Genomic DNA, 261,505 nt, shown 5'->3' with positions numbered 1-261,505 from the left:
ATGGTAGTGACATCTGATGTCTCTTAAAATAGATTTTTTTTTGGTCTGATGACTTAGAGATCGAAAAGAATTTTTGTTTACTCTAATATTAATTTATAAATCATTTGCACAAAAAAGCAACCAAAAAAAACAAAACAAAAACAAACAAACAAAAAACCCACAAAAACAAAACAACAAAACCCAAAACACCCAAAATAAAACCAAACCTGTCATCATTAATAAGCACCCCAAGATATCATTGGACAAACACAAAGCTTTCTCTAAGTGCAGTTGTACAAATTCCTATATATTTTATAAGAATAGCAGTAAAAAGCAAAACAAAGTCTCAGGACTGGTTCATTGGCAGAGTTTGCTTACCTTCTGTTTGGTCTAAAAAGCACATATTCTAAAGCATGTGTTGAGTTATTTGCAGTGGAAATGAAGCTGAAGAGAAGGAAGACGAGGTCAGGCACTCCAAGGATGTGTGTCAGCTGTTTATGAATGATGTGCTCTCTGTATGACATCTGCTGCTGAGTGTTTCTCCTGAATCTGTACCATCCAATAACGTTCTGCAATCAAAGTACATCAGGAAAAACCCACAGTGTTACCTGAGAGACACAGATTTACCTTCTGAGGGTAAAGGGGCTGATATCGTGGTATCAGCATCACCCACGAGCTTTAGGACAATGAAACAAACTGAATTCCTCAAGATTTGAGATTGAGATGGTCAATAGAGCCCTACACTTTTGGAGACCTACACTTAAATCCTTTGCATTTCTTCAGGGAAATTAGGCATTGCTCCCAGTTTAATCTAAGCACCACAAATCCAACAACTTCTGTACAGGATAAGCCCTGGATCAAAACAAACCACCAGATTTGTGAAGGAAAGGATTTATTCTAGTTAACTACCTTTTTTTTTTCCATTTGTTTTCCAAATCCACTCTTTCTAATGCCTATAAGAAGAGGAAAAGACAAAAAACTTACTTTTCTTCTGTCTTTGAGAATCCTGTCCAAACTCTCCTCATTAACTTTGCCTGCATAGTCGTAAAAGCTTGAACAAAAAGACAGAAAGGTAAGTACACAGTTTATACACAAATATTATACATAAAGTAAATAATTTACACTTTGAATGTTCTACAAGTAGATGGCATTCTAGACAAAACAAAGCAACTTCCAGAGCCTTCCTTTTACCACAGAAATGCACTGTGCAATTTTATTTTGACCAGCATTCTGTAAAACCCTGCTTTGATAATCAGAAGCCTAGCAGCCCAGAAGAAATGAAACCAGGGCCATTTTAAATGCAATTCCAAATCAATTTCTTGAGCTCCAGTGCTGCCATTGCACTCACATGGCTGCATCCTTGAAGCCAAAAGAGTCAGCAATAATTCCAAGTATCATGGTCTTTCCAAATGGTTCTCCTTCCACAGCTGAACCCAGACCCTGACATGTTATTTTGTGGACATGACAGATTTAGGAATCTATGAATCTACCTATGCAGACAGGTTTAGGTGTTCAGGTAGATCAGAGTGTGTGATAAAAGGAAAAAATTGGAAAATAGATTCCTCCTTGGTCTGACATTAACACCTAAAGCTGTGCAGCAAAATGCTCTGGTTTAGGGGTCTGTGACTTCAACTTTTGGGGGGTGGGGTAAAAAACCACCAAGTCCTGAGCTCAGTGCTTGGCTGGCAATAAGGATGGAAATACCATTTACTTCAAGGTGTAAGTTGTTGGGAAAACTCAGGCTACAACTAATGACAAATTTGAGACACTATGTTATATATGCACATTTTTTTTCAATTCATATTTGCAGTATTTATTTACAATCCTGGTGGATATCCAACTCTTTCTCTGTCTGTGCTTTACCTCCATGTGTAGAGTCTGCAGCATTTAAATCACTGGGTTAAGAGTACCCTCTCTGTAATTATCAGCCAGCAAGTGACTGACTGCAGCTTCTCTCTTTAATGCAACCAATGTCAATCATGATGTCTAAGCTACTGTGTCTTCTTAATTGGCTGGAAATCGCTCAAGATGAGAGGAGATTAATTGGGAATTCCTTCTCAAAAGGAATTCTAGACAGTGCTTTAGAAGCCATCACTGTGTAACCAGTGAAGACTATAGAGAAAATCTACATGCAAATAGATGGAAGCTGTTAAATAGAATATATCAGCCCCATATTTAATTTAAATTATGGAGTTCAGAGGATCAGAAGGCAAAAATAACTAGAAAGCTGGAAATGTTACAATAATTATTAACTGGTGCAGGTTGGCACCACTAGGCACAAACCAACTTGTTAACCCAGCAGGTTGCCAGGGTAAGGGCACACAGGGGAAGCTGTGACCCACCAGGCCCAGGCAGAGCCAGCCCAAAACTACAACAATTTAAATTGATTTTGACATTCATCCTCATCATCAGAGCGATATGAGCTGACCTGAGTGCTGCCCTACCTCCAGCAGCTACACAGAAATCCAAAGAGACAGAGAAATAAACCTCTTCCAAGCTGCACTACAGCTGTGAACTCCTGCTTTGATTGTCATGGTTGGTGCCACTTCCGTGTGTTTCTGCAAAACCATCAGATGAGCAAGCACTGCTAGGGACATTTGAAATGTTAATATATTGCAGGGAGCTCCACATTTTTATATTCTGCAGCCACCACAGCAAAACAAAAGAAGCTTACCTAAAGAGTTTTGAACAAGGCTCATGGTTGTGGATTTCTGCAACAACAAACAAACAAAGAAAAAAGTGACATATGTCCAAGTGCTCCAGGCAGAGAGAAATAACACTGGCATATCTTGCATGAACTTTCCACATCAGAGCTACTGAGCAAGAAACGTTTGTGTCACACCACACACTGCCCTTACTGTCTCAACACTTGATGACACAGCACCATGCACAGAAAACTGCCTTCACTTCAGAATTTGACCTTTTGCATAGGAAAATATTTCAATAAGCACAGCATACACTTGCTGAGATACACAGACATTTATCTCAGCCTCAAATACACACTTTTGATACTATTTGATAGTTACAAACTCCTCACAAAGGCATTTCTGATTTCTGTTTTCTTTTTTTCTATACCTTCCCACAACAGCTTATTTGCATCCACATACATTGTTTCTTACAGCAGCAAGGAATAAAAAAGGGATGGGGAAGAGAATCACTGAAATATTACACATTATAGTGTTTAAAGAGGCAAGGCAAACAGAATCTCTAATGAGAAAAGGGGTTAAAAGCAATTTCAAATCATTTAGCTGCACTTTATAATTGTTATATGAAATATTAAAAAGTCAGGGCAGTGTTTCTTCATTGAAAAGGTTGTGATAAATGCTAAGATTCTTATTTAATCAACAAAGGTTGATTAACATGCCAGCAAACTCAGAGAAGAGTGAGAAAAGAGTAAAAATCCAATCTTACATTGCCTTTCCAACACCAAGCAGGACTTATTTTTTAGGAGCTTGGAGCAACCTGGTCTAGTGGAAGGTGTCCCTGCCCATGGCAGGAGGTGGAACTGGATGGGGTTGAAGATCCCTCCCAAGCCAAACCCCCCTGGGATCCTGTGACCACACAGCACAAATATTTCCAGCTGCAGCAGCAGAGCCCCTCTGGAGTTCAGCAGGAGCTTTGCTGAGCTCTGCCTCCCTGCAGTGATTCAGCACCTGCTGCTCGGGGCTGCCATCCCAGCAGAGGCAGCAGGATGGATCCCAGCTCCCAGGAACAGCAGCCAGCACCATCCACACCTCAGCACATTTGGTGTCTATCAAAACATGGCCCTGAGCATCCATTGCAGGCACACTGCCTGACAAACTGCACATTCTCACTGGCAACAACTCCTCGGGGTGCTGCTGTTAGAGTTACCGACTCTTTACTTGATAGAAAATTGTATCAACTCTAATACTTTCACACCATCATGCAGGCATCTGTGGAAACGACCTGCTAACAAAGCCTGTAAGTACAATTACTCCAGCTTAGAGCAATTCCTTCCAGCAAATCCATTGACTGCAACAACATCCTTGGTTCTTGGGTGGTGATGTTGCTACACAGACCTTGTGTTTTGAGAAACAGTAACAAGAAGCCTCCTGCTCAGACCCCATGAAGGAGCCAACATTTCAAATTTAAGGCTTACACTGACTTATTTATATATATATGTGTGTATCTATGTAAAAACTATGTGCACACACTAAAGAGACACAAAGTGAAAAGTCATCTGTGACAACAGTGCCACAAAACTGCCAATCTCATGAGCTGAACTGGCAGTCCAAGAGTTAATTTTGATGAATAAATATTGAAGTAAAAATGGCAAATACAAAAATATCCAGCAGGTCTTCAGGAGTGGGTGATTTCCATTCTCACAAAGTCACTGTAACCAATAATGTGACAAAGGGGTGATTTAAAAAGGGAGCAATTTTTACCACCACAAACACTTGGTTTAGGAAACCAGGCCAAGGCTGCAGGTGGTGACATCACTGCCAACAACAACCAAGATCAGGGACCACTGAAGAACAAGGTCTAATCCAAAAACCTAAAAATGACTGGCTCTGCCAGTTCTGTCTGAACACAGAGCCACCAGCAACACTCTGACAGTGATTATATGCAAACACAACAAATGCTATGCCTTGATCTTCTGTGATTTAGCTCTGACACTTCCCAGTCAGTTTACCACCCCTGTTCTCTAGGGAATAACCAGGACAGGAAATCCTGAACCTTCTGGAGCCCAGAGCACAGAACCATCACCACTGCAAGGTGGGAAAGGTCTTGGGATGTGACATGGTACCAGGGCACATGTTCACAGATCACTGTGCCAGAGAAACACCTGAGAGTCAGTCCAGAGCTCTTTGTGTTTCCACTGAGCTTTATGCAAACCCTGCTGTGGTATCTGGGATCACAGTCACAGAGGTATTTAAGGAGGTTTAAATCTATTTTAACAGCTAGTTATATATCCAGAAACAAAAAGGCAGTTTCTTTCAAGGCTTTCCTATTTTCTACAAACCAAACATGCAGCAGCTTCTCACTCATGTCTAAAAAAATCTCCTTCAGGCAACACCTAACAACAAGATCTTTGATCTTTGCTCAGTTTTCACAACACATCAGCAAATTGTCTGACAAATATTCCTTGTCCAGTCCTGCTGTGACAGTTCATGATGTCACCAACTCCCAGCCATCCATCCACACCTGCTACTGAAAATCTGCCCCTTTCAGTACCACTAAATCAAACTATGAATTAATTTTATTTGGGGCACATGTTGTATTTAGGCAACTGTATCAATTCCCCACAGTAATTCTTCCATCGTGGAATGCAGACAAATATATTCAATAACCTTCCCTCCATAAAAGGAGGTGCATGAAACCCCTGTAACTTGCAAAGATTTGTTTCCTTTCCTCACATCTCAACCACAAACACACAGACACTGAGGCAAACGTGATCCTGAAAGTCTGACACGCCCTGTGATTGTCTCACACCAGAAACAATTCTTAATGAAACCTCCTGAAAACATGAAACCTGAGCAGGGCCTGTTTCAGAACAACTCAAAGTTACATCACTTACCTATCACTTGCAGAAATTCAGTGTTGCTGATCTGTGAATCACTAATGCTGAAAGTCTCTTCTTGTCTCACCTCTCCCAGCAGAAATCCTTCCTGCAATTTTAAAACAAAAAGATTAAAAATAGGGGAAAAAATCAACTATATGCAGTCATTTACTGTAACTTTCTTAGCTTCAAACTGAAACAAAGGTGAAGTTTGAAAGACACATCTGAGCTGCAGCGGGGAGAAACTGCCCTGAGGTTTTACCAAAGCTGGTTTTCTGCTTTGCCAGCATCCTTTTACAACACTACAGGGATGGGCTGTCCAGAAGGAACATTCTACACACGACCCACATAAGGCAAACACATAACAAAAGGGAGGGCTCAGCCCCAGACACAAGGGGGAAAAGCTCCAGCAAAGCCAAGGGAAGAGGAGTTCAAACCTGCAGGGACTTACACAAATTTTAGTGTGGAGACTGGGCTGGACCCTGACCAACGCCGGGATTGCAAAACCCAGAGGGCAATTTAAAAGTAAGGCAATTTTAAGGTACATTAATTTATTCTCCATCCCTACCCAAAATGAAGAAGGAGATTGAGCTGGAATCAGGAGGTTTTGGCACAAGGCGCAGAGGAAAAGAGCAAGCTCAGGCTAAAAAGGTGCCAACAAAACCCAGCGATTCGGGAACACCCCGGCTCTGCACTGCGCCCGTGGCGGGTCGCAGCCGCTGGAAAACCGCTCATGGAGCTTCTACAGGAGCGTTTTCCTCCCACAACCCGCGTCCTGCGGGAGCCCCACCCCGCGGGGAGCACCCCGGGCACCCCACATCCCGCCCGGGCACCCCACGGGGAGCACCCCTGGTTCCCCACATCCCGGGAACAGCATCCCGCGGACCCCACACCCCGCTCAGACACCCCACATCCCGGGAGCAGCATCCTGGGGTCCCCACACTGCGGGAGAAGCACCCCCGGGCAGCCCACAGCCTACCCGGGAAGGAGCAAACCAGCAGCCCATATCCGCGGTACCCCGCGGAGCATCCGGGGCACCCCACATGCCGGACACCCCACATCCCGCGGAGAGGCCCCACATCCCGCCCCGCTGTGTCCGTCTGGGGCCGCCCCCGCCCGCCGTGACCAGCGGCCGGGCCCCACCGGCGGCGGCGCGGCCTGGAAGCTCCGCAGCGCAGCCGCCGGCCGGGGTGCAGCGTGAGGGAGCCCCGCGGGCCCGGGGCGGCGGCGGGGGGCACGTACGTGGTCGGCGCTGCTGTTGGCGCTGCAGTAGCACACGGAGCTGAAGGTGTAGCCGGAGATGGACGCCGCCATGACGGACACACCGCCGCCGACGCCGCCAGGGCGCACGCGCGCCGGACGCACGCCCGCTTCCGGCGGCGCCGCGGGGCGTCATGGGGAGTGTAGTCCCAGGGGGGACAGTGAGGTACCCGCATGGGAAGGTTGGGAAACTGTGGGAGCAGTTGGACCACTGAGTTTGGAACAGAGCCCCGAGCCCATCGAGCCCAACCTGTGACCGATCACCAACCGGTCACCCAGCCCAGAGCACTGAGTGACACGTCCAGGGGTTCCTCGGACACCTGCAGGGGTGGAGACTCCTCACCCTTTCCAACCTTTAACAACCACTTCTATGAAGACATTCCTCCTGATGTCCACCCTGAGCTGCCCTGGCCCAGCCTGAGGCCGTTCCCTCTGCTCCTGTCCCTGTTCCCTGGAGCACAGCCCGACCCCCTGGCTGTCCCCTCCTGGCAGGAGCTGTGCAGAGCCACAAGGGCCCCCTGAGCCTCCTTTGCTCCAGGCTGAGCCCCTTCAAAGATCCCTCAGCCCCTCCTGGGGCTCCAGAACCTGCCCCAGCTCCATTCCCTTCCCTGGACATGCTCCAGCCCCTCAATGTCTGTCTGATCCTGAGGAACTTTGATATGCTGGAGCTTGTCCAGAGGAGACCACAAAGGTGATGAGGGAGATGGAGCCCCTCTGTTCTGGGACAGACTGGAGAGCTGGGGCGGTGCACCTGGAGAGGAGCAGCTCCAGGGAGAGCTCAGAGCCCTGCCAGAGCCTGAAGGGGCTCCAGGAGAGCTGGAGAGGGGCTGGGGACAGGGATGGAGGGACAGGACACAGGGAATGGCTCCCACTGCCAGCAGGGCTGGATGGGATATTGGGAAGAAATGCCGCGGTTCACACACATGGAGCTGTACAGAAGGCAACTGCGCAGCAGTGCTGTTTATCACTCTCATTTTCTTCTTAAAACCCCTTGCAACAAACCTCACAACAGCAATAACGCCTGCGACATTTGCAACGAACAAATATCGAAAAGAATAAACAGTTCCTTTAAACATTGCGCTGATTTTCATGGAATCGCGGAGCGGTTTGAACTGGAAGGGACCTTCAGGGCCATTTAATTACAACCCCTGCCACGGGCAGCGACACCTTGGGCGCAGACCGTGTGGCTGCCAGACGGGATTTTAAGTGACCGCATTGCGCTGATTTTCATGGAATCGCGGAGCGGTTTGAACTGGAAGGGACCTTCAGGGCCATTTAATTACAACCCCTGCCACGGGCAGCGACACTTGGGCACAGACCGGGTGACTGCCAGACGGGATTTTAAGTGACCACAGGAATTTGGAAACATTAGAAACCAAGCCAGGTTCTGGAGCGGGCCGGATTTAGGTTTTAAACGCCCTAAAACATTAGAAACCCCTCAGGTCTCTACGTCTCCCCTCACGGCCGGATCACCGAGCCCGGCTCCTTCCGCCCGCAGCGCTCGCTGGTTCCGGGGCGTGCCGGGCATGGCGCTGGCCGGGGACGAGCCCTTCAGCCCCTCGGTGCTGGGCACCAGGGAGCAGTGAGTGCCGGGGCACGGCGTGGGCACCGCGTGTGCCCCACGGGGCCGGGCACGGGCGGGACGGGGCTCGGAGCCACCCGCGCTGGGGAGGGCGGATGAGAGGTGTTTAGGGTGCCCTCTCGACACGAACCGGTCCGTGGTTTATGCGTTAGTGATTTGTTTAGAGAATCTGTGGTTCTGTAGAGTGGCACTGCTGCACAGAGGGTTCTCAGCCTTTCGTGGAATCATGGAATGGTTTGGGAGAGAAGGGATCTTAAATCCCGTCCAGTGCCACCCCTGCCATGGCAGGGACACCTTCTGCTATTCCAGAGTGCTCCAAGCCCCAACCTGGCCTTGGGCGTTGCCAGGGATCCAGGGATCTACAGCTTCTCTGGACACCCTGTGCCAGGGCCTGCCCACCCTCCCAGGGAACAATTCCTTCCAAATATCCATCAAAATCACTTTCAGCTTAAAGCCATTCCCTTCATCCTGTCCCTCCATCCCTTGTCCCCAGTCCCTTTCCAGCTCTCCTGGAGTCCCTTTAGGCACTGGAAGGGGTTCTGAGATCTCCCTGGAGCCTTTTCCAGGTGAATCCACCCACTGCTCTCCCAGCCTGGCTCCAGGCTTTGGAGCATCTCCAGGCATTCCCTGGACTCTCTCCCATATGTTCATGTTCTTATGCTAAGGACCAATGCCTCACCACCCTCACAGTCAGTTTCTTCCAAATATCTAACCTAAATCTATCTTTCAATTTTTCTTCCCATTCCTCTTTAATCTAAATATTTCTTGGTATTAATTATGATACCCTCTCCTTTCTTCCCTCCCAACTCCAGCTGGGATGCTGCCTACGAAAGAGAACTGCAAACTTTTCAAGACATTGGAGATACCGGGGAAATCTGGTAAACCAAATAACTTCTGCAGAGTGTTTCTGTTGTTTCTTTACCGTAAAAGACATTGCAAAACCTCAGACAGCAATTCAACGAGTTGGTGACAAAATGATGGGGAGTTTTACCATTGAAACCAGCAGTTCCTCTCTGGCCCAATTTCACAGTGAAGATTGCTCAGCTGCACTTGGGCAAGTGTCATTACACAGAAATTGAGCTGGTAATTGAGGTGTATATTACTGGCAAATGTGCTTTTTATCCCTGAGCTCAGGTTTAACTACACAAGTTGCCCTTGTTGCTTCCTTTTTTAATATATGGATGTTTTCACCTGCCAGAGTTGGTCTTTCAGTGAATTTTAAGGCTGCAGGATTAATTTTCATCTGAACAAAGCAAACATGAAATATGAGCTATGGCAGCTTTTCCTTTAGTAACAGTAAAAAGGGCTTTGCAAAAGCTGGAGAGAGTGAGTGATGAAATAAACTTGCTGTACCTTTTGCACATTTTTTTTCTGGTTTAATTACCTGAGCCCTTGTTTTTTCCAGGTTTGGAGAAGAAAGCATGGCACGCATAATCAGGTGGCTGGAAAAGAACAAGGTCCCCCTTGACAGCTCTGTGCTTGACATTGGGACTGGGAACGGTGTTTTACTGGTTGAATTGGTTGGTATTTTGCAAAGTTTGTGCATTTTTTTAAACAGAATCAGAGCAGTTTAAATACAGTTCTCACAAGTGGCAGTGGTAGTCATGGGGAGATGTAACCTGTGTGAAACACCAGAAGTGTCAATACTTCAGGCTTCCAAATTTGAAGTATTTCTCTAAGTCAGTCAGCCTGAGCATCCCTTGTTTTAACTCTACCTTCCTGTTTCCCCACATTTAAAACTGCATTTCTTCCCACTTAAACAACACAGTTGTTTAAACTCCCCCAGATAAGGAAATTAGGTTGATTAATTCACAAGGTACCCTCATGTACAAAACCAGACTCTTTCTCTGCACTCAGTTCTGATAATAACACTCATTATTGATACAAAAAAGTGGGTAAACCCAGGGTATGTTAGGTAAATAACTTAAAAAGTTGTTAACACTTTTAAAGAAGTGTCCATTTCTGTCAGGGTGGGAAATCTGATCAGGTGTGTTCTGAAGTGTTCTGATGTTTCTGTTGTGCAAAAGATGTTAATGAACTCCATTATTTTTTTCCTGGTTTTGATTGATTTTTTTTTGGTGTAATACTGCAGGGGAGTTGGTAAAAAAAGGGGCTGTCACATTGTCACAGCTTCTGTTGTTTTGCATTCCCCTTTGGCTCCATTAGTTCTTGTAGGAATTGGAAAGACTGAAAGTCAAAGTCTGGTTTGGAGTTTTTTTTTTTTAACATGGACTGTGATTTTAGAAGATTTTAAAGTCTTTATGGAGACTGGCTGCTACACCACAGCACAGGAGAATTTATGTCAGCAAAAGCAGAAATTGCTCATCTCACTAAGAGAAATTAGCCTGATAATGGTAATTGTTGAGAGCAGTGATAACTTTATAATGGTTGAAGTACCCAGCAGAAAAAATCTTATTTGTAAGACTTCCATTTCATACTGACTCCACTTGCAAATGGGAAACTGATTTTTCATACTATAATGGGAAAATGACAGCCTGATAGCTTTTAAAAACTATTAACTCCTGTGAGAGCACCCTCCTCCCTTACATTAAGCACCTCACAGTACTGTGGTTTCTTTCATAGGAAATTGTCAGTCCAGTTCCCTTTTGAAAAGTGGCTTCAAAAATTACCTTGTTTACTTTTGCTGAGTAACTCAGCATCTCACTTGCTTAGTTGATGTCAAAGGAATTTTTTGTGTGTTAGCTGCAAGGCTTGGAAATCAAGTTGGAATTCTTTTGGCAGCTACCATAGGACTGTTCTGCCATTGGAGCTGGATTCCATCATGGGGTAGAAATGGCAATACTGGAAAAAACTCAGTCATAGAGGACATTAGTAGCAGCTCTCTGCAAGGGAGCTACTTGAGGGTACATGAGTATCACATAAGTGGCACCCCTTGCTGCTTTTATTGTCCCTGTGAACTTCAGGGACCTGGAAGCTTGGATTCGTGACATAATTCTTTTGCCTTCCAAAAATTCCAGCTCTTCTGAGGAAACCTTGCTGCCACAGACAGCTCTGGCCTCCTCTTATTTTTATAAGTAATATGGGAGCCACCAATATTGAAGATTGAATAATCTCTGAAGTGGAGAGTGTTCACCAGCTGGGGGTGTGAGCCCTAAACTCAGGGCAGAGCTGATAATGTTCCAAGCTCCTTCTGCTCTTCAGTCTTCTGCTCTGAGCAGCAGCAGAGTAAAATCACCTCCAGGGCAGCAGGCCAGCTGCAGGGTGCAGCATGGTCACGTTTGGCACAAGTGAAGGATCCCTTCCTGTCACAGTCAGGCCCTACAGGTTCTGCAGCATTTAATGTTGTTTATCTCTAAACCTTCCTTCTCTGCCCCCGAGACTAGAGGAGTGAATGGGAACTCCCTGAAGTGACTCAAGCCTTTCCTTTGCAAACAGAGGAGCTGTTGTGGGAACCACTCCTCCACCCCCAAACCTTCAGCACAGGCATCTGAGGAAGCCTGCTTTGCTCCGGGGAGGAACGTGGGCAGGAGCCTGAGCAATAAATGTTCTCCATCCCATGCAAACAACAGTGTCTTTGTGTTCAGCTGCAATTAGCCCTCAGTTCAGAACAGCTGGTTAGCACTGAGCTCAGGCCTGAGGGGCTGCTGCAAGGAGGAAGGACAGTTGTGGAAACTCCTCATCTTTTTCCTGGCAATTGGGGTGTCAGCCTCTGGAACAAGCAGACAGGCAGCTGGTTGCTTAACAGCACTCCATGTGTTTTTCCAAACCCCAGCCTCCTCCCTGTCTCTGCTGTGACAGCCTGCAGCTGGCCAGAGGATCAGAGCTCTTCCATCAGGTTTGGATCTTGCCAGACACATGAGTTTATACCTTCTACCCCGAGCTGGTCCCTTCAGCCTCCACCTCAGAGCAAGGACGTGTGTCCCTGCTCCCCTCCCATGTGCCCAGCTCCAGCTGATGCCAGGAGCCCACCTGCTTTGCCAAAGGGCTGCTGGGATCTCACTGAGTTCCCTAAACTGAGTTATCCTTATCTCCAACAAACTTAGATTAACAAAGTCTCTGTGTGATATTGTATGTGGTGCATAACCTGCCTGAAAATTGCTGATACAGACACCTGGCAGCATGCAAATAGTTGTATTCAAATAGACATTAGCATGAATAATTAGAAAAATGTATGATTTTGCTGTGGATTTCTGTCCTAGTGCATTGCATTGCATCTTTTAGCTCTTAAAATTTGGATTATAAACCAAATAATTGCTCAGTCTCCAAAGGTACATGTCAGAGAGGGTTTTTTCCCTTATTTTGAAGCATCTGTCACATGTCATCACTGAAAATTCCTGGTTTCTAAGTTACTTTTGGTGCAGATAAGAGAGCCTGTTCCCCTCCAGGGTGTTACTTTTCCCAGTTGTGCTCAGTTTTCCACTTGACATAAACCAGCTTTCAGTCACCAGTCATTTTGGTGAGGTTTTTTTGGCAGAATAAAGTTATTTCAGCTCATTCAGCTATTGAGTTCTTGTAATGGTAACAGGTATAAAAATGAGTAAAAGGTGAATTGTGTTTTTTCCTGTTACTAAGAGGAGGAAAGATGAGATGGATTGTAGGTAGGGAATGTTCTGGCTGGATAAAAACAATTGCTAGCACACTGATTAAGATTCTCTGCTTCTGTCTAGGCAAAGTCTGGCTACATGAATCTCACAGGGATTGATTATTCACCTTCTGCAATACAGCTTTCAGAAAAAGTAAGAGAGAAAGAAGGGATGTCTAACATTAAATTAAAGGTAAGTCTTGAGAGAAAGCTAATTGAGCAACTAGAAAGCAATTGAGCCCAAGATTAAACGAGCTAATTGATATTCAGATGTACTCATGAATTATGTCTTTTGAGATTCATTTGTGAGCGAGAACTCTACCCAAATAAATCTATTTATGGGAAGATTTTTGGTCTGTATTTGTTTTTTGTTTGTAATAGTCATTAAGGCTCACAAGAGTTTCCCTGCTTGGAACAGAGTAGTGGTTTACCAAGTAGCAAGTTCTGTATTTTAGCTGCTACATTCTGAATTTCAGACTTGAGGTAGAGGAGGAAATCCTGAAGTGATAGAATGCCTCCCATTAGCTGAACAGCAGGCAGGTTGAGAGGCCTTGCTGGAGCAGGGGTAGGAGCAGATGACCTCCAAAGGCCCCTTCCAGCCTCAGCCACGCTGGGATTTTGTGGCTGCCTGTCATTCTGAGCCCTCTGCTGTGCTGTTCTGCCCTCCTGCTCCCTACCTGTGTGATGTCTCTGCTCCTGTGTGTCAGCTGTAAAATCTCTTCGTGGCAGGCTCTGTCTGTTCTGCGTTTGTGCAGTGCCTGGCACATGGCAGGGATCAAAGTACAAATAATGTTTTAAAGAGTGAGCTTCGAGTGTGTTAGTTTGAGCTTTAGAGTACAGCAAATAGATCATCACACAATGTGTGGAGAAGAAAGAAGCTGCCATGGCACTGTGAGTTACCCCTCCCTGAGCACACCCATTGTCAGGATTGAAGCTTTGTATCCTAAAGTCTTGCTTTGCATTAAAGATTCAGGAGTAGAAGATTGTTCTCACAGCTGCAGACTTCTGGTTTAGGTAGAAGACTTCCTGGCACCCTCAGCTGAGCTGTCAGGCTTTGACATTTGCATTGACAAGGGGACTTTTGATGCCGTAAGCCTCGACCCCAGCGACGCGGTGGGGAAGCGGAAGCTGTACGTGGGATCCCTGGGCAGGGTGCTGAAACCAGAGGGCTTCTTCCTCATCACCTCTTGCAACTGGACCAAGGAGGAGCTGCTGAACGAGTTCAGAGAAGGTAGGCAGCTGAGCAGAGCCCTCTGCCAACGTGGGGCTGCTGAAGGAAGGGATGAGGGAATTTTAATGTGTGTGTGTTAGCATATTGACTTTCCCAGATCAGGATTAGAGGAGGTGAAGCGATTAGTAAATGCTCCAGCCTGTCTTCCCTCTGTTTTCCTCGGGAATTACTACTCCTGTGTTTGCCAGTGCCAAGGGAGGACAGGTTTCCTGACGCTTTGGAGGCTGGGAATTTCAGTCTAATTACCCTGGGAAAGTGTGTGTGGCTGGCTGATACTTTTTGGGTCCTTGATTACTAGACCCAGTTCACCCTTTGATTGCTCCGAAATTGGGGTAACATTGTTACCCATGTTTAGGGGGAACTGGCAAGCCTGTGACCTTTTCTATCACTTTTGATCCATCTAGGAGGTTTTTTTACATACCAGTCAGCTCCTGAATCTCATGCCTGAGGCTTGAAACTCAGTGTGGATCTGAAACAGCCATCCCTTCTGGGGAACCGAAATTACTGGCAAGTTCTCATCTTTTCTGCCATTAATTTGTGCAAGTCAGCCAGCGAGGATTTTTATTATCCATGGAAGAGTTTCAGCTGTATAAAGCAGTGGTGCAGTGTAACAATACAGTCCTATAAACTCACAGATTAACTGACTTGCAAGTTTTCCAGACGAATAAAGAATGGTTTGCAAAGGGTTATCCAAGAGGCGAATAAAACAACTTCCTTCTAATAAAAGCATTTCAATTTCTGTCTGGCAGGATTTGATATTCTGGAGGAGCTGCCAACACCCAAGTTTTGCTTTGGAGGAAGAATTGGAAACAGTGTAACAGCATTGGTTTTCCAAAGGAAAAAAGTGAAGCCATCCATCTTGGACAAATTAGATTAGATGAGAAAAGCCTGAACTTTAAACCTGACAGAAAACCTCAGACACGTGTGTAAATAAATGCTTTTTGAGTGCACAGTAAAATACTATGTATGGAGCTCTGAGGGACTATAAAACATTGCCCTAGAAACATTTCAGCTTTGCATAATTTGCCCATAAATTGTGTCCTTGCTACAACCTCAGTTGTTTCAGGGAAGCTGCAAGTTCGCAAGAGAGAGGAAAATCAGATGTGCTAAATACAGAGACCAATATAACTGAATGGTATTTGTGTTTGAGACATAAAGATTATCTGATATTTAATTTCTGTGCTGGTAAGCAGTGACCTATAGAGGTAAAGGTGTCCTACATAGCAAAATTCTCATTTCTCTGTTGTGCAGTGGAATAGGGAACAAGCTTTTGCAGTGTAAGTTCTGGATCTTTAATGAACACTAGGGTAGCTGTTAGGGAGGGAAATGAATACAAAATCCACAGCACTTTCAAAAAAGGACCAGTTGGTACTTTAAATTCAGATTTTCTGAGGTTCTCAGACTTAGCATAATTGTGTCTGCTCTGAAGTAGCTCAGCTCTTTTCCCACAGAGGGAGTGTTTTAAGTCTCCCTTTCCTGAGTGTGTTCATGCCTGGTCAGTTCCTTTCCCTGATCTCATGAATACATAAAGGTGTGATGTTGCAGCCTCTGGTGTGTGACATATGCCTCCTTCATTATTAACCTGCTATATGGGAATGTCTTTAGAGCCACAATGACAAGAAGTTTTCCAGTGAATTTCTCAGGGTGGATTTTAACTGTGTAAATCCAAAAGAATTCAAAGCATAACTATCCATTCCTTGGTTGTTTTTTTTTTAATATGTATTTTTTTTTTAGACTTCTGTGTGCAATCCTTTTGCTCAATTTCATTGCCTTCATTTCTTCTGTTTTGTAATCTCAGAATATTGCTGTTGCTTGAAAGGCAGGAAAATGAGATTTCTTCATGCCTCGACAAACACATTTGCAGGTGACAATAAACTTGTTCTTTCAGACATCAAGGAGGCCCTCTTAGGCAATCAGGTTTTGTTTCACAGGCAAGGTCATGTTTGCTTATCAGGGAATTGCTTCTCCTACTTTCCATGCTTCTCCTCGTTCCCAGGGCTCAGGAGATCTTTAAGGGTCAATAAATACTTACAGTCCTTTCCCAGGATAGGAATCAGGGCATTCTTTTGCACAGTGGTGAGTCCTCCCTCTGTGATCCATCTGTTGATGTCTTCAAGATAGGAATCTTACTGCTGCATCTTTTTTTTTGCAAAATGAAATATGTTCAACTGGGGAAATGGTTTATCAGCAGTGCTGAAAAAATTCAGTCCCAGAATAATTCTTTGCATATTTGGACAGACCTGGTTCTAACCTGAGTGCCAAAACCAAGGGCTTGTTACCATTTGTTGTAGTCCTGTGTTCTGCCCCTGCCCAGCAGCCAGCTAGGAAATGTAACTGGGAATACCAACAGAGGATTTTTTTTTTAGCAGAGTAGCACAAAGGATTCAAAGTACACTGCTGATAACAGCCTCAGTAAAAAGCCTGTGACATTTTTGGCATCAGGTAGAGTTAATAGAAGAAAATTTTAATTTTCAAGGACTCTGGCAGGATGTGTTTTGGGCATCTGTTTTATTCCCATCTGTAATTTTTGCTAATGAAGGCATGATGTGTATTTAATCATGGGATGAAAATAAAATCATGGACTGTCATGGATTTTCTTTTAATCAATTAGTTGGAATTTAACTGTAGATTCCCACTCCACAAGATCTGGAAGGGTCAAGGCAAGGATTGTTTTCTCCTCTTCACAGAATTGATTATTATTACTTTTTGTTCTCTGGGTAGTATTTTTATATAACTTGTAAAGCTAAAATATAAGCTTCTTAAAATTGCCTGAAAATAAGGATTTCTGCATCTGATCTGTAGTTTGCATATTCCTTCAGTCCCAAGCACTTCCAGGTGTCACTGGAGAGCAGAAAAATGCCTGTAAAACATGTTTTAGGAGCTTTATTTTAAGGCAACAGTAACCAAAGGCTTACTATTTAAAATCTGCTCTGTTGGAAACCTGGCATTTTCTGGATAATGGAGTCTAGGAAGCTGCTCACATCCTGACTTCGGCAGCGGGATATTTTTGGCTATGAGGATTTGGAAATTACTTGTCCAAGACTGTCCTTGATTTGGGGCAGTTCATGTTGGTGTGGTCTCTAAACATTTATGCATTCCAATGAAAACCCTTGGAAAAAGAAGCAGAGGAATAAGCAGTGATTTAGGGGGAGCAGGTCTTTGCTGGAAGTTGGGGGAGAGCTCCGTGGTGGTTCCCAAAGGCTGGAATCTTCATGACTGCCCAGCTGTGTGACTCTTGGTTCCAGCTGCAACCCCACACTAAATGCAGCATTTGAAACACGTTTCACTCCTATTGTTTTGCTATCTGAAAGCTCTGTCTGTGATTTTGCTGTCAAATATGAGGTTTGTGGGTAGTAAAATGAGCATCTTCCATGGATCCCAGAGGTGGCTGAGCCCACAGGCTGTTCCTGCAGGACTGAGTTTAGGCTGGATGATGCTGCAGAGCTGGCAAACCTTCCTGGCATGGTTTTGCATAGAACGTGGGCAGAACAGAAAGGGTTTGTGTTCCCTGGTTCATTGACAGCATGCTGAAGGATAAAATTCTCTCAGGACTGACCTTTTATTCCTGGCAGATTGAGGATGGCTTTTAGTGCCTGAGCCCAAACAAAGCACCTTCACCAACATCTGTGCCTGGTGCAGCTCAAACCTGGCTCCTGATGCCTCCTTTTGCCAAGAAAACTGTGTTTAGGGATTCTCTTTTGAGGCATTGAATTCATTGCAGGGTTTGTGCTACTGAAAGAGCTTGGAGCATTTTACACTGAAATTTTATGAGGCTTATCACAGAACTGAACTGTCAGGATGAAATATCTGAGAGAGGTGAACAAGCGATGTTAATGAAATAATTATTGATTTGAGATGTCTGTTCTAGGAGAGCTTCTACACATGGGACTCTGCTAGAGTGTCAGGTAAATGGGCTCTCAAGACAGAAAGCCTTTGCTCTTTCAGCATCACAGTACTTTCTTGAAATAAATACTCCTATAATCATTTTTATAGGGATTAAAAAATGAGAAATACCAGACACGAAAATCATGGCACAACTGAATGAACACAGAAAATTCAGAGGGAAGGGAAGGATAATGTTTCCTTGTTTCTTGACTTCCCTTTTGGTGACCAGCTTGTTATCTGCAAGAGAGGCATATTCATTTGATGGTCCTTAAGGAGCAGGAATAGTCATAGAATCCCAGAATGATTTGGGTTGGTATGGACTTTAAAAACCATATCATTCTGACCTTCTACCATGGGCAGGGACACCTTCCACTAAACCAGGTTACTCCACACCCTCCCCAGCCTGCTCTGCAGTGCTGTCCATGGGCTGTTTTCTAAATGTTCATTTTTCTTTTTTTTGAAGGCTTAGGAGATATGAAATGAATATTCTGTTCTTGAAACTCAGTATAATTTTCTGATGTAACATGAAGCATTTCTGGGAGCTACAACTGTTTTTTAAGAGCTGTTGGGTTACATCAGAAACACCAACAGAATTATGGCAGCTGCTTTTCCAGACAGGGCCAGCAGTGATGCAGCATGTGATTACAGGCTCTCTGTCCCATCAGGAGAATATTCCTGCAAATGATTATTGAGAGCATCGTTGCAGAGCATTACTGAGGCTGAAATAGCTGTTTGCATTATGGGCTCACCTTCTTGAATTCAAACCCACTGTTGCAACACCGTTTCAGAAATCTGGGAAGAGCCATCTGCCTTGATTGTATCATTTGAGGTATTTAACACCTATAACAAAGGAGATTCAGGGTTGTGGGGTTTCTTGTTTGTTTGTTTGTTTACTTTGTACTTTTCCAACCAGTGTTAAAAAGGAACTTTCAGATATTTGAGGTTTTAAACCTGCAGTTGCTGTTTACAGCAGAGCTCATTATACCTGGGTGAGGAAGTGCATGTCCCACCACACAGATCTCAGGTGTGATTCTCTGGATAGCAAACAATGTTCTCTCATACAGTTTCTATCAGAATTATTTCAGTTCTTCACTGGCTGTGAAATCTGTGAGCCCAAAGAGCCAAATGAATGGGCAAATGAGGGGATGAACTGAAAACCCTCACTTAGAACCACTGGGTTTGTACCCAGGAGTGCAGGTGAGGCCAGGTGTGCAGGGCACAGCAAACAGATACCTCCAAAGCTGCACAGCTGAGCTGACACAGCCTCCTTGGAGTTATTTTTATGTAAGGACAAGTTCTTCAATAGCTTTTCTGGTGCATTAGGCACAGCATGTTTTTCTTCATCGCTGACAGTGGCTTCCATGTATTTCTGCATTCCAGGAATGCACTGGCAGCACTGTAGCCATTGTGAGGAAAATCTGCCTGTGCATATACTCTGCTGTGTCTGTTCTGCTGTGAGCCAGGGTGCCTGCTATAAGGCTGCCAAATTTTGTGTTATTTCATACCAGAGGAAATCTTTAAGCGTGGTATTTAGCAACATACAGCAAAATCTTCAGTGTTTTGGCACTAGGATTGCTTCCCTGATCTTAGCATGCTGAGAGGTGCAGAACATGGCTTGCTGCAACAATAACTGCTTCATTTTATAGGCCCTCCAAGCATTTTAACGTATGGAATCATCTCCTGTAAAATACATGGAGAGCACAAAGGAAATAATTGGGCCAGGGCTTTGCAAAGCCGTGTGGAGATCTGCCTTTGAATTCCTGTTGCTCGCTGCCTTTTCTGGGATGAGAGGAGGGGGAGGCTGCCCTGCCCAGCGTTACCTGCTCGGGTTGAATGGGTGGTGCACGGCTCTATCCCATGCTTTGGCTGCAAGTAGGTTGAGCATGACCTAACCTTTGTGGTAGCAGCTAAATCGAGGAGCAATTAATGGCTACCAAGGGCTTTCAGTGAAAGGGGATGAGGTGTTATAGCCTCCAGACAAAGGAGGAAAAGGAACAGGAACGCTGGCGTTAACACAAATAAGGGAAAAGCCAACCTGCAGCTCAATTTCCATTTGTTAGGTAACAGTATAGCTTGAAATGAGCCCATTTCTGTGTTACTGGAAATTAAGCTGAGTGCTGTCAGGCAAACCAGCTGCTGCCAGGTAACACATAAATTCTGGGTAATCACAAGTGCATGAGCCCGTGCTGGAGAACCAGAGCTAATAGAGCCCAGTGAGGGAACAGACACAAACCTCAGCTCAGTCACTGCAGCAGCCAGGTATGCATGGGCAGTGTCATGTGTCAAGTAAAGGTGAGGAGAGTGTGCTTATATACAGAAATTTTAGCTGTTGATAGGGCTGAGAACTGAAATTCAAGCAGAAGGATCTTTCACCCCAGTTTTCAGTAGTAATTAGCCTCGCTGGCTGCTGCCCTACCCCAGGGCTCCTCAACTCCAAGGGTGCTGCACTGCTCCTTATCCAAGGTAGGGTGATGCTTTGGGGCATGTCTGCAGCTGCCTCGGGCTTTGTGGATGATGGACAAACAACTCTGGGCTTAACTTAAACCAATTCAGACCCAAATGTGGCTGAGAAAGTGATGAGCACATTCAGGCTCCCATATGTGTTTCATGGCCTATTTATTTTATCCATCAATGTTCCCATTGCTCCCAGTGTGGGGCACCCAGATCAGGTGTCACGCCCTCTGCCAAGGCAGGGAGGGAGGCAGCAAACACAAAGCTGTGTGTGCAGCAAATGACAAAAAAAGGGATTTTTAGGTTTGGTGGAAATCCCATCGTATGCCAAATGTAGTCAGAACTACACTCCTCATCTCAGCCCTCTGCACAGCAATGCTTCACCTGTTTAGGGCATCTGTGATTCAGGTACTTCCTGCCACAGAGCACATTGATCATATTACACACATGTGCTCATTTCCTGGGTGTGAAATATTTATTAAAAATACTTCTGCTTGCTGTTATAAGGATTTTGTGGATTTGAGGATTTCCCCTGTAACTGAAGGGTGTTCCTGGAGACCTTTGGTGTAGCCAACATGTCCTGTAAGTATGTGGCTCCCAGCACAGCTGGGTGACTGGGACATCAGCCTGTGCCTGGGACACTCTGACTCTCTGGCCCTGGGCAAGCCCCTTACCTGTGTTCTTTGCATGGCAGGAGAAGCAGAAGGATAGATCCATAAATAAATGGGATGGCTCAGGTGCTTCAGAAGGACATCACAGAGTCCTTGTGAAAGGCACAAACTCCTGAAATTATTGGTAACCTTGGTGCATATGACATGAATAAGAACAAACTGGAGAGACAGCGAAGCTTTGGAAAGGCTACATGGAAAGAAGGCTGTAACTGCAGCCAGATCCTGTGTACAGGGAGTGAAGGAAATGCTGTCTATCCACAGGGCTTAGCACTGCTACATTGACATGTCTTAATGGTTTGGACCCCAGAATCGCTTCAGGAGGACCATGGGGATCATTAGATTTTTTCCTATCCATGGTTTCCATCCCCATCAGGAAGGCTCCCAGTCAGTGGGTAGCAAAGGCACTGACATCTGAGACAAAACCACAAATTAAATCAGCTCACAAATGAACTGAATGAATTTTCTGTCCATGAAAACTAAACTGTCTTGGCCAGTTCTTTAAAGTTTGAAAGTTATTTATTTTCTTTTTCCTCCTTCTGACAAAGGGAAAAAACACTGTCCGGAGCAAGGGCAGCCAGTTATTTGAACAACATTACTGAAAATACTGTCTGTGCAAAACAGGTTTGTGCTTCAGCAACAGGCTTTCACACGTGCTGGGAATTCTCCACAGCCAGCTCATCTTTTGGGAAGCACAGAGGATGAGAGGCAGAAAATGCTGGGTTTGGAGCGAGCTGCAGAAGCAGACAGAAAACAACTTTCTGCTTGAGTCTTGGAGCCCAAGGCTGCCACGGGAATGGATTCAATTACGCTCTGAGCTTTATTGCTGAAATATTCCACTGGGAAACCATAAAAAAACATTTTCAGACTTGATTCCCGAAGTTCTGGAAAAGGAGTTAGCAAGTGTTTTATTGCTACCAGTCTCAACACGTGATAAGAAAAGCAAATACTGAGTGGGATGGAGGAACATGATGCAAAAGCCCCTTCACATCATCAAACCCTTCTCCCTGTTCATCACCCACTCAGACTGGCCACTCCTGCTTAATTGTATGTGTACTGAGCACGGAGCCACTTTTGTTGAGATCAGCCCTCACTGTGTTGGTGGGAGCTGCTCCTGTGCACTGTATCTGCTTGGTATATCTGCTTGCTTCCCTCTTACTTCTTCACTGCATTAAATATTAAGTGACAAGTCTTCCTCGACAGGAATTTGTTGTCCTGGGCTGTGCACAGCAGGGCAGGACACCCAGGGCACTGCTGATCTCACAGCTACGGCTTCTCTTGCCATTCATGCCCTTACTTGTCCCTTACTTGTCCCTACATGCCATCCCCAGCACTGTGCCCGGCCATCCAGCCGGGTGGATGAAATTCAGCCCCAGATTCATTCCTGATGGCATCTGTGTTGTCTGCTCACATATGTTTAAGATTAATGTTTGGGCTCTGTTTTGTAATGAGTCCTAAATCTTCCTTTTAGCTGTCGTGTAGTTTCCTTGTTCGCTCGTTACGCTCGCTCTCGGGAGGAGCCCGCATGCTGTGCGTGGTGCAGCCTGGGTGGATGGAAAATGTCACCGAGAGCTCAGTGCTGCTAAAGGCCATTCCCACGTGAAGCCAAGCAGATGTACCTCTCAGTACTGCAGGGGACTCACGGCCCCTTCCTAAACAGGCTTCAAGGAAACTGGAGAGGAAATTGGGACAAGGGGCTGGACTGACAGGACAAGGGGGAACAGCTTCAAACTGACAGAGGGCAGGGTTGCATGGGATATTGGGAAGGAATTGTTCCCTAACTGAGGGTGAGGAGGCCCTGGCACAGGGTGCCCAGAGAAGCTGTGGCTGCCTCTGGATCCCTGGAAGTGTCCAAGGCCAGGTTGGATGGGGCTTGGAGCAGCCTGGGATAGTGGAAGGCATCCCTGCCTATGGCAGGGATGTGGAACTACATGATCTTTAAAGGTCTTTTCCAATCCAACCCAGTCAATGATTCTATGAAAAACAGAAAAATTAAGGAGCGGGATTTTTGTTCACTGGTGAGTGCAGGGGCGCGTGGTGTCCATCTGTGATGTGCCAAAATTCCAGCGCTACTTCTGGCGGGGACCCTTCGATGAGCTGCTGGGGAGTCCAGTTCTGCTGGCCGTGCCACCAGGAGTCACTCTCGGCCTCCGAACGGGCGGCGGAGCCCCACGCGAGCCGCACCCGCAGCATCCCGGGCTGCGGGGCCGTGTGCGGGCGCTGATGCCGCTGCCAGCTCCAGCCCGCGGCTCCCCGCCGGGCAGCGCCTCACCGCTGCCCGAATCCCCCCTTTTTATTACTTTTGGAATTTCCTTCCCCCACACACGCCCTTTCTGGCGATGTTTAACCCCGGGGATGCCCACTGGGGGCGGCAGCCGAAGGTCTCCCCCGCCTCCCCTGGCAGCGAGCGCTCCGGTGCGCGGCTCCCCGGGGCGGGCGCTCCGCAGGTGCGGGCCGGGCTCTGCCGGCGCTGGCTCCGCTCAGGAAGTGACAAGCACATTTCCTCCTCCTCCTCCTCCTCCTCCTCCTTCTCCTCCTCCTCCTCCTCCGGCTCCCCGGGGCGGGCGCTCCGCAGGTGCGGGCCGGGCTCTGCCGGCGCTGGCTCCGCTCAGGAAGTGACAAGCACATTTCCTCCTCCTCCTCCTCCTCCTCCTCCTCCTCCNCCTCCTCCCCCTCGCCCCCCCCCCCCGCCCGCCCCGCCCGCAGCACGGCGGCGGCGGCGGCAGCGGAGCGCGGTCGGAGCGGCGCCCACAGCCGGCCCGGCCGGGCCGCTCCGCCGCCACCGCGGGAAGCGCTCGGTAAGCGATGCTCGGAGCGTCCCCCCGCCCGCCCCGCCCGCAGCACGGCGGCGGCGGCGGCAGCGGAGCGCGGTCGGAGCGGCGCCCACAGCCGGCCCGGCCGGGCCGCTCCGCCGCCACCGCGGGAAGCGCTCGGTAAGCGATGCTCGGAGCGCAGCGGGGCCGTGCAGCCCCGGGGAGTGCCGGGGGGGAGCGGACAAAGGGCGGCGGTGCGCCCTGCCCGGGGACGGGGCGGCTCGGAGGGGATGGGGTAGGAGGGTGGTACCCCCCGCCGCCACCGCATCCCCGCCGAGCGGGCTGGGGATGTCCGCCTTTGTGCCGCCGGGTCTCACCCCGGCCCGGGGTGAGCGGGGGGCACCGCGGAGGAGCCGCCCGGGCGGCCGGAGGGAGCGTGGAGCGGTGGGATGTGTGTCCGGAGCGGCGGGGGGTGCGGGATGCTGAGCCCGTCGTGCGGGGATGGGCGGCTCTCCGGAGTTTGGCGAGCGGGCAGCGAGCGGTCCTCACCCGCTCCGAGTCCCCTGCCTCTGCCACTGGAATTGTTTCCTGCGAAAGGATCAACACGTGCTTTCCTTTCTCCGGGCCGAGAGTGCTGCTCCAGGGGGGCTGAGCCTCGGGTGCCGCCGGGCTCGGTGCGGCGCTCCCCCGGGTTCGGGGGCTGCAGCCCGGGGGAGCCGTGCCTGAGCATCACCGCAGAGATGCTCTCCGGCTCACCCGGGGCCAGCGCACACTTCCCACCTCGCATTTCCCTCCTGGCACGTGTGAGGTAGCTCAGGGCAGCAGGACAGGGGGACAGGCCGGTCCCCGGGGGTTCTCCAGCCCCCGACGCCGCTGCCACGGGACACGGCAGCGCCTCGCTGTGTGAAGTGCCCTGGCAGGGGGGTTGTCCTAGAAAGCCTGTAAGTCTTGTTTCTCCATTCAGTGACGTCAGGTTGATCGGGTTCTAAGGTGCGTGAAGGTTTCACGTACAGCTGTACGCGGAGATTTCACGGGCAAGGGGCTTTTCCTCAATAATTTTAATTTACTTGACGCAGAGAGAGTTTGGAACAGCGCGGTGCCTGTCACTGAGTTGTGCCGCTGCCTCTCGGTGCCGTGCGGTCTCCACAGACGCTGGTGTACCTTGGCAGCTCATCCCCTCCTTAGGAAATCCTCTGGAGTGAAAAGTGAGCGTAATTTGTTATGAAATAGGCTGATAGACAAAACTTCAGTTGGCGATTGAAACCAGATGTGCATATTTTCCTTTTGAATCCTCAAGCAATGCTAAAAGTCTGTTTTGACAGATTAAAAACTACTTGCAAATTGCAGAGGTAGCAGTGTTTTGCGATAATCCACTAAAAACACGGAGGGCTGTGAGCATCTCTGACTGGTGTTGGATATTTCCGAGCATAGGAGATACTGCTGCCATCACAAAGCACAGATTCCCTTGGCCTGCCCCTATCGTGGGCAGAAATATTTACCAGGGCTTGGCAGAGGGCTGGAAAAAGAAATAAAGAAACCCCAAAACAGTGTAGATAATGTTTCTAGAGAAAATATTTGGGGTGGGTCATGAAACAGATTAATTAGAGTGATAGTAAAAAAACCTGAATTTCAGAGCTCTGTCCGTACCTCTCGTGGCTCGGTGCAGGTTTGAAGTGAGCTTCTGATTTATTTCTTCATTTTTGGGAGTCCTGTGGAGGATGCTTGTGGCAGTGGGTGTGTGACACCCAGCTCTGGCACAGCCCTGCTCAGGGGGGCAGGATTAGGGAGAAGCACTCAGCCTCCTTGCTTCCAGAAGTGGGGGGAAAAACCCAGCCAAAACAACCTGCCGTGGAATTGCTTCCTTCTCTCCACTTCAGAGCAGGGAAGGACACCCTGCCAAGCCTGGCCACGTGGAGCACGGCCACGCGTGCTGAACCCCTGGCTCCAGACTTTCTCACTTCCAGCTTCAACCCAGAGGAGGGAGGGAAACTTCTGTGACTTCCAGCTCTGCACAGGGCTGAGGTGTCCAGGAACCACAGTGGTTATAGAAAGCAGATGGCCTTTTGCTGTAAATGCAAAACTTTGCATAGAAAATCTGTGCAAATCAGCTCAGTGGATAATTGATTTGTGTGACTGAGATCCAGATTTTTGTATATGGAGATCAAGCAGACTGTGGGACAGAACCAGCTCCAATGTAGGTTAATTTTCAGCTATGGATACCTGCATAAATAAATACATGTGTATAAATATGCACACATGCAAATAAGCAAATATATACCAATAAAAATCCCCAAATCTGCATTGGTTAATTATGTGCAATTTTTTTTTCCAGTAGTAGCAAAGGCTCACTTCACTCTCAGCAAAAGTATAGGCAGAACAAGATACACAACTTCTTTCCAAAACACCTGTATTTGTGTGCAGAACTGACACCATGGGCTGTGTCCTGATGGGTGGGGAGGGGAATGAGCTTTATCCCACTTGTTTATTTATTATTGCTGGTTGATTTCTGATTTCTCAAATGGCAGCTGAGTGGTTTGAGACTCTTCCTCCTTTTTTCTTTCTTTCTTATAATGTTGCATAGAATTTTTCTTTTATTTGCTAGGATGGGGGTGGCTTGCACTTGCCTTGTAAAATCTCAGATGGAAAAGAGGACACCCCAAGCTGCAAGGGTGATTTTGGTTTTGTTCCCTTCCCCCTCCCATGTCACGTGGCTTGTCAATTGATGTTGCTGGGAAATAGTCCTAATGAACATTAATCTGTGGCAGGGCAGACTTTGGACCAGCGGGCTGGGACAGGGCGAGGTGCCAGAGATGCTCGTAGCTGTTTGGAGAGCTGGGTCGAGTCTCCTTCCCACATCCCAGGGGAGGGACAGGGCAGGCAGAGCCTTTGTGTCAGATCTGTGCTCATAAAACTCTCTCCTAGAGTGAAAATACCTTCAGAAAGACAAGTTTTATTCCCGTGGCCATGGGGCACCAGGGCAGCAGAGGAGCTGGGATGTTGCTCCTCTGCAGCTCCTCATGCAAGCTCTCTTCTTGGCTGACGTTTTCTGCTCCTTTCTCTCCCAAAACGGGAGGAGGAGGAAGAGGAAGCAAGCCTGCTGACTCGTGGAAACAGAACTAAAAAAAAAAAAAAAAAAGCAGGCCTGCTGAGCAGCAGAGGGCTGTGACTGCTGTGGGTCTCACGTGTGGTGGGAACCACAGCTCCCATTGCAGGGGTCCCTGCAAGGCTGGGCAAAAATATCACCAAAACAACAGTCTGCTCCTCAGAGAGCTAAATATAAACCCATCAGGCAAAGAGGAGGGAATTTTCCACCGTGCTACTCCTCTGTGCCTGCCAGCCTGCCCGGTCATGAAGCCGGTGGGCTGCTCCCCCCAGGGAAGCTCCTGTCCCTGATCCCCAGCATGTCATGGTGCCACCACTTTCTGCAGGGATGACACCTTCTGTGAATTCCTTGGAAGCAGTCAGGATACGGGCAGACCTGAGCCCTGGAGCTCTGGTCCTGCCCACATGTCTCCCCACGAGCAGTGGCCGTGTTGCAGTTGTGAAAATGGATTTCTCCAAGGTCACACTCTGTGCCTGCAGTTGCAGCCTGGCTGCCCATGGCCCAGCTCTTTCTGCAGGGCAGCGATGCAGAACGTGGCTCTGCTGCAGGGAGCTGGAGGGAGCAGATCCACGGGCTGGTTTGTTTTTCCAAACTTTTCTGAGTTGGCTGCCTTTAGGGAGACAAAAAAATTCCCAAGCAAGAGCATTGCTGGGATGGTGCATCTCAGTACAGGCTGTGGATGTGTGGGTCTTTAGTCATCGACAGGTGAGGTGGGGATTGAAAATAAAGAAGTGTGGCGGTGCAGTTAATTTCCAGCCAGAACTTCTTCTGGTTTCAAGTGGTTTATCCATGAGGTTTGTAGCCTGTGGTGTTGGATATGTGTGATATGGCATATGCTGTGTAAGATAAATAAGATTTGGTGTGTTAGAAGTTTCTTTGCAATGCAGGGAGGAGTAAACTGCATTAGGCTGACCTGGAGGAGAAGCACCAAGCCCTGTGTGAAGCGTGGCTGCTCCCAGCACTGCTTGCTGTGGGTCTCTGCATGGATGGGTGGGAAGTACCAGGCCACTTTGGCTCAGTAATCACTTCATTTGAGTAATATTTTAAGAACTGGTTGAGTGAGTGCAAAAAATCTGTTCTGGTGCATTGAGTTTCTGTACCTCCCCCCTAAAAGTGTACCCAAGGGAGACTTGGTCATGGTTTTTGCTTTTAGAGGATTAAATATAGCAGCATCATTGGTGTCACTCCTCTGTAGTCCATTTGAAGCATCCCTTGGGCTACATCATTCCCTGTGTTTGTGGCTGCTGGCCATAGCTTTTGCTTCCAGCAGCCAGGGCTCGGGGCTGGCTGTGCGGTAGGTATGGGACCGTGGTGAAAGAGGAGTTTGACTTCGCGGCCGTTCTGCGCTTACAAATCCTCGTGTCTCCTAGGGTTTGTAAAAAATGGGATCTGGCAAGCTCTGATCCAGCAGCTGGAAAACCTGCTCTCCCTCTCTCTGCTCAAAACCAGCCCCTGGAAGGAAGGACCAGGGGTTCTTTGGATGGCTGGGGAGAAGCAGGGCTCGGGGAGGTGGTGGTGCAGAAGGACGGGGCTGCCTTGGTGCATCAGTGACTGGCTTTGGTCTCAGTGACTGGTCTGGGACAGGGGGTCAAGGGACTCACCCCTCATTCTGCTCCTAAAGCCAAGGGGATGAGTTAAAGTGTGTTACTAGCTTGCCTTTAAGGTATCTTTTGTGTCCTTTACCCTATAACAGCTCTTGCAGTGAGCCCAGACAAGACCCCGTGCTCCTCTGCCCCAGCTGTGCAAGTGCCATCATCACTGCTCTGCACCAATGGGAAATGTTGATATTAATTATAAGGAAAGGAGTTATTTATAAGGAAAAGGAGTTAATGCAGACAACTGGTCTTCTCTGGTTAGGACAGCCTGGCAGCACAGTTAGGCCAGGTGGAGCTGGCCATTTCTCATTTCAAGTGACATGGGAAAGTCACAATAACTGTGATTTTTGCTTCTGTGACTGCCTTAACCTTACTGAGAACAGCCTTCTGGTGTGCTGGGCAATAGTTGTCAATGCTATGAAATTACTTCAAGTGTATATATTATCATCCCAGTTACCAAGTGCTTTGGGGTTTTTTTGTCCCAGCTGGTACAAATGAATATTGTATAATATTTTTGAAAGGACAAGTTTTGATATTATGAACTAGGTGCCAAAAGCTACAATTGTGTGCCAAAGCTGAAGAGCTGTTATAATTATAAAGATACAGAAAGCATTAGAAGTATCCATTTTTGGGTTTGTAGACTCTCTGTTAACTCAGAAAAACAGTAAAGCCTAAAAAACCTGCGGCTGCCCCTGGATCTCTGGAAGTCCAGGGCCAGGCTGGACGGGGCTTGGAGCTGCCTGGTGTGGTGGAATTTGTCCCTGGCCATGGCAGGGGGTTACAACGAGATGATCTTTAAGGTCCCTTCCAGTCCAGAGCATTCTGTGATTATTGGACTGTCAGTTGTGCTGTACATGAAATGCAGTGCAATGGATGGTACATCTCAGAGTGAAAGCGCCGTGAATGAAGATGTACATTGCCAAAATGTAAATGTTTCATTTAGAAACTCTCACCCACATTTTCGGCTGTGCATAGCTTGTGTTGTTGGTAGAAATTACTTTTCCCGTGGATGTTTCAGATCTACGTATTTGAAACTCAATTTAAAGGAAAAGTTCCAGCCCTGCAGTGTGGTGGGTTGTGCTGTGCTGTCCATGCCCTCCCTGTGCCTGTCTTGTGAACCCCATGACACACCAGAAAGGTGGCAGCTTCAAGAGGAGCTGGACAAAGCCAGGCCAGCCTGTGGAGGAGCTGCTCTGTCAGCCCACCCTCCTGGCCCCTGCACTCCCACCCTGGGACATGGGGGCTGCTGGCCAGGGCTGCAACAGCTCACTCGGGGTGTGGGGCAGCGAGCCAGGAGAGCCCTGCTTCTGGGACTGCCCTGTGGATCACCAGTTTTAGTAATTTTCTGAGTTAATTCTAGCTAGAGCATGGACTCCGTGATCTTAGAGGTCTTTCCAACATAATGGCTCTGTGATCCAGTGTCTTTCAGAAAGGCCCCCAGTGCAGAGATAAGGCTGTGGCCCTGGCTGAGAGCTGCAGTCATTGGTGATGCTGTACTTTATTGCAATGATTGTTGTCTGTGTTGCTCAGGAACAAGTTGCACTTTGCCCTTGTCTGGGTCTGCATAGCTCCATCTTCTGCCATGCTGGGAGGTGTCCCACAGCTGCTCTGCTCCCTCCGAGGGACCTGCTCAGCTTCTCCTGCCCTCTCTGAGGCAGCCAGGTCATCCTCAGCAGGTTCCACTCCATGTCCCCCCTGTCTTGTGCTGTGCCTGTGTCTTGAGGCCCCCCAGTTACTCCTGGAGTCCCCTCCAGACCTTGGGTGGAGGTGGGGGGAGGCTCCAGGTGCCCACAGAGGGCATGGAGTGCAGAGCACAGAGGCTGCACCATCCTGGAGACCCCAGATTTATCCAGCCTGTGGACACATCCCTGCCTGCCTGGGTGATCTACTGCACCATGCAGGAGCCTGGGCTCGTGCCCCTGCCTTTGAGGTGAGTGACTTTTAAGCAATTTAAATTTTTAGGGTGTATCTTAACATGTCTGTAACCAAGTGTGCTGGTTGCTCTTTCCGCTTCTGTATCACCACGTTGTTCTCTGCATTTAGCACTTTGCTGGTCTCAGTCACTTACAGAGCCCTGGTTTTCCTGTTTCCTTCCCAATTACTGCCAGAAATATTGCATGGCATAGGGTGGCAGTGTAGTTTCTGTCGCAGCCAGTGCCACTCTGTTTGAGACCTGCCAGTGAAGGGTTATCAGTAGCTGTCATCCACTTTAATGAGGTGTTTTATACCAGTGCTCCTTTTCACCTGCACAAAGGCTTCAGGTGAGGGGAGAGCTCTTCCCTTGTGTTGTAATTGTGATTCCTGACTCGCTGACCTTGCACTGAAACCAGAGCCTTGCTGGGCTCGAGGTCTCACCCTCCACATTTACCAGGCTGGCTTGTGCCTCTCCTCAGGGACCATCCGTGGTGATGGCTCAGAAGACTTTTTGGCATGATCTTATAGAACTGAAGGTGTAAATTTATTTGGAGCTGTTGTTTAAGGAGGATCTATATTTAGTGCCTGCTGTTTAATATCATCCCAGGTTACTCCTGACAAATGTGACTGTGTTGTTTTCCTTTCTGCTCAGGACAGTAATGTTTATATTTTCTATTTCTTCCTTTTCTGCGTCCTGACCAATGATTCCACCATTCTTTCTGTTGTTGTCAGTGTGACTTCTAATTGTCCTTAATATGTATAAAATCCCCTGTATCTTGTTTTCTAACAGAACCTACTGCTCAACTAGCAGTCTCATTCATTTAAGGTGCTGGCCTTATTTTAGGGACTTCATAATGAATTACAAATCCCAGGATTCATTAATTCCTTTGCTCATTAGGGTTGCAAGTTGATACATGTTTTTTCCATGTGATGAAGGTGGACGTTTTTGCTGCCCTATTTGTCCTGGGCAATCATTCATGTTTGTGCACTGACAAAATACCTGGCGTGGTTCCCTTCCTGGCAGCTTTGGAGCAGGGATGGGATGCAGCATTTAGGTCAGTTCTCCTCGGGATGCTGTTTCAGGAGTGGGCTTTGTGGTTCACACCACGCTGGTGCTGGGGCCAACCCATCTGTCCTGTGGGCTTCCCCTTTCTATGGCACAAGGATCTGTTTCTCTCCTCATTTTCACCCTTGGCATGAGAGAAAGAGGGATACTTGGAGACTGTCCAGAGATGGAGACCTATAGGGTGGAAAATGCAGATTTTTAATCTCTTTTTCCCCTTTATTGCTGCCTATTCACGCTGTCATAACTGAGCTCGAGGAGTGAAGGACAGAACTGTGTTCCTGTGTTCCTGCCAGCCCAAATAAAATCAGGGGCTGTTTGCATTTCCACTTACTTTTTTTTTTGTTTTTAAATTTCCTCACCTCCTAAATGGGCAGCAAAATCTGGGGTTTTATGGCTGCTAAGCAATAGTGGAGCTCATCCTGCCCTGCTCCATGGGAATCAGGGGCATCTCTGGGGACAAAGCATCCCAATTTTGGGAAAATTGTCCTCTGTGGGCATTGCTTCTCTGGCTGGGCAGTCCCCTGGTGGGTACCTTGCTTTGGGGCAGTGGTACCTCGGGCTTGCTGGAGCTGTTCCCCATGGGAAGCATCTCACTGCTGGCCCTCAGGGACCCCTGATGGAGCCAGAGCTGCAGAAGGTTTGGGCTCTACGTGCTGCTGACACCTCTCAGGAGCCCCGAGCGTGTTACAGCAACAGATTCCGTATTATTCCAGCCTCGCCAGCGTCTCCCTGGATATTAAAAACACCAGCTAAAAGCCAAGTCCAAGCTCTCCATGAATGACTCTGTGGAAATGCTGTCGGGCACGTTTCAGTGCTGCTTTGGCTTTGATTTAGGCGGGTAAACACCGTGAGTGGGTGTTTGCTTTGACTTCTCCCGCGTAGCGAGAGACTTCCTTTGAGGGAAGGCGAAGCCTCCAGTGCTGTTCCCCATCACAGCACCAGCCCAGTCTGCCTGTGGCTGGGTGTTGGCAGTGCCTTCCCTGCATGCCTGGGCCTCGTGCTGCCCAGCAGCAGTGGGAACCCCCAGTTTCCTCAGGATTAGGGATACTCCATGCCCAGGGCTCTGTTCACAGGTGTGAATAACCCTGGCAGAGCCTGGTTCCTCCATCTGGATGTGGCACTGTCATCCCAGTTGGGATGATGCTCCTTGGCTGGCATCTCCTCCTGCTTGTCCCACACTCTTCTCTGTTCCCCTTGAAGCTTCCCAAAATCACCTGCAGGATGGCTCTGACATCAGAGATAACCTTTGCCACGTGGTGGGTGATGGCTGGGGGAGGCAGGGTGGGTGCAGCCCGTCCTCTCCTTGCCCTGCTGCACCAACACGAGCCCCCCCTGTGTCATCACACATTCCCATCTCCACCAGAGCCATTAAACCCGGCTCCTTGGCAGCCCCTGCACGTAGGAGCCATCTTCTGCTAACAGATTGTTGTGTTTTTAATGAACCCGAGGAAAACAAGGGAGGCGAAGGCTGCGGGGCGAGGCGAGTTTGCTCTTCAGTCTGCCAAACTCCCCCTCATTCAGACAACCCACAGATGTTTGGCTGCTCATGCCTTAAAGAGATTTATGGAAGATGCAGGGCTTGGAAATTTATGGGGACACGGAAGTGGCAGTGTGGGCGAAGGTTTCCTGGCCCTGGAGGGCTCCTTCCCTCCCTGCCCTGGGCCTTCCCCTGGCCGGTGTTGGTGGCAACAGGTGGACAAACAGCACGGAAAAGTGCCTTTTGGTCACTAGGAGGATTAATAAAGGCTCCAGGTTCGTCTTTCAGGAGCCCAGGAGCTCTTTGAAAGCCATTTCTCAGCTGAGGAATGAACCCCCAGAGCCTGCCTGAGTGCCAGAGTACTTTTGTCTGATGCAAACAGTGCGGGGTGTGCGGGTGACAGCAGGCACGTGTGTCACCCTGTGTGGGCACAGACACCGTCCACTGAAAGCGTCTGAAATTGTTTTAATACTGCCTGCTGAGTTCAGAGAGAAAATTTCAATTTTTGGATGGTTCTCAGTGATCATTTTGCTGGGCTTCACACAAGGGTTCTGCAGTCTTAAAGTATTTATCCATAAAGGGGAGGTGGTAGAAGATAACGTGGAGTCTGGCAGTTGATCCATACATCCAGGATTTTCCTGTTTTACATCCAGGCATGTCCATAAGGGCTGTCAGCCTCTACCTGTTTGCCACCTCAGCCTTGCAGAAGGGAGAAATCTGACTTACAGCAGCATCTAAATTGGCTCTGACAGCGATGATTGTGTTGTGGTCTTGGCAAGTGTTCCCCAATTACTGAGGGAGATGTCCCAGATCCTGCTCCTGCTTCATCTGGGTGGGTTTTTAGTGGTCACTGATGAGCAGCAGTGTTACAGTCAGTGCTGCAGTGCTGAACTCGCTTTGCATCTCCAGGATTTGCTTCTCACAGGGGCTCTGAGAGCTCTGGAGCCAGCAAGGAAGCCTGGGCTGGCTGAGAATTCCCCTAACTGAGGGTGAGGAGGCCCTGGCACAGGGTGCCCAGAGAAGCTGTGGCTGCCCCTGGATCCCTGGAGGTGTCCAAGGCCAGGTTGGACAGGGCTTGGAGCAACCTGGACACGTGGAAGGTGTCCCTGCCATGGCAGGGGTTTGGAATGAGACGAGATTTAAGGTCCCTTCCAAGCCAAACCATTCAGTGATTCTAACCCTGAGAGCATTATTACGTGTCTGTAAGCAGATGGAGGTTGTTTCATAGGGACAGGTACTCTTAGGGCTTCATGTGCTATTTGAAGTTGTTTATGCTGGGAAGTGAGTCAGTAAAAGCAGTGTGGTGGGGCTGTCTTCAGCTCAGACATCTCAGGCTGTATATGGGAAAAGAATATAAGGAAGGAACAAGAATTGGTTTTTTGTGTCTGTTTACTAGAGCAGCATGCTCTGAGCAGTAATTAAAAGTAAACCCAGACCGTGCTGCCTTGTTCAGCATCCCGAGTTGTTGAGATTAAGCAGCCAAAGCAATTCTCAGTTCAGCAATTCCTCAGCTTTTGGGAGCGTGGCCAACACTCACAGTGTCTCACAGACCACTGCAAATTCTTGTAATAAATCTCACAACTGGGGCAGCGGGGGAAACCCACAGAAAGGTGAGATGGTTTGTTGGACCAGCAGGCTGGACTGCTGCTGCTGCTTCAGCTGCTCTTCTCCAAGGACAACCCTTCCAGGGACAATACTTCCATGGAAACACTACTCAAAGGTAGAAGCAGTCCCCTAAGGAGTGGAATAGGCAACAATTACAGGTTTGCTCAAAGAAAATGTGTGATCTCTGTGGTCACTGAGACTGGGATCAGCTGTATGCTCTGTCTGCATGGCCCACACTTCCAGGGATGGGGCAGCCAAAACTTCCCTGGATAACCTGTGCTGGACCCTCACCACCCTCACAGGGAAGAATTTCATGTTAATATCTAATCCAAGCCTTCTCTCTTTCAGTTTGAAGCCATTCCCCCCTGTCCTGCCCCTTCCCACGGCTCTGTGCCTGCAGCTCTCTCTTGCTGGTCGCTGTTTTGCGATGTCTAATTTTGCTTTCTTCTTTTCCTTTTCAGTTGCCAGGGAGGAAAAGGCAAAGTCACTGCCAGCACCATTTCCTTCGAGCTAAAGATGTTGAGACAAAGCACCTCTGCCCCTGCTCTGTCCTTTCAGTCCTTCTGCTGCTGGTGTGTCCAGGACTCACTCCCTTGCCTCTCCTCTTCCCTAAGAGCACAGGGGCAATAAACCTTTTACCCAAGTAGATGGTGTGTAATTTTCCTTAATTCCTTATTCCCTTTCTTTTGAGTGCTTGCCTGCAGTTGAAGTTCAACCCAAGCACGTAGATCTGGGCATGAGCTTGGACTTCAGGCTCTGCCTAGAGGTTTGGGGGTGTTTGGATGTGTGGTTTGGGGTTTGGAGTGCAGGGGGACCCTCTGCCTTGTGTGACTTTGCTGTCAGGCTGAGGCAGTGCCCAGGCACGTGGAGCAGGGGATGGGATTGAAATATAAAGTTTTATTTGCTTGGTAATTTGTTTATGGCTGTGGGCAGGAGCCTAGTGTGGCTGTGGCTCCTGGTGGTCAGGGTTATCTCAGGCTGCATGTGGCCATCCGTGGTGGCTGCACGTGGCAGTTTTGGTTCCTAATGTGGCCCCATGGGATGGGTGCTGTCATGGGAGACCTCGAGCTCCTTCTGGCTGTGGATTTCCAGCTTGGCTGTCCTGCCCTGGCAGCACAGGTGAGCTCTGGGCTGTGCTGTTGAAGCTGTGTTCCCTGTGAAGCTGTTGCTCACAGGCACTGAGGTGATTATGGTTCCTGAAGCTGTGCAGAGCCATGCTCACCTCACACACTGCTCCCCCCTTTGCTGTGTTATGTGCAGCCAAGTCCTTTACTTGCTGATTACTGCTGAAAGGGTGTCCTTGGCTTGTTAGCCCTGGAGAAGTCCAGTCTGGATGCAAGCAGGAGGCAGAGGAAGACATTTCCTTGTTCCTTGTCTTTGGCTGGCAATCTCTGAGTACCTGGAGCATGGGGCAGCACAAGATTTTGCCAGGCAGGAGTTGGGCACTGTGTGAGAGCCATGGTGTCCTGGATGGTGTTTGTGCTTCCAGCAGCCTGTGGAGCAGGAGGAACTGCCTGCAGGCTCAGGCTGGCATGGGCAGGGCTGCAGCCTTTCTCCTCCCAAGGCTGGGCATCCTGGGACAGCTCTTTGCTCCTGACAGAGTCCCAGGGGACAATCCTAAAGCAGCTGCCTCCGTGGAAATGTCATCCTCTGAAAGTCACATGGGCTGACTCATGATCCTGTTTGCTCAGGACTAGTCTGTGGGGCATTTCCAGAGTGTAAAGATTTCTTCTTGGGCCCTGAATGGCATCTTTCACATTTATTGGAGGTTTTTACCCTGTAAATAAACTCAATATTCTCTAATGTCATAGACTCAAGCAAGGGGAACAAACTGCCCAGAGCTGAGCCTACTCAACCCTGTTGCAGAAGACAAATTATTGCCTGAGTGAGGAAATAAACCCAGACTTAGCTACATGCAAATGACAGACTTCATGGATTTTTTCCAAATTCATAACACAATAAATCAAGAAATTGAAGATGTACTCCTTGGCATTGTCCAAAGCCCTGAGGGCGAGACAGGCTGTGCCATGAGGAGATTCATTGTAGCTCCAAATCACTTCTAAGAAGTGAAAGGATGGGGAGAGAGAGAGGCATGATTTTTATTTTGGGTGAATATTGCCGTGTTATGCTTGCAGAAAACCTTAAACCCCACAATTTTCAATTACAGTCACCAGTTTTGGCTTTTCCCCCAAATTCTTTGTAGCCCCCTGTAGGGTTTGGGAGGGGATGACCATCTGTGCAGTGCCTGGTCTCACTGCACAGAGAAATCAAGGTGTGCATGGAGGAGGGAATTTCTGTTCCACTGGTGAGAGTGGCATGGTGCTAAAGCCCTAGAATCATGCTCAGAGGGATTATGTGGGAAATGGATTTGTAGAAATTTTTTAAAATTTGACAGAAGTTTTACATAGTGTATATTTGTATGTAAACTTAGAGATAAGAAATGTTGACTTAGAAATACTATAGAATAGGACAGCCATTGTCAAGAGAAAAAATTGAACTAAAAACAAGTTTCAAAGGATGGCTTTGTAAATAACACTAGATACTTTAGAGAAATAGAACTATAAAAATTGTATTGTGGTAGGACTTACACTTACTTGTAGTAGGATTACATTTATAGTGTATTGTAATTAGAAAATAGCTTCTGATTGTGGTGGTGTGAGTTATAACATCTGTATTCTCTCACTCTTCTCATGAGACTGAAAAGGGAATAAAAGTTTTTAAAATGGCTCTCAGTTGCCCCATCTCTGGGTCAGAAAAGAGCATAATCCAACGGTAGTTCTTCAGACATGTGGGTCTAATCCATATTGAATAAACTCCAGAAATCTCAGTGGCTCCTTGCTCAGCCATTTTCTTCAAGCACAGCACAGGGAATGGTGCTGGGGCAGGGCTGGGGAGTGGGGTCTTGCTTGGGTCATGGCTTCTTCACTTTGATCACCATTAAAAATTCAGCAGGGGCAAGTGATTTATATTCTGAGAGAATTCTCACTGTTCTGCTTGTGAGGTGTATCAGTATGCAAAACACAGCTCCAGCTCCTCGTTCCCTGTGCCCTTTCCACTGTAAATAGGTTTTATGTCAGTGTGTGTGGCTGGAGATGGATTATTGAGCTGGACAGGGGTTGAATGTTTTCTGTGCAGAGGGGTGGTGATCCCACAGCAAGTGGAAATCTGTGTGATGCTGGTCCTCAGTCTCCACCAGGAGTATTTCTGGGGGTCAGACCACGGAATCATGGAGTTGGTAGGGTTGGAAAACACCTCTGAGACCATGGAGTCCAACTGTTTCCCCACCACTAACCCACATCCCCACGTGCCACATCCACAGGGCTTTTCAGTCCCTCCAGGGATGGGGACTCCAGGCTTGGTGACCTTTCCTGTGGGGAGGTTTTTCATCATTTGCTTGGGGATGTGGTACTGGTCACTGCTCATGCTCCCTCCAGCCTTGGCAGAGCATCTGGCAGACAGTTTGCTGAATCTTGAGGTCTTTTCCATGCAGTTCAGTGCAGAGGGTGAGCAGGGTATGGCTGTGAGCAGTGCTTGGAGCCTGCTGTGTTAACACAGTCGTGTGTGAGACCTCCCTGCAGGGAAGGGCTGTTTGTCCCCCATGAGCAGCTCTAAGGCTGTGCTTGTGCCTCACGAGGAACATGTTTGTTCCCCAGAGTTTATCTTTCAAGCCTGTGGATGAGAATTGGATCATTATTTTAATTAATTATTATTAATTAATTATTTTCCAAGCCAAACACTCCATAGATGTGATACTGTCTAGAAAACAGCTCTGAGAGAAACCTCTTCCCACCTGTGCCACTGCAAAGATCACGTGAGGCTTCTGCTTGCTCTGTGTTTTGAACCATGCAGAAAGCAGGTTTTGCTAAAATTTGGGGATTTCTATGCACTAGAGTTTCTTGTGGGCTGCTCATAAAACTCAGGAGATTGTGTCAATCCCAGTGGCCACGGCTGGAGTCTAAACTTAACCTTGACATCATGATGAAGATAGTTCCTTTATCTGATAGCAAATGAGGAAATACATTTCTTAAAGTAATTAATGGTCCCTGCAGAGCATTTTTTTTTATTAGCATGTGTGTGTGTGAAAGCATCCAGTCTATAAATACACAGTGGTTTCCTCCTCAGCATCAATAGGGTCCATCCTGGCCCTGCAGTCTGTGTCCCATGGCACTTGTTTGCATGGAGAGGATGTGACAGGGCAGGACCGTGCGTCAGGAGCCTTGGGAGGCAGGATGGGGAGCCAGGGATCACATTTCACTGGAAAGTTTCCCTTTTTTATTGCAGTTTCTCCATGGGGATGGTTCCAAAACCCAACCAAGCGGTGGTTGAAGTTGCTGATACCTGCACGTGCGCCTCGGCCCCGACGTTGGGGGTGGTGGTGGCTGCCAGCTTGGCAGCAGTTTGCTGTGCTGCCTGTCATTAGGGCTGTGTTAATTGCAGGGCTTGCAGAGGAGCAGGGAGGTGTGATGGTGTGTGTTGCACCCTGGCCAGGGCAGGGAGCCTCTGCCTGTACTTGCTGCTGCTCCTGCCTGGGTGTGTACCCGAGTCTGCTGCTGCAGCATTAACCATCACCTCAGGGAAGGGCAATTATTCCTGAAGAAATCATACCTGGTGAGTGTGCTTAGCTGCTCTCATGCTGCTCTGAGCCCTTGTTTGATCTTTGTGCCAATGGTGCCCCAGTGTCCTCCCAGCACAGAGTTTGTCCCTGCAGCCAGCACTCCTGGCTGTGTCAGGGTCAGGGACAGCTGAGATTGTGACAGACAGAAATCACAGAGCCACGGAATGGTGTGGTTGGGAATGCACCTTAGAGACCATCTCATTCCACTGCCCCAGGCTGCTCCAAGCCCTGTCCAACCTGGCCTTGACACACCCAGGGATCCAGGGGCAGCCACAGCTTCTCTGGGGACACTGTGCCATGGCCTGCCCACCCTCACAGCCAAGAATTCCTTCCCAGTATCCCACCCAACACTGCTCACAAATTATGTGTCATTTTGATGCTCTGAATTGTTTACTTTTCTACTTGGCAGTTTTCGCTTGGTCACTGGGTTGCCCAGAGGTTTATGATGAAGTTACCAGTAAACTGTAAATTATGATTCCATTGATATCACATAGAAAGCTGGAGACTGGACCAGGCACCCTTGGGAACAGTAAATCTTCAGAAAATGTATTGATTCCCAATCTTGGCTTTGCACTCTGAATGAACTTTGTCCTCATAAAATAATAGAAGGTGATTTTTCTTTACCAGCCAGCTGGCCTTTAAATGAGCTACACTTAACACCACTGCAAGCTCTAATCCAAGTAAACATGGACAGGATGGTTCAGGAGCTGGGAAGAGCAGCCATATCAGTTCAGCATAAGGGTTAGTACTTAGTGGAATATTTTCATCTATTATCCTTAAACATCACAATTGGCTTTGACTGGATGGTACAAGATCAGTGTTTTGTGCTCTTTGGATTGTGCAAATGGTGAGTTTGGTTGTTTGCATTAACAACCAAAGCAGCAAAATAACGAAACGGGATTAGGGGAGTGATTTGGGGAAAACGCTGATTTCGGTAATCAGATTTCAGTTGCAATCTGTCTGCTTTACAAGGGAATAAATCTGCTGGGGAGGATGCCAGGAGGCGAGGCAGGGCTCGTGGTCAGGGCTGTATGAGCTGCCTTGCAGTTTTCATTTCAGGAGCCTCCTTGTTGTCCAGCCTTAGCTTTTTTTAAACTACCTAAGAAGTAGGTGAAGATCAAGAGGCACGGTGTGGCCCTTAGGGTTTCAGGGCAAGGAGCTGTCCCTCCTTCCCTGCAGGCAACTCTCTGCCTCGTGTTTTTCCCTAAAGGGCTCTTCATAGATTGGGAATCATGGAGTGACTGGGTGGGATGGGTGCATCCAGGGGATTTCACAGCCATAATGATGTTGGAGAGGCTTTTTCTGCTGGACATCTGCTCCCAGCTGGTCTGGGGGCAAAGGGTTCCTGTGAGGTCAACTCTGGAGCTCTAATGAGCTCTTCTTTCAATGTCTTTTGTATCTCCAGTATAGGGGATGCCAGTCCCCTCTTCCCATGGAGAATTCAGAGGAAACTTTATTAATTTGGCTGCAATACTTGTGTCCCCGTGGATCATCTTGTGTACCTTGTGTGCTTCCAACAGCTCCTGTGAGTGCCCCATCCTGTGCTGGTGGGGAGCAGAGGGACACCCACAATGTTTAAGATCCTAAAATAAACACACCCCTCAAGCAACCACCGTCAGGGTGGTTTTGGGGCAGTGCTTGCCCCTTGCCCAGTGCATCCGCCCTCCAGGCAAGTCCCCTAAAGCTGTTCTCTCTCTCTCTTTGTGCAGGGAGTTCTCCACAGCCCGAGGCTGTCCCTGCACATCCCCTGAGGAGCTGGCAGGGCCCAGCCTCTCCTGGGAGAACATGGACTGAAAGAGGATCTTTGCCAGCCCCAGCTGCCAGCACCCTTTGCCTGGATCCTGATGGACTCTGAGGCAGGACTGCATTACCATGGTGATGATCTTAACCAAAACTCGGGAAAACAAAGGTGCTGACTCCGTAACATGCAGGACTGAGCTGGTAAGCTTTGTGAAATCTCTGTTCAGAGCTGTTTCACTGCCAAGAACTTTGCTGTAGCTTTGTAATAAGGGGTTTCTTTCCTGCAGGGGTGGATCTTTAGGTGGTTTGTAGCACTGATTTCTACAAAGCTGCATTAATAACCAAGGAGCAGGTGATTAGTAAATGATTGGAGTGCTGTGGCTTTTGCATATGTGGATTTCAGTAAGCACCCAATGGGATAAACAGCACAAAAAATCAAATCAATGCTGTGAATAACACAGGTGAGAAGTTGCTTCACCGACAGCGAACAGATGCTCATCATTAATAGGAGGATGAGCAAGTGGGAAGCAGGATTAAGTGGGAGATGGTGAAGGGCAGTGCTGTGTAGTTAATTTCTCTGGGAGCCTGGAGAGGTGCAAATCCACCATGCTGAATGAGCAGGCAACAACAAAAAAACAAATGAGGGGTGGCAAACAAACTGAAGGATGCTGTGAGGGCTGAGTGTGCCTGTGGTAGGGGGCACACAGCTGGATGCAGGGCCAGAGCAAACGAGGAGGAGGTGCAGGGTGATGGAGAGCCTTCAGGACAAGGCTGGTTGTGGCCATTTGCCCCCCTGCTCTGCTGGAGAGATGGGCATGGTCTGAGAAGAAACTGGACCAAAGGCTCTGAGAGTCTCAGATAAGGGCGTGCAGGAACACAGCAGGAAGCATCTGGCAGGATGAGCCATAAATGGGCATTCTGAACATAAAAGAAATAGAAATGCCTGAGTTTGCTGAGGATGACAGACTGTCCAGCTGGGCTCCCCAGGCAGGAGCACACTGTGCTGGGGTGAAGGCAGGCTGCCCTGGCAGTGAAAGGCAGAGGAGAAGGTGAGCAAGCCAGAGGCAGTGGAAAATACTGCCTTAAAAGGGTGAAATTTGGGAAGGGTATTGATACATTAAAAAAATACCCTTGCTGTAATGTTAGCTCCTGCTGGGAAGGCAGCATCCTCCATGGCTGCTGCTCAGGGTGGGAAGGGGGAAGCCTGAACTTTCAATGCCAGCTGTGCCCTGGGAAGTGTGTGGGGCAGGTGAAGGGGAGCTGGCTGCAGAGAGGCAGATGAGAGCAATTTCTTCTGCTCCTCAGAGAAGGGCTGGGTGCTCGGGGTGTCTGGTGGCAGGTGGTAGAGCTGCAGAGCTGTAACACAAAACTTTGCCCTCGCGTGTTTGCCCAGTGCTTCCCGCAGCTCTGGGGCTGGGTCAGGAGGGCAGGGACAGTCCTGGGCACACAAGGTGAATTGCTGGGTTGCCTGGATTGTTAAATTGTGGCAGACAATCACAAGAAGGCTGATCCACTAAAGAAAGCAAGAGTTTTTCTGTTGACTTCGTGGGGAAGGCCAAAAAGCGAAACCCAAAGGAAATAAATGTCTGAGCACTGGGGCAGTGTCTGCTGCCAACAGCCAGTGGGCTCCTTTGCTTCAGCTCCCAATTTGGTATGAAAATTCTTACAAAATGGTAATTATACTCGATATGGGACATATGTCAGGCTCCTCTCCCTCCTGCCTTGCAGACAGTGTCTGGTCTCTGGGGCTGGCACACAGATGTGCACTGGCACAGCCCCTGCCTTCTCTGGGGCTTGTCCCACTTCCATCTTTGCTCCACTTTGGCTGCTTCTTGGAGACAGCTGCTTGTCCTCTCTGCCTCCTGATTAATTCTGCTGATGGATCATAAGGTGGGGCTTGACAGATGGAGATATCCTTACCTCACCTTGAAAAGTGGCACATGCCCCAAAGGTGAGTGACCCTTATTTACCTTCTCCACATCCACACCCTGTAGTTGTTTTGTGCCTCCCTACCCCTCTACACTCAGTATTTCCAGCATTCTGTGTATGAAGTGGGAGCCTTTATTGGATTGCTCAGGTGCCATCATTTGGTACATTATTGCTGTTATTATTATTATTATTGCTGTTGTTGTTGTCCTCATGATGCTTTGGAGATGAGATGAGATTTAAGGTCCCTTCCAAACCTGAACACAGAGAAGGTGTCCCTTCCCAGGTGGAACTGGATGTCTTTAAGGTCCTTTCCAACCCAAACCATTGTGAGATTCCATAGTTATGTGAGCAGGCAACGTGTAGAACACGGATCAGGAGGGAAGGTGTGAGTGCAGTGGCCCAGTGCCAGATAAAACACAATTATGGCAGTGCAGATGAACGTGGGGGCCGTGCTGGTGCTTCCCTGAGATGATGTAAAGCCTCAGTCAGATGGGATGGTGCTGCCAGGATAGACACTTCAGAAGCCAGAATATGGATATTTTTAGGGATAATAAAGGAACAATTAGTATGAAAGTGTGTTTTTGCAGGCATAGCTGAAATGGCATGCAGCTGTGGATAAGATATTGATTTATTATATGTGAACCCATCCATGCTCATTTTTAGAAGTCTGAAATTCTTGAGGATGCTGTCAAGAGGAAAATTCTTGAGAAAAAAAAAAAGAGCGAAAAGCAACCAGGATTATTTTGTACCCATGCAGTGGCATTTCCCCCCATTTTTAGTGCAAATCAGCACAATCTGAGCACAGACTCCCCAGAAGTGCTGAGGTGAGGATGCCTTGCCTTAGAAACACATTATATGCTTGAAAAAGCTAAATAGCTGCTTTGTACCTGGGTGGGGAGGCCTTAATGGGCTTGGACGAAGTTCAGGATATCACTTCTGCTCCTTTCTTGCCCAATTCAGGATTACCACTGAATTGCAGCTCCCATTTTAGTTTCTCCAGAGTCTGCCCTGTGTTTAATTAAAGCTGATTTCCTTGAGGAAGGGTGACTGGGTCTGTCCCCTGATGGAATGGGGCTGTGGAAGGCTTTGCCCAGGCTGGAGGCAGGCTGGTGCTGGTGTCTGGTGCCCAGGTCGAGTCTGTGAGAAGTGAATAGTTTTTCTGGTTGTTTGCAGCACACTCCAAAGATGAGTCAAGGACCTACCCTCTTCTCCTGTGGCGTGATGGGTAAGTACAGAAACTTCTCTCTGGGTTTCCTCCACCTCTGCTCCTGCTTCCTCACAGTGATGGGTAGGAAGATGTCCTGACTTTTGGATGTCTCCAAAACCACCCCCATGCAGCCCACCCCACCACACCTGTGCCACTCTCCTCCCCAGAGGTGGTTGTGCCCTGTTGCCATTGCTGAGTGAATTGCTTATCTCCTTTCCCCTCTCCTTTGATACATCTGCTTATTTTTGGAGCTACTCTTACAGTTGAGATTATAAACATTTGGGGTCTGAGGTTGTGTTTGAGTATCCAGCCCAAGACTGTGGTTCTTGACTGTTTGCATGATGCAAGCAATAAATAACAGCATTATCACTGAGATGTTCTACCACCTGGCACAAAGTGGTTGGGCAGGCCTCAAACACTAAGGAAAATGTCTCATTTTTGCTCTTGACAGTAACCATGATATAATGTTTGATACTTTTTATGCCAGAGCTTGCTTTCAGTGTTTATGCTGAACAGCCACCAAAATGGCTGGAGGACTGCTGCCTTGGCTGATGATCCTGAAAAACTGATAGTGCCAGAGGATGTGCTGCTGTGCTGCTCTCTCCGGCGTTCCTAGCAGGGAGCCAAACTCTGGGCGAGGCCTCAAAACCCAATTAAAATTGTAGGTCAAGTTTGAGCCAAGCTCCTTGCTGTGAAAGCCAATCCTCCCCAGACAAAGAGGCTGCCCCTTTTCTTCATGGACACAGCTCTCATTAGCGTTAATGAGAGCCGGGCACATGCGCTGACAGGAGATGTCTCCCAAGCCCTCTGATGGCTCCAGCCTGGCACTGTGGGGAGATGGACAGCATTCGTGGGTTTTTTCAGATGAAAATCACAAGCTTCAAAGTCAAGAAGGGGTAGAGACAAGCCCGTTCCCTCTCTCCTGCCTTTCAAAGATGAGGGAGGAACAAAGAACCCAAATCAGGTGGTTTTGTCTTGCACTGTGGCACTGGCAGGCTCTTCAGCAGATATGCAGAGTCTCTGCCTAATTGAGGAGCAGCCTGTCTTTACGAGCTTTTGCAGAGCCTTCTGCCAAATTATCCTCCCTCTGAGGGAACTGAATGTCACCTCCTTGACCTCAGCTTGCCCTGCAGTGGTCCCTGTCATGCCCAGTCAAGAGGAGCCCATCCTTCCCTTGTGTGAGGGCATTGCTTGGCTTGGGTTTCATTTTAGTTATCTTCCCTGAGAGTTCTTGGTGTCCCCAAATGCAGGCCACAATCACAGACTAATCCAGGATGAAAGCTTGCTTGACTTTTTAAATAAGTTACTATCGAAATGCAAAATTTGGGGAATATTTTATGTCAAAGGGCCAAGTCCCTGTTGGGGGAAAGCACTGAGATAAATAAACACAGTGAAGTTTGGACTGGTGGCACAGACAACACGAGGCAAAGACTCACAGTCCTATCTATGTTGGAGGTTTGGAGGGAAGTTGGCTGATTTTTTTTGGGGTTTTAGACAAAACAGAATCTTAGAAAATAATCCTTCTGATACTTTGGGGCGAGGGCAGCTTTGGGCAGGAAGGCAGTTTATTTCAGGACCCTGTGGCCATGGGGCAGCAGGAGAGAAGGAAGCTCAGCCTCTGCCAGGGAGAGCGTCATCCAAACCCTGGAGCTTTTCTTATAAGGCACTAAACACTACAAGAATCTGAAAATGGATTATAGATTGTAACCAAACTCAGGATATTGAGTAAACATTCTTAAAAACTTGATATATTAGATGATGCATGGTTAGGTCCAATTCTCAGGGTGACCTAAATAATCTTTTGGCTTTTAGATTTGTGACAAATATTTCTGCCAGTGAAATGATAATATTACTAAAAAGATTGGGTTTTATCTCTATATAGCCCTTTGCCTGGAGGAAGATTAAAGGTGAAATGCCTAAAACTGTAAATTCAACAACTACTGCTTTCCCTTCTCCTTGATGGGTCCTTGAAACACCCAGGAGTGTAAGAATTGTCCTGTTGATGGATAGTTTGCTGGTTTGGGTTGTTTTCCCTCCTTTTTTACCCTTTTCCTTCCTCAACAGTCCCTGAGGCAGGTCCCCAGTGAAAATATCTGTGCTAGAAAAAGGTGGCATATTAGAAAATTGTGGCGTTAGGGTGGTGAGGGCCTGGCACAGGCTGCCCAGAGCAGTTGTGGATGTCCTATCCCTGGAAATGTTCAAAATCAGGTTGGATGGGGCTTGGAGCAACCTGGGATGTGGAAGGTGTCCCTGCCCATGTCTTTTGCTATCCACCCAAAGACAGAAAAATTTCAATACAGGAAGTCAAAAGTCAGAATCCCAGAATGGTTTGAATTGGAAGGGACACTAAAGATAATCTCACTCCACCTCTGTGAGGGCCTGGCACAGGCTGCCCAGAGCAGTTGTGGATGTCCTATCCCTGGAAATGTTCAAAATCAGGTTGGATGGGGCTTGGAGCAACCTGGGATAGTGGAAGGTGTCCCTGCCCATGTCTTTTGCTATCCACCCAAAGACAGAAAAATTTCAATACAGGAAGTCAAAAGTCATAGAATCCTAGAATGGTTTGAACTGGAAGGGACATTAAAGATAATCTCACTCCACCTCTGGCCATGGCAGGGACACCCTTCCACCATCCCAGGTTGCTCCAAGCCCTGTCCAAGCTGACCTAGTAAGAGAAGCTCAGTAGGCATGTGCTGACAGTCTGATCTCCTGTCTTCTGTGTAAGCAAGAAATTATCTCTGGGGGAAGCTGCAGGCAGGGTTTTATTGAGGCGGTGACAAGGTGCTTGCACATGCAGGATCCCAGTCCTGGCCCTGATTGTAAAAGGCAGGAGAAGGAGGAGGAGGAAGGGGGGCCACTGGGGACAGATCCTGCACTCATCCTCTGGGAAGTGCTCTGTTCATTTCCATCATTTCCATTTTCCCATGGAGAGCTCTCAGAGTTTGCCCCCCTAGGGTGCTGCAGGAGAGCAGGGTGAGGGCTGGGACGCTCAGGTCAGTTTGTCTGTCCTTTGGCACTCTCACATCACTCCTCCACCAGGTTTGGCAGCACCATCGTTCCGAGCAGAGCTGCAGCCTTGGGCTCACTGCTGCACAGCTCCTTTTTGGAAGTGGCTTTTCACCATCCTTGGGTGACAGAGAAAAGCCAAGAAAGCAGGAGAAAAGCCAGCTCATAGAATCATGAAGGTTGGAAAAGACCTCTAAGATCGTCAAGTCCAACCTTGAGCCCCTTCTTGGGGGTGATGGCCCTTGAATGCATCCTGAAAGCACCTGCCAGGCATGCATGCCTCCTCTTTCTGAACCAGGGCTTTCTGGAATTTTGGGGTTTTTTTGGAAAGGCCATCAGTGTAGAGCATCTTGGTGCACATTCAAACACAGTCACCCTGCAGAGAGAAAAAGCTGCTGGGGGAATTGTGCTGAGGTGCAGCTGGAGCAGGCACAGCTCTCCAGAGGATCCCGCTGAAGAACTGGGCACGTTTCACTGCTGAGGTCAGGGATTTCCCTCCCCCATGCAGGCTGCTGGCACAAGGTGTGTTTAATCTCCAGAGCAGATTTTGGGGCTGTTGTTTTCATTTCCTGTTGAAGCACGGCTCTGCCCATCGTATTTTGATCTTATTTCTGCACTAGGAAAGCTCCCTGGCACTGCCATCAGCTAATTACAATCATTAAATGTGGTCCACACTTAGAAATTATCTCCTGAACATAAACTCGGGGCAGTGGAAAATGCAGGCTGCCTTTTCCCCCTATGCATGGGGACTGTGAGACCAAAATTCCACTTGAACAACACGGAAAAAAGGGGAATTGGATGTACACCTGTGCCCAGACAAATGTTTGGGTTAGGCTCCAAACAGAATTTATCTGCCAAAAAGGATAAGAAAAATTGATTGAAACCTCTAATTGCTTTACAAGTTGCCGTAATAAATTATGTATTAATGTAAATTATTTCATGGGAAAAGAACGTAGAGGAAACTTGAGCAGAAGGATCATGCATTATGTATAAAAAGGAACTGTAAAAATATTATAGCAGCACATTTGTGTCGCTGTAGTTAAAGTTGTGTCAGCGTTTTGGTTTTACACCCTTCTCTGTGGTTATGAGTGGCCATTAAAATTTACTCTGTGTCACCAGAGGAGCACAGCAGTCATTTAAAAAGCCCAGGGCCATCACTGAGCTGCAAAGGGCCTGATGTGTCCGTGGGCTGCTCCTGCAGCTCCTGGAGCTCAGCCTTTGGAAAGCTGGCTGTGGTGCTCTGAGCGTGGATCCCGTTCTCCGTGGGGCAGTGCAGAGCTCTCAAGGATGGAGGACAGCGCCCATCTCCCCAATTTTGGGATGTGACTCCAGTCCGTGAGCACCACAAGGGTTTGTTTGATGCCATGAGGCTTTTGTGAGAGAACAGCTGGGTTTTGTTAAGGTGTCAGTGTTTATTTTTGCAGTTTTAAGTCAAAATCCAGAAGTAAGATGCTGTTTAATCCAGGGACACTAACAGCCAAGAAGGATCTGTTTAAGCAGGGCAAGAGCCCCTCGGGCTGCACTTACAGCGTGCTCTGGTTGTCCCTTTGTTCTCCAGTAGGAAAAGGAGAGTTTTCCAGCCAGGCAGCTCACTTGCAGACCAAGGGGCTCTCGTGGTGGGTTTTATCCTGGAACAAATTGCTGCCTCGGGGTAAACCAGGCTGAGGTTTGTAGTTTAAGAAAATTAATACATGTTTAACTGTGGCAGAATTAATGGCTCCAGTGCAATTATCGTTATCAACTTGCACAGGATGGGACTCTTAGTCTTTAAAAATTGAGCAGAAAACCAGCTGCTTTTCCTCAATAAGGCTTTCCAGAGTTCTTTAATTGTACCCTTGGCCCTTAGACTACTCCATTTTCAATTTTTTTCGGGGCAACCTGCCTCCTACTTGCACTGAAAACCCATTTTCTGGGCTCTCTGGTATTTTGGGACTGGTCAGTGATGGCTGGGGACTCAGAGGGGCCAGGTTATGCCAGCTCACATTGTGCAAGGGGAAAAGCAAATAACCCTAAGCTGGGGCTGGGGATAGTGGTGCTTTTACCATTTTCTTTGCCAGGTTTGGAAGATTTATAGCTGTTTGTGCTGAAGCAGGGGTGAAAGAGGAAGGTGTCCCGTATCCTCCTCACCAAGGCCTTTTGTACAGTCTCCGGCCAGAGGATCGTGGCAGCTTGCCATGAAACATCGGCTTCTATTTCTGTTTCTTTTGTCTGCTGACCTGACCCAAGAAATCTCTCTGCTGGCAGCATAGTACAGAGGAAAAATAATAAAGATCTAAACATAGATGGAGTTGTCTAGAGCAGATTTCTCACTTTTCATTGTGTTTATTAAAATGAGGAGAGCAACAGTTGAAACGCCGTGCGGTTACTGCGGGCAGAGCCAGGCTGTTTGTGGCTGGAGCTGTTATAGCAGCAGCTGGAGAAGGGAGAAATGGGAAAATCAGCCAAGAGTGGTGCAAGGGGCCCCAAATCTGACCTCCTGACTTGAAACCTTAGTCAGAAGCGTTCTGCACTGTTGCATCTTCCCTACCAGGCTGGTACCTGCAGCTGCAGGCTGGGCACATCCTTCAGTTGCCTGAGTGGAAATACCCAAAAAGCCCCCCAAAATATTGCCTGGTTTAGATACAATCATGTGAAACTTGGCAGCGACGGTTCTCCAGCACGGCTGGGCTCTGTTTGAGGCAGCCAACGACAAAAACAGGCACTGGGGAGAGGCTGTTGTCTGATGACTTTTTTCCACTGCAGCAGTTGGCGGGGCTGTCCTGCCATGGTTTTCCTGCTGAGCACTGAAGGTGTATCTGCAGAGAGCCCCGTCCTTTGCAGGGCAGCCCAGCCCTGAGGGTGCTTTGCTGTCTTCTTTTGCTGTCAGTGGGATGTGTGTGGGAATGAGATCATTCTCCTTAATCCTCTCTTCCACTGTGGCTGTCCACAGGAAGGTGGGGAAGGGTCTGAAGCACGAGTCTGATAAAAACAGCTGAAGGGCCTCAGCCTGGAGAAAAGGAGGCTCAGGGAGAACCTTCTCACTCTCCACAACTCCTTGACAGGAGGGGGCAGCCAGGTGGGGATCTCCTTCCAGGTATAAAAGTAATAAAACAAGAGGAAACTGCCTGAAGTTGCACCAAGGGAGGTTTAGATTGGATTTTAGGGAAAATGTCTTCATGGAAAGGGCTGTCCAGCCCTGGGCACTGGTGGAGTCCCCATTCCTGGAGGAATTTAAAAGCCATGTGGATGTGGCCCTTGGGGACATGGGTTAGTGGTGGCCTTGGCAGTGCTGGGTTAATGATTGGACTCAGTGATCCTAGAGGGCTTTTCCAACCTCAGAAATTCTGTGAATCCATGTTTTTTAGATTCAGCTGTAAATTCAGGCAATTGTCAGTTGTGGAGCCCAGGACAAACCACACACATCTGAGACATGATTTAGCACAGAGATAACCAATAGCCACAACATTCTACACTGCTGAATTCCCCTTAGCTAGTGCAACCTGGAATATTCACAGGCATGTTTTTATCTTCTTCTAGCAGTTTTGCTCCTGCTGGGACTGTCACTTTGTCTCTCTCTCCATCTACACCACGCAACCCACTCTGCTGGCAGTTTAGGAAACCATATTCCAAGAGTTAATTAATTTGTACTGGAAAACGTCCCATATGCTACTCTTTTTGTTTATGGACGTAGAAAGCGAGTCGCAGAATTAATTAACGCTAATGCCTGTGCGTGTGTTGTTGTTTTTTGGTTTTTTTTTTTTCCCTTTCTTTTCTTCTTTCTGAACCAGAAAATGACAGATGGAGAGATCTCAGCAGGAAATGTCCACTCCAGCTCGAGCAGCCGGGCGCCAGCATCTGGGACTGCCTGTCGGACAAGGGCGAGGAGGGCTCGCGCTGGCCGAGGGACGCGGCCGGCACCTGCTCCGTCACCAACCTGATCAAGGACCTGAGCCTCAGCGACCCCCACGGCCACCCCTCCGCCCCTCCCAGTAAGCGCCAGTGCCGCTCGCTGTCCTTCTCGGATGAGATGTCGGGCTGCGGGACCTCCTGGAGACCCCTGGGCTCCAAGGTGTGGACGCCGGTGGAGAAGAGGCGCTGCTACAGCGGCGGCAGCGTGCAGCGCTACTCCAACGGCTTCGCCACCATGCAGAGGAGCTCCAGCTTCAGCCTGCCCGCCCGCTCCAACCCGCTCTGCGGCGGGCAGCCCAGGAAATCGGCTGCTGGAGGGCACGGCGGGGACAGGGCGGACATTCAGAGGTCCCTGTCCTGCTCGCACGACCGCTTCTCGTGCTCGGAGTACGGCGCGCCCTCGGCCTGCAGCACACCGGCCTCCACGCCCGAGCTGGGCCGCCGCGCCGCCGGCCTCTCCCGCAGCCGCTCCCAGCCCTGCGTCCTCAACGACAAAAAGGTGGGAATCAAGAGGAGGAGGCCGGAGGAGGTCCAGGAGGAGCGGCCCTCGCTGGACCTCGCCAAGATGACCCAGGTGAGAGGCGGCGGGGCCGTCCCTGCGAGGGGCTCAGGTGTTCTCTGCTTCGCTCAAGAGACTGCAGCATCCTCCAGGGTGGGTGGGTGGCATGAGGAGTAATGTGGGTGTTGTGAGGAAACACATCCTGCTGTCCAGGCAGAATAATCCCTTCCCTTCTAAATGGATTTCTTTGGCAAATCCATGTGTTTCTCTTCCATGCTGGTTTTTGCACACCAAGTGCACCATTTCCTTCTGGCATGTGTTTTTAGCAGGAATATGTTAAACTCCACATTTTTGAGTTCAGGAGAGAGGAGCCTTGGACCTGCCATGGTGAGATGAAGGCAGCACCCCAAGGCCCCCAGCCCTGGCTCTGTCAGGTGCCGAATTCTTACTGCTGCAGGCTTTACTTGCTCTTAGGCTCTGTAATTTTCCACTCTAGAGATGTTATCACGTTTCATTTTCAGTTGCAAACACAGAGCACAACCTCCCTCTTCGATCTGCTGCATAGAGCCACATAACAGACCTGAAGCACAAATCAGGGAGGATTTTGCTCCTTGGTCCTCTCCCTGCTAGACCAAGTGACTAGTTAGCAAGAGACTGCATTGAAGGACAACATTTCTCCTTGGTCCTCTCCCTGCTAGACCAAGTGACTGGACGTTAGCAAGAGACTTCATTGAAGGACAACATTTTCCTTCCACACTCATGAGATTTCCTGGAGTTTTATGATTTGGCATTTCCCACATCAATAGTTTACAGTCACAAAGTCAATGACACCACCAGCTCAGTGTGGAATGGTGATAATGGGGGGTGTGAAGGCCCCAGGGCTCTCACTGTGGGAGCAGGGGTGCCCTGGCCACTTCCCAGGGTGGGCTGTCAACTTCTGCTGGCCTTAAAAATTCCCCCATGGCTTCAGTTCCATTTGATCACCTTCTGTGCTTCATCCCAGAGTCACCTGTGTTGGGAGTGTTTGCCCTAAAGGCTTTTTGTAGTACTGGGGCCAGCAAAGCCTGTGTGGTGCAAGGCATCTCCTTGTTGTCTGCGAAACTGCTGGGAGAAATTCACCATATGGGTGCGATCCAACATTGTGTGTGAATTTTCCCCTTACAAGAACATGATATTTTATGGTGCTCTGTGCTTGGCAGTGCAGAGGGTGTTTGAAGGAGTGCAGTGGTATTGGAGGAAGAGATCATCTTTTCCTCCTCCAGAGGAGCTTGGAGGATAAAAAGGGTGAAGGAGTCACATATTTGGGTGAGATCAGGCAAAAAAACCATAAGGATTGCTCTTGTCTTTTAATAAATCACAGCAACAACATTTATTATGCCAAGCTTATTTTATTAGATAATTATCTGGATGGACAGTAAAAACCACGTACATGTGTTGTTATATTTTACTAGCCACAGGGTGGAATAGCACAATTGCCCACTGATTCTCTCTGTACAAACAAAGAATCATTTCACTTCCCTGGAAGTGTTCAAGGCCTGGCTGGATGGGGCTTGGGACAGCCCAATCCAGTGGAAGGTGTTCCTGTCCATGGCAGAGGGTGGAATGAGATGGGCTTTAGGGACCCTTTCAGTCCAGACCATTGTGTGGTTGTCTGGTAGGATGGACAGGGAAGGAGGAGACTGTCTGGGCTCTGGCTGGACAGACCTTTGTTGCCCTGTGAGGATGTTCTGAGGCAGCCCCTCCATTGCATCAGTCCAATGTTTGTTGGCTGGTTTGAAAAAATGGTCTTGGCCTAGGAGATCCCAGGAGCTTCCCTTTCCCTCCAATGGATGCTGAGCCCAGGCACATGTTTATAATTTGGATAGCCATGGCTTTGACATGGGTGGGTGATCCAAGGATGACAAAAAAATCCAATCACTTGGATGTCCAAAAGCAGCTCAGTCCACGTTCCTGGAAAACCCTCAGCTTGAGGAATACTTGTGTTTTCTCTGGCTGCTGTCGCCCACACCAAAACACCTTCCAAAATGAGAAGCAATGCCTGAACGGTCAGCATTGCTCAGTGTTGGGGTGGTTCATCCTCTGGGAGAAAAGATATCATAAGGAAAGGTTGAGAAGCTCCACGCTGTGTGGCAGAAGCTCTGTGGGAATGGGAAAGGGGTTGCCTGGTGCATCATCTCTCCTAATGTCCATGGGCATCCCCTCTCCCAGCCCCTGCTGTCCCTCTGGCCCAGGCTGGGTGGCCGGAGCTGCTGCCGAACGCCCAGCGGTTGCTACAACCAACAACCAACAACAGCATCACTAAGGAACTCCCCAGTGGGATCCAGTCCAAGCAGCTCCCATGGATATTTTCAGTTTCCAGGCAGGAAACCCAGCCAGGCTCAGGTGCCCGTGGCAGCGGGTGAATCCCCAAGGCAGGGCTGTGCTGCTGGGTGTGGGGCGGCAGGGCTGGAGCAGACTGGAAGGAAAGGGTTTGGACTCGATGATCTTGAAGGTCTCTTCCAACCTTGTGATTCTGTGAAAGCAAAGCCGTGCAAGGGCTGGGGTTTCAGAGCTGATGGCTTGTGGAGAGCAGCACTGGCAGGCAGCTCTTGGCGTGGGAGGACTGGCACAGAGGGACGAGCAGGATGAGGCAAGCCACGGGGAGCATTCTTGCCTTTGGTGGGGCATGGTCAGAGCCCTCCCTGGGAAGGGAATGCCAGGAAAACCAACTAATTCCTCGTGGGGAATGAATGTGCTCGAGAAAACCCTGCACATTTGGGTATCCCCCAGGCTGCTTTTAATGCTTCCAGCCCAGGAGATGCAAAGTTGGGTGATTTCAGAGGGAGAGCTGAAATAATGGCAAGTGTCTGTGTGGCTGCACATGTGCTCAAGTCTGGGTTTATACAGGGTAGAAACACCTTGTGGGCAATGGGCAAAGCCAAAGTGTCCAGACTGGACTTTCCAGTTATCCACAAAGGATTCACTTTTCAGATGGGGAAACTGAGATATGGGGCTTTCCCTGAGTCCCTGGGTGCTGTTGTCAAAGTGGGAACTGAGCTTTGAGGTACTGGGTACTGGATCAGCATCTGGATCTGGCAGCAGGTTGGTTAATTTTTCACTTGTGCTGGTAACCACGTGTGTTTGTAGGGCTGAAACCTGGTACCATAATCAAAATAAAAATAATTTGACCTGAAAGAAATGTTTTCTTCATACTGGGAGGGATATTTAGGCCAGGCAGGAGGGGAGGGAGCCACTCCTGGAAGCAATTACATGGCTACATAACTGGGCTAATTAAGAGAGAAATCTAAATGTTGAAGTTAAGCTGGCAGGGAAAATACTTAGGAAAATATTGCCTTTCATTCCTCAAAATCCTAGTGTGTCTCTTCTGTCTGTAATTCCCATAGCCCAGAGAGGGAAGGTGAGCCCAAATCCCTCCCTTTATTATTTGCTTATATGACACCAAACCAGACAGGCTTCAACTTTGGGCAGAAACCAAACCCTGCACATGGTTGTCATTGTCATTGAAATAGCAACAATTTTAAAAAGCCACAGGCACCACAACACTCCTCCTGCTCCTTTTAAGTGCACATGAACTCTTTGCCTTGTGCCTCTTTGCCTTCAAACTGGGAGTGATCAGAGGGGTCTCAGTCAGGTTGAGTGGGTGATGATGAGGTGTCATTTAATTATCCCAAGTCTGGAGGCAGGTGAAGTGGGAAGAGGCTGGTTTCCATCTTCACTCCAATCAAGGAGAGTTTGGGTGCCTGGCCTGGCATCTCTGACCTCCTTAACACAAGGACATGAACCATCCTCTCATTTCAGTGTAGGGTTTGGGCTTGCTTTCCATCCTCAGCTTTTATTCCTTCTTCCCACGTGGAGCACAAGCCCAAGGAGGACACATCCCTGATCCCTGATGCCAGCAGCTGCTCTGGCAGAGTGGTAATGAATCTTCTCACAGCTTGCTCTCCTTCCAAGGCACAGTGCTCTTGGCCTCACAGCCCCAGGGACTGTGTCTGTAGGGGCAGGCCATGATCAGAAATGGCTGGGATCAGATTTTTCCATGAATTGGGAGGGTTTCTAAAGAGCTGGTTTTCCTTTTTCTGATGTGGGTGCATCTAAAATAAATGGGAAATGAAAAGTGTCACAAAGGTGACAGGAGGTTTCTTAGACCCCAGGAGTCCTCCCACCTGGGCTGATTTTGGCAGGAATGAGTGGTTTTACCCTTTGCAAGTCACTCAGAGAAGCATCTGGGTGAATTAGGCGAGAAGATGGATTTTCTGAAATAAAATCACACTCTGCCAGGGATGCTGTGTGATGGAGAGACACCCGCTGGGTTTTCCTACCCTGTGGTGTGGTGGATTCTTCTCCAGAGGAACTTGACATGTCCCACCTCCACATCTACTGCTTTCTGACATCCTGGTGTGAACATTTCCTGGGATCTCAGGCGTTGTGTGCTGAAATATCTCGTGGCAGCACAAACATTGGGTTTGGTGGCTTGGCTGAGTCATTGACGGGAAGCTGAGCCATAGGCCAGCCCTGATCTTGGTGTGTGCAGATTGCCTTCCTTCACACAGGCTCTGGGCAGCTGCAGGGGACACATGACACGTCCCTCACACCAGGGACTGCCACCCTCAGTGGGAATTTGCAATAATCCCCAGCTGTGGCCACGAAAGCCCTCGCTATCTCTTCCCCATTCTGCTTCCTGCTGTCTAAAATTTTGATGTGGTGGTCACTGAGAGATTTCATTTTGTGTTAGGACGGTTCCAAACACAGCTATCCTTGATACAGATGTGTTTTTTAAATGGATAATTTATTTTTATATATGCGTTTATACGTATGTGTGTATATATATATATATATAATATATGTGTGTGTATATATATTAAAAATATATGTGTGTGCATATGTATATATAAAAATATATATGTGTATATATATATATATATCAAAAAAAAAATATATGTAAATGTTTAAGGGCAGGTTAGATACAGCTTGGAGCAGCCTGGTCTAGGGGAAAGTGTCCCTGCCCAAGTCAGAGGTTGGAACGTGATGGTCTTTGAAGTTCCTTCCAACTCAAACCATTCTATTTTTCTAATTTTTAATGTATATATGTATTTGTTCAACCCAGCCATGTTCCCTGCAGCACAAACCCCAGAGAGGAGTAGTCCTGGCTGGAAATGGAGGGTGGTGCTGTAGAGTTTGAAAACACAACTTTCCATGAAAAGAAAGGCACAAATATCTCAGCGGCATGTAAGGCTTTGCACTGCTGACAGAAATTGTCAGATGTGCTGAGATCCTGGTTCCTCCCTGTTGTAGGATCTGTGTATTGGTAGCAAATCAAGGCTTGGATGTGGCTCTTGTGCCCCATTTCTGATGGCTCTTCAAGGCTTTAGTCCCTTTGTGAGCCTCCAGAGAAGTTGCAGTTTGAAGAGCTACATCTCTCCTAACAAATGCTGTACTCCTGTTCTTTAACTCCTGAGTTTTCCCTAAAATCCATTTAATTTTCTACAAAGGTTGTACCCATGAACACTGAGGATTCCCATGCAGCTGTCAAAGTATTTCTCCTCTGTGAAGCTCTGTATTATGTAATGTCTTGCAGTAAATGAGACAGAGAGCAGCCACTCTAGAATAAATAAAGCAATTAAAATACAATATTGCTCTGCATCCCATGGCTTATGGAGAGCATCCCGTGGTTGTGAGTTCATAACTTCCTCCCTGTGAGGGGTGGGTGGGTGAGAGGGTGCTGGCAGCAGTGGGCACAGCTGAGGAGGTGGTGAGGGTGAAGCCCTGGGTGTGCCTGCTGAGGGTGAGTTACAGAGAGGACTTTGTGCCTGTTGTGGGAAGGGTCTGGGCACAAGGGGACCATTGACGTTGTTCCCTGGCTGCCTGGACAGACAGAGCCTTTCACGGGGTGACTTCACTGCCCTGCGAGGAGCACGTGCCTTCAGAGGATGGAGTCATCTGCACCAGGAATCACAGGAGCATCCCCCGAAATGAGGATGTGTGGTTCTTGTGGTTTTCAGGGTTAAAATCAGCTCCAGCCTGGGCTGCAGATCCAGAGGGTCTCCAGACACAGTGCAGAGTGTCATGCTTATGATGGTTGGGAGCCTGGCTGGCCCCTCTGCCTTGTTTTCCCTTCCAAACTTAGGAATGCTGGCAGTTTCCGTGAGGATCCAGGCACAAAGGAGTTTGTACACTCCCAGAGCTGAATCAAGCAGCCCACCAGTTTGAAGTGTTTCAGGCTGGCCCTGGCACTGAGTGGGAAGAAGTTTCAAACTGCAGGGTGGGAGAAGGGACCTCTCCTCTCTGAGCACCCAAGTTTTTCCTTGAGGGATAAAAATCCCTAATTTTCACATAAGAAGATTTTCTGTTTGCATTTTGGCACCTTTCAGGCTTGCTGCAGAGGGCAGGAGAGGTGGCAGTGATCTTGGTTGGAGTCAGCACCCACTTGAGCCGGTGACAAATATTTCCAAATGTACTGATAGGCAAAAAACTGGAGGTTTCAAATTCCATACGTATCCCAGGAAATAGTTTGCTATTGATGTAACTTCTGAGAGGGATTCCAGCTTCCAAGCCCCAGTGTTTTTTAAATAAACAGGAATGAGAGTCTGCAAAGGTCAGTTTGTGGCTTGGTGGGAAAAAGCCTTTGGGTGAGGATCAAAAGAAACTGCTTTGAAGGTGGGAGGGACACCTTCCACTGTCCCAGGGTGTTCCAAGCCCCATCCAGCCTGGCCTTGGACACTTGCAGGGATCCAGGAGCAGCCACAGCTTCTCTGGGCACTCTATGCCACGTCTCAACATCCCTCACAGGGAAGAATTCCTTCCCAAAATCCCATCTCTCCCTGCCCTATGGCAGCATGAAGGCATTCCCCCTTATTTTGTCACTCCCTTGTCTAGAGTCCCTCTCCAGCTCTAGTTCAGCACCCTCAGGCACAGGAAGGGGCTCTGAGGTCTCTCCCACTTCCATCCCATTCCATCCCCTGCTCCTGGCTGCATCTCCTGCCCTTGCCTCCATCCTCCATCCCCTGCTCCCTGCTCCATCCCACCACGAGCTCAGGGATGCAGGGTTGAGTGTTGCACTCACATGGGAGGACAGGGCTGGGAACACAAACAAGGCTTGGCAGTGTCTGTCCCAAAGATGGACAAAATCCAATTGTATCCCGAGGATGCACATCTGATTCGCCACGTGCTCATTAACCCTCCCATCCCTGTATGCTGTGTGACTCCAAAAAACAGCTTTTAGAAAGCACTGGGATTCACCCTTGAAGGAGTCAGCATGCTATAACAGGGCATTTTGGCTCAAAAAAGCCCAAAGGGATTTTTGATTATGGTTTACAAAAGAACCCCAGCACTCTAGGAACTACTGGCTTAGATAGGAGCTACTGGGAGTTACTTGGAACCACTCACCATGCAAAAATCTCCCAAAGCATTTCAGGAAGGCAAAGCATTTCAGGAAATGGTGCTAAATAAGTAAATAAGTAAATAAGTAAATAAGTAAATAAATAAATAAATAAATAAAGGCCCTTCATTTTTCCTTTCCAGAGAGAGATGCTCAGGGCTAGCCCGAGGTCGAGGCTGTGACAGAAAAGTGAGGTGTATTTCAAGTCTGCATTGGATTTGCAGGAGGTCTTGGCAAGGGGGGGGATGTGGGTGTAGGTGCCACACACTCTGGATTTTTGGTCATCCACAGTGTGATTTTATCCCTTTACTTCCTGGTATTCTCTTTTCACTGCTACTGAAACTGTGACATGAAGTTTGGTTTTAATTTTTATAAGGTCCTGCCTTAACATTTAGGCCCTGAAGGGGCATAACAGAAATGTTACTTCTGTGCTGAAAATGATGAAGTATGGAAATGGAATAGGGCTGCGAAAAGAGAATAATTCCATGTTAGTATGTGTCATCCTACCCTGGGACAAGTCAAATCACTGCATTTCCCCAAAGATGAGCCACTCCAAATCCTGGACTTTTGGCAGCTCTGGGGACAAGTCAGGCTCAGGTTCCCCATTTTCCACTGAAATCCTTGGCCCTGCAAAGCCATCACTGGGAGAGCAGCCCTGCCACTGTCCCCACTGGGATCCTGGCAGTGCTGATTGCATTGGCATGAGGGGCCTTGTTGGTTTTTGGGTTTTTAAAAATTTTTTATTAAGGTTGGGATTGAAGTGTTAGAGATGGTATTTTGTGTTTATTATTTTTTATTTATATTATGAATTTTATAGTATTTTATTAATAAGTTATAAAATGGGTAGCTATTTTTATATAAGGTTTTTAAAGGTTAAATTATTAATTAAGAAATTGCACGTAAATTATTTTTATTTTAAATTTAATAATTTAATTATTTGAAGTTTGTAATGTGGATTTTTTTGTTTAATTATAAAATATTAATTAACCATATGAAGAAGAAGGTAAAGAAGAAGGATTAGTTATTGTTTTAAAATCTTTATTTTAGTTTTATATATATTACTATATTTTAAAACGTTAAGTTTTCTATTTAGCGATATTATATACTTCTAATTAAACTATACACTTGTAATCTTTGTGTTATTAATTAATTTTGGAAGTTTTCTCTATGCCTTTAGGTCAAATGTAGTGTTTTCTTGGGGTTTAGAGTCTGTTAGTACAGAAAGTTTCAAATTCTCAGTATCTAGGGCTCTAACAGGGCCTGCAGTGCTCCAGGGATCTGGATCCCAAGAGAATGCAGAGGAGGAGGCAGAGGTGAAAGGCTGGGAAGGGCAACCTGTGAATAAATAAATACACAGTGATCACTGTCTGAGCAAATGGATTTTTCCAGCTTCCAGCAAAGGGTTCGGTGTCTGTTAGGGAAAATATTTGTTCTTGGCAGGAAATGAGGGTTTCCTCCAATTATTATTATGAATAGGAATGGGCTGGGAGGCTGTGCTGGGTCCCCATGTGTGGGATGCTGTGGGATGCTGTGGGATGCTGTGCTCAGGTGGGACAGTGCAGCCCCAGAGGGGTGTTCACTGCTCTCTGATTCCCTGCATTGCTGTATTTCTCTGGGATTTGTCTCTCCAGCCTCTCCCTGGGGCTCTGTAGCACCAGAGGGATTCCAACTGGTGGATCACACATCAGCTTTTTCTTTTGCACTTATGGAATCTCCCTGAACATCCTTGCTGTCACTGAGGCAGCTACATACTCCAGAGACAGAGCAGAACTGTGAGTAAATCCAAATGATCTCCACCAGCTCCAAAGGCAGCATCAGAACTAATGACTTAAAGCCTCCTTCTTGCTTTTTTTTGGTTTTGTTTGTTTAATACTGTGGTCAGAAGTGACTTGGGAAGGTAACAGACATTTCTGAGCTGGCAAAGCTGCTGAGATGCTCCTTTGTTATAAAGAGAAGTGGTTATTGGGGCCTCAGGATCAAGCCATGCTTGCTGCAGCTCCTTCCCCATGTCCCTTCCACCTCCACTCACCAGGAAACCAGCCTGGGGATGGTTTTCCTTGGAGAAGATTGTGGGTGCCTCAAAGGCAGCGCAGAGCTTTGAATCCCAGTGACGTGTCTGTGTGTGTGTGTGCACGGCCCAAATCACAGCAGCTGCCATAATGGAGTTCTGCAGAGCTTAAAAACCAACTCAGACCCATTTTCCAGTCTCATTTTCCAGTGTCAAGCACCTCTCCCTCCTCCTCAGCAGCACGGATGAGCGCTTTCCCTGGAGCAGATGCCAGGCAGGATTTACCGTGATGAAACAACCAAAGCATTTATATATAACGATATAAAGATAACAACTCAGGCTGGAGGTGTTTTACAGGAGATGTTTGCCTTGGAGAGTGATTTAAACTCGAGCCAGGCAGAGAATCCCCCAGTGGAGGTGACTGCTGGCTCGGGAGGGCTGGCAGAGGCTCATCATCATTCCCGCATGGAGCTTGCTGCCCGCTTCCCCCTTCCCTTCTGGCACCGGGTTATTTTCAGCTTTCTGAAGCAACTGTAGCCCAGTGTGCTAACAGGAGGTGATGACAGCTTGGGAGGTAGGGCCGGTGCTGCTGACAGCTTGTAGAGTTGCACCTTTCCCGGGAAAATTGCGGCAATCACCTGGCAGGGTGAGGGAAAAAAATAAAATAAAGGTGTTTGAGCAAAAGCTGTGATCCCCGCAGGATCACTGTCCTGCTGATGTTTGTTCTGGTAGAGCCACTACGTTTGCAGGGATGTGTTTTGGGGAAGAGCTCACAGCTGGGTGTTTCACCACGGGAAGAGTCAGGCATGGGAGTGTTGCTGGGGGGTTTCTCCTGTTTGCTGTTAGGGCTCTGCAGCCACCAGCCCCATCCCTGATGGGGAGGGAAAACCTGAGGAAAAGGATGGATGTGAGGGATGAGCCGCTTCCTGCAGCCTTCTCTGATTGTAGCCTTGGTGCCTGCACAGTGTGGAGCATCACGAGACCCTGTGGGAAGGAGAAGTATCCTGACTTTGGTTACCAGCCTGCGAGAAGGGCTTTGATCTGGAGCAGCCCTGCAGCTTGTTCTAAGTGACCAAGAAATTCTTAATAATGTATTTTTAGATGATTTTTCAAGTACTTCCATTAGCAACGCCTCATTTTCTCTCTGAGGGCTTGCCCAGTGTGCAGCTTTGGGAAGGGTTGGGGGAAGAAAAGTCAGCACCTCAAATGGTCCAAAACGGGTCCTTGTGGTTGATAAAGGTGGTTTGGGTGTAAGGTGCGTTACAGGTGCTCGCTGGGTGAAGGCAGAACAGCCAGAAACATCTCCCAAAAGCTGTCTGTGCTGCATTCCCACAGTTTCCCTGAGACCAACAGGATTTGAGGTGCCTGACACCCCTTTTTTTCTGGCACTGGAGGCCAAGGTTGTGGAGAGGCTCAGAGGAGCCCAGGCTGCCTGGCCACGGGGAACAAAAGCGCCACATTGTGCCACCAAACCTGCTCTTTTCTGATATCAATAGAGGACTTGACTGCCCGGTTTCTCCAGCTCAGCACGTGCTAAATTCACCCCATAAATAAAAAATGAGCAAAGAACTCTGAAAGGGCTGCAGACAGACTCTGCATTGATGGTGGTGGCTGATCCGCTGCTGCTCCACAGCCAGCCCATGGAATGCTGGCTTGGTGATCACGGTCCTGGGGGGACCCTCCTGACCCCAGCCGCTGGCAAGGTGAGCTGTGGCATTTTTTGGCAGGCAGTGCCTGTGAAAACTTGCTTTCTGAGCTGTCAAACCTGCCTCAGAGGGAGCACCCTCTGCACGTGGCATTCCGCCACCAGCAGCTGCTGCAGCACCAGGAGCAGCAGAAGGGGTTTTCCATCCTCTTGCATTCCCTGGAATGACTCAAGGGTTGCAGCTTCTGTGGATTTGAGCAGGGAAAATGAGCCCATTGGCTGGGTTGCCCAAGCCCCATAAGATGTAAAATTTCCCTGAAAGTCAAGTAACTTCATGGCTGTTCCCTGAGACGTGTCCAAGCTTGGAAACATTTTTCTTTTGGATGGGAAGAATGTGCTGGACCTGTTGAGTTACTCTTCAGTCTGCATCCTCCTTCATTCACCACCACAGGAATCGTCATCTCCTCTGAAGCACTGGAGAGCATCTCCCATCCTCTGAGGATGCTCTATCCCACTAGATAGATGTAGCAGCCCAGCATGTCCACACCTGGGTACCAAACCCTGGGAAGTACCTGATCCAGGAGACAAGCTCGATTAAGAAGGAAAAAAAAATAGCATTCCCAAAAGTGCCAGAGTTTTGTTTGTAGAAGGGATTTGCACTTCTGAGAGGGCTGTTGACTTTCAGGAGACCTAGGCTGTTCAAGTGCCTAAATCGCTGTTGGAAATATGCTTGCAAATTTTGTGAAGTGCTTAGAAAATATTTCTACTATGTCCTCAGGCCTTCTCCAGTGGTAATTACGAGTAGTCCATTAACCACAGTGTGCAGCTCTCTGCTTGAAGCTGTTGCATGCTCAGCACCCAGAAGACAGAGGCATGGCTGGGATAAAAAAAAAATATGACCAGGATGACGTGAGGGGTGGGTGCAATTGCATACTGAGAGAACAAATGTCCTTTTTTTCACACGGGCTTGGGGTTTGTGGGTTTTTGAAGGTTTCAGAGACTGAAGGCCATGCAAAATGTAACTTCCCCCAGCTTGGGCAGTGGCCAGCTCCTCCTGGGGTAGCAGGAACTCCTCTGTTTAGATAGAGCAGCCTCTGCAATTACTCTTTTTACCATGTACATGGGGTAGAGCAGCACACAAAGCCTCTGGTCCATGGGTGATCTTCCTTTGTTTACAGCCTGGGGTAAGTTATTGTAGTGGAGTTTCTCCCAGCTCACCTGGATTTGAATAAAAAAACCCTCAAGCAAACATGCCTAATTCCCTGGGAATGCCAGTGGGGATGTTTTGGAGCAAGGTTGTATCTCAGGCTGTGTGTTTGGTCCTGAATTGGGCCAGCCAGAGGAGATAGAGGCAGCAGCCCTGTCACTCTGTGTCACCAATGCTCTGTTGGGAGCTGAAGTTCTCCTGGCTCCCTCAGCCTCTCCTGGTGTTCCAGACCCTTTCCTGGCTCCATTCCTTCCTCTGGACACTCTCTAGCCCCTCTTTCTTGTCATGAGGGACCCAGAACTGACCAGTAACAGGTGAACATCTCTAGCTAGTGAGGGGGCTGCCTTCCTCCCAGGAATTTATGGAATTCCCATTCAGGCCTATTCCATGGGTTACCTCCAAGCCAAATGTCTGAGAAGTGAATGCTGGCTTGATGAGAGGCTCCGCAAGCTGCTGAGATCCTCCTCAGTCTCCTCCTGCTCAGAGCACACATTCTGCCACTGGCATGGCCTCATTATTTCCATTGGCACTCAGTAATGAGGGTTTAGTTTGTTCTTTTAAAAACCAACCCGGGCTAAAGGCATTCCCTGGCAGGTGAGCACACTCGTGGCCAGGCTGCATCCCTGGGAGGTTCTGCGTGCTCTGCTCCAAAGGGTTTGGAATGCCTGCATGCTCCTTGTCATTGTCAGAGTTTGAAACTGTTTAGAAGGCGTGACAGTACATAAACTGAATCAAGTTTCTAGCCAAGGTAACCAGGCGTGGAGACTCAGGGAACAGACAACTGTGCTGGCCTGGTTTTTAGTGAGGGGAAGAGCCATGAGCCATCACAGAGGAGGGTTTAGCAGGACACAAGCTCCAGCTACTGAAAGAAAGTGCTGAAGTTTCTCTTGGCTAATAAGGGAAGTTGTTGGAAATGTTCATTTGTTTTTGGTGAGCTCTGTTCTGCCTTACATGTGGAACTGGTCAATGCATGGGGTGGAGATGGTGATGGGACCGATGCAGAGCAGGCTGGGGGCGGTTTTGATGCCGTTGCCTTTTGCAGGGACACGGGTGCCACAGGACCTGCCACGGATGGGGAGATGCAGCATCTCTCCATCTCCTGGGGACCTGCTGAGTGTTCCTGCTGCTCTGCTTGTTTTCTGTTGTGCTGAGGGAGCTCGGGTTTGAGGTCGGGAACACTCCTAGCTCATCTGGTGTAACTTCCACCCCAGCTTCAGGATTCCCGGTCTCTACCTCAGCTGCCTCTCTCCCCTTGCCTCTGCAGAACCGCCAGACTTTCAACAGCCTCAGCTGCCTTAGCACCACGGCCGAGGACGGCTCCCAGCGGCCTACAGGCCCCCAGGCATGGACGGCGGCCCCGGAGGTGATGCCGGGCAGGACCCCCGCCTGCACCCCGGTCCCGGAGCCGCCGCGGGCCAGGCCCGAGGAGCGCCGGGCCAGCAGGGATGACCTGTCCTGTGAGGAAGAGGAGGAGAGCGCCGGCAAGGAGGAGGACAGGGCGGCCTGGCGGAGCGGCGGGCCGGGCAGCGAGAGCCTCTTCCAGCTGGATGGCGAGATAGACATCGAGCAGATAGAAAACAACTGAGGAGGGAGCAGCTCTTCTCGCCCTGGGCTCTGGGGGCTGCCAGCAGAGCCGTGCAGGGCTCCTGGTTGCCGGCGAGTTTGTGGGATCCTGTCACTGCTCCTCTCCTGCCAGCTGGAGGGGATGAAGCAGCTTTGCCAAAATTTCATCAGGTATTTAGAGGAATTCGTGTGCATGCGTGTGTAAATCTTGAAATTCTTTGTAACTACTGTAGCCAGAGATCAGCCAGGCCGAGGAAAGTGCCTGTCCCACAGGGAAACCAGGCGCGGGGATCGCCAAAAACTCAGAATCCAAGAGTAAATGGCTTTTGCCAGGATAGGGGTGGAGCTGATGGAGCTGGCCGTGCTCCTACAGGTCCCACCTGTGCTAGTTCAGAAAGGGGTGCACAAGGAGAAACCACCACCCCTGGGACTGGGAAAGGGGGGGAAAAGCAGAATATTGAGATTTGCAAACCGAGCACTGGCTGGTGGCCACCGGGGTGGCCGCGGTTCCTTTCCTCTGGCCACATCCCCTGTGGCCCCAGCACCCCCTCACTCCCCATGTCCCTGGCAGTGCCGTGAGGAGGAAATCACAAGTGAAGTGTTTTGCTTAAATTTAATAATGGCAAGAGCTGGATTTTGTACTCCTATATTTTTAGTTTTCCTTTTCCTGATGAGGAATTAAACAGATCCCTGGCCCATGTGGGGCAGCATCCGCAGCAGCGCTTCCTGGGCGCTGAACGGGGATGCTCAAATGCCTTCCTTCCCTGTTTTTTTTTCCTTCCCAGCCCCGCTCTCTCAGCTCTTTTGGGAAAAAAAAAAAAACCCTACTCAGGCTCTGTGCCACCCTCATTTGGGTTCTCAACACCCTGTTTTGAGCAGGGCTGGGCTGTTTACCCATTTACCAGCAGCTGTGCCCATTTTGCTACCCAGGGCATGGCTGCCACCCTTTTATTTTGGCTTTACTGTGAAGGGCTGCCTGCCCGAGGCACATCTTGGAGGGGTTACTTGACAAAGTCAGCTGGCAAAAGGCTGAAAATCCAGGTAGCAGCACTGAAAGCTTTTCCTCTTCCTGTGCCTTTTTAAAGCACAGATAAAGTGGTGACCATTATGTTTGTACAATATGAATTCTCTTTGCTAAAAATAAGCTGTCCACTTGCTAACAGGTTTAGAAGGACACATATTTCTTTTTTCTCCCTCTTTTTTTTAATTTTTTTTTTATTTTTATTATTTGTTTGTTTGTTTAAAGCTCTAGGAAATCTGTACAAATGGCTTCCAGCATCTTCTGGATTCCTTCTGCTGGTTCCTTCAAGCTCAGGGATCACTTCCCGAGCTTTGCAAACACGAGAAAGGAAAAAACCTTAGATACCAAGAGCAGCTGAAGACAGGACATTTTTAATGGGGCCAGCAGCCCCACTGGCAATGCCTTGAGGGTCCATAACTCAGAAAGGCTGAGAGCTGCTGGTACAGGTTTCATTCATCATTTCTGGTTTTGTTAGTGCACTTTTTTCCACAGTGGTTTGGGATGTGTGTGGCATCTCCCACCACAGTGGAACCCATTGCTTGTTACCCCTGTTACCCTGGCACTGCTGAGGTTTTGCTGGTGGCTGTGGCCATGTCCACTCTCTCCAGGCAAGCAGGACGAGCCCCAGACATTCGGGGAGGGGATGACAGGGATGTCTTTTCATTTTGGGGAATGCTCCAGCTCTTTTGAAATGTCACTTTATGCATCACTTAGAAAAAAATATACCCTGGGTTAATTTTTATTCCTCCTCTTGTGGAGGGTCCAGCCACGCGTGTTTTCCCAGGCTGCTGCCCCTCTGTCTGTGCCCTTGCAGTGGCACCCTCACAGCAAAGTTCTTGGCTTTGAGTCTTCCTGATGCTCCATCCATCCCTCCCCACCACTGACACATGCTGGTCTCGGGGCACTCAGCTCCTGCTGGCCACAGGCACCTCCTCAGCTGAGCAACAAAGGGCAAATTCACCCAAATCCATGTCCGGCCACCGCAGAGCTCCGGGCGGGCTCTGGCCTGGGCATCCCCAGGGCTGGAATTCCTAAGGGCTTCTGTTTTCTTTCCAAGGGCTGCTCCTGGTGCCATGCTAACCCCCCAGAGTGGGAAGGTGGCCAACAGACCAGGGCCCAGCTGTCCTGGACCTGGCCAAAGGGCCATGGCCCATGTGTCCTGGACGTAGCCGTAGCATTCAGTTTACATTCAGCACAACCCGTTTGCCTTACTAAAAATGCTTCTCCAATGAGTCATGGCCTTATACTGGGCACGTTGGTGTAGGCACAGACTACAGTTAGCGACAGTTTTGAGGCCACAGTGGTGTTCTGTTGGGTATTTCTTGTTGGGTTTGTATGATTTCATGTACTTAGTTTAAGAAAGCCTTACTTTTAAAATTTTTTTCTCTCTCTCTCTTTCTCTCTCTCTGTAGAGGTAAAACATTTGTGGATTTATATATATATATAAATATATATATAAATAAAGTAATTAAAAATATTAAATATAATATAGTATGTGCCTCAGATCCAGGGGACATCCTGTTGATTGTAAAGTCAGAAGTGGCGTTGCTCCCCTGGTGTCAGGAGATCTGTCCCCTACGCAGTGGGAGAGCAGGGCATCCCCTGGGGGTCTTGCTCTTGGTTTGTAAAGGACTTCACCTATTACACAGATGTTTTGGGAACCCCCCAAATCCCCTGGCAAACCCCTGCCGGCTGCCAGAATGTGATACTAAAGTAATATGCAGACAAGGGATGTTATTCCTTGCTAGGTAGCTAAAAGAAGTTCATTATTGTGAAGGGACTCAGTGGCTTGTCCAAGGTGTGACCCAGTCTGGGCAGCAGCTGTTTTGGGATGACACCAAAGCTGTGGCAGCAGCAATAAAGGTTCTTCATCCTGAAAAAAATAGGATTTTAACACAGAAAGTCTTAGCAGGCACACGGGAGTTTGCTGTGTGTTTTGCAGATGTAGCTCTTTGAGCCTGTCCTATGAAAGAGTACATTAAAAAAAGAGAAACCAACGAAAAGAAGCGTTTGTAAAATAGATTGTAATTTTTCCACGTGCTAGCATAGCCTGTTTGGCCAATAAAATTGTGTTTCAAGTGCATTGTTTAAAGCTCCTGGCTGCCCAGGCAAACAGACTGACGTAGGATGTTCTAGGATTGTAGCAGTGCTTTGCGGCGTGTGTGGGTTCGGTGTTCGAGAAAGAAAAAGAAGAGGATGGCCAAATAAAAAACAAAACAAATCAAAAAACAGAAAGATGGGAAGAAGAATAAAAACAAAGCCTTCTGAAGCTATGACCTGTAGTAGCCAAGTCTCGCTGGCAATTGCACAAGCGCCGCGGGCCGTGCGTGTCCCAGGAGGGGCTGCCCCAGGTGTCCCCTCCTCGGGCGGGCCAGGAGGCTGCTCCTGCCCCCTCCATGACTTGATTGCACTAGAGCAGCTCAATCTCAGGAAATTGCTTGTTACTTTTACTGTGTAAATAAAGCTTCCTGGTTCAATAACCCGTGTCTCGCCTCTCTGTGCCGTCCCCGCGGCCGGGCGCGGCTGTGGGGTCTGGGGGGGTTGGGGACATTGCTGACCCTTGGGGTTGTGGCACTGGTTGGAGTTTGATGGGGCTGGAGTTTGATGGAGACCCCTCCTCTCCTCTCCTGGCTGCAGCTCCTTGACATCTCTATAGGTGCTGGGAAGGGATGTCCCAAAAAATGGGTGGGGATCAGGAAAGCCTTCAATCAAGACCCTCCCTTGGGGTGTCTGTGGAGGAAGGGTGTCCCAGCCATGGGTTGCACAAGAAAATGGACATTTTATGATATTCACATGCAGGCAGACATGCTGCACCCTCCCCATGGCAGGGGGACATCCCCCATGCCTCCCCCCCGGCCTGTCATTTAGCTGTAACACAGCCAAAGATGTAAACAACAAAATGCAAATTGAAGTGCCAAGTAGCACCTCCTTCTTTGTGTTTAAGGACAAACATAAATATCCTGCCTCTTAAAATCCAGACTCAAACCTAAACTCAGAGCCCACAGCAGGCCAAAGCACATGGGGGTGTTAAATAAGTTCTTGGGGAAACAGGGCAGTATCTCCCTGCAGCCTTTGCAACCCAAAAAGGAAAACGGCTGCACTTCCTCCAGCAGGCAGTGTAAAAAGTTTCATGACAGATGGCAGGATGTTTATCTGCCTAAACTTAATCAGATTGAAGTGATAGGCTTAGTATAATAGAAAAAAAAAGGAAGAATTAGGGGTTAAAAAAGAAATACTCAGTGATCCATCACAGCCTGAACGTTTGACCAGGGTTTACAGCATCCTTCCATGTGTGTGGATGCTGACAGTACCATACACTTTGGCTGAACCACTACCCAGAGGATAGAAGATGCAAAAACAGACAAAAAAAAATTGCACTAAGGTCATTTTCCCAGATGTAGTTTATTTTATTAGAACTTAATTCCCAGCCCCCTTTCCCCTGCTGTCCCCAAGGGGGGCTATGCAACTCTAGGGCCAGCTGGTAGCTCTGAAAAACAAGTGTTCCAACACTCCAGAAACAGTGAGCATCATTTTGGTGTCCTTCAGTGAGTGGGGTCATCTTCAGCTGTTGGGACTGCTGGAAACAGAGCTGGAATTATCCTTTACCTCCTGCTTGCAGAAGCAGAGAGCAGTGGCTGAATGTAGACAGTGGCCAGCACATGCTGCCTGAGAGTATGGATATATATTAAGTAACACAAACATAATTACATTATTTCCATGGTTCCCTGGAGATCTGAAGTAGGTTAAAGCCCAAATAGTCTTGCTCAAAGCCCAAGAGGGTACAGAGCTGCTGATATATTGATTAAAAGGTGACTTTTGCCTCTAAAAGGTGACCCTTGCAAACACTACCACGTGTCAGCGAGGGTGGGCAGAGGACTTGATGGAACAACCCCTAATCTTGTAATTTTTTGACCCATTTTGAGCCCCTTCCATGCTCTTGCCAAGTGCAGCATGGCCAGGTGTTACCACACACGCTGCAACAGCTGCACTGCAAAACTGACAGGGGGAGAAACCAAAATCCCCAGGGAAGGGCTGCTGTGCCTGGAGGCAGGGAGCAGCTCCTCTTAGAAATCCTTATTCTGATCAGCAAAAAAAGGCAAATCTCATGCCTGTCCTGGCCCTGGATGTGCTGAGCACTCTTGGCAGCAGGAGGGGGCTGAGCTGGAGCTGAGCTGGTGCAGCAGATTCTCAGCAGGCATGTGGGGCAGGATCAGACCCAGGGAATGAGTACAGAATTCTAGAATCCCACAATGGTTTGGGCTGGAAGGTACCTTAAAGCTCATCCTACTCTACCCCTGCCATGGGCAGAGACACTTTCCACTATCCCAGGTTGCTCCCAGCCCCATCCAACCTGGCCTTGGACACTTCCAGGAATGAAGCAGCCTCAGCTTTTCTGGGCACCCTGTGCCAGGGTCTCCCCACCCTCACAGGGAGGAATTTCTTCCCGAAATCCAATCTAAACCCACCCTTTTGAAGCTATTCCCCTTGTTCTACCATTACATGCCCTTGTGCAAAGTCCATTTTCAGCTGGAGCTGTGTCTGACTCAGTGCTGGAAGCTCAGGGACTGCACATCCAGGATTTTAATGGGGAGGGGCAGGAATCCCACAGCCCCTCCCACACAGGCTGCCTACAAGATGCCCCCACAGAGGGAAGGCAAAGACCATCAGTCCCATGGCCTTTTCCAGTCCTGTATTTATGGACATTTCAAGTCTTGTAAATATCTCTGCCAGTGCTGATCCAACTGAACACAACGACAAACAGGCCAGATCCAAAGGACAGGGTTTATTCCTGACAGGATGGTGCAGTTATTCCCTAATGTGTTACTGATTCCTGTGCCCCCTCCTGGGGCTGCTCCAGACAGGCTGGTCCTGGCAGAACCACGGCTCCTGCCATGCCAAGGCACGTGGGGCTGTCCCTTGCCCAGGGCTTCTGTGCCACCCGAGGCACACACAGGAGCTTGGTGGCCTCCATCAGCCCCCAAAGGACATTCCCATCCCAAAAGGCACAGGACATGGGGGTTAAACAGGTAAATCCATTCATGAGGAGGTGCCTGGGTTCCCTGTTTTCCATCTTCCCAGTGTGAGCAAAGATGAAAAGGGGGAACAGCCCCCCAGCATCACCCAGAGGAGGCTGAGGCCCCTCACAGGCACCAAGGGCAGGGCATTCAGGACTTGCCAGAGGACAGCAGGTTTGGTGCTCCCTTGCATGGGAGGTCAGTAGATCATTTTAGTACCATTATGTGAAATATTTTGGAAGGCAGGCGCCCACCACCCTGCACCACAAGGCTGGGCTGGGTTCATTCAGGTGAGATGGAGGTGGGAGAGGATGAAGTGGTTCCATGGAGGGGCTGCACGTGAGGGCTCATCCCTGCTCCTGCTGGATTTACAGCTCCTGCTGGGATTTACATCTCCTGGAGGATGATGTCCACAGCCTCAGCCAGGTTGTTCACGTAGGCGTCAGGCTTCACCTCGGGGTGGTTTTCATCGGACGGCCTGGAAGGAGACAGAGGGGCACAGCTGAGCAAGGGCAGGATCCCAAACAGCCCCCATGTCCCTGCTGCCCACAGAGCACACACAGCCCTGGCAGCACCAGTGGTTCACAGAATGACCAGGTTAGAAGAGACCTTCAACATCATCGAGTCCAACCCAGCCCCATGACCTCCCTGCTCCTGCTGCCACACCATTCCTGACTCACATTCCTCCCTCTTCTGTTTGTTTTTCCCCTTTCTCTCTCCCACACCCAGATTTTTCCCACATGCCCAGGTGGATCCTGTGCCCTTTGTGCAAATGAGCTCAGCAAAACTTTACAAAACCTCAAGTGGAAGAGAATTTCCAATTAGTTAATTAACTAATGCAAGTCAACATTTTACATGGCACTTCTTCATCCAGGCAATAGCAGCACCAGGCAGGGATCACTGTAAGGACACCTCACTGCAAGCCTTGGAGCCTACAAAATTACAAATAATTATTCTCCCCCAGTTTTTATCTAGAAATGGGTAGAGAAAAAAACTATTCCCTTTCAACCTAGAGACACAGAAAGTCATCACACCACTTCAGTGAAAAGGAAGGTTCTGCCAAGGTTAATTTTGCAGGACCACCACCTCTTGCAAACCCACCAGTGGTGGTTTGAAACACCACCAGAAGAAGGTTCAGTCTCACCTTCCACCAAGCCACCACCCCAAAGCAGAGTGACTTGAAGCCATTTTTGCCAATACTTAATTAGCAGCACTGGCCTAACGAGGCACAGCTGCACAATCCCATTCTGCTGATTTAGCAGCACTGCTGGTGGGGAGGGGGGCAGATGTGGGAGGCAGAAATTCTCCAAACCTCATGGTCCTGTAATGGCTCTTGGGCTGAGAAACCCAACAGCTGCTGAAGGGAAAACATATGTATCTTATACGCTTAATGACCTTCCTTTGGGAGAGAGATGGGAGCCCAAATGTCCACCTCCCACCTCTCCTGCTCCCTGGGAAGGGCAAACCTTTATTTAGCACAGCCTCTCCGTGGAGAAGATGCATTTCCCACCGGATGCAGGGGAGGCAGAGAGATGATTATTATTATTAATGATGTGCAGGATTTGGTGAGCACTTGTCTGTACAAGCACCAAATCATTTCTTCTGTCCCAGCTCTGAAGCTCCCCAGGGCTGTTTCCTTCCTGCTCCTTTCTCAGCCCAAAAGCTCCTCACAAAGGCATGGCCTCTTTTGGAAGCCCACACTGTGTGCTTGAGGCTCTGCTTGCTGCAAAGTTGGGCTATGAACTAGGAAAAAATAAAATATTTTTTGTATTTTCAGCTGATATTCACTTTTCCTTGTGTCACCTGCAAAGCCATGCCCAGCACCAGGCTCCAGGAAACAGACTCTGCATCTTATTTAAAGGGTGGATGGGTCTTTCTTTAAATATCCCAATTCCACCTGTTCACAGGGCTAGGGAGCAATGAGAATAATTATTATGATTTTTTTTAGGTTTTTCTCAACTGAAAAGGAGTTTGATGATGGAGAAAAACCTTCACACATAAAGCAAGTAAAAACCTAGTGTGTATCTATCCCTTCAGTGGTAATTATTGCTCACTCCTGATTTAACCAAGTGGCTTTGATGAACACAAAAATAACTTTAGGCATACAGTAAAATATCAATTTCTTGTCACTAATCCTTAATTTGAGTGGAGAACTAAATAAAGCAATGAACAAAACTTCTCTTTGCATTTTACGCCCTGAAAAATGTTCCTTTCCTAGATTACACATTAGGAGGAGAAAATTTTCAAGGAGAAGCTTGAAACGAATGCTTCTACAAGAAATTTTCAATTACACAGCACTCTTTGATCTATTAAAAGGATTTTGTGATTAATATCTGTGCTGACTACACAGAAATCCATCTGTAACTCAGCTGCTAAATGCCAGTCATCAATGAAAAGTCCTGTACACACTTAATGTGTCCTGTGAAAAGAGGGTGTGTGTATGTATATATAAATATATATAAACATATATATATATATGTATATATGAGAAATAAGGTATTTTTACCCCTTTGCCCAAATACCATGGGATCACATCACACTCCTGGCTCCACTGAAGTTAATATTAAAACACAATAAATAAAGTTGTCTGAACTCTGCAGGAAAGCAGAGAGCTGGAATAAACACACTTCCCTGCTCTCTTGCCTTTTCCTAGGGCTGTGCGTGGGGCTTTTGTCCCTGTCAGTGCCACCACAATTCCTGTTTCATGTGACCTCTTCCTTTGTCTCACAGGCATTTTGTGGCTCACAAAAACAGCCAAGGGATGGGTTTGCTCCCCCCTCTGGTTCGGGGCTGCTCTTGAAGCATCCAAGGAAAGGGAACTGCAAGCAATAACCCCCAAACTCTAATGCCAAGAAACAAAGCTCCAAATGCAGCAAAACAACTCAGGAGCCCGAGTCTGGGTGCCAGAAGTGAGGCAAAAGAGAGAGCTGTGCCATAAAACCTCTGGGCAAACCCAAATGCTGGAGGACGAGCCTTTATTCTGTTGTCCAGAGGGAGCAGAGACCATGGCTCTACACCAGCCTCCTCTCTGGGGAATTTGGGCTTTTCCCTAAGAGAAACACCAGCCACTGGGAGTTTTAAGAGGCCCTGAGGTGAAGCAGTGCTCTGGAGCTCTGCCCTGATGTCCTGGCCATTGCTTTGATGGGTCAGAGCCTCCCTGGACAAGGTCTGGGTGCTCAGGCTTGAGCCAGAGCACTCAGAGCCTCCCTGGACAAGGTCTGGGTGCAGGTGGAAGCTTGAGCCAGAGCAGATCTCGGTCTCACTGGTCCAGCTCAGCTTCTCTTGGACAAGGTCTGGGTGCTCAGGCTTGAGCCAGAGCAGATCTCGGTCTCACAGGTCCAGCTCAGCTTCACTCAGTGACAACAACCCCACAGCAACTGCAGGTCACACAACTGGCAGTGAAGGTTACCTTTTGATACCTTCTTCCTTCATATTCCAGAAATAAATAATAATAATTAAAAAAAAAATCTAAAAATATCTTTAGTTAGCTAGGTCAGTTGAAGAAGTTAGCATTGAGCTAACTTTAGGACAGACTCCTTCTGATTTTTTTTTTTTCTCATATGGGACTCTGGTTGCAGAGAAGAGCATAAATCAAAATGACAGAAAATTATATACTGCAGCTGAACATTGAGCTGTCAGCACTCCTGGCCAGTGCACAAACTTGCTTGTGAAAAATCAACTACAGCCTTGGGAAACACTCTTCCATAAAGCAGGACTCCTTGGAGTGGCTGAGCACCACAGCCTGGAAGTGCACACCATTTCCCAGCCCAAACTGGCCATGGCAGTGTGAAATGTGACACTTCTGCACTGCCTTTGGTGGCCACCTTGCTGGCATACAAAGGGATCAGGGAAAGGAGTGGCTTAGCACAGGATCCCTCTGAAAGCCAGGGTGGTCCTTCCTGGTCTACAGGAATTTGCAGAGGCTGTTTAGCTTGGTTGTTCATTGTTACTGTCAAGTTAAACTGCTGGGGATAGGCACTGGATTACATTAGGAGTCTGACATAATTTAAAAAGCCCAATTCTGAATCTGTCAAACTTTTCAGCATGAAAGACTGGAGGTTTTTACTGACTTGCAGTGACTGACAAGTCTAAATTTGACCTTAGGAACAGATCAAATACCAAGGTGTATGAACTCCTAAATATATATAAGGTCCTTCCTTATGGGGACACAGGGTGATGTTAGGAGACAATGTTCTTCAGAAGAAAAGCCACCCAAAAGGACCAGTGCATAGAGCACATGAACAACAGGAACTATTTTGAACATGATGCAGCTCAGACAGTGGTCCTGAGGCTCCAGTTACTCATCAAATGCTCCTCAGGAGATGCCTGAACATCCTCCTCTCCCAGGGGCCATTGATCACTGTCAGGGCTCCACCTCTGTGCCCTCTTGTACCCTGAGCCAGACCCCCAGCCCATACTAAACTGGTTAGCTCAGATCAGTGCTGCACTTGGAGACATCAGGAAGCAGCAGGGTGCTGCAGGAAACTGGCTCTGCAATTTTAATTCTTCACTTGGGAAGAGAAGCTCCAGTTATCAGGGAAACTCCAGAATCAGAACTGCTGCCTGTCAGAAAGTGATGGCTTCCTCCTGCTGAAGCATGAAACAAATTGTAAGGGGCTGATTTTAAAAAATCAGCTTCTGCAAGGGTAAGAAGGTTCACGTACTGTGTGGGTCACATTTCCACTCAGATAAGTCTGTTCTGACAGGGTGGATTCCCTGGCTAGATTCAGCTACCAGGAATGCTCTTGAGTTATCCCAACTTCTGTGCAGTTTTCTGGGAGGGTTCACCCAGATGCAGCTGAGCATCTCTGAGGGATGAAGGGATCTATGCTGGCTTGCCTGGTCCTTTCAGGAGGATGAGGAGGAGTCTTTGAAGCAAATGCAGAGGAAAGATGACACACAGAAAGATGACCCAAACCCCAGACTTTGAGTTAATTCTTTTGTTTCCCACAGCAGTTGGGATTCCAGGTGTGGTCTCAGGGTTGGAGCGAGGATTGGATGGTGCTGTCAGCCAGTTCCAATGGCACTGTCACAGGGAATCACTGCTGGAAAGGGAACTGGACCTGCAGAACATGGGATGTGACTGATTCTCTGCGAGCTGGGAGCAAACCATCCCACCAGGAGCTACGAGGGGATGTCTGAGCTCCAGGCCCTCCCCTCATGCTGTCCTAGGGACCCTCACACACAGCCTGGAATGGCCTTCTCAGCATCCCACTTGTGCTCTTCTCCAGAAAACCATGTGGAACAAAAAGGAAACAGCTGGGTTACTGCATGGGCAAAATGTTTAACAAATAGAAAGCCAGACAGCTGACATTGGACAGTCATGGTCACAGGGGTGGAAACAGCACTGGATCCAGCTCAACCTGAGACCTGCAGGAACTTGAGAGTGAGAGCACACGGGGATTGATCAACACCTGGCTGGTATCACAGGTTAAAATTAGCTCTTACACAGCCCTCCAGAAATTGGGGTAGGCAGGAAAAACATCAAGCAGGGCCAAAGCAAGGCACCAAAGTGAACTTGAAAGAGACAAATGATCTCACATTGCAGTGCCACTGACCTGCAGTCATTGGCAAACCTGATCCCAGCTCTGCACCACTTCTGTCACACAGCAAACCCCATCCCAAAAGTCACCCTCTGTTTGACCAAGGCATCTCTGGGTCACCATTCAGACTTCTTATCAACAGCACCAATTCCTGCTCCATAAAGTAAGATAAAAAAGTCTGAGACCATTTCTCCTGACAGCATATTCTTCAGGAGCTCTTACCATGGCTGTAATATATGCAAGACTGAGTTTAACAAGGTTTTCTTTATGAGGAATGCAAACAGACACTGTAACCTTTGCTGGTTGCTTTGGAAAGATGCAATAATTAGACTTGGTGCCATGAGTGAAATTCTCTTTTTTTTTTTTCTTTTGTGAAACATGCAATTTAATCAGTTTGGCACTGAAAACTCAGATAAATCACAATGACTGACAGGTCCCTGATGGACAGCTGAGGGATGGTTGTAAAGCCACATTTCCTGATCATACAATTAGAGAAAAACCTGCACCAAAGTCAGTAACAGCACCCAGGGCTGGAGCAGCTCTCAGAACTCCAGGAAACCCCATACCTGGGACCCTCTCATGTCATGGACAGATCCCTGGGATAGGAAGAGAGGCTTTTGTGGTTAGAAGACTGGATTTTGGAGAGCTCCAAGCAAAGCAAACCTGCATCAGAGCAAACCAGCATTCTCCACTGCTCCTCTCTTGCCTCCCAGAACTTCACACGCTACTAATTGTGTTTAATTGTGACTCATTTAAATTCAAGCATCCACAAACGGGTGGAAATTACTGCCAAATTGTTTGCTAACACCTGAAGGAAGTCTGTGGGCTTGCGACTTAATTGTTCCCATTTATGTTAAACTGCTGCAGTTTTAACTGAGCAGAATAAACCAGCTTAAATCCAACTCTTCTCCAGGTAATACATCTCAACACGTGGACAATATTAAGATTGGGGGCATAGGTAGTTATCCTTCTACATAGTTTACCTAAAAATAAAATAAAATAAAATAGTAAAATGCTAGAAATCACAGAATCCTGGAATGGTTTGTGTTAGAAAGGGTGTTAAAGATATCTCTGTCATGGCAAGGACACCTTCCAGTGTCCCAGGTGCTCCCAGTCCCAATGTCCAACCTGCCAGGGATCCAGGGGCAGCCACAGCTGCTCTGGGCACCCTGTGCCAGGGCCTGCCCACCCTCCCAGGGAACAATTCCTGCCCAATATCCCATCTAACCCTGCCCCCTGGCACTGGGAAGTTGTTCCCTCTCATTCTGTCACTCCATGCCACATCCAAATTCCCTCTCCAGGTTTCCTGCAGCCCCTCCAAGCACTGGAAAGTTGCCATTCCCCAGATTTTTGTTTTTCTGAATTTCAATACACTTCTTGGGGTGAGCACTTGTACTTTTCAAACATACATGTGTTGAAAATTTAATTGGAAGTGTTTAATTGGAATTAATTAGTTTCTAATCAGTTGGCTGCATGGAGATGCTCTAACCAAAGATCTCAGATACACAATTCCAGAGATAACTGCTTAGAAGAGGGTGCTGAGAGCACTGGTAGGGCTAAAGGAGGTGTGTGAGGAGTGCCTGGTGTCCCTGCTGCACTCTGCTCTACCAGGTTTTCCACCAGGTCTTCTTAAACTGCCAAGATCTGGTGCAGGACATGACTTTGGGAAGCAAGGAACAGGTTGGAAACGGGGATTGTAACCACAGGTTTGAAGAGGTTCAGGGAGAGCAAGGGGGACTTTGTCAAAATGAAGAAGTTAAATGACCAGAGGTGAGAGAACAGATCAGGAGCTGGAGGCTGGCAGGACAAAATTCCATGGGTTTCACATAAAAAGCTTGGGAGAGAGCACAAGTATTTCCCATACTCCTCTCTACATGCATGACATTTACTCGTGGTGATTGCAAATTAACCCTTGAGGGACCCCAATTCCTGCCATCTCTGCAGGATGCAGTGCACCCTGCACTCTGAGCACACAGCGCTGAGGAAGCAGATGATGGCAGCTGTTTTCCTCCACCCATCCCTATTTATTTTCTCTCTCAGGAAACCCAGCACATGTGAACATGCCAGATTAAAAGCTCTGGAGAATAAAAGTCCTGAAAGTCTGTGCAGAGGATATATACACATCTATACAGTAAGAAACAGGCACGAAGGCAGGCAGGATGGTGATGGGAAGACGTGATGTGAAGTGCTGCTGTTGGGACAGAGGGTACTCCTGGCTAAATGCTCTCATGTCATTACACCAGAGCATGAGATTTTATCAGTGCTGACTTCTTTCCCTTACCTCCAAAATCCCTCATGGAAAGTCAAGCTGGTTTGAACAAATATTTAAACAAGCACAGCACTGGTGTTCCGGCAGCTGGGCAGCAATTTTCCTGTCAAAACTTCAGAGCTCTCTCATCTTGCACAGCCAGAGCAGTTCAGCAGGGGCCAGGCATTAAAAGTGTGCATACCAGCATTATGGTGGAGGAGAGGGAGCAGCACACATGCCTGATCTGGTTTTGGACTGGTTCCCAGCCTGCTAATCCCAAAACAGCTGCACACGTGTCCTGGGAACAGCTGGTGTGGCAGGGAGAGCTAGAACGTGGTGGGCACAGGATGGGGGGACACCCAGTCAGTCCCTTCTGCCTCAAGGGGCTCTGCTCCCTTCTTCTCTGCCCATAATCCAGGTATCTTGTGGGCTCTGAGCTGCTGTGGTCCCATCCAAGCCTGAATCCAGAGGTGAAGCCATCATGGCTCAAAAGCCTGGCTCCATGCTGGGTGATGGATGCTGGGTTTGACTCCTGAGCCACACAGGTGGAAGGGAGTTACTGCATCAGGGACTGCCATGCTCAGCCCCATGGAAACCACTTCAATCCATCTTACACAGTGATGAGTGCACTGGTAATATTTGTTCAATGTACTCTGTCAGGCCAACCAGAACAGCCAGAGGAAACACAAACATGTGAGAGCACAGAATGCTTCTGCTGCTGCAGAGGAGAACACTCACCCTCAGCCACCTGAGGTTTCCCATCAGGCTGGCCCAGACCCATTTCACCCAGAGCTGTCTGTCCAAAAACAAGATGCTCTGCCCAGGCTGCTCACCTGAACCTCTTCAGGAGCCTCCTGCCCAGGACAGACAGGAAAGGGGAAGGACACACAAACCACAGAATCCCTTAGGTTGAAAAGGCCTCTGAGATCATTGAGCCCATCTGCTCCCCCAGCACTGCCAAGGCCAGCACTGACCCATGTCCCCAAGTAACACATCTACAGGTCCTTTAAATCCCTCCAGGGATGGGGATTCCACCACTGCCCTGGGCAGCTCTTTTCATGCAGAAATTCCCTCTGCTCCTGTCCCTGTTCCCTGGAGCACAGCCCGACCCCCCGGCTGTCCCCTCCTGGCAGGAGCTGTGCAGAGCCACAAGGGCCCCCTGAGCCTCCTGTGCTCCAGGCTGAGCCCCTTCCCAGCTCCCTCCTCATGGGACTTGTGCTCCAGACCCTTCACCAGCTTTCTTCCCCCTTCTTATTCATCCCATGTTCATCCCAGTTTCTTAGATAACAAGTCTGGATGGGAAATAACCTCTGGAAGAGACGATTCTTTTCCCTACTGACTCTATTTAAACCAGATGACAAGCTCATATCCCAGAGCCAGTTGTTGGACAGCCAGAGTTAGGGTTAGGTGTAAAGAATCTAAATTTTCATAAAATATAGATAAAGTTTAGTGAGATAAATCCAACCCCTTGGTGGAAATGAGCCATGAATGCCAGGTACGTTGGTGTCAGTGCAATGACCCCCTGGCTGGCCTGGGGTGCCCTGGGGGACCAGAAGCTCTGACTGCACATGTGGATGCACCAAGTGCTGCAGTGCAAGCACAGCACAGCTGTTTCCAATAAAAGCAAAGCTTCCCTCTCCCCCTCAAAAGTGAAATGCACATTTGCTTGTTTTCTGAGAAAATCTGAGAATTGCCCCTGCTCTGCCAAACTATCCAGTCTAACAGGGTGTTTGCAAGCACCCTGAGACTCAGCTCTGCCTGCTTGGATTAATTATTGATGACCTGCTTGGCTTTGCCAGATGACCTTACTCAATTCAGTAGAAAATAATTTTAAACGCCCCTGAGAAAGAATCTGGACATAAATATTTTCTTTGTGCATACACAAACAGATGTGCATCTTAAATGGAGCTGATGCATTAGCTATTAATCTGATTTAATATTACACAGGAGTGAGAAAGATTAATTTCAAGGGTTGAATGTAAAGCTCAGTGGTGCTCAGACATCTTACTCTGTTAGATACTTTTAAAGACCTTAGCCTTAGAGAATATTTCATTACTTTCCTTTAATATATCACTTACAAAATCCCTATGAAAGGTGTAAAATGAATGCTGGCTTCTACACTTGCAAAGCATCTCATGGAGATTTAAGTCACAGAACTCTGGCAGATGCAGATTCTAGCAAGAAAGGAGCTTTGCAGATTATAAAAGGAAGAAGTCTTAATTTAAGGTTTCAAATGCTGCTTGGAGAAGTTTGACTTAAAAAGTCTTAGGCCAGATTGGCACTGATAATGCAACCCTGGAGACAAGACACTCCAAGTTACAGCTTTAAAAGACTGTTTCTCACCAAAGAAGAATTTGAGCTACCCTAAGGAGAATAATATTTGTCTCCAGATGCTGCTCACTAAATCAGCTTTAATTTTAAACGAGAATGAAACTATGAGCTATCTGTGCCACTCCCAGGAAACCCAAGCAGACAGACATGCAGCCAGTTCTCCTTCCAAAGGGCAGGGACAGCCAATGCACACACGTGTTGGGAACCAGCACCACCCTGCTCCAAATCCTTCCCACGTGGGAAGCCAAAAAAGCACCTTCACAGGAAAATGAAGGCAAAATTTATATTTTTGTCTGCAAAATTGTTCGGCCTGGACAAGGCAACGGCATGGGGTCTGTCTGACTTCTCTTCCCAGACCAGATTCCAGATAGGAATATTACATCCAACCTCACTCAAGGACATCAGGAACACCCTAAATGTGCTCGTGCTGAACAGATATAACAAAAGGGAATATATATTTGGGCTAAACCCCAGGAGTTCTGCCTCGGCTTTGAGTCAGTGCATGACTGATGTCCTCTGGAAGGGCTCAGAGACACCTGAGCACACAGAGCCACCCAAATAACTCAGCCCTGCTCCTCAGAAACTCCTGCCCCTTCTAAAGCAGAAACTTTACTAAAGTTATTCCAAATTATGGCTCATTTGCTTAAGCAACTCTGTAACTGAGATCTTCACAATCTTCTATATGGAAGTTTGACCTGATGTCTGCCTGCCTTCCCTTCCATGACCACAGTGCCAAGGGAATAAAACTTCATTTGCTTGGGAGATACATTTACCAATATCTGGAAGTGACATTTACCACTATCTGGAAGTGGTCAAGAGGCTTGGAGCAACCTGGGATAGTGGAAGATGTCCCTGCCCGTGGCAGGGGGTGGCACTGGGTGGGTTTTAATACCCCTTCCAATCCAAACTATTCCGTGATTCTACGAAGTGATGGAGCTGATCAAGTTTGCTTTTTGCTTTGTTTCACAGATGAAAAAGCCCAGATTTGCTGAGCTCTTGAGCAGGTAATGAAGGAAACCTTGTGCCATGTGCCTGCAGCCTCCAGGACACTGAATGGGGTCGCTGGGGCGTCAGACCCTAAATCCAGCAGAAAACAACACAGCTCTGCATGGACCAGCAACAGCCAGCCCACACTGCATTCCCTGTCATTTTTTAACTGGCAATGGGGACCTCAGGCCGGGCTGCCTCCCTCCAGAGGAAGGCAGGATGTCCTCTGCAGATTAGGCTCACAAAGGTGGGAAGCTGTTCAAAGGATGAGGACACGCTGCGCTTGCGGACCGCGCTGCGCCCCAGGATCCCAGGGCTGCTTGGAAGCGCTGCAGGAAACAGGCAGCACTGCTGCCCTGGAAACACCAGTGCTGCAGGGATGGCTGCGGGCTCTTCCTCCCCCTCCTGGCTCTCCTCCATCCCGGCAGGATGCAGGAGGCAGCGCCGGGCTGGGGGAAGGCAGCGAGCACATTTTTCAAGGTGTCAAACCACAGCTAGGCTCGTGCTTAAGAATGGATTATGGAAAGTGCACTGAACCAACAGTGTTAGTGCAGGGATTAAATCCCTGGCACCCAGCCCTTGGGCTGGACACGGAACAGGCCAAGGGCTGTACCTGCTTCCTTCCAGCTCTGACTTCCAGCTCCTCAGATGGAGGAGGCTGCTCGTGTGTCCCACTTGCTGTGTGCTCAGTGCAGGCTCAGAGCCAGCCCCCGGCTGAAGCCTTCCAAGAGTTTTGTCAAATACCAAGTCATGTCAACAGGGATTTTGCTGCATGTTGTCAAAGAGATAATCCCAAATTTGCAACAACTCAGTGATGAATATTTGGGTTTGGGATGCTTGGATTCAGTTCAGGGATTTGCACAGGTTCAGTCTGTGTCCTGTGCTAACTTGCACATCCTCCAGCATCATTTTCTCTGTCAGTCCCTTCCACCTTCATAAATACAATGGTTAATACCATGGCCACCTCCAAATAGCTTTTTTAAATTGGTTTTTGCAGGACTGACTGGACATTTCCCACAGCAGTTTATTGCTGGCTGTTATCACACGTGTGAACCACAGCCTGGAACCACAAAGTCATCGAGCAGGATGAGTTTGTACCACACCTGGCACACTCAGAACAGCACCAGGCACCACTGCTGCTTTCAAACCCTGCCACATTCACCCTCGAAGGGCTGAGATGGTTTCTGAGTCAGCTCTTCATGAGCTCCAAAACTCAGAAGCCAAGGATCAGGCTGTGCAAGGTGCCCAAGAGGACTGGGAATGAAAGGGGTGCCCAGGGGCTTCTCCACCTCCAGTGCAGCTGGCAAGGCTTTCCCATTTCTCAGGATCAGACTGAACTTGGGACTTTTCTTAACCATGAAATCAATAAAAAAGACTTAACAGCTTTAGCACAGAGGAGGAAAAAACCCAAACAAACAAGAGCAGTGGCATGGTAACTGCTTCACCTTCTTGGTATCTGCAGTATTTGCTTTTGTCTCTTCTGAGCATTGTGGTTGAGACCAGTTTCCTCCCTTTGCATCAGCTTCAAGTGAAGACTGATCCTTTGTAGAATGAACAGCCCAGAATACTGGTTTTAGCTGTGCTTCTGTAACCCAACCTGGCTTAAATGAAGTCTATTTACATACCATGCTCGATACTTTGAGAAAATCTAATACTTAAAATACTTCAAAGGTCTACTTTGTACTGGAGGTGGGACAGCCAAGGCTGTGGTCTGCACATATTGCTACATTCCAAAGGCATTTCAGGGTGGAGATATTTGTCTGTGGAGTTAAAAACAACCCAACAATAAGCCAATCCCCTTCAACTTGCACTCAAAGCAGCAAGGAGCAATCTGTGGAGGGCTGATCAATCCTCTGATGTTTTTTCTCAGTCTAAAATGAATCAGTGGCTTGGGGGGTGTGTGCTATGGAAGTATAATCTATATAAATATAATAAAGAATTTTTTGAAACAAATGACCCAAGCCCTTGTGTGGAAAGAGCTTTAGCAGATCATAAAGGAAGGGACTTCATCAAGTAAAACCTTGAAGGAGATGTTCCAACTCACAGCACTATACATTAATGCTCAGCAATGTAAAGAGTTTAACTGCCTGTTGCTTTCCTACCATAAATTACTACCTGCAGCTAATGGAAAACCTTCCTCCAGACCTGTTTATGCACCTCACTCTCATTTCATACACTCACATGGATGGAAAAAACAGCAAGGCAGCCTGGAGTTGTCTGAAGTCCCTGCAAATGGGCATGTCCTGAAAGCAATGAACATTTAAGAATACCACATGTGTGTGTTTGGTGCAAGCTGCTTGAGCAGCTCATCACATATTCAATACTCTGCAGGTTTTATGACTGTTTATATTTTAATTTAATAATTGGCTTTAATGTTAAACCATGCTGCCACTCACACACAGTTGTTTCCTCTCAGGAAAGGGCACTTCCTTCTTTTTGGGGGAAAAAGGTATTAATGGTTTGGGTTGGAATGGACCTTAAATCCCATCTAGTTCCATCCCAGAGAAAGGGGCAGGTAGCTTAAAGGAGGAAGAAAAATTACCCATCTGAGGGATGCAGAAATGCAAGGTGACATTTGGACCTTGGTTTCACTACTCTGCATCTGGGAGATGCTAGTTAGATACAAACCCAGAACAACAAGCCAGAGTCCCAACCACTTTCCCAAAGGATTAATTAAGGAATCCTCCTCCCAGCCCCCATTCAGAAAAATCTGGCTGGAAACTAAGTACCAGCAACTGTTTACCCCATTAGAGCTGTGCAGTAAGAAAGGACAGCCTCCTACAGCTTCCCACAACTTCGGGCAAGATAAACATCTTTGTTGCAAAGCAAGAGCCTCTCCAGTTTTATTGATGGAGACAGAAAGTGCCAGAGAATCGGAGCTGCTGAATCCAGCCTCTGATTAGCAATTAAGCACTTGGAGAGGGGCAAGGCTCTGGGCACAATGTCCTCCCCAGTGATTCATAGAAAACCTTCTCACATAAATTAGCCATCCCTGTGATTTTAGTGCTTGGGTGTGCTCGTGACAAAGGAGCCTCACGGGGCTCTGTGCAGCCATCAGATCCAGCCTTTCCGGCCTGAAAATCTGGGGGAAGGTCCAGGAAAGGCTGTAGATGGACCTGTGCCCCCCTCACCACGTGTGGACAAGCCCCAGGGTCACAGGGAGCCTCCAGGATGCCACAAGCATTGGGCATGATCCCTTTGGCTTGATCTGCCACCAGCACCAAGAAGGGGATGGGAGACAGGCAGGGGCTGTGCATGGTTCTGTGGAGCTCCCTGACTCCCTGCTCCAGGCCACAGCAACCTGGGCTAGTGGAAATTGTCCCAGCCCATGGCAGGGGGTTGGAATTAGGTGAGCTTTAAGGTCCCTTGCAACCCAAACCATTCCGTGGCTCCTGGTGCACCACGGGCTGGGCTCCAGCCTCGTGCAGGCCTGGGGGAGCAGCACCCAGCTCCACAGCAATGCTGGGATCTACCTGCTCCTCCCGCCCTGGAGGAGAGATCAGACCAGGTATTTTCTCTACAAAAGGAGTTACATAAACTCCAAAGGCTGCTCACATCCACAGTCCATGCCCCTAATTGAAATGTGCAAGGAGGCTGGGCTGATGGATCCTCCTGACATGATGTGCCCAGAGGAGTTTGCAGAACTCGTTTGACACTGCTGAGGGCTTGGCTTCCCCACACACCTCCTTTCCCCACCAAAATCTACAACTGAAAAGTCCTGGTCCTTGGAGGGAGCACTGGTTTTTATCAGATGGTAACAATGAGTACATCATGAAATCATTTAATAGTTCTCATTAAATGCCTTGCTGGAGAGCAGCCCTGATTTATGGACACTATGCTGTGGGTATAAATAAAGCTGCAGTTTGCTTGTAACACAGCTGGTCCCGAAAATTAATGTTTTGTTTTCCATAACCTTTGTACTCTCCCCTTCCTCTGCTACTATGGCAAAGCTCAAGGCGTGTAACTCGATCGCTCTGGGGAAGAGGAGACACATCCAAGGGCTCGCAGGGGCTCTGCCCTGCCTTGGGATGCAGCTTCCCAAGGGCAGCCCTGCTCTCCAGCTCTCCCTTACACGTGGATGCACCTCCCTGTTTCCAAACACAGCCCTCACGGGCAGCCCTGCCTCTTGTGCTGGAAGTGCTGCTGGAACAGCCTATCTCACCGAGCCCAGGTCCAAGAAACACTGATATATTTAGCACTGCTGCATAACTTTCCATCCTTAGAAGCCCAGTATTCCTTTTTCTTTCTGTGGCCAGGGAATAGGACAAAAGCCACCCAAACCAGATGTACATCCGTCTCCAGAGGAGAGGAAATACGAGGCTGCTGTGACACAGGACAGTGGCCAGAGACATTTTTTAATGCTTATATTAACCACGGCACCTAATCCTAAGCAAACACTTCATCAGCTGCACAGTGTTGTTTTTTTTTTTTTTGAAAGACCTTTCAGTCCCAGCACAAGGTGTTCACTGAGCGTGTGACTGAGCACAGGGAAAACTGCACTTCCAGGCCAGGCAGATGTTGAGGAGGCTTAGGAGAGAGTAATTTTAAACAAGGACGGGGAGCAGGGCTTTGCAATCATATGGTTTGCAGCTGGAATTTACAGGCACGATAATTTTATAACCTTCTCCTTGCAGTTTTGAAGCAGTGCAATATTCTTTGCTGCTGCAGGGACAGGGCTGCAGGAAACATCTTCCTGCTTCTGACAACTTAATGTGGCCCGGAGCCTGCACCCCGTGCTGTAAAAGAGGCAGAGGGGAGCTGGCAGAGCCAGCAGAGTGCAAATGGGCACTTGAATTACACAGGCATTAAAACGTGAAGTCTTAAACTTGACCAGTTTACTTCTGCTCACAGCCAGGCCTGTTATATTGACTTTATGAGTATATATGAGCTTTTCTTCATAAAAGTCGCTTTCTAGTGACTTCATGTAGTTCTTTTCTGGTTGAAACCAAGAAAGCTCTTACTCAACCAACCATTTTTCATGTGTACATAATACATGAAGCTGCAAAATGATTGCAAGAAGAGACTTTCGGGCAGGAGGACTCAAAGCACTGAGACAGCTGAGAGCAAAACAATGAGAAAATCACCTCTAACCATAGCAGGAAATGTGGGAAAGATTAACTTCTTTTTAGGAGTAATATTTTTACATTTCCACAGACACAATCCCAGTGCATATTCCAGGGACTAACTGTACATGGACTCACAATCTGCCCAAAACCAAACCTCAGCTATCATCAAGCTTAGTTTAGCCACATATTTGGCCTCTAAACACGAAGAAATTAAAGAGTTTTTCCTTGGGAGGCAACGCAGATTCTGGCAACCGCTATTGAGTTTCAAACATTTGAAAGTAATTGCTAATGCACAAAGAAGCTGGAATTGAGGAGAATTTTCCCCAGGTTGGAGATCAGTGCTGGTTTCCACTCCAACAGCTATTGAAGTCAGTCAGACTCAGTCCAACATGCCCTACACAGATGTCAGCACTATCCCCAAAACACAGATACTCACAGACACGTACATGCATTTGGAAGTCCATTTTTCTGTAGATGGAGGAAATTTATATTCAATTACCTTCCTTTAAAATGATACATAAAGCAGAAAGACAACTTGTTACAACAGGAAAAATTTATTGAACTAGCTTCTAGGGTGTATTTATTCGTAATATAAATTTTCACTAGGTGATGGATTTAGATGAATCTGACCTAAAGACTCTGGCTCTTCTCTCCTACCAGTTCATGTCTTGATAATTAATAAAGATTTATTTTTTTCTTGGAATTTAGTTATGTAAAAATACACCAGTTTTGCAGAGTTCATTAACTCCAGGGTTTCTACTGAGCCACAGGGTCTCCATGGTTGATCTTGGGCTGTTGCAGATTCCAATCCACTTCTTCTTGCTATAAACCTTTGTTTCGTTTTATTGCTCTTTGGGTTTGTGAGAGAGACTGGGAAGGAACAAGGACATGGAGAACGTATTTTTGCTTCTGACACTGGTGTGTGACCTTGGGTACATCACTTGGCCTTTCTTGGTTTCCACAACTGAAAAATGAGAATAACGACACCTTGCTGCTTTGTGTGAGCACCTCAGAACTCATTAGGGAAAAAACAGATACAGAAGAGTGAGGTGTTTCCAGACCCTGCAAGACTAGGCAGGGAGAAGATTCAGAGTGATGGATGAATCTGTGGCCAAAAAAGAGAATGGATCAGCCACAAACTGTTTGGGATGATGCCCTGGCCAGCTGGGAGCCATAAATGGATTTTGGCATTGATTTCAAGAACTTCAGAGCTTGACCTTCTACATTGCAGGACCTCTTGTGTAAACCAGAAATAGCAGGATTTCTGTCTTCCCATTCCCTCTCACCAACAAGGATTTTGCACTCCTTACGGACTGACTGTGTCTTACCTAAGGTGTTAAACTCAGTTTTAGTAGGAACCTGGAGGAAGACTGAAAGGCAGTGAAACAACCCTGCAAGGAACACAACCAGCAATAAGGGGAAGAAGAGTGAGAGAAAAAAAGGAGTCATTTGTGAGTCAGCATTGAGCTGGCTCTGGGCTGAAGCAGCCGTGGGGTGTGGGCACAGCAATTTCAGTGATAAATTTGTATATAAACTATGGGATAAACCCTGGTCTCTCTTAGCAGCTTCCTTTGACTTGAGTGGGAATTGGCTCCTTGCAGCTGAGAGCAGGATTTGTCCCTCTATGTGTAATGATAAAAAAGAGGAAGAGCCTTCTTAGACGATCATCACAGAAACGATCTTGGCCTTTATAACACTGACACCAAGAATTCAACTGATAAGCCCCCCTCGTGATTGCATTTCTGCCAGAATAAATTTAGAAATTCAGGTTGTTGGCTTGTGTGCAAGAATGCACAAAGTTTCTACTGAATGTGTACAAGAAAGCAATGGCCCTGACTTCCTTCCATCCATACCCATGGAATCACAGGATTGTTAAGACTGGAAAAGACCCTGTGCAAACCCCTGGCCCAGCAACACATCAGGTCCTTTTCCCTGGACAAGGGGGATGGCAGCAGCTACTCCTCAGGGCAGGTCCTTACAGTCACTGCCCCAAGGAAGGGAGCTGCTGCCAGGAATTAAAGGTAGCCAGCCATTCCTTGCTTACTGTAAATATTTTGCAGCCTGTTTCAATCCTCCACACTGGAAAATGCTCACTGTTCCCAAGGCAGGGGCAATCCAAGTGAGACTGCTTCTTCCAACACCTCCAGCTTCCTTTTGGAGCTCTTCTGGGGTTCTGCAGCCTCCAGGGGACCATGACCAGCAGTCTGGCTGTCCCTGAGGCAGGTGGCTTTGGCCTCCAACAGGCTGAGCCACTTCTTGCCCAAACAAGGGAATCACAACAAGCATCCGCCGCAGGAAGAGTTAAAACTAAGAGTCCCGCTAATGCTTAAGTGTTACAAATCTTTCCAGTTAAAATAAATTATTCAGGAGATGTCAGCCTCCCATCAGCACCATATGAGCTACATTTTTAATAGTTCTGTGCACTGAACACGTTCTGTCATAATATCAGTGAGACTGAGCTGTGAGATGAGGAAGGGGGAAACGCGAGCTGCTCTCTCTGCAGGGCCATGAAACACACGTCGCTCCAGGCAGAGTGGAGGGGAGTCAAACACACAGAAATAATGCACTGACTTCAGCAATCACAGCAGCAGCCTCTTCATTTCCCTCAAAAGCCTTGTCCTACCTGATGGATAATTCACCCCCCACCTTCCATTGTCTTGAGGTTTCATTTATTGTGAATGAATCCACTCTGTGGCTCCACCAGATTTTTCCAGACAGAAACCATCAACACCTACTCTAAAGTCTCCTATCTTAACAATGAAGAGTCTTCTGCTCCATGTCTCTAGGTATAATAATAAAAGAAGGGAGCATTTCTCTTTGCCTCAGATGTTAAAATATCCACCTATCTGCCCACTGACCCATAAATTAATTTATTTGTCCAAATCACAATCCACTTGGCCAAACCCTTCTATATTCCATCCCTGTTTCTCTTCCAGAAGAGGGGAAAAGGACCAGATTTCCCACCGGGAAGCTGTCTGGGATAAGTAACCCAAGAGCAGAGCCTCTTGTCCTACTCAAGGGAAATAGGCTGTTGAGGAATGACCCCAAATTCCTATCCTTCTTGCTTCTGAATAGAAAAACAACTTTGCCTCCAGTGCTGCAGCTTCAGCTGGTTCAGCTTTCAACTGAGCGAGAAGGAGGCACAACGAGCCACTGCAAGGCTCTTGCAAATCAAAGGAGAGAAAAGGGATGGGGATATGGGAGATCCACAGCCTGTTCCAGCAGCACTGGGAGGCACATCAAATCCCAGCTTCTGAGGAACAACCAGCACCTGTGCCTTCTCTCTTACAAAAGGGAACAGCTGCTGACACAAGCGCAGCAGCACCTCAGTAGGTCTGGCCTGCTTTTAGGCTGAGCCCAGCAAGGTTAATTAAGGATGTTTTACTAACTGGTTCTCCCCAGCCAGACTTAGATGAAGAGATGGCTGTTCAGACCAACAAGGCAGCATATGGAGGATGGAAGAAAGGACCAAGGTTTGGCAGGAGTTGAGGAAAAAAACGCAGCCTCTTGCTGATGGCTCAGCGGCTGCGGTGAGCGCAGGAGAGAAATCCCCCTGGATGCCCTCACACACTGCCACCACTCACCCAGCACCTCCCTGGGACTGGAGAAAGACCCACAAAGCACAAAAATGCTGCGGTCAGTCCTGAGCAGGCCCGATGGCTGAGCAGCCAGCAGAGAGAACCCGTGCGTGCCCAGGCTGGAATGAAGAAAATCCAAATGCAAATATGCCGAAGGATCACTTGCAGGAGTCAAGTCCCCTGGGGAGTGGCAGGATGAGCCTCTGCCAACACGGTGGCTTCTGAGAGTTAGGCCTGTGCCCAAAGGAGAGCTGAGTGATGCCACTGATCCCCAGGGAGAGCAGGAAGGGCACCGAAGCCTGAAGGTACAACTGAACTACAAGCTTGGAGCAGCAATGCTCCTGCCCGTGTGAAAAAGAGAGTAACAGCCCCTGCAATAAAGCCAGAACTCCATCAATTTCCCCATTTTGAATTATGCCTGCTCCCTCAGCTGTAAAACAGCTTAACTCCACTCACCTGCAGCAGATGGGTTTCATCTGCCATGGCTTTGTACCTCGTAAACTTGGATCAAGGAGGATGAGCTGGACCTGTGGCCAGCAAGAGAATGCTTGGCAAAGGCCAATCCATCATCCAGGCTGGAGCCCACAGACACAGGAGCAGGCTGGAAGTCAGCTATTGTGTGGATGCACCAAACCTTTGGTGGAACAAGGGTAAAAAGAGAACAGGAAGCCTGAGCCTGCTTGCCCAGGGGCAGGGATTGTAAGAGTGCCTGTCCCCACAGCATACAGTGCACGCTCCTGCAAGACTGTCATGTGCCACGTGAGGAGGGACATCTGGGGCAATACTTTCCTTTGGACACCAGGGAGGGTGAGGAACCTTTATCCCATCAAGTGTGAGGGGAGCAGAGCACCAGGATGGAGAAGCAGAGCAAAGGTGGGGAGAGCCAGCTGCTGGTTTTTGGGAGCAATGCTGCCCAAGGTATCAGGGAAGTTAATTGCCTTCCTCATCTCCTACTCACCCCATGGAAAAATAGTTTATCTGACATTCCCAAAAGAAACACTGATCTTTTCCAGCAGTACTGAGCAGAGGATCAGTACCAAGATGTACCACAATTAATTAATTCTGGTCCAGTACTGGTTACAGTTATGGTACCTCCAACAGGAATTGTGCTCTTCTAAATGGAATTTCTAGCAAGGACAAAAATTGATCCCCTGAAGAACTCATCTCCCTGAGAAAAGCACATTTCTGAGTGCCCTGAGGAAAGCTGTTCCTTGTCATCTTACTCTCCATCCACTCCAGCAGTCCCACCTGTTCCCTGGGAGGCTGAAGACAGTTCTAGGTATTTCCAGACCTGGTCTGTGCTAACAAGAAGTCAACCATAGTGCAGCAGCCAGAGGTGCAAAAATGCAGTGACCTTGTGAATAGCAAAGACAGACCCAAACCAGAGCAGTTTGTGCTGTTTGGAGCCAGCCTGGCAGTGGCTGCATTAAGAATGCACGGACTCCAATGTGGAACATGCTTTTGCTGAGAATAATAAAGCCTGAGCAGGAAAGCTGGGGCTGTTGAGCTTCTTTCCCTCTCTTGGCAGCCTCAAAATTGCTTCTGGTTTATGACTTTGGGGGTGAGAGCACAATCGAAGAGGTGGGCTGAGAGGGGACAAGGGTTTAGCCACCTGTCCCCAGAAATCGTGTGTCAGAAATGACCCACAGCGATGGGAGCGGCAGGATTCGGGAACATCAGCAAAGCTGGGGTCAGGTCCAAGCTGGTGCCCACTCTGGCCAAGCCCTGTTTTTTATTTAAACTCCTAAAATCAGTTGCTGCTAACCCCCTGAGCAGCTTTTTCTGTGAAACACTGATCTGCTGCAAGCACCCCATGTGATGGCTGCGGCAGTGGGCAGGAGCAGGGGCCACTGAGGGTACCTGGCAGAGAGGGCTCCCCAGGAACACCAGGCCTGGGTGACTGCTCTGCAGCCCCAGGAGATTTTGGGGCAAAGCCAGCATGGCTATACCCCAGGGAATTAAACCCAGAAAAAGCCCTTCTGCTGGGGAGCAGGAGGATGCACAGGTTCAGGTCCTGCCCAGTGCATGAGGCTGCCAATGTGGGAAGGGTTAAGGTAACCACAGTCCCAGGCTTGTTTACCCCAAGCATTAGAGAGGGATAGTTTGCTGTGAACACACTGATCAATATCTCCCAGCTGCCAGTTTAATCAGGATTAAGTGAGCAGCTATTAATTCTGCTCTTTTCCAACAACATTTAGCCACTATGTGAAAACATTTCTTCCATCACAAACAAATTAACCTTGATATCATCTATCCAGACATCTTACAGGGATTTAAAAAAGAAAACCCCAAATCAAAACACTAACAAGAAGGGCCAAGACCAATAATCTGGCTTTAATTAGAAGTTTTCCAGCCCATAGGTCCATAAAACACCAGCAGGGGTGCTTGCTCAGAGCCAAGGTGTGCTTGCCTGGCACACTGGGTGTTGAGACAAGGTTGGATGAACACCTGCAAATCCTCTTTTAGAGGATCCAAAAATCCACTGTTTGGAGTCCTAAAATATCTTGGAGGAGCAGGGAGCAGCCGCCAGGTCCCCAAAGCCTGTTCCAGAGCAATGTCAGAGCAGAGACACCTCCCTGGGACAGGCACAGGTGTCCCCCACAGCAGGAGAGGTTTGGCTCCTCAGGCACTAACAAAGCAAACCCCCGGAGTGCCCAGCCCTCACAGCAAACCCCAGGAAATGTTGTACCAGCCTGACTGGCACAGGCTGCAGCTCACCCACAGGCACTGAATGTTTGTGTACGTGCAAACTGCTTCTCCTGTGAAGCACATCCACCTTGGGCGAGGGGTGGCAGGCGGCCACGGGCCCAGCGTGCGGCCGCGCATAAAAACACACCACAGGCATTCAGCCTGGGACTGAACTCCAGGGCTGAAGATGACAGATGCTTCCAGAGCCACCAGCAAACAGCCACGGCACAGCCACTCTGAAGAGCCAGCTTCTATTTTGTCTCCTTTTCCCTAAAAAGTCTCTAGTTCTCATCCACGGGGTGACTCATGGAGGAAGAGAACACATCTTAGGAAGAAGGGAAGCAGGACACACAGAAGCCCAGCTCTGAGCTTTGTAAAAGCCCTTTCTCTCAGCTATTCTGCACATGGCAAAGGCACCAGAAGTTCTCTGAAAAAAAAAGGATGACAGACGGAGCTGGACTTTCTTTCCAAGCTTCCTCTGAAATCACACTTGGCACAGCAGCCCCGGCCTGTTGAAAGAGCATGGGAACGTGCGTGGCAAGAGCTGCTCTCAGGTTGGAGCTCTCTGGGCTTTTCTAAGCCATCTGGGCTCTGATTTAGCTTGCAAGTCTGTCAGTCCCAAATGAAAAGTCAGCTCCTGACCCAAGGGTTCAGCTCAGGGTCGACAGCTGAGGAGTGTCTGAAGAACTCACTCTTTAATCCTCCTGGTTAACAGCAGTGGGGAAAGGCCTTTGCCATTCCAGAGGAAAACTCACCTGATCCCTTCCCATTTCCAAACTCCACTGCCTCATCTAGCTGGAAAAATTCTGCTGTTTCCCCTCTGCTGGCAAAGGAAGGAGAGACCCAGTGCAGGCAGAGCTCAGGAGCTGATGATTTTCACAGTGCTGGGTTACACAACCCTTCTTCCAGCCAGCAGAACAAGGCAGTGCTTGAAAGGCTGGTGCTCTCCCTCCAACCCTGAACCTGAAATCCCACCTGGATTAAGTTTCCTGCTGCTATTCCCAGGTGAAAACCCCAATGGCCAGGTGCAAACCACCATGCCCAAGTGGTGAGCAGCCTGAGATCAAACAACTCCAGTGCAAGCCCCATCTGCTGCAAATCCTCATTCTTTATGGAACTCCAAAGCTTTGTGAGATGCAGGGACACCTGTCTCCCTCCTTCCCCAGCTGGACCCAGGGAGGTCCTTGAAGAAGGGACAAATTTCACCATGATTCACCAGCTGGTGTGAATTCTGCCCTCTTGGTACTCTGTGCAAGCCACAAGGACCCAGCCTTGGGGTGGGGAAGCACGTCACGAGTGGTGACAAGCCTTTTCAGAGCAAACCTCAGAACTCTTTCATTGCAGAGCTCGGCTTCCTTCCGCACAAACCATCTCTGAATTGCAAAGTGACACCCAGCCCTGATTAATAGACGTGTGGCTCCGGGCCTCCGCCCTCCCCACTTGTGTCAGGAACGATGCTGATATGAGTTTAACTGAGGAGCTATTGTTCAGAACGGGCCACGCTGAGCCATATTTCATCCAGAGGAGCAGAGATTGGAGGAAGGCTGGCACATGGCAGAGCAGGTTCAGATAGCACTGAAGGTCAAGCCAGCTGCACTGTGGAGGGCTGGAAGCTTTCAGGATGGTGGATAAAGTTGTGCTCTCCAAGGACTGGGAATAATCCGGGCGACAGCCGTTACCCAGAGCTGCCTCTGGGAATGTTAAAATAAGGCTTTGCAGTGTTTCTTGAAAGATCTTAGAGAGTTACAAACATCAGGGAACCAAATCTCTCGGTGCTCCCAGGGTGCAACACAAACCGGCTGGGATAACCCACCCAGGCAGGTCTGGAAGTGCCAACGACTCTTGCATTTGTTTTACTGAAAGGGAAACCGAGGCCCCGGGGGGAGTCAAGCCAACATTTCCTAATTTGAATGCCTGATGTTAGGCAACTCATCTGCATGAAGAAATAATTTATAATTTTTACTACTACTTTTTTTTTTTTTTTAATCAGATTAAAGTATTACAAGGTTGATCCCCTTCCAGACAGCTTGGTTGGCTGCATTGTGTTTCAACACTTGGATTTTTCCCACAAAAACACCACCACTATATTGCAGAAATTTGTCATAGGTCTGCACATGCTTACACAGAGAGCCTTGAAAATGGCAATACCAAATAAGTTTTTCCTACAAAAACAAAAATTTCCTTTGAATATTATAGCTGATAGATAAAATATATACTTACTGCGCCATAACTAAGAAAGCCTCCACAATTTTAATGCATACTGCCCTTGATCATGTAGAAGCAAGGAAGAACAAAATCATTAGAAGCTGAATTATTCTCAAAGCCTATTATCATGCTATAATCTTATTAAAGAAAATTCATGCTGGTGTAGCCTCTTACCTTCACCACTTACAGAAGAGCCATGTGGTGTAGTTCTGAGTGCACAGAGATAATAAAATTACATTGAATTATGTGGCCTCTGTATGGCCAAAGGAGCATAATTCCATCCCTTCGAGGAGGGCTGCTGATTTTTCTCAGGGAGGCGACACCAGCACTACTCACTTACTGTGCATAAAGGGACTATTCATCATTATCTGCAGACAAGCAATTTTGGAGAAGATCTCGGGGCTGCCAGGGCAGAAAGGCACAGCTTGCTGCCACGGCTCGGCCAGCAGCCAGCGCTGCCTTCCTCAGCTTCCACGGCCTGGCTGGCTGTGGCTGCCTGGACCTGCCCTCCCAACAGCCCTGAGCTGTCCCCTGACACAGCCTGGGCTATGGAAGGTGTGGAATTAGATGCTCTGTAAGGTCCCTTCCAAGCCAAACCATCCTGTGAGGGAGGACAATGCTCCAGCTCCCCACAGCTGTCCCTGCAGCCCTGCAGGATGCTGCACACAGGGCAGGGAAATCCCACCTGGCCTGGGGTGACAATGGGGACAAAGGATGCCACAGGAGCCCAGGCACAGCAGAAAGTCAGAATAACCTGTCAGCAGATGTGGGGGAGCTGGACTGGCCCTACAGCTCCACTTTCCAGCAAAAACACCACTGAGAGATCTGAGCTGGTCCAGCCCACCACAATGCCTGCACGGCTCCATCCAACTGAGCCAGCTGCTTGGGGAGGGCATGGGTGACACCATGGGGTTTGGGCTTTTGGGGCCAGCTGCTGTCTTTTCTTTTTCCCTTTCCCCTACTAAGGGAGTTTAGCTGGTCATGAGTTAGGGACACAGTACAGGACACATGAGGAGAGAGTTCTTGCGTTCATTGTCCAGCGTGAGAGGTTTGTTGTAAGAGGCTGGGATTATCCTGCTCACTTAACTTTATGTAAACTTTTCAGAACTAACATTTCATTTCACCCTTTTACTAAAAGAAACATTGGCTTGCATTCCTGTTTTGCAGATGATCACACTTGACACTCTTGGGAACAAGGAGCTCATTTAGCCTCGTGAGGTGCCTCTTGCTCTTTTGGGTCTGCACATGTGTCCAGGTTCAGTTTATCTCAGCTAAAGTGGATTTCCTTTGTTTTGTTTTTCTTTTCCTTTTTTATAATATCTAGTTTATGGATCTGTGTTTGGCTGCAGTTCTGTTAAACACTTGAAGATGTTACTCAGCTCCTCTGTTTTCAGTGGAACTCTAATGCATTTATTCTGCTTTAACAAAGCCTTAATCTTGCCCCTTCCTGAATCTGTGCAGAGTTCAGTGTTCACCATTACTCCCTGAAACAGCCAAAACACCAAATAAATTTGGCTGCTCCTGCTTGATTCTCAGCACAAATTGCAATTAGTGAGCAAGGGCTTCACTCAAAATAATTTTTCTCCCATTGTCTGCCCCGAAGCTGGAGCGGAGCAAGAGATTGGAAGAGATTGAGTTTGGCAGCAGTGTAGTTGAAGGCACATCCCTGCTCCCTGCTGTGCTCCTTGAGGATGTGTGTTCAGAAAGCAGGAGGCTTTAGCCACAAGAGCCATGTATTATCACCCTTTGAATAGCCTGCATTGCTGTTCTCCTACAAAAACCCGGGGAAGGCTCTTTATCTGAAACCAGAATTGCATGAAAATTAGCTGGGGCTCATGAAGTAGCATCTGTGGTATCTTTTTTTTAACCCTGCTTTACCTCTCCTCATCTCAACATGTAAATCCTGTCACTAATGAGATTAATGGCACAGAAACCTCAGGAGCAAAATCTGTGGCTTTTGGAGGAACACAGAGATGGAGTTTTCTCAGTAAATCACATTCAGGTGCAGCTCTCAGGTGCCTGCTGACTTCCCCAGTTCTCCCCAGGGTTATATGGCCATGTTTGCACACCTAACAGACACAGACTCACATGGATTTGGGGCTTCTCAATGTCCCAAAGCCCTGTCTTTATCCTGAATTAGACTGAATCACCTCAGAATCACAGAAGCATTTTTAGGTTGAAAAAGACCTCAAAGAGTCCAGCTCCACCTGAACATCTTTTAAATCCCTCCAGGGATGGTGACCCCACCACTGCCCTGGGCAGCCTGTCCCATTCTTCTTCTTAACTTTATTTCAGGGTGTTGAGGTGTTCGGACATTTCAGGGTGTTGAGGTTTTTGGACATGGCCTCTCCTGGCTGCAGGCTCTCTCCTGTGTGTGCTGCCACAGGAGTGACATTATCTCATGCTCATGAGTTCCCCTTACAGCATCTCTTGTCCCTCCAGCTCCTGGCAACCCCTCTGGCACATAATTAGGTTTTCTCACTCAGTGCTACTCCTCCTCCCTGCTCAGTGGGTTGGGTACTTCTCTTTGCAGAGCTGATGGCTGCAATTCAGCCCTCACTGGGCTCAAACCCTCTCTGCCTTGCTTGTAAACTCACACCACAGACTTGGACATCAGGCAAGCAGGGCTCCTAAATCAACCTCCAAATTCTGGTGTAAAATCCCCTCCCTCTATCAACGCAGGGCACACCCAGGCCTGCACAGTCAAGGACTTGATAAACTGAGTAAACACCAGCCACTGACTGGGTTAACAGGGCCAGTTAGGGCACTCTGAAACGAGATTATCCTGGAACTGCAGAACTCACAGATGTTGTGCCACTGCCACGGCAGGGCTCAGCAGCTGCAGAGTGCTGTCAGGGGTTTGGGATGATCCCAGACCATTCAGGCAGCGATTTGGGCAGAGAGACGTGACCAGAGCAGCCATAAAACCAGTGCTATGCTGCTGTGTCACAGTCTGGGGGAAGCTGTGCGGCCCCAGTTACAGATGTGTCACTGGAGGTGCTGTGCACCATGACCAGAAGGGTTTGCACTCTCAGACTTGTTCCAAGAAGTGCCACACCTCAGTCCTGAGCTGGTGTGAGGTGCTGCTGTTTCAAGTGTGACCCACATGAGATGTTCTGACTGCAGGAAGCCTTTAGTTCTGGTCTAAGTGTCACCTCAAAGGCTGCTTGGTGACACCCTGACTCATAACCACATGCTCTTCCTGAGCTCACACGTTTTCCTTCTCCCCAGCCCTGCCCTTGAGCAACTGCTGCTCTTACAGAGCCTCTTCCCTGCTCCTCATGGCCAGGAGAGCACAAGGTATTCCCAGCTCTCCCCACAGATCTGTCTGTCTTCTGGGGAAAGCCAGGCTGGAGAGCAGATCCCTCCCACCAGCTTCTGACCTGTCCATGCTGGGGGCACCTGGAACATTGACATCTGCTGGGCTGGTCCTCAACAATCAAGCCCTGACACCAAATTCATAGGAATGATGCACCAGCTTGTCAATGCCTCAACTGGCCATGTCTCACTGGTGGTTTTGGGACCCTGCTCCCCTTCAGAGGTTTGCATTTCCCCTGTGACCTCGCAGGGACCTCCAGGTGGTTTAGAAACAGGAAGGGTTACTGCAGACAGCTGAAGGTCACCGCTGGGAGAAAAGGCATCACAGATATTCAAAAATACTTTTCTTCTGGAGAGGCCTCAGAAGCAGTGACTTTTTGACTTTGCAAAGATGTCACTTCTGGTAGGAGCTGGGTGGAGACACCACCTACATCAAATGGCTTTCTCCTGCCCCAGGCAGCATCAGAGAAAAAGAAAGGGCTGTGTTTGTCTTAAAGAAGTGCAGAAACAGGTGCTGCCAAAAGAGTGGAAGAAATTAAGTCCAGTGCTTTCCAGGGAGAACACCCTGTTTGCAATCCCTTCTTCATCTGGCAGTAAAAAATTTGGATTAAAGTAGGTCAGTTCCTCTAGAGCTGCAGAGCTGAGAGCCTTCCTGACCCTCTGCATTCTGACATTTCAACTTGAGCTCTGCTTCACTTCTCTGACCACAGCTTGCCCTGGCCACTGCTGCTGTACCAACACTGAACACCTTCTCCCTGTGGCTGCTGGCAGCAAAGCATGTTGTTTAATCTCTGTCCATCTTTGCAAGGTAACAACAACCTCCTGGCCCTACTCTCCGTGCCCAAAGCAAGGCAGAAAATGGTACCTCTTGATCAGCAATTAGATATGCAAAAGGTTCAGAATGACAAATTCCCTCTCTCCCACGGGCCACAGGGTTGGAGGGGACTGAGAAGTCAGGATCCAGGGCTGGAGGGCAAGGGAAGGGCAGCATGGAAATAACAATCCAGATCTATATTCCCTCTGTTTCTGAGAGCACAAGAAAATGGTGAATGGATGCATCCTTTGAAGTAACCTGAATTCCACTCGGATGAAGAATTTAATTAAGTGCTGCAGGCTTTAGACAACACATTAATATTTTCAACAGTTTGATCCCAAACAGCAATTAAAACTCTTTCTGATATGTGCTAATATGTGTTACACGTTTTTGTTTTAATTAGAACAAGATTGTAATCCATACTTCAGTTAAGTTCATTACACTGAGAATCTTAATGCAATCAAAGGGCCAATCAGTCATTAGCTAAGTCCATTTTAATTAGCATTTACAGAAAACTTTTAACTGTGTGCCTGTCCTTCACAGCAGGTGATGAGGGGAGAGATGAACAATCATCTCAAGCTCTGTATTTTGTGTCCCTAACTCATGACCAGCTAAACTCAGTTTGCAGAGGTTGCTTAGAGGCAGCAGCCGGCCCCAAAACCCCAAATCCCACAGTGCCACCCATCATTCCCCAAGCAGCTCAGCTGGGCTGGCCCTGGCCAGTTTCATGGTGGTGTTTGGTGGAAATTGGAGCTGCAGGGCCAGGTCAGCTCCCCCACATCTGCTGACAGGTTGTTGTGGCCTTCTCTGTGCCTGGGCTCTGTCCCCACACGTCCTTGTGCTCCTGACACCCCCTCAGAACCAGCTGGCTCTGAGTCATCACTGCCCCTCCCTGGCACAGCTACAGAGGAAACCTTCTTATAAATCTCTGCAAAATCTGAAATGTCAAGGAGATTGCTCAAATCAGCCTGAAAACAGCATCTTCTCAAAGCCCAGCATTCCAGCCAGGAAATGTGCTGCCTTTGCTGAAACAAGGAGATGAATTTTCCAGACTTCCCCAAAACCAATGGTCAAATCTGTGAAGCTCAGGACATATATATAAAATTTGTGAAGCTCAGGACATACAAATACACACACACACACACACATATGTATATACATATGTATATATGTATCTGGGAACAATGTGGAAACTAGCAAGGGAAAAGTCAAATTGGAGCTGTTTTTGGACAACTTCCATGTGGTTTTTGTAGAGCACAGGCTGCTTTTAACCTCGTCCCATCAGACTTTGCCCCATGTTTGGGACAAGGCTCCCATAACAGGGATGGTAAAGCATCCCACTCTCCCTGTCCCCAGCTCTCTGAAAACCAGAATGCAGGATTTTGTTGCAGGACTATAAATGGTGAATGGCATAGGGCAGGAAGAATTAATTATTTATTCCTTCATTCCTCAGGGCAGGCAAAGCCAAACTCTCCCTGTCTCCCGGGACTGCACGTGAGAGCCAAGGGCTGTGGACTGATCCCTGAAGTCCCCAGGTATTGCTGAGAGAGGTGTTTTATTGTGTAAAACCTTCCTGAAACTGCAAATGAGGAGGAATATGTTGGGACAGAGTGTTTGCCACTGAACAGCAGCATTCTGAGAGCACACCCACCTCTCCCTTCCCAGGAAAATTAATAATATTGTATTTTTTGTAGACTTCAGGTGCCTGATAAATCTCTAAGTGTCACCTGGAGAGGTCCCTCCTACCTCCCCTTTCACTCTCCCCAGCTTCCCAGCCCTCGTAACCAGGAGAACACCTGAATGGCCCCAGGCACTGTGATCCCTTCCTGCAGAGCATCAGCTGCTTTTCTTTCAGCTTCATTCCCTTAATCCCCTTCTCCCCACAACACCTGTTCCTCAGGCTCTGCTCACTCATTCCCAGGGCACAGGATAATCAATAACAAAGTGACTGCCACCTTTCATTATTTTCCTCGGAAGGAACCTTTTCCCTGGCACTGGGCAGCACAGTGGTACATCCCACCTGGAAAATACAGTCCAGCTTCACCCTGTGAAAGGGATTTATCTGCTAGTGTTGGAAGATTTGCCAGCATTCTGGACTGAGTTTGTGCCTGAAAAGCCACGTGCTAAATCCACAGTGATTCCCTCCCTCAGCACTCTGCAGAGGGGATGTTTCAGGAGCAGCACTGATGGACTGCTCACCCTGGAGGATGCTGTTCCCACCGGAGGTGGAGGCCAGGGCACACCTGGAGGCTCCCAGCTGAGAGCCCCTCGCAGCCTCCGGGTGCTCCAAGGCACCAGACCCGCTGGAAGGTGCCACCAGTGCCACACCAGCCTCAGCACTGCAGTGGGACCACGCCACAGGAGCATCCACTGGCTTGGCTGAGCCTTCTGTTTGCCACCTCAGAGCCCTCAGGAGGGCTTAATCCTGTTTTCAGGTCTAATCCATTAAACAAATGCATTATGCAGATCTGCTTTTCTCCTGGAGCTGCAGCAGAGCTCTGTGTCACATCTCTCTGTTACACGAGGTGTTTGCAGTGGGCTTGCTCTGAGCACAGAACGTATCAAAGATCTGCCTGACACAGACCAACCACACTGCAATTCCACAGATTTTCCAGCCATGGACACTGCCATGTGCCTGCCATGCTCTGCCTCCCTCAAACCTCAGCCCACAGCCCAAATCCTGCCTAGCCCAGCCTGAAAAAGACAAAGTCACCTTGAGCAGGTGAAGACTGAAGAGTACAGCCCAAAGGATATGTGGTGTCTATGGCCTGGTAAAGAAGGAAAGGTAATTTTTTTTTTCTTTTTGAACTTACAAATAGAGCAGAAGACAAACACAGTGGGAAGAAATCCATCTCTTTCCTTTTAATTGAAAATAGATCCATAAAATCCTCCTAAGTCTACTGGCTAATGCAAGCATTGGGAGGCAGCTGGAACACACTTGCCAAGGGCAGGGTATGTCACAATCATTACATTTAAAAGTCACAGGGGTCTTAAGTTTAAAAGTAAAAACTACACTGATGTTCCCTCTTCCGGCACTCACTCACTACTCCTGACCTCCTTCTAATGTATGGAGGCTGATTTTGGAATACTCCCAGAGAGATCAGAAATAATGGTGAGTCAGTGATGAAGTTTTAAAGATGTGATGTGGCAGTGATTGGATTTTCCAGTGTGATGTGTCAGCTGAAGTCTGGCAGCGTGCTAGACCTGCTGGTCATGGGAAATCCTACAGGCTGGAGTCAAGAAGAGGGATTTCTTCATGTCTGGTAGATCAATGACCTCCAGCAACTATGAGGTCTCTTCACAGTTTATAAATAAATACAGAAAAAGGAAGATTTAATCTCCCTACTACACAGCGTACTGCATATGCAAATATTACACATAGTAATATAAAGTAAACTACATTCAGACATCAAAACCTGCACCTGAAAGTCTATAATTAATTTTTCAATTCATTTTTCAGGTCAGATTGTGGCTGAGTGGCCCAAGGTGAGCAAAAAGAAAGCCCCCAGCCCCTACAGCTGGGTGGAGAACTGGGCACCACGCTGGTGTGTGACATGGGACAGTGAGGCAAAAGAAAAAAAAATGCACAGGTTGCTTTTCATAAGGAGCTTGCTTTTCTTACAGGAATATCTGCTCCAGAGCTGCTGGGAAATGGGACTGTGGGGAGTGGAAGTGTGGGAAAACAGCCCTTGGATCCAGCAGAGGAAGGAGCTGTCTTTGATGCCATCTGCTGGAATGGTGGCTCCAGGGCCTGGGACCTGCTGCTCTGCTGAGAACACAACACGAGGGCTTGTTCCCACCTGAAGCTGGATGCTGCAAGTGGGATGCAGGCTTGGAAAGGCTGCCAGGCCAGAGTGATGCTCTGCAGGAGCCAGGGGGGCAGTGGGATTTCCAGCAGCAGAAGATTTCAGAGGATTTCCACACCAGGGGTGCTGAGCCCACAGATGTCCAGGGAAAACTGGCAGGGAGGCAGAGCCCACGGAATGCTGTAAGGCTGGATCTGCAGGAGGTAATGGCACTCCTAGGAGTGGAGAGGAGGGACACAGCAGCTCTTTAAAGGAGGAAGAGCTTCGTCCATTTCCAGCTAGAGCCCAGTGCAGGTACCAGACTGAAACCACACCAGGCTGGGCTGCTGCCTGTAAATGACAGGAGAAGCAAGATTTGGATGGTGTGTCAGAAATCCCTGGGATTTTCCCATGAGGATGGGCCAATCTTCACCAAGTCACTGCACAGCACCACCAAAGTCTTCCTCCTCCCCCATGAGCCTTCCAGAGCAGCAGACCAGCTCATGACAGGAAAAGCAAAGCTCAGATCTCTGCTTATCTCACTTATCTCACTGCTGCTTCTCCTCTAACAGAACCAAAATCACCAGATTTTGCTTCATGCAGACACTCTGCAGGACAAAGAGACAACACTTTTTGAGTCCTAGCTATTTTAGGAAGATGTTAAATGCCATATTTCCCTTCCTGGGGTGATTGTTTACAGGAGGTTGTGCCTTTTCTTTAAGAACCACAGCAGGTAAGACCAAGACTGGCCCGGGGTTGTTTTTCCTCCCTGTCCCAGTAATTATGATTTGCAGATAGGAAATTGCTGACGAGTGTCCCCTTGGATGGCAGACCCAGCAATCTCAGGATAAAGGGCATTTCTCCCACACTATCTCCCAAAACAAGCTTGACAACATAGTGACAGCCACGTGGCCTGGCTCCTCCATGAGCCCTCCTGTGGCTTTACAACACTGCTGGGCCTTTGGAGAGCTCCTCTTTCATTCTGGTGTACAAAAGATGCAGCAGACAAAGGGAGGGAAAGGACTGGCTGCCATGGGGAAGGAGTAAAGGTGGTGGCAGACAACGTGTGGTCAGTGAGCAAATGGGATATTTGGATAAACCACAAGAATAAACTTTTCTCCTGTTACTACATGAAACTTCCCTGTCATTTGAAAGGACAGCTGGCCAAACCAGATAGAGGAGAAGCTTAAACTAACAGCAGATCTTCATAATTCCAGGCTGCCAGTATCTCCAGTCCAATAAATACACAGTCCAACCAGCTGGCCCCTTCACTGCCGTGCCAATAGGTTGTTCTTTATCACTATTTGTTGCTTGTGCACAGCTTGGACAAGCAGCAGAACCAAGAGTTTTCAAAGTGAATGAAAAACAACCCTGAGAAATTCACTTATCTTGAAATAAAAGCTCTCTAAAACAGCACAGATCATTAAGATCACATTTGGGATTTGTGTGTAACCCCAAGGACAGGACCCACCTGCACAGCCCAGTGCTGCTGGGGGCTCATCCTGCAACATGTCACATTCTCCTGAAGGGACAGCACAGAGCACAGCACCCCTGGGAAGGCAGCAGGACCCCAGCTCGTTGATCCTGTGTCCCACAGTGAGCAGGGCTGCACAACACCACATCCAGCTGCCTCTTGCGGCCTCCCAGCACAGAGCGAAGCACAGGAGGGAATCAAGGCACATTTCATAAATAAAGAAACAAGTAAATAAAAACAGGAGTCTGAGGCAAGGAGATGGAGAAGGGAATAAAATGAGGGAAATGAAAGTAAATAAAAACAGGAGTCTGAGGCAAGGAGATGGAGAAGGGTATAAAATGAGGGAAATGGCAGGATGAGTGAAGACTGGACACACCTGAGGTGTAATAAGGGGAGGGGTTGACCGAGTCCAAAAAAAAAGGCAAATTCAGTATATTCTGTTCACAGGGCCACACATAGCCCTGTTTAACAGGTTTTGTTGCCTCCAGCATTTCCTGGGCATCTGCCACGGAGATCTGGGCTGCCTCTCCATCCAAACAAATGGGATTGATTAAATCCTATCACACTCTCAAGGATTTCTACAGGCAGGCTGTTCTGTACATTTGCAAGGCAGCGCTCTGACCAAATTCCCCACAGAGCAATTGCTATAGAAAAACTGTTGTTTTACTGCCTTGTCAATCCTCTAGGAGGTTCTATAAAGGCAGCAGCTCCTGGATTTACTTGGCAATCAGCCTCTTTCCCGAGGATGGCCACCTGGGATGAGGGAGGCTGTGATGCTGTCAGGATGAGATGCTCTGTGAGGGGGCTGAGGGAGGGGGCTTGTCTCCAGCCCCTCCTACAGGAGTGTGGAATTCTCCCTTTGGAAAACACGGCTGCATGTGAGCTGGGACAAGCACCACAGCTTTTTCTGTCTGTTTTTCCTTGAGTGCTGCTCTCTTGGGTAAAACCTGCCAGGCTCTGTGTGTGGGTTTCACTCCAATTCCAGCCCCAGATTCCTCCCCACCAGCACTGGCTGGGTTTGCTCTTCCCCCAAACATCTCCCTGCACCTTTCCCATTCCCCAGGTGAAGTCAGGAGGGTGAACACAGCCTGTCCCTGAGGGGTTCTGAGAAGAGCCTGGCTTTTCCTGGGAAGCAGTGCCTGGGAGGTGTCCCCACACCATCCAACAGGGAACAGCTCAGCCACCAGCAAGGGGCCCCTCCTCAGCAATGCCACCCTGTGCAGGAGGTGGTTTGGGAAGCAGGGCAGAAGGGCACAATGCCAGCAGCAGAGAGGGCACTGAGGGAAGTTTTTGACTTTCCTGGCTTGCCCAGAGCCACACAGAGATGATTTCTGCTCCCAGGAGAAGGGCATCATCCCTGGGTGTGTTTAACAAAGGCCGGATGTGGCACTGGGTGCCAGGGTTCAGTTGAGATGTTAAGGCACGGGTTGGACTGGATGATCTTGAAGGTCTCTTCCAACTCAGAAATTCTGTGAATTCTGTGTGTAGGAAGTCTAAGAGCAGGCAGGCAGTGTCAGGAGGCAGCTGGAGCTGCTGGCACTGGTGATGTGCCTCTGCAGACCTTCCCTGAAGCCAGCAGGAACAGCCTGTGCTGGGGCTGGGACAGAGAATCCCATCAAGACCCCTGAACAACCAAAATCCCCTCCCTGAGCAACCTGCAGCCAGGCAGGGACAGTCACTGGGACAAAACTGGGAGTTGCAAAGCTGTTCATCCATTCCCATCAGATCCAGTGGCTCCTTCCCACCCAGGCAGCATCTCTGTATGGAATGAGGCTTTGCATTATTATTATTCAGCCTGGGTAAGGTTTAAATGTTTATATGGCAAACTCCACTGCTTCCTTTTGATTGTCCTTTCCTCCTGGTGACAGGCTGTGCTTTGGCAGGGACACAGCTCCTGGGAATGGCCACATGAGGGTGTGGGAGGAGGGTACAGGAGTTGAATGATGCTCACTGCAGCTGGAACAGAGGGGACAAGGCACTGATGGAAGGTAAAGGAGTTACTCCATCCCACCCTCCTCAACCACCCTATTCACCATCTCCTGTAATGCACTTCCCAAAACCTCCCAAGAGCAACTTCTAAGACACCTCATGTTCCCACAGCATGAAGATCCTCTCCCAAGACACAGCATGAATATTGTCACAGCATTTTGCAGCTGAAAACAATCCCAGGTTAGGATTTCAGGAACAGCCCTGCCTCTTGTGACTGTGGGGTGTGATGTTTTAAAAGTAAAAACACGAACAGGAAGATTTGGGAGGTGCAAGATGTTTTCCAGCTCATCAGGAGCGATGGAGAGGCTCCCACTGGCTGGAGACAGGGAGGGACCAGACCTGCTCATCTCTCTAGCCTGGCAAGGCTGCCACACACAGATGGCAACACTCCCTGGTCCACAGCTGCTGCACAGCTGGCAGCACGAGCCACAGCCACATCCCTGGCTGCCACCACTTCTGCCAAGGCTGCAGCAGGAAACCTGTGAGATGGAAAAACCTCAGGAAGTCGCTTGGATTTCCTAACCCTTGGAGCTGCTGTTGGCTCCCAGGATCAACAATCTGCCTACAGGAGGGTTAAATGGAGCAGAGCTGGCACTGAGAGGACTTGCTCTGCTCTGGACAAAGGCAGGTTCATTTTTTGCTGCTCCCCACCATTCTCCCAAGCACATGCAAAGACTCCTTCCTTTGTCTCACTCAAGCCAACTGTTTTGTAACTTCCAGGTGACAAAGCACTGATATTCCCTCATAAACCACCATCCAACACCTCACCCAAACTTTGCAGGACTTGGATGCCTGCAGAAACGTGATCAGGCACCGAGGGATGGCAGCACAGGGGCTGGGAGCACAGGACTGTGAGGACACTGCTTTGGCAACAAGGACACTGAAACCTCCTGACACACCCCCAGACACATCCCAACCCTTCCTGTGTCCCTGATTACCTGTCCCCCCTGAGCTGGCGGCCTTCCCAGTGACAGCAATCCTGGTGACAAGGCTCCCTCTGTGTGCTCCCATGGAAGGTGCAGCAGGAAAAAGCCTCCATGCCAGCTCAGCCAGGCAGCCTGAGCTAACTGCACACCCCACCTTCAACAGGGGCCACAGTGGTGTAGGAAAATGTGGGAGATTTCACATTAGAATTTGTGCCCTGAAGGAAAAACGCCTTTTGAATTTTATTATGGAGAATTTGGCTTGTGTCTTGAAGCATGGAGGCCTAAAGTGCTACTGAACCCCTTGGACTACACCACTGACTCAGAAGAAGGCAAAGGAAATTCTCCTTCTGTCTTCTTTGGAATTCATTCCTCTTTGATTTTCATCTTTCAGGGTTTGTTGTTTGGGGTTTTGTGAGTGCTTGCAAAAACTCTAGAATCCCAAATGCATTAGATTTGAACAGGAAATCAAGACTCTGTGTTTCAGCTCCTGCTGCACTGGGAAGACACTGGCTTTCGTGGTAAGAAAAGAGTAAATCTTCAGCAAAAAAGGCAGCACAGCCCATAAAGCCACAAATGCAGACAGGCCTAAAAGTTATGAACTTATTACAAAAAAGACCAGAAACAATTATAAAAACCCAGGTATTTTCCTCTCTATTAAATGGTGACAGCAAATGAAGCTTTCAGGTGCAGAGCTCTGCTCCTTTACCTGCCTCTTCACAGATTCTGGATAACCTCTGCTCTTTACAAAGCCTCTTTTGTCCCAGAGGGATTTCCCTTCTTGTGCTGCTATTCCTGCATCTAGCAGAGGTTTTCAGTTTTGATAAGGCTGTGTGAGGGACAGGTGATACCCATGGCTTGGCACAGGGTAACTGCAGTCAGCTCTCCAAGTATCTCCAAATATTGGATACTCTGACCTCCACTGCATGGGGAATTTCAGAATACATCTTGCCTCTCCTTACAGAGAATCATGGAATGGTTTGGACTGGAAAGGACCTTAAAAACCATCCAGTTCCATTCCCAGACACCAGCAGGGACACCTGCCACGAGACCAGGTTGCACCAAACCCCATTCAGCCTGGCCTTGGGCATTTCCAGGGATGGGGGAAAAAAACCCTAAATATTCATGAAAGAAAAATGGGCAGGTCCTGAAGAGGGGAAGGAAGGAGCTTTGCTCCCTTCCCAACAGGGAACATGCTTCCCACCCACAGCTGAGGCTGGCCAGGTCCTCCTCACCTGCAGAGCCCAGGGAAGGAGAATATTTTGAGTGGCTCCAGCTGATGTTTGGCCTGTGCCTCCCCTGTGCTCCCATCTGCATCCCCAGTTCCCACGGCCTCCAAGTGGTGACAGTGAAAATAACCAGAGCAGCCCATGCAGATGAACTCCCAAGTATTCAGATTACCAAAGTGCACCTCCATAAATCTCTCAGATCCCCTGCTGTAGGAAGGAGTCTGGGGTGTTAAACAAATAGGCAATAAATTTCAGAGGATTTGGTAAAATTAGGACTGTCGTTACTTTTCCATTCCAAGAAGACTAATCTGGGTTATAATTATCCCAGCTACATCCAGGCTTTTCAATAGCTCATGCACTGATAAATGAAGCGTTCACTCTCACAAATGCCTCTCCTTCCCCTGATGGATGCAATGTATTCCAGATGGATGGAGAAACCTTTTTTTCCCCCCCTTTTACACTTGCTAAGCTATTTCCAGGCATCCAGAGCAGCACAGGTGTAAATCAGCAGAACTCTCCCCATTTACTCCACTCCTTGGAGCAGTTGAGGATCCAGCCCCTTATTTCTAACCTAAAAACCACATTACACATAGGTGATGGTCCCATAAATGAGTGAGGTAAGAAAAAACCCCACCAGACAAACACAAAAGGCACTAATTGCACAAATCACTTTGGGCCTGCCAGCCCCTGCAAAAAGCCACTTTAATTAGGCTGATTGAAATGCAGACAGGGTATTTTTTCCCCCCTTTCCACTGAGGTCTTTGTACCCAATTTGTATGAACAGGAGCCGGCCTCCACATCCTCAGCCAAAACCTGTCCTCTCACTCCTCTCCCAGGAGCCAGGACATGGGGAAAAGCCACCTCAGCAGAGCCTCTGGGAGCCCCCAGAGGAGATCAGCCCCTCTGACTGGTCACTGATGCCTGATGGAGGGAGGCAGAGATGCTTTTGTGATGACAAAGGTCAGTGCTGCCCTGCAGAGGAGGGAATTCTCCCTCTGTCCTGCCACACTGCTCCTCTGTGATTCCCAGGCTCTCCTCAGGGCACAGGGATTTTCTGAGTGCCTGCCCAGGGCCAGTTGGGAGTCCATCTGCAGCAGGGCTGAGCCCACACGATGCCCCTGAGGCGGTCACGAGTGGCATTTCCAACATATGTTTGCACAAAACGCTCGAGTCCTTTCAAAGCCAGCACGTGAGCGCACAACCCTGTGGCCAGTGCCAGCCCTAAGCTGTGCCTCTTGGCCCTGTGTGCTCAGGGAAGGATTGCAAAGCTCTGCTCCAGAAACAAAAGCATTAATGTTTGTATTTAATGACCAGAAAGACATGGCAGAAAAACAGAGATGACTGGAGAGGGGAAGGTGTTGTTCTGTGTTGTTCTGTGAGTCCCTCCCCAAGTGTGCAATGGGGAAATGAGGATTCAGCATAGGGAAGGGGATGTAAGTATTTCATCAAGCACTGCTCCTCAGAGTAAATGCACAATATGGCTCAATTCAAGCTGTAATGGTCTTTTAATATGCAGTATTTTTATCTGAATGTGATTTGACAACTTGTGCTACGTGCAGCAGCGCTGGCCAGCACCGTGTGTCTGCCAGCACCTCTGGCCACTGTCTCTCACAGTCCCAGAACCCACTCCCTCCTCCCAAGCAAGGCCCATCTCCAACTCTCCCTTAAAACCACAGCACAGACATCCAGGGATGTGTTTTCAAAGAACTCTAAAAGCTTATGCACATAAAAACACAGCTTTGTACAAAACTACTGTATCACGAAGCTCAGGGGCTGCTGAGAACAGAGTGATCAGTCACGCCAAAAACTGCAGGAAGGGACTTTTCAAAGCAGAAGTCCATTTGCTTGGGTAAAAGGCAACTCCCCACCTCTCCACATAGTTTAAGGATGACAAGGAAGTCGAGTGTTTGCTAGAACATCTCAACCAGCAAGGAAAAATAAAAGTGCTCCGTCTGCAAGAACGAGAGCTGGCTCGTCCAGCGTGTGCTCACTCTCACGTCTGTCAGCTCCACTAATGCTCACTGGAATGAAGGGTCTGTGCTGGAGCTGCAGCAGGGCTGCCATTCACTCCTGGAGTGCCAGATTTAGCCCAGCTGCTCAGGTTTAGGCCCCTGCCACTCACCCAGCTGCTCCAGTTGGGCTGTACCTCATGAAGAGTGCCAGGGATCAAAAGCTAAGAGGTTTCACAGTCTGGCTGCAAGCAGAGATTCATCCCTGGGTCAGGCAGGCTTGAAGCTTTCATACAGAAAAAGGGTAAACCATGGGAAAACTGGTCAAGCTCTGTCTGAGCCATGTGTTTGATGCTGGCATGGAAGTAAATTCCTGACCCTGCCTGGGCTATCATCTGCCTGCCCCAGGCCCAGCAGTGCCAATGCAGCAGCTCTGCAACCACAGCCACGTCATTTCCCAGCACACAACCAGTTTCACTGCTGTGATGATCTAGAAGTGCTAAAACCCCAAGAAGGAAGGGCTGGCATGCCTGAAACCTAGTCTCAGTCTCTACTCAATAAATTGGTTTCTTATCAGATGCCTAAATTGACACGGTAAAGCTCCTTCCCTCTTTTCATTATCAGAGTTGGGTGAAAATGCCCAGCAGCACACATGAAATCAGCTCTTGACACAGTGTTTACACAGCAACAGCAGCTTTTTCAGCTTCACTGGGGACCCAGAGACCAAACAGTGCCCATGGTTGTGCTCCAGGCATCCTTGCTGTAACAGCATTATAAATACATAATGAGAACTTAAAAGGCAGAAGGAAAACAGACAGAGACTCCCCGTATCACACTCAGCTTTCACCATCTGAGAAGAGCTACAAATTCCAGCATGTGCTCATCAGCACTGAGGGAAAGGTGTCCTCGTCAGAGGGTGAGCACAGGAGCTGCCTGGCAGCATCCAGAGGGAAAAGACATCAAGTTCCAGAGGAAAGCTGCCACCACACTCTATACACACTGTCACTTTACAGAAGAAAAAGCAGCTTAGCACAGAAGCATGAGGAACTGTGTCTGAGCACAGAACAACAACAGCAAGGTCACCCATGCCACGTGAGCACAGATTTGGATCAAATCCCTGAAGGTTAGCCTGGGAAAAGCTGCTTCAAATATCAGAGAGCCGAAAGCAAGGGAGTCAGTCAGCACCTGGGCATCTCAGGTGCTTCCATGGCCACCTCCAGCAGTATCCATGCACTTGCAAATCCAAATCATGCACAGCTGTGGCCAATATCACCACATGCCACTGGGTGGGTTCACAGAACCTTGAGAGCAGCAGAGTAACTTTTAGCACACTTCAAAGGAAAGAAAAATGTCATCTTCACAGGACTGACTCAGCCTGAATGGGACTTTATCATCTAGCCTCGAGTTATACACAGCCAACACTCCCAAAACTCCTTTCCAACGTGCAGCTCCAATCCTGTTCCTCCCCCTTCAGGTCCTTCCTTCCCCATTCCCTCTCTCCCCTGATTCATGGCCACAGCAAATGTGCTGCTTGATGATCTGCTGACACATGCATTTAGCACTTCTCCATGGAAAGCAACGAGTTTGGAAGCTTTTCCAACTTCCCCTCTGGATGATGTCACCCTGGGTGGGTGCCAGGCTGGGTTTCAAGTGAAAATCCTTCACTTTGGGGTCAGACATCCTCCTATTTTTAGGCCTGGACTCTGTTGTGCAGCCAACAGCTGAGCTGGACAGTTCTTGCTATTCCACGAGTCTGCTGGCTGTGTCCTGCCCCACACAGCCCTCTGGAAATTCCCAGTGAGAGATGTGTCCCCCCAGTCTGCACTGGGAGGGGGGATGGAGAAGGGCCCTGTGGCTGGGAGCTCCCATCCACCCACCTGGCTCTGACAGCCCCATCACTCCACCCTGCCCCCCCAAATTCCTGTCACTGCCACCGACCCACGACCCCAGGGGCCACAGCCGCATGGCTTTTAAACCCCTCCAGGGACAGGGACTCCACCACTGCCCTGAGCAGCTGTGGCAGGGCTGGACAAACCTTTTTGTGAAGAAATTCCCCCCAATATCCAATATAATCCTCCCCTGGCACACCTCAAGGTCATTTCCTCTTGTCTTGTTGTTACCTGAGAGAAAAGACTGACACTCCCCTGGCTGTACCCTCCTTCCAAGCAGTTACAGAGTAAGAAAGTCCCCCCCGAGCTTCCTTTTCTCCAGGCTGAGCCCCCCCAACTGCTCCTCATCAGGCTCACTGCACTAATTTCCCTAATTGCAACACCTGATCAGCCAATGCCTGTGTCGTGCTTTGGCCACTTCAGCAAGTGATGTGCTGCTGTGCACACCAAGTGAAGTAAGGAAAAGCCTTTGAGAGGAGCTGCAGATCCATCCAAAGGGCAGCCAGGCTCTTCCTCTGCTCCTCACAGACACACTCCCTGCTCTGCAGGGAGGCTTTTGGCTGGAGTTCAAAGGCCCAGCAGGATGCAGACCCCAAGCAACAGCACCAGCCCCGTGTGCTGAATGAGCTCATCTCAGCAGGGCTGAGGTGGGACCATACCCACTGCTGACAGCCACTGCAAACCACAGACAAGTGACAACTGGGATGGTTTTGGGGCAAAGCGTGAATGTGAGTCACGTCCCAGGCCAGCTGCAGGCTGTGTGCACCCAGCCAGGAGCACATGAAGAGCTGCCCTGCACCCCAAGCCCTGCTCCCACACTGCACTGGAGCTCCTGCTGCAGCACACCAGCACTCACACATGCCAGGCTGCAGCAGACCTAATGCTGGGTGCTTTGTTTTTAACTCTGTGAGTCCCACCACCCTCCCAAAGGGGTGAAAGCCAGCCCAGCAGAGGCTGCTGGAGAGCAGCAGTTCCTGTGCCTGGGGCTGTTCGCTCCCCTGAGCAGGCTGGCAGCCCCTCTGCAGCTGCTGGAATCACAAACTGATTGCTTTGGGTTGGAAGGGACCTTAAAGCCCATCCAGTTCCACCTCTTGGGACACTTTCCACTATCCCAGGTTGCTCCAAGCCCTGTCCAACCTGGCCCTGGACACTTCCAGGGGTGGAAGGCAGACACTCTGGGTTTGTTGGCTCAACCCACTCATGGAGAAAAAAAAAAAAAAAAGAAAAAAAAAATCACTGGCTAAGACTCCAGGGACTCTCCAGCATCCATGGGCCCACAGAGCAGCATTAAAACAGGAATGCTCAGGTGTTCTGTGCTTGCAGGGTGCCAGCACAAGGCACTGTTCTGGCACTGCTGCTCCTGAGCATGTTTACAGCACAAGCAAGAGCCCAGGCCAGATTAAACTTCAGATATTCAACCATTTGCTTCAAGGGAGTTACATCAGCAGCTGACTTGGCCTGTCTCTCTCTTATTTGCTTCTCTCTGCCTTTGAAAACAATGCTCTGCCTTGGTTTTATCTATCAGAGCAGGATGAGAGGACTCCCTGCAGCACCAAGGAGCCCAGAGGATATTTAACTACAGGAAAAAGACAAGCAGAGAGGAGGAACCTGTGCTTTAAAAAAAAGGAAATCTCTAGTGAAACCCAAATTGTGCAGCTGTCCCAGCTGTGCCCTTTCTACAGCACATTTCAGCACCCTCATCTGCATTTTCACAGAAATAAAGTGGTTTTCCTTTGGTATGGAATTCATCAATGCTGTCAAAGGCTGCACAAGCTGATGCAGCTCGGTGTTCTGCAAGGGACAAGTGTTGAGAAAGGCTCCTTCCCTGGGGAATGTTCCACTGCAGCCTTGTGCAGGTGCTGAGGAAAGGGACAAAAACAGGGACAAAAATAAGCAAGGACCATCCCCTGGGCTGCGCTGCTCAGGTAACGGGTGCTGGTGCTGTGCAGATGAACACAGCCTGTGGAAGCCCTGGAAAAATTCCCTGAATTGCCACCAGCATCAACTGAGCTCAGGAACTGTGTATCTGCAGGGAGGAGGGAGAGGAACACCCTCTGGAGAAGCAGCTGCCAAGGGCTCTGGTGTTGCTCAGGCAGGGCAGGGTGGCTGCCAGCCCAGGCTGGAAGAGCACGTCCTGCCAAGACATCCAGGCACCAGAGCAAAAGGGAATGAAAGAAGAAAGGCCATTAGCTTTGGATGCAGTCAGAGAGGGCTGGAAGTGGTTTAGTCCCATACATCAAGAGCAGCTGAGCCACATGTCCCCCCAGGTCCTGCTGCCCCAGGCTTCAGGGAGCAGAAACTAGAACCAGCTCCTCCTCTTGCAGCCCTTTATCAGCTTCAGAAGAGGAGAAATGGAAACCTGAGCTGTCTCTGCTGCTGCATGAGCTGGGAGGATGTGAGGCAAGAGGGGAAGCAAAATTGCAGCTGATGTGGTCAGTGCCAGGCTGCTTTGCAAAGTGCACACTGCCTCCCTTCCCAAGGGCTGCAGATGAGAATTGATTGCAGTGTCTGTCATGGGACAGGCAGAGAGCAGAACTGTCAGGTCCTGAGGAATATTGCTTTTCCTCACTCACCTGATTCATTCCTCCTTTATTTCTCCTACTCTCACTGCAGACTGATCTCTCTTCTGATATTCAGGCTGTTTTTTTGCAGAGCAGCACACCAGCACACAGCATGGCTCTGTCCTGAGCACACACTGCTCCCTCAAGGTTTATTATGCTACCAATAAATAAATTAGCTGCTAATAAAACCCCCCTCAAACTCACACTTCTCTTTTAGACTGAAGATAATTAAATTCATGCATGAGTTAGTAATTTCTGTGACTGGACACTGGAATATACTGGGAAGGTGGAAGGCTGTGATCAGATGTGCACACTAAGGCACTGCAGGATTCACTCTGAGCTTCCTCTACAAAGCTGATTCAAATATTATGGTAACCAAACTGTGGTCAAGAAATAGATAGACATGTGAAGATTCTCTCACAGACAGAGCAAACCATAACTTGAATGTGCAATGAAGGGTGATAAGGCCATGCCTTGGCACTGCCTGCAGTCAGCTCTCACAACCAACTCACTGACACCAGCTTTAATAAACATTGCCTAAGACATTAACCAACATGAATGATAACACAACTTTTCACAGTGCAAACATGGGCTGGAACTCTTTCCATTTAATACTTGAAACAGGTTTAATTATCAGGATGTGAGGCCCTAAGAATGCCTCTGGTTGTGTTTCTGCACAGAGGGAGTGCCTCTGCCTGCTCATTCTCATTACACACTGCTGGTACCCAGGAGATGGGAAAGAACTCATAAAATTGCTCATCCTGGCTGGGTTGGTAACACAGGGAGCAGGAGAGGGAGGGTGGAGGGATGCTCCTTCTCTGCAGAGCAGCAAGAGGTGACTATTTCTTCACAGAAGTTGTCATGAGTTTCACTGAATTACACAGTGGGAGCAGTGAATTTATCCACCTGTGGAATGTTTTTTAAGAATACTTTTATAACTTCATTTAATGACAGAACCTGTTTTTTTCCCAATCCTTAGTCAGCCTAAGACTTCTCTATCCCACTTTTGTCTCGATCACGTTTTGACTTCTCTCCTGGCAAGCCAATTTTCTACAAAATCTGTGTGTTTTCTTTAATCAGGCAAGAGGAACAGATCACAAAACACTTTCTTAAGAAAGTCAGGGTAATTATTCTCAGAGGATAATTAAAAAGTAGGGACACATGAAGTAACCTGACCCAGTTCTGGAGAACAGTGGCAGAGCTGGCAGCTCTCAGGGGCCTCCATCCCTGGGGAATCCTTGATGTCTGCAATGAGGCAGCTCAGGGATGCTGACTCTGATTTCAGTATCAGCCACGGCCACCAGACAAATCCAAGGAAGGAAACCCCAGGTGGGCACTGAGAAGGGGTGAATCCACACTGCCACATTCCAAAGCAAGCTCACAGGTGAGCAGGGGCTGAATAGTTCTGGCTGCTGCCACACACCAGCAATGGAAAAATCATTATTTACAAATCAAAATCTCTAAATAACAATGACTAGAAGGGGGCTAGCAATTCTTAGCCCCTGCCAAGACCCAGCTATGATCTGATGCAGCTGGAAGCTGTTTCCAGAGGTACAGGGAGACACTTGGAAAAGCCTCAAAGTCATTTTTCTCTGCTCTAACTTGCAAGCTACAAAAAGGAATGAGGATATTACACAGCATTGCAGAATCAATAGTTATTGTGGGAATCATTGGTTTGATGTCAAGGCCAATTAGCTGCAAGTGGAATTAGCACATACCCTGAGCTGGAAGACAAGAACATGTTCTTCCCTAGATTGGAAAGATGCTGGCCAGGTGTGCACAGAAATTCTGGAACTGGCATCATATTTCCCAATGCTGACAAATCTCACAGCCCTCAGGAGCCTGCAGCAATGGCCTGATCTGTCCTGGACATGGGACAAACAGAGAGGAGAAACCTGCAGCCCAGACTGACCCTTTGTATCTGGAATTGACACCTAGGAAAGGCCAGACCTGACCAACAGCTGCTCACCCTGTCAGGTCACCCAACACACCAATCTTATCCTCTCACCTTCCCAACTTGTGCCCCGATTTGTGCCAGCAGAAGTTTCATTCCATGCTGCAGACAGGATTTATAGCATTTCTTGGACTGATCTATGCCTGCTTTGGCTACTGAGAAAGAGTTCAACACTTGAGATTGAGGGGGATCAGGCAAAGTGTGTCACACTAAAGGCAACAGGCTGCACAGATTTTAATTGACTTTAAAGATCCAAGAACAGCAAGACAAAGGAGCCAACTTGCAGGACTCCATGCAAGGTGGTGCAAAACTGAATGTTTCATCCACATTTTGAATCTCATGCTGAGAGCAGCCAGCAGTGGAGAGACTTTGCAGAACTCAGGAGGGTGAGAGCCTGGGGAGGGGGCAACCCCAGGGCCCATCCCTGCATAACCTGGGTGGGCAGCAGACCTTAAAAATCACAGAAGTGTAGAATCAAGAGAGTATCCTGAGCTGGAAGGTCCCACAGGATCATCAGTCCAGCTCCTGGCCCTGCCAAGACTCCCCAACAATCCCACCCTATCCCTAGGAGCACTGTCTAAACGTTCCTGGAGCTCTGGCAGTCCTGGGGCTGTGCCCATTCCCTGGGGAGCCTGGGCAGTGCCCAGCATCCTCTGGAGAAAATCCTTTTCCTAAAATGTTCATGTAAACTGCATTGAGCCCTGAAAGCAGGAGAGATGTCCCAAGCACCCTTGTGCACTGGAGGTGACAATGCCAGCTGGGGACATCCTCAGGCTGAGGAAGGAGGGGGACAACAGGGTCCCTTCCAACCCAAACCATCCAGTGGTGCTGTTACTGACACCTGTGGCAATCCCACCAACACCTGCAGAAAACGCTGACAGCTCTGTGCTTTACAAGACTTTTGGACAAACAGCCCAGGACGGTGGGGAAGCCCAGGCTGGGTTCACAGTGACGTGCACGAGCCAACGATGCCATCCAGAGGTGCTCGGGTGCAGCACACGACTCTGTGTCATCAAAGGCTAAAGGCAAAGACAGGACCTTTGTATATCTTATGTATCAGATTTTAAACTAACCTTACCACTAAATAATTACATATTATTTATTTTAAATTTATCTTGCCCATCGCTTGTTTATTTTCTGTCTCTCCTCACCGTGTGTATTGATTTTCTAAGTGTACTAAACAAGTCATTCTGAAAAATACAGATACACCTCTGACCTCTCCTGGCAAACAGGAGTTACTTCATTTTACTCCCAGCTGCTGACAGCAGGCCTGGCACGACACAGGGAATTGAGAGAGACTCATCTGTATTTGACTGCTCTGCAATAGTGCCTGAGCTGGGAAAGCACCAACCACACACCGAAAGAGGAAACACAATCCTTGTTCCCCATCTAGGACAGCCAGCTACTCCCTTTCAGCTGTGAATTCATGACTCAAACTTGACACAAGAAAATGCTTCTCTAGCACATGATGACACATATTTATGTGTTTGTGTACACTGAGTTTGTGCCAGCTGCCTGAACAGTGTGGATGCAACACCACCTGGGGCACGTTTTATGATGGGCAAAGCAAGAAACAGGAGAGTTCTGTCAGTAGCAAAGACCAAATTCACCTTTGTGTGCAAAGTTACCTTCTTCATGGGCACCTGGATCTGTGTGGCAACAAAATGTGGATTTGCAAAGTGATCCCATTCATATCAGAATAAAATCAACCACTGAATCCTTATTTTCTCCATTAGGAGGCTCATGGGATTAGAGCCATAGCAAGTCCTGAGTTGGAAGGGATCTGCATGGATCATCAAGTCCAGCTCCTGGGACTACAAAGATTACAGACAAATAATCCCAAAAGCACAGATTATATAGTTACTTTTTTAATCTTTTGGATTTCCCAAGCTTTATTGAGATACATACCTGATTTTCAGATGTACTATCTTAAAATTACAGAAAATACAATACACTTGTACCTGAATTTTTTTTCCTAGAAACCATCACTTACTGGTCCATTAGAATGAAGGCACATGGTATTATTTTACCACCTTACACAAACTAAAAAGGAAAATTGAGGAACAGATTGACTTGAAAACAAGCAAAATAACTTCTCAGATAGTTTATGGCAAGCATCATTTTCATGTGCTGTATCCCTCCCCAAAGGAGCATCCTTCTTTTACAGTCTCAGGATTTGAAAGTGCAGAGAAACTGTGAAAATAACAAATGACATCAGATGGCAAAGGGTGTGGCTGAACCATACTTCAAGGAGGCATGGTTCAGGGTGAGGGGAGATGGCTAAAATGAGATTTTGAGTGTTGGGGTCAGAATGCCAAATGGAGGGACAGATCTCTGCACTGCATTTGGAGTCACCTTCAGCTGACCTCAAAGCCAGCCTGCTCAGCACTGGGTCATGTCCTGTTTCGAGGTGCACTCTGGGTGAGCCCCCCTCAGCAGCTGGCCGTGTGACAGCTCGGTGAGAGCACAGATCATGGGGACAGCTGCACAAGGAGGGGTTTGCATTTGGAGCCAGGAGTGACCCTACAGGACCCTGCACTCTGGCAAGGCGAGAGCTGGGGAAGCAGCTCTTGTGTTTCAGACACCTCAGTGCTGAATGTGTGTCTGGAGGGAAGGGCAGACACATGGAGCCCCTCCTAAAGCTGTGAGAGATCAATGACCCACAGGCTGGCTGAGTCAACAGGCCGATTTTATAATCCCAACCCTGCCACGGCTTTCAGACACGTCTTGTATCAAATGTACAACGCTTTCGTGCAGCAGCAGGAAAAAAAGAAGCAAACCCCAAGAAATACACCAGTTCTATGTGCTGTGATGAAAAAAATACAGAAGGAATTTAGCAGAAAGTATTTCTGCAAAAGATCAAAGCCACTCTGTCCTCCCCTTCCTGCTACTTCCACACAGCCTGAAAGAAAACATCAGCATCCACCCGAGTCTGTGCTGCACAAGGAGGTGCTTGGGCAGACAACAAATGCAAACCTACACTGACAGCAAGGGGAAAGGTGGGAAAAAGGCATGGACAAAGGCTGGCCTGGTGGCTCTGCTCTGGATGTGCAGGGTGAGCACTGACCTGTACTTGCCCGTCCGCACCTGCAGCGCTCTCATCCCGCACCGCTGCGCTCCCCCGACATCACTCACGATGTCATCCCCGATCATGATGGCCTGTCAGGGCAGTGAAATACAGCAAAAGTTCATTTCTGCCATTTGTCACCCTCCCCTGACATAACAAACAGCTTGATTTGAGGTCTAATGCTGCCACTGGACAAATTAAACACGATAATATTGTCGTGTTATTGATTAAAAGTCATCCTACCCTGAGGGAAATTCATGCCAGAGCTCCTCCAGCAGTGTACTGGCTCAGCACACACCTGTACAATTTGTAATCAATCACAGAAATCAAAGGGATTTGGGGCACAGTTGAAAGAAAGTGGTGAATTTTATGAAGTTAGGCCTCTTCTGTTCCTAACAATCCATTCCTGCTATGTTCCAAGCAGCTTAAATTAAGCTTAACTTCTTAAATCTGGTGTTCTACAGGCTGGTCAAAAGCTTAAGCTTGTAATCACTGAGAGCTTGATCCCAACCTGTTCTCAGGTTGATACAGGAATTCGGGAAATCACTGCAAAATGGAATTTATTCATTTTTGTACAGTATGACACAGTATGTACAGGCCTAGCACCGTTTGTGTTACCATCAGTTTAAGTATATGCCAATATTAACAAACAAAAATGAGTGGATTACCAAAAAAGTAACTGGTTGTGCTAAGATTTGTCTGGTGTTTGACAAAAAGAGTGCACAGAGCACCTTCCTGCCTCTGTCAAAGATATTTGTTAGATCTGATTGGATTCTATCAACCAAGGGGTCCTTTCTGTTTACAAGCACATCATCAAAATTTCAAGTGCTTATCATCCTGCATTACAAATTACTGCATTTATTCTATTCTTCAAATTTATAATGATTGGGGGAATGTCATTTTATAGTTTCAACAAAACCCAGTATACACACAAAACAGCAATTTTCCATTAATGATCAAAAAAAATCACCTTTACACCTCCCCAAGGTGTTCTGGATTATTCTGCAGAGAACAGAGGCAATCTGGGGGAGCAGATTTGGAAGTTTGTAATGTGGTTTATCAATCAGATTTTTTCACCTTTTGCATTAAAGCTGAATTTTGTCTAATACAGAGTTAGCTGCATCTTTAGTTATTTTATTTTCATCTTTTAAATCAGCCTTTTGCTTCATGAATTTAACTGCCTGGCTTTCAGAACCATGGTACCTTCCAGCTCCAGACATTCCTGCCTGAATTTCCATCCCTTCCCCAGCTCTGTTTTGCTTGGGAAAGAATAAAAATACTAAACCTCCAGCGCTATTTTTATGAATTATCTAATTGCAACAGGATCTTCTCCCACTTACTACATTGCCTGTAAAGGAAATCTCAGGATATATCTAAATTTTCTGAGAGGATTCATAAACCAAACTGAGCTACAAACATGTAAATCTGGGACAGCTTCTCCTGTAGGTAGATCACCTTTCCTTAGCAAAGGAAACCAGCAATCAGCATGAAATGGGGAGAAAATGATGGGTTAGATTTAAGTAATTAGGAAATAAAGCATGTAAATGTGGATAAGGAAAAGAGAATAATTCCACTGCCGCATGGAGAGCTGCAAGAACCAGGCAACGCCATCCCCAGCCAAGCACCATTACCAATTCCACCCAGGCTGCTCCAGGATATTTAATCACTCTCAACCACTGGCTTTAAGAGATTCTAATTCCTTTTCCTTACAGAATTCCTTCCAACACCTCCCTGAGGGTGAGAGGGCACAGACCTGCACCACCTCATGCCCTCGCTCAGCCCAAATCCCAACATTCGGGATGTAAAGGCAATTCCAGTCCTGTGTCCTAACAACCTTAAAAAGAATTTCCTCTGACAAAAAAAGGGCAGAGCGGGGCAGCCTCTCCAACCAAGCCCTCTCCTGCTCACCTGGGCTGTATTTTAGCCCCTCCAGGGAAGTTTTCCTGCAAGACTCTGGCAGCTCTGGAAGTGCAGCTGCAGCTGAGCAGCGATGCCTGTCCAGGCCAGCTTGTGGCACACGCATACAAAAATGTGCTCCAGCCCCCAGGGATTTCACAGATTTACTATCAGTGAAGGGCAATAATCACTAAAGGAGGAGCAATTATTCCAAAATCATTTAGGATTTAAAAAATCATTGGCAAGAAGATAGAGGTCAAAAGGTGCACTGTCAAGGGAAATAAAAAAACTCTACCTGTCAAACCTGGGTTTAACTTCCTCTCTGACTGCAATATGGCAAGAAGAGAGAGAAAGATATAAAACTGAAAGGTCACATAGCCACTGAAAGCAGGAATTAAAAGATCTCCATTCGTGCTCACATTTTACACAGAGATCACAACGTTAATCTGTTCAATCCTGCAAAAGTTACTTTTTTTTAGATTGGCTACAAATTAACTAAAAAGAAGGGGAAAAAGTGCAGTGAGTCTCTGGGTTTTAAGACAAATCCTCAAAGAAGGAGGATGGGTGTAATTTCTATTTCCCTAAGATGGTGAGAGGTGGTGTGTGGTTGCACACACACAGCAAATAAAGCACACGTGCCAAAGCTGAGGGAAAACACTGCTCTCAAAAGGTTCCAGCAGACTCAGCCTAGAGGGGCAGGGAGAACAGAGGAGATCAACACAACCCCCAGAATTTGGGGTGGAAAGGCAAAATATAATCCCCACAGTCAGCAATGCCACTGGTGCTGCCTGTGCCACAGACCCTGAGCAGCCAAAATGAACAAATCTTTAGAGATGCTGTTGGGGTGGGGAGTGGGAACCCCAGGTAGGTTTTGTCCACAAAGAGAGTTTCAGCATTCATTAACTGGTCACAGGAAAACGTCTGACCAGAAAAGGAATTACAGAGTAAGGATTAAAGGAGGTAGAAAGATGAGAATTGAGCCAGCCCTCAGATGGGGGATTTTGGAGGCTGGAGCCCATGCAGGATGCAAACAGAGATTTGCACAGAAGGCAGAGTGCTAACTCCACCAGAATATTTAGCACAGAGAATGCTTCTAGAGTCAGACATATTTATGCCTAAATAGATTTTTTTACTATAGATTTAATAACCTTAAGTTAAATGTGCCAGGACCACACAGAAATAAAGCTTATACACCACACCTTGATGTATTAAATCACTTTACACCAGAAATACAACCTATTTGCTTTTCTCCCTGTTCTCCTACACCCAAGGAATAATACTCCAAGCTGCAGTATCCTACATTACTGTTAATTTTGTTTCTAAATTAGAACTCCAAAGGTGCAAGGCCAGACAGTTCTCACTAAGCTTTCACGTGGATTGAAGCTTCAAACTTCCCTTGGCCACGTTTATTTTGGGATGGAAGATCTTGCCCTGTTGGGCTGGTGGGCAAGGAGGGGATGCTGGGCCAGGAGCAGGTGCCCTGTGCCACCCCTGGGTGACCTCTCCCTGCTCTCATGCACCACTAACTCCCACCTGAGGCTGGCAGGCGGCAGGAATGGGAATTGCTTAACCACCAGTAGTTTATGGACTCCAGTATGACCTGCCATAACTCCCATTAAAGCTGGATCATTTGTTACAGAGAGAACTTTTTATGATTATATAAAACTACCAGAACCTTAACATTATTTAGGTTTTATTGTAAAGCTGTAAAAATCATCCACTGTTAACAGCTGCCTTAAAACACATGAATTAGGCATTTCAGTAACCTTTAAGATGTGTTATTCTTTGTCATAGCACTGAATTGTAAGATAGGTCTGGTTACCTCTAAGAGGTTTAAATTTCCAATCTATTAAAGTAATACTGGCAATCTGTTATTTCTAGGCCATTGAGGAAAGGTTAAAATGAAAATTGGACTTTAGGGAGTTCCTCTTATTCTAAGTGCAGGCAGAAAACACCTCAGCAGCAGAAGGCAGAGTCAGGGTCTCAGTAAGAAGCAGTTATCAAGGGAAATGACTGGTGATAACTTTATTGATTAAAGCAGCTTGAGGAATTTCAGAATTGCCACTGTCTCAAATTACAGTGGTGAGACAGCTTTATTAAAAAGGTATTTTTCATTAAAAGCCAAGTGAAAGAAAATTGTAGCATGTTTTCAAAAGCACAGCTCATCTAAAATGGTTTAATGATGGTATGGATTAAATGCCTTCCACAGATGGAATAAATTATTGGAATAAACATTTTGTAAAAGCAAAGAAAAGTAAAACCAGCCCCTGCCATGTCACTACAAATGCAGAATTCATTCAGGAAGCATTAAAATGTAATGCAGTGCATTACAGGAACTTACTGAAGTGACTATACTGAGGTTTGAAACTGAAAATAATGAGGTTTTATTACTGTGTACCACAAACCAAACCAACCTGCAAATCCTCCAAAATTACATTAAAGTCACAAGGTCAAGCACTCAAAAGTTAGGAAAAGATGCCAGAATTAAGGCAGTTTGCTTGTTTGTAATTTGTTCCTCCTACACACATTTGAATCATGATCCAGGCCTTAACTCCAGCAGTGTGGATTGTTCTTTCCGTGGTGGAAAGCGTGGAGTGTCTGGTGCCATTATCCAGTGGGGTCTGCTGCACTCCTCCTTGGTTAGGAGCACACTCCCTTCACTTCCAAACTCTCTAAATATAAAATATTATACCTACAAACTAGACATCTCACTACAACACATTGATGGCATTTAACATTAGAAACTATATGAAAAAAAAGCCAAAACTCTGACAAAATATAAAGTTAGGCATGAGTAGCAGACAGCAGAGAAGGAGTAAATAATCTCTGCTGGGGACTATTCCTGCTTTTCTGTACCCAAAACAAACATCCCTGAAGCTGATGGGAACCACTCTCCAGGGCTCACCCTGTGGGACCAGCTTTGCCAGCCTGGTGATGCACCACAGCAGATTTGTGTCCAGGGCAAGGAGTTCTGTACCTGGGATGTTCCAGGGGTAGTCCAGACTGGGCTAATTCCTGGGAAGATATGGACACACTGAAGTGAGCACAGAAAAAAGGAGGGGGACTGAATGGAGGGAAGCAGCAGAAGTAAAGCACAGTTGTAGTAAAAAACAACTCCTGCAATGATAACGAGCCTAGAGATAATTGGATGGAGGAGATGTCCAGGAAGTTATTTTGGTTGTTAACTAGAGTAAAACTAGAAATAAGGAGATGCAGTTTAAAAGGGAAATATCCTGATAAATCTCAGGAAAGGCTGCCTTCCCCCAAGACCCACTGGGCTGAACACCATCTCCAGGGCACTGACAGTTGTTTGGCTCTCTGAAAAGCACTGTGGACAAAACATTAATAACTGTGGAGCAGGGAACATTCCTGCATGGGGAAGGAGATGGATTAGATAGCCCACCAGGTCTTTTCCATCTCCCCACTCTGTAATAAAGCAAAACCCAAGCACATGCTGAATTACAGGGCCATAATTTCATCTCCAGGCTCCAGGGACCTACAAGCCACCCCAAACTTCACTCCTGTTGTTTATAATGTCACCCAAACCCCCCTGATGGAATTATTGTGTTGTAATTCACTGCTGTTTGTGAGGCTTCTCATACTCATCCTTATGCCCTGTGTGACAAAACAACAAATCAATGAAGAGGAGCTGGGAACAACTACAGAGAGGGGAAAATGGGCTGTGCTGAGGAAGCACAGCATGTTTCTGGAAAGCCAGAAAGACAGAAGGAGGTTTTGGGGTCAGCCAGTGCATCCTAGTCACCAAAATGATACAATATTTTACTTCTGCCTTTTTCTTTTACTAAGAAAAAAAAAAAAAAAAAAAAGGTAGTCAGTGTGACAGCACAGGAAATAAATGACATTTTGGAATCAATTCCATCACCCTGCAGCCACCAGTCTTCCAAGCAGACTGCCAGGCATTGAGTCCTGGTCACATTCTCCTTCTGCCTCTTCTGTAACTTTTGAAAGCTACAGCAAAGCAGGAAAAAAGCACCAGTGGGCACAAATACATGGCACAGCCCCTGGGCATGGCACCTTAACCTTACCTGCTCTGGTGGAACTCCCAGTTCTGCCAGGGCTGACTCAAAAAACCTTTTTGCTGGTTTCCCCACCACCTCAGCCTGGATATCACAAGCGTACTGGGGGGAAAAAAAAGAGAAACACAAAAAATGCTGATTGGAAAAGGATTTATTCAACTCCATAACTCCAGTTATAAAAGCTTTGTGATTGATTTTTGCCCTTAAATAACACAATGGATTAGCAGGTGAAGGTGAGGATCAGAGAATTTGGGTAACAGAAGTGTTTAAAGTTTTCTGGCAGGAGAGAAAATGCTCTTGAAACACCTCAAGGTACAAATCTTTCACATTCTCCATCTTTGAGTAATCTTCAAACTCAATTCCAGTACTGCTCATTTTGTTAGCAGCATCACTCTTAGAGACATAACAAATATCCTTTATATAAAACTATCAAAAGTACTGGAGAGCCTTTAAAATATATAAAGGATTTCTTCAACCACCTGGCATAATTTTAATGATCCAAGTGAAAAATCGAGTTTTAAATCTGGGTTTTGAAAAGTTACATTTGAGAAAGCAGATTTTACAAGTTACATTTTCCTGCAACTAAATATCAGTGCTATGCTGAAAAAAAATTGTTTCTTGCTTGTTCCTAGACAAAAGCCTAACAGATAACATGGGCCTTCAGGTTTTCTTGGGTATCTTGCACACAACATTCCACTTTTTTCTTGTCTGACTCCTCCTTTCAAGGGCCTCACTTGCAATAAGGGCACCACAACAGAAAAAGTTCATGGTTTAAGTAAAACACATTTAAACAAAAAAAATAAAAATAAAAATAAAAGAACAAAGGAAGAAAAGAAATTAATCCACCCATCTTTAAAACGCTGTGAGTTTCAATGTGTAGAAACTCCCTCCACCAAGGTGAGTAATTACAGAAGATGACCCATATTTATGCCAGTTACTCTTTTAACAAGGTGCACAGGGTGAGTAAGCACAATTCCAGCTATAAAATACCTCTAATGCCTTCATATATGCTCCAACATCAAGTTTCAGCCCATCAGTTTCTTTATAGTAGCGTCTGGAAATGAAAGTGATAAAGTTCCCGTGAAATGAAAACGCTGGCAGTTAAAGACAAAGAAACCACATTTTATTATTTCTGGGCCTTTATAGATGTCCATATGGCTGCATAAAAAGTCAAGTAATCAGAAAATCCCAGGCCTTGGTTTAACACCAGGAGTTAAGGGAAGGACAGGCTCAGGACCATGCAATGCTCAGGGAAAGGATCCCTGATGCCCATCTGGGAGCAAATTCATTGTTTCTAAGGGATTTCAGTGTGCTTGAACCAGGATGGACTGGGCTGGGCATTATTGCACAGTGACAGAGAGCCCTGGCAGGTAAAAGGCAAGGGCTGGCCCAGCTGTGACCCCTCCCCAGTGTGTCTGCAAGGAGACCCCAGGCAGGACCAGCACTGCTGTCTCAGCCTCACACAACCAGGAAACCTCTTTATCAGGACTAAAAACCCTCCAAGCTGAATTTTGTTCTTTCTAAAAATGCTCCCATGGCCATGAAGCTCATGGAATTAGAAGGTGTCTTTAGAGAGTTTTTCTGGAACGGCAATTCACATTCATGTAGGTCTTCCAAGCTCTGGGCAGAGCAAAGACAGGTTTCTGTATGACAGGAAAAAATGTAGGATGAGCAGTCAGCTAAGATTTTATGCCTTATCCTTCTGCCATTTTCGATTATTCAGCATAGCCTTCCTTTAAAATGACCACTTGACCTTTGCTAGAACAGCCATTAACCTTCCATAGTCTGCCGTAAACAGCTTAATTTTCTGACAGTGGCATGACAGAAGAAATTACAAAGCCAATTCCCACTCTCAGCCCAAAACAGATGCTAAATGTAAATCACTCCATTTCCAGGAGCAGGGCATTCTGCTTCAGTGACTCTGACACTTTTGTTTTCTATGGAATGAACTAAAACTTCTACCAAAAGCAACCTGCTGGCCCAAGGCAGGCACCTTGCTACGGCCACCCAGCTGTGCTGGTTCTGCAGGTTAAAAATGCAGCTGGGTTTTGTAGATGGCCCTTTGTATCCATGAGGCTTCTCCAGTCAGGAGAACAGCTCTTAGAATTTCTAATCTCCCTCCTTTGAGTCAGAGAACTTATATTCCCGTTACCTCAATGATCAGCCATTAAAATACAATATGCCCCTGGTGAAAACTGAGCTCTAAATATTCCAAAATCTTTGTTTTTTAACAAAAAGTAGTATTTCAAAGAAGTAAGAAAAAAGAGCTGTTTCTATCAATGAATGACCAAATAAATACTTTTACATGCACAGGGTACAAAGCATTTTTGCATTGATGACAATAGAGTTCCTAAGAAGATGTTGATTCTACATTTCATTTTGAAATATGGTATTACATAACACAAAATTTGATTATTTTATGTACATTAGCCATTCTCCTGTTGGCTCAACATTTTCTCCTTATCCTTCTGAGAAACAGTAAGGATTTTTCAGCCCTGCTGGAGGATTAGAGTGTCAGGTAAGGCGGCACAATGTATTTAACTGCTCCTTCCCACTGATAAGTTCTGCCCAGCTGGATCAATAACCCACAAACTAAGAAGGGTTTTCATGCCCATTAGAGTCTATTGAACCACTGAGCACAGTTGTCACTGCACTTTCCCCAAGATAAACATGCACAGTCTCTTTTAAACCCATGCATCACACAACAGATAAGAGTAACTCCTGTTATTCCTGTTGGGATTTGTCATTATTCAGCACAGGAACTAATACTGTCCTATATAAAATCTCTGAATACATCTAAATTAATTATTTTCAGGAAAACATTCAAACTCCCTGGCTATTTTTACCTGTGTGTGAAAACAGGAGGTCAAAATTTACCCTTAATGGGCAGAGAATAATTAAAAATGCTGTCTGACATTAAAACTACCAAAACAATTGATCTGCCACTTCAAAAACACCAAACTGCATCGCAAACCTACACCAACAGCTCTTTACCCAAGCATGGCCTGGAGAAACTTTGGGTTTCCTTCACTATGAAAAATAATTTATATTCAGTTCAGAGAGGAACACGTGGCTACAGACAGCAGTTAAACCAACAGTTCTCATCTCTGAGATACTAAATGCTCATTCACTGGGGGTCACACACATCAAAATCCAAACTCTCCATGATTCCTACGAGGCTTTGAGGCTCCCTTGAAGCACCACAAGTCCTCTTCATTGATCAGATGAGGCTCTCAGCCCAGGCACACAGACTAAAAACTGAAAAGTTGGTACTGGGAATGGAGTGCCCACACTGATTTCTGGCCTCCACTGAAGATATCATTAAAAAATGCAGAGACTTGAGGAAAAAGTAGAGCTTAACTCACCCCTTTCCAAGGGAGATCAAAACGGGCTTCTCCATCCCGATCAGAAGTCGGAAAGCCTCGTTGAGGTTTGCGTAGGTGAAGTTTTCTGCTGCATCTCCAAGAACCACACAGTTTGGGTTTGTCTTATCAATCTCAGCAAATTCAGGGACAAGATCTACAGAAGGAGGCAAAAACCAAAAAAAAAAAATCACAAATCCCTCACTGTAGATTCTTTACTTCTTTTTTCTAAGGTCAGGATGAAATGCACAAGACAGTATTTCTTGCTGGCACTCAGGTGTTTATTAGTTCTTGTCTGTGTTACAGCCTCACAAACTGAGTTCTACAGCACTTCACTCTAACAAACTAAAAATGGAGACGTTTGTCTCTCTTTATACAAGGTCTTTTAAGGATAAACTGTCCAATTAAGAAATGACACCTAAATTACTTTTACTTTTAACTCAATAACCAACCACCCATGCCCGCAATGTGGACTTTTTTATCCAATTACACAAAACAACCCAAACCCATGGAGAATAAGGTGAAGAAGAAGGACCAGCCTCCACCCTAAACCTCCATCTTGCTTTATATATATATTACTATATTCTAAACCCTTAAACCCTAAGTTTTCCACCCTGTGATATCACACACTTCTATCCAAACTCCACACCCACAATCCCAGTGCTGTAATTCCATTTTGGAAGCCTTCTCCATGGCCTCAGGTCAATGCAGTGCTCTCTTGGGGGTCAGTGTCTGTCAGCACAGAAACTCTGAAATACTCAGCATCCAGGGCTCCAACTCCTCACCATTTCAGACAGCGAGGTGTAGGAAGCGACAAATGGAAGCGACAAATCCCCAGATTCGTGCTTCCCTTCACTCTCAACAACACATGAAAAAATAAATAAATCTCGGCCTGCATCAAGCGCTCTTCAGACACCTACTCATCTGTGCCAAGACAAAGAGGAAAGCAGAGCACCCCCCTCCCTCCCCGTGTCCCCAGGGCTGTCCCACCATCGTGCACCAGCAGGTGAGGCCTCAGGCCTCGCTCCCTCAGGAGGCGGCAGGCGGCCGGCGCCGGCGCGGTCACTTGGGACACCGAGATGTCGAAGCCCATGGCCCGCAGCTTCCGCACGAAATTCTCCCGGGTCGCCTGGGTTTCGTTGGTGCAGAGCTGCAGCTTCAGCCCAGAGGCTTTGATCCTGTGGAGGGAAGGCAGCAGAGGGGTGAGCTGATGAAGGAACTGAGACCAGAGTGCCAGCCTCAAGAGAAATGCAGGTTGGATACTAGGAAAAAGTTTTTCACAGAAAGGGCGATAAAGTTCTGGAATGGCTGCCCGGGGAGGTGGTGCAGTCACCATCCCTGGGTGTGTTTAACAAAGCCTGGATGTGGCACTCAGTGCCATAGCTTAGCTGAGGTGCTGGGGCTGGCCTGGACTCAATCTTGAAGGTCTCTTCCAACCTGGTCATTCTGTGAATTCTGCTAAGAAGGTGAAGATGATATTCCAAACCAGGAGCAGGCTCCTTTGCTGTGACCAGCTGCACCTGAAATCCTGACTCTGGGCACTGCAGCTGCCAGTTAGTTCAATGATGTTATATCAACACTGGGGTGGATCCAGTCACATTTATCATTAAATCTCTCATAAAACACCTGTGCTGTTACTTGGTGGATCATCCAAAAAATCTGGTACTTTAACTGATCCATTAATAATTGTTTACAGATAATTGGCTTCTCAGGGGAAGAAAACAAGGCCATGAGTATCCAGAGCCAAGGACATGGCTCCTGGGGATTGGTACTCTCCAAAAGTTGCATTGTTGCCCCATTCCTGAAGTGTCCAAGGCTGGGCAGGGCTGGGCTTGGACCACCCCGGGATAGTGGAAGGTGTCCCTGCCATGGCAGGGGTGGGATGGGGTCTTTAAGGTCCCCCCCAGCCGAAACCATTCTGTGATTCTGTGAATCCCCTGCAAGCCCTCTGCCTCTGAGCAGCTTTGTTTCCCAAGCTGGGGACCTGCTGTGGATGTACCCAAAAAGCCTCTTCCCCAAGGATGAGCTGTCACCTCTTTGCAGAGCCAATGTACTTCAAAGTGGCCACAGAAAATCAGAAGCACTGAAAATGTACCACAATTAATAAAAAACAAACATTTGCCTAAGGGACTTTCACTCAGCTCCTCTAATACATGAAAACGCCTACTTTTTGTCAGTTTTCATGTGAATTTGTGTAAAATTATCTTTCAGGACCTGAGCACACGCAGATTCAGGTACTTACCTAAGTCTGGACAGGTGCTTATAAATTCTTATAAAATATTATGACCCTTCTTTGTATTAAAACAAAAAAGGACTTTTCTATTAAGTAAGTCCCTGCACTGATTGTCAAGAAAACAAAACACGCTGGGTCCATTTTGTAGGGAAGATGATCTCACTTGGTTGGTGCAAACACCAAAGCCACCTCCAGACAATAGATCTGATGATGAACTTTCTATCAAAGGATCCTTGGAAATCTGTTCCTGACCCAGAGAGCTCCTTCTGCTCATCAAAACCACACACCAGTGTCTTCTTTAATAATGCTGGTGATTCATTCTTTTCTTATTATTTGTCTTTCCTAATCATAGATATGTGAATTATCAATTACACTTAGTGGTTAATTGCCCTTCATAAAGATAGCTTTTCTCTTTTAAATTAGGCAGTTAATATATTGTAACTAATAGCATCCACTTGTACATTATAAATATATCTTCATTGATTGGAGCACTGAATGTGAGATTCACTCTCAAGTTAATGAAGCAATTGAGTGAAGAAGTGCAGGGTGTACCCAGGGAATAATTATTGTTAATGAATTATGATGTGACCTTCTCAGAACAATGAACAATTGGTGTGACAGTGGGATGACAATATTCCACATCTGTTATTTGAGACACGGTTTCAGCTGGAGTTAAAAAGCAAAGCAGTGTAATTTGGATACACAACAAACTTCAATAGAGTGTGCCAGGGGTAAAAAAAAAAAAAAATTCTAAATGCAAAGCCTCCCTGCACACTCTTAGGGAAAAGAAATCCCATGATTCACAACTGCCTGGAAGCAGACAATTGTTGAATTAGAATCTGCTTTTTCTCTTCCTAAAGGTCAACATAATGAATCCAGGGATAACACCAAAGACAGACCTGCACAGACAAACCAGCACCCTACAGGTCAGCTCAGTGAAATATTCAGTTTTCCTGTACTACAAACTTCACTTCTTTCTCAGCATTTTGGATGGAAACCAGAGTGAGTCTTCCAAAAGGACTGAGCAAAGCAGGAGGAGTCTGGACACATCCCAGACTGCTTCAGGCCTTTGTGGCCACCAGCAATTACCACCCCAACAAATGAGCTCAGGAAATGCCCAGGATCAGGTCTACAAAGAGTTAGGCCAAGCTGGACAAAAAAATGGGAGTCCTCTGGTGACACATGAACAGGACTTTAAAAAATATCCTGGAACACTAAATGAAACAAAAATCCACAAAACTCTATACTTATTTCTACAAATATACCTTTCCAATCAAAAGTCACCTTTTCCTTCCCAATTAGCATGTCTGAAAAGAGCCCTGTAAACTCTGCCAAATCCTGCACAGAACAGACACACTCACCTGTACATTCAGTATCACACACGCTGGGATGAATCCATCCCTGGATGCTCAGCACAGGGATGGTGAGCAGAGCCTGCAGGCCAGCAAACAACTGTTAACTCACAGCTCAAATAATTAAGGAGAGCTTTTACCAACAGCTCTGCATGGGGGAAAACCTGCCTCCAATCATGTTTACAGCAAAACTCTCGTTCAGTTTCCCTGGCCTGGCAGGTTTTGAATGGGGAGAGACTAAAAGAAGTGGCTGGAAGGTCTGTGTCTCACAGGTGTGATAATGTGCTCAGCGAGTCTACAGGGCTGCCAAGCTTCAAGGGAAACCTACAGCCTCTGAACTGACCCACTGCTCACACTGCCAGCAAAGCAAGGCAAGGCACTGCAACTTCCACTGCTGGCAAGTGTGGGGATGTCAGGAGAAGAATAAACAAGATTTGTAATGTGATGCCTTATGAGATAAAGAGCAAGGGATCAGGCACCTGCAAGAGCAGAAGAATGAGGCAACAGGAGATGAAATACATGACACACGTTTTATCGAGATCTCCGGGGTATTACAGATTTATCAGCAGGTCCATTACAGAAGCACAGGCACACCCAGGAAACCCAGTCAATCAGGCCTTCAGCTGACTTCCACACATCGTGGCTGTGATAAAGATCCCACTCAAACACCAGGAAAATCGATCCTGATTAGGACACGAGGACAGGCAGCACTGCTGCCCATGCTGCAGGGACCCAGCAAGGACCAGGTACTGTGGGCATCCCAAGGCTGCCTCTTCTTCACTGTTTGGGGCCATCAGCAGGCTCAGCATCAGACAAATCCACTTTTTCCGCCAAATCCACCAATTTCCATCATCACTGCTCACACCACTCCTAATGCCTGAGACCAGGAACAGGGGAGCTTCACCTGAGCGAGGCAGAGCAGCTCCTGACCTTTCGGGGTGTGACAAATGCCAAACTCAGCTAAAGTGGCAAAAGAAACTTGTCAGAGCCCTTCTTGGAGGGGATGGCAGAACAGAGATGGCAGCAGGGAGCAGATGGAGAGGCCACTGTCCCCTCCAGCTGTGTGTCACTCTGCTGCCAGTGCCTGCTCTGCCAGGGAGCTTCCACAGCACACAGACACTGAAGGAAAAAGTCACCAAAAAAAATTTCCAAGCCCCAAATTAAAAGCGGACAGATGAGGACTGAGCTACCACACCAGCCTTACCAGAGGAGGGATTTAAGCCCACTCCAGATCCAAATAACCACTTGGTCACCCAAATGATCCCTAAATCTACACCTGGGGCACCTGCCCAGGGGAGAAGTGGATGTGAGGGGTTTAATTCCAGCCTGAGCTGCCCCTGGAGCCTCACAGCTCTTTGAACTGACCTTTACCTCGTTCTGCTGGAGCAGGACACGGGGCTGAGTGACAATGTCCCACAGTGCAATTACCATGCGTCAGATGAGCAGGTCCCTTACAAATCACCTCGAACTTTACACATCTGCTGGCTGTCAGCATCTGCCAGGCTCACTCACCCGAAAATAATGAAAAAAAACTCTCATTATTGCTCCATAACAGGTAAAGTGTTAGGACAATTATTGGACATCCTCACTGACCTTGTGCAGACTTAGCCAACTGCCCTTGCCAACCTTTATGGGCAGCCTTTGGGCACATAAAACACAAAATCTGCTCTTTCAGATGATGTAAAGGTTGTGACACCCGTAGGAAAAGCAATGGTCCTGGAATCCAGACCGGGAATCATCAAACTTAAAGTGACATTATCCTGCACATGGCTGGAGCAGCTAAGGAAAAGGTGTAAGCCTAAACTTCAGATTTCCCATCTTTTCCCACTGTCTTTTGCAGTGAAGGTTTTTCCTAAGACAGGAATAGGGGGAAAGTCCAGCCCACAGCCAGAGGTCCTGTGCAGATGGGCAGTGGGGCAGAAAGCAAAATCCTGGAACAGGCAACAAACCTGAGCTTGGAGACTGTCCAACATTAACTTCAAAGGGGTTTGGAAATGTGCTACATGAGATTTCCAGAATTGGCTTTTTATTCCTGCTTTTGGTTTTTCAGAGTGCTTTGGGGTTTTTTTTTTTTTTAATTTAAAAGAAAGCACGCTGAGCACTTTTGCTATTTGACTCTTTTGCATCAGGGGACAAATATGAGTGTGCTTCAGTGTAAACCTCTCAGCACTCTGATTCCTTGTCTCAAACACAGGGAACCAACAGCACCTGCAACCAAACCACAAAGTAAAAGCAGGACTTGTGCAGAAACACCATCCTCCCACCTGGGCAGGGTTATTGTTAGTGCCCTCTGCAAGGGCCAGGGTGCTGGTGCTCCAGGCAAAACCTCTCCTGATCTTGCAGGTTTTTCCCAGGAGAACCTCCCTGGGTGCACCTCACACACCCGAGGATCCAAAAAGGTTTTCTGGCTCAGAGCAATAACCCCTTATGGGATCCAGCTGTGGAAATGCCTGGGGGAGCAGAGCACATTTGCTCTGCTTAAAAAGTGTCTTTTTGGCAAAAATGTGCTGTATTTTCTCTGCAAATCTGTATTCCTGCCATTCCAGCAAAGTCATTATTCAGAAGCCTGAAGGCCATAAGTGCCTTTGCCCATCATTACATGGCACAAGCCTCTCCCAATTCCACGGAAACACTGAATTTCCTGGTGTTTTTTAACCTGGTGGGTGCAATGGAATCAGAAGACTGTGGATTAAACTCCAGGATTTTCCTTCCCTCTCCCAGTCCCCAAAACTTTCCGTTCCTCTGATTTCTGCCATCACAGCACATCCAAACTGCTTCAATCTTGCTGTCACATCACTGATGCCACTTTTACCCCCTGACCTCCTGGTGTTTCCCTTCACTGATGTCCTGTCATGGGTTCTGAGTACAGCCAGGCTCATTAAAGTCCTGGTTCTCTGGGGATCCAACTTCGTGCTCCACATAGCCCTGACAAATCCTTACACATGGCACTTTTTGGCCCCAGTCTCTCCTGCATTCCTGAAACTCATCTCTACACCTGCCACCTCCCCAGCACAATTTCCTCCCCAGCCCCATATGGCTCACCTCTCTCTAAATATAGAAGGGGATAATTTGGAGGCAATCCAAAGGAGGGACTGCAAAAGGGATTAAAAAATAGGAGGGCATTACCTTTGCACATGAATAAAAGCAGATTAATAGGCACACATGAAGGAGCCACAAGAATGTTACTTAAGGGTGGGCAGGGGTGATAAAAGGAAGGGTACAGTCATAAGAGTAAACACCACTGGAAACACCACTTTGAGACAGTGTTTGACAGTAAAAACTGAAAAAAACCCACTAAATTGTAGCTCAAAGCAAACTTTAAACACCCACCAATGCCTTTATTTAAGTGTTTTGATAATTTAGAATTTTTTCAGAAGTAGAAAGAAATCCTGGAAGTTTTAACACTAAAACAAACAAAGTCCTGAATTCTCTACAAAGGCCATTGAATACAGCTGCATACCAGAATTACTGCACAAATTATCCAACACCATAAATCATAATCCACCTTCCTGAACAGCAGGGAAGACAATTGATTTGTAGGCAGCAATATGCCACAACAGTGAAATCTAGAATTCAGTATTTAATAAAAGTAACATGTGTTTCTGAAGGGAATCTGCAGAAAGGAAGCACAAAGCAGAATACAAGAAAAATCTCTCTGGTCCATTAAGTTCAGTAACAAGAAGCATTTAACACTGCAGATTACCAAATCAGCTTAATGTATTACACCTAAAAGATTTTAACCACACTGCATGTGGTTCAATAAGTAAACTCTGGCAGACCTTAAATAGCTGGTAAATCTCCACTTTGGGAGCTGCCAAGAAAGAAAAATCAGATTTTGGAGGATTCAGTTAGCATGAGCAGGTCTGGGATATATTTATTTGCATTAAGTAAAATATTTTTAGGGACAACATAGTGAGTGATACTCCAATAGCTTTTATTCTGTGCAAAAAGGGGGGTACATGATGTTTAAGGATGCTTCCAACCCAAACTATTCTATTATTCTATGAAGCTGCTAACTACTCCATTAAAAACTCATTCAAAAACAAGTTATCTTTGACAGGATTGAATTCTCACTTTGTACACAAAGAGCACCTGCTCGTAAAGAAGGAATTCTGTTTCTGAGACCCTGAGTGTTAAGGATGTGTGAACTCCAAAAATACAAGCACCTCCTCATGCAATTTGTGCAGAAAGCAGGTGAGCATCCACAACTTCAGGGACACAAATCTTTATAAAGAAATAAGGGGCACTGCCGATTAGGAAAGCAAATATGGGTTAGGAACACTCACTGCTCTCAGAAAACTGAGACCACAGCTAATGTTACAGACTGGAGTGCAGCTGAGAGTCAATTCCTGGGTCCCCTTCTGGCTCTGCCAGGGAACAGCCACATGACAATACAGAATGCTTCATTTTTTGTCTGTCTGCTGCTTCAGGAGGCAGTGACACCTGGGTCACTGGGTCTCTTTGGGCAGAAAGTGCAAAGAGAGTCAAGTACAAAAACAAATTAACAGATATTTACACAAGGGTCTGTATACTTTATTTAAAGGTCTCTTTCTAGGAGGAACAACTCCTTTTCTATCAAATGTCCCGAAGGCACAGCAAGCCTTGGAACTCTGAACATCTGCCCAGCCTGTGCTAAGCCACGTTATCTGTGTGACAACAAAGATTTCCTACTCCTCGTGGCACACACACTTCCAAAAGGCTCTTTGTGAGCTCCCAACTCCTCTGAACCCCCACACCCTGAATTGTTTTACAGTCCCAGTTCCGCTTGTTCTCCTCACAATCCTCTCCTTGTGAGACTCTCCAGGTATTTTATTTTAACAGGAGTGTCCAGCTGCTCCCCAGCCTCCCTGCTCCCCAGATTTCCGCTGCCCTTTTCAAGGGCTCTGCAGAAAGCTGTGCTAACAGATGCACTATCCCAGCCCAACAACAGGATGTTGTAAACCTCCAACTACTGTGTGCTTTTCATATGGATATGCTAATGGACACACTATCAGCACGAAGCTGTAAATGCAAATGCCAGAGCACAGGCTGAGCATCTTTTATGGGTGTTTAACCACCTTCTGTCTTGTAAGGGACCAGCTCCTGGCTATTTGCAAGATAAAAAGCAGCTAGCTCACCTCGTGTCAATGCTGTGTAAATCGATTAAGACAATAACAGCACGGCACTGAGGCTCTGTTAGGGCTGGCTCCAGGAGAAGCCTTTAAGTCACCGATGGCCCTTCTGATCTCATCCATGGGCTTTCTGATCTGCTCCAAAGCATCTGCCAGGGAACTGCACGCGCTGGGAGGAGGTGGGTGAGGTTTATGTAACTTTCTCAAAACAACAACAAAGATATGCCACAGTAAGTTAAACAATCAAGAAATATTATGTCTTAAAAGTTTTAAAGGGATAAATTATCTTATTGAGCCACTTTTGGCTTTTTTAGCCATCCACTGCTGTAATATCCCCACCTAAAGATAACAACAGTCCCTGGAGAATTTAGAGACATTCCTGGCTCCAGGGGTGCCAATACCCTTTGGCACATGGGAGTCTGGATGAGCAGCAAGGATCCAGATTCACCTTATCCCTTGAGGACAGGCGACAAGCCCTGCTCTGCTCAACAAATACACCTGTAGCTCACCACCTCAGCCTCCAAACCAACCTCCTCTCAGTGCACACTGACTCCTTCAGTATTTCACAGGTGAGATTTATCAGGCTGCAAGTACATCAGCAATAAACAAAGCATTCCAAGCTCTTACACTGTTTCACTACAGGTTGTACCAATTATTGATGCCTTCCTCAGGAGGGTCTCTACAGCACTGAATGTCACCTTGCTCAGGGTGTTCCAGTGTCCATCAGCTTCTCTGGCCATGTTTCTGCTCCATCTGACTCTACTGTTGGTTACAAACAAACAAACAAACAAGAGGGAAGCAGCCACCACAAATACAAACCAGGCCAAATTCTGCTGGCAGAAATTAGGCTGCTGCTCTCTCAAACAATAACTCAAATAACTGCACAGCAGAATTCAGCTGAAAACAAGAGAAATAATGCTGCAAATATAGTTTTAGGAGGTCAGGACAGCTTCAGTCACATGAAACCAATGACAAATTAGTATGTTTACTTATCATTTTTATTGGAATGTACTGTATGTTGTTACACTAAGTTAATTGCTGTAATGGGGAGGTGATGTAGCAAGACAGTCTGAAAAGAACAGGTCAGCTGTTCTGCTGTAAGAGCCCTTATCTGTACTCTCAGTTATCAAAATGGGATTTAAGGTTGCTGTTGGACATATATACACGGTAAAAGATGTTAGACAGCTGCTTTAGCAGAGGACCTAAGAGCCCTTATCTGTACTCTCAGTTATCAAAATGGGATTTAAGGTTGCTGTTGGACATATATACACGGTAAAAGATGTTAGCTGCTTTAGCAGAGGACTACAGCAATTTGAATTAGTTATAAGGTTCCTCACTATCTGCAATTATGGCTTTTTAATTGATTAAAAAAAGGAATTAATTAAAAAGAGCTCCTTTTAGCTTTGATCCATCTGCTTGAAACCACCCAGCTGTACTGTGACGCAGACACAAATATTAATGAGCAACTGGCAACAGGATAATGAGTCAATAAAGAGTTTAAATGGTGTGAGCCAGAACAATTACTAACCTAATAGGCAGATAAATAAGGCTACTTGACTTTACCCAAGGAAAATGATTATTCTTCACCACTTACATTGAATGACCTGAACAAAGTGGTTTGGTGGGGTTTTTTTACCCTTCCTGGCACTTTCCCATTCTGCTGTTCCCAGTTCCCACAGCTATCAACACTGCTTCTGCACTGCTCACCAAATCCTGCCCAAATGAGATGAGCTTTCCCTGCACAGCATTCCAGAGCCTTTTGCTGGATTGCATCTCCAAACCCTCCTCAGAGACTCCTGCAGCCTTTCCAGGCAGGCAGACAGGTCAGATTAGCTGCTGAGGGTTTCCTGTGACTAACATGCAAAAAGGGCTTAGACATTCCCAGGATTTACAGAGAAAATTTTCCTGCATTTAGCCCAAGGCCAGAGTTTTACTGTTGTTTCATCAGCATATTTCTGACATTACTGTAAGTTAGACTCCAGTTTAAGCTGCCTCCATGCAGGAGGTTTCATCAAATGCAGTGACAAAGGTTATTAAATAACAGCCTGCAACCCGACAAAAGATGAAGTTTACAATTCAGGAGCAAAAAACCAACGTCAAAAGCACCTAGTGAACCACAATACAGGTATTACTGAACATGTCCTGGTTTCTAAAGGAAACATCTGATCTCTGACAGTATTTATGCAGTTGTTGTTATTATTTATGCGTTTGGCCGTGGCTGGAGGCCTTGGCTGTGATCTGGACTGTTCCAGGCTGTGCTCTGCACATGCACAATCCCCTGAAAGAACCACAGGCCACAGGATTTCAATAGAAGCAACTTCTCCCTCTGCCTTGTTCCACTGAATTTCCTGGGAATGCTGCTGTCTCCTTGGCTGTCCTGGCATCTGGAGCTTCTCCTGGCCACGTCAGCACCAGAAACTGGCCATGAACCTCAAGAAGGCTTAAACTTACTTCAAATATTCCACTCTGACAGCACTGGGAACTCTGAGCCATCTGATAACATCTTCTGTGCATCCTACGTGTATTTCAAGAAATATGAACAAAGACATAATTATGGGGGGGGGGGGGGGCGGGGAAGAAAGCAGCAAACAATTCTGTTATTACCTCTTTATTTGGAGCTTCTCCAGTTCTGCCTTTCCATGGTGGTTCCACCAACATTTAGGCAAATATTTAACTAACCTCATATGATTAATTATATTGAATTCAATATTTCTTCCTGCATGTTTTCCTGCTCAATAATGCACTCGTCCCCAGTGTGTCTGTGCTGAGTGGCCCCAGAGGGCAGAAGCTGCAGAGGTGCTCACCAAACAGAGCTGTCAGTGTTTCACGGGGGTTCAGAATGTAGACATTTAAAACATTGCAAGTGGGGTACATGCAGCAGCACAGAACGGTTTGTGCTGGAAGGAGCACTGAAATTCCAATCTCCTGAAATGGACAAGGACACATTCCATTATGCCAGGTTGCTCCAAGCCCCATCCAGCACTTGCCAGGTGAAACAGATCTGGATTTTCCACAGTGGGTGATGAAACATCACAGAGAGCCAAAAGGCTCTTCCAGAAATTCACAACCACACAATCAATACCTGTCTTTAAACAAAGCTGTGCCTGGGGCCACTGCTCTCCCCTGGCCCCATCCTGCTCCCCTGGTCAAGCTGGGCCAATATGGACACACTAGCAAGTCAACCCAATTAATTAAAGTGACTTAAGTTAAAGTTACTTAGTTCGTGTTACCTGGACAGCATCACCCAGCTAAAAGCGAAGGAATTCCCTACCTGTGGGCACTGGGAGTAACTCACCAGGACCACACTTTGCTTTTGAGTCACTTCCAAGCTGGGCAATCATTAACCCCAGCACAGAAATTCTCCGTTGCGGGGTTGCAAATTCCAGCTAATTTGACAGCAGAGTTAATCAATTTACAGATACCAGTGTGGGTAATATCTGAAAAACGATTACCAGGGCACAGTGCCAGATCCCCTACCCGCTGCCAGCTCCTGCCACACGTGCAGTGACACCAGCAAACACAGAACCACGCGGGGCGTCCCCGCCGCACCGCTCCAGGCTCTCCTCCCTTCCCTAAAATAACCCCCAAAACCACCAAGCCGCCCCCAGAAACCTCCCGATTCCCGTGCGGGACTCACACAGCGCAGCACCGCCGGGGCGGTGACCGCGGTGCAGCCCCGGCACCCCGCTCTCCTCGGGTGTCCCCGTTCGCCCCCCACCCACCTGCGCACGGCCTCGGCCGAGCCCGCGATGGGGACGCCGCCGTCGGCGCCGCTGTCGTAGAGGACCCCGCTGACATCGAGCAGCAGCCCCCGCACGGCCCGGGCCCAGCCCCGGCCCCGCTCCGCCATGGCCGTGCCGCTCGGCGCTGCCGGGAAATGCAGTCCCGGCCCCGCTCCGCCCCGAGCCCGCCCCGCCGCGCCGCCGGAGCCGGGCGGAGCGCGCTGAAACTGCCGCTGGAGCTGCTCCGCAAGCGGTCAAGGCCAGGCTGGATGTGGAGCTACCTGTCCAAGCGGGTGGCATCACCACCCATGGCAGTGGAGTGAAATTAGATGGTTTTTAACGCCCCCTTCAACCCCATTGAAAGGGGCATTACATGAACCCATTCTGTGGTTCATATGACAACCAAGGAAAAAAACCCCCACTGAGTCATCGTGTAAAGAATTTTACAATAGCAGATAAGATGTTATCAGCTGTGTTCCAGCTTTACGGATAGTATTGTTTTCTCCCAAATATTTTCTCGTCGCTAATGCCATCAATAGCATGGCACGACTCCCAGAATGTATAAGGAGCTGTGGTGGAATTATAGTCCATTTTGTTTTAAGGAAAGCAGAGGAGCCTTGGCAGCATTGATTTGCATCACCGCTTCTGGAATAGCCTCTGGCTTCTCCCTAAAGATAATATCTAAACTGTGAAATTCATTAAATAGACTCAGAAATGGATCAGGTTATTTAAAACAACATTACTAATGGCACAATATCTCAGCTGTCTGCAGCGATAGTGAACATTGTCTTGGATAGTGTTATCAGTCCAGGACACCCGCTATGAATATTGATCCACAGCTTGTTACAGCCATCACTTGCCGTCAGGACAGGTCAGGGTTGAAACCCACCTAGCATCAAAGCAATTTAAAGACAGCACTTGGGCTGAATTTTAATGCCTGAGCTGGGAAACGGACCAACTTTAGAGTGCTGGAACTAATCCATGAGTATGTGCCCTTCCACATGCATGTGTGTTTGTAGGCTGTTGTGTATATACAGGTGAAACTGATGATATTTGAAAACGTCTTGTAGCTCACAGATTAATTTCAATGCTGCAATTTACATTCTCAGCTCCTGCAGACCCAACAACTCAAACAGAAGTATTTGTAGTCTCAACTATACCAGATTTTTTTTCATGGTTCACCACCTCTCACATCCCCAAAACCAAGCTTTAGCCACCTGTAGCTTGTGGGTGTGAACTCCTCAGGTCTGAGCTCTCTTCTTTTCTACATTCCTGTGGTATTCTACCCCAGAGGCTGGTGCCAAATGGGCTTTTAGATAATTAACAGTAACAGTTGGTTTTAATCACATCGCCTTTGCACATCATCATCTCATCTTCTTGCTTTCCTCTTATCTTAAGGCCTATACCAAGAATTATTTGTGAGCCCAATTCTGCTGAGGCTGAGACAGCGATGAAGAGGAGGAGGAGGGCTGTGCTCTGCATCTCTCCATTGGAATAAAACAGGTGGAGCAGCAGATTCCTACTGAGGGCTGCCTTCCCTGGCTGAAGGGTGCCTTCCCCCAATCTATCTGATGATTTGTGACACCAACAAACACTGAAATGCCAAGGAGAGGAAAAGCATCCCCCCAAACAGATACAGGTGTGCAGAAATACACTGTAAAGCGGTTTTCAATAAACAGGTCTGTCTAGAAGTGGTCACAGGGTTGGTGCAGAGTGAGGAGGCTTGGCCTACTGTCACCTACCCCGTCCCAGTTATAGTGTGAACCGGCAACAAAGTGTTTTTCCCAAGACAAGGAGGGTTGGTTAGGGGGTGGCTCGGTGGGTAGGAGCTCCTCCAGCAGCACAGGCAGGCCTCAGTTTCCCCTGCCTACTAACTGGGAACAGTGTGAACACCACAGGAGAGTTGCAGGAGTGGCCCAGAGTCTGAACTAAACTGATCCCAAGCTGCTCCCAAACAAAAAAACTGATCCTTTCTCCCTGAGGACCAGGCAGTAGCTTCACTTCTCAAACAGTGGCTGCTGGCACAGGGAGCACTTGGAGCTTGGATCCTGCCCAGTGCAGGACACAGATGCAGGAGCCATCCCTCCTCTCTGGGTCCCCCTGAACACGAGGCTCGCCCCGCTGGACCCGCACTGACCGGGAGAGCTGCAGGTGGCTCAGCGGAGGGCGAGGGGACAGGTGCAGCCGGTGGCTCTCCAGGACCAGGGGACACAGCTGCCGTCGGGCTGCCGGGCGCAGCCGCATCCCTGCTCCGGCGGATGTCCCGGCTCCGGTGCCGGGGGCTCCTGGCCGTCCTCTCTGCACATCCCCCCGCCCAACCCGGTGCAGGTAACGGGAAAGCGCCGTCGCCGAGAGGTTGGGATGGAGGGAGGCGCCCGCTGCGCCCCCGCGGAGCCAGCGCGGCGGGGAGGGGGCGCGGGGGCGGCGTGCCAATGGCTGCGCTGCCCCCTCCTCTGCCCCCACCCCGCCGCCGGCCCCTCCGCCTCCCCGGCCGACCCTCCTCCCCGCCGCTCACTCCGCGCCGCCAGCGCCGAGCGTGCGGCTCCGGAGCGGCCCGGCTCCGCGCCCGGCGCTGCGCTCCGCGGCTCCGCGCTGGGAGCCAGCAGGTCTCCGGGAAGCGCGGAGGGTGGGGTGGGATGCCGGAATGCCCGGACCGCGGGGCCAAGGCGGCCCCCATCCATCATAAAATCTCCTTCTCCATCTTAGACATCCTGGATCCCCAGAAATTCAGCAGAAGACGCGAACCGGCCTCGGGGAGCTGGGGCAGCGCCCCCCGCTCGGGCGAGCGGGAGAAAAGTTTGGGAAGAGTTGAAGTAGGAAAGGACGCTGCTGCTCCCGGCAGCGGGAGGAATAAACTAGAGGCACATGGTAGGAACGCGCTCGCGTTTCTCCGGCCGGCGCTGGCGGGGCGCGCAGGTGGAGGCTCCGGCACACGGGGACCCTCGGCCCGCCGGGACGCGCTCCCCGCGCGGGGTCCCGCAGGAGCGAGGGAAGGGGGGCTGGAACTGGATTTGAAGTCTTGATGATGCAAAGGGAAAAGTTCTCGATATCGGCGTGCCCTGCCCGGCTCCCGGCGTGCGGAGCATCCTCTGCCGCCGGAGCAGGAGGGCGCACATCAGGGCGCGCCGCCGCCGCACCCCGGCTCCGGACGGGCCGCGGCTCTTACCGAGGCACCGCACGGGTTTCTTTCCCCCAGCCCCCGGGCGCTCCTTTCCCCGGGGCGGCAGCGGTCGGATGCCCCGGCCTCCGGGACGGCCTGCTGGGTAATTGCTCAGCCCGTCCCCACCGGAGGATGCCTTAGCTCCCGGTGATCGATATCCTATTACCGACTCCCGCCTATCTCCTCCCCGCAGCTTGCAGGTGCCCACTTCAAACCTCCTTCCCCCGGCCTGATCCTAATATTGTTCGATTAAAACTTACCTTTAATAGATGACATCTATCGATCTGGCCCTCGCAAATCTGAAACTCCATTAGCGCAGGGAAGGGGAGGGGGGGAGGGGGGAGGGGATTTATTTCGCTTTAGAAGAGGACTTTAATAACTTCTTTTTTAATTGGTAAGAAATCCATATCGACGGCTACCCCCTCCCCACCGCGGATGCGGTGGCACAACGGGGGACGCGAGGGGGGGTCCTCGCACGACGGGCGGAATTTTTCTCCCCTTTATTTTATTTTTAGCGATTGCCCTTATGTTGGGGGGAGGGAGGGATGTGGGAGCAGAAGCGCGGGGTTCGGAGGGGGAACGGGAGGAGGGTGCGCTATCCCCTGACGATCCCCGCCATCTCACCTAGATGCGCACGCCCCGGCGGAGAGCGGCGCCGAGGACGCGGGGCAGGAGCGCGACGAGGAGGATCCGAGCGCGGACGGGACCGGGACCGCGAGCCCGCCCGGGCCGGAGGAGCCGGGCTCGCCGCGGAGCGCCCGGCGGCGGCGGGCAGAGCCGGGCTGCGGGAAGCCGCGGCGGGCGCGCACCGCCTTCACCTACGAGCAGCTGGTGGCCCTGGAGAACAAGTTCCGAGCCACGCGGTACCTGTCGGTCTGCGAGCGCCTCAGCCTGGCGCTGTCCCTCAGCCTCACCGAGACGCAGGTGAAGATCTGGTTCCAGAACCGCCGCACCAAGTGGAAGAAGCAGCACCCGGGCGCCGACGGGGCGACCCCCGCAGCATCCCCCGCGGCGGCGGCGAGCGGCGGCAGCCCCAGCCCGCCGGGCCCCGCCGCTCTGCCCTTCCAGACTTTCCCTTCCTACGCCGCCGCCAACGTGCTGGTGCCGCCGGCCGCCCCCTTCCCGCTGGGCGCCGGCCCCTTCGCACCCTTCCTGGGCCCCGCGTACCTCGGCCCCTTCTACGCCCCGCACCTCTGAGGCGGCAGCGGCGGGGCAGCCCCAGGGAGCCAGGAGCGCACCTCAGCCCTTCTGACCCAGCGGGGAGCACCGTCATCGCTTCTGCTGCTCGCGTGGCCATTTGAAGTGTAAGAAAGTTGATTTTTCCTAGGCGTCACGGCAGCATGCTTAACTTTGACACACAGAGGAAAAAAAAAACAAACCCCACTGTAACGACTGGATTTTATTAGCACCTTTGAGATGTAATTATAGGTGTTGGAGATGGGAAAAGTAACCCTCTTTACACATGCCCGACACTAATTCCCTGCAGATTCTTCTCCAAGTTCATTGTTAAGATGCTGCTCGTTGCAGTTCGGCTTGCCAGCACACGTCTGAAGCCTCGGGGGCTCGGGAGCTGTGGCACTCGTTAGCAGTGCTGCGATCCTGATGCTGATGAGCGTGCAGGCGGCCGTGTCGAGTCCCAGGGATGCTCGGCAGTGAAGGCGTCCCCAGGCTCCGACTGTGCTCGTGGGACTCTGCTGAGCCCTGTTTGACCCACGTTTCGTTATCGTTTCTGAAAACTGCCAGTCACGTTCTTGACACCCTGCCTGGAGGAGAGCTTTGTTTGGGAAGGTGCAGCTCTGTGTCATCGGGAGACAAGAAGGAAATCTGCCTGGTCAGTGGGAAAGTGTTCAGCTGCTGCTCATGTCCACGGCCTCTCTGCCTTTCTCTGCAGTTCTCTCCCAATGACTTCACAGGTTTTGGATAAGAAGTCTAAAGATCATTCTTTTTGCAGAGACCAGTTGTTCTTGTAATAACACAGCATTAGTGCCAAATGAGGCAGAAAAGAAAACATAAATCAGAGAAAATGATTACATTATTCATTTCTTTAAAAATGGGGCATTTGTGGTAGAAAGTAAGTAAAACACAGAATTTCCAGCATGCTGAGACCTACTTTCCATAACAGAGAAACACATGCTTTTTCTGGTTTTGCTTTTTGGAGCATTTGTTAGAAGGAAAATCACATTTCATCTTCATCGTTACAAGCATCGGAATGAAAAGGAATTTTAGCTGGGGGCTCATCTGTCCAAGAATGGATGGGAAGTAATTGGTTTAAAAAGAAATCTGTCTCATGCAGTTTTACAAATTATTACAACACAGTATTCCAGATTGTATCCTCTTGGTCTCTGACAATGCTTTAAAGCACACACTGGCTTTCCAACCAAAAAACTTAGCTCATAAATCCTACCTAGCTCTTGTGTTGGTCTAAATAAAAAGGGTTTTTAAATTATTCCCTGTTTAATTGTTTTTAATTTTACTGGGATGAGGCACTGTCTGCTTTGTGGACTGTTTGCCCAGCTGGTGTGGGTCTTGATGGTCCCTGTGTTGCATGTCAGTGACTGAGGGTGATACCTCATCCCCTCCGAGCTGGCTGTGAGGAGATGGGTGATGGGATAACCTTCTCTTGCAAAGTCACCCTCCTGACTTCCAGCTTTGCAGGGATCAAGGGTGTGAGAGCCACAAGCCTAAGCTTGGGCCAGCTCAAATGACCTGAGGCTGTCTCTCCACAGCGGGAGGAGGTACCCGGTGTCTCCTCAGTGGTTTGCAGAGCTATTAACAGAACACAAAGTTCACCTCAGGTCACGGGTTTGGAAGTAATGGCTGCTGTATGAATGCATTTACTTGGAGGTTAATTAAAGTAACTTTTTAACCCCAATTTAAGTTAGAGTTACAAAAGATGGGGACATTTCAGCCGCTCAGGGTGCATCCAGAGCTGCCTTCCTTTCTGGCCAGGCAATCAGCAGTCCCAAATGCCTGAGCCATCAGGTCCCACCACTGCTGACACACTGTGTGTCCCCTTCTGGCCACTTCTGGGCAATTAAGAGCTCAAGTCCTGCAGGCTGGCCTAGTCCTCTGCCTCAAGCTGGGACTAACCAGACCTAAATCCTCTGACTATTCATGGCCTCCTACTTGAGATTGCCATATCTCTCCATGCAAAAAACAGGTCTTGATGTCACCTTGCTGTCACTCTGAGAGGTTCCAAGAGCATGATAGGGTTGGTTGCCCACAGTGTACCCACATCCCTGGTACAAGACAGGCTTGTGCCCTCGTATGGTCAAATGGTTACTTCTTCTCCTTAAGAAGTGTAAATCACAGCAAAAAAAAAAAAAAAACAGGGAATGTAACAAGTCAAAATAAATAGTATAAATTGTCTCTTACTTCAAGATATGGTTTTTGGTGTGCATAAACCTTTCAAATCTCTGCTTTGCCAGCGATTTTACCCTTGACAAAACTGTATTAACTTCAGAGGAAATATTGATTCCTATGCAAGATGACCTAGCCTTTCTTTTTTGCTATCACTCTGTTTAGTCACTTCTAGCCCAGATTCCCAAAATATGTTTAACAGTTATTTCCAGAGAATATAGCAGTCATGGTCCCTACTTTGCATGACTTGCACCTCTGCATGGTACTGGAAGAGGGATGCACATCAATGGGAATGCAGATTTTGTGGCCCTGATCCCAGGCCACCAAAGTTTTCCTGGCTAAATGCTTCCAAGCCCTTTGGACAGAGCCTTCCCTCCCTGCTTTGTTGAGCGGGGCTGCTTGGGTGGATGATTCTTGTTAGGGATGTGGTGACTGGGCACTTATTCCAGCTGAGGTTCCAAGCAGTCCTGGGAACAGCAATTGCAGGCAAACTTTGCATTGCCCAGATGAGGCCATTTGCACTGGTAACACTTCTAGAAATGCCCCACTGAGCATCCATTATCTCTAACAATTCTGAATAAAGATTTGTGGAATATTTTCAGGCACAGACAGAAAGTGACTTTACTCACAGCTGAATATAGATGTTAAAAGGAATCACGAGTAAGTCCTAAGTGTAAAAAGCAAAAATGTATCTATATTAAATTAAAAGAGCTTTGAATTCAAATGCTCCAGAGAGAATAGGAAAGTTAGGAGCCTCCCTCATTCCTGGGCAACCTGATCTAGTTGGTGGCATCTCTGCCCATGGCAGGGAGTTGGAACTTGGTGATGTTTAAGACCCCTTCCAACCAAAGAATTCTGTGATTCAGCACCTGACAGTGTCTGCAGCTGCCAATTCTGAGTCCAAGAACCACGAAATCACTTTGGAAACAGACTTTTTAATCTGATAATGAAGCAAGTACAGGGAGGCACACTGTGACATCACAGTTAGGGAAATGTTAGAAATGTCAATTTAACCAGAATTTCAGAACTGTACTTAAGAAAAAAAAAATATCCACAACAATTAATGAGTTGAGTTTGCAAAATTGGAAGAATACAATGAAAAATTAAATAAATGGAGGAACAAAAGATAAAATGTATTTATTGGCATGCCATTGACCAAGCATTTTTCTTGAAGGAAATCAATGGGATTTGTTGTGTAATACATGACTGGAAAATTAAACTAAAATCTATTTCCTTCCTAGCAATCTCTCTCTTGTTCTCTCCCTCATTATTATTAGAACATGTGTAATAAGATTTGTGCTGCCTCACACAGGTTCTTGAGGTGAGAACAGACTCCCCTATTTTCCACCTGCGGATTTTTCCTCACTGAGATCAAGTAGGACCATGAGAGAGCCAGAGATGACCCAAGACAAGGAGCAGAGAGAGCTCAGAGGTCTCCTACTCTCCCTGTTTCTGGCAGAAGAGAGGTTCCTTCAGAAGAGATGTGATCCCTGACTTTTGTGGTCACTGCAGAGCATGCGAGTCTCACCTCCTGGTGGCAGCAGAGGTTGAGAGGTGCATGGCAGCGTTCTCTGGTGACTCAGGAACGAATGAGAAATGTTGCAGTGCTCCCAGATACCTCTCAGGAGCAAAGTCTGATTTTCAGCAGCTTTACAGCTCACAGGCAGACAAGATGTCTAGCAAAATATTTGATGGGTGAGATCCTCCTGAAGAAAAATTGATAATAATGTTCTTGCATCACTAGGCCTGAAACCATTTTTGTTTTTCCAGTATGACCCTGTGTCAGCTGAAGTCACCTTGATCTTTACAGCACTTTGTTGCCATGGCAAACTCATCTTGTGGGCCCCATTTCTGGTAGTGCACTCAGAAAAAGTTTCTGGGAAGATGATGATGTGTACAACTAATTTATGAGCTGCTTGTTACAGGTTTGCTTTATCCTCTTAGCTGGCATATTTACCATGTTGTTCACAGGAGCTGTTCTGTGGTGGTTGTGATTCATGCAGCCTGTAGCAACATTACCACTGCTTTCTACTGTGGCACTAACATTGAACTACATTTCTCTTAGATTTTCCCCTTCAAACACTGAAGAGTTTCCAAGCTGGCTTCTTTCTCAAGCTGATCATTGCTTTTTCTGTGTTCTTTGTAATGCCACAGGAAAAATGTAATTAAAAATGTGGCATTCCATGGGGCTTAGGCACGCTGCAACACTGTAGAGGGATTTTAGCAGCATTCAAGATCTGTGCTTTTCCACTGAGCAGCCTCTGACAGATTGAAAACACTTTGAGTAATACCAGATCTATGTACAAGATCAATACAAATAAAAAGATTTTTCTCCTTTCCACACATGCTGATTTATTATAGTAGCTTTGATCATAAACAACTGCTATTGTTTAAAGAAAGATGCTGTAAACATTCATTTAAAAAAAGAGAGAATATATGAAATTACATCAACTTGGCAAAATGGGAACCTTCAAAGCTGTCAGGTTTTGTATCTGTGGGTATTTAAGAACCTGACACAACAAACTAAGAGTTGAGTCAGTTGAAACCTTGTCCTCCCAGTGAGGCCAGCTCTGTGATGATGTCCCAGCACCTGGTACCTCCCGTGGTGTTTGTGGGTACCAACTGGACTGACAGCTTCCCTTATCACCCAGTCCCTCCCATGGAATTACCCTGCAGAGCACATGCATTGGTGAATTCAGGATTTGCTGCATTTCGCTGGAATTGCTCCAGAAGAGCAACTGATGAGTCCTAGAAGAGTTTGGGTGGGAAAGGACCTTAAAGACCATCTAGTTCCAACACCTCTGTCATGGGCAGGGAACTCTGTTAGACAAGCTGCAGATAGCAAAGAATGAATTAAATTCTTTACCAGTTTGTCACTTCTAAGGAACAGGCACTTGATAGTTTAAGAGTAGACAATTTCTGTCAAGGTCTTTCTGAAGATTCCTTCCTTTTGGCACTATACTTTCCATGCTTCCATATCTCAAGGTGTGTGATTTTTAAAAACAAATATGATGAAATAAATTGTCTTGAAAAAACAGATTGAAAGCAAATTCCTTTGTCCTAAGATGTATCAAGAAAACCTTTAATTTTCTCAATTACATAATATTCTAGAAAAATCTAAGGATCATTTAAAGTCCTGACTGGGGAAGTGCAGGAAGTCCTGGGGTAATGACAAGTGACAGGAGATGCAATAGGTCACACTGCTGATCTTTGACCTCAGTGATGGCCAGTTAAAGCCTGACCTGGTGCGTTATGTAACTTGTCCAGTGTCTGATCCAGCAGCCCTGAGGTCAGAGCTGAGTGCTCACCATTTAGCAAGGTTGGCAATCCTGGTGGCAGCAATGTCAAATTCTGCAACAGCAGGGCCGGTGGGGATGTGTCGTGATGGAATTTTGAGAAGTTTCCCAGCTCCTGAGATAAAGCATATCCAGATGTTCTGTGCTCAGTCCTGAGATTAACCAAATTGACAAGGTATTTATTCTTATTACCCAGTTAGAAGTATTTATGTTTGTTTTCTGTGTGCTCCCAGAGCTGCCATCTGGGTCAGATTTTCAAAGTCAGGAGACCATGTAAATGAGTTTTCCAGAAATCATTGTCCTGATAAAATCCAAAAATGAAGATTGTGAGTTAGGAAGCACAAGATCCTCAGGATCCAAATCAAAATACATTCGTTCAAGGAAGAAGTAAGGCCACATCCAAGACACTTGAAAACCTCAAATTTAAACCAAGTCTCACTCCAATTTTCCTTGGATTTTATTTTAACATTTGTGAGTTTTATGCTATAAAATGCCATTTATAAAGCTCTTTTAATCTGTCTTGGGAAAGCCAAAACCAGATTGCTTTTCCCCAAGCTCTCTCCAATTTGCCTTTTTGCTAGTATGATATCCAAGGAATGTGATGCTCACCAGAAATGTGAGTAGAAAGGCTCATTAAATTAATTACAAGTCCAAGAAATGAAAAGCTTATAATTCACCTTTAGGTTTCACACAGAAACAAAACATCTCACCTCATTTGTGGAAGGCTCTGGATGTAGGTATTGTTGAGCTGCAGAGGAAAATGACAGTGTAAGTTCAAACATGGGGAACACTGCCTGAGAGAAGACAGCAATTTAAATTCCTTTGATTCTGTAATTCAGTTATCCATGCTGTCATCTAACAGAGTATCATGGAAATCTTTGTAAAATAAGCCAACATACAAATCAGGGAGGATAAGTATGAACTGTAGCTCAAGGTTGATATTGCAAAAGGAATATCAGCTCTAAGGGCTGTTTGTGGTGCTTTATGCTGGGTTAACTAACACTCATACAATAAAACAGCATTATTTTGAGGGGGCTGGGCTATGCTTTGCCAAACTATCTTGAAAGATACGAACTAAAAGAGAAATCTCTAAGTGGACTTGAGAGGCAGATCTGCTTTGCATGCATTATAATCTGTTGATGCCCTGCTCTGTCACACTGCGCTGTGAAATATTCTAGCTGTGCTGCAGGAAAGGCTAAGGTTTCCTGTCCTGCCAGATATGTCTTAATGTAGAGTTCCACTGTCAGTAAACAACCAGAATAACACAATCATGGGCCATGAAAAGCCATTTTTCTATGTAAGGATTGTTCACTATGAACAATCCAATAATCCCACCCTGTGCCTAAGAGCATTGTCCAAACACTCCTGGAACTCTGACAGGCTGGGACTCTGTGCACTGTCCTGGGGAGCCTGTTCAGGGCCCAGCCACCTCTGGGGGAGGAACCTTCTCCTGAACCAACAGCAAACCTCCCCTGACACAGCCCCAGCCGTTCCCTTGCTCCCATCCCTGGTTACAGAGAGCAGGGATCAGTACTTCTCTGCCCATCGTGAGGAAGCTGTAGGGTGCTATGAAGTCTCCCCTCAGTCCCTTCTTCTCCAGACTGAACAAAAAAAGTGATCTCAGCTGCCATTTGTACGGGTTCCTCCAGACCCTTCACCATCTTTGTAACTTCCTTTGGTCACTTTCCAGTAGCTTGATATCCTTCACTGTCAGACAGGGACTGAAGGCTGAGTTCCCCAGCAATGTTAACTGCAAGGTTCGCCTTCAAATCTGCCTTTGGTTCACAAAAGTGCCTATTTTTCATTTTTGCTGAGTGGCAGCAGAGTTTCAACAGGAGGAGAAAGGGTGAAGCCTGTCCTTGTGGCTTTGCTAAGGGTGGGAAGAGAGGTGGAACTGTCCTCGTGCCAGCTCTGCAGATGCTGGTTTTAGGTAATGATAAACTTGCACCTTGGGCCTCCTGGCTTGGGTGAACTCCATATCCAGCCTGTGCTCAGAGGAGAGGAACTGTCCCATGCCATTGAGGAACTCAACACTGGTGCCATGGGGCAAAACATCAGCTCTTGAGGAACGCTGGATGTTTCCTGCAGTGTTCCTAAGACAGTGTTAAACTCGAGTGAGGGTCCTGCAATCCTGCCTTGGCACCAGTGCTTGAGCAGCCTGTGAATCCTTGGCACACACTGAGCTTGTGCAGCTAAACCAACACACAATTCCCTGTTATTTACCCTGCCTCTAAATAACCACAATAAGTGGGATGCAATTCCTCAGTCTCCTCACATGCCTAATTCCCAACGACTTCAATGAGAATTTCTGCCAGAGACAGGGCTGTGGAATTACTCCTAACAACTGGCATGACTTAACTTGTTCCTTCTTATAACTTTATGGTTTACTTACATGTCAAATTGTATTTTCTGGATTAGCAGAATGAATATAATAACTCTCTTTCCTCAAGTAGGTCAGAGTTTTCCTCTTTTCTGCAGGGCAAATTACTGTAAAATGTGAACATTTCATGGGTTCCCTTTTCCGTATTTTGGTTACTGTCATGTGTAGTCTTTTAGGTATCGACAGGTAACTATATAGTACACATTAAGTTTCTGCTTTCCCTTTTTTATTCACATAAAATACTTTATCTAGCTGAGAGCAATTCCTCCAAGATCTACAGTAGTAGCTGCTACTGTGCACAATGTGAATGGTTTAAAATTCCAGTTTGATAGTGTTTAAAGAAGAAAAGTGTATTTTCTGTGTCTTGATATTAAATACCAAAAACAAAGGAGGAAAGAGAGCCATGACACTGATCCTATATAAAACTGATCAGGTTTAAATTAAACAGAGCTTTTAAGGCACTTTCTCTCAGGTCTTGATTAACCAGATTCCAGTTTGAGAGTTATTTCATATTAATAATTTTTAAATCTCAGAAACAGTTCATATCAGCTTTAAAAAATGCATTTACACATAGTATCCGTGCATTCCACATTATGTCTTTATTTCTTCTTTCAGACCTTACAGAATCCAAAAGCAAGCAAGCCTTTTCTTGCTTGAGGGTTGCTTGTTTGTTTATTTGCTTGTTTTTGAATCTTCACCTTCCAGACAGGAATCTGCTGTTTTCCTGCATGTCTGGCTTCTGAATTCACCTCTTGGCGCAATTTGCCTCCAGCCCCATGAGGCAGAGCTGAACCTAAGATTCAGCACTTCAGTCGATCTTGGTTGCCTTTAGTTTGCATTTTTTACATTTCCAGATGAGTATTTCCCTTATATGACAGGTGCTACTTAATCCTTTGGACAAGTTTTGTTCTTTCTATATTTTTCTGCTTATTGTGAAAAGAACATGGTTGGATGAATCTAAACCAATTTGGAGGTGAGCTTATGAATAAGAGCATTTAAAGGCAGGTAAAAGGCAGCTCTTGAGTTGAGTCTATGAAAGATGAAAAGGGATGTAGCTCCCAGCATGTTATTTTTGTGGCTAAACAGGTAGAAGGCATCATTAGCATCACCTGAGATAACAGATCTATGTTAATGAAATGCCATGCGAATGAAATGTCAAAGTAAAAAACAATCTAACCTTAAACCAGCATTTCTTACCTGAGAAAATCCCCTTGATCTCATGGATTGCAAATCCTGGACCATGTCCTATAAGGCTATTTAAGAAACAAGAGTATGCAACAAACAAAATTATGTGATTTTTTTTCCTCACACCAGAGATTGTAGAATCACGGTTTGAGTTGGAAGGGACATTAAAACTCATCCAGTTCCAAACTCCCCTGCCGTAGGCAGGGACATCCCAGGCTGCTCCAAGCCCTGTCTATCCTGGCCTTGGACACTTCCAGGGACCCAGAGGCAGCCACAGCTTCTCTGGGCACCCTGTGTGCCAGGGCCTCACCACACCCATAGGGAGGAATTTCTTCCTAATATCCAATCCAGACCTTCTCTCTGACACTAGGAAGCCATTCCCTGTCACTCCAGGTCCTTGTCCAAAGTCTCTCTCCATCTTTCTTGTCAGGTCCCTTCAAGTACTGGAAGGCCTCAGGTCACCCCAACACTTCTCCTATCCAGACCTTCTCTCTGACACTAGGAAGCCATTCCCTGTCACTCCAGGTCCTTGTCCAAAGTCTCTCTCCATCTTTCTTGTCAGGTCCCTTCAAGTACTGGAAGGCCTCAGGTCATCCCAACACTTCTCCAGGCTGAACAACCCCAATTCTCTCAGCCTTTCCTCAGAGCAGAGCTACTCCATCCCTCTGATCAACTTGGTGGCCTCCTCTGGACTTGTTCCAGCAGGTTCTTGTCCTTCCCCTGCTGGGGACTCCAAAGCTGGACGCAGAACTCAAGGTGGGATCTCACCGGAGTGGAGTAGAGGGGCAGAATGAACTGGGACAACATGTAATACTCGAAGCAGAGAGGTCATTGCTTATTCTCAGCCTTAAAATGCTAGGCTTTTCACAAAAATCATAACTTCAACTAGAAATAAAGAGTTTCAATAGCTCCTAGACAATAAATGCCCCTGGACTTAAGGAACTGGGCACGGTACAACTGTGTATTCGTTCAGCAGTCATGACTCTGAAATGTATTTTGCAATTTAGCACCCAAGGCACAACCTTTTGGTGCTTCATGAACTCTTCTTTGGCAGCAGATGCAGGGCACTGTTTGCTGGCAGAATTGGGCTAGTAGGAGACACAAACATATTAGCAAATTGAGCCTTACTCTCTGTGTGTTTATAGAGCTCAACATCATCTGCTCTCCTCCCAGCCCTCACGGCATCAAGCTGACTGCACATTGGGAAAATTTTATCCGAGGGCGTTGTTCTCCAAAGGCATAAGCGGTGCTGCTCCCTGACATCCAAGGTTTGAGCAATTTGGTTAGAAGATATGACAAGGTTCAGGAATATTTTCGAATTGCTCGCTTTAGTGAGGGGAAGCTATGCAAATTCTCTGTGTGTCAACTAGGATATTGTGTTTTCTTTGTGAAAGAACTAAATTCTTTTCCTGCATTGGTAAATTTGTCAGGGCGATTTATGGACAAAGAGCAAGAGGCACTAAGAAGTAACCACTTCTAAGACTGAGGAGTTATTGGTTTGCCTTTTTTTTTTTTTTTTTTTTTTTGGGGGTTGTTTTTTTTTTTTTTTTTGTTGCTCTTCCTAATGAGGTGGATATGATAAAAAGTGAAATATTGTTTGTTTTCTTCTGTACTCTGCTCTTGTGAGATCCCACCTGGAGTGCTGGAGCAGGCCCAGAGGAGGGCACAGCAGTGATTACAGGGATGGAACACCTCTCCTAGGAGTAAAAGCTGAGAGAATTTGAATTGTTCAGCCTGGAAAAGAAAAGGCTCTGGGGAGACCTCAGAGCCCCTACCAGCACCTAAAGGAGCTCTAAGAGAGCTGGAGAGGTTCCTGGGACAAGGGCATGGAGTGACAGGGCACAGGGAATGGCTTCCCACTGCCAGAGGGCAGGGATGGATGGGATATTGGGAAGGAATTGTTCCCTGGGATGGTGGGGAAGCCCTGGCAAGGGGGTGTCCAGAGAAGCTGTGGCTGAATCCTTGGAAGTGTCCAAGGCCAGGTTGGACAGGGCTTGAAGCAACCATCCTGGGATAGTGGAAGGTCTCCCTGCCCATGGTAGCAGATGGAACTGGATGAGTTTTAAGGTCCTTTCCAACCCAAACCAGTCTATGATTTTTTTTGTTTTTTTTTTTTTTGCTAAAACCAGAATTTATTTATGAAACACACCTCACAGTTCCCCTTAAACGCCCAGATGTTCTGGTTACAAAATGCTCTCCAGTGTTATTCAGCCCGGGGAAAGGTCAGGGTTGCGTTGGCTCGGTCCAGCCTGCCCCTGCTCGCCTGCTGGCCCCAGCTCAAAGCTCCTGCTCGGAGCACACCGGGCCCTCCTGGACCTCACTCCCCCACGTTTTCTCCCTCTCTTCCAAGGCAGCAGAGCCTGAAGTTCGGGGTTCCATCAATGTCCTTCCATGAGGAGAAGGGCAGGGCATGGGGACAGTGGATGGACCGTGACAGACTGGGGAGGAGATTGGTGTGTGTAGGCAAAAACACCTGGCACAGGAGCTCCATGAGCAATTCCTTAGCAACCTCAGTGAATCCCCGGCTGTTATTCTGAATTATTTTCTGATAGCCATATATTAAAAGATTGGGAAAAAGCTCATGTTCATCTCTTGGGAAGGGAAAGGTCAGAGTTGAGCACACACAGAGTACTTGTCATCACATCCCTGGGGAACCTGCAGCCACCAGCCCAGACACCACCACCATCCCACACATTTCCCATTCCCAGGAACGTTTTCCCAATTCCTCTCAATTTTTTCGTCAGTGCTCGCCGTTTTCTACAGTGAGGACATAATTGCGGATGAGCGGCGACAGCGGCGGGAGGGCGCGGGGGCGGAGGAGTTCCGTGTGTGTGGGGGGATTCTGTGGCTACAAAGATTGCTCCCAAGGCTAGTTCGGCAGAGCGGAGACGAGCCGCCAGCCTGAGGGACGGGGATGCCGGTGTGAGGGATGGAGGAATGAGGTGAGGGAAGAGGGAACGGAGCCCTCGCTCTGAGGGCCGGGGTGCCGGTGTGAGGGATGGAGGAATGAGGCGAGGGAAGGAAGAACGCAGCCCTCGCTCTGAGGGCCGGGGTGCCGGTGTGAGGGATGGAGGAATGAGGTGAGGGAAGGAAGAACGCAGCCCTCGCTCTGAGGGCCGGGGTGCCGGTGTGAGGGATGGAGGAATGAGGCGAGGGAAGGAAGAACGCAGCCCTCGCTCTGAGGGCCGGGGTGCCGGTGTGAGGGCCGGGGACACCGCCCCTGAGGGCCGGGGGTGGGCAGGGCCCTGGCTCGCGCTCGCCCACCAATGGGGAGCCCCTGCGCCAAGGGGAGGTGTCGCAGCGCGGGGGCGGTGGCTGCCAATCAGCCCCGATAGCCAATCGGCAGGCGCAATTCTAATGACGTCAGCAGGGAGGGGCGGGGCGAGGCGCGGTGACAGTGGCCCGCGGCCGCACCCGGCTCTTATCCGCGGGCCCCGGCACCGGCAGCAGCTCCGGCACCTGCGGCCGCTCCGGCACCTCCAGCATCTCCAGCAGCACCAGGTACGGCCCGCCCGGCCCTCGGGGGCCATTTCTGCCTCTCTCCAGCCACAGTGGCCCGGTTCTGTCCCGCCGCAGCCGGCCCCGTCGGCAAGGCCCCGGGAGCGCTGTCACTGCGCGGGGAGCGGGGGAGGTGACAGTCCGTTCCCTCCTCTGTGCCTGTGTCAGCCCTGCTCCGCGATGTCACATCCCTGCCTCTGCACTGACTTGGACCGTGGCCTTGGCGGGGAGATGGCCAGCGAGATCTGGTATTTCACCGCTGGGTTTATTGCTTTTCCTTATTTTTTTTTTTAAATTCAGTTTCCTGGAGAAAAGAAGGTCCAGAGGGGGCTTTATCCTTTCTATAACTCCCTGACGGGACTGTAGCCAGGCAGGGATTGGGCTCTCCTCCCAGGTGACAAGTGACAGGACAAGAGTAAATGGGCTCTAGCTGTGCCAGAGGAGGTTCAGGTTGGACATCAGGAGGAAATTTTTCCTTGGAAGGGTGATTTGACATTGGAAGGGGCTGTCCAGAGACGTGGTGGCGTCCCCATCCCTGGAGGTATCCATGGAAGGGCTGGATGTGGCACTCTGGGATGGGGACAAAGTGGGCACTGGGCACAGCTGGGACTTGGTGATCTCAGAGGTATTTTCCAGCCTCGGTGATTCTGCAGTCCTTGGTGATCTCAGAGGTCTTTTCCAGCCTCAGTGATTCTGCAGTTCTTGTCTGCCAGCCTAGCTGTTCTGTCAGCTGTTCCTGGCAGAACCAGGCCACTGTCACTGCTCCTGTGGCGCTGGTGTGCACAGGCAGCTTGGCACGTGCACACTGATGTCCCCCTGCTTGTCCCCTTGAGTGTTCACCCCTTTGACTCAGCTGGGGGAGGCTGCAGTGTGGCACTGATTGCTCTCTGCTCTATCAGCGTGAACCTGAGTGTTTTCATGTGTTTGACAACACCCCCCGTTTACCTTGGGGTGTTTTTCAGTGTCAGGTTCATACAACCATTCAGTTCACCTGTCCAGTCTGGAGGCTCCTGTCTGGATAATCTTGCTCAATAGCTGAGCAAAGCTGTTCAAGTGTTTTACAGCTGTGTTTTGAGTGGTTTTCTGTTCTGATGCAAGACCTCTTCCAGTTGGTGTAATTTCCTGGCTTCTGATTCCTGTACTGTCTGCTCCAGTGCATGATCATATTTCTCACACTTGGTAATGAGTTTGATTTTATTTCATTTTGTTTGCTTGGGTTTTTCACCTTATTATGCCCCTCCTCTTTCCTGAAATTTCTGTTCACCTTGTCTTGCTCACCATCAACCCCAAATTTTCCCCCACCTTTTAACTCCAGATTCATCTGTATTTCTCAGCTTTACTCAGCTCTTCTCCATGTAATCTTCCACACTTGGCTAAAGTGATGTGGTCTCACTAGCACAGTATGCAGGGCAATTCCCTTCATGGAGGTAAAAGATATTTTTAAAAAAATGTGATTAATATTTTCCAATATGCAAGAACTAAAGCAAGAACCTCAGACTGGGGATTTGTGATCCTTCATGCAGGGAGGTAACTCTGATACAGGGCAGATAACAGTTTAACTTCTTTGTACTTTTCATTTCAGGAATGTCTGGAAAATCTCCAAAATCTAGAAGCTTGTGATAGGATTAGCTGCTCTGCCATGGAGGTGTGCCAGGGGCCAGGATGTAACAGACCAATTACATTTTAGGGGTTGAGGAGGTTGAAATTTTGAGTCATCAAAATTTTTTCTTGCACAGAGAAGTATTTGTCTTTTTTGTTTGCGAAATCCTTGAAAAATAATCTTGAAAAGTATTAACACAAAGGGCTAATCTTTAACAGCTGGAAACATGCCCAGTTGTGCAGCATGCATCTCTTGCTGGAATGGAGAATACTGACTCTTCCTGAACACTTGGATTTTGGTAGATGGAGAAAAGTCTTTTGGCTTTGGTTAGAAGTGAGGAGCAGAAATGTCATACCTGAGAAGTCTGCTGAAAGAAATGCCTCTCTGTTCCAGGCAGCACATCCAGGGTGTGGATTTTTTCCAAAATAAATTAGGGATAAATCCATAACTTACTACTTCTGTCTTCTGCAAGCAGCCTGAAATAACAGCACCCTTGTGTAAGCCATCCTTGCATCCTGCTGTTGGTTTTTAGGGTAGGTTTTGCAGTCTGCTTCTGTTGGGTGGTGCAGCAGTGTCCAGGCTGCTCAGCTCTTCACTCTGCTGTGGAGTGTGTCACAGGGAAGCTGCATTTGATAAGCAGAGCACTTGTTGTGATCTGTGATCCTGCTCTGGGGATTAAACCTGTTGCCAGTTTGTAAGTGTGATGTTCTGTGAGACCAGAAACCTGAGCTTTGGGAACTCTTGGCTCCCTGCTGTTCCCTGCTGTGGGAAGAGCTTCCTCAAACAGCTTTTCAAGTGCCAACTCATGTCCTCTTCTCTGGCAAGTATCTTTATATGCACTGAGGTGCAGGCACGGAGAAGAAATCAAAGTGCATTTTCCTCATGAAATCCTATCCTCAGGTTATCCCTAAGTGGTGAAACTACAAGGTTATGTATTCGGGGGAAATTGCTGGGAAAATACAGATGCTCTAATGATCATTAATATCTGACATATTCTTACTTTCTGTCTACTTTTTGGTCATAGAATCCCAGAATGGTTTGGGTTAGAAGGGACATTAAAGCTCATCCAGTGCCACTGTGACTACCATGGGCAGGGACACCTTCCACTGTCCCCATCCAGCCTGGCCTTGGACACTCCAGGGATAGCCAATCTCATGGAAGCTGTGACATGATTTGTCTGATGACAATCTGGTAGAAAATGGGCATTCCAATAGAACAAGAAAACTGATTAACTTAACTTTCTTACTGTAGTTTATATTAGTAAATGAGAATTTAAGGCACAGTGAAAAAGGAACATTTACAGGAAAAATGATGTAACTAACTCACAGACTTGCTGAGTCACAGAGTTTAGTTTTCTTTCTGTTTCTGTAAGTGCAGAGAATAGAAACAATGACTTGTTTGATGTTAATCCCACGTTAATTTATACTTCATATAAGCTTTCTTGGCTGAATTGCAAAATAGTTGAGGAACCTGTAATCCTGGCAGTAAAACCACTTCAATCATGTCAGACATTTCTTCTAAAGAGTTCTTAGTGCTAATTATTAACTTTATTCTTTTCCCCTCCAGATCTGCATCAGAATTCCTGAGGTCCATCATGCTTTCCAAGCTAACCCGCTCCCAGCACCTCGCTGTTCTGTGCCGAGGTCTTCATTCCTCACTGAGCTCTGCCACCTCAGTTGCTCCCAAAAAAACCCTTCAGAGGCCTCTCTCCTCGGATTTAATCTTTGAACGTGAGGCCAAATATGGTGCTCACAACTATCACCCACTGCCTGTTGCTCTGGAAAGAGGAAAAGGTATTTTATTTTGGTTTTTCCTGGAGGTTGTAGGTGTTGTGTGTCTGTGGAGGTGAATGAGAACATGGCAGAATGATTTTGACCTGATTGATTTCTGAGTCTTTGTTGGGGTTTTTTTGGGTGGGATTGAGATCACTGATGAAATAAAGTCAGCAAATTGTTGATTAGAGAGCTGGATCATTATGCATAATGGCACCTGAAAAAATTGTTGTGTCTCTAAAATTATTTAAAGGGTTGATAATTTCCAGAACAGCCCAGCAAGAAATTTTTAAAGCAACTTAATTTCTTCTGTTACCTTGTGTGGAGAGGTTTAATGTTAATATGAGCAGGAAAAGGTGCCTTGGAACCCTATCTAAGTCCTTGTGGGCTGTTCATATATTATCACATAATTTAAATTTACTCTGGTCTGTAATTATGCTTGAGGAGCATTTTTTGGTCTTGCATCTTCTTTTATTTTGTGTGCTGACCATTGGATTTTTTCCCCAGGTGTTTACGTGTGGGATGTTGAAGGTAGGAAGTATTTTGACTTTCTGAGTGCTTACAGTGCAGTCAACCAAGGCCACTGTCACCCAAAGATTGTGGATGCTCTGAAATCCCAGTCTGACAAACTGACCCTGACATCCAGAGCATTCTACAACGATGTCCTTGGGGAATATGAGGAGATGGTCACCAAAATGTTCAATTACAACAAAGTTCTTCCAATGAACACAGGTAAAGAAATATTTTGTTTCCATTTTAGTTCCTGTCTCTGATTCAATGGTTGTGTAACGTTCTCTGCTGCACTGATGGCCTGTTTGATGTGCAACACTGCTAATGGTGCTGCTTTTTGTTTTAGGAGTGGAAGCTGGAGAAACTGCCTGTAAACTGGCTCGGAAATGGGCCTACACTGTGAAAGGAATTCCAAAATACAAAGCTAAAATCATTTTTGCAGGTATGTTAAGTGTGTGTTATGAGTTGAGGACTTGAGGATCTGGACACTGGGTTACTGGGAGGCAGCCTGAAGTCACTGGGAAAGAAAGAACATCCAGTCCTCCATGCTCTTCTAATCTCTTAAAGTGCAGTACTCTTTGTTCCTGAGTTGTTCCTACATAACTTTTTTGTGGATTAATTCCTCAGATTGGTGCCACACCTCTCACAGATTGCACAATAGGGTTAAGGTGCCCCCTTGGCTTCACCTGCAGGGCTTTTGTCCTGCATTCTCCAGGTCTTCCAGAAATTGGCATTATCAGAGTTATTTTCAATTTTCCAGACTACTAACAAAACTTAAGGATATTATTTTTTATAGTTGTCAGGTCTTAAGAGTATAATTTTCTTTTGGTTTTTGATATAGCAACAGAGTGTACTTACAGCATCAATGCAAAATGCTAACAGTTAGGAGGGGGATGCTAATATCTTATTAGATAACCTTTAAAATGCATCACCAAGTGGAAAGTGTGACGTCCTTCAAAGTGTTCTGGCTCTTGGTCAGTTTTGTAACAATTTCCCCTTTTTTTTTTCCAGCTGGCAACTTCTGGGGCAGGACAATGTCTGCCATCTCCAGTTCTACTGACCCATCCAGCTATGATGGCTTTGGACCCTTCATGCCAGGATTTGAGCTGATCCCATACAATGATCTACCAGCTCTTGAGGTATTTGACAATTTTTTATTCTTTTATATGGAATCATTTTGCAATGTCTCTTTGGTAAATAACAAGGAAAACCAGAGGTTTATACTTTGAAACATGTGCCTTGGCATTAAGATATCTGTAAGTAGATGTATATAAGGAATTTGTTTGTTATAATTATGGATAGGAAATGTGGGTAAATTCTGCTTTGGTTTTGGTTTTCAGTTATGCTTTAGGATGTGAAAGAAAAATTACATGATCTGTTTAATTTCCCTGCCACTTGAAAACATCCCTGCCCATGGAAAGAAGTGGGATGGGATGAGCTTTAAGGTCCCTCCCCACCCAAACCATCCTGTGATTCTATGACTAGAATTCACTGCAGTTGCAAATAGTTATTTCCAATTTCACAGCACCCTTAAAACCATGCCAGGCTGCTGTTTCACTTTCACAAGCTGCTGAAATGCCAGTGATTCCCAGTATTTCCCTGTGTTTACTGAGGTTAATCCTGTCAAGTAGCTGGGGAGGTGTGACCTTGATTAGGTACCATTTCTGTGAGAAAAAATCTCTGTACCTGTTGAATCTGCTTCCTGCAAGTGAGTGGGCTTTGGAGATTGAGGGATTATAGGGCAGAGCTGCTTTTCTCCTTGGACTTGGGTTAGGGGACACAGAGATCTCTCAGTGGGCTACAGCTGCAGTGTGGAAAGGCTTGTTCAGCTCTGAACCTACATTCAGGCTGCCCGTGGTGAAAGGCCTGCAAGTATTTAATGCCTTCATTAGAGCTGAATTCATTCTGCTCATGGGGCAAAGCTGAGAAAAGCTGTACTAAATTCTTGCTGGGAATCATTAGATCTCTTGTGCCTTGTGGACTTCTAAACCTTTTTGAACTTGATAGTGCAGAATGTACCTGTGGACTTTGCTTTAAGGTGAAATTGTCTGGAGGGGCTCAATTCCTTTTTTGGTTGAGGGAAGAGTTGAGCAATTGTTTGTATTGTATGGGGCAATATGAAACTGAAGGTATTTCTGAGGTGATTTATGAACTGATCTGCTAGACTGCTTGTCTGGGTTTGCAGTTTGCAAGGTTTGTACTTCCCAAGCCAGCACCGCAGCTGATTTCACACTGCCAACAGTGACACAGCATTGGAACTGAAATGGCACTCAGAGAGAGCTGCCTGACAGGAATGCTGCTCTCATCCTTTGAGGAAGAACACCAGGGCTAGTATCAGGTTCTGCTACATGTATTTTCTGTGTATGACCTGAGTAAAAGCTTTTTCTTTTTGTCTCTCCTCTCCCTGTGCCCAATGTTGCAGCGGGCCCTTCAAGACCCCAACGTGGCAGCTTTCATGGTGGAGCCAATTCAAGGGGAAGCAGGTGTGATTGTTCCTGACAAAGGCTATCTCACAGGAGTGAGGGACCTCTGCACAAAACACAATGTGAGAATTCACTGCAACATCAGACATTAAACACTTAACACTACACACTGTGTTTACTGTAAGGTCACCCTGCTATGTAAGGTGTACAACTTTATATGCAATTTAATAATTTCCTTTTCTTTCAGTGGAATAATGCAGGGATACCTCTGTGTTTCTTGGTAATATCTCACTAAAAAGTACTTCTTAGCAGTGCACATTTTTCACTAGTTCTTACTATTGTCACTGATTTAAGTTTCTAATTAATATTCTTCAACTGGATTTATTTTAGATTCATTTAACTTCTAAATTCTTTTCCACATTATAATTTTCCAATTACCATGGCCATCCAAGACCTTTGTTGCTGATGTGCATAACTGCTACCAAGAATTGGTAACAATAATGGGACACAGAATGAAACACTGAGGAAATTGGTTTTCAGTGATCTCTGATTTAAAAATCAGTGGTCTCTCTGTTCCAACAGAATTCAGATTCCTAATTAGTAAGTGCTACTCATAATTGTTTTCATATCTTCAAAGAAAGACATTGACATATTATTAATAAAGTTGTCTTCATTATTGCTGTGATACCTCAAAAAATTGTAATAGAATTGGGTTAGGAATGACAGCAAAAGTAATTCCCTGTTCTGTTTGGATTTTTCTTCTCTTTAAAGGTTCTGTTTATTGCTGATGAAATACAGACTGGTTTAGCCAGAACAGGGAAAATGCTGGCTGTTGACCATGAAAATGTGAGACCTGATATAATTCTTCTTGGAAAGGCCCTTTCTGGTGGCTTATACCCTGTGAGTACTAAAGAAATACCAATAATTTAAAGTAAGATAAAATTACTCAAACATTCGTTGAATAATCTTTTTTTTCCCCCTTAGTCATCAACACTGAAAATCTGCCAGTTGGAAGAACAATAAATCTGATGTTTGTTGTACTTGGAAATTGTTGTTTGCAAGGCTAACTATGATTTATGACCAGACAGTCCAACTTGAGAGAGACATAATAAAATAATGGAATACCAAATACTACCTTTATAGCTGAACAACTGGCATTATTTCATTTGTCTGGCATGCCTGCATGGCTGATTTTATCCTCTTGGAGTGACTTAAATTCCCGCTGATTAGGCTGGAAATTACAATGCCTTGAACTATTTTGGCCAACTGACAGGATTTCTGAGTTGTTAAACCAAGTATTGAAGCTTAAACTCTTGAAATAATATTCAGTTTGGAGAAATTCCCTCAGCTGTGATTGAAAGTTGTGTTACCACTGTAGCTAAGTGTATTTAACGGATTAATTATGGGATTGTCAGACCCGCTGTTCTGCTGGGAATGTAAATGTAATTTATCACCATAGGCTGAACATTTCCTGAGCTCTGAGGGAAGGTTTGCTTTAGATATATTAAAGTTTCCTTTTGTTACTATGTGAGTTTCCTGTCCTTCCCATTTCAGGTCTCAGCAGTGCTGTGTGATGATGAAGTTATGCTGACCATTAAACCTGGTGAACACGGATCCACATATGGAGGAAATCCATTAGCTTGCCGTGTGGCAATAGCAGCACTGGAGGTTTGTGTGTGGGGCTGGAGATCTGGAATCCAAATTAAAAAGGGTCTCATGGTCTCTGCTTAAATAAACGGTATTATTTTTCATGCTATGAGTAGAAATCTAGCTTTAAATAACTATGGAAAATTGGTAGTGGCTATCTGTAGATCATAAAACAAATTTTAAAGTTTTTATTGGAAATGTGTCTCACTTCCTGTGTTCTTATGATCTTAATGTCTTAAATGTCAAAATAAGATTCATCTAGAGGAAGTTTCAAGGCAATTATGTAAATTTGATCAAATACCTTAATTAATTTCATGAAGACATTTTGAAATTGGCTTATTTTACTATATCAGCAGAAACTGCTGCTCTGTGAGCTGGAGAACAGGTACGGATCTCAAACAGAAACTACAATGTCCTGTCCAGAAGGTGCAATTCAATTATTTTGTGGTTGCTTAATTGACTGCATTGATGCAGGTCACAGAAAAACTCATCACTACCCAGTACTCAGACTTGGGCAGATTCAGAGCCCTCAGAGATTTACTGTTTACTTGCAAATAACAGCAAACAAAGAGCACTTAATTTAGAATAAAAATTTCAAAGACATTATTGTTTCTTGTAGACATGAATGAGTAAAGGCTCAATACCTGCTGGGACTTGCAGCCTGTGCAGGGACACTGTGGCTGCAACAGCTTTTGTGAATCAGCAGGTTCAGTGTCATTTTCCATCCTTCCCCATGGTAAACAGAACAAATGCAGTGCCCTTCAGCTGATTGTACATCTGACTTCTCTTTAGGTAATTGAAGAAGAAAATCTGGCAAAAAATGCAGAAATAATGGGTAATCTGCTAAGAAGTGAGCTCATGAAGACTCCATCTAATATTGTAACTGCAGTAAGAGGAAAAGGACTCTTAAATGCAATTGTAATTCGGGAAACCAAAGGTGAGGAAATAAAATCAACTCCACAAACAGCATGGGGAAGTATTTTTCAACTTAAATTGTAGGTAGGGGATGGCATGTAGACATGATGTTTGTGTTCAGAACATGGCTACAGTACTGTAGTATCACTGAAATTTTATTTAAGTTACTGTGTGCTGTTAAAAATAGGGTTTTTTAACTAAAAAAAGCTGAACAATTGTTTTTAAATTACTTAAACTCTTATGATTTCATAATGTTCAAATCTCTTGGTGACTCTGTCTCCCAACAAATACCTTTGTCTCTCCTCTTTGGAAAAAAACTGTCTACAGCTGGAACACCAGTTCCTGCCAGATTCCCAGTTCCTCCCAGGGGAGCATGGGCTGGGATTAGTTGTTTTCAGAAAAGTTAGACGAGGACAATGAATACAGAAGGGTACAAAGAAGAAAAAAATTAATGATGGAGAATAAGTTTGTAGGGAGAAATTATATCAGAATAATATTGAATTATATCAGAAATCTGAATACCAAGGTACTTGATCAAGGGATAAAGTGCTGCAGGAAGGTGGTGTCATTTTCCACAATGATGCACTGAAAGCCAGATTACATAATCTTGTCTGAAGTCCTGTCCACTTGTTCCTTTACCTCCTCCTCACATGCTTCCCCTTTTAAAATGTATTTTAAAGTCTAACTGAGTGCCAGACAAGCACCGAGCTGTGGAGGAGCAGAACTCAGTGTGCTGAGGCAAAGGACATCTCTGGAGCAGTGTCACAGTGCAGATTCCAGAGGGTGACCTCTCCTTTGTGAACACCCCGCACCACCCCTCTGCCAGCTGGCAAACAGCCCCACGTGCTGCAGGTGTGACACCTCCTGTGCTGTGCTGGGAACGTCCTCGATGTCCTGCTGATGTTCTCCCTCCCTCTCTCTCTCCCTCCCGTTGCAGACTACGATGCCTGGAAGGTGTGTCTGCGGCTCCGCGACAACGGGCTCCTGGCCAAGCCCACGCACGGCGACATCATCCGCCTGGCCCCGCCCCTCGTCATCAAGGAGGATGAGATCAGAGAGTGCATCGAAATCATCCACAAGACCATCCTGTCCTTCTGAAAGCATGGCTCTTACAGCCTGGCTGCTGGCTGGTCCAAGGGGGTGTGTTGAAATGTGTGTGATGAAGGCCTGCTCTTGAAGCAAGCATCTCTCATTCCTTTTATCTAAGAGGACTTGACTATGAAAACATAGCTTCTATCTTTAAATTATAATGGCTCTGTAGAAAATACAGAATGATTTTAAAGACTTTCCAGTCTTGAAATACTTGGAAATAAAGTTCTGTATGTACTGAACAGCAAAGATGGAATATTTGAGGGGAGATACGTATAGAAATCTGCTCAATTGTTATAAGTCTTGGCCAAAGTTTAAAGTGTGATTTACATATATATGTTAGGTTGCCTTGCACTCTCATATCACTCTCCAAAACATGGCATTTGGCTATTTTTGCCTCTCAGCAAGATGTCTGTAGGATGGAAGCACTTATCATTGTGGGTGAATTTCTGTTTTTCACGTGCAGCTTGAAAAAAAATTCTAATGCTGAAGGTTTGACAAACTGGGTGTTATGCTGGTGGACTTGAGAAGCATCGAGCTGTGTTCTGTGTGTACAATATTTTGATTGTATGACAAGAGATGCTGTTTTCAAGCCTGGTCTCAGTGTTTGGCTTTGCAATCTTGTAAAATAAATCTGAACATTTAGATCTGTTTTTACTGTTACAAAACTTTCTATCATCTGGATGTTTATATTAAAACACATTTTGCATTAAAAAAAATACATTGATGTGCAATGAAAATACTCTGAGTCTTCAAAAAGAGCAAACCTCATAAAAACTTGGGAGTTTAAAATTTTTCTTAGCTGGTTTTAGCTGAACTAAACCCTGATTAATCACGCAGTGCACAATGTCCCCTTTGCTGAGCACAGGGGTTAAATACAGCCACATGCTCATACTGTGAAGGCATAAATAATCCTTTGGGATTTGGAAGGCACCTTAGTTCATGGCAGTGACCCAGTGGGGTGACAGAACATTTTCCCTTCCTTGCCTTGGGTGATGTGTGGGTGAAGTAAGACTGAGTTTGATGTTTCTGAAAGCTTATGGGCAAGGAGGGAAATACCTGACAGAAAGCACGAGGTAAACAGCACTTGCTGGAGACCTTTCAGAGCCCCAACAGGTAAGGCTCCAAAACACTTGGCAGCACAAAAGTTGACTTTTTTTAGAGTTGCAAGGCTGGCAAGGATGAAGGACATGCTGAGGTCTGTTCCCTGCTCCAGCTCTGCCACTGTTTGCCTAAGTGCCAAAAGGGGCTGTAGGGTAGAAGGTTCCAGTCTGTGTTTTGGTGCTTCCCTGTCCTCATTCTCAGCAATATTCCTGCCACGTCTGTCACGCTGCCACTGTGCCCCTCAGGCCACAGAGCATTATAATTTCTTTCTGTGCCACAGCCATCCATGTACCTAAAATTTGTGGTTGTTCTTGTTTCAGTTCTTACTCCTTTTCTGGTTAAAATTCTTTTTTTTCCTCAAGAGGTGCCAATTTCTACAGCCCTTGTTGTTCTGCAATTCCCTGCTCCCCCATTCCCTCACTAAAGCTGGGAATTACCAGTCAGCTTCACCTGATTTGGGTGCTGTCCTGTAGTTCATGCCCAGAATTGTGGAGGATTTTTTTTTGTTGTTGTTGAAGCTGTTTTGAAGAACAGCTTTGAAGCTGTTCCCCCTCAGTTTTTTATTTGTGTAATAAACAAGAACTGTATGTAAAACTCTGTGACATGCTTCACTCATTTGTATTCGCTGAGAATATTTCTCTGTCTGCTGATGATCAGTTTGAGCTCAGATTTTACCCAACCCATTTTCTGATTGCAGTTTTAATAGGCCAAGACTTTTCAGAACTTGAGAAGTTTTTGTTTAGCACAGCATTGTTGAATTTCTGAGCTTTTGTCTTTTAGTTGCTTCATGAGTCCAATTTTTTTGCAACTTTATGAAAATCAGAGTATGTGTAGCCTTTCCCAAGACAAGTCATCCTAAATTGCCCTTATTTAATGATGGGGTAATTGAGTTTTCTGTTTTAACCTGAAAGCTCTTTGGCCCTCTTAAGTAATCAAGGTCCAGGGTGTGTGTCTGGAACCAGAGCTAGAGCAGACAGAGGGTTTTAATGGTTTGGTTTATTACAGTTCAATGCCAGAACAAGTACAAAATTACATGTATTATTTCAGAAGTGAAGACACATACACGACGACTCTTCCAAGACACTAAGCCTGTCACCAGCTAACCTTCACTTCAGAAATAATAAAAACCATGTTGGCAGCTGTTTGTGAGTTAGGAGGTGGAGCTGGATGGTCAAAGGGAATGTCAAGCTCCTCTTCTTCTGTGCAAAGTGACAAAATGATAGGCTATCAGAAAGCTTGTCTGCCTTTGGAATGATGTGTCTGTTTTGGGGGCTTGCTGTATCATGGAAAGTGGTTTTTGTGTGTTTTGGCAATCCTAAACTGGGATTTGGCCAGTTGTCAGTGACACCGCCTGAACCTCTCAAACTCAAATTCTGCTGCTTGTATAACTAATGTGCTTGTAAAACCTGCCTGTGCTTTTGTTGTCTGGGATCTTAATTAGCCTTAGAAAATTTCTTCAGGGCTTTTATTCCCAAAAAAATGTAGACAACTAAAGTGCCATTACCCGCTGAGTGCCAGAAATCCAGTGCTCTGGGGTTTGTACTTGTTCCACTGATTGCTCAAGTGGAGGTAGCTCAGCCAAAGGCTGGTGTTGAGCAAATTTTAACTTGAAGGAGGTGAAACTGAAAATCATTTACAAATTAGTGTAATACACATGCTGGAATGTGCAAAAAAAAAAAAAGTATTTTTCATGAAATGAGTTTGGTTTTTGCATCGTAACTGTAGGCGGTGAAAAACTGAGAAGTGCAATCTCAGAGAATTCCTTTTCTGAACCTTCCTAGTATATTTTTTTAAAAGTTTGCATAAGTTAGAGATGCAAGTGTGGAAATGGCATTACCCTTTTTCTGTTGTAATTGGAATTTATTTTTAAAGTGGCACTTGAAGGAGCTCTGTATTGCCTATCCAGAGGGTTTAGTTTTCTTTAGCAAGAGCTGTATAGCAGTAAAACTTTTTAACGGCACAAATATGTATCTGCAAAATGTTGCTATAAGAATTTGGCTGAAAAGGCTTAATGTGTCTCCATCATATCACTTGCACATATTTTTGTGAAGTAGCTTGTGATGTTTCTTTAAATCAGGTATATTAAATGCTTTTCTAAATGAATAGTGACCCTGCCTTCAGTGCTGGGAAAACACACGGAGGTAATCCAAGCACCCCAGAGCCAAACCAGCATTCCTGAGGCACCCAGAGCAGCCCTTGGCTTCACTGGGAGCTTTGTTTGGGGAAATAATGCTCAATTGTGCTGGCACCTGTGCACTTTGGCAAGGGAAAAGCGTGTGGGTTTTGGCATGAAATTGTTAAATATATATACTGGCATAAAAAGAAAAAATTACGCTGTTGGTGGGTAAATGTAAACCAAGATTTAAGGGGACCATGGGAAACACTGAGAGGGAAGAGCCACACAGTGAACAGGGGAGATGGGAAAACATACAATGCAGGGTTTCCTTTTTTGTCCTCCTTCTTGTTGGCAATCATAGGAATCATGCTTATGACATTGTCCTTGGCCTGGGTTCTTTTCAGCTATAAAACCCATGAATTTGTGTCATCAGGCAGTATTTTCTAAAGTTAAGTAATCTATTTTGGTAATTTTTAATAGGACCCAAGTGCCTGGTGGTCATGACCGGGTAAAGAGCTGCACATCTTGAACCTGTTAGAATTTTCCATGATGAAACAATCTCTGTTTTGTCTTCTAACAACAATGTTGGGAGGATGAGCTAAGTAGAAAAGCAGGCCTTACTTATTTCTTTGTTCTTTTTAATTTTTTGTTTTGTTTTGTTTTGTCTGCAGCTACTTCTTCATCTTTTCCACACTTCCAGCAGCAGGTGGAGCCAGAAGCTTGGCTTTAAACTGAGAGTTTACTGCTGGGCGGAGAGTTTTTGGAGTTTGGGAAGTCCTGGGGGTTTGCTTTTGGACTTCACTAACACCAAGGTGTGACAGAAGCTTCAGTCTCGGCTCTGGGGACTGTCTCAGAGCATAACTTGTGCTGTGCAGTCCTGTGGCTGATCTTGAGTGAAAGGGATTGTTAGAAGACTTCCTGTACCTCTAGTGTGGCAAATACCCAGCAATTCTGACTGATAGGGATGTGGGGACAGCTGAGAGGGGAAAAAAAAGAGGCTTTCCTTCTCACATCACTGAAGTAGAGCAAATGACAAGACGGAGATTTGAGACAAAATTTTAAGTAGACCTTTAAACTTGTGAATTGCTTTCCCTAGGCCTCCCCATCGTGTTTCCATCCTGAGTGTGAGGCTTAACTAGTTGGAGTTACTGTATTTGTGCAGTGAAAAGAGGTGCTTTGCTGAACATTCCCTCAGCAGGAAAAGCAGGCAAGGGAAAAAACATTACCAGATTAAAAATAGTACCCCAGTGTACCTCATAGTACCCTGGTGGGAAGCTCATGAAGCTTCTGGGTTGAGCATCACTTGTAAGCGATCTTGAGGGTCACCAAATGCTTGAAAGTGGTAAGATTTCATGGAATCATAAGGGTTGTAAAAGACTTCTAAGATCATGAGGTCCAACCTTTCTGCTTTGCCTGTCAAACACGGGGAGTTATAGCAGTCAGATTGCTCAGGGCTCAAGGAAGAGCAGCTGACTTAGGCCACAGGTTGGAAAGCTCCTTTGTTTTTAGTTTCCAGTTGAAGTTGTTGAGCTTTGGATTTCATCCTTGAGGCAGCCCAGCGTGCTGAATGTACGATGGTGCAGATAAGAGGTGACCATCAGGAATTCTCTTCAGCTGTTGTTTCCCTCAAAGCTTTCTGTCCCTCTGCTTGGCTCGCTTGGAGAAATCTGAGCAGAGATGGTGCTGTCTGGAAAATCCCCAGGCTGTTATCGTCACTAGTCCAAACAAATATGGGTAGAAATCAACTCCTACTCGTTCCTGTGTAAAATTCTAGTAATTTGCTATGATTTAGGCTGCAGAGAAAGCCCCTCAAGAGTATTGACCCTTGGCACAATGCACAAACCAAACAAAGGCCTGGACCTTGGATGAACTCCCAGACCTTCTCCGGGTCTGACACATGGGAGACCTAATCCTCAAACAAATACAGTCATTTGGAGGAGCTGTGAATTGAGAAAGGGGAGTAATTATCCTCTAAACACTCAGTTCCCTGTCTGCCATAGGTATTTCCAGCAGACACTGAGGCTGCCTTGCCTCAGATGAGCTGTGTTAGAGCCTAATTTTGTGTAAGGAATAAAACCATGGCTCAAATTGGCTGTCCTGGGAGTAATGACAGTGGTGTATATTCCATCTGGCTGTTGTCGGTGAGATGGCCAATGCCTGGTCAGTGAAGAATTTGGCAGTTAGGGCTGTGCTGAAGGAGCTGAGGCTCACATGGATGTAGTGGGAGTTTTCAAATGATTTGTCTTCAGAAGTCATCCTAAGACCATTGAGGGAGAAGATGCCCAGGAGTGCTTCCCTGCATGCATCGGTGTTGGGACAAGAGCATCTATTTTCCAGTATTCCATAGTAGTTTTTAATCCTTTATCCTTAACAGTCAGAAATCATTAAATACAAAGTACTTGATTTTTTGAAAGCATTTCTGAATAATGTGTTAGTAGAACAGAAACATTGATTTCTACCCTGATGGAGGCAGGAAGGCTGAGGAAATTACAAAGCTCATGAAAGCCTCAGTGATTATGCTGTGCTCCACACCTTCTGCCACCAGTGTCGTGGCAGCTCCTGCCTTCCCTGAGGATAAACTCCCCTTTTTGAATGATGAGGGAAAGGTGAGTCCCACAGGGACTGGCCAGCTTTGTCACCACAGGTGCCAGCAGCAACAACTGTAGAGACTCATGAAAAAAAATCCACACTGTTACATGTATTTCAGTATATTTAATACATAAACTTTGGTCAGGACTTAGATTTAGCAGAATATTCCTAGTTGTATTGCATTATGGATGTGTAACTGTACATTCCTTTGTGCGTGTGTGGGAAGCCTTGTTGGAGCAGGTGGTTTCAGACATATCCTTTATTTGGGGTTATGTAATTTGCAGAGACAGGAAGCTGTTTGGTTCAAATTTATTTTATTAATTCCTTGTTAAGTTTGTTCTGTTGGATGCCCATATTCTCCTTGAGCTGGTTAACCCCTGGGTTTTACCCTCCCTCAAAGCTGTCCCTCACACCATTCCCCACCCCTTATTCCAGCTCTTTCCCTGCCTGTCAAGGCAGCCCAGCCCCTTTTGTTTCCAAACCTTCCCTGCCACTCTCACCTTGGGCCAATCCCTGTCTGCAACGCCCCTTTGGAATTCCCCTACTCCTCGAAGCCCCATTGGCCCACGTGACCCATCCTCTCCACCCTCCTACCCCAACTGGCCCTAGGCACTTGATGGACTCCCCTCACTCCTCCCCTGAGGATTCCCTATTGGTTCCCTGTTTGTATCCACCCCCTGACTTGTATCTCTATAAAACCGTTACCACAGGAGACTTGCAGCTTCATTTTTGCTGCTTTTGCCCAGTGTAAAGTGTTCTTTATGGAAACTCAAGACGGAGAATCTCATTCTTGCTCCTTTGCATGGTTCCTCTTGTGGCTTGTGTCTGCCACCATAGAGCAGGTGGCTCTAGAGTTTGTGCCTCTGGTAAATTTCCATACCGAGGCACTTCCCCACTCCTGCCACAGCCCCGGAGCTTTAAGAGTTAGCCCAGGCCCCCCGGTGGGTTGTATCAGGCAGCCACTGGAGGAGCACTTGTTCCCACTTGGGTTTCAAATAAAAAAGCTGTAGATACTGAGTTTAGGTTGCTCAGTCTGGCTTAAGGAGTTAACTAGTCCTTGCTCAGTTGCTCTGAGCAGCTTGTCTTTCTTTAGCTGTTCTGGTGAGGGAAGGGAGTGGTGAGCCAGTCCCATGTCACTTCTGGGGAGCTGGTGCTTGAGGAGTTGCAGTGAGATGCAGACAATCACCCAGCTTCATGCAGGACAGATGCCATTGCCCTGCTTCTCAGTCCAGCTCTACTTTCTGCAGAACAAGGATAATCCACTTGCATTCATTCTGTCGGCCAGCACATTTGATGGACATCAATGAGTGTCCCTTTTTGTGGGGGTGCCCTGGCATGATGGGACCGTGATTCCTCCTCTGGTCTCTAAGTAATGCCATTGTGGAGTAGTCCCTGAGTAAGCGATGCCTGATGCACATAAAGGGTTGCAAACTTCTACACAGCAGAATGTTGTAAGGGAAAGGTCAAAGAGAGCAGGGAAAATTAGGGTGTTTGTGTCCCTGCACGAGACTGGCTTTTCCTAGAGGAGGCTGTGTGTGTGCACGGACCAGAGACATGTTATTGGGACGTGTGTGTGTGCACGAACCAGGGACATGTTATTGGGACATGTTGTGTTGTCTGGACTGCGCAGTAAGTGCCAGGCAGTTGCTGCACAAACACAAGGCGTGGCCTTGGTGATACAGTTCTTGATTTTTCTCTGTGATCTACACGAATAGTTTCTTCACATCAAGGCTAAAGCCAATGTGAGAAAGGGACTGGAATTCGCATGCAGTGTAGTCTCAGTTGAAGAGCTTGGGTTTGAGCTCCCAGCTTTGAAGTTAACCTTGGAAAGCACAAAAATGAAAACAAGATTAAAGCCAAGTGGGGTGGGTGTTCCTGTGCAGCCACTGGGTTCAGAGCAGACCATACCTACATCATTACAGACATCAGGTGACAACAGAGTGGTCTCTCCACACACAGCTGCTTCTTGGTAGTGAAGGACCTACTGAAAGAAAATAATTTTGTATGGCCTTGTTCTTTTTGGCCCTCTGGAGATGAACTGGGATTATGTAACAGGGCTGAGGACTGGCACCACTATCTGTGTCCATAGGTGTGAGGTACAGCTTGTCCTGAGGCAACCTGGATGGCCTTCATCCTTGGCAGGGAGGGCCCCTTGTGCTTTCAGGCTCCTTGTGGGGAGTGGGAGGCCAGGGATCACAGGGTGCTCAGATGTGGATGGGGGTGGCTTTTTCTGAGCTGAAAGTAGTCACCACTTTGTAGTTGACACAACATGGATTTGAAAAGGAAAGTTTTAGTTCAACCTAGTTATTGTCTATGTTGTTTTTCAAAGACTGATGGGTGGTCACATGCTAAACCAATAGCAAGAAAATTAAAACAAAAAAAAAACGGCTAACAACCATGGTGGTGTCTGGGTGTCTTCTTACCCGTGTAGCACAGCATTCCTTGTGTCATTTAGTTGGGCCAGCTCAGTACATGCAACCATACCATGCCCTGGTGTGCCTGGAGCAGATGAGCTCTCAAGCCAGAAATGAAGGTAAAATTACTGAACATAAGGAAAACAAGGCCTGGGGTGAAATCCAGTACTGTTACAGAAGTACTGGTGCCTGCCTTGCCTGCTTCCTGAGAGACTCCTGAAGGTCTCCTTTGTTTCAGCAGAACTAAAATTTGGGCCTTTGGAGAATGTGTTATTGCAGTTTCAGAGAAATCTGGGGTGTGATCAATATTTATGTAAACAATGAGTAATGAGAACATGAAAATCTGGAATAGCTCAGTAAAAGGAAGCGCAGCTCACTGAGACTGCACAGTGTGATGGAGGAGCTTCGCAAAAAAGAGAAGGTGCTCGCAGTCGCACCAGGTCACAGAGCTCGTTCTAGCCTCACTTTCAGGTTAGTGCTCCCTCCAAAACTTGGAGAGCATAAAAAAAAAAAGGCACTTCTTTGCCTAAAAATATCTGGGTTATCATGTCCCACTTCATTCTTTCCATGCCTTGTTTCCTTGCTCTAATCGCCCAGGCCTCAGAGTACTCTTCATTCTCTTCTGGAGGTGTAGTACATGCCCCTTCACTCTTTGTTAAGGTTAAACATGCTAGATGTGGAAATGTTTCCACCACCAGTGTTGGGTCTTTGTGGGGATCTTGTTTTCAGGGCTTAGGTCTGAGAGCAGTAGCCAGAGCTTTCCCAGTGTGAGGATGCATGAGTGAACATGTGCCCAGATGGCCGAGAAGGCCGATGTCAGTGACCTGTAGCAGCAGTGCTGTGGGCAGTAGAAGCAGAGCAGTGTCCATCCCTCAATCCTGCGGTGTGGAATGGAGTGCTCTGCGGGAGCTGCTGACTTGCATTGCAGCAAGTTTCCATAAAGGAGCCTGGACATCCTGCAGGCTGCTGTCAAAGTGCCACAGGATCGATGAATTTAAATAAAATGGAATACAACAATGTGTCAGCCGTGAGTGCTGAGGAAAGCAGTTCCATCACCACCAGCCAGGGGCAGTCCCAGTGCATTTTCCAGTCAAGGGCAGCTGCTGCTGGTGCCTTTGATGGATTTTGAAGTGGTGCTACCCCGAGGAAGGGGTACAAGCCTGGCCAAGGCTGGCTGGCAAGGCAGAGGCTGAGGGTGCAGGTGGGCTCAGGGTTGTGAACATGGCTCAGGAGCTGAGCGCAGCCCTGCAGGGCCACTGACAGTGGCTTCTCAGGGCCAGCAAGGCCTGAATGGCACAGCCATGGTGTTGGACAGGTGGGAAGGGCAGCTGCACACCGGAAATGTGCTGCCAAGCACAAGGGACGCGTAGATCTGTGTTCATTACACTAAGAGAAGCTTGGACGAAGTCTGAATAAAATTGCTGGAAAAGACACATGGGTTCTCTTAGTGCAAAAATCTTTATTTCTTGTCCATTTATCTCTATCTATTGTGTAAAAATCTTTATTTCTTGTCCATTTATCTCTATCTATCAGCATAGATCTATATCTATCTATCTGTCCATCTATATGTGTATATATGTATATAATGTCTCTGACTCTCCCTATTTATGTATCTGTTTATCTGCCTTTGGCGAGTCAGAGTGATGGGGGCCATGGGCGGGCTGGCAGTTTGTGCTGCTGTGTGTTCATGGCCGGCTGTAGGGCTTTTTTGCCTGCCGTTGTTGCCGCCTGACGTGTCTCATGCGAATTGGCCCAGGCTGGGAGCGGTTGTCCGTTGTGGATCCATGGAAGATCCATGGAGGCCTGTATGGACGCCGTGGCTGTCCTACTTGAGTGTTGGCAGCCAGAGTGCCTTCAGATGGCGCCGGCACCGCCTGTCTGGAAGTGCTAGGGCTGCTTTCATTGGCACTCTGGGCCGGCCTGGTGTCAATCCTGCGGCGTTTGGCGGGTGGGCTGTACGATGTCGCCGAGTCATTGTCTTCCTCTGGGTAGGCCCGTTTGAAGGCCTGGCGAGGGCAAGAGGAAGAGGTGCCGGTCTTGGCAGGACTCTTTACCCGGGACAGCTGTGATGCTGCCTGGCTGGAAGTGCTGGGTTGGCAGGTGTCAGCACTGTGGGCTGGCCCATCCTGGATCCTGGAGCGCTTTGCAGGAGGGCTGTACGCTGTCTGTGACTGTATTTCCTCCTCAGTGTAGCGCTGCTTTAAGGCCTGCCGAGGGGTGATGGAGCAGCTGCTCTTGAGGAGCATTGTGTCCTGGGACAGTGTCAACAGTTCCTGTCTGGAAGTTTCGGGGCCCACAGGCTCTGATTTGGCAGTGGAAGCTGTAAAGAGGGGCAGCAGGAAGGTCGTCAGGACAGGCTGCAGGCAGGAGCAGCCACTGTGGTATCCGGCGTTCTCCTGGAGCCGGGCGGTGTGCCAAAGGCCCTGCTGCCAGGCCCGTCCTGGTCCCTGTCTGCATTGCGTGGTGCTGAATGCTTTGGTGCCTACCAGTGCCCGCGGCAGCACAGGTGCTGCACTCCCAGGAGCAGGTGGTGTTCCCCAAAGAGGAGCAGAGTCGGTGGGTGCCCTCGGCAGCGCAGGAGCTGCACAGCTGCAGTTGCCAAGGTCTGGAGGAACGAGGAGGTTGTGAGGACAGTGTCAGAGCAGGGGGACGGTCATGCCCATGGCAGAGCCCTTGTTATTAGTTCTGCATCCCTGAGCCTTCAGGGAGACAGATCCCCTTCAGGTCTCTACATTGCGGCTTCGGCAGCTTACCCGTCTGCCTCCGCGTGCTCCCTGCCTCCTGGACAAAGGCACGTTGCGGCATTGCAGCGGCTGTGCCTCTGATCTGAGGGTCCGACCTCTTGGTCATCCTGCCATGATGGGGGTCTGCCAGAGAAGGGAGGGAAAGAGTTGAGCCCACATCAGGCAGATCCTGGCAGTCGCTGCTCCTCTTTTTGTCCCATTTCCAGGTCCTCAATGGAGCTGAAGACAAGAGGCATGGGCCAGAAGGCGGCCAGGCCTGCCGGGGTATTCCCTAGGCTGGCACTGTGCTTGTGCCTGCCGCCTTGTGAGCTGGGAGGAGAAAAGCACAACCTCTTAGAGAGTCGGATCCCCATGATGAGCATTTCCGTCATGAACGGCTCTTGTTTCAGGCAACGCGGGCATCGGAAGCCAGTGCCAGCATGCAGAGCCAGTCTCTGGATGCAGTGCCGGTGGAAGCGGGCGTCTTGGCAGGCGGGGCACCCCATGGTTTTGTAGGAGATGTTGTCTTCCACAGGGTCCAGGCAGATACTGCAGGTGTTGTCCTGGCTTGGACGTGGCCGCAGTGCCTGCTGTGGGCGGTGCTCCCAGCAGAAGGACCTGTAAGGAAGATGGAGGAGATGGGCGAGGGAAGGGGAAGTGCAGAGTCCTTTGGCTGTGCTGGCGATGTGCGTGCAGGAGCTTTGAGGGAACCCCAGCCGCTGTGTGGGGTCTGCCCGTGTGTGGCAGGTTTCTGGCAACCGTGGGCTGCTCCCTTGAATGCCCTGTGGGGTGGAAAGGGCTTGGAGAGGAAGGCGGGGGCTCTGAGGTGAGGGTGGGCAGCCCTTACTTGTAGGTCCCGAAGTAGTGGCTGACACATTGGCCATCAGGGGCACAGGGCAGGTGGAAGGTGCGGTCACAGCCCGTCTCACAGCAGGTGATGGCAGCCCCCATCTTGCAGCAGATGAAGCAGCTCTGGAAAGAGCACAGCAGCCCCATGAGTGTCAGGTCTGGAGATTTGTGGCCGGTGTGCGTCTCCAGACAGGGAGTAGAATGTGGGCAGAGCCAGCTCAGAGCCCCCAGAGCCGTTTGCTCCCAAGGCTCCTGCATGCTCCAGGCCTGGGGCTTCTTTGCTGGGGAGCAGGAGGAGCTGGCCAAGCCTCTCCTGGTGCAAAGCTGCCTGCTCCTGCCAGGTTGTCCCTACCTTCTTGGCTGCTTCTCTGATGATACGCCTGGTGTCCTCCACGAGAAAGCGTCCGGTGTCGTCTTGTGGGTAAAGCCCAGTGGCGAGGACCTGCAAGGCAAGGAAGGCCGGGAGGTTGTCAGGTCAGGAAGGCAGGGCCCAGGGCCGTTGTGGGCAGAAAGCTGGAGGGAGCCGTGAGAGAATTCACCTGGCAGTAGGTGTGGACACAGAGCTTGTACTTCAGTCTCTTGTCCCCGCAGATGTCGGTGTCTGCCTGGGTCTGGTGGCACAGCATGCATGCTGGAGAGACAGAGCACGTCAGTGGGGCTGGGCAAGTGTCCGTCCAGGATCAGCCTTTGGGCCCTGCTGGCTCTGTGCCGTGCTGGCTGAAGGGCTGAGCAGGTCAGGCATGGATGCCCCAGCAGCCCCTGCAAGTGCCCAGAGCCCAGCCCAGATGGGGAGCTGCTGCCTTGGCCTGGCATGGCTCTTGGCTCCTCACTGGCTACCCTGGAGCCCCTTGTGCCAGTGGCGGGTAGCTGTGGGGAGGGAGGCTTCTGGTGTCACCTTTATCGATGGGGACAGTTTGTGGCTGTGCCCTGTTGGATCCAGAACGGGTTGATGGGGAGTGGCCGTGGCGTCTTGTTCTCCATGCTGCTGGCATTTCTCCTGCCATTTGTGCAGCAAGCCTGAGTGAAGAGAGAGATGTGTGTGAGCTGTGTCAGAGGTAGCAGAATCTCTGAGTTACCCTGGTGCCTGATCAGCCTCGGGGTGGCTCCTTTCCACAATCCTCTCGTCAACTCTGAGGGTGGTGGTGACATGCAGCCGCATTTGATGGCTTAGGCCGGGTGGTGATGTCACTGGGCCCATTGTGACATGGCCAGCACTGATGTGTGGTGATGGCTGATGGTGATGCCACACCCATCCCGTGTGGTGATGTTGCAGTAGTGGCTTCTTTGGAGGGGATGGGATTAACTTTCGCAAGGATTATTTATTTCTACTGCTTGTAAACCATTTTGCCTTCATTCACATCTTCCCTCAAAATGATCTTTTTTCTTTATATACAGATTACTCAGTCCAGCATCTGCTCAGGCCTAGGATGCATTGTGACTGCACCCTCTGTTACCATTTCCCAGATTTCATGTGTCTTGGTTTCCTTTCCTGGAGGGAGCCTTAGATAAAAACACATCATCTAGAGTAGGGACGTTGTAAATGTGTTTTAAGAAATGACCAGATGAACAGTGAAACTCGGTGCTACCTAGTTCTAAACACTGGTCTACTTGGATCTCACAGACTCGTTGAGAGGTTTCTGTGCTGCAGCTGCCTTGGCCAAATTCTCTCTGCATCCTGCTTCCCAAAGAGCCAGTCTGGGCTATCCCAACAGCCCCAGTCCCAGGAAACCAGCTGGATTCCACCCTATCCTCAGTAATGTCACACATTTGTAACATTCCAGCTGAATGTCTGGGCTTGCAGGTTCTGACTCAACACAGCTACTCCTTTCTCACCAGCTGCCTGGGAGTAGTTGGTATTTACAGAGCTACAGGGCAAAAAAAGAGATTAATGTGCTCTTGTCAGCTTTGCCCTCACTGAAGATGGGCTGCGAATGCTACTGAGGCACTGGTGAAGCAATCTGAAGATAGTATGTCTAGTGATAAATTAATTGCAATTTAAAGATTGTTGGTTTTCCTTTATGAATCCCTTTGCAGAAAGCAAGAGGCACTGTATATAACACAGGTGGTGTATTGCCAGGCAAGGAAACAGAGTTAACAAAGCTTGGAAGGACTCAAATCTGTAAGGAAAGCCTCTGTCATGGAGCAGAAGTGAGGGATATTGAGAGAATAACTAAAAAGTGATAATTTTTTTCATTGCCTGTATTGTTGTCTCTGGGGACACAAGCTTTTCCCCAGGGATTTTCTGCTGAGTTTTGTTTCTTCGGGAAGGAGTTTTCAGATAATTTTGAGAATTTTTGGTTAATGTGCTAATAAGTGTGGTGGGTTTAGTGTTGGTTAATTAGTAGTGTATTTACTTGTGAGGTAAGATTAGGAGAAAGGTAAAGTAGATTTAAAACTTTAAAACACATAAAGAAAATTTTAATTACAGTAACTAAGAGCAATAAAAATTATAACAAAACTTATAGAACACTTTTCTTGATAACTTTCTTTTCTTACTGATAATGTAAAGAAATAAAACTTAAAATTTTAGTTAGTTTACTGCTTTCAGAATATTTTTTTTAGTTTACTTAGGGAGAGAAGTTCTTTTTGTTAATGTTATGGAAACTTCTCTATAAGAAAAAAACCCAGTTCTTTTCTTTTTTCAATTAATAATAAATGCACTTTTACCCTCACCCCCAGTTTATCACCCATTCCTGTGCATTATCTGAGTGCTCTGGTGCTGTAGTGTCTTGGAGTCCAGTCTGTTTGGCTTCTTCTAAAACCTGCCCAAAGCACCCAGGCAGCACCCCCACGTGTCAGTGCCTGTGTGTGGGCAGAGCTGGGTGATGTCTCCCTGTGATCATCTCCTGGCTGAGGAAGAGGAGAGGCTTGTCACAGCAGGCTCCTGGTGTGCCCCGCACATGGCCCCGTGAGGAGTCAGCCTTCCCTCAGAACTCAGAGCCCCAGTTCCTGCTGAGCCTGGGAGCCAGCAGAAGCTCAGATACACGTGATTAAGGCACTCTTAATTTGGGGGGCAATTCCCTCCCTATAACTTGCAGCAGAGGTGACTCTTGCAGTGATGCTGCACATCCCATGGCTTCTCTCCTCCTTAAAACACCTAACGGGTGGGGCACCTCACAAAGAGTAACCTTTCCTTTTCCAGTAGGTATTTTCAACCAGACTAGAAATTCAATTTATTACATTCACGAGCTGTTGAATAGGATTATTGAATAGGACTCTTGAATCCCACCCTGTGCCTGAGAGCAGTGTCCAAACCCTCCTGGAGCTGTGGCAGCTTTGGGGCCATGACCATTCCATGGGGAGCCTGTTCTGAAATACAGAACACGTTTTACAATGCTGGAGGTGTGTTTAGAACCGGGATATGAAATTGGTATCCCCAAATAAGAAGCAGAAAATGCTTGGCCACATAAGGGGTGAAAATGCTCCTGCAGTGAGGCTTTGCCCTCTGTAAGTGAAGAGGACGAATCCGTGCCAGAGGTGAAAATGCTCCTGCAGTGAGGCTTTGCCCTCTGTAAGTGAAGAGGATGAATCCATGCCAGAGAACTGGTGATGCATTTGATAAAAATCCTCATTGGCTCATTTTTCATTCCTGACCTCAACAAGCTGTTGGAACATGGAATGCTGCAGCCCCCCAGAAGCTGGAACTCCACAAGTTTTAAAGGTGATCTTTTCCTCTTGATTGTTCAGCTTATGATGTCAAGTTGTATTTGAGCAGCAGCCCAGGTTTTATGAGGTTAAAGGCAATGGAGTTGCACTGTGCACCTGATGGCGAGGCAGGAGCAGGCATTTATAAACAAGGACATCATCAGGGACAGCAAAGTTGGCTGGAAAAACACATCCAAGCTTGCAAGTACTGAGTTTTAGTATTGGAAACCATAAATTTTACTGCTAAATTTTAGATTTTGTTTCCATGAGGAAAGAAAACTGCACCCAATGACCAGCCCATCTAGTCCCAGGGTGACAAAAGATTAGTCTCTTAAGTTTTTCAGAGAATTCCTCTGCAAATCTTCATGCCTTCCCTCTCAGCCTGCCCTAAGAAGGTGGAGAGTCCTGCTGCCCTTTTACAGATAAGTTGTTGGAGGCACAGAGGAGCTGAACTGCTTCTTGTCACACATAAAGTCTGCTCCAGAGCATGGAGACTTGGCTTTGATTTGCAAACCCCAGCCCTCAGCACTAACCAGGGCACAGTATTTCCTTGTTCTTCTGCCTTCTGAAAGGGCCACTGAGGGTTTGGCTAAGAGCCCTTTTTAATAAATGGGGGCAAAAAGAGAAAAGAGAATGAACACTTTGGCTTATCAAGTGTTGTTTGCTGAAACTGAGCACTGGATTGTGGCTCCCAGATCAGAGGTTGGCTCTGTTGTGTGTTTGTGTGTTGTCTAACACAGTGGATAATTAGTCCCAGTTGCGATACTTTGGATGTACAAATTATGCAAATACATTTACTACAAGTAATAAAAAGAGTTTAAAAAAATGGGCAAACTCTCTCCTGCTGTCTAAAACGGTTTTTCATTTGAGCCTCAGCATTTTCAGTTAAAATTCAAATCATTCATTCCATAGAGCAGCCTTTGCCTTCAGGTTCCCTAATCGTCTCCTCTGGGAAAGCAATAAAATGCATTTTCCCAATTATTTCCATTACAGTTTTTCTAGATAAAAGAGGGCTTATTCCCAGTCTTGATCTATCAATTGTTGCTTGATCTCTTCAAAACCCACTCTCATTCTGCTCAGGGCTGGCGTGTAATCAGCTGTGAACAGAATTGTTGCTCATGGGTGATGAGGCCGGTTAAAAATGAGCAGTCAGGAAGAGACTTAGATGTTAAAAAATGCTTGGTTTGATCTTTGCTGCCAGCGACCTGATGTTGGGATCAGGGTTAGGCCAGTGACTTCAGTTTTGAAAGCCCTTGTCCAGAGCTGTTGTCTAAAGCCCCTTTTGAGCTCTCCTGGAGCCCCTCTAGGCACTGGAAGGGCTCTAAGGTGTCCCTGGATCCTTTTCCACCTCTCAGCCTGCTTTTGTAGCAGAGATGCTTCATCTGTTGGAGCATCTTCATGATCTCCTCTGGTCCCTTTTACCAGGTCATTGGAAATAAAGACAATTACCACAGCATCAAAATGATTTCCTTAAGATTTTTAGGAAACATGCAGCCAGCTAAAAAGCAATTGAGACTTTTTTCTCTTTCTTTTTTCCTGATTTTTTCTGGGCAAAGCTGACCCAGAGCTTGAGCTGTATGTCTCTACTTTGACTGGAAAAGAAACATAATGGATAACAGTCAGGGGACTGACAAATAACATTTTATCAGGAATAATGTTTTTATTATTACAGGGCATTGTGCCTCACACAGTGTGGTTTATTTAGTCAAAATAATTACTGACACTCCAGTGTGCTCCTGAAGTGTCAGTAACTATTTTGACTAAATAATACTGGTGTCACTTCACAGAACTCTCCCTTTAGCTGGATGCATGATGGTCATTTCCATGGAAGCTTTAGTGAATGGGTATCTCATTAGTAACAGTTAAAGAATATCCACAGTCAATTAATGCCAGCTTTCTAACGGAAAATATTCCCACTGGAAGCCGTGACACTAAGAAGTGAATAAAAAGTAATATTAAGTCAAAAACAGCAACAAAGGACAGCTTGATTTTGAAGAGCTCCTGAAGAATGAGTCACAGAAATTTCTTTAATAAGTTTCAGTCAGTTCCCAGACCATCAGAGAACAACATGATGCCTTTCACACTGCAATCTTCTCACAAGTTTATTTATAATTTCCCATCTACTTTTTCTCCAGGGCCCCATATTTTCCCATTTTTCCAGGAGCGCTGACAGCAGCCGCTTCCAAACTTTTAACATTAAAATTACATGGATACAAATAAGGCACATCATCTCATGATCCCTCAAATCAGGGCAGCAGAAATACTGGATAGCTCTTCTTTAAGAGCAGCATGGCTGTTGCTGACCTGCAGAGTCCCTGAGACCCTCCTACCACTTACTGGTGGTGAGATGGAGCTCTCCTAACGTGTCCCAGGGGAGGAGAGGAGTTTGGTCCTGCCATAGCCACAAAAACCAGTGATGGCTTCACCTGTCATCGTCTCTCCTTGGGAGCTTCCCAGGAAAACCTGGACAAGGCTTGGAGCAACCTGGTCTAGTGGAAGGTGTCCGTGTCCATGGCAGAGAGTGGAAATGAGATGAGCTTTAAAGTCCCTTTGAACTGAGACCATTTATGACTTTTTAAACGTGTCCCCACCAAATATCACTGCCAAACCCAAGGGGTTTGTCCTTGCTGCTGTGAGCTGCTTGTTTTGGGCTGTGATTGGCACAGTTTAACTGCTGTGGAAATCAGACTCTCATCCCCAGTCCCTCGCACACAGAGCTTATAAGGAAGCTGTTGTCACCTAAACAGAAGCACAGTTTGCACTAAAGTCACTTTTGAAGTCAGCTCTGGTTTCTCCACACATGGCACAACGATGTTGTTTTCAATCTAAAAGACTTCTACTACCCTTCAGGGAGAAGAGCAATAAGAAACACAGCAAAAGTCAATTCTTTTAGGGAAGAAGACACGTGTTAGGATTTGTGTCTGCTCCCTGACAGCCTCGCTTGACATGAATGCAAAGAGGCTGCCAGGCGTGCTGGTGAATGAGGGGATGCCTTAGAGATTTAAGACTGCAAAGTACCAAAATAAAGACATAATAATTCCACAGTACACACACCACAAAGCTCTCTAAGGCAAATTTCACGGCAATCTGTAGGAATCCATAAATACCCTGCTGTCACATGTTATTTGTTAGCGAAATCTACAAAGTTTGAGAATAATTAAAGAACGAGTTACGTGATATCTGTGCCCAGTGACTCAATAAGGTCACTTTCACAGATGTTTTGACATAACATTCACCTCATTTACAAAGAAATGGTTTTGCTGAAACGGCTGGGAAACTGCTTCTAATGTTGCCTGACTTTACATCTCTTCCTAATTGAGACACTAATAGAAATCCTACTTATCCAAAATTCCCTGTGCATTGAACAAAGTGCAGAGAACATTTTGGGAGTGCTGTCTCAGGGCTCCGTCAGTGAAAACACTCTTTCTTTGCTTTAAGTTCCATAGTTCTTCCTAGTTCTCCTGATACTTCCCCATAGGAAAAAGGTCCTTTAGGTCAGAGAATATTCTCCATTATTTGAAGAGGAGCCACTTTCCCAAGACCTAAGTACAAACTTGAAGCATCACTGAATGCCACTGCTGTGAGCCACGAAAACCCTGCCCCTTAATAAGCAACACTGAGAAAAGAAGGTAGAGTTGTCCAGAGAAGCAGTCACATGTCCAGAAGTTTAAGAGTGGAATAAGGTGACACTTTGATTTTGTTTGTTCTGCAGAGGTTTTCATGCAGGAAGGGGGGGGGGGGATGCTGAATTTCCCGATCTCTTGCAATAAGGCATCATCCAGGCTCATTGTTGTGTCTCTTTTGAAGGAGAGGTCTGGCAAGAAGAGCAGGGGCAGAGCAAGGCTTCAAGGCTGGCATGACATTTTTGAGGAACTTTAAGTGATTTCTCGGATGTTACATGGGGTATAAATGAATCCATTTTAATTGAGATTGCAAAGAGACCCATATAAAAACACCCCAGAATGCTGGGGTGAGAAACCCAGCCTAACATATGAAAACATTGTGATGCTCAGAGCACTCCTGTTGTGCTGCATATTCATCAGGAGGCACATTTGCCTGATCAGCAGCGATCAATAACCCATTGCCTTTGGAAAGCCAGCAGAGGACATGCAGCAGCCTTTGAGGTGATGCAGGAACATGATTTCTGTCTAAAAACCCAAATTCTTTTTCCTGGTTCTCACAGATAGCACTGACCAGCCTAGGTGTGAGGTGCTGGTGGGGCACAGGAGCTGTGAGAGGTTCATTGCTACAAAACCTCCCCATTCCTGGTGGGTGTGAGATTTATAAACTGATGTTTTAAGAGGGATCACTATGCTATGTTTCAGAACAATAAGGGAGCACACTGAAGGCAATCATAGCAATGTTCCTGTGCTGTGCATCTCAACCCAGGTCTCCAAGTGCCTCGGGAAGAGATTCCAAGCTCATGCATTATTCATCTGCAATAACTATATTTTTAATTGTAACAACAATCAGTGCTCATTCACTACTGCCATCACTACCCTTAACAAGGACCAGCCCTGTAATTTCACTGCACAAGAATGTTCCTGGAATTTCTCTCCTTCTCAGGCTCTCAGAAAAGTGCAATGAATAGTGAAAAAATTGGGCTGGTTATACATATCCTTTCCGTGGAACTTCCTCAGCATCATGACTGCTTCCACTGGTGGAATCTGCTGAAAACTTTGTGAGCTGCAGTCAAAGAATTGTAAGTTAAAATTGTAGAAATATAACTCCCTTCCATTTGTGATGTGTGATGGACATTTCTCTGTTTTTCTTTCTGCTAGGTACATTGTACAGGCTGGTTTCTGAGGATAAACACAATTGTGTGTGGAAATAGTGGGAAATGGATTTAGGCCATGTGCTTTTGTTGCTTAGTTTAATGATTTTGAGGTACATGTCACATTGTGGAAGGCTGTATTTCCTTTTTGGATTGTATTCTATCAGCTAGACCCATTGCTTCTGGCACAGATATGAGTGTTACACCAAAAACGTGGTGAACGATCAGGAGGAATCACAGCCAGGGGCTTTGAGACATCCATTAACCCATTATCACATTGGTGAGAAGTCATTTTTTGTCTTTTCTAACTGGAATAAAGAAAATTGAGTACAACACCACTTGGAGAGTTGATAATCCTTGGTGAGGCAGCCCTGGCAGGTTGGACTCACTCTGCAGAGGTGTTGTTTTATTTGATTTTAACTTTGAATATGGATGAGACACTTTGGTTTGCAGAGCTGTTTTCTTTATGTGAGGATAAGTGAGATGCTGCTGGGATACAGGATTTTCCCCTTATGCTTTCAAACCTTTCACAAAGACTCAGACATAATCATTGTCCCCTAGTTATATAAGCAAGTGTCCCTCAGATCATCAAGCACAGAGAAATATTACCTGTGCCACTGCCATTGTTAAAATGGATTGCAAGAGGAAGGCATAAAATAAGATTTTGACAGCAAGGGAGACAAAGAGATGAAAAAGAAAATGTAATTTTCTCCAGAATATGCAGATTATTTTCTAAATCCTAAAGAGTGACTATTTCTGGGGAATACAAATCAGGCAGCACAAAGGAAGAAAAATAAATTAGATGCACAGCCAGGTATATCTGGTTAACTGAGTACTTTAGCTGAGTGCAGGTGCCTCTTGTTCTCTAAATGCTGTGTTCATCCACCCTTTTCCTTGCACACCTGCAATCAGAGGTGAGAGCTGTGACTCCAGGCTTGAGGCTGCTGCCTTTTGCACCTGTAGCACCTTCAAACTCATTGATTATGGACACTGCAATGCTTTTCTTCATCCTTTTCCAGTAACATTGGCTTGAATCAGAGCCATTTTCCCTGAGCCACAGAGTGAAGAGGCTGCTCCAGTGGGCTGCAGATGTGCAGCTGGAGAGTTGGAGGGAACCAGTGGTGGCCAGTGAAGCTCAGCAGGGATAGAATCAGAATCACTTAGACTGGAAGAAGCTTTTAAAATCATGAAGTCCAGCCATTAGCCCAGCATTGCCTGCTGTGCTGCTGTCCGAGTTTCTCTACTCCCTCGGGCAGGGAGGAGGTCTCGCCGGCTGAGCTGAAGGCACGGCAGCTGACAGCCGGGGGGGTGCACTCCCTAGATGCGCCGGGGCGTCCCGGGAGCGCCTCAGCAAGGGGCAGCAGGGAGCAGCAGGCAGGCGAAGTAGAAGAAAGAAAGGAGGGACCCTCCTCGGGGGTAAAATCCAGAGCCTTTTATTACTCCAGTGCACCAGCCGAGTAGGGACCACGAGTCAGGAAAACAGCAGCTTATAAAGGGGGTGGGAACACGACACATTGACCAATGAAAGAGAACTGGGGAGTGAACAAACTCGTGAGAAACATGCCGGCTAGCCAGTAGGAAATGTGACAGGGAGGGACCCTTGTTCCCGATCCAATCACCCACCGAAGAAAGTTCTCCTTTCTGGAATATGGGAAGGAGACAGTGGGTGATGGACAGGAACTTGGGGAGGGATTGACAGAAAGTAACCAGGGAAACAGGGGAGGAGAGAAGGAATTGACACTCTCAGAGAGAGAGGTTCCAGGGGAGGGGGAGAGGGGAATCCCAGGACCGAACCATTATAGCTTTAGGGGGTAACAGAACACACCAAATGAATCCTGCAACACAACAATTGCCAAATCTACCACTCCTTCCATCCCCTTAGCATTCAGTGGGTCTGTGAGCAATGAAGTTATGAACGATTTTGAGCATTGGCCACTGCTGAAGAAGAGATTAAATAAGATTTTCATTCTGTTAAATATGAAATTCCAAGGAATCTAACCAGGTGAAAGTCTGTTTTATTTTCAAGTATTTATTTTCACCTTTCCTTCTGGTGATGCTTCATCACAGAAGTTTTGGTGACTCAGGGAGTCTAAGCTCATCTGCAGCTTGGTGAAGAAGTGGTTCTGCTCTGAAGTGCAGCTGTGCAGGCTGAACAGCTCACACTTGGTTTGGGGGCTGTAATGAGGAGCAGAAGAGGAGTTTCTGTTTCTCCAGACAGGGACATAATAAAGTCTTCCCCAAGGTGCAGAAAGGAATGTCCTTGAGTCCTGCTGGGACCACCCATGGTCACAGCTCAGCATTTTAGCAAGGCAGGTGACTCACTGCTCAAGGAGCACATTTTGAGGGACATTAAGGGGTGAAAGCTTATGACCACTTCAAGAGAATTAATATCTCTTCAAGAATTAATGTTGAAGCTGCAGTTCTAAAGCTGTGGATTAATTTCCCATCAGATTTACAGTGCAAGAGCCGGTAAACCTACACTCTATGCCCTGCATCTGCTTGAACTTCACCCTCCTGGATTTTCCTCCAGAAAGCTCTGAAAAAAACTGTTGGCAGCACTCCTTCAGTGTTTGTAAAGCGCTGCTTATGGTCTGCCTTACTTTTTTGGTACCTTTTACTCTCTGTCTGAAGGTCTTTGCAGCACACCCTCGCAGAGAGTAGAGGGTTGGAAGGGACCTTAGAGATCATCTCATCCCACCCCCTGTCATGGGCAGGGGCACCTCCCACAATCTCAGGTTGTTCCAAGCCCTATCCAGCCTGGCCTGGGACACTTCCAGGGATGGGGAACCTACTTGATTTGGAATGCCTTGCTCAATATTTCATGTGAATAAACATTGGACAGAGTAGCTACAAGCAGCTGGACTCCTTACCCTAATAAAGTCAATACACCCCCTCACTCAGGGTGTGCAGGATCATTTATGCTGTGAGGATAATACTGCTTGTGGTGTGCTTCTGTAACTTGGCAAAATGAAAATGCTTTCAGTTTTAGTTAAGAGCCTTGATGCCAATGCCATCATGGGGGGAAAGGAAGTCACAGTCTCGCTCATTTGTTGCTGGAAAGCTCATATCCTGCTCTGCCAAGTGACATATTTCCTATCCCTTTGGGTTCATGGCTTTGGAGTCCTTTTAGGGTGCCAGCTGACATGATGATATAGGTTCACCTCGTTTCCTACATGTCCCCAGAATAAATGTCCAAGAAAATGGAATTTAATAGATCAAGGAAAGATTAATGTAGCAGTAAATGGGCAGAGGCAGAGGAATGTCTTAGCAAGCTGCTGTTCTCTCATCTTGACTCTCTCATCAATACTTTTCAATCTACTGTGCTGAGAGGGATATCACTTTTAATGCCCTGAGGTCACTAAAACCTCGCATGAAATCTGTAATCCCTGAGCTGACAGCACAGCAAATGATTTCTCTATTGGTCTTTATAACTGTAATTGCCACTGAGCAGAATCTTTATATATTTCTCACTCTAAATTATGTGACTGATGACACGGATGGTCTCTGTACAAAGATAAACCTGATGGTTTCTGATGGTGTGAAGCTGATGAACAGTGCTATCTGTTGGCTTTTATGTCTTTCAAAAACAATTTCTTGCCAGATGGTCTTCTGAGATTGTACAATCTTCTCCTCTATAGTTGAAGTAACATTGACATTGTAGCATAAACCTTAATTTCCTAGGTATTGTAACCCATAACCACATAGTGTAAAAAAAAAAGACAACCTAAGAAAAAAATCCTGAAAAAAGAATTTTCCCTGTTGTAGTATAAACCAGAAAAGATTGCAGTGCTGAAGAGTTGTGCAGCTTTGTAAAGCTACTGATTTGTGGAGTATACATGGCTTAGGGCATAATTAACAAGATACTGAGATTTTTATTAATTTATGTCCTCAATTCACATGTGCTCATTCCTGTCTGCTGAAGAACTGTGGTGTTGAACAGCTGCTGACTCATTTCTTTCAGGTCATGGAGACTCATGGATGGGGCAGCCACAGCTTCACTGGGCACCCTGTGCCTGGGCCTCACTGAATTCCTTCCCAATATCTAATCTAAATCTCTCCTCCTTTGGTTTAAAGCCATTCCCCCTTATCCTGTCACTGCCCATCTTTCCCCCTCTTCACTGCATATTTTGGCTTGGCAGTGCTCCTGGTGTCATGAGTACAGCTGCTTTTTTTAGCAGAGGAGCAGAAATGTTCATTTTAATCAGGAGCAGGTGGGAAATTGGCTTTTCCTGTGTGCCCTCTGCAGTGCTGAGCTCAGCAGCAGCAGCAGGACAGCTTTCCTTTATGGGTAAAAAATGCCAGCCTTTGAACTGCTCGTCAGGTAGCAGAACTTTAATGTTGTCGAAATACTTTCCCCCCCCCCTCTTTTCTTTGTTCCCAGCATTGTCTTCCCATATTTTTCAAATAGATGAGAAGGCAGTGGGCTGAATTCTAGGCTGGTTGAGCTGCTGCATTGGACTCAATAAAGTTATATTGACTTATAGCTGAGAATCCGGTTTTATACAAAATTTATTAACAGCTAAACCCCACCAAAAGTGCTGAGTCTGATCCTACTGATCCTTGGTTGCTTCAGTGAAACAAAGTGGTTTTATTGTCAATAGCTTTATGCATCTCTTCTGTCTAAGATGTGTCCCACAGTTTCATGAAAACTCTGTCTTTAAATCATCTTCCATTGAGGGCCAGCTTGTTGTACCCCCTGGTAATTAGAACAAACCAAATTGACACACTTCCTACAAAACAACGCTCCAAATGTTGTAGATAAAAAGTGATGTGGGGTGGAAGGCACATCATTTTCCAAAGGTGATAACCACCAGTACAGAGCAGCACTGAGCTAACAGAAAATAAGGTTGTTTTTAGAGCAAATACCATCTGTCATAAAGCCATGGGAAAACTCTCAGCAATATCATAAATGTGACCGTGGATGACCTTGGAAGATTTCTCCAGAACCTTCCCAACATGAGGAAAAAAACCATTCCAGGGAAGTCTCTCATCTTGAACCCATGTGGAAACTATGCAAGGAAGTATTAATTTCTGGAAAAAAATGTTCAAAGCAGTTGAAGAGTGAGAAAGGAAAACAGCATATGGGGATGAGGCAACTCAACTTCATGGATTTAAACACCGAACAGGAACAGAGGTAGCTCCACAGTCAACAGCATGACTGACACAGCATCCAGCCAGGAAGCCAGATGCTGTGGCTGTAGAAAATATCTTCCACCACTTGGCATTTGACTCCTCTGGCTGCCAAGGACAATGGAAAAAATCCACATGTGGGAAGTCACACCACAGGATCCAGAATTGCATATGAAGAGAGCTGCTTTTGGAAAAGGCTGCTCCATTTTTTTGGGGAAGGAAGAAGGCAGAGAAGCTTTTGTGCAGGGGAAATGACACTCCAGTGTTGGCTCTTGTCATTCCTAGTCAGGGAGTGTGTTTGGGTGCTTAGGTGGCAAGCCCAGTGCAAGGCTGGACACATGACAGGTTGCCACCACTGATGGTCACCCACGGGTGGTGGCACCCAAGGTGCAGGGAGCAAAAATCAGCTGAAGGCAGTTGTTGGGGTTTTTTTTTTTTTTGAGGAATGAAAATACAGAATTTCCTGGAAGAGTCCTGCTTTCCTGTCCTGTGTGCAGGCAGACACCCAAGGCTTGCTTTTACAGGGGGAGGCTGGGGGTGTCAGAGCCATTACAAGTTCAGCAGGGTTTAGGCACAGGATTGGGCTACACCTGTGTAAACTGAGTCTTTGTCTGAATCTTCAGTGTTTCACTTGTGTACTCTAGCTGCCACAAGAAGGTCAGGCATAAATCCCTTTTTGTCTGAGATAGGACTATAATTAAGTCTTTTTAAAAAGTATATATTCCTAAAGAAAGTGTGGTCTGAGGTTTGGAAGAGTCTGTTTTCCAGAGATGAGGACAGTCCTTTGAATGCTCTCACACATGTTCCCATCTGCCTGCATTTTTTAAATTATTTTTTTAATGAAAGAGGAAGCTAAAACAAAACTTTGATGACTTTTCCTGCCCAAAAGAAAAACTCATTTGAAGGAAAAGATGGTGATTTTCAGTGATTCTGTTCCCTCTGCGGGTAAGAGGCTGCACAGCTGAGCCCACTGGAGGTCACATCCTTTGTCTGTCTGTCCGGCAGCACCACCTGAGCTTGGGCAGCATCACTCCAGGTGGTTCCTGGAGAAGGACTGAGAGACAACTCATCTAAAACAAACTCATCCTGTTGGCTCATTGTCTGGTTTTGAAGCTTTCCCCATCTAATTCCCAGCTTTGCACGAGGATGGTTATTCCCATGATTCAGTGAAGGATTTTTCTGTCATAAAGTATAAAAGTGTAGCACAGTCCTCCTTGTTTTTGTAATCACACTTGGGTCACACGGTTTTAATTACTGGTCTGCATTAATGAAGAATGGCTAAATGTGTTCTTTCAGTCACCAAAGAACAAGAAGCTTGGCAAGGAGACTTTCTACTGGCAAGTCCCCTGCTCCTACTGGGAAAACTCTAGCAGGAGGATGTGTCCTTTAGCCCAGTTTAAACGAAGTCTTTATCTTTATCTGCAGAGGGATTCATATTTGAACTCTGTCTGCCATGAGAAGGTCAAGCATGAATCCCTTATTTTCTGAGATAAAACTGTCTTGCAAAGCCCCTGCTGTGGGCTGGGAGTGAATCCAGTGTGGATTGCCTACTGTGTCCAGCTTTGGCTATCTGAAGACTACAAAGGGATCACACACTCCCCTCCCATGAGCAATTATGAACCAAAGGCAGAAAAGAGAAAACATGTCCAACATAATAAAAAAAAGATGAATTCCCCCAGCCCAAGGCCTTGTCTCTGGATGACTCTCACCAGGTTTTGGTGATCAAAGCAAATGGGCTTTTTGTGGCTAGAAGAGAGATGGATCCATGGAGTTTGCTCCTGGGAGAAGGGAGATGGGAAAATACTGGAAATGCTTTGGGACCATGGTGTCTGTGGTAGCTGGGGTCCTCTGAGCCCAAGGAAGAGCATGTTAAGGGGACTCCTGAGTTTATTCAGCTGTAAAGCTCACACTTACTGGAAACACAGAATTATGGAGACACTCATAGGTAGGGAAAAGGAAGACAGGAGGGACAGATCTCATGGGTATTTTTCCACAGTTGATCTGTGGCCACAAAAATGGCCGGAAACCAGCTGGGCATTTAAATTGGAAGTGTTTGGTGTCTTGTTTGCACTGGATATTTCCTGCCTTTTGCTGTGCTTTCCCACCCTGAATGAATGTTTTTTTGCCACAGGCAATCTAAAACACGCAGTAAGAGATTAGCATTAGTAGGTGGCCTTTTAATCTCTATCCTTTTTTTCCCATATAAGCAGATAAGTGCATTTAAGAAAATACCCTTATCTCTTGCTCATTTTATTAAATATTTACCCGGATAAACAGAATTGCTGCCAGAAATGAAACTTGTATTCTGTGCCTGTCTGTGGGCTCTGGAGTAAGTCCCTGTGATCCTGTTGGAGCCATTCAGCCCATGGCCTGTCCTGGTATTTCCAGAGCAGGGGTTTCATTAACTGCACTAATTAATCTTTCACCTGATTTATTACAGGTTTGTGCTGCAAAAGGGGGCTCCTGTGGAGAGCACTGAGGCCCCTGGCAGGTCTGGGAGCCCAGGGCTCTGAGGCTTCTCCCATGGGTCCATCCTGGGAGATGCCTCCAGTGCAGGCTCTGGAGCTCTGCTCATCCCCTCTGCTGTTCCCTGCCAGGAAAAAGCTACAGAGGTGATAACCAGCAAGAGGAGCAGCAGCAGCACCACATCTCTGGAGTGCTGCTTTCCCACCCTCTAGCACCGAATACAGATTTGTCTGAGATTCAAAGCCTTAACTGATGATTTTGCACAAAGCATCCATTTTTCCCCCTTAAGAATAAAGTACCATTCTGTAAATTGCTGGTCATTGGAGACTTTTGTGATCCTTTCATCACTACCTGACACAGCTGCTTAGATTCCTTCCTTGTGACCTGGAGCCACCACAAGCTGAAGGACTCAGCCAATGCAATTAAAGCTCAAACTTTACAGTGATAGGCCCATCAAAAATTCTGTTTGGTGTTGGATTACGCTCTTTTTCTGTCCTAGAGATGGGGTAACTGAGAGGTGTTTTAAAAACTTCTATTCCATTTGCAGTCTCATGTGAAGGGTGAGACAATACAGGTGTTATAATTCACACCGTTACAATCAGAAGGGAACTATATTTCCTAATTACAATATATTACAAGGGTTTCTTGGCCTATCGTCTTTTTTTCCTCACAATTCCAGCCAAGCAGCAGCTTGACATGTGTGTAGCCTGTTTTTGAGCAGGTTTTCCAAAGGGGGGCAAGATGTCCTGTGGAAATGTCAGTGCAAGCAGGACATGTTCCCAGTGCTGCTCCCTGGAAACCCCTTAGTCCAGTGGCAGAGGAGTGACTGTAAGTATTTCTCTTGATGGCTGTGTGCTGGTTTTTTTGTCTGTTACTTAATTTTGGAAGTCTTCTCCACAGCCTCAGGTCAGATGTAGTGTTCTCTTGAGGGTCTGTGTTTTTCAGCACAGAAAGCCCAAAACTTGCAGTCCCCAGGGTTCCAACAGGTGTGGAGTGGGATGTGAAGGCTCAGGAGGACTCCACGTTTGTCCCTGGATCCTTCCCTGTGTGGAGTGGCAGTGGGAGAATGGCAGGGGTGCACAGCAGTGAAAGAGCAGGTGGTTGTGTCCTTGGGAGTTTCACACAGCCATAAGCTGGTAAAAACCAACAAATAACTCCAGAAGAGAGAGTATAAAAGCCAAACCACATGGAAGCAGAATAACAAGTCAGCTGGGCCTGAAGTTCAGTGTCACCAGCACCCTGACAAGTGTCACTGTCCCGTTCCTGTGCAGCTGTTTCCTGGCTCACACGTGAGCTGTCACCAGCAGCCACAGGAGCCACGAGCCAGCTGCAGACCCTGGCTGGGTTTGCTTTTCCTTCTTTTGTAACAGACTGAAAAGCACAGTGTGTTTCTGCTCCCTAATGCAGTACCTGTCAGGCACTTCACTTGGTACATCAAGAAAGAAAAATGGTGTTTATAGTCCCTCAGGACAGGAAAGTGGGGGTTGAAATAATTTTGCTTCTTTTAACTCCTCTGATTTCTGCAGCACAGATGAAAGAAAACAACACATCAAATATTAATAAGAGAAAGATTTTGAATTGTGCTTCCACTCCGTGTGCTCCCGAAATTATGTGACACTTGCCTCTCCACCATCACAGTCCTGTTGCTTCCAGAACAGCCAAAACCTATACAGAGCATGTGGGAATTGTTCTGACAGGAGGAATTCTCAGTGAAACATGAAGATCCTTTTTCTTAGGATGCCAGGAAGCATGTAAATAGCAGACAGCACTGCCTGTGTTGTATAAATGTGTATGGCTGCAGAGAAATCAGGTATTTCTAAACAGGCTTAAAATTTCTTCACAGGAAGGGCTGTCCAGCCCTGGCACAGCTGCACAGAGCAGTGGTGAGTCCCCATCCCTGGAGGGATTTAAAAGCTGTGTGGATGTGGCACTTGGGGATGTGGGACAGTGGTGGCCTTGGCAGTGCTGGGGCATGGCTGGACTTCATGATTTTAGAGATCTTTACCAAGGTAAATGATTCTGTATTCTGTGATAACACCTAGTCCCGGGAAATGTGGCACTACTGGGAACTGGGCAATCTCTCAGGACATGAAAAATAAGATTTTGGAAGCAGGCCTCTTAGTAACTCAAGGGCACGACAAAATGAGGGTGGGCATTGTTTCAGAAAGTGCAGGATGCTGCTGAGGAGGGACAGGTGGGAGGAGAAAGGAGTGAGGGGAAAGGTGAGGTTTGCTGAGAACTGCTGGATGTGAGCTCAGACATTTGTGCCCTGATTTGTGCCGTGGCATGAGGTGTGAAACCATCTGCAGGTGCCATCAGGGCATCCTCTGCTGAGCCTGGAGCTGCCCTTAGGATCTGCAAATAAATCTGTGCTACCTGATGGAAAATATTCACCCAGTTCAAGAAGGAAACCTTTAAATTCAGGATTGTGAGATCCTGCTGACAATGGATATGTGCAGTATGTGATGAGTGATGCTTTTAGGACTTTCTTTGAGATTTATGGTGTGTACTGAATTAATTTCATCACCACATAGTTCATGTGGTTTTCTACTGCATTTAGCTCAAAGCTGTGGTTGTGACTGATGAAGGATGAAGGCTGTGAGAGAGATGTGAGGAAACACAGAGATGCGGGAAAAAAATGCATTGGAAGGGGCAGCGCACTTTGTTAGGGATGACAGGAATCGGTAATTTTACAGCAACATGATTGGAACCCTTGGAGAGGAATTTGCAAACCCTCATAATCAGGGAAGAGTGAAAAAGAAGAGGAAATAAAAGAAGGGAAGAGCCCCTGAGCTGTGCAGGAAGCCCATCTTCCGTGCCTGTGAACTGCCTTTGATAAATCACCTGCATTTCCTGCACAGGCTCTGGCCAGCTGTGCAAGAGACATAAATAAGTTGTTCTCCACCAGCGTCCTTTGGAAGGAGTTAGTCATTTCCACCTGAAAGGACAAGAATAAAATGGGAAAACAAATGAGAAGGAGGTGGTGGGAGCAGAGCTGCTGGCCTGTGGGGCTGTGGTCTCTTCATGCAAAGGATGTGCAGATCCCGCTTCCTTCAGATCCTGGTGTCCCCACTGCATCCCAGTGCTCCCTGCAACCAGCTCCAGCGTGCTGATGGACTTCCTCAGCTCCCACAGGACGGACAGACAGAAACAGCGACTTCTGACTGGCAGTCCCTGGTGTTCCCTTCCGTGTCTGCTGGATAATCTGTGTGTTGGAGCGCGTGGCTGGCGAGAAGCCGTGGATCAGAGGGTTTGTGTGCGCGGGTGCCCCTGGACACTCCAGCCCCAAACCTCAGCTGCTGCCCAGTTTCCCTCAGCTCAGCGTGGTGCTGAGCTCCTCAAAGCAAGGAACATGGATGGTTTATCATCACACAGTTCTCTGCTCTCTGTTGTCATCAACTAGGAATTGATTTTTCTGACAACATAGGAAGCCAGCCCTCGAACCTCCTGGGTATCTATTTGCTAAAGTGAAAGAAAAATAACATTTTATCCTGGGATGGGGCTTCTGTGCTGCTGTAGAGAGCACTTGGAATTTATTGGGAAGGGCAAACAATGGCCTTGTCACTGATGGCAGTGGGAGCTTCTGTTGCTGGACTTTAGGTGTGGTTAATGTGTACAAACACATCCCCACACTGCTGGATTTGAAGAACAAAAACACATGGTCCTCTACCAAGCCTGGAAGTCTTTCCAGCATCTACTTGTTTTTAACAAATTTATCATAAACAGGCTGGCAAAATTTTCTGATCCACCTTCCCAGCAGACAGGGCAGGTAGTGTAGGGCAAGAAAGAGATAAAAACACTGCTGTCAGATGTATTTTGGATCATGCATGTAAGCTTTCCTTTTTGTAAAGATGTTCTGTAAAATCAAAGAATAACCTTAGTTCAGGCTACCTGGTTAAGAGGTGGGGTTTTAAAATCAAAAGTAGGAGGTACAGTGACAACCCCCAAACTATCATGGATGTCAGTGAAAGTAATTCACTTTATTAAATGGGTCATGGAGAACATTGCAGGTCCAGGGGCTTTACACAGATATTGGAATGGAAACTATTGCACGAAGATCCTACTAAGGAAATTCAGGCTTAGGAAGCAAAAAACTTAGCAATTAGAGAATCTAATTAATGAGGATCTTCACATAATTAAATTAATATGCCCTGATTGTGGTAAAATGTCACATTAACATTTCATTGACATTCGTATTTACTAACAGGACAAGTGTTAGGTAGTGATGCATGACGAAGTTTTCAGGACACTTTTAGAAAGAAGTGGTGCAGGAATTTGCTTTTCCATCATCACCTCTGTGGGCAGGGCACACAGTGACAGATGTGAATGTCCATGTCCTTGTCCTGGCAGTAATTTTGATTTTCTCTTTGACATTAGCCAGGTCATTACACTCTCTGTGTGCAGCCAAGCCATTCCAGCTCATTGCAATGCCCAACTTTTACTGGGCAGCACTGCAGTTTTTAGACATTTTTTAGCTGCTGGAGGAAGGAGAGTATATGGTTAATCAGACTTGTATTTTGTTGCTGCAAAGTGACTTAAATACCTTATTCCCTCTTTTATGACAAGAATTTCACTGGTGACCAGTGTGGAGAAGAAATATTTTTGCCATTTTGATAATTTCTAAGTATGCTCTTTTTTTCTGGGGAGATTAAAACCTATAGTGAATGGAAACTAAACAAGCATCTCTAAATCCACCTGAAGGGAACAGGAAAAAGACTCTGAAGTTACAGTAAATGTAATCCCTCCTTTGATATTCATATGTTTCATCACTGGGATCTTTCAGGATTAGATGCAACACCCAGAACAATTGTAACAGGCTTTGGGAAAAAAAGCCTTTGGCTTTTGGAGAGCCAGTATGACACAACTTTATCACACAGCCCTGCCTTTGCACCCAGTTTTCTCTGAACAAATTGAATGCTATTGATTTAGAAACTGATGTTTCTAAACATGCAAATAAGGAGCAGGGATGCTTGCAAGCAAGCTGGGCACCTCTCTTCTCTTTCTGGGGTAGAAGAGCTTTACTGTCTTATTTATCATCTAATGCTGTAGCACAGTGCATCACAAATAGGAGGTCCCAGCTGTAGTGGCAGAGGGTAAACGTAGAGCTGCATGTCTATGCTCTCCCTTCTGATAACAGGACTGAGACAAAATCTGATTTCAGGTCTATAGGTAAAGGCCCAAATTCTGAATGACAAGGTACATGCCTAATTCAGGAACCTGGCATTAGTTTTAACATGATTTGTTTGATGAAGAATCAAATCTGTTACAAATTTTATTTGATTTCCAACATCTCCATCACAGTTTTGAGGGACAGATAGTGAAGCACTGAAAAAAAAAATCATTATATTGATTTTAATGGACAGATTAATGATTTTCAAGGTCACTGGCTAAATCAGGAACAGATTATTGGAGAGGATCCAGCTCTCATGTGGTTGGGGCTGGTGTATGTGCAGATGGTTTGGTTCATAAATCTCCTGTGTAAAGAATGTGGCAAGTGCAGAAACTTTAATTTTCCAGCTTTTCCTCCTACCCTGGGCTACATTTAAAAGGAAAATTGCACAGGTTGCCCAGAGAAGCTGTGGCTGCCCCATCCCTGGAATTGTTCAAAACTGGTCTGTGATTTTATTGCTGAACCTGTGTAAAAACCATGGTTTCTGGGTAATATGGGGCTTTCTAACTGGAGGCTAAAGATGCTGATGTAAATGAAATCTGGAAAGGAGTAGCTCTGTGACCTGATTCAGGAACTTCAGTAAGCTGAACTTAGCAGAAACCTTGGATCACACACTTCAGTGAGATTTCCACAAGCATCTGCATTTGTGTGACAAAAATCTGGTTGCTTCTGGCTGGCTGGGGACCTGCATTAGGGTAACATTACTGTTGGTAAGAAGGATTTAGGGGAGGTGGAGGAGGACTGGGTCTGCCCACCCCTGCCCAGTGGTGCAGTGTTGACTGATGTGCCTTCTCCATTTCATTCCTTCAGTGATAACTCATCCATCACTTTTCCTTAAGAAACCACTAGAAGCATCCACTGTCAGGAAATCCCCCTTGATATTCAGCCTTAACATTTCTTTCTGAAATCCCATCTCGTTATTTTTATTTATAACATCCTGAAACACCTTGCACAGTTCCTTCCCATTCTTTCAATTTTCAGACACAGGCAGGTGGATATTCACATTCTTCTCAGCATTTATGCAGCCAGGCTGTTCAGAACTTTCCTTTAAACTTTCTTGAAAAGCCTCTGCTTTTGCAAGTCCTGTCTCCATTTTCAGCAGGGTTTTGGCTGAAGAGGAAAGTCTGGGGGAGAAGATCTGCAGTAAAAAGAGAGCTCAAACCATGTGTCTTTTTGGGGAAAGGGGAAGAAGTAGAGGATGGCATCCAGCAAGAAGTGGTCTGTGCTGTTTCTTTAATAAAAACTTGTGTTAGAAAATAACTTTTTGGTTCTGTTGTGCTTTTTTTAAGCCCTGGCATGTGCAGGTTCCACCACAGAACAGTTGCTGCAGGAGCTTCATGCCTTCACTCAGCTCCTACTTGGTGATGGGGACATTTTTTGGTTCTGCAGAGCCCCAGCATCTGCACTCACTTCCCAACATGTCCTTTCTCTACTATGAGATAGCATTTCCTTACTGGCAGCTGGTTTTATCTGCTTCTTGCAAATTGACCTTCCAAAAACTCATTTAAGGAGCTGCTGTGGAAAAACCGAAGGTTTCAGCCAAATGGTGGTTGGCTTTTGTGACTGAACAAAGGAGTCGGCCAGGTTTTTGTTGTTCGAATGTCCTTGTCTGAGTTCACAACTTGTAAACCCATTTTCCTTTTCCAAACTAATTCTTCCTGCAGGGGCTGCAGTCAAAAGCTTTTGTTCACTGCTGGGGAGCGGGAAGGCTGAGGTACCTAAGTGCCTAATTGCCACCAATTTCAATGGAGGTGCCCTAAATGTACCTCGAGGGCTGCATATCAAAGACAGACGTCTAAAAGGCGATTGCTCTCTATCTGAGTTGATTATCTCCTCAGTTCCTGCCAGTTCTTTTTTGTCCTTTTTCAAAATATTTAATTCTTTTGTTTTTCTTTGTGGCTGGAGAAGCTGAAATGCAGAGGGGAAGAGAACGGTGAGGTTGGAAAAAGCTGGCTTCAAAACCTTCTGAATGCTGGGAAGGAGAGAGTCTGTGCATGGGGAGTTTCTGCAGCAGTTGCATTTCCCACTGGTTTAGAAGGTCCCTGCAGATCTAACACATGCTCAGCTTCCTCGGAAAGAATTTTGCTCTTGGCCTTTGCTCTCAGCCCGTATTGTCTCAGCCTTCAGAGCACATCAACTGCATTTTCAAAGTGCCTTGAATTAGTTTCCCCTGTCACAGAGGTATGAAAATAGCAGTGAATTCCCGTGATCTCCTTGCAGCATTTAGCAAGCAGTGTCACTACAGCTCGTTTCTCCAATTTCCCACACAGGATGCCAGGCACTGCTTGAGCCCATATGTTACAACTATAAGGCAGCAGCTCCTGACCCAGAGCTCTTCTTGTCTAGGTACAGCAAAGCCAGGATAGGATCAGAACAAATTTAGTGCTGGTTAACACATCCTCGGAAGCAGGACGTGACAGTGACAGCCAGGCTGCTCCGCAGATCCTCCCCGGCACCGTGGGGACACGTTTGCATGACAGCCCCGTTCCTGCTGCAGTGGGAGATGTGCCAAGTGCCACGTTATTTATAAAAACCCCACTCTCAAATGTAGATGTGTTATGGCAAGTCCCTGACATTCAAGGTATGTATCTATAATTACCTCAGAGTGATGCCCCTCTTTGCTGAGGCAGAGCTTCCACCCTGTTAATGCGTCTGTACTTCAGATAGCCCAGGAGGCATCGCCACGCTGAGAAACGGGTGCTTGTTGCTTTGCTGGGAGCTGCTCTGACTTCAAACTCAAAGCTAAAACATCTATTTGGAAGCATATTTGGGATATTTTAAAATATCTGGCTCGCATCCACCTTCTGGTAAGACTCCCGATCAATTAGAAATGCAATTACCTAATCTGACTCGGGCTAGTGTATAATTAATTAACCTGATGAAGTCAGGCAGTCCTCATCCATCTCTAATGAAGAGTAAATCACATCTACACAGAAACTACTTCACATCCCTTGCCCTCGCTGAGCCTTGAGTGATGTCAGAGATGGATTTTCAAAATAATTTTTCCACTTACATTTTGGTAAACACTTGACAAAAATAACAATGTTCTGCTTGAAACAGTTTCCCTCTTCTTTCTATTTCAGTGACTTTTCCAATTTGCTGAAGTGCCTTGTTGTTCCCAATTTGCAGTGTCTACAGATGAAAGCACGGCCAATGAGGTCACCCAGAGACAATTTTTTATTTATGAATTTATTTTTACAGACCATGTAAAAAAGGCAGGAACTTCCCCTCATCCTGCATCTTCCTGTCCTTTACAGTCCTGCTGCTCTCAACTGTTTTCACTCCACAAGAGGGGTTGCCTGTCCTGTGGTTCTCAGTGATGCCTGGAGGGATTTTCTGCCCATTTTGTGGCTGTCCTGCTTTGGAAATGAGCATTTTCTGAACATCCATCAGGGAGAAGGTTCTGCCCTTTGCTGGCCTTTGTGCCAAACTCGATGAGCTCAAGGCAGCCCTGAGAGTTTCATGACTTTGCATATTTTATTGCAGCTGCCAGCGTCATAAAAAGGCTAAAATAGGATCCAGCAAAAAAGAGGGAAATCAATGGAGGATGCATTTGGGAGGGTTGGCAGCTACAGGGGGATGCACTAGGACTTAAAGCTGGACATGGGTAGCCAAAATGGAGCAGAGAAGGGGGAAAACACATTTTTGGAGCCATGAATTTTTTGTTTACATGAATTTCCTCCCAGTGATCAATACCAAGGCCAGGTTGGATGGGGCTTGGAACAACCTGGGTTGCTGGAAGGTGTCCCTGTCCGTAACAGGGAATTGGAACAAAATGATCTTTAAGGTCCCTTCCAGCCCAAACCGTTTTATGATTCTGTGGTTCTAAGGACATGTCATCATTTAGGTTTTCAGTCCAAGGAAGAAGAGTTCCTTCCTACCTTGCATTTTCCAGTAATTATGTGCAATTTCTTAGATGCCAGCCAAGGAAGGGTGACAGAATCAGCTCCTCAGATAAATATGCTCACCTTGGCCACTGCTGAAATTTAGAACAATATGTGGAACATAAATAAATGTGTTTGCTGAACTAGCCTGACGTTTTCACTGCAAATTCCCAAGGAAGGTGCTGTTTTACCTGGTTTTTGTTGCTGTAATTCAGTCAGGGTTGTTCTGCAGTTGATGAAAATGGTTTTTACAAGTTGGTCCTTACTGAACTAGTAAAAAAAAAGAAAAAAAAAAAGCTGCTACCATTTACCAAATCCAAAATATTTTCCCCAGCTCTAGTTCCTAACATTTTTTTGTCAGTGTGCCTGGAATGAAATAATGCTTTTTTTTAATGCACATGAATTTGAAAGAATTTTCCTAAGGAATCCTTGGAAGTCTTCCACATACTCTTTACTATTATGACTTTTCAAAACATATTTTTGGTTTGGTGCAATTTTTGTGATGTGTTTGAATTTATGGAATACTTTCAGGAGAAGAACAAAAATTGATAGGCTGGGCTTTACTGACTAAGCATGACTAAATCCAGAGGGCTGCTTTTGAGATCATGGGGACTTTTATGAGTGCGAGTGGGATTACTCAAGTGGGATAAAGTATCCTTAGTCCCTAGCTAAAATACCTGCTGAAGGATTTTTTTGCCTTAAAATAGTCAATTTAGGGAAAAAACAGACCGTACAACCATATTTTATGACTGGCTGTGATTTAGCCCAGCCCTGCTGGTGGGAGCCAGCCTGCAAATACCTCTCATGAAGAGGCAGTTTTTGCAGAGGATTATGTTCCAGCAGGACTCCTTGTGCTAACAGCTTTCCAAGATGACTTAAAGTATCATCACCTACCCCTATGAAATATAAATCAAAAATTCAGCCCTTCCCATGGCAGAGGAGCAAGGGAGACTAAAATGCAAAGTGATTTGTAAAGCACTGAGACACACTGAAAACGTATCCAGCTTTCAGTTAGGAAAATGTAGGGTTTTTGCAAGAGACAGGAGATGTAAAATCCCCTTTTCCCATGGGGAACGAAAATAAAACTCCATTTTAGAGAGTTTTCTGTTGGTCTTTTTGAATTTGTTGAGTTTCTCTGGGAGACGGGAATTCCTGGCAGGGACAAGGCCTTTGATTCTTCACCTCTCTGGAAACTGAGCTGATGTTTTATTTTTCCATGGTGCAGCCTGTTCCTGCTTTGTTGACCTGGATACTCCTCCTTGTTTAGAGAACTTTTGTGTTAGGCTGGAAAAACAAAAACATGCGCTTTTGCTCATTTTTCATCAAGCTAAAATGAAATACAGAAACCTCAAGAAGGCCTTTGGGTTTCCAGAGGTATTTGGGATATGTTAAAAGTATTAAAAATTCCAAGTCTGACAACTGGAGCAAAGGAACTTCAGTTGATGTTTATTTCTTTTGGTCTTTTAAAAGTCTTCTCCTCTGGTTTTTTTTTTTTTTTTTTTTTTTTTTTTTTTTTTTTTTTTTCCTATGATGGTGAAAAATATTCAGAAAGCTACAACAGAAAAGGACCCTTTTCCTTGCTCTTTCTCCCAATATTTTGAGTTTTGAAACTCCTCAGGGGTTTGGAAGGGAGTGATGCATCCTGTCTGCAGGGAGAGAACTCCCATGGCAGGGCACTCATCGCCCCTTTTGTGGAGGATAATGCAGGATGGGAATAGCAGGAGGAGGAATGGCTTTTAGTGAATTTTGTTGTTATTATTTTTGTGGAATTGTTTTGTTGAAGATTTATGTGGAGAGTTGTGAGGGGGTTTTTGAGTTTTTGATTTGTAGTTTCTAGAAGTTTTTTGAATTGTTTTTTTTAGGTGTTTGTTTAGGTTGTTGTTATATGTTGAGGAGTGTTTATTTTGTTTTAGGTAGAGCTAGAGATAAATATAGAGATAAATACAAATTATAGATATAATAGAGAATAAATATATATAGATATATAAAATATTTTCAATATGTAACTATTATGACTATATAAATGTATATTTATTGTATATGTATTTATAGAGACAAACTGAGAGATAAATACAAAAAATGTCTTACAGAGATAAATACAAAACCATTTTATAACTTAATAAAATACTACAAAACTCACAACTTGTAAGACTATAATAAAAATAATAAACATACAACTCTAAACACAAAATATAATCTCAAATACTTTCAATCCCAACCTTAATTAAAAAAAAAAAGCAGAAACCAACATGGCTTCACTTCCAGCGCTGAGCTCTCAGATGTTAAACAGGCTGAACACTTCAATCAACCCCGAGTTGAGTCAGCTCCTAGTCCGGGTCTAATAAAGCCTTGCTCATTCCAGAAGAAGCTGAAGCTGCAGCACAGCAATCAGCTGACACCCCTGGGAGCACTGACACAGCATCAGCAGGAGCAGCTCGGCAGGTGAACCAAAAATGTCAAAACGTCACAAGAGGAGCTGAGATGGAAGCTGGGACAGAGGGGCAGGGTGGAAGAGGTTTTACAGTGAGTTCTGTGAGCCGGGAGAAGTTTGATCAGAGGATCCATGTTTATCCCTGAAAGAATTTCCTGCCAAGGTCGTTGACACAGAAACCAAGAAAGAAAGAATGATAAATAAGAGAAACCTGCAACTGCCTGTTCCAATGAGCACTTTGTTTGTCTTTCCTCACCAATGAGTAAAGTGTAAACTTAGTAGTTTTGGAAGAATGTATAAAAGCATGCATGCTAGAATAAAAACAGGTTTGAAGCCTTCTGAAAATGGACCGTGTTGCTTTGTATTGTCTCCATCTCAGCTCCATCAGGGCAGGGTGGGTTAAAGCATCCCTGGGTGATGCAGGGCTTTGCCGAGGGGCTGGACTGGCAGAGGAGCTGCTGCACCTCGTGCTGCAGGCATGGACTGGCAGGAAGCCTGAAGGGAGGCCCTGGGAGCTGTGGGTGCAGAGGGAACAGGAGCAGAGCATCCTTCCCATCCTTCCCTGCCTGCAGGCTGCCTCGGGAGCACTCCCAGTGCTGGGCACAGACTGAGAAATCAGCTCAGGCTCAGAAATGAGCCTCAGAAATGAGGTTTGGATGCAGGTACATGTGGAGGACAGAAAACCAGCGCTGCAAATTAAAGATATGAACAAAATTAAGGGAAATGTCAGCTCCTGCCACAAATGGACAAAAGCAGGCTAATTTTAAAAGGTGATCTGCTGCAAGAGAAGTGTTAATTACATGCATGGCAATGCATACATTAACCTTTCACTGTGTTGGAAATATTTCAGCAACAGGCATTCATTCCTGCAGGGAAGGAGAAGTCTGTGCTCTGATTACCTTGACTTGGGGGTCACATGGTAAAAATGTGAGTGGTGACAGTTTCCTGCTTGACGGGACAGTTTTGTGTCATTGCTTTAAAACAGAACTGCCATGCCATGGGGGCACCTTCCTGCCCCACGGGGAGGGCAGAGGTGCTCCCAAAAAGTCATCCCTGAGGAGAACATGCCTTTGGCACCATCCCAGTACGGTGCTGCTGTTCATAACACGTTTGCCACATTTATCACTGCTGCGTCTCTGCTGTGAATAATCTCAAATTAGTCAAATCTTGAGTGTGCACAAGTCAGGAGCCCACTGCTGGCACAGGGTAATTTCCCTGAGTGAGAACTTGCAGATTAACTCTTGGTTGCTTTATGATGGAACTAGCAACACTTCAGGGCTGATCCTGGTTTCACATCCAACAATTTGGAGAGCAGGGAAATTGGAAATTGTAGACCACTTGCCATTCAGGCGAAGGGCTGCTCCACCTGTGGGTAAAGATCTTTTCAAAGGTGAGAATCATACCACCCCTTCTTTCCCACGAAAAGCAATGACAAACACTGCCTGCATTCCATTTTGCTCATTTCTGCCTGCCTGGATTTTTGTTTTAATTCTAACAAAGTGCATGGAATTGCAACAGAACTCCCCACGGCACAGGGATAAAAGGAAATCAATCATGTTTTTTGACACTTCCTGAAGGAAAGTGTTTAACATACAGGAGATCCATCACAACCACTTGTCAGATAAGCCATCCTGTGCTTGTGGTAACCTGAATATGTGGCATGCCTTAAATGAAATTAAGCTGTTATTAAAGGATGCAGAAAATCATTCTCTCCACCAGACTCCTTGTAAAGCATCCTGCCAATTTCTGCCTGTCTTTTTAAAAGCACACCCCTCCTATGACAGGGTACAAATGGATTTAACTTCTGCTGCAGCTCTTGGTTCAAAACTAGCAAACCCACCATTAATCATTGATCTGGCTTGTCAAGTTCCAGCATCAATTATTGCAGCCCTGGCACAAGGGGCTTTGGAATTAAAAGCATCCATAACCTTTGTGTGGAAAGGGCCTTTCTCTTTTTGGCTCAGGAATCCCATTTTTCTTCCACATCACACTCATGGCTTCCATAGAGGTGGCTGTTTCCCAGTGCAGGTTAAACCTCTGAGTTGATTAAATGACAGCAGTAAATGGTCCCAGACAGATCCCTCCATAAGCAGAATGTGTTTTGATTTTTTTTTTTTCTGGAGCTGATGCTCTGTTCCCTCTCCAGAGTTCAGAAGTTCCTCTGTCCCACTCTTTCTGGGGAGGATGGAAACCTCTGTATCCCTCTTTTTTCTCCTCAGTATGAATGTCTTTCAGTTTTAGGTTTGTGAGAATATCTCTGCTTTTCATCCATTCCAGCTGTGACAGATATTTGATAGGCAGGAATGGAAGTTAAAGCCATCAGGGATGGGAGATGAATCAGTTGACATTCCCCTGGAGTAATAGGATTCAGATTGGTTCCTGGAGGATGGGAAAATGGCTCTGACAAGGAATCCTGAAATCCTGAGCTGGAGAAATATGGTTTTGTAATTACACTTGTTGATGAGGAAAGGATAAGCAAAGGATACAGCAGTATTTCTCTTCTGACTGATCCAAGAAATATTAGCCTGCCAATTTTAGAAATCTATGAAAAATCACCTTGTAGTTATTAGGGCTGGGAGTTACAATGAATTACAGAATCCTTAGAGCAATATTTCTGAGAGGTTTTATATAGACACATTTCTTAGCACTGAAAAACAGGAAAATAATACCACACATGGGATTTGTGGGTTGGTAAATGAAAGCAACCCTTGCTCTTAGCAACATGAGTCCATAAAAGAGCTGAGTCTTCACTCTGACCTCGGTGGATGTTGCAATCCACAAATTAATGCTCACATTCTACCTGCTCATGGGATGCTGGTCCAAAATGGGCAAAATTCCAGAAAGATCTTCACTTCCAGAAGTGTTGTTTGCTCGCAGGTGTGGGCAGGCAACTGCCAGGCTGTTTTGTTATCATTTCCTCTCGTGTTTAATGGTTGGATTGGGAATTTCTCTGCCTTCCATGGTTTATACAGCACTTATTTCAAGGCAATTTTCATCCTGCAGTGGCACCATATGCTAAGGTGGATGTGTTTATGGAATATTAAGATTAAGAAGAAATTGTAGGGAATGAGAATGGGGACAAGTGCAAGCCACAGCATCATTTTTTTTCTCTTCAGGATTTTCCAGCTAAAGTAAATCACCAAAATGTTATTGCTTAGAGCCTCACATGGGGCTCTGTCTCTGGATGGAAGAGAAGCTGTGGCTGCCCCATCCCTGGAAGTGTCCAAGGTCAGGCTGGATGGGGCTTGGAGCACCCTGGGATAGAGGAAGGTGTCCCTGCCCATGGCAGGGGGTGGCACGGGGTAACCTTTAAAGATCCCTTTCAACCAAAACTGTTCTATGATCCTATGAAGTGCATCCAAGTGAATGAGACAAAAATAAAAATCTCATTTATTTCAGAGAGAAAAACCACGGGCATTTGCACAAAATATTTTTGAGGCAAATGTTTCCTTTTCATTTATCTGCTTTATTAGACAGGAAAAATTGGTCTCTGGACCTTACCAAAACACATACCTTAAATCAACCCAAGCAGCTAAGGACATTAGGCCAGTGAGCTCATCACATCCTTTGCTTTCATGCCTGACCTGAAAGCTAAATTAATAAACAGATTTCTGCCTTGTCTGGCCAGTCAGGTGTGGGAGCAGACAAGAAAGCACAGTGAAGGTTTGTCCTTCAGAGCTGGGCAATAAACTGGGGCTGCTGGAGGGGTGCAGGGCACATCAGAGTCTGGACATCTCTCCCTGGCCAGGAGGAATTGCTCAGATAAACTCAGAGGCCGTGGGAGCTGCTTGAACTGCAGTCCAGCGTGGTGGAAATTCAGCATTAATGACTTCATCACGACCTATGAGTAAACCCCTGGGCTTTCTGGTGGGAGCTGAGTCACTGCTCAGCAGAGCAGCCCTGGGTGTCTCACAAACCCCCCAGGAGCCCATGCTGTGAAAACCAGGAGCTGCTGACCCAGTCCTCTGCCAAAGGCTGCTCTTGAAGGGTTTTGAGGGTGGAGATGCATGGTGTAAGGTATTTGGGGAAGCTTTTGTGTGGTACCTTCCTCCTCCTGCCTGTTCACAGGAGCCAGCACTGCCCTGGGAAAAATGACACAGAAAGGGCTCTCCCTTCACTCTGAAAGCAGACAGGGGAGGTTGAAGAGGTCAATGGGCCACACATGCCCTTCTTCTGAAAGGAAATAAAGAAGTTGCTGCTTCCTCTTGTTTGATTCAGAATTTAGGGGAAGTGAAATCAGCATCAGTTGTTGGCCAGGCTGTTTGGGGCCCTGAGCAAGCTGATCTCGTGGGTGGCATCCCTGTCTGTGGCAGGGGCCTGGAACTAGATGATGTTTGAGGTCCCTTCCAACCCAAACCATTCCGTGATTCTATGATTGCACCTTTCTGGAATGCTCCAAACCCCCATATACTGGCCTAACCTAAAACAAGCCCGTGGGTTTGGCCTTGGCAGTGAAATAGAAGGGATGGAAGGTTTTAATGGTTTGCCATTTCCTCCCCAAACAAACAGACTCACCCCAAAAACCATGGAAGAGTTTGGGGGGCTTGGAGATAGGCAACAATGTAGATCCCACTCATTCTGTTTCCATTTCCAGATGTGTGGAAATGGAGAGCTTTCTGCCAGGAATTCATTTCCACAACTGATTTTGTCAATCCGCTCACTTCCCGATCTCCCCTTGCTGCCACTTGACTCTGAGCTGCTTGTGGATTTAGGATCTCTCGCTCAGGTGGGGTGTGAGCCCCTCATCCCTCAGGGAGCCTTTGCCAGGCACTCCCAGAGCTCCCCTGCTCCTGTCACAAGGAGGGCTGAGCTGGAAAAGCAGGCGTGCCAAAAAAGGATTAGCGAAACTGCTCATGCCCCAGAACAAGCCGGATTAAAGATAATAAGTCTCATCAGGAGGCTCAGTTTAATTGCTAGGATTATGCCAGCAGTGGAGAGGAAAGCTAACAGGAGATGGGTCTGGAGAAACACATTCCCTTCACCTTCCTCACAAACTGGAGGAGAAAACTGGCCTGTGATTCAGTTTTGACTCTGATTCCACATAATGACTAAATCCTGCAAAGATAATTGGTGTTATGACCATTTGTGCTGGCAGCTGTACTCTAGTACTTTTTAAAATCATTATCTGTTAAGACATTTGCAAATATAGAGTGAGCCTTGCAATGCCTCATTAAGGCACTGAGGAAGACAGTCATAAATTTTATTGCCTCAGCATTACATGTTGGAGTCATAATAGTGCAGATCTGTTGTGAATGTATAAATTCCCTTATCGCTTCAGCAAAATCTCTTGCTTTTCTGCTTTGGAGAAGAGAAGGGCATAAAAATGAAAAATGCCATCAGCATTCAAACAGAGAAGTCTGACTGGCTCCATTTTTTTTCATTTAAGGAAAATGCTTCTCTAACCACATAGAGAATGTATTTTAGAATCTAACCATACTAAAACATCAGACAAATGCTATTCTTGCAGCAATTTTAGGCAATAGATTTATCTATGTTGTTTCACTTCCAGCTCACTGTTTCTCCTGATACACATTAACTTTTATTTCAGGGTCTTTATCCAAGCTTATTGAGGTCAGTGGAAAGATTATCACTTCTTTCTTTCACTTTTGTATCAAACCCTTGATCAGGACATCTCAGTTTTTATTAGGAGAGAATAGAATAAATTTGCTAGTGGTTTAGAAAAAATATTTTGCCATTGGGTTAGAAAAATTGGGTGTTATTAAATGGAGCTGAAACACAGAAATTCATGTGATATCATCCTGTATTCTAGGTATAGGTCTCCAGTCTGTCTTCAAGAATTTGCTGTTTGCTGTTGTAAATTTGTACGTATAAAAAAGAAACTTTAGTGAGAGTTTAGTGCTGTGATCTTTCCAGAAGTTTAATAGTGTTTAATAGTGTTAGTAATCCCATCATCTGAGTCACCTGTGTCTTAGTCCACATGAACATGGTGGATAAATGAGCACAGATAAATAATATTTATAACTTGATGCAATCCCAGGGCTGGGATCAGCTTCTCGTGATCTGTTCCTCCTGCTCTTCCTCCCTACAGGTCTTTGGATGTGGGGAGGGACTTTTCAAGGTGTGTTTTCTCCCTGATGTGCACACAAAGTCCCCTCATTGTGCAGCTGTGTATTTGCATGCATATCCAAAATAAAAATAAAAATAAAAACAAAAATAAAAATAAATAAAAAAAAAATTAAAAATATCCCCTTTATGTGGCTCCTCAGAAGGAGTTAATCTGTTTAGGATGGAGCCATCTATCCTGTGAGACCAGAGACAGTTGCATTAAGTGACAGGGATGCTGGAACATCCACAATGGACTTTCACTGCCATGCTGACACAGGGAAGGAGACACAGAGCAGGGACAATAGGGTGACACCATCAATATAAAGCCAGCTTTACCATCATCATCCCCAGTGATTCAATTCAAGGCTATGAGATCATTCACTTGGAGTTAATGCAGAAATACAGCCTGTGCTGGAAGGTCTGAGCATTTCCATAGAGATAAAAATGCCACTCACACACAAATTGTTCAAAGCCTTCAGTTGCTTTTTGGAGTTGGATTGGCATGAAGCAAGCTTTCAATGCTCTGCTAAACTCTGCAGGAGAAGGGAATTCCTGCCCTGCACTGTGAAATGGAGCTGGAACAGCATCAGCTGGGATGGAGGGAGCAGGAAAAGGACACCCCAATATCCCTCAGCCTCCAAAAAAAAAAATGTTCACCTGTGCCCTGAATGATGGAGCCAAGCTTTAGACTGGTCCATAGGCACTGGATCCCTGACATGGCCCAGCAGCTGATCCCTCCACAGCCTCTTCCATCCTCCTGCATCTCTTTTCTCTCCTGTTAAGAATAGTTTTAAAAGGACAGAAATAAAGCAAACACATTTAGAGTTTGTCATTTCACATGCAAGACAAAAATCTATAAAAAGAAAACTAAACAAGGAATCATAGGAAAATCTTACCAACAAATGAGCAACCCCAGAGTGTTTTGATCACTAAAGCTGTCCAGAGGCGTTGCCAGATTTTTGTCCCAGCACGCTGGAAAAACTCTTCCCTGGGATAGATCTGCTTTGTCAAGTGCTGGGAGAATTGATCTGGCCTTGCTGGAGCTGAGGGTGGAGTTGGGAATGAAGCCTGGCTCTTGGTTGAACCCTGGCTTGGGACTGGATTGCAGAGACAGGAGCACCTCTCGCCATCGTTTAGGAACTGCCATAAACATTTAGCCTTCAGACATTTCTTCCCCCCTGCCTTTTTCCAAGCTTTAGGTTTCTTCCTTCCTCTCTTGGACTGTCTCATAACTTTGGGAGCTTGACCTGTGAGCAATGCTGGCAGCTGTGCATGCCAGTGTTGACATCCCGGCCCTGTGCAGCTGCACAGCCTGCAAACCTCCGTGGGCAGGAGGTCACAACACCCCTGGAAACAAAATTAAACTGAGAACTAGTGACTGACCTATCCCCACACCTTCAGCCTGAAAATCTGAATGCATTTATGAACACAACTGGCACCTTTCTAAGGGCTGGTACTGCTATCTCTCACTCAGAGTGGGCAGATTAGGAGGGACAAAGGCTTGGTTTAGCTCCCCAGAATCCCAATCAACTTCCTAAAACACACCAAGGCAAGGGAGCTGGCTCAGGCTGGTTCCTGTCTGGACCAAGAAGTCACTTAAATCCGAGTCAGATCCTCGTGTAGGATGTTGTACAGCTGTGTGCTTGGTGAGGGGACAGCCAGCCCTTGGTGAACTTCAAAGTACAGTCAAATGTGCTCTTACTGAATTGCCTCCAGGGCCATAAGGAGAATATTCAGCATCTACAGGAAATAATTTTAGGATTAAACACAGGAAAGGAATTTCTACAGTCTTTTTTCCCCCACTTAGAAATTAATATATTTTATTATTAGTTAATATATAGTTAAAGGATATTAGTTAAAGGACATTGATGAAAGAGAGACTGATTTTTATCAGATCCCAAACATCTCTGGTGCAGCACCTTTATTTCTTTTAAGCTGTCCCACATGAATATGAAGGTACAAGACAGCAGAGCAATCTGTAGCATGATATTAAAAAACTGGATAATTTCACTGGCACCCAGTGCTGATATTACAGTTTTCATTGCATTCCTATTCCAGCAGCACATTTCAGTGCCTCCTTTTCAACTCAGCCAGAGACTTCTGCAGGAATTCCTGTGCATCCTCCTTCAGCCTCAGTGCACTTTGAGCATGAGAAGCTGCCCCAAGGAGAAACCATGTGAATTCTGTCCTCAGCACAGCTGATGTGCAGCTCCACGTGTGACAACGGGCAGATGTGCAAGGCTGGGCTCTGTGGCACTGCTGTGAGGTGACCTCCCCTGAACTTTATGCTGGTGGGAACCAAGCAGCTCCAAATGTTTTGCAAATTAACCCTCCTGCCCAGAAAAACTAAAGGCAAATTTAATTTAGGGTTAAGCGGAGAGGTCAGATGTTCTCATTGCAATGTGAAGGACTGAAAAGAAGCCTGGGCTTTTCAAGGTTCAAACTTGGGCTGCTGCAATGTAGGACAGGCCTCTGCTCCTTGGATCCATCCCAGGAAAAACTCTTGTTTATGTTGGTGTCAAGGATAGCAGCATCTGGCCCAAGACAAGGGGCTCATCCACTCAAGCCCTTTAATAACATCAGACATGGTGCTTATCACTTCTCATTAAAACATAAAAAGAAGCCAAAAAGAGCACAGTTTGTTCCATTTCTACTCCAGTTAGATGCACTTTGTTACTTTCTAGATCATTCACCCCGGTTCAGTTTAGGTTTGTTTTAAGGAAGGCTCATCAGCCTTTTAACCAGAGTATCCTTGGCCTCCCACTGCTCTCCTGAGTGGTGCCTAATCAGGTGGAAGGAACATTTCTGCTTTGTGTAAAGCAAACCTGAAGAAGTGGCCAGCCAGTAAATCACCACTGAGGGCTGCCATGATGCTCTCAGTGATGTGGCATAAATAAATGAGACATTATATGTCCAAGAAAGAGGCAAAGAACCTGGAAATGTGTCAGTGAAAGAGTGGGCTACATCCACATCCTTCTTACATTTCTCACATTTCATTCTTTTCAAATAAGGACTGACGTAAACTCCTCCTGTGAGCAAACGTAGGCTGAAAATAGGCCTTGAACTATTCAATTTTTCCTCAGTTTTTCAACAAAGCAGAATACAAGTGGTACACGCATTGGTCTTACATTTCTCACATTTCATTCTTTTCAAATAAGCACTGGAGGAAACTCCTCCTGTGAGCAAATGTAGGCTGAAAATAGGCCTTGAACAATTCAGTTTTTCCTCAGTTTTTCAGCAAAGCAAAACAGAATACAAGTGGTACATGCATTGGATTTGCGGGGTTCCCAGACGAAGGAAGGAATGATGAATCTGACTCCATGTTCTCAGAAGGCTGATTTATTATTTTATGATACTATATTATATTAAAGAATACTAAATTAAACAATACTAAAGAATACAGAAAGGATACTTAGAGAAGGCTAAAAAAATACTAATGAAAACTTGTGATTCTTTCCAGAGCCTCAACACAGCTGGGCTGTAATTGGCCAATGAGTGAAAACAATTCACATTAAACCACTGAAACAATCACCTGTGGGTAAACAATGTCCAACCACATTCCAAAGCAGCAAAACACAGGAGAAGCAAATGAGATAATATTGTTTTCCTTTTTCTCTGAGGCTTCTCAGCTTCCCAGGAGAAGAATCCTGGGCAAAGGGATTTTTCAGAAAATATGACTGCCACAGTACATGTGGAAGAGGGAAGGCTAAGCACACATAGATTTTCCCATATGGGCAATACTAATTTTAAACACAGTACTAATATTAAACACCATAGTGCTTAATAGTGTTTAATAGTGTCAATAATCCCATCAAGTGAGTCACCTGTGTCTTATTCCATATGAACCTGGTGGAAAAATGAGCACAGATAAATATTATTTAGCCTGATATTATTTAGGCTGATGTGATGAAACCCCCTCTTGGATTAAATTAAATAACCCCTAATTTCTGTCCTGGTGCTCCATTTGCTTCCTATCTGGGCATGTAGAGCATAGAGGAAAGCAGGTAAAAAAAAAAAAAAGGAAAGAAATGGGATCATGAATAGCAAAATCAATAACTTGTCCAATTTGCAAACATCAAAGAAATGTCCTAAGAAGTCCTCTTAGAGAGGACAAGATAATAGACTCTCTTTTACTGTCCATTATCACAATCCATTTGCATCATGAGCACAAGAGCTCTCCAGGTAACCAAAGCCTTTGCTCTTGATCTGATCTTCCCAGTTTTTATGAAGTGGTGATGGAAATTGAGATGAGACAGAGATGGTGGTGGCTGGGATTCTGCACTGGAGCAGGAGGAGAGAGGGAAATTCTTTGCATGTTTAACTCTGCTAACTTCACTAGGGATGATGTTGGGCTATTGTCTTGGTACAAGATGTTTTTATATTTTTATGAATGGCCTATTTTGTGCAGTTTCTATGGAAGATCTTCATCTGGTGGAAAACAATGGGGAGTGATGAGGATCTGCTTCTCAGGGTTACAGATCTGACATTTGAGGGCCCCAGTGAGCCCAGGGAAGATGAAGTCCATTGTGTTCAGATTTCAATAGAAGGAATGTTCAAACTTGAAGCATTGTTTGATACCCTGGAGAAGCTTTCCCAGTGCTTTGGTTCTGGGTGAGAGGAAGACAGGTAGCTCCAGTTTCTTCTTCCTGGGAGAAATTAGCCTTTTCATGGGATCAAACAATTTGAGGCAAATGTCTTCCTCAAACACTTCTTGCAGGGCTGTGCCTGAGCTTGGCTCACTGCTGACAGTGGGACTGTCTTTACTGCAGCGGGACCTTAATTCCCACCTTTTCCACCTCTCTGCTGACAAATTTCTAAGTAGTGCAATGGTAATTTGCTTCTGAGTGGAAACATTAACAGCATGAATATGTTTATACACTCACCAGGAGATCTGGCATGGAATAAACTATGCATAGTATTCTTACATAATTACTCTCAAACAAATTTCACACTTGGAAAGCTGTCAAGTTTTTTCTCCTATTATTTCCATTTTTTCTCCGTCCCCTTTTTTTTTTTTACCATCTTTGTGACTTCTTGGGTGGCAAACACTGTTTTTTTATGTTGGATTTGTGACACTGCTGTTGGTCAGGTTCCTAGAATACAATTGCAAACACCTTCTTTGATCTCCTGCACAACACAGGCTAAAGGAACCAAGTCAATAATTCTGTCTTCAGCTCATAAAGCACACTTGAAGTATAGCCTATCTCTCAGGGAGTTATTGTCTTGATGCACTGGAACACAGACCTCAAAAAAATGGAGACTCCACCACATTTTCCTTTCTCATAGACTTCAAATAAAAAACTGGTGAGCCACCATCCCCTAGGCCTAATTTTCTCTGCATACAGCACTGACATAGACAACAAGTGGGAAAATAACTTCAATATGCCACAAAAAGAATTGCTTTTAAATTAAGACATCCCTGTCTGATGTAGCGTGATAAACTCACCCTTTACACTCAACCAGCCTCTCTGCCCGAGAACTGTGTCCTCACACCACCTTTGTGACTTGATGACATCTCTGGTTTCCACTGGGCTGGGCTGGGAGACCTCACAGCAGGAGGAGCTGTGGTGGCCTGGTCCCTTCCTCTGTGGTGACAGCGTGTGACAGCACAGCTCTGCCCCACGCTCTGCGCCGGGACACGGGGCAGCGGAGAGAGTGGAAATAAAGCAATTAAAGCTTGGGGGAAAGCAACATTTTCCATGGCTGGGAAGTGTCGTTTGTGACCAGCTTCCCCTCCTGGCTTCAGGCTTTTGGCACTGCCTGTCCTCTGGCAGGAGCTGCAGCCTCTCCTCGAGCTCCCCGCCTCTCACAGGAGGGTGAAACGATGGGGTAACAAATAACCGGAGTGAAAACAGGAACTGGGACCAGGCCTCTCCTCTAACCAAAGGCTCCATCCAGCACTTGGAATGGTTTGGGTTGGATGTGGCCTCAAAGATCACCTGGTTCCACCTCAGCCATGGGCAGGGACACCTTCCACTGTCCCAGGTGCTCCAAGCCCTGTCCAGCCTGGCCTGGGCACTGCCAGGAATCCAGGGCAGCCACAGCTGCTCTGGGCACCCTATGCCAGGGCCTGCCACCCTCACAGGGAACAATTCCATCCCAATCTCCCATCTAAACCAACTCTCTGTCAGTGTGAATCCATTTCCTCGTCCTGTCGCTCCAGGCCCTTGTCCAAAGTCTCTCTCCATCTTTGTTGTCGGCTCCCTGAGCTCCTGGAAGGCCTCAGTTAGGTCACCATGAAGCTCCTCCTTTCCAGGCTGAGCAATCCCAGTTCTCCCAGCCTTTCCTCATCCAGAGCTGCTCCATCCCTCTGATCACCTGGTGGTTTCCACACTCTGGACTCTCTCCAGCAGGTCCCTGTCCTTCCTGTGCTGGGGACCCCAGAGCTGGAGGCACAGCTCCAGCTGGGGTGGCAGGGTACAGGGTCAGGCATCAGCCTCCCTGCACAGTTTGCTGGGAAGAGCCTGAAGCCTCCCTAGGATTATCTATTCATGAATGCTGAGAGCAAGAGCAGGCAAAACTGTGATTCCTGGGGTATAAAACAGCAGCACATCTCCATGTGATGCAACAGGAATCCTCTTTTTTCTGACAGATTCACATCTCTTTTGCAGCTCAGGGTACAGCATTGCTTTCTGACTCTTCTATTTTTAATAACCATAGATGTTTAGCTGTCTGTTAAGCTTAATGAGAATAATTAGACTGGATCTGGGGGAACAAAATAGACATAGTGTTGGTTTAGCACCATGCTGTTCCCTGGGGATGCTGTTCGGGTGGCTGAGAGACTGGAAGAAATCATCTTTAACAATGAAAAAAGACTTGGTGAGTCATTCCAGCTATGAAAGGGATTAAAATATTTTTAAACAGAAGAGCAGTTATTAATAAAGTGCAGGAAATGATAGGGAGTTATTGCACTTTGAGCAAAAAGACAAACACGACTCCCTCCCACGTAGTACCCACTTTGATGAAACACTCCCTCCCTCTTAAATCTTATTTTTATTCCCTCTCAACTTTCTTTCAGAAGTTGTTTACTGAAGTGGCCATGATGTTATCCTTTCTCTGGGCGGATACTCCTCTGCAGTAGATGGTTTCTACTTCTCATTCTCTGAAACAGGGAAAAATATCTCCATTATTTGTTCAAAATGACAAAACATCAGTAGCCAGTGCAAGTGTCCCAGACCTCCTGAATCCTCCTGAGGCTCCTTTCCTCACAGATTTCTTACTAATGCAGGAAGTCTCACCTGTGCCGTGCATCCACACAAAGAAAACTACCAGTAATTTTGGTCATACTGTATAGGAATGGCTGCAGAATGTAGCCCCAGTGCTGTTCTGAATGCAAAATTATTACAGGAGATAAAAACCAGTGATAATTATATTTTCAATGTCCCCCACCAGCCAAAACATACTCTCACACCCATGCAACACACAGTATTCAGAGATGTCACCTGGCACCTAGGACACATAATTTTCTCCATTCTCTATTTTAACCTCTGACTTCTTTTTCAAAGATAAATTTAATACGTTTCATTGTTGCACAAGTCCTTTCACGTGCTGACATTATCCTTCCCTGCAAATATCATAACGCACCTTATTTTTCTCTTGAGTAGTTTATGAATTTTCTGTAACTTCTTGAAGTGTTTTGGCTGCTTCCCAAGGAAATTCAAAACAATCCACTCAACTTCAGCTGAAGTGCAAAGTCCTGTTAGTTTGAGTGGTTTCTGACAGGAAAGCGTTTTCCCCAGAACCGTTGCATCAGCTCCCTTCTTAACTCAAATCAAAACGTTCAGACTGTGCCCCACCTCATCCAGAAGGTTTTGCCCAGCTCTGGTTTCTGGCTGCAGGAATAACTTTGTTCTGATTTACTCTGCTCCCTTCCTTTCATCACCAGTAATTGGATCCCACCGCTGGAAACCAGCCCAAACCCCAAGTTTAATTTTAGTGCATGATGCTTTACTTTTGTGATAGCCACTTTGCAAAGCACAATTCCCCTCAGCTACCAGCTCATATTTATTGTTATAAATTCTGTGAAGCACGGGAACACAAGGGAAAAATGTCCTTCTTCATCTTGAAAACATAATACTCCGTGGCTGGAATGTGACAAAATGGAAAAAACCAATTATTTTATGATGTATTTGATCCACCTCTAGTGCAGTAGAGGGAAGACACGATCCAGAAAGTTATGAGCCACAAATGGATGTTTCAGAGGAAATAAACAAAAACAAATTCTTATTTTTTCTTTTTCTTTTTTTTTTTTTTTTTTCCTTTTTAAACTGTTGCTTCTATTGTCATAACACCTCAAGCCCTTTATAAGAAAACCACAAGTTAAGGCTCATTCCCTCTCATTCTCTCTGAGTTGAAAGATGAGGCTCTGGGGCATTGAGTTTAATATCCCTATTTAATATCCCTTTAGTCTGTCCTTGCTTCCCTGTTTTAACATTTGTGACCCAGGCTCATATTTCCTTTCTGGATGTCTTCTGAACAGTGAGATGAATCTTTGTTTAATTTTGGCTTTCTTCCCCACTGCTGAGATTGTTTTATTTCTCGATCAGCTGTTATAGCAATGATTTTCTGCAATGCTTCTCTTTTTTTCTTTTGGAAACTGTACATCTGCTCTTGGCATCTGTTCCATATCCTTTATGAACACTGAAGCAGGGAATTTATTTAATTTTTTTTTTCTTGCTGAGCCTGAGTGTATTGTATAGAAATTATTTTCTTTGCCTTGAAAAGCCCACAGTCTCCTTCATCAACACTTTCACATTGGAAACATTTCCTATTGCTCATCATCTGGTGGAATTACATTTTATTCCACGTCATTACTTTCCATGTTATTTCTTTAGAGTCTTTAGTTGCTTTCAGTAACCATTCCAGCCCTTCCCCCTTACCTACTTTATTATTCCTTGTTACTTCTCACACACCCATATTTTCTCTTTTTTTTTTAATGCTATCAGTGTATATTTAATGACTTCCACTCTCTCTGAACCTACTAAAAGCTGCCTTCAAAGCTGTGGCTTTTCTACCTTGTGTCATTTTGACCTCTTTATTCCACAGAATTTCATTGCATTTCCTCTCTTTTAATGCAAAAATCTCTTTTTCATCATTTATCCTCCCTCACAGTGTGAAGCAAACCACTTATGCTGAAGAGTTTTAGTCTCATTGAAATATTTTGCGTTTGATAGGTTCAGCTCAAGTGGAGAATCCCTCTCTGTGTAGATTTTGCATTGGATTTAGCACTAAAAAACCCCTTGTGCACCTCAGCAAAGTGCTTGACTAATGCATGTATTGCTCCAACTTGTTTGTGTCTGTGAAGTTATCATCTTTCATCTTGAAGTATTATTACACACTGCTGGCCAGTAAAGTGAAAATGGACAAACACAGCTTGGTTTATAACAGATCTTTAAACAGATCTTTTAATGCTTCACTGAAAAATTACCAACAGAGGCTTTGCTCTCTGGAGAGTGCCAAGAACTCACAAAGCTCCACAATTACAAGGCAGGGGCACAGGGAATGTGAACCTAGCTCAGACCAAGCATTTCCAAACTCCAGGAGCTGTTGGAGCTGCAAATTCCCTCAGCTGAAGCAGTGACCCTGCAAAGCTTAGAGTGAGGAGGGGGCTCAGAGCTCCTGGTGAGCAATTCCCCCACCACCAACACAACCAGCACCCCCAGACTCAAATATCAGGGCTCCAGCACAGCTTGTGCCTCTTCTGCAGAGAAGGCAGTGGCTGCCTCTCCCAGCACCCTCTCAAAACAAAACTCAAGTGGGGGAAAGTTTGTTTTCCTTCCTAGGTATAAGCAGGAAAATCCCTGGAACAGGAGATGTGTACAATCTAAATGTGATACAAACACTCATCGTCGTCACATCCAGGAGGAATTCAAAACCAGCCCAAAACAGACACCCAAGATGTAAAACCAAAAAATAAACTAGGAATTCAGGGGGAAAAAAAGCGCCAAGTGCAAAATGAGATTTTAAAATCCTTACTAGCTAACTGAAAGCAGGACTCTCATTTTTATTTCTTTCCAATTTTCACACTAAGAATTCTGTTGCCATTAGGAAATATTTTCTCCTTAGATCACTCTGGAACTTGAGACCCCAGCCTACTCTTGAAATTAACTTCATAAGTTATATTTTCAGATGATTATTTAAAACCAAAAATCAGTAGGATGTAACCATCTGCAAATACTTGCAGAGCCCAGTGAATCAAAGTTTTCCTGATTTGTACCATAAGATATTCACTTATTTTTCATATTTTGGTAGATCATATATTCTCCCTTTGGAATATATTTAAAAATTGGAATGGCATCAGAGAACTCATGTTACAGAGAAAACTTTGCAAAATTGTCTAATGTTAGTTCCCCTAAATTCCACATTTCCCATTATCCTTGGGGATAATGGAACAGATCCATCACACTGATGCTAAAAAGGTTTATTGCAGTGAATGGAAAGAGCTGGAACTCCTCATCCCACTGGTGTTTATGGCTGGTGGTGGAAAAGAAACACCTCCTTTGGGGGAAAGGCTGGAGGGGAGCTGTGCTGGGAAATCAGCCACGTGCAGACAAAGTGATTTCCATTGATATTTTCATGCAAAAAACTGTGAGAACGGCATCCGAACATTCATTTGGACAACGCAAACAATCAAAGCAAACCAAAGCAGAAAAGCAAAGACAGTTTGTTGGCAGATGGAAAAGGATTGGGAAGTTAATGGCTTTGGGGAGGGCTGCCCTGTGCTGGAGTACAGCACATCTGGTTGGACCCCTGTCCTGAAAGGAACAATGTAATAATTGTGAGCTGAGCTGGCTTTAGATTCTCTCTCTGAAAAAATCTTTAAATAAAAGCTATAGTCTAAATGAGATTAAACTGAACCATTTCTGTGGAGTAAGGAAATCCATGTCAAAACCAAATGCAGCCAAGTCTGACAACATGAGGTTGTATTTTATGAGCAGGAAAAAAAAAATCCCCATTCATATCTTCCAGAAATTAGTAGGAAAAGGGTTTTCTGTTATAGAAAAACCTGCTGCAATGGCCACAACTCAGAGCAGATTCCTTACAGATTTGGACACTATAGTTCACCTCATTTTTAGCTTTTTATTTGTTGCAAATATAGATGTTCCATGCATCTATCATTTTAAACCTTTCACACTAGAATGCAAATTACTGAAACAGTACACTGCTATATAATTTTTGGAGATAAGCTGAGAATACAATAGAGTTTTGTCAATTATACTAATGAAAAGTTGGTTTTCAGAGCCTGGCTATTGAAATGAAATTTGCTGTTTATAATAAGTGTGATGTCATGGACTTGTTGAGGCAGGTGCAAATGAAAATTAGTGATTAATCTCAGCAATTGATACAGAAGGCAAGAAGGAATTGTGCATGGGAATTATTGGTGACCCACCCAAAGTAGTGCATTGCCATGTGGGAAAGTCTCACAGCTACACTGAGGAGGAATAAAGAGCTTAAAGATGCCATTGGTGGTGCTTAAGTGACAGTCCCCTGGCCCTGCCTCGCTCACCAGGTGACACCTGTGGGCAGCAAAAGCCTCCTGTGATCGGGAGAGGTGGTGCAGGAAATCATCCAGGCAGCCCAAAGGCCTCAGTGGTGCCATTATTCTCATCTTCTTAAAGCTTCATCAGTGTGTGCATTAAATTAGCTGAGCTGCTATCATACCTGGGCCAGGTTGCTCCTTATAAGTCAGCCACTGATTCAGTGCAAACATAACCAGCAGAAAAACACTAAATGCACACATTTTTTGAGCTGCCCTCTGAATAACTGTCCTAAAGCTTTCATCAAACCATAACTGAGTTTTCTCAAACGAGCAGCACCACACAACACAACCCATTCTTTTTCTAAAAGCAATGCATGCCACATATAAGTGCATTTGCTTTCTAAATTTAAAAAGCACTTGCTTTCTAAATTAAAAGTTTCCAGATTTCTCTGGTGCTGCAATGGAAGAAGAAGGGGGAATTTACACACAGCCTTCCCTTCTGACCATGCCTGCTCTGGAGCTGAGGCTGTGGACCACACTGGTTTTATTTATAGCATTCCAGTCTGCAGGCTGCAGCACTCTTCAGCCACCAGGAAGATGAAGACAGCTCTGCTGATATTTAACTTTATCCCTCTGAGTTGTTAATTAACATAAGTAAACACTTTGCCTGCAGAGAAGGGGATAATGTGGTAAAGAAGTTTGTAAATGACTCACAAGAGCCATAAGGACAGAGCCATGAGTGTTGTGGGAAGCTTCTAGGAGCATCTCTACCTCCTTTGATTACATGTTTCTGGAGCAGGTGCTTTCTGTGATTCTGATTTCTAAAGAGCTCATGTATTTTTTCATCTCACTTACTGAAGTTCTGAGTATAAACAATGCTGAAATCATCAGCTATTTATTTTGCGTTTGGGGACTGTCAAGAGGAGTAAAATGATCTGCATGCACAGTTCAAATCAGCATTATTTGGCATTTTGATGCACTCAGGGCACTTAGCCATGAAAAATCTTGCAGTGTTGAATAGACAATTTTACAGCTGGGAGACTTTTTAGACTTCTGTTTATGATTGAAGCTACAGGCCACAACCTATCCTAGCAAAAAGGCTGGACTAAAGCCAGAGGTTTGAAGTTTTCTGAAGTGGGCCATAGCATAAAAAAGGTGGCACATTTTTATTATAGCTTTAGTTTTCATGAGGCAAAAAGAAGTGAGTGCCAAGTCTTCTCTCAGTCCCTACACTACATTTAAAACACCTTTTCTGAAGCTTTACAATTAAGGGCCTTATATTTGTTACAGACTGCCCTGGTAGCAACTATTTCCTGAAACAGTCTAATGCTTGTCATTGTTTAAAGTTGTTTTAAATTGCAGGAATTAACAGAGACTTGGTGGAAAAAAAATACCACCTGAGCCTGTAATTAGTGGCTGCCTACAATGAGCGGCCTCAAATCCTGACATTTTTTAGCTTTGCTATATGAAATGCATCCACATCAGTCAGGGTTTCAGCTGTATCACAATTCCTGAGCTTCTCCAGTGTTTTAGAGTAAGGGCTTTAATCAGCAGAGAGCCCCTGGCTGATGGGACAGAGGGGCACTCCTGAAATCACAGGGCTGACAACAGCTGGGAGATGTGAAATTCCTTCAGCTGCCTGCATGCAGGGGAAAAGCCAGGTTTTTTTGTGGAAGTAGAGCTGACAGAAGTTATCTCACTCTGCCAGCCCAAAGCAGGCACCAGCTGGCTCTTGCTGCAGCTGGGATGGTGCCAGCAGCAGCTCCAGGCGGGCTGAGACACTGGGGGCATCCCTCACCCACCCAGCACTGCTAGGGCAGGAACAAGAGGAACTGATGGATCATGGATGGGCTGTGCAGGGAAAGGAGCTGGAGAGCTGTGAACTCACCCTCTGCAGGGAGGCTCCGTGGAGAGGGAGCTTTAAATACAATGTGAAGGTGGCAGAGCATCCCAAAAATGGAGTTCCTAGGCAAGATGGCAATTTGAGTGTTCCTCTCCTTGCTGTGGGGTTACATCAGCCAGCAGGCATTGTCCCTGCTCACTGCAGAGGGGTTGGAATGATGATTTTTGGGGGTGCCTTCCCACCCAAACTGTTCCATAAGCTGGGTCAGCCCTGTGCAGCACCAGGAGCAGCCTCACAAATCAGCTGGTGCTCTCTCATCTGCTCTTCAAATCACTCCTTCCAGTGATTAACTGTTCTTTTTATTAGACTTTTCTTGATACTTAACTTGGCTCTTCTGCTGTATCCTTTATGTTTACTGCATCCTTTATGTTTATTGCTCTTTCTCCTCTAGGCATAAACATTTTTCCCTTCCTCTTTACTATTGCTTTTACCTATTTGCCAACATCTGTCCCAACAGGCTTTTCTTGGCTGAGCAGACCACACTCTTCAAATGCTCCCATTTTTTTTAGCTGTGTGATCATTCCCACTCCATTCCCCTGCAGAGCAGGGCCAGGTGGGGCCATTCTCAGCACCCAAAACAGAGGAAAAGCTTTGCTAGACCCACAGAAAGAGAGAAGGATATATTCAATACCTGACGTGAACAGCCAGATAAAATCTCAGCTCACTTTGAGTCACTGTTGAATCACTGTGCCCAAAGATCTGTCCCCCAGGAGTGTGAAATAATGGAGATCCCCTCTCTTGAAAGGTTTGACTCACCTTCCCCAGCACCTGGCACTGCTGCCCAGATTCCCTCTTCTCCACCTTTCATGACAACAATCATTTATCAACTTTCTCAAGCAAAACAGCTTAAGCTGGGCTGCTGCTGCTCATCCTAATGAGCCAAAAACTCTTCATATCTTTAAAAGGATTTTGGCTGTGGGAAGGTCAGAGGTAAACAATCCACTGTGTCAGGCTAGATTAAATTTCATTTTAAAGTATGACACCTTTTTCTGTTATTAATGCTGCCAGGCACTGGGGAGTTTCATTAAGTGCCTACAGCAAAGCCAACATGATTTTTTTTTTTTTTTTGTACAACAGAACAGCCAGTAACATGCAACAAATATGTGTGTTATAAAGGGAGGTTACCTTGAACTCTACAATAAATTTCAGCGTTTTTTTTGTTGTCTGCTTGCTCCTCCTGATTTTCTCTAGAGGTAGACTGCCTTTCTTAGTGTCCTTCACAAATGTTGATGCCTTTTTCCTCTTGGGGTGGCTGTCGGTGTCAATTGTCATCTCAGGGGACTGAAGCAGCTCCACCAGACTCCAGGAGAAGATTTATTTCTTATTCTGTTCCTTAGTTATTCTTTAGGCCATCACAGTCCATTAATTTGCACCTTGTGCCTCCTTTCATTTTCAAAACCTTTTCTTGAGTAGATTTATCTGTGGCTTTTCTAAGACCCCAATAAGTACCACCTGGTCCCATCTTGAATCTGGCCAGGGTTAAGGGAGTGTGACAAGCATTTCCTGGAGTTATGGATTATAACACTTAATTAAAATGTACTTCCACGTTCCTGCACTTGCTCTGAACAATAACTCACCTTTTTCAACAACCTGACCTCTGAAGATGAACAGCTTCTTTTAAGCATTGCCTCTGAATAAAGGAATTCTTGTGAAAACAGCAGAAGCACCCATTATGTAATTAAAACTTCCCTGTTTACATGGAAAATCACTGAGACTAATGCTGCAGGAGGGTGAAGACTTTAAAGGGGAGAACCTTGACTTTCAAGTTCTGCTGAAGAACATGAGTCATCTTTGGGAATGGGATTAAAGTAAATTTCTGCTTCAGCAGCAGGCTGCACTTTGGGCCACTCCTTTCTTCTGCTTTTCTAACTGCTTGATGTCTCAGAGTCAAGCTAGGAAGGGGAGAAAATTAATGCCACCAAAGTATTCCTGTAGCAGCTTCTCTGTCAAAATTTGGGATGTGAGATCTGCATCACCTCCAACAAGATTCTCTTGGCTTCTCCAGACAACTTGTATGAAGGACAGAGTTTTACACCTTAGCTAAAAGAGCTTTACAAAATAGGTTTTTATGCATTGATTGTTATAATGACAATGTTAGTGATAGTACCTTGTGTACTTCACTGGACACAGCAAACGATGAACAAGGCCATCAAAGAAGTTTTTTTCTGTTCAAGAGAGAGGGGGAAATGTGGGAAATGGATTTGTAGAGAATTCTCAAAGCCTGACAGAAGGCTCACATAGTCTGCATCTCTATGCAAACCTTGAGATAAGAAATGCTGACTTAGAAATGCCCTGGAATAGGATAGATGTTGCTGAGAGAGAAATGGAGCTAGAAAAAAGGTTTCAAAGGATAGCCATGCAAATAAGACTGGATACTTTGAAGAAATAGAGCTATGAAAGATGCATTTTATTTATTAGGACCCACGAGGGGTAATTTTAGATTATTGGCTTTAAGGCATTTACAGCATGGTGTGGCAAAAGCTGATAGGCCAAGAAACACCTATAATGTATTGTAATTAAGAAATAATTAGCTTCTGATTGTGACGGCATGAATTATAACATCTGTAATGTCTCATTCTTCACATGAGACTGAAAATGGAATAAAAGTTTTTAAAACACCTCTCAGTTTCCCCATCTCAAGGTCAGAAAAAGGCTTTATCCACTGTGCACTGAGCTGGTGTCACCAAAGTCCTGTGGTGGTGATCCTAAAACTAGTCATGGTTTGGGACAGGATTTTCTCATTCTGTACTTGCTGGTGTGGAGAGAGAAAAAGAAAGTTCATGAAGAGTCTTGATAGAAGAGACTCTGCTGTTTTTCTGGTGTTTCATTTTATTACAGCTTGTTTTCAAGGTGGTGTTTGAATTATCTATTCTTTTAAAGGTTATAGGCAATAAAAAAGTAGTGCCAGCAGTTCACTGCCTAGGAGAAGATACTCTCAACAACACAGTTAAAATAGAAAGGAAATATGAGTTACTTTATTGATCCCTTAGGAGGAAGCAAAGCCAAACAGTGAAAAAAAAAAAAATTCTGCAGGCTTTGACCTTTATAATATAGGTAGCTATAGAGTAGGGACTTGATTGTGCATCTGTAGATGAACTTCTACAATTCATGCCTCATTTAAGGCACTAAAAATGATATTTTTAAAAGCAGGCTGACCTTTGCTGTTTGACAGTGTGTTTAGAGTTTCCATCATCCCTGAAGGTGGAGGAGGCAACTCTTATTTTAGGGCTTGTTGAGGTGGCACTCCCTCTCACGAAATCTCTGAAAGACCAGGGAGAAATTCCTTGGTAAAAGAAGAGGTTATTCCAGAGAAAATGGAGGAGCAGGAGGGAAAAGGAATGGGAGAAGAAGTTGCAGACAACTTCTTAGAGAGTCCCTTTTGTGAAGTCATGAGGGATCACAGTTATCCCACTGCCCCTTGGAGAACACTCAGGGCCAGGATCCCTCCTGAAAGAAATTCTGCTCATCACATAAGTGATACAGAATAAAGAGCAACATTTCTAACAAGCTGTTAGAACTGAGTTCATCGAGGAATTCCCATACCTCTGTGTGAGCAGCTCTGTCACAGTGAGGGGAACCATTTGACACAGGGCAGTAAAACATCCTGGAAAAGGCGTGTGGGGAGGACTTGCACAGCCTGCAGCAAATCCATACTGCCAGATGGGGCCCACTCCACTGGAGTGGAGGATTTGTGGGGATTTGGAAGACATCTGCTGAGAAAATGAGACAAGAATCAGAGGAAAGCAATTCCAGGAGCTGTGTGGACACAGAATGATCCTTTAGGAATATGTTGAATATAAGAAACCTGAACCTAAAAGGTTTTGATGAGCTTCACTTTGAAAACAATATATTAAAACCCAGAGTTACTAAAGTCTGGTTTAATGTGAAATAGGGACACTTGGTAGAGAAATATCAACACTTATCCAAGAACAGCTTCCAGCAGAATGTGTCCTTCAGGACACACCTGAGCTCTGAGAAACTCGTGCAGGTGTATTCCCCAGAGAGTTGACACTGCTTTTGGAAAGGCTAAATTCCAATATCCATTAAATGCTGACAAATGTGGAAGACCAGGGAGGTGCAGCAAACCCTCTGTGTGGAGATGCTGTTGTGGAATGTTATTGGAGTCCATGGATATGATTTGAAAACTATTAAAGGAAAAAATTCCCTGGCTATGTTGTGTCATCCCATTGACATCTTGCTGATGTTTATGGGACGTGCCTACTTTATGTTGTAAATAATAACAACAATAACAACATTACTATTACTATTACTATTACTATTATTTTAAGCCAACCAGGCTGATCTTTTGACAAAAAGTAAATTTCTAGTTTCAGATTTTAACTGTACAACCAGTTATTAAGAAATATCAAAGGATTTACCTGTTCTTTCAGAGACTGGTAGCAGGTGACCTTTGTTTTAGATGATCAAAAATGGTATTCTTGGGTAAGGGTTAGAATTGCTGGTGAAAATAAAACTGAGAGAAGAAGAAGGGTGAGAAATTGGTAAAATCTACTTTTTTTTGGAATGGAAAAAGTCTGAGGGCAAATCTCAAGAAGGGTTGTGGTGGTGTGAGCAGGAAAAAGACATGTTGTTATTTTCTTTGAGGCTTCATCCCTGGGTGAAGGGATGTTTGGTGTGTTATTCACAGAGAAAATGCTAGCTGGAGATGAGTTATGTTCCACTCAGCCCCGAAAATGTGCTCAAGAATGAATCAATTCTGAGCTACAAAGCGTAAGAGAAGCACATCATATTTATGTGGTGTCAAGTTTATGCCCTTGAAAGTGCAGCTCCCAGGACTGGGGGCTGAGGGGCTCCACAGATTTCAGGGAAGATCTATGGATGCAGCCCAGCTGAGCCACAGAAAATGCTTGTTCCCTGATGAAGTAAGTGCCATTTATCTTTCCAAAGTTACAATCAAATCTAGAGGAAACAGCCAAGGGAAAATAGGGAGGCCTAATTTTTTTTAATCTTTTAACCCATTTTAGATTTTGTTAATAAAATACTTTTTGAATCTGGCCTTGCATGGGTGTTAGGAACTCTATTTATTTTTCTGTGCAATGATTTAATAGGTTTTGATGAGCCCATATTGCACATGGGTGCCATAAATTTCAACTCTTCTTTTCAGCACACTTGACCACCATCCTGATTATACAGAATGGCAGATTTTAGGGTAACATTGCTGAAAAATGGCCTTCAGGGAAAATTTTGGTTTTTTTTTTTCTCAAAATAGCCTGACAACACAGCCTTTATGTCTGTATAAAACAAGCTTTCCCATAATTTTCAAAGGTTGGGTAGGCTTCTGGGGCTGGTTTTCAATGCAAATCAAAATAAACAAATATTTTACTCTAAGTGCAACACATTTACAAGTTTGTGCATGCCTGGGGAACTTAGATTTTCTTTTTGAGGTGTCACTGACACCTGAGGTTGGGTGCCCACAAAGACATGACATGGGTTCTGCCATCCTTAATTCCTGTCCTACCCACCTGTGCTTGCCTTACTTTCTATGATGAAATTCTGCTTTATATCTGATTTTCTACTGCTGAGCTTTATCACTATTGAACAGATAAGTGTGAGCCTGAAATCCAGGTGGGATTCAGGAGCTGGTGTGCTCCCACTTCTTCCTCCTGAAATATTTATCCAAACTCCTGGGCTTGTTTAATCTCTGAGGTTTATTTGTTTAGGGACCTTTTGTGGGAGGTGGAGAATGAGGGATTCATGCCATGTCTCAGGTAGAAAGGGATTTGAAACCCACATCACCCCTGTGCTGATTAACAGCTCAAGAAGACAAATCTGCTGCCTCTTCCTCCAGAAGCCCAACCACACCAATGCCCTGATGCCTTTGGGAAGGCTGCCCTAGAACAGAGGCTGGACAGAGCTAAAGAATAAAGCAGGGATTTATTAAAAGGATCTTCTCCATGGATCCACCTTGGGCAGCACAAGAGCCCAGCCAGGGCTGCACCCAAGATGAACCCAAATGGTCCCAAAATGCACGAGCGCTCCCGGGGTCTCTCCTTGGGATCAGCTCTGCTCCATGTGCACATTGCAGTTCAGTGTCCAATTCCAGCTCAGCCCCTGCACTCCCATCCTGCTTGTTTTTCTCTCTGCAGCCCACGGGGTTTGTGCTCTTGGGCTGAGATTTGGATCATTTGTCCTTGGTGCCCAGCTGGAGCAGGAATTGTTTTGTCTCCCTGCTCTGTGCACAGAGCTCACCATCCCCTCATGTGAAGCTGAGACCCACACACTAAAGCAGCACAGAATGTGGAAAATAGAAAAACTAAACCTGAGGCATCATATCCACAGCTGGGAGCTGGCTCAGGGCCAGGGATGGTGGGGCAGGCACAAGTCCAGCTGTTTGAAGGGAGTTTAATCCCTGCTCCCCAGCCTGCTGTTCAGCCAGCAATGTCAAATCTGTGTCAGCACTCCTGTTTTCATTGTGTTTTTCAGGCATTTAATTATTTCCATCTATTTTAGGAGTTGTCGGTGCACTCTTGCATGTCAGGCCCCTGAAGCTGATGTGTAACTGCCTCTTCTTTGGTAAATTTAAACAGATGCATTATCTGATGAAGTGCATTTTGTGATTTAGAAGCAGCAGTGGGACTGAACGCAGCGATCAATCAATATTGATTATCACAGTTTTTCCTGGGCTTGAGAAAAGTGTGCTGTAAGGAGGGACTGCGGGGCTTCAGCACTGCTGAGGCCTTATCCCTGAGAGAAATCAAAGTGAGGGTAATTAATGCTGCTGGCATGAGCATTAATTCTGGGCTGGTGATGATGTGGCCATTAAAAGGAGTGTGCAGCCTCTCCCATAATGTATTGCACTAAGAGGGTGAATGTATATTTGGCTGGATTGAGTTTGATGAATTATCTACCTGCATCCTGCCACTGATATTTTTCTAAAGCTCGTTAAACACAAAGTGGTGGCAAAACCTGGGTTTTGCCTGCTGCTCCTGGGCCACTCAGAACACATATTCCTGAGCCAATGTGTGTTTTCTCTCCAGCTGTGCAGAAGGAGCAGTTGAGGCTCCTAAGTACTGTATGCAATAAAGAGCTGCGTTAAAAAGAAATACTGCTACCTCAGTCTTCCCAGGGCAGGCAGCTCTGGATGGGAGAGGGGCTGAGAGGGTGTGATTTTCTGAAATAGCCTTTGCTTCTGTGTGTCCTTGAAGTCTGTCCCACCCCAGCCTCTCCCTGCCTCAGGCTGGGGGAATTGCTGGGTGTTCTGTGGCCCCTGGCCTGGGATAAACTCGCCTTTTCTGCTCTGTTTTGTGCAGGGTGCAGCCACAGAGGCAGGTACAGATCTCTTGTAAATCATCCTCTGAGCTCTGGTGGCTTTTGTGTATAAAAATCTCATAGCAGAATGGGTTACCACATCGTGGTGACAGTCTCCCTCTTCTCCATATCTCCCTTTTGAAACAGTAAAAGCTCGTTTGTGCCTTTAAAAATAATAACTTCCATAGATTAGAGCCTCAACGGCATGCCAGCCTCTGTGGCTGCTATGTCTGAACCCTCTTTTATTCCAGAGACTTAATATAAAACTCTTCTGATTTGTTGTAAATGCCCTGGAAAAATCCTGCTTTGTGTGGGTTTAAAGTGTCCCTGTTGCTCTTTAATCCACTAATCCTTGTACCTGCAGCTTCCTGGGCAGAGCTCCTGGGATGCTGAATAAATGCAAGGAGAGCCTGGCACATCCCTTGGCTGGTACCAGCCTGAGGGGAAGGTTCAGCTCTGCCTCTGGAATCAGGAATCCTAAATCCAGAGAGCTGCCAGCTGTTCTGGGAACTGCTCTGCCTGGAGGGGTTGCAAACTCCAAAGAGGGAGAAGGTTTGAAACTCTGGGGGTTCCCACTTTTGGGGTGCACACTCTACTCGTGGGTGAAGATGGGGACACTTGGGGACAGCTCTGTGTGTCCCTGTGACCCACTCCAGCTGTGTCCTGCTGGTGCTTTGGATGGGAGGTGTGCAGGATGAGGCATCCCTGGCACCAGCAGGCTGCAATTAGTTATCTGTAGGAGTACTCCAGCTTTCATCCACGGCCAATGGTAATATTCCAAAGTGGAAATGCAGAAATAACTTGGAGCTCAAAGCAGCTTTTGTTCACTAACTAATAGAGAAACTTCCTTTTTCTCCTGACACACTGCAGCCACTGAGCAGGAGTTACATTTTAATTTTCCTTACAATAAATCCTCTTTTCTAAGTATCTACATCAGCTGAGCTCGTGGCATTCTGTAGGTATCCTCTAAAAGGCCAAGAGGTTACAAAAAGGAAAGCTGTGCACACTTGTCTGAAACCTTTTCCTCTGTTTAAGATGAAGCCAGTGGAGTTGAGCTTTGTCCACCCACAAATAATGATAGTTCTGCAACAACAAAATTTGTTGCTGAGATGAAAATAATCTCAACAGCTTCACTTTAACCCCCACATGTTCCTAAAGTAACATGTCTGGAGACAAAATACTGACTCACACAACTGCTGAGGCTTTCTGATCTGTGTTTGAATGAATTCCAAAGCTCTAAGTTGGAATTTATTTGTATTTTTAGTGATGCTTTATCAAAATGCTTGTCTCCAGCTAGCTTGTGGCTGCTCAATCTGCATTTGAAGCCTCTTATTAGCTTGATACTATCAAATTTATTTAACGATTCTTTGTTTGCATATCAAAGACAAAGACGGCACGGCTTGCTTGCAGAGCTAGATCTGATCTTGAATCTTGTGTTAATTCTTTGATCTGGGTGCTCGCAGCCGCTGTAAAACAACAAACCGCAGCGCTCTCATTAAGATAGCAAGCGATACCATTTCCTGAGAAAATAAGATTTGACTGCCCGATCTTCTGCGGGGGCTGGAGAACACGAGGCCTGTTGCTGTAGTGCAGGGAAGGGTCAGAGACACGACAAGGCTGGGGTGAAAGAGCTCATTCACCACTGGGGAAAACAGCCAGGGAGCAGAGTGTGCAGCGCCACGGGGACCCAGGGGACACGGGGCAGTGCCCACCAGGGCACGGAGCTGGGAGGGCCACCGGTAAAAAAGGAAGGGGCAGGGAAGCATTTCCAACCCCATGAAATCCCATTAGAAAATCACTTAAACCTGCTGAACTGCCCGCAAATCTCATTTGTTGCACTGCAGTGTTGATTAAGAATTAGGGTTTATAAATCCTCTTGGTTTGGTCCTCCTGATGAGGAGATCTGCACAAGGAAAGAGTGGAAGCAAAGCATGGGTGCAATCCAAGTCATGCCTTGTGATTATTTATTTTTGAGGAATTTTGGAAGAAATTTGAGATGTTTTTTTTGAGTTTTTAGATGATGTGATTTTTTTTTTTTCATTTTTTATATATGTAGGAAGGATGAGTTTGGTTTATATTGTTATAGTATGGTTTGGAAGGTTATAAGATTTTAAGGAGTTATTGATTAATAAAATATTGTTAATAAGGATATTTATGTTTTTTATTTAATTAAAAAAATGTTTTATGGACTTACATTATTGTGTAAGTTTTTTAGTTAATTATGTTATGCTATATAAATTTATAGTACTCTATTTTATTTTTTCGGTTATTTCTGTAGTTACTTTAATTTTTTATATTTTAAACTTTAAAACTTTAATTTTTTAAATTTAGTTTGTGTTTTTGTTTTAAACTATAAATTTATATTTTTGCTTTTAGCACTTAAGTTTGGAAGCTTTTTCTAAGGTTTCACATTAAATCTTGTGTTTCATTCTAAGCTTTGGCTTACAGGCTTAAAGTTCTGAGAGAATTCTTTGCATTTTGGATTCCAACAGTGCCTCACAGCACAGAGCTTATAGACAAGACTGTTCCCCTCTCCCTAAGAGAGGGATTGAGCAGGTATGGGATTTTCCCCAACTATTAGCCTAACCATGCCATTCATAACCCTGCTCTGAGGGAGAAGTCTGTAAATGCTTTCAGCATCTGAAGAAAGGCCCATGATTGCCCTGGAGCTGCTGCAATTCCTTCTGCAATATTTGTACCGCTGGCAGAAGCCACAAATCCTTGACCTGTGCTGTTGTGCTTGTCCAGAGCCTGGTGGTACCCAAACTGGTAATTCACAGAATCACAGAATATTCACAGAATGACCAGGCTGGAAGAGACCTTCAAGATCATTGAGTCCAGCCCAGCCCCAACACCTCAACTGAACCCTGGCACATCCAGGCTTTGTTAAACACACCCAGGGATGGTGACTGCACCACCTACCCAGGGCCATTCCAGAACTTTATCACCGTTTCTGTGAAAAACTTTTTCCTGATATCCAACCTGCGTTTCCCTTGAGGCTGTGTGCTCTGGTTGTGTCAGTGCTGCTGCAGACAGAGCCCAGCCCCAGCTGAGCACAGGCACCTTTCAGGAGCTGTGCAGGGTGAGGAGGGCACCCCTGAGTCTCCTTTTCTCCAGGCTAAAATTGATGGTGCTGAGGTGACCCAGCAACAGAGCACAGAGGAAGGAAACTTAAATTGCTGCTGTCCTGTGCCCCCCTGGGAGAGCAGCGGGGCAGGACGGGCCAGGAGGAGCTTTTCAGAAGGATTTCTTTGAAGTTTTCCGTGAATGGCTGCAGACAAAGGGCAGGATGTGCCAGTCAGCTGCAGGGTGGGATGGCAGACCGGGAGGAAGCCGATGTCTGGCGGCGAAGACCGAAGAGTTTCTTACTGACGGCTGAAACTCCCCTGTAAATGTGATTACTTTTTATTTTGCTGCAGTTAATGGCTGTGGATGGAGCCTGGAGGAGCAATAAAGCCCCTGTCACTTGGGAGCCAGGCAGGGATGGAGCTGCTGTGATGCATTTGCCTAATGGCAGCAAATGGGGTGGTGGAATTCCCTTCACTTTCCTCGGCCTTTGGGGCTGTCTCTGGTGCCTTTGGGGGTGATGGATCCTCCCCAGGAATAGGGCACAGACTGCATTCGCAGCCCAGGCTCCTTGCCCAGACCTTGGCAAGCCATTAAGGAGCTTTTCCCCTTGAAGGCTGGGAAATGCCAGCAGTGGATGTGGATGTCGAAGCCCTGACTTTTGGGAGTCAGATTAATAATTGTTTCTTTTTATTTTTTCCCCTTATCCTGAAGTTCAAAATCAGTTCTCTAACTAGGCTGTGCCTCAGTGAAAACTCTCATTCCAAAACCTTCAAAAAGGAAATCAGATTCAAATTTTGTGACTAAGCTGAAATTTCTCTAAATATGCTGCAATTCTCTTCCATTTTTGTCAGACTATTGAGTCTTCTGCCTTTCCAAAAAGCCTATTTGCGACATAAAGCTGGTATTTCACGAACCTAAAGTGCATTTGGCAAGGGTAAGGGTGCTGCATTCATTGTTATTTCAGAGCTAGCAGAGGAGAAGAGGTGCCTGCATTACCAAGGCACTGGGACAGTTTGCCATTTGGGGTTTGCTTAAACTGATCAATGCCATGGGATTATGAGCAAGATTTGCCCAAGGCTGAGGAATTCATTGGAACACTTGCAAATGACATTAAAGTGAGACCTCCAACAATGCTCTTGATGAAATTTAACCTTTCTTAATTAAGGAGCTGTGATGCATTTCATCCCAGAAATGTTCTGGATGCCAAGGAGGTGATTTCTGCAGCCTGGAGAGGAGATCAAGTCCCTGACATACACCAGCATGGCTCTGGTCACATAAACTGAGAGCTCTCATCTGTACTGCTCTGCTGATGTGATTTTTATTGCAAGCATCTCTGGGTACTGAAAATCCAGCCCTTCCTTTCCTTTAACACCAGTGAGCTTGGACAGGCATGAAAGCATTCCTGTGCTTCACTGAGCAAACTGCAGCAAAGATGTGGCTACAACAGGTGGCTGTGCTCTGCTTTTACTGTCAGGCTTCTGGTGGGAAGGTGTCAAGGTGATGATGAGAAAGGGAGGGAGAAAAGGGAGCCATGGAAAAACAGGAGAAAGTTGCTTGCATCTCCATCACCTTGGGCCAGCTTCACTTTCCATCACTGTTGTAAAGTTCTCGTACCAAAATTAAGGAAATTATATCTTGGCTAATCAAAGCAAAGGGAAGAGGGATGTGCAGGCTGAGCGACCTCCCAGGACTGTGGAGGAGGCTGATGTCAGATGGGAGCCAAGTTCAGTATTTTTAGCATTTGGTTTTTTCTGGTTTATAGAGTTCTGGGCTTTTTTTTTTCTTTTCTTTTTGTTGTTGTTGATGTTTTGCTTTGTGTTTTGTTTTTAATCATCCCACCAGGAGAAGGGAGAGGTCTGACAAGTCATTTGAAGGCCCCCTGAGAGCTCTGCAGGAGCAGCTCCAGCAGAGCAGGTGCAGCCTCAGCTGCAGGTGCTGGGGAGGAACCTCCCAGCCAGATGGCAGCTGATTGTTCCCTTCTCTCTCTGCTCCTGATCTCACCTGGTCCAGCTGGAGAAGATGATGGCACCTGGCAGTGACAGTCACCACGGCCCTGTGTCACTCAGGGGTGGCTGAGCATTGGTGCTGTACAGCAGCAGAGAGCTGGGAGCAGCTTCCGAGATAAATTCTTGTCCCAGGAATTTGTGTGTCATTTCCCCCCCATTTTAAAATGTAATTCATTTGGGAACAATTCCATACCCACAAAAGGGAGCCTGGCTCCTAGTTTAAAGCTGAGATTGCCCCTAATAATAATTTCTCCAGTGAAATTTGAAGTGTTTTGAGAATACTAAAAACATAAGATTTGTCTTTTCTTCTTGCCATTTTGCACTGAAATCCTTCTAAAATGATTGAAAGGCCTCCCTCAGAGTGCTGTTTCCTCTTTGCTTCTCTTTTGTGCCTCCTTCTTGTTTATGGAAGCAGCTTTGCTTCCTCAATAAACAAGAGCTACATTTTTTCGTGATTTCATCAGGCTGCCAGCATGAGCTGCTCAGGACTCAGCTCTGATTTGCTGCAGACTCCAGCAGAAGCAGTGATCAAATCAAAGGGATGAGGTGTAGATCCAGTGGTAATGAGGCCACAGGCATCTGGGATGAGATTTGCTATCAAATATTAAAAAAAATTTAAATATGATAAACTATCTGGGATTAAAGTGAAATGACAGGAAGAATTTTTGACAAATACAGATATTTTTTAGCTCCCTCTCCCCAAATCCAGCTCTGATTTTCAGACAGCAATGCGCCTTCCAGCTCAGAAGTAAGGCCAACCTGAAAGCCACTGGAGTAACTCATGGCTTTGTAAGAATCACCCCTGGAAGTGTTCAAAGCCAGGGTGAAGGGGTTTGGAACAACCTGGGATACTGGAAGGTGTCCCTGCCTGTGGCAAGGGTTGGAATGGGATGAGATTTATGGTCCGTTCCATTAGGACTATTAATCCATTTTAGGATTCCATGCACTACTGTCAGGACTGAGCCCTGATGCCCAGGTGCAGATGGACTCCAGTCCCTTTACCTGGAATTTACCTGTCCTTCATCTCCATTTGAAACCTGAACCCAGCAGAAAACACTGGAGGAGTGTGGGAAAATTTTAGTTCACCAGAATTTAAGTTTTTGGGGTTTTTTTCCTGCATTTCTCTCTGCTCTGAGGAAGTAGCAAAATCCAGCACACTGTGTCACTCTCCAGTCTACCTTGTTACCCAAGTGGGAATTTTTAGCAGCATAGAGCAGAAATTGCTCTCTAGAAACCAGGGAGCTCCTAAGAGCTCTTTCCACATGAGATGTCTTGGCTGAACACTTTGGCCAGGAAAGGATCTGTTGGGTCACTCATAAACATGAGCTGTGATTCTCTTTGAATTACCTCATGAATTTTACAAGGTTGAGAAACACCAAACCCACGATTTTTTATAGTATCTAACAGATTTTTTTTTCTTCCCCTCTCCTTTCTAACACTGATATGTCACATCAGCTTGTCTGTTGGCAACCCTTCCCAGGTACAGAGCCAGATCAGCAGAACTCCATTTACTCCAGTGGAAGGATGCCAGGTGATGCAGAGAGGCCCTGGCTCTCTCATCTAAGCTCTAGCTCTCATGCTTAGCTAAGCTAATTGGCAATTTTTTTCCTGAAGATTTTGTGAGAATCAGTTTTCTCACACGATTCAGGTGTTTCTTGCTCCAGGATGGTCTGGAAATACCCCATAGCAGATGTTCTGGTGGCTCAAATTTCACTTGCATTCCAAGTCTGGCCTGACCTTGAAAGAGCTTTAAAATTATAAAGTCACAGAAGGTTTGGGATGGAAGATCATCCCATTCCACCCTCTGCCATGGGCAGGGACCCCTTCCACTAGACCAGGTTGCTCAGAGCTCCATCCAGCCTTGTCTTGGACACTTCCAGGGATGGGGCATCTGCCATCTGCGGGTAACATCAACGGGGTAGACCATCAGCTTTAACAGCAGCAAAAGCTACTCAGATGTTTCTCTGCCCTTGTTTCCCATCTCTTTCATGTGATATTAACTCCTGGACCCTGCTGCTGTGGTTTATATCCCACTCCCCCCGTGGATGGTGGTCCTGAGTGAGCAGAGCTCCCCTGTCCTTTTTTCCTTTCCCATCCATGTCATGCTTTTTGTGCTTAGTGATATCCCACATGGAAATCCTTGTAAAAGTTGTTAATTCCTGTTGTACTGTTGAAAATCAGTCCTTTTTTTTTTTTTTTTTTGGCCAGCCAGGACAGGCATTTATCCTTGGGGCTGCCTGATTTCCATCATGTGGGTTTATGGGATTGCAGTGCAAGGTTCTGCCTGGCTGGGCTTGCCCAGAGTTCTGTAATCACAAATGAAAAGCCAGCACTGTTTGATCGTGGATTTTTAATGCCTGTTCCATGAAACACAGGAGGAGTGTTCCAAGCAAGGGCTCCTTAGAACAGGCATCATTTGGGGTTTGGAAAGTGGTGCTGGCTGTGGGAAGAGTTCCCTTGTGCAGCTGTAATGTAAAGCATGTGTACATTCGGGTCTGCTCGTGTTTAACAATGTGTTTGCCAATAATGAAAAACACACGTGTCCAACTCACAGTCATGGTTAACTGCTAAAGCTGCAAGGCCTCATTTGTTCTCTATGCACAATTACCATTTTATAAGATTTAAAGCTTTGTTTTTCTTCTTCTTTTTTTTTTTTTTTTTTTTTTTTTTTTTTTTTTTTTTTTTTTTTTTTTTTCTAACCTGTACTAGCAGAAAGCTCAGCTATTCCAAAAAAATCTGTTATTTTAATGCTCATGTATCTCACAGTACTTATGGATCAACTTTTCATGGTTTTATTGGGGTTGTTATCACTCCCCTGTATGACATTTGTAGCATGTAAATGGGACAGACTATCTGGTATGACAATATGGTGATAAAACATTTACTTTTAATGTAGCATATTTACTGTTAGATAGCAAAACATTTTATTTTTTTTTTTAAAAACTTTTACTTTCAATATAGAGAAACAAGCCAGAAAGTTTAAATTATTTATGCCAAATCCATTACCAGCTCAGTGGCAGAATGAGAAACTGATGCTAGTTTTATTATGTTTGCCAACCCTGTGCAATGCTCAGAATATTTCAGTTAATGAAACATAAACCAATAAATAATAAACCATTAGTGAGTCCCAGGCCTGCCCTGGGATTTCAGTGGGAAGAGACTCAGGCTGTTGTGAATTGTAGCAGCTGCTTCACAAACATGTGCTCTCCTTGAATACCTGGCTGAAGTTTGGTGCCCCTTCCTTGTCAGTGAAGCAAAATTTATTTAATCCATGAAATGCCATTTGCAAATACTCCCTCAAAAAGTTTTGCTCCTAAATTATTGCATTTTTCTACATTTTTGATTGATTTGTTCTCCAGTTCTTCAGGTAATCATGTGGGTGATAAAATAAATGATTGAAATCCCTTTTTTCTTTGCACCCTGTTATGTTGTTCTGCTGAATTGAATCCAGATCACTCTACTGCTTTTTTATTTGGGCTTTCTTGGATCATAGCATCATGGAATGGTTTGGGGTAGAAGTTAATTTAAAGATCATCCAGTTCCAACCCCCTGCCATTGTCAGGGACAAGCCCTGTCCAGCCTGGCCTTGGGCACTCCAGGGATCCAGGGGCAGCCACAGCTGCTCTGGGCACCCTGTGCCAGGGCCTGCCACCCTCACAGGGAACAATTCCATACCAATATCCCATCCATCCCTGCCCTCTGGCAGTTTGAATCCATTCTCCCTCGTCCTGCCACTCCAGGCCCTTGTCCAAAGTCTCTCCATCTTTCTTGCCAGCTCCTCCAGGTACTGGAAGCCCTCGATTTTATCTCTCTCAAGCCAGGTTGACAAATTCTTCTCCAGACTGAACAACCCCAATTCTCCCAACCTTTCCTCATGGGAGAGGTTCTCCATCCCTCTGATCAGCCTGGTGGCCTCCTCTGGACTTGTTCCCTTTCCCTTCCATGCCAGGTTTGGGTGGGTGGTGGAGCAGTGCCCAGCTGGGTGATCCTTCCTGGGCACTGGGGGTGCCTCAGAGCCACGCTGGGGCTGTGCCAGCAGCAAGGGCAGCAAAGCCAGACCTGCTCCCACTTACATCTGCCAGCACCATCCCTCTACTCAGCTTTTATGCACCAAGAAATGCTGTGATCAGGCTGCCCTTACAGCTCTGAGTGAGTGAGTAGCAGATTCAATCTTTAATCTGCTCAGAAAAACACTTTATATGCTCCAGCAGCAGAGCAAATGCATCCACAGCATGCAGGAACTAGAGGATATGTGCTCCAAGAAATGTGTCTGTGCCTCAGTTTAAAGGCATGTTTTCCATTCCTGTCATCCTGAGCTTTTCTTTACATTGTATGCAGCAGCTCTTAGCTCATAATTGCAGGTCAGCAGTTATTTAAGGCAGCCCAGTCTGTTTCTTTTTACCTAAAATAACTTCAAAACGTGCATTTATCCCCTCCAAATGGGTGGGATTGTGTTACAAGTGTAGCTCTGAATAACTCCACTGAAACATACATTAGAGCCCTGCAGAGCCACTGTAATCGAAGAATAAACTCTCTGTAACCTTCCCAGAGCCACCTTCCTTGGAAAATGCTGGGAAAGGTCAAGCCTGCTCTTTGCCCAGAACCTCCCTAAAAAACAAGAAAAGATGTGTTGTGGCAGCTCCATGCAAGTGCAGTTGTGAAAGGGCAGCAAATTCCAAATCTTGGTCACTGTTCTTGCAACAAAACAATTTCCACCCCACCCTGGACTTTATTTTCTTAGTAGAAATTGGATTTGGATTTCATTTTCTTAGTAGAAAACTATTCCCTGGGTAATTCCAACCACATGTGAGATTTTTCCATAACAATTTCTGCAAACATCCCTTGAAACACCCACAGTAATTTTCATTCCCGCTTCTGAATTGGGACTTTACATCTTACAAAATGCCACTTCCATTTGCTCTAATGCTTGGAATTCAATTTATGGCTGGAGAATGGATCCCACATTTTCCTGCCCAGCCTGAAAATTCTGCCAGGCTTTTTCCTTGGGCTGCCCTTCAGAGACCACCATGGGAGGGAAGAAAGGAGAAGCAGCTTTTCCATGCTGCTCTCCTGCTCTTCCTAATTTCCCAGGATCCCCACCACAACCCTGTGGTGTCCTTATCGCCCACAAATTCACAAAAAAGTTGATTTATGGGCTTTGATGTCTTCCCACAGAGAATAAAGTACAAAGGATAAGAAAATGAGCTTAGATGGAAGGGAGAAATCCATGAGGGCAGGATCAGTGTGGGACTGGAGAATGTCTTGAGACGCTGAGGCAATTCTATACCTTGGATGGACTTGCTGAGCTTCATGGACAGTTGTCACTGCCCTTCATTGGTTGGGACAGGGATTTCTGGGCAAGGGGTGGAGTGACAGGACACGGGAGAATGGATTCAAACTGCCAGAAGGCAGGGTTGGATGGGATTTTGGGGTGGAATTGTTCCCTGGGAAGATGGGCAGGCCCTGGCACAGGGTGCCCAGAGCAGCTGTGGCTGCCCCTGGATCCCTGGCAGTGCCCAAGGCCAGGCTGGACACTCGGGCTGGAGCCACCTGGAACAGTGGAAGGTGTCCCTGCCATGGAAGGGGGTGGAAGAATATCTTTGAGTCCTTTCCATCTCAAACCATCCTGTGATTCTGTGATTCAGGCTTCCCAAGCAGAGATTTTCCAGCAGTGCTGCTCTGCTGGCTCACCAACAAATCCCAAAGGCAAATGTGAGAGCTGCCTTTCCCCTTCAGGATTTCACACCTTGCTGCAGCGTGGGCATGGAGGACAAATTGGCCATTTCACGCTGTGCTGCACTACAAAGGCTGCTCAGCCGAGCACCCAGGTGTGCTAGCACTGCCTGGAATGCACCTCTGCTCTGTTATCAGCCCTGCTGGGCATGTCCTGCCTGTGCCCAGCTCGGGCAGCCACAGGTGGAGGAGCCAGAGGGATGGAGAGATCCCTGAGGTGTCCCGGGAGAGCTGCAGGAAATAAATAGAAAGAAAAAAAAACACCAACAAATGACTTCTACCTTCATGCTCTGCAGTCACTTGAAGTTGGGTTTTAAATCTTTCTAATAGAAGGTTGTTTTTTTCCCCCCTCTAATTAACATTTTACACTTCTCTTCAGTATGGTCATGGATGGAAAGGAAATTTTTAATATTTTTGTTTCTTCAGTTGTAAAGGAGGGCATGAAAAGAAAGAATTGCTTCCTCTTCTTAAAGCATTTACGGCACACAACACACAGTTTGGAAGGGAAAAAGGCAAAAAATCAATTGTAAAACCTTTTGAAATTATATTTATAATTCTGGAGGGGTAAATAGGCTGGGACTCAGCAGATGTTTCTTTTCTTAGGCAGCAGAAAAGCACCGGAAAGGAAAACCAAACTCTTCAAAACTTTATTTTCATAACAGGGTAGTCTGGCTACCATAAGAACTATCTGCTAAATCCAGGCATTTTTTTACTTTTTTTGACAGAAAATAATGTGACACTGGATCTGGTTTTAACAATGCACAGTTTTAAAAATATTTTTTGTCCGCAATAAAAGTAGAGTTATGACTGAAGACGACATGTTCCCACAAAACCCAAAGGCTGGACCTTGCTAAATCCCAGCTCTTTTGGTTTTAAATCACCTCCTTGATGAGGATATCACATTCCATTGGGCAGTATTTCACAAGAGCTGACCTTGTAGGTGATGTGGTCAGAGGGAAAAGATGTAGTGAGGCAGGGGAGCTGGCAGGGTGTTGTTATCCCTGAGAGTTTTCATGTGAATAGTCCCAGTGAACAATTAAAAAATAGGATTTGCAAGAGTGAGGCTAAATCAGCCCCTCCTCTGCCCATATTTTCCTCCTATAAACTGGGAAGTGCTGGTCTTGTTGGAGTGGCCTCTTTGCCCCCTTCCTTCCTGCATTGCAGCTGTCACAGGGCTGCTCTTGGCAAAGAACACCCCCAGATTGGGAGCATTTTATGCTTTTAAGTAATTGAAGAAGTCTGCACAACCAGGTAATCAATGAACTATGTAAATGCCAATACTAAAATGAAATGGTTAATTGAATTTAATTTCCCTGCACTGCTGCTTCTGCATTCTCCCAGTGTGCTGCCCTAGGACAGACAACCCTTTCAGGAACAAAGAGGGTCTTTGCATCCAGTGGAATAGCATGAAACCCATTAAAATCCCTGGGAGTCTTTCCATGCTATTTAACAGGTTTGGCTCATCCCATTTATGAGCTCTAGGGAAGAGTGTTGCTCTTGGCCCTTTCTGCAGAGGCCCCTCTCAGGGGTCAGCACCTCATCCCACGTGTCTGACTTGTGGGGATGTACCCTTGGAAGGAGTTACAGTGCAGGCAAGTGGCCAGAACACTTTTTCTCAGGTGATTTTATACCTCCTGAGAGGCATGTGCTGGGCAACTCTGATTTATTGCAGAAGGAGTTGGCACCTCACATAAAACATCCAATGTTGTGCTAAACAATTCTCACAACTGGTCTCTCTGAGGCAGTGCTCCTGTTTGCTGGCAGCTCAGGGTAATTCTGATGAAAAATGGGTGTGAGTTTGTACATGCTGAAATCTCCCCCTGCCCCAGCACAGCCTGGGAGCAGCTCTGCAGAGTTAAAGTGGCCTGAGAGCAGAACCAGAACTACCACAAGTGATTTGTCACAAACCATTGGAGATCCAGAGAAGGACAGGAGACCTGCAGCTCTGAGACCTGAGGATGTTCAGCCTCTGATGCTTGTGACAGCATTTCCCAAGGGATTCTCAGCATTATCCAAAGGCTGCCCTGGGGACAGAGGTGGCCCTGATCCTGCTGGGGTGACACTGGAGGGTCACAGCTGCCAGGGCTCTGGCCTTAGTGCCTCCACTTGAGGCTTGTTGTGCACAGCCTTTTTGTTATTTTTGGACTTCAGATTTTCGGTACTGGAGTTCTTCATCTGTCCAAAAGTAATATAAGTGTGATCTTTCCCTCCTCTTGCCTCCTCTGGGGCATCTTTGATGTGTTTGGGCAGGAAAACATTGAATTGGAGGAGCAGCAAGGCCTATCCTGGTTGTTCTTGTGCTTTCCTGTCCTCAGCTGCTTTTTGTGGGCTCTCTGGCCCTCCCACACAGCCCCTGCTCTATTCCCAGTCCCTCTGACAATCCACACCTCCTGCTCACTCTCATTTTTGCTCTGTGTCACTTTTCCTTCCTCACCCTGCCCATTCTCACTGGATATCCATGGCCCGAATCCTTCTCTGCCCAGCAGTCAGGCTTTTAGGGATTCACTGCTTTGCTCATCACTTCTTTTCTCTTCAAATCTGACATTATAAAATAGCCTATTGAATCAGGCTTTTGGCCAAAAAATCTATGATGACCTGGAGCTTTAAGGTCCATATGGCCACATTCAGCCCTAGATTTTGGTGATTCCTCAGCCTGAGAGTGCTGAAGTTTTTCTTTGCTCAGAGGGTGTGAGGCCCAGAGCAGCTGTAGCTGCCCCTGGATCCCTGGAATTGTCCAAGGCCAGGTTGGACACTGGGGCTGGGAGCAGCCTGGGACAGGGGAAGGTGTCCCTGCCATGGCAGGGGGTGGCACTTTGAGTCCTTTCCAACCCAAACCATTCCAGGATTCTTTAATCTCAAGGCTTTGCTGGGGTTCACTATAAAGATAGGAGCTCCCTGCCAACTTCAGCCTGAGGGACAATTAGGAGGTGGATTTTGGGGGTTAACTAGCTGGAATGCTTGGCTTTGGCTTGCTCAGGCTGCAAGGTGAGTGCAGCTGAGCCCATCTGCAGGACTCTCACAGCTCCAGGCTGTCTTTGCTGTGCACAAAACCTCCCAGCAGCACAGAGCATTTCACAGCACGTTTCCAGCTCCCTTCCAGGAGCTCTGCATATTCTGAAATTCTCTGAGAATCCACCTCCATCCCCACAGCTGCTCTTGTCAGCTCCTTCCAATTTATTTTCAGGCTCTACCACTGCAGGTTGTACCTGCAGGCTTCCCCTTCCAGAAAGGATGAGCTCTAATTGTTCCAGTTCCTCCTGAGTCTCTCAAAAGGCTGAGCCACAACTTCTGCAGCTGCTGCAGCCTTGAGCTCCCCACAGCCATCAGGTATGCAAAATGCATTTCCTCCTGCCAGAGGCTTGGAAATTCCTGTGCACCTGTTAGGAGCTGGCTCTGGTGCATCTTTCATAGTGTTTCATGTCAGATCAGAGCTTTTCTACCCTGTGATATAATTCTGAAGCTTAGTTCTCAGCTTTTTGTTATACAAAATTGAAGCTGGTGACATTTCATGCTTTGAAAAGCTGCTCTAGAGAAGCTAAGATATTATTAGGTGTTACTTGAAAAGCATTTAGACTGTCTCAGCTCCATTTTTCTCCCAGACTGTTGGGATGAGAAGATCTGGCATCAGTGTTTAATCTGGAATAGCCAAGGTCCTGCCTGCAGGGCAGATGACCAGGGGTGGGCAGGGTCCTCTCCTGATTTTCTTCTCTGGGAGAATCCAACTGTGCTTGGCCTGCTTTGAGGTGGGATTATCAAAAAAGCACAATTGCAGGGAGCATCATTATTAGGGAAGCATTAAACTCTAGCCTCTGCCTGCAGCATGGAGGCATCTGCACTGCAGCTCCTTTATGTCTGGATCCATCAATATGGATCTTCCCCAGCCTGAATCCTTTGGCAGATTTGACACATTTCATCACTTATTTTTTATTTCCATATTCATCTGATGACAGATACATTGTACCCTGGTGTTTCATTTATGCTTTTCTATTCCTGTGCAAAAATCCCATGGTTCTTGAGAATTAACCATATTTTTAAACCTAACTCTACCTCCTTTTTTCCACCCCCCAAACCTAACAATCTTCAAAGGTGCAATTTTTACTTTACCTAAATGTCTTAGGATACAGAACCCTTTGGCAGCATTTTTTTCCAGTGTAATATTTCTGCTTTACTGGCCTTTCTGGCTGATTTTTAACACCATTTTTTGGTATGACTTGCCTGAGTACCAGTTTATGGCACACCTAAGTCGAATTATTCTTTAATGAGGGATTCATTCCGCTCTACAGGATTTTGTGAACAGGCTCTCAGTGTATAATTCCCCTCTCCACCAGTCTGAATGGCCTTTGCTGGATTCTCGCTCACTTCTGCTCATTTGTCTGCAAATACTTGGGAAAATTGTTGCATTTCTTTCAGTACTTGCAGTCCTTTCCCTCAAAATGGGCCATCACGAAGCCTCTGAAGTCCATGTTTGCTGTTCAGCAAGGAAGGGAGGGAAGTTTCCATGTTCCACTTATTGGCAGCACCAGGCATCCTTCACCTATTTCCCATTGTGAAAATGTTTCCACCTATTTTTCACAGTGAAACATGAGGAAGGCTGAAGGATGGGAAACCACTCTTGTGACTATTTTAAATGCTTTGTGCCTGGGAAAATGACTGACTTGCTCCCTTCTTGCCTCTCCAGGTTTCTTGCATCAGAAGAAGAGCGCAGATGACATGAGAGCACAGCTTCTTTTTGCTGGAGAGTTTTATTTTTGTCTACATTTTATGCAAAGAGCTTGGCCTCAGCCAGCCCGCTCCTCAACACTAACTCTGGTTTTCAACAGGATAAATCCTTCTTCCCATGGCCTCTGGGGTGAATTAAAAGCCCTGCCATCTCCTTGGGGTTTGGTTGGGTCTGGCTGAGTTCTGCTGGTGTGGAACCAGGAACTGGCAGGGTGTTTTAAGAAGGAGCAATAAAGTGTCAGGGTCAATAAAGTGTCAAAGTGCTGACACACGCTGGCCTGTGTGCTCAAACAGCCTCAAGTCACACATCCTGATGGCTCTCAAACCAGGCTGTCCAAATTTTCTGCCTAAATTGCTGCTTGTGGCTGGAAAACCAGGCCAAGCTGCCTGGGCATCTCTGTTATCTTCCCCAGTGTCTGGGTCTTGCAAGCAATTTTCTGTGTTTTCGCTTGTATTTCATTTTGCATCTTGCACAGAAAGATCTCTGTACATTTCATTTAAGCTGGAATTTACCATTCATTTCCCTGCTGAAATTAATGGAACTGTTTGCCTGGAAAAGCTGTAGCATGCAGAAGCTCTTCCTCTGTAACACATCACGTATTTCCATGTGCTTTGGTTGAAAAATTGTTACTAAAAAGCCATGCAAATAATTGAAGCTAGCAGGGGCTGCATCCAGGTTGTGATGAGTTTAAGACTAAAATGCTCATCCCCACTTGTGGCTCCTGTTTGCAATTTGTAATTTTTTTTCTTATTTGTAATATGAAAGTAACATTTTTTTTCTGCCAGAGGTGGATGCAACTGGAATTGGTGGCATTACTGGAGCAAAGGCAATATTCTCACCTTTTCTTGTTGATTCAAGCTGCAAGTCTTTTCCACTCTGAAGGATTACCATGAGTTTGGTTTTCCAGCCTTGCTAGGAAACGTTTTGTATCCTTTGAAAATAGGAACATTCGAGTTGCAATTGGCACGGACTGAGAAAGCCCTTATTAATGAACCACCATGGTTTTTCTGCTGTAACTTTCATGCCCTCGGAGTAGGAGCAGGAGGTGACACTTGTGGACATCAGGCAGAGTGGGAGATCAGCTCAGCTCCTCTAATAAATCAGCTCTAATTCAAAATACGGCCACAAATGAGGTGACCATCATGCCAGGTTGGGACAAAACTGGGAGTCAGGAGCTTCAACTAGTCTGTTTATTGATAGGAAGAATTGCTGTAAAGCTGCTTTGGTGTTTTGTTTTTAAAAAAAAAATAAAAAATAAAGACACATTTGTTCCAGTAAGAAACACTTCATGCAGCTGAGCCATGAATAAAAGTAAAAAAGAATAGTGGAATTCAATGCATGATGTTATTTATAAAAATGGCCTTCACATTTCTGTGGTTTCTTCAACCTGGAAAAGCAAATTTGCCCAAGTTTTCCTTTCCTAAGAGGAGATAAGAACCCCACTCCCTGGAAAAAGCTCAGTGAAAGGCTCAGCCTTGATGTGTGCTGGCTCATAAAGCTCTGCTATATGTAAACCACAGAAATGGAATGTAATTGCAAACTGCTGCTCCATCCTATATATACAGTGCCTAGACAGTCTGGTCAGCTCTGCCCAAAGCAGGGGTTTGTTCTGAGGGAGCCAAAGCTGTCTGGGTGTCTGCTCACCTCCCTGTGCCCCTTCCCTGCCTCCTTCCTCGTCCTTCCCCCGTGCTTGGGGAAGAGCTGGTGTCTTCAAAATAAAGGAGAGCTGAGGGCAGGGAGGATGATTTACTCCTTTTGCAATGCTCAGCAGTGTTTTTTCTCAGTCTATCAGAAATCCTGCTGTAAACTGTAAATTGTGGGACCTCAGGGTGGCAGCCCTGGGTCTGCAGAGGGGTGTCAAAGAACCCACCCTACATCTTCCTTCCTCTCCCCACTAACACACACTCCAGTTTTCACATTTCTCCACTCTGAATCTGAATATTTGATGTCTGAGCTGGTAGAAAAATCCTTTTTTTGGTCTGAAATTGCCCCAAATGGGATCAATAGCCCCAAATGGGATCAGTTGCCCCAGATGGGATCAATTGCCTGTTGTTGCTCCAGCCTTCAGAGCTGGTGTTAGGAAAGCAGTTGTTGTCTGCTCAGCCCTGTGTGCCCTCCAGCCACCTCCTCTGACCTTAGATCCCAGTCCTTCCATCTCTCTCACTGGAAGGCAAGTTATGGTGCAGTGCCACCAACACCAACCTGAACCCCTCACACAATCACTTAGGCTGGGAAAACTCTCTAAGATCATCGAGTCCAGTTCTTTCCCCAGCACTGCCAGGGCCACCAAGTGTCCCAAGTGCCACATGCACATGGCTTTGGAGCACTTCCAGAGGTGGTGATGGGCAGTCAGTGTTTGATATTCATCACTTCACATTGCTCCTCCCATCCAGGGCCATTTGCTTGGCTCTGCCTGCATTGCTTTTATTTGCAGTTATTTGTCTCCCAGTTATCATCAGATAACTATTTTTTTCTTTTTTAGTGTTTTTTTTTGTTTTGTTTTTTGTTGTTGTTGTTGTTGTTCTGTTGGTTTTTTTTTTTTTTTTTTTTTTGGTTTTTTTTTTTGGTTTTTTCCAAGTACAGCTTTAACTTTGCTTTTTTTGTCTTTGCTCTCAGCTGTCTGAAGCAGTGATTTGGACGAGCCATGACCTCTGGAGGATTGTGGTCTTCACAAGGAGCTCAGCTCCAGCCTGTGGCACTGCCAGACAGGCCAGAGGACGGGGCCACCACTGACCCATTCCTGTGTTAAACCACATCCTCAGGGCTGTTTATTTAACTGTGCAAACAGCACCTTGAGCTAAATGGTGGGTACTCTAGGAATGTCTGGCTCTCTGCAGGGCAAAGCACCTGGGGTGGATGGGCAGGGTTCATAACCATCCCCTCTCCCAGGAAAATGATTTCTGGAGGAGGCTGTGCCCCAATCCCACTGGGCTTGCCTCTTCTGGGATTTCTGCAGCAAGCCCCTGTGCTCTTTCCCCCCAGCTCCTGATCCTGGTGGATCTCCCAGGGCTGGGAGCTCCTGCAGGCCACAGGAAAATATCCAGCTTTTAGCTGCTGATGGCTTGAATTGGATTGAAAAAGACCCTCCCTATAAATCTATAAATAAAAGACCTTCCAGTCCATTACCAGCCCTCTGCAGTTCAGGCCTGCCAGTCTCACTGCATTTCCAGTGTGGCTACAGAAATAAACCCTGTATTTTGTGGACATATACACTCACATTTTCACCTCAGCCATTTAGGATCACATGAGCCTTTAAAAGCTTTCCCAGGCTTCAGTTGCCTGAGCTGATTAGGCACAAATCTGATTTTGGTGCTGGCTTCTGTGCCTGTTATCATCCTATCCTATTTCAGCCACCCCTTCCATCTCTCCCATAGTTATGGAATCCAGATTTAAGGGGATTTGCCACAATGTCCATGAAAACCTGTCTTACTGAATCTGAAACTGATTCCAATAATAATTAATCTTTCCAGCAAAGCTTCTTTTGCAAAACTTCTGCTCTCACTTTGCCCAGTTACCAACGTCCATCCCAGTCACTTTATTCCTTCCCTGCTCTGTTTTATGTGTGCTTTTTTAAGGAATAACTGTATTTTATAACACAAGAGCAAGCAGGGCTAGCTGTATTTCAGTAAAAGAGACAAACAGAAGTTAATTTACACTTGGCAAGCACAGATAATGTGGGGCTACAAAAATCAGGATTTTTGAATTTTAGGTTGTCAAATAACAAGTGTTTAATGGCAGAAGTTTTTTTAATGGAAAAAAAATTTGCATACACTTCTCATATTCTCTGCTGGGGCTGTCAAAGTTTGGGGAAAAGTGCTACACAAGCACTTTTCTTCCTGAAGAACAAAAGAACTGCCTAATCTTTCATTTCATTCTAACTTTTGTTTAAAGCTGCCATAATCCTCACCCCCTCCAGCTCCCTCTAGGATTATTTCTGAGTGGGATTTCTCCTTTTATTTTGCAGAACTAGCTGGAGCATCACCTGTGCTGCTGTTTTTGGGGGGTTTCATACAAGGTGCATCAGCTGCTGCTGAGCTCCCAGACACGAGGGTGGGAGAGCTTCAGTCCTTCCCTGCAGCACCACAGCACAAGGTTATCTTCTAAAACCTGCACACAAAGGATGTAAACTTTTTTTTTTCCCTTTCTCTATAAGCCTAGGGAGATTTAAAAGTCATTGGGAAAATGTCCAAAAAAGAGATGAAGTGTTTAATAATGCTATTTTTGTCCTGGACTCTGTGAATTCCTCACATCTTCCCCCGCTCCCCTCTGCTCTGATTTGCACGGTGGGATTAATGAACTGATTCAAGTGCAGATTTTGAACCTCAGAGGTTCTTTCTTTCTTCTGCTGAGGTGTATCCCCCTTCAGCCAAGCCTGACCTTGAATTCCAGCTTTGCAGCACCCAGGGAGCTGGAGGGGGTGATGCTGGGGGTGCTGCCTGCCAAAACCAGGGGGGATGCAAAGGGGACCCCCTGAACCTCGACCCACAGCACCTGGAATTTCTCCTCTCCTAATTCGGCACTGAAGGAAACCCTTCAGGACAGGGGACAGTCCTGTTTACAGGGACCTGAGACAGACCAGGCCTCTCTGGTTCCCCTTTTCTCATCCTCCTCACAGCCTTGTCACGGCTGATGGAGAAAGTTTTCTTCATCCATTTTTTCTCATCTGGAACAATTTTTTAGCTTTCCTGCTTTGCTGGTTCATACATTTCCAAATCATGCCTGTTTTCTCCCTTGTGCCCATTAAATTCCCTCCCTTCCTCCAAGTATTAATTAAAATTATTAAAATTTACAACCTGATTTGTGATAATCTTTCAAAATCAGTGAGGGCTTTGGGGATTTTCTGAGTGATCATGTTTTAGAGACAGAAAAATCTGCAGTTTGATGCTGAGAATTGCCCTGGTTGCTTTGCACCTGAGTGACTCCAGCCTGAGGCTCTCCTTGGGCATTTGCCCTTTTTGGGCCAGGTGAGAAGGAGATGCAATAATTCCTTCAGTCCATTTTCAGCCGGATTAAGGGTGTATAAAATATTACAAATTAGCAGTACTTGTACATCATATTCTGCTTAAAACTAATTTGAGATAGAATAAGTCTTAAGTCTCCTGATTAAAGCTTAATGAAATATGAGAAATTACAGTTAGGAGGAAGGAAATGAGCCCCTTGTCTTTGTGAATGCAGATGATCTAGAGTACACTTTATAAAATTTTTACATTACACTGCTTTAACTGATGGATCTCCCAGCTTATTTAGAGGTAGTTTTCTAGTCTGGCATCGTCACCACCTGGATAATTAGTAATTTGAGAGTGAAATAAAAGTATTTTGTTTTCAAGGTAAAAGCATCACCCTTAAGTAATGCAGTTACTTTTTGCCAAACTTATTCCAAATTGCCTTAAGGAGCTGAATCTTCCTTTTTGAATATTGTTAGGAAAATAATTATCTCTCAGAGGTGCAAGTAGAGGTATAAAACATGGATATCACATTGTGAGGTGAAGTTTTAACAAGAGCTGCACAGTGTATTCCAGCCTATCTTTGCTCTTGATTTATCTTTGTTTGGCTTCAGTTTTGCACTAGAAAACCCAAACAAAATGATTTCATGTTTCAAATGATTTCATGTTTGTGTAATATTTTAAATCTTACCTATCCAAAAGCCACAAAACCCAAATAACGCTTTCCCCTCATTTATTTTTTTATTTTTATGATGTGGTGAAGCACCGAAGGAACACAAACAGCACATCCTACAGAGATGTCATTTGCCACGTTGTTTATCCTAATTTAAAATGTTTTTTTGGGGGGTTGAATGGATTGAAACCATGGGACAGGTGACAGCAGCTGCACCCAGAGCTCCCAGAGGGATGGGAGGGTATTTTTTCACCCCATTAGGAGTGTAGGGGGGCTCCAGTGTCTCTCCTTGGCTGCCACAGCCTCAGAGCCCCTCCAAGCTCCACTCTGTGAGTCCTGCTAGCCAGGGCTGATACTTTCCCAGATTCCCTGAGCTTTGTTCCCCTGTTTTTGGGATCTGGAGTATGGTTGTGTTTGAGGGTCTTAGGATGAGAGAAGAGATGAGAATCTTGACTCCATGTTTCAGAAGGCTGATTTATTATATTATGATATTATATTATATTAAATGCTATACTAAAACTATACTAAAAAGAATAGAAAGAAAGGATCGATCAGAAGGCTGGAATGGAATGGAATGGAATGAATAACAAAAGCTCGTGACTCTCAGAGAGTCAGAGCCAGCTGACCATGATCGGCCATTAATTAGAAACAACCAACGTGCACCAATCAAAGATGTACCTGTTGCATTCCACAGCAGCAGATAATTTTTGTTTTTCTTTTCCTCTGAGGCTTCTTAGCTTCTGAGGAGAAAAAATCCTGGCAAAGGGATTTTTCAGAAAATATCATAGTGACCATGGAGCTCAGGGATGCAGTGACAGATCCTGCCAAGCCTTTGGAGCTGCCAGGACAGCCGGGGGAGCTGCTCCTTTTATGTGCTGTGCAGTTGTGATTGTTGAGCTGTGATTCCTCTGAAACCCATTCTGTGCTGGAGGAGGAAGGGCAGGGCCTCCTTGAGAGGTGCTTTCTGCTGTGTTTGAAGCAACATCTGATGGCCTGGGATCAGCTGAAGGATCAGGATTTCCTCTAAAGTTTGGGATCAAAGCTGCTTTGCAAGTGCTGGCAGAGCAGAGCGGCCCTAAGCCTGGCTTGAGGCAGAGCTGTCAGCTCTGTGGGTGCTGCTCAGCACCCCTGGCCAGGGCCCAGCAGGGAACCCAGCTCTGGCAGCACTGGGAGGGCTCCTGTGATCCCAAAAACACAGAAATTTTGGTGATTCCCTGAGTGAAACTCAGCGCTGCTCCACTCTCCTAGCAGAATGCCTGAGCATCCTTGTGAGGTGGGTTGGGATGGTTTGTGCCTTCTGAGCCTCCTGAAACACCCCAGGGGATGTAAAAATGGGTAAAAAGCCATTTAAAATTTAGTGGTGAGGGTTTAACTTTGAATGTGACTCCAACACACAGCAGTAAAATGTCTCACAGCAGCTCAGGGGTGTGTGTGAGCTCCCTGTTAATTCCAGAGGCAACAGCAGCATTTAGGTGGTCAGCATCTACTTAAAAAAATCAATCCTAATGATACATGATACATTTTTCCTAGATTAAATCATAAATTTAAATCTATTTCTTTCCCTTCTCCAAGTAAATAAATAAATATGGCATTTTTACTTTTAATGCTTTTAAGAAAAAGCATTTCTCAAGAAGTTGCAAGTGGAGATTTGTTATGTTTCATTTCAGAAGATTTATGGCCTGACCTCTCTTCTGGTGAAAAATGAATCAGGTTTTTTTCAGATCTCTGCTGAGGGCTTGGAGGAGTTTTTAATTATATAAATAAGATACAGAAAGAGAAAAGTACATATGTGTTTTCAATGCTTGAGAAATATTTTCTCTGAGTTCCATACACACTGCTGGACTGGTCTGCTGAGCTTTTGCAGCAGCACAGGTTTGTAAAAGCCTCAGGAAAACAGTTGCATAATTGTATTTACTGAGTTTTCCCATAAAGAGCAGTTTTCCTGCCTGAGAAAAACGTTTTCATTACAAAAGGTCTAAGTAAATACAGTCATGTTTCCAGAATTTATTACTTCTTGGGGAAAACATTTTATTAGGAGTTTTATTCCATTACAAATGTTGAATAGGAATTCTGGAGGGCTTGTGTTTGTTTTCTGAAGCGTGCTTAATTTAAGCTTCACCATTGGCCACGACTTCTTCATTACCATACTCAGTAATGGACTTGCATACATTAACATCCATTTCTATGTCCCTAAGAAGATTTTCAGGGGAAAAAAAAATGAGCATTACATTAAATACCCCATCTTCTAGAAGAAGAAAAAGTTGTGGCCAATTAGGGATGCAAGATCCCAGCTCCCAGTGATGTCAGAGAGCCGAGAAAACAAGAAGGTGTTTCCATTTTGACAAATTTCCTCAAGTAACTTGTCATTTCTCAGCTTTGTTTCTCTCTGTGAGTAACCTGAAAGTGACTTAAGTTTTTGTTTTAATCAGTTTGTAGTCAGTTAATTCCCTCTGCAGCAGGAGAGCTGATGAACAGAGAGGGGAAAGTTTGGAAGTCCCACCTGGGAAAGTTCAAGGATGGCTGATGAGAAAAGTGGAGCCCTGCTTGGGGTGAGCAGAGCTCCCAACCCTCCTGTCTCCAGAAAGCTGGGAGAACAAATGAGGATCAGTGCCAAACCTGCACCAACAGATTTGAGCTGTATGAGAGAAAAGTGGGGTTTTTGTTTGAGGCTGGGTGGAGGAGCAGTCACACACTTCAGTGGAGGGAAGCACATCCTGTGTCAGCTCATCCCTAGGAACACAGAGCCAAGGGCAGGGCTCAGGAGGTGGATTTGCTTAAGAATTATGTTATTCACTTGCAGTCTTCCCAAGCTCTTTAATTCTTATTGGCTGTTTTGTTTTTTTTTCGTGTTTTAGTGTTTTTTTTTTTTTTTTTTTTTTTTTTTTTTTTTTTTTACCTGGGATTACTTCAGCACACGTGGACTGAGTCAAAGAATCTCATTAGCAAGGGAGGAAATTCTATCAGATGTCAACAAAATAACCCAGAAAGCTAATCAGCCTTCAGAAAAACACTTCAGGTGGTGGAGCCACTCTGAATAAGAAGCTGGGGAATGGTTCAGCTGAGGGAATCTGGTATTGGGAGGCAGATGAAAAGGTGTAACACTAAACACCAGGATGCAGCATTTCTGTGAGCAATTACAAGTGTATAATGGCCATACCTAAAAATAATGCCTTTTGAATGAGCTGGGGGCTTCAGAAAGCTGAAAAAGAGAGAAATAAAGCAAAAGTTTTGTGTGATGCAACACTTGGGCTTGGTGCTGAGTGAGAATTAAGGTGAGGGATGGCATGGGCTGACACTGCCCAAAGTGGGGTGCAGGAGATGTGATGAGCTGTGCAAAGAAATGTTCAAGACCAGCAGAAAGCACTTTTTGGCATAAAACCCACCGAAGGCTGCATGAGCAAGAGAGCTGCTCCCCACAAGCATTCTCAGCATCATTCAGTGTGGTGAGAGTTCTGAAAAATCTGCACAGTCATAGAATTGTTTAGGTTGGGAAAAACCTCACAGTGCCAGTAACCCAGCACTGCCAAGGCCACTGCCACCCCTTTCCCCCCATCCATACCTCTTTTAAATCCCTCCAGAGGCTGTGAAATCACTGGCACTGCCTCATCTCAGGAGGAGACTTCTCCCAGCCTTGCCCTGTGCCACTGCCACCCCCGTGGAGCCACCTGCACCACAGCTTTTGGCAGCCCCTGGTACGGCTGAGACCACGGTGCTGAATCATTTCAGCAACAACCAGCTTCAAAAATCAACCTGGGCTCGAGTTTCCTGTGCAAACAAAAGCAGAAGATGAAGCCTGAAGTGCAAATGGAAGTTAATCTGTGGGTGTTGGAGCCGGAGCTGCTGTACACATCTGTGTGTGACAAGCAGTTCTAGACCGCCAGACAAGGAAAATAACTTCCCAGCTCCATTTTCCTCTGGGATAATCTATTTAATTTTTTTTTCCCCCTGTAGTAAAGCTTTGCAGAGAGTTTTAGAGCCCACATGCTCAAAATCGTCAGGAATAGCAGAGAGCACAGTCATTTCCAGGATCACACAGGGGTTCCACAAATGTTCTGGGAGGAGGGATCCTGCAGCCAGCCACGGGAGGTGCTGTGGAAGGAGCACACAAGGCTGTGCAGGCTGTGCTAGAGCATTTATGCACCTGGGGATCCCAAAATCCCATCAAGCATCAAGAAGAAAGCCTCTGGGGCTCTGGGGTCCTGGTGTAAAGGAAGGTTGGAACTAGGTGGGATTTCATGTCCCCTCCAACCCATACTACTCCAGGATTCTGTGAAAAAAGATGAACATGGGTAGGACAAGCATTAACAGGATGTGATAGCTGGCTTGGCTGGTGCTGGAGATGTTTCTCCAGCAGCCCTAGAGGGCCTTTGTGGATTGCACAGCATTTCTGGTTTGACAACAGCTCCTTCTCCACAGCAACTGGGATGGATTAATCATTCCCTGCCACAGGGACAGCATCTCCAAACAAACATCACAAACTGAGGCTGCTATAAACGGCAGCAAAACCAAGAGGCTCTCAACTTGCAATTACATTTTCTTTGCTAACCACTTCTGGATGGGGAATCCCAGCCCTTGCTCTGAGCCCTCAGGATCTTTTCCCTCTTGCCTGTGCTCGGTTTCAGCAGGTCCCATTCCCAGCCCTGGGCTTGCTGGGCTTGCCCACCTGCCCCTGCCCCTGCCAGCACTGCCTGCTGCTTGTCTGCTTGGAACCCAGCCCTCCCCTGTTTTCCTGGGATGTAGGAAGGGAGAGACAAGGAGGCTGGAATGACTCACCGAGAAGACAAAAGGACTGTGCATGTTTTTCACGCTCACTTTGCATGGCAGCTGCTCGCACCCTCCTGGCTGTCCCAAA

General features: G+C 46.4%; 7 protein-coding genes across 12 annotated transcripts in view; 4 read left to right on the top strand and 3 right to left on the bottom strand.

The window, feature by feature from the left end:
- ABRAXAS2 (abraxas 2, BRISC complex subunit) overlaps window positions 1-6,852 on the bottom strand; it is a 15,081-nt gene extending 8,229 nt beyond the window's left edge. The window contains exons 1-5 of the mRNA XM_041415748.1: window positions 6,743-6,852; window positions 5,519-5,609; window positions 2,654-2,690; window positions 964-1,030; window positions 358-548 (exon numbers count right to left, since the gene is read on the bottom strand). Coding sequence (XP_041271682.1) covers window positions 358-548; window positions 964-1,030; window positions 2,654-2,690; window positions 5,519-5,609; window positions 6,743-6,814 — 458 coding nt within the window. The 5' untranslated portion in view covers window positions 6,815-6,852. The remainder of the gene's footprint in view (window positions 1-357; window positions 549-963; window positions 1,031-2,653; window positions 2,691-5,518; window positions 5,610-6,742) is intronic.
- Window positions 6,853-8,276: 1,424 nt separating this feature from the next.
- Window positions 8,277-15,345, top strand: EEF1AKMT2 (EEF1A lysine methyltransferase 2). Of its 3 annotated transcripts, none has more exons than XM_041415546.1 (6): window positions 8,277-8,342; window positions 9,155-9,220; window positions 9,748-9,862; window positions 12,971-13,078; window positions 13,900-14,116; window positions 14,866-15,345. In XM_041415546.1, the coding sequence occupies exons 1-6, from the start codon at window positions 8,287-8,289 to the stop codon at window positions 14,991-14,993; spliced, it is 690 nt and encodes a 229-aa protein (XP_041271480.1). In that variant the 5' UTR covers window positions 8,277-8,286; the 3' UTR covers window positions 14,994-15,345. The 3 variants fall into 3 exon arrangements, with proteins under 3 accessions (XP_041271480.1, XP_041271482.1, XP_041271481.1); XM_041415548.1 differs by lacking the exon at window positions 14,866-15,345 and adding an exon at window positions 14,521-14,711 and having other exon boundaries at window positions 8,279-8,342; XM_041415547.1 differs by lacking the exons at window positions 8,277-8,342; window positions 9,155-9,220 and adding an exon at window positions 9,234-9,396.
- Window positions 15,346-23,956: 8,611 nt separating this feature from the next.
- On the top strand, window positions 23,957-68,808 carry FAM53B (family with sequence similarity 53 member B). Of its 4 annotated transcripts, none has more exons than XM_041415877.1 (5): window positions 23,957-24,053; window positions 40,958-41,189; window positions 44,091-44,142; window positions 50,898-51,592; window positions 65,017-68,808. In XM_041415877.1, the coding sequence occupies exons 2-5, from the start codon at window positions 41,121-41,123 to the stop codon at window positions 65,335-65,337; spliced, it is 1,137 nt and encodes a 378-aa protein (XP_041271811.1). In that variant the 5' UTR covers window positions 23,957-24,053; window positions 40,958-41,120; the 3' UTR covers window positions 65,338-68,808. The 4 variants fall into 4 exon arrangements, with proteins under 4 accessions (XP_041271811.1, XP_041271812.1, XP_041271814.1 ...); XM_041415878.1 differs by lacking the exon at window positions 23,957-24,053 and adding an exon at window positions 35,267-35,283; XM_041415881.1 differs by lacking the exons at window positions 23,957-24,053; window positions 40,958-41,189 and adding exons at window positions 41,997-42,037; window positions 42,717-42,939.
- A 2,292-nt stretch (window positions 68,809-71,100) lies between these two features.
- LOC121341896 (phospholysine phosphohistidine inorganic pyrophosphate phosphatase) lies at window positions 71,101-142,831 on the bottom strand. The gene is made up of 7 exons (XM_041415835.1): window positions 142,663-142,831; window positions 131,235-131,422; window positions 130,248-130,401; window positions 127,873-127,936; window positions 126,892-126,984; window positions 120,950-121,041; window positions 71,101-71,829 (listed from the first exon to the last, which is right to left on the bottom strand). The coding sequence occupies exons 1-7, from the start codon at window positions 142,788-142,790 to the stop codon at window positions 71,739-71,741; spliced, it is 810 nt and encodes a 269-aa protein (XP_041271769.1). The 5' UTR covers window positions 142,791-142,831; the 3' UTR covers window positions 71,101-71,738.
- A 2,089-nt stretch (window positions 142,832-144,920) lies between these two features.
- On the top strand, window positions 144,921-147,019 carry NKX1-2 (NK1 homeobox 2). Its single transcript, XM_041415560.1, has 2 exons — window positions 144,921-145,530; window positions 146,451-147,019. The coding sequence occupies exons 1-2, from the start codon at window positions 144,921-144,923 to the stop codon at window positions 147,017-147,019; spliced, it is 1,179 nt and encodes a 392-aa protein (XP_041271494.1).
- Window positions 147,020-159,418: 12,399 nt separating this feature from the next.
- OAT (ornithine aminotransferase) lies at window positions 159,419-170,216 on the top strand. Its single transcript, XM_041415703.1, has 10 exons — window positions 159,419-159,544; window positions 162,708-162,934; window positions 163,421-163,645; window positions 163,770-163,865; window positions 164,435-164,562; window positions 165,846-165,968; window positions 166,618-166,746; window positions 167,401-167,514; window positions 168,286-168,430; window positions 169,346-170,216. Exons 2-10 carry the CDS (start codon window positions 162,736-162,738, stop codon window positions 169,504-169,506), a joined length of 1,320 nt encoding a protein of 439 aa, XP_041271637.1. The 5' UTR covers window positions 159,419-159,544; window positions 162,708-162,735; the 3' UTR covers window positions 169,507-170,216.
- Window positions 170,217-179,405: 9,189 nt separating this feature from the next.
- On the bottom strand, window positions 179,406-182,441 carry LOC121341755 (PHD finger protein 7-like). Its single transcript, XM_041415559.1, has 8 exons — window positions 182,369-182,441; window positions 181,832-181,923; window positions 181,645-181,734; window positions 181,291-181,415; window positions 180,795-181,061; window positions 180,474-180,587; window positions 180,207-180,325; window positions 179,406-180,040 (listed from the first exon to the last, which is right to left on the bottom strand). The coding sequence occupies exons 1-8, from the start codon at window positions 182,439-182,441 to the stop codon at window positions 179,406-179,408; spliced, it is 1,515 nt and encodes a 504-aa protein (XP_041271493.1).
- Between the last annotated feature and the right edge of the window lie 79,064 nt (window positions 182,442-261,505).

The sequence above is a fragment of the Onychostruthus taczanowskii genome, unplaced genomic scaffold (assembly GCF_017590055.1).
Source record: "Onychostruthus taczanowskii isolate IOZ18803 unplaced genomic scaffold, ASM1759005v1 scaffold5, whole genome shotgun sequence".
Taxonomy (NCBI): domain Eukaryota; kingdom Metazoa; phylum Chordata; class Aves; order Passeriformes; family Passeridae; genus Onychostruthus; species Onychostruthus taczanowskii.
Note: the sequence above shows the minus strand (reverse complement) of the source record. Positions and strands in the feature narration are given on the sequence as shown.

What these genes read in the sequence shown, in the direction of transcription:
- LOC121341896 (XM_041415835.1), bottom strand. Translation starts at nt 142,790, where the DNA reads ATGGCGGAGCGGGGCCGGGGCTGGGCCCGGGCCGTGCGGGGGCTGCTG. An exon ending in CATATATGAAGGCATTAGAG is followed by an intron (nt 126,985 to 127,872) that starts GTATTTTATAGC and finishes TTTTCCCCCCAG; the next exon opens with TACGCTTGTGATATCCAGGC. An exon ending in GTGCGGACGGGCAAGTACAG is followed by an intron (nt 71,830 to 120,949) that starts GTCAGTGCTCAC and finishes GTCTCCTTCCAG; the next exon opens with GCCGTCCGATGAAAACCACC.
- NKX1-2 (XM_041415560.1), top strand. Translation starts at nt 144,921, where the DNA reads ATGTCCCGGCTCCGGTGCCGGGGGCTCCTGGCCGTCCTCTCTGCACAT. An exon ending in GAATAAACTAGAGGCACATG is followed by an intron (nt 145,531 to 146,450) that starts GTAGGAACGCGC and finishes CATCTCACCTAG; the next exon opens with ATGCGCACGCCCCGGCGGAG.
- OAT (XM_041415703.1), top strand. Translation starts at nt 162,736, where the DNA reads ATGCTTTCCAAGCTAACCCGCTCCCAGCACCTCGCTGTTCTGTGCCGA. An exon ending in ACCTCTGCACAAAACACAAT is followed by an intron (nt 165,969 to 166,617) that starts GTGAGAATTCAC and finishes TTCTCTTTAAAG; the next exon opens with GTTCTGTTTATTGCTGATGA. An exon ending in TTTCTGGTGGCTTATACCCT is followed by an intron (nt 166,747 to 167,400) that starts GTGAGTACTAAA and finishes TTCCCATTTCAG; the next exon opens with GTCTCAGCAGTGCTGTGTGA.
- LOC121341755 (XM_041415559.1), bottom strand. Translation starts at nt 182,441, where the DNA reads ATGTCACCACCACCCTCAGAGTTGACGAGAGGATTGTGGAAAGGAGCC. An exon ending in GTGTCCACACCTACTGCCAG is followed by an intron (nt 181,735 to 181,831) that starts GTGAATTCTCTC and finishes CTTGCCTTGCAG; the next exon opens with GTCCTCGCCACTGGGCTTTA. An exon ending in TCAGAGAAGCAGCCAAGAAG is followed by an intron (nt 181,416 to 181,644) that starts GTAGGGACAACC and finishes TGCTCTTTCCAG; the next exon opens with AGCTGCTTCATCTGCTGCAA.
- FAM53B (XM_041415877.1), top strand. Translation starts at nt 41,121, where the DNA reads ATGGTGATGATCTTAACCAAAACTCGGGAAAACAAAGGTGCTGACTCC. An exon ending in CTTCTCCTGTGGCGTGATGG is followed by an intron (nt 44,143 to 50,897) that starts GTAAGTACAGAA and finishes TTTCTGAACCAG; the next exon opens with AAAATGACAGATGGAGAGAT. An exon ending in ACCTCGCCAAGATGACCCAG is followed by an intron (nt 51,593 to 65,016) that starts GTGAGAGGCGGC and finishes TTGCCTCTGCAG; the next exon opens with AACCGCCAGACTTTCAACAG.
- EEF1AKMT2 (XM_041415546.1), top strand. Translation starts at nt 8,287, where the DNA reads ATGGCGCTGGCCGGGGACGAGCCCTTCAGCCCCTCGGTGCTGGGCACC. An exon ending in GGAGATACCGGGGAAATCTG is followed by an intron (nt 9,221 to 9,747) that starts GTAAACCAAATA and finishes TGTTTTTTCCAG; the next exon opens with GTTTGGAGAAGAAAGCATGG. An exon ending in GTGTTTTACTGGTTGAATTG is followed by an intron (nt 9,863 to 12,970) that starts GTTGGTATTTTG and finishes GCTTCTGTCTAG; the next exon opens with GCAAAGTCTGGCTACATGAA.